A 288358-nucleotide genomic window follows, 5' to 3' on the forward strand; every position below is an offset into this window, starting at 1 on the left:
TTTGGGGTTTACCAATTACTACAGAGAATTTATCTTGAATTATTCCACTGTTGTCAAACCTCTGACTGACATGACTAAGAATGGGGTGGATTTCTCTGTCTGGTCGGAAGAGGCGTTACAGGCTTTTTCCACTATAAAGAAATGTTTTTCTTCTGCTCCCATTTTGGTGCAGCCTGATGTGTCTCAGCCATTTATTGTTGAGGTGGACGCATCAGAAGTGGGAGTTGGTGCAGTTCTGTCGCAGGGTCCTTCTCCTGGCAAATGGCGCCCTTGTGCATTTTTTTGGAAAAAACTCTCTTCTGCCAAGAGAAATTATGATGTTGGCAATAGAAAGTTGCTGGCCATTAAGTTGGCCTTTGAGGAATGGCGTCATTGGTTAGAAGGAGCGATTCATCCCATTACTGTATTTACTATCATGAAAATATGGCCTACTTGGAGTCGGCTAAACGTTTGAACCCAAGGCAGGCAGATGGTCTTTGTTTTTTACCAGATTTTATTTCATTGTCACTTTTTGCCCTGGGGTCAAGAATGTCAAGGCGGAAGCCTTGTCGTGTAGCTTCCCTGGGGGGGGGGGGGGGGGTGATACTGAGGATCCTGGTCCGATTTTGGCTGATGGGGTGGTTGTATCCGTCCCTAAATCCTGAACTGGAGGCGGAGGTGTTAGAAGTTCAGGGAGAGGCACCTGATTCCTGTCCCCCAGGGAAGTTGTTTGTTCCTTCTGAGCTTCGTCACAAGGTATTTAAGGAACATCATATTGTCCTTGCTGGACACCCTGGGAGCAGATCCACTGTTGATCTTATTTCTCTGAGATTCTGGTGGCTGGGTTTACGGAAGAGTGTTGAGGGCTATGTGGCAGCTTGTGAGACCTGTGCACGTGCCAAGGTGACTCATACTCGGCCCACAGGATCTCTTCTTCCTTTTTTCATCCCATCCCATCCCTGGATGCACTTGTCTATGGACTTTATCACCGATTTGCCCAGTTCTTCGGGGATGACGGTGACTTTGGTGGTGGTCGACCACTTCAGTAAGATGGCACACTTTATTCCATTCTCTGGTTTACCCAATGCCAAAACTCTGGCTCGGACATTTGTTGATAACATTGTGAAATTACACAGCATTCCCTCTGATGTGGTGTCTGATAGAGGGACTCAATTTGTTTCCAGATTCTGGAAGGCTTTCTGTACTCTGGATTCGTTTGTCCTTCTCTTCGGCTTTTCACCCTCAGTCGAACGGACAAACTGAACTCACTAACCAGAATCTGGAGACATATTTGAGGTGTTTTGTCGCTGAGAATCAGGAGGAGTGGTCCTCATTTTTGTCATTGGCTGAATTTGCTTTGAATAACCGTCGTCAGGAGTCCACTGATAAGTCACCATTGTTTGGTTTATATGGGTTTCACCTTCAGTTTGGTACGTTCTCTGGGAATAGTTCCTCTGGTATTCCTGATGAGGAGAGATTTGCTTCTTCCTTGTCATCTATCTGGCGGAAAATTCAAATCAATTTAAAAAAGATGGGCGATAGGTATAAATGTATGGCTGACAAGAAACGTGTGTCTGGTCCGGACCTGAATGTGGGTGATTTGGTGTGGTTGTCCACTTAGAACATTAAGTTGAAGTTGCCATCCTGGAAGTTAGGTCCAAGATTTATTGGTCCATACAAGATCTCTGCCATTATTAATCCGGTTTCTTTTCACCTTGAACTTCCGCAGGCTCAGAAGATCCATAATGTCTTCCATAAATTTTTGTTAAAGAGTTATGTGGAACCTGCTGTACCATCTTCCTTGCCACCTCCACCTGTCATGGTTGACGGGAATCTGGAGTTTCAAATTTCCAGAGTTGTTGACTCTCGTGTCCTTCGGGGTTCCCTTCAATACCTCGTTCATTGGAAGTGTTACGGTCCGGAGGAGAGAATGTGGGTCCCGGCGACTGATGTAAATTCCAGTCAGCTTCTGAGGGCTTTTCACAGAGCCCACCCTGATAAAGTTGGTCCCAGGTGCCCAGAGGTCACCCGTAGAAGGGGGGGTTCTGTCACCGCCAGCTCTGGGAGAGATCTTAGAAGTTCAGATAGACGGAAGACTCAGGAGTCGATCTGACAGATCTCTATTGTTTTCATTGTTGCTGACAGGTTTCCACCCCTTCGCAGGTGTTGCTAATTATCAGTCAGGTGGCTCTATATATGTTCCGCCTCTCACTGGTTTCCCTGCGGCTAATAGTTATTCTGAGTGCTCTGCTTGTATGGTGATTCTCCTGTTCCAGTTGCTTCTCAAGCTAAGTCCTTTCCCTTTTCTTGTTGTGTCTGTCCTGACTAGGCCTCAGGGAGACACTGGCTACTTCAGTTTGGAAGGAGCCGGTTGCCTTTTTCCCTGTGTCCTAAGCTTAGGGTTTGGTGCAGTGTTTCAGCAGTCTCAGGTTCCAGTACATGTGCATATCTACCTTTGAGATTTGCACATGTGGTTAGCAGCTTAGGGAGAGAGTCAGGGTTTGCTAGGAAGTGACCTCTTTATTCCCTAGGCTTGGGGCCTAGTCTGTAGTTGTTTTGTTGTTGTTCCCTTTGGTTGTCTTTCCTTCCCCGTACTATCCGTGACATTACTGTTACCTAGAGGTGAAGGTGTTAGAGGCCCAGGAAGAAGCACCGGATTCTTGTCCCTCTGGGAAACTGTTTGTGCCATCGGAAATGCATCACAAGGTGTTTGAGGAACATCACTGTACGGTTCTTACGCAACACCCTGGGAGTAGATCCACTGCCGACCTCATCACTCGTAGATTCTGGTGGCCGGAGTTGCTTAAGTGTGTTGAAGACTATGTGTCATCCTGTAGTACATGTGCACTTGCTAAAGTGACACATACTGCACCTTCCGGATCTCTACTTCCATTGCCCATACCGTCCAGACCATGGACTCACTTATCCATGGATTTTATCACTGATCTACCTAATTCTTCAGGGAAGACAGTGATTCTGGTGGTAGTTGATCGCTTTAGTAAAATGGCACACTTTATATCATTGCCGGGCCTACCTAATGCTAAGACTCTTGCACAAGTGTTTGTTGACAACATTGTGAAACTACAAGACATTCCCTCTGATGTGGTCTCGGATCGTGGGACTCTGTTTCCAAATTCTGGAAGGCGTTCTGTACTAAATTGCGGGTACAACTGTCCTTTTCTTCCGCTTTTCATCCTCAGACAGAATGCACTAATCAGAGTGTGGAGACTTACTTTAGATGTTTTGTCTCTGAGAACCAGGAAGAGTGGGTTAGGGTTAGTAATCGTAGACAGGAGTCCACTGGTAAGTCGCTATTTTTTGGGGCATATGGGTATTACCCGCAGTTTGGCACATTCTCTGGTTCTGATACTTCTGGTATTCCTAAAGGAGGAACGTTTTTCGTCATCATTGTCATCTATTTGGCGGAAAATTCAAAATAACTTGAGGAATATGGGCAACAAGTATAAACATGTGGCTGACAGAAAATGTATGAATCGTCCGGACCTAAGAGTGGGTGATTCTGTGTGGCTGTCTACAAGAAACATTGAGTTGAAGGAACCGTCTTGGAAGTTGGGTCTAAGGTTTATTGGTCCATATAAGATCACTGCCATTATTAATCCTGTAGCCTTTAGTCTTGACGTTCCTCAGGCCCTGAAAATTCATAATGTTTTCCATAAATCTTTGTTGAAGAGATATGTTGAACCTTTGGAATCGTCTTCCTTGCCATCCGCTCCTGTCATGGTGGAAGGTAATTAGAAATTTCAGATCGCCAAGATAATTGACTCTCAAGTTCTTTGTAGATCTCTTCAGTATCTTGTTCACTGGAAGGGTTATGGACCAAAGGAGAGGATGTGGGTACCGGCATCTGACGTGAATACCAGTTGTTTGGTGAAAGCTTTTCACAGGTCTCACCCGGATAAGGTCGGTCCTGGGTGCCCGGAGGTCACCTGTAAAAGGGGGGGTACTGTCACGTTCCCGTGACAGGTGCCAGATCAGTGAGACTGGCAACACGTGGTTTGATCTGACAGGTTCTTTGTGGATCAATTCGTGTCTGTGTTGTTTCTGGTAATCACCACAACCCTTGCTTCAGGTGTTGCTTATGTGGTCATTTTACCTTCCCAATTTATTGTGGCTTCTCCCACCATGCTGTGAGGTTTATAGCTTCAGTCTTGTTGCGGATTGCTGCTGTTCGGATCTTGGCGGAGTTCCTGTGCTTCCATAGCCATTTGAAGTTAAGTGTCTTCTTCCTCTTTTGTTTATTGTGTGGGTTTACTTGTGTAGCTCTTTTCCCTGTCATTTGTGTTTAGGCCTGAGGGAGACTCCTGTTTGTCCTACGGTTTGGAGGAACAGGTTGTCTATTGTCCTGACATTAGTACCAGAGTCCTATAGGATAAGTTAGGACTTTAGGTTCCTGTGTATGAACTCACCTACCTTCGGCGTCAGTTCATACTTGCAGTTAGTCAGGACTTTGATTAGGGTTTACCTAGGAGGTGACCAGCTCATTTCACTACTTTCAAGGCCTTTTCCCCTCAACCATTTCCCTCCTACGTTCGGTGTAAATTTCCCTCCCACACCAAAGAGTGACATGTGTCCCTATAGGTGACAGGGGGTACAATATATATATTATGTAGATTGACGCACAAATGGTCAGTGATATGTGCCCCCTATAGGTGATAGGTTGTGCAGTATATACACTGCTCAAAAAAATAAAGGGAACACAAAAATAACACATCCTAGATCTGAGTTAATTAAATATTCTTCTGAAATACTTTGTTCTTTACATAGTTGAATGTGCTGACAACAAAATCCCACAAAAATTAAAAAATGGAAATCAAATTTTTCAACCCATGGAGGTCTGGATTTGGAGTCACACTCAAAAGTAAAGTGGAAAAACACACTACAGGCTGATCCAACTTTGATGTAATGTCCTTAAAACAAGTCAAAATGAGGCTCAGTAGTGTGTGTGGCCTCCACGTGCCTGTATGACCTCCCTACAACGCCTGTGCATGCTCCTGATGAGGTGGCGGACTGTCTCTTGAGGGATCTCCTCCCAGACCTGGACTAAAGCATCTGCCAACTCCTGGACAGTCTGTGGTGCAACGTGACGTTGGTGGATAGAGCGAGACATGATGTCCCAGATGTGCTCAATTGGATTCAGGTCTGGGGAACGGGCGGGCCAGTCCATAGCATCAATGCCTTCGTCTTGCAGGAACTGCTGACACACTCCAGCCACATGAGGTCTAGCATTGTCTTGCATTAGGAGGAACCCAGGGCCAACCGCACCAGCATATGGTCTCACAAGGGGTCTGAGGATCTCATCTCGGTACCTAATGGCAGTCAGGCTACCTCTGGCGAGCACATGGAGGGCTGTGCGGCCCTCCAAAGAAATGCCACCCCACACCATTACTGACCCAATGCCAAAACGGTCATGCTGGAGGATGTTGCAGGCAGCAGAACATTCTCCACGGCGTCTCCAGACTCTGTCACGTCTGTCACATGTGCTCAGTGTGAACCTGCTTTCATCTGTGAAGAGCACAGGGCGCCAGTGGCGAATTTGCCAATCTTGGTGTTCTCTGGCAAATGCCAAACGTCCTGCACGGTGTTGGGCTGTAAGCACAACCCCCACCTGTGGACGTCGGGCCCTCATATCACCCTCATGGAGTCTGTTTCTGACTGTTTGAGCAGACACATGCACATTTGTGGCCTGCTGGAGGTCATTTTGCAGGGCTCTGGCAGTGCTCCTCCTGTTCCTCCTTGCACAAAGGCGGAGGTAGCGGTCCTGCTGCTGGGTTGTTGCCCTCCTACGGCCTCCTCCACGTCTCCTGATGTACTGGCCTGTCTCCTGGTAGCGCCTCCATGCTCTGGACACTACGCTGACAGACACAGCAAACCTTCTTGTCACAGCTCGGATTGATGTGCCATCCTGGATAAGCTGCACTACCTGAGCCACTTGTGTGGGTTGTAGACTCCGTCTCATGCTACCACTAGAGTGAAAGCACCGCCAGCATTCAAAAGTGACCAAAACATCAGCCAGGAAGCATAGGAACTGAGAAGTGATCTGTGGTCACCACCTGCAGAACCACTCCTTTATTGGGGGTGTCTTGCTAATTGCCTATAATTTCCACCTGTTGTCTATCCCATTTGCACAACAGCATGTGAAATTGATTGTCACTCAGTGTTGCTTCCTAAGTGGACAGTTTGATTTCACAGAAGTGCGATTGACTTGGAGTTACATTGTGTTGTTTAAGTGTTCCCTTTATTTTTTTGAGCAGTGTATAATGTAGATGATGTACATATGGTTAATGATATAAGCCTCCTATGGGTGACAGACGGTGCAGTATATGTAATGTAGATGATGTACATGAGGTCAGTGATATATGCCCCCTATAGGTGACAGGAGGTGCAGTATATATAATGTAGATGATGTACATGAGGTCAGTGATATGTGCCCCCTATAGGTGACAGGAGGTGCAGTATATATAATGTAGATGATGTACATGAGGTCAGTGATATGTGCCCCCTATAGGTGACAGGAGGAGCACTATATATAATGTAGATGATGTACATGAGGTCAGTGATATGTGGCCCCTATAGGTGACAGGAGGTGCAGTGTATATAATGTAGATGATGTACATGAGGTCGGTGATATGTGCCCCTATAGGTGACAGAAGGTGCACTATATATAATGTAGATGATGTACATGAGGTCAGTGATATGTGCCCCCTATAGGTGACAGGAGGTGCAGTATATATAATGTAGATGATGAACATGGGTCAGTGATATGTGCCCCCTATAGGTGACAGGAGGTGCAGTATATATAATGTAGATGATGTACATGAGGTCAGTGATATGTGCCCCCTATAGGTGACAGGAGGTGCAGTATATATAATGTAGATGATGTACATGGGGTCAGTGATATGTGGCCCCTATAGGTGACAGGAGGTGCAGTGTATATAATGTAGATGATGTACATGAGGTCAGTGATATGTGCCCCCTATAGGTGACAGGAGGTGCAGTATATATAATGTAGATGATGTACATGGGGTCAGTGATATGTGGCCCCTATAGGTGACAGGAGGTGCAGTGTATATAATGTAGATGATGTACATGAGGTCAGTGATATGTGGCCCCTATAGGTGACAGGAGGTGCAGTGTATATAATGTAGATGATGTACATGAGGTCGGTGATATGTGCCCCTATAGGTGACAGAAGGTGCACTATATATAATGTAGATGATGTACATGAGGTCAGTGATATATGCCCCCTATAGGTGACAGGAGGTGCAGTATATATAATGTAGATAATGTACATGGGTCAGTGATATGTGCCCCCTATAGGTGACAGGAGGTGCAGTATATATAATGTAGATGATGTACATGAGGTCAGTGATATGTGCCCCCTATAGGTGACAGGAGGTGCAGTATATATAATGTAGATGATGTACATGGGGTCAGTGATATGTGGCCCCTATAGGTGACAGGAGGTGCAGTGTATATAATGTAGATGATGTACATGAGGTCAGTGATATGTGCCCCCTATAGGTGACAGGAGGTGCAGTATATATAATGTAGATGATGTACATGTGGTCGGTGATATGTGCCCCCTATAGGTGACAGGAGGTGCAGTGTATATAATGTAGATGATGTACATGAGGTCAGTGATATGTGCCCCCTATAGGTGACAGGAGGTGCAGTATATATAATGTAGATGATGTACATGAGGTCAGTGATATGTGGCCCCTATAGGTGACAGGAGGTGCAGTGTATATAATGTAGATGATGTACATGAGGTCAGTGATATGTGCCCCCTATAGGTGACAGGAGGTGCAGTATATATAATGTAGATGATGTACATGTGGTCGGTGATATGTGCCCCCTATAGGTGACAGGAGGTGCAGTGTATATAATGTAGATGATGTACATGAGGTCAGTGATATGTGCCCCCTATAGGTGACAGGAGGTGCAGTATATATAATGTAGATGATGTACATGAGGTCAGTGATATGTGCCCCCTATAGGTGACAGGAGGTGCAGTATATATAATGTAGATGATGTACATGAGGTCAGTGATATGCGCCCCCTATAGGTGACAGGAGGTGCAGTATATATAATGTAGATGATGTACATGAGGTCAGTGATATGCGCCCCCTATAGGTGACAGGAGGTGCAGTATATATAATGTAGATGATGTACATGAGGTCAGTGATATGTGCCCCTATAGGTGACAGGAGGAGCAGTATATATAATGTAGATGATGTACATGAGGTCAGTGATATGTGCCCCCTATAGGTGACAGAAGGTGCAGCATATATAATGTAGATGATGTACATGAGGTCAGTGATATGTGCCCCCTATAGGTGACAGGAGGTGCAGTATATATAATGTAGATGATGTACACGTGGTCAGTGATATGTGCCCCTATAGGTGACAGGAGGTGCAGTATATATAATGTAGATGATGTACATGTGTTCGGTGATATGTGCCCCCTATAGGTGACAGGAGGTGCAGTATATATAATGTAGATGATGTACATGAGGTCAGTGATATGCGCCCCCTATAGGTGACAGGAGGTGCAGTATATATAATGTAGATGATGTACATGAGGTCAGTGATATGTGCCCCTATAGGTGACAGGAGGTGCAGTATATATAATGTAGATGATGTACATGAGGTCAGTGATATGTGCCCCCTATAGGTGACAGAAGGTGCACTATATATAATGTAGATGATGTACATGAGGTCAGTGATATGTGCCCCCTATAGGTGACAGGAGGTGCAGTATATATAATGTAGATGATGTACATGAGGTCAGTGATATGTGCCCCCTATAGGTGACAGGAGGTGCAGTATATATAATGTAGATGATGTACATGTGGTCGGTGATATGTGCCCCCTATAGGTGAGAGGAGGTGCAGTATATATAATGTAGATGATGTACATGAGGTCAGTGATATGTGCCCCCTATAGGTGACAGGAGGTGCAGTATATATAATGTAGATGATGTACATGAGGTCAGTGATATGTGCCCCTATAGGTGACAGGAGGTGCAGTATATATAATGTAGATGATGTACACGGGGTCAGTGATATGTGCCCCCTATAGGTGACAGGAGGTGCAGTATATATAATGTAGATGATGTACATGGGGTCAGTGATATGTGCCCCCTATAGGTGACAGGAGGTGCAGTATATATAATGTAGATGATGTACATGAGGTCAGTGATATGTGCCCCCTATAGGTGACAGGAGGTGCAGTATATAATGTAGATGATGTACATGAGGTCAGTGATATGTGCCCCTATAGGTGACAGGAGGTGCAGTATATATAATGTAGATGATGTACATGAGGTCAGTGATATGTGCCCCCTATAGGTGACAGGAGGTGCAGTATATATAATGTAGATGATGTACATGAGGTCAGTGATATGTGCCCCTATAGGTGACAGGAGGTGCAGTATATATAATGTAGATGATGTACATGAGGTCAGTGATATGTGCCCCCTATAGGTGACAGGAGGTGCAGTATATATAATGTAGATGATGTACATGAGGTCAGTGATATGTGCCCCTATAGGTGACAGGAGGTGCAGTTATATAATGTAGATGATGTACATGAGGTCAGTGATATGTGCCCCCTATAGGTGACAGGAGGTGCAGTATATATAATGTAGATGATGTACATGAGGTCGGTGATATGTGCCCCCTATAGGTGACAGGAGGTGCAGTATATATAATGTAGATGATGTACATGAGGTCAGTGATATGTGCCCCCTATAGGTGACAGGAGGTGCAGTATATATAATGTAGATGATGTACATGAGGTCAGTGATATGTGCCCCCTATAGGTGACAGGAGGTGCAGTATATATAATGTAGATGATGTACATGAGGTCAGTGATATGTGCCCCCTATAGGTGACAGGAGGTGCAGTATATATAATGTAGATGATGTACATGAGGTCAGTGATATGTGCCCCTATAGGTGACAGGAGGTGCAGTATATATAATGTAGATGATGTACATGAGGTCAGTGATATGTGCCCCCTATAGGTGACAGGAGGTGCAGTATATATAATGTAGATGATGTACATGAGGTCAGTGATATGTGCCCCCTATAGGTGACAGGAGGTGCAGTATATATAATGTAGATGATGTACATGAGGTCAGTGATATGTGCCCCCTATAGGTGACAGGAGGTGCAGTATATATAATGTAGATGATGTACATGAGGTCAGTGATATGTGCCCCCTATAGGTGACAGGAGGTGCAGTATATATAATGTAGATGATGTACATGAGGTCAGTGATATGTGCCCCCTATAGGTGACAGGAGGTGCAGTATATATAATGTAGATGATGTTGATATGTGCCCCCTATAGGTGACAGGAGGTGCAGTATATATAATGTAGATGATGTACATGAGGTCAGTGATATGTGCCCCCTATAGGTGACAGGAGGTGCAGTATATATAATGTAGATGATGTACATGAGGTCAGTGATATGTGCCCCCTATAGGTGACAGGAGGTGCAGTATATATAATGTAGATGATGTACATGAGGTCAGTGATATGTGCCCCCTATAGGTGACAGGAGGTGCAGTATATATAATGTAGATGATGTACATGAGGTCAGTGATATGTGCCCCCTATAGGTGACAGGAGGTGCAGTATATATAATGTAGATGATGTACATGAGGTCAGTGATATGTGCCCCCTATAGGTGACAGGAGGTGCAGTATATATAATGTAGATGATGTACATGAGGTCAGTGATATGTGCCCCCTATAGGTGACAGGAGGTGCAGTATATATAATGTAGATGATGTACATGAGGTCAGTGATATGTGCCCCCTATAGGTGACAGGAGGTGCAGTATATATAATGTAGATGATGTACATGAGGTCAGTGATATGTGCCCCCTATAGGTGACAGGAGGTGCAGTATATATAATGTAGATGATGTACATGAGGTCAGTGATATGTGCCCCCTATAGGTGACAGGAGGTGCAGTATATATAATGTAGATGATGTACATGAGGTCAGTGATATGTGCCCCCTATAGGTGACAGGAGGTGCAGTATATATAATGTAGATGATGTACATGAGGTCAGTGATATGTGCCCCCTATAGGTGACAGGAGGTGCAGTATATATAATGTAGATGATGTACATGAGGTCAGTGATATGTGCCCCCTATAGGTGACAGGAGGTGCAGTATATATAATGTAGATGATGTACATGAGGTCAGTGATATGTGCCCCCTATAGGTGACAGGAGGTGCAGTATATATAATGTAGATGATGTACATGAGGTCAGTGATATGTGCCCCCTATAGGTGACAGGAGGTGCAGTATATATAATGTAGATGATGTACATGAGGTCAGTGATATGTGCCCCCTATAGGTGACAGGAGGTGCAGTATATATAATGTAGATGATGTACATGAGGTCAGTGATATGTGCCCCCTATAGGTGACAGGAGGTGCAGTATATATAATGTAGATGATGTACATGAGGTCAGTGATATGTGCCCCCTATAGGTGACAGGAGGTGCAGTATATATAATGTAGATGATGTACATGAGGTCAGTGATATGTGCCCCCTATAGGTGACAGGAGGTGCAGTATATATAATGTAGATGATGTACATGAGGTCAGTGATATGTGCCCCCTATAGGTGACAGGAGGTGCAGTATATATAATGTAGATGATGTACATGAGGTCAGTGATATGTGCCCCCTATAGGTGACAGGAGGTGCAGTATATATAATGTAGATGATGTACATGAGGTCAGTGATATGTGCCCCTATAGGTGACAGGAGGTGCAGTATATATAATGTAGATGATGTACATGAGGTCAGTGATATGTGCCCCCTATAGGTGACAGGAGGTGCAGTATATATAATGTAGATGATGTACATGAGGTCAGTGATATGTGCCCCCTATAGGTGACAGGAGGTGCAGTATATATAATGTAGATGATGTACATGAGGTCAGTGATATGTGCCCCCTATAGGTGACAGGAGGTGCAGTATATATAATGTAGATGATGTACATGAGGTCAGTGATATGTGCCCCCTATAGGTGACAGGAGGTGCAGTATATATAATGTAGATGATGTACATGAGGTCAGTGATATGTGCCCCCTATAGGTGACAGGAGGTGCAGTATATATAATGTAGATGATGTACATGAGGTCAGTGATATGTGCCCCCTATAGGTGACAGGAGGTGCAGTATATATAATGTAGATGATGTACATGAGGTCAGTGATATGTGCCCCCTATAGGTGACAGGAGGTGCAGTATATATAATGTAGATGATGTACATGAGGTCAGTGATATGTGCCCCCTATAGGTGACAGGAGGTGCAGTATATATAATGTAGATGATGTACATGAGGTCAGTGATATGTGCCCCCTATAGGTGACAGGAGGTGCAGTATATATAATGTAGATGATGTACATGAGGTCAGTGATATGTGCCCCCTATAGGTGACAGGAGGTGCAGTATATATAATGTAGATGATGTACATGAGGTCAGTGATATGTGCCCCCTATAGGTGACAGGAGGTGCAGTATATAGGTGACAGGAGGTGCAGTATATATAATGTAGATGATGTACATGAGGTCAGTGATATGTGCCCCCTATAGGTGACAGGAGGTGCAGTATATATAATGTAGATGATGTACATGAGGTCAGTGATATGTGCCCCCTATAGGTGACAGGAGGTGCAGTATATATAATGTAGATGATGTACATGAGGTCAGTGATATGTGCCCCCTATAGGTGACAGGAGGTGCAGTATATATAATGTAGATGATGTACATGAGGTCAGTGATATGTGCCCCCTATAGGTGACAGGAGGTGCAGTATATATAATGTAGATGATGTACATGAGGTCAGTGATATGTGCCCCCTATAGGTGACAGGAGGTGCAGTATATATAATGTAGATGATGTACATGAGGTCAGTGATATGTGCCCCCTATAGGTGACAGGAGGTGCAGTATATATAATGTAGATGATGTACATGAGGTCAGTGATATGTGCCCCCTATAGGTGACAGGAGGTGCAGTATATATAATGTAGATGATGTACATGAGGTCAGTGATATGTGCCCCCTATAGGTGACAGGAGGTGCAGTATATATAATGTAGATGATGTACATGAGGTCAGTGATATGTGCCCCCTATAGGTGACAGGAGGTGCAGTATATATAATGTAGATGATGTACATGAGGTCAGTGATATGTGCCCCTATAGGTGACAGGAGGTGCAGTATATATAATGTAGATGATGTACATGAGGTCAGTGATATGTGCCCCCTATAGGTGACAGGAGGTGCAGTATATATAATGTAGATGATGTACATGAGGTCAGTGATATGTGCCCCCTATAGGTGACAGGAGGTGCAGTATATATAATGTAGATGATGTACATGAGGTCAGTGATATGTGCCCCCTATAGGTGACAGGAGGTGCAGTATATATAATGTAGATGATGTACATGAGGTCAGTGATATGTGCCCCCTATAGGTGACAGGAGGTGCAGTATATATAATGTAGATGATGTACATGAGGTCAGTGATATGTGCCCCCTATAGGTGACAGGAGGTGCAGTATATATAATGTAGATGATGTACATGAGGTCAGTGATATGTGCCCCCTATAGGTGACAGGAGGTGCAGTATATATAATGTAGATGATGTACATGAGGTCAGTGATATGTGCCCCCTATAGGTGACAGGAGGTGCAGTATATATAATGTAGATGATGTACATGAGGTCAGTGATATGTGCCCCCTATAGGTGACAGGAGGTGCAGTATATATAATGTAGATGATGTACATGAGGTCAGTGATATGTGCCCCCTATAGGTGACAGGAGGTGCAGTATATATAATGTAGATGATGTACATGAGGTCAGTGATATGTGCCCCCTATAGGTGACAGGAGGTGCAGTATATATAATGTAGATGATGTACATGAGGTCAGTGATATGTGCCCCCTATAGGTGACAGGAGGTGCAGTATATATAATGTAGATGATGTACATGAGGTCAGTGATATGTGCCCCCTATAGGTGACAGGAGGTGCAGTATATATAATGTAGATGATGTACATGAGGTCAGTGATATGTGCCCCCTATAGGTGACAGGAGGTGCAGTATATATAATGTAGATGATGTACATGAGGTCAGTGATATGTGCCCCCTATAGGTGACAGGAGGTGCAGTATATATAATGTAGATGATGTACATGAGGTCAGTGATATGTGCCCCCTATAGGTGACAGGAGGTGCAGTATATATAATGTAGATGATGTACATGAGGTCAGTGATATGTGCCCCCTATAGGTGACAGGAGGTGCAGTATATATAATGTAGATGATGTACATGAGGTCAGTGATATGTGCCCCCTATAGGTGACAGGAGGTGCAGTATATATAATGTAGATGATGTACATGAGGTCAGTGATATGTGCCCCCTATAGGTGACAGGAGGTGCAGTATATATAATGTAGATGATGTACATGAGGTCAGTGATATGTGCCCCCTATAGGTGACAGGAGGTGCAGTATATATAATGTAGATGATGTACATGAGGTCAGTGATATGTGCCCCCTATAGGTGACAGGAGGTGCAGTATATATAATGTAGATGATGTACATGAGGTCAGTGATATGTGCCCCCTATAGGTGACAGGAGGTGCAGTATATATAATGTAGATGATGTACATGAGGTCAGTGATATGTGCCCCCTATAGGTGACAGGAGGTGCAGTATATATAATGTAGATGATGTACATGAGGTCAGTGATATGTGCCCCCTATAGGTGACAGGAGGTGCAGTATATATAATGTAGATGATGTACATGAGGTCAGTGATATGTGCCCCCTATAGGTGACAGGAGGTGCAGTATATATAATGTAGATGATGTACATGAGGTCAGTGATATGTGCCCCCTATAGGTGACAGGAGGTGCAGTATATATAATGTAGATGATGTACATGAGGTCAGTGATATGTGCCCCCTATAGGTGACAGGAGGTGCAGTATATATAATGTAGATGATGTACATGAGGTCAGTGATATGTGCCCCCTATAGGTGACAGGAGGTGCAGTATATATAATGTAGATGATGTACATGAGGTCAGTGATATGTGCCCCCTATAGGTGACAGGAGGTGCAGTATATATAATGTAGATGATGTACATGAGGTCAGTGATATGTGCCCCCTATAGGTGACAGGAGGTGCAGTATATATAATGTAGATGATGTACATGAGGTCAGTGATATGTGCCCCCTATAGGTGACAGGAGGTGCAGTATATATAATGTAGATGATGTACATGAGGTCAGTGATATGTGCCCCCTATAGGTGACAGGAGGTGCAGTATATATAATGTAGATGATGTACATGAGGTCAGTGATATGTGCCCCTATAGGTGACAGGAGGTGCAGTATATATAATGTAGATGATGTACATGAGGTCAGTGATATGTGCCCCCTATAGGTGACAGGAGGTGCAGTATATATAATGTAGATGATGTACATGAGGTCAGTGATATGTGCCCCCTATAGGTGACAGGAGGTGCAGTATATATAATGTAGATGATGTACATGAGGTCAGTGATATGTGCCCCCTATAGGTGACAGGAGGTGCAGTATATATAATGTAGATGATGTACATGAGGTCAGTGATATGTGCCCCCTATAGGTGACAGGAGGTGCAGTATATATAATGTAGATGATGTACATGAGGTCAGTGATATGTGCCCCCTATAGGTGACAGGAGGTGCAGTATATATAATGTAGATGATGTACATGAGGTCAGTGATATGTGCCCCCTATAGGTGACAGGAGGTGCAGTATATATAATGTAGATGATGTACATGAGGTCAGTGATATGTGCCCCCTATAGGTGACAGGAGGTGCAGTATATATAATGTAGATGATGTACATGAGGTCAGTGATATGTGCCCCCTATAGGTGACAGGAGGTGCAGTATATATAATGTAGATGATGTACATGAGGTCAGTGATATGTGCCCCCTATAGGTGACAGGAGGTGCAGTATATATAATGTAGATGATGTACATGAGGTCAGTGATATGTGCCCCCTATAGGTGACAGGAGGTGCAGTATATATAATGTAGATGATGTACATGAGGTCAGTGATATGTGCCCCCTATAGGTGACAGGAGGTGCAGTATATATAATGTAGATGATGTACATGAGGTCAGTGATATGTGCCCCCTATAGGTGACAGGAGGTGCAGTATATATAATGTAGATGATGTACATGAGGTCAGTGATATGTGCCCCCTATAGGTGACAGGAGGTGCAGTATATATAATGTAGATGATGTACATGAGGTCAGTGATATGTGCCCCCTATAGGTGACAGGAGGTGCAGTATATATAATGTAGATGATGTACATGAGGTCAGTGATATGTGCCCCCTATAGGTGACAGGAGGTGCAGTATATATAATGTAGATGATGTACATGAGGTCAGTGATATGTGCCCCCTATAGGTGACAGGAGGTGCAGTATATATAATGTAGATGATGTACATGAGGTCAGTGATATGTGCCCCCTATAGGTGACAGGAGGTGCAGTATATATAATGTAGATGATGTACATGAGGTCAGTGATATGTGCCCCCTATAGGTGACAGGAGGTGCAGTATATATAATGTAGATGATGTACATGAGGTCAGTGATATGTGCCCCCTATAGGTGACAGGAGGTGCAGTATATATAATGTAGATGATGTACATGAGGTCAGTGATATGTGCCCCCTATAGGTGACAGGAGGTGCAGTATATATAATGTAGATGATGTACATGAGGTCAGTGATATGTGCCCCCTATAGGTGACAGGAGGTGCAGTATATATAATGTAGATGATGTACATGAGGTCAGTGATATGTGCCCCCTATAGGTGACAGGAGGTGCAGTATATATAATGTAGATGATGTACATGAGGTCAGTGATATGTGCCCCCTATAGGTGACAGGAGGTGCAGTATATATAATGTAGATGATGTACATGAGGTCAGTGATATGTGCCCCCTATAGGTGACAGGAGGTGCAGTATATATAATGTAGATGATGTACATGAGGTCAGTGATATGTGCCCCCTATAGGTGACAGGAGGTGCAGTATATATAATGTAGATGATGTACATGAGGTCAGTGATATGTGCCCCCTATAGGTGACAGGAGGTGCAGTATATATAATGTAGATGATGTACATGAGGTCAGTGATATGTGCCCCCTATAGGTGACAGGAGGTGCAGTATATATAATGTAGATGATGTACATGAGGTCAGTGATATGTGCCCCCTATAGGTGACAGGAGGTGCAGTATATATAATGTAGATGATGTACATGAGGTCAGTGATATGTGCCCCCTATAGGTGACAGGAGGTGCAGTATATATAATGTAGATGATGTACATGAGGTCAGTGATATGTGCCCCCTATAGGTGACAGGAGGTGCAGTATATATAATGTAGATGATGTACATGAGGTCAGTGATATGTGCCCCCTATAGGTGACAGGAGGTGCAGTATATATAATGTAGATGATGTACATGAGGTCAGTGATATGTGCCCCCTATAGGTGACAGGAGGTGCAGTATATATAATGTAGATGATGTACATGAGGTCAGTGATATGTGCCCCCTATAGGTGACAGGAGGTGCAGTATATATAATGTAGATGATGTACATGAGGTCAGTGATATGTGCCCCCTATAGGTGACAGGAGGTGCAGTATATATAATGTAGATGATGTACATGAGGTCAGTGATATGTGCCCCCTATAGGTGACAGGAGGTGCAGTATATATAATGTAGATGATGTACATGAGGTCAGTGATATGTGCCCCTATAGGTGACAGGAGGTGCAGTATATATAATGTAGATGATGTACATGAGGTCAGTGATATGTGCCCCCTATAGGTGACAGGAGGTGCAGTATATATAATGTAGATGATGTACATGAGGTCAGTGATATGTGCCCCCTATAGGTGACAGGAGGTGCAGTATATATAATGTAGATGATGTACATGAGGTCAGTGATATGTGCCCCTATAGGTGACAGGAGGTGCAGTGTATATAATGTAGATGATGTACATGAGGTCAGTGATATGTGCCCCCTATAGGTGACAGGAGGTGCAGTATATATAATGTAGATGATGTACATGAGGTCAGTGATATGTGCCCCCTATAGGTGACAGGAGGTGCAGTATATATAATGTAGATGATGTACATGAGGTCAGTGATATGTGCCCCCTATAGGTGACAGGAGGTGCAGTATATATAATGTAGATGATGTACATGAGGTCAGTGATATGTGCCCCCTATAGGTGACAGGAGGTGCAGTATATATAATGTAGATGATGTACATGAGGTCAGTGATATGTGCCCCCTATAGGTGACAGGAGGTGCAGTATATATAATGTAGATGATGTACATGAGGTCAGTGATATGTGCCCCCTATAGGTGACAGGAGGTGCAGTATATATAATGTAGATGATGTACATGAGGTCAGTGATATGTGCCCCCTATAGGTGACAGGAGGTGCAGTATATATAATGTAGATGATGTACATGAGGTCAGTGATATGTGCCCCCTATAGGTGACAGGAGGTGCAGTATATATAATGTAGATGATGTACATGAGGTCAGTGATATGTGCCCCCTATAGGTGACAGGAGGTGCAGTATATATAATGTAGATGATGTACATGAGGTCAGTGATATGTGCCCCCTATAGGTGACAGGAGGTGCAGTATATATAATGTAGATGATGTACATGAGGTCAGTGATATGTGCCCCCTATAGGTGACAGGAGGTGCAGTATATATAATGTAGATGATGTACATGAGGTCAGTGATATGTGCCCCCTATAGGTGACAGGAGGTGCAGTATATATAATGTAGATGATGTACATGAGGTCAGTGATATGTGCCCCCTATAGGTGACAGGAGGTGCAGTATATATAATGTAGATGATGTACATGAGGTCAGTGATATGTGCCCCCTATAGGTGACAGGAGGTGCAGTATATATAATGTAGATGATGTACATGAGGTCAGTGATATGTGCCCCCTATAGGTGACAGGAGGTGCAGTATATATAATGTAGATGATGTACATGAGGTCAGTGATATGTGCCCCCTATAGGTGACAGGAGGTGCAGTATATATAATGTAGATGATGTACATGAGGTCAGTGATATGTGCCCCCTATAGGTGACAGGAGGTGCAGTATATATAATGTAGATGATGTACATGAGGTCAGTGATATGTGCCCCCTATAGGTGACAGGAGGTGCAGTATATATAATGTAGATGATGTACATGAGGTCAGTGATATGTGCCCCCTATAGGTGACAGGAGGTGCAGTATATATAATGTAGATGATGTACATGAGGTCAGTGATATGTGCCCCCTATAGGTGACAGGAGGTGCAGTATATATAATGTAGATGATGTACATGAGGTCAGTGATATGTGCCCCCTATAGGTGACAGGAGGTGCAGTATATATAATGTAGATGATGTACATGAGGTCAGTGATATGTGCCCCCTATAGGTGACAGGAGGTGCAGTATATATAATGTAGATGATGTACATGAGGTCAGTGATATGTGCCCCCTATAGGTGACAGGAGGTGCAGTATATATAATGTAGATGATGTACATGAGGTCAGTGATATGTGCCCCCTATAGGTGACAGGAGGTGCAGTATATATAATGTAGATGATGTACATGAGGTCAGTGATATGTGCCCCCTATAGGTGACAGGAGGTGCAGTATATATAATGTAGATGATGTACATGAGGTCAGTGATATGTGCCCCCTATAGGTGACAGGAGGTGCAGTATATATAATGTAGATGATGTACATGAGGTCAGTGATATGTGCCCCCTATAGGTGACAGGAGGTGCAGTATATATAATGTAGATGATGTACATGAGGTCAGTGATATGTGCCCCCTATAGGTGACAGGAGGTGCAGTATATATAATGTAGATGATGTACATGAGGTCAGTGATATGTGCCCCTATAGGTGACAGGAGGTGCAGTATATATAATGTAGATGATGTACATGAGGTCAGTGATATGTGCCCCCTATAGGTGACAGGAGGTGCAGTATATATAATGTAGATGATGTACATGAGGTCAGTGATATGTGCCCCCTATAGGTGACAGGAGGTGCAGTATATATAATGTAGATGATGTACATGAGGTCAGTGATATGTGCCCCCTATAGGTGACAGGAGGTGCAGTATATATAATGTAGATGATGTACATGAGGTCAGTGATATGTGCCCCTATAGGTGACAGGAGGTGCAGTATATATAATGTAGATGATGTACATGAGGTCAGTGATATGTGCCCCCTATAGGTGACAGGAGGTGCAGTATATATAATGTAGATGATGTACATGAGGTCAGTGATATGTGCCCCCTATAGGTGACAGGAGGTGCAGTATATATAATGTAGATGATGTACATGAGGTCAGTGATATGTGCCCCCTATAGGTGACAGGAGGTGCAGTATATATAATGTAGATGATGTACATGAGGTCAGTGATATGTGCCCCCTATAGGTGACAGGAGGTGCAGTATATATAATGTAGATGATGTACATGAGGTCAGTGATATGTGCCCCCTATAGGTGACAGGAGGTGCAGTATATATAATGTAGATGATGTACATGAGGTCAGTGATATGTGCCCCCTATAGGTGACAGGAGGTGCAGTATATATAATGTAGATGATGTACATGAGGTCAGTGATATGTGCCCCCTATAGGTGACAGGAGGTGCAGTATATATAATGTAGATGATGTACATGAGGTCAGTGATATGTGCCCCCTATAGGTGACAGGAGGTGCAGTATATATAATGTAGATGATGTACATGAGGTCAGTGATATGTGCCCCCTATAGGTGACAGGAGGTGCAGTATATATAATGTAGATGATGTACATGAGGTCAGTGATATGTGCCCCCTATAGGTGACAGGAGGTGCAGTATATATAATGTAGATGATGTACATGAGGTCAGTGATATGTGCCCCCTATAGGTGACAGGAGGTGCAGTATATATAATGTAGATGATGTACATGAGGTCAGTGATATGTGCCCCCTATAGGTGACAGGAGGTGCAGTATATATCTCACAGCTCTCGGCTCCTCCCACAATCCTCTGTTCTTTCTGTCAGGGTGAAGGGGGCGGAGCTGCATCTCAAAGCGAAAGTAAGTTATAGGCCACGCCCCCAGTCACATGACCGCCACTCCAGCACTTAGCCCGAGACACCGACCCGGAAGCTGCTCTCTGGTTGTCGTGTAGACAGTCCGGTGAGGTGCGTTATGTGTGCGGTATTAACGTCCTGTGAGTTATGTCCTTGTGGTGTTCTTCATCCTTTTCTGTATATATAATGTATATTCCTATATGTGCTGTATATAGTGTCTGCTGAGCTCCGTACATTGCTGGGTCCTATAGATCAGTCCCTGGAGTCTCATGTATACTGTATATATAATGTATATTCCTATATGTGCTGTATATAGTGTCTGCTGAGCTCCGTACATTGCTGGGTCCTATAGATCAGTCCTGGAGTCTCCTGTATACTGTATATATAATGTATATTCCTATATGTGCTGTATATAGTGTTTGCTGAGCTCCGTACATTGCTGGGTCCTATAGATCAGTCCTGGAGTCTCCTGTATACTGTATATATAATGTATATTCCTATGTGTGCTGTATATATAGTGTCTGCTGAGCTCTGTACATTGCTGGGTCCTATAGATCGGTCCTGGAGTCTCCTGTATACTGTATATATAATGTATATTCCTATATGTGCTGTATATAGTGTCTGCTGAGCGCTCCGTACATTGCTGGGTCCTATAGATCAGTCCTGGAGTCTCCTGTATACTGTATATATAATGTATATTCCTATGTGTGCTGTATATATAGTGTCTGCTGAGCTCTGTACATTGCTGGGTCCTATAGATCGGTCCTGGAGTCTCCTGTATACTGTATATATTATGTATATTCCTATATGTGCTGTATATAGTGTCTGCTGAGCTCCGTACATTGCTGGGTCCTATAGATCGGTCCTGGAGTCTCCTGTATACTGTATATATAATGTATATTCCTATGTGTGCTGTATATAGTGTCTGCTGAGCTCCGTACATTGCTGGGTCCTATAGATCGGTCCTGGAGTCTCCTGTATACTGTATATATAATGTATATTCCTATGTGTGCTGTATATAGTGTCTGCTGAGCTCCGTACATTGCTGGGTCCTATAGATCGGTCCTGGAGTCTCCTGTATACTGTATATATAATGTATATTCCTATGTGTGCTGTATATAGTGTCTGCTGAGCTCCGTACATTGCTGGGTCCTATAGATCAGTCCTGGAGTCTCCTGTATACTGTATATATTATGTATATTCCTATATGTGCTGTATATAGTGTCTGCTGAGCTCCGTACATTGCTGGGTCCTATAGATCAGTCCTGGAGTCTCCTGTATACTGTATATATAATGTATATTCCTATATGTGCTGTATATAGTGTCTGCTGAGCTCCGTACATTGCTGGGTCCTATAGATCAGTCCTGGAGTCTCCTGTATACTGCATATATAATGTATATTCCTATATGTGCTGTATATAGTGTCTGCTGAGCTCCGTACATTGCTGGGTCCTATAGATCAGTCCTGGAGTCTCCTGTATACTGTGTATATAATGTATATTCCTATGTGTGCTGTATATAGTGTCTGCTGAGCTCCGTACATTGCTGGGTCCTATAGATCAGTCCTGGAGTCTCCTGTATACTGTATATATAATGTATATTCCTATATGTGCTGTATATAGTGTCTGCTGAGCTCCGTACATTGCTGGGTCCTATAGATCAGTCCTGGAGTCTCCTGTATACTGTATATATTATGTATATTCCTATATGTGCTGTATATAGTGTCTGCTGAGCTCCGTACATTGCTGGGTTCTATAGATCGGTCCTGGAGTCTCCTGTATACTGTATATATAATGTATATTCCTATATGTGCTGTATATAGTGTCTGCTGAGCTCCGTACATTGCTGGGTCCTATAGATCAGTCCTGGAGTCTCCTGTATACTGCATATATAATGTATATTCCTATATGTGCTGTATATAGTGTCTGCTGAGCTCCGTACATTGCTGGGTCCTATAGATCAGTCCTGGAGTCTCCTGTATACTGTGTATATAATGTATATTCCTATGTGTGCTGTATATAGTGTCTGCTGAGCTCCGTACATTGCTGGGTCCTATAGATCAGTCCTGGAGTCTCCTGTATACTGTATATATAATGTATATTCCTATATGTGCTGTATATAGTGTCTGCTGAGCTCCGTACATTGCTGGGTCCTATAGATCAGTCCTGGAGTCTCCTGTATACTGTATATATAATGTATATTCCTATATGTGCTGTATATAGTGTCTGCTGAGCTCCGTACATTGCTGGGTCCTATAGATCAGTCCTGGAGTCTCCTGTATACTGTATATATAATGTATATTCCTATATGTGCTGTATATAGTGTCTGCTGAGCTCCGTACATTGCTGGGTCCTATAGATCAGTCCTGGAGTCTCCTGTATACTGTATATATAATGTATATTCCTATATGTGCTGTATATAGTGTCTGCTGAGCTCTGTACATTGCTGGGTCCTATAGATCAGTCCTGGAGTCTCCTGTATACTGTATATATAATGTATATTCCTATATGTGCTGTATATAGTGTCTGCTGAGCTCCGTACATTGCTGGGTCCTATAGATCGGTCCTGGAGTCTCCTGTATACTGTATATATAATGTATATTCCTATATGTGCTGTATATAGTGTCTGCTGAGCTCCGTACATTGCTGGGTCCTATAGATCAGTCCTGGAGTCTCCTGTATCCTTTATATATATAATGTATATTCCTATATGTGCTGTATATAGTGTCTGCTGAGCTCCGTACATTGCTGGGTCCTATAGATCAGTCCTGGAGTCTCCTGTATACTGTGTATATAATGTATATTCCTATATGTGCTGTATATAGTGTCTGCTGAGCTCCGTACATTGCTGGGTCCTATAGATCAGTCCTGGAGTCTCTTGTATACTGTATATATAATGTATATTCCTACATGTATCATATATAGTGTCTGCTGAGCTCTGTACATTGCTGGGTCCTAGAGATCAGTCCCTGGAGTCTCCTGTATACTGTATATATAATGTATATTCCTATATGTGCTGTATATAGTGTCTGCTGAGCTCCGTACATTGCTGGGTCCTATAGATCAGTCCTGGAGTCTCATTTATCCTGTATATATAATGTATATTCCTATATGTGCTGTATATAGTGTCTGCTGAGCTCCGTACATTGCTGGGTCCTATAGATCAGTCCTGGAGTCTCCTGTATACTGTATATATAATGTATATTCCTATATGTGCTGTATATAGTGTTTGCTGAGCTCCGTACATTGCTGGGTCCTATAGATCAGTCCTGGAGTCTCCTGTATACTGTATATATAATGTATATTCCTATATGTGCTGTATATAGTGTCTGCTGAGCTCCGTACATTGCTGGGTCCTATAGATCAGTCCTGGAGTCTCCTGTATACTGTGTATATAATGTATATTCCTATAGGTGCTGTATATAGTGTCTGCTGAGCTCTGTACATTGCTGGGTCCTATAGATCAGTCCTGGAGTCTCCTGTGTATATATATAATGTATATTCCTATATGTGCTGTATATAGTGTCTGCTGAGCTCCGTACATTGCTGGGTTCTATAGATCAGTCCTGGAGTCTCATGTATCCTGTATATATAATGTATATTCCTATATGTGCTGTATATAGTGTCTGCTGAGCTCCGTACATTGCTGGGTCCTATAGATCAGTCCTGGAGTCTCCTGTATACTGTATATATAATGTATATTCCTATATGTGCTGTATATAGTGTCTGCTGAGCTCCGTACATTGCTGGGTCCTATAGATCAGTCCTGGAGTCTCCTGTATACTGTATATATAATGTATATTCCTATATGTGCTGTGTATAGTGTCTGCTGAGCGCTCCGTACATTGCTGGGTCCTATAGATCAGTCCTGGAGTCTCATGTATACTGTATATATAATGTATATTCCTATATGTGCTGTATATAGTGTCTGCTGAGCTCCGTACATTGCTGGGTCCTATAGATCAGTCCTGGAGTCTCCTGTATACTGCATATATAATGTATATTCCTATATGTGCTGTATATAGTGTCTGCTGAGCTCCGTACATTGCTGGGTCCTATAGATCAGTCCTGGAGTCTCATGTATACTGTATATATAATGTATATTCCTATATGTGCTGTACATAGTGTCTGAGCGCTCTGTACATTGCTGGGTCCTATAGATCAGTCCTGGAGTCTCCTGTATACTGTATATATTATGTATATTCCTATATGTGCTGTATATAGTGTCTGCTGAGCTCCGTACATTGCTGGGTCCTATAGATCGGTCCTGTAGTCTCATGTATACTGTATATATAATGTATATTCCTATATGTGCTGTATATATAGTGTCTGCTGAGCTCCGTACATTGCTGGGTCCTATAGATCAGTCCTGGAGTTTCATGTATACTGTATATATAATGTATATTCCTATATGTGCTGTATATAGTGTCTGCTGAGCTCCGTACATTGCTGGGTCCTATAGATCAGTCCTGGAGTCTCCTGTATACTGTATATATAATGTATATTCCTATATGTGCTGTATATAGTGTCTGCTGAGCTCTGTACATTGCTGGGTCCTATAGATCAGTCCTGGAGTCTCCTGTATACTGTGTATATATAATGTATATTCCTATATGTGCCGTATATAGTGTCTGCTGAGCGCTCCGTACATTGCTGGGTCCTATAGATCAGTCCTGGAGTCTCCTGTATATATAATGTATATTCCTATATGTGCTGTATATAGTGTCTGCTGAGCTCCGTACATTGCTGGGTCCTATAGATGGTCACTGGTGGGCCTGACGTTTTGGTTACCAGATTTCTGGTTGTCCTCATTTGCTCGCCCTCGTCCTAGCAGAGGTTACAACCTTGTGTGATGTCTTCCGTGTGACCTCAGCAGGAATTACTGCAGCCCTCAATAAGGGTCACCTAGTTATTGCCGCTGTCCTGGGTCATCGTTGGGATGTAACCCTTAGTACAGACTTGTCTTACCCACTAGATATCTTGCCTTCTTGCTGATGCTTTCTGTAGTTGTGAACATTGCTGACTGTTTCTCTTTCTCCTCAGTCTGAGTGTGACCGTTCACGGAGACCTCAATGCCTCTCACAGAGTCGCCCTTCAGCTGCAGCCTGCTTGATGGTCTGTTTTACATGAGTTGTGTTCTCGTCTATCCATCATACTGGTTCATTGACCGTCTGCTGTCCTGCGTGGTGTCCACCAGTGATGAGCGCTCCCATGGATCTGCCCCGAGGATCCTGTGCCTGGTGTTCGGGGCGCTATTCTTCCTGCTTCTCTTCGTGCTCTCTGTACCCCTGTGTGTTTTTGGTCTTCTCCTATGGGCTCCTCTCCATCAGGTCCGCCGTCCGTACAGTTATCAGCGATCTGTGGATTCCCAGGATCCTCCAGACAGAACTATCACTGGTGACTGCTCCTTTATCTTTGTCAGTGCCAACCTGTGTCTTCTGCCGGACGGTTTGGCCCGCTTTAGTAACCTGAGCCACACACAGCGTCGTGTTTCCACCATCTCCAAGCTTCTGTGTGCTTCTCCAATGCTGGAGAATGGTGAGGACTCGCTACCGATCTGCAGTGCTGAGGATGTCCTGCCCATGATGGAGATGTCTCATAAGAAGAGCGCAAGAGAGGACAACCTGTTCGAAGTGTCTGTGGATTTTCCTCAGAATGCTGACTTTATATGTCTACAGGAGGTTTTTGATGGACGAGCCTCTCGGAAACTTCGCCGGTGCCTTGGTGCTTCTTTCCCCTATATCTTGTATGACGTGGGCCCCTCAGGACCTCATAGTTGCAGCTTCAAGTTCTTTAACAGTGGATTATTTCTGGCCAGCCGGCACCCGCTACTTCATGCCAAGTACTATATCTACCCAAATGCACGTGGGGAGGATGCGCTGGCGTCCAAAGGCCTCCTGTGCGTTAAGGTAAAGTGGTGATTATGGAGGATGTTCTCTTGCAGCACACCATGGCACAAGGTGCGGAGACCACACCTGACCACCACCTGCAGGTGCAGAGTGGGTGGCGGGGCTCTCCAGGGGGCGGCGGGGCTCTCCAGGGGGCGGCTTTGGCTCTCCAGGGTAATGGTTGTAGGAGGAGGCGTATGGAGGGTGCTGTGAGCGTCTGATCACTATGTGACTCCACTATGATATCAGCAGACAGTAACACCATGTAGGTAGACACAGAAGAAAGATGGCCGGTCCCTGGACTGTGGCTGCCGTGGCACAAATGGCGGTTTCCATGTTTTTCTCACTCTGGTGTGATTTATGCCTGCAGGTTCGCTTGGGAACCACAGAACAGAAGCAAAGCATTGTGGGATACATAAACTGTACCCACCTCCACGCTCCAGAGAGTAAGTACAGTCTGACTCACCTGCAGGGGGCGACGTGAACAGGGTCCGAGGAGTGGTAGACTCTTGTATAGTGTTTGTGCCCAGATGAGGCCCAGGGATGGTGAGGCCTTCAGTGCTGGGACTCGATCGGATCTCACTTCTTTATCAATGGCATTTGGTTAGAAAGAATGAATGATCTATGGACGCACATGACTCTAGTAAGTGGCTCCTCATGTGTCTCCTCCCCATAGTTTATCATTCATTATTTTTATATGGGTGTCTGATTATTGTCTTTTCCCCTGTGTTTTATATTTGTTTGAGTGGTGTACTCTTCTCTATGTATCTGGGTGGTGTCCTCTCCCCCCGTGTACTCTGTATCTGGGTGGTGTCCTCTCCCCCTGTGTACTCTGTGTATCTGGGTGGTGTCCTCTCCCCCCGTGTACTCTACATGTCTGAGTGGACTCCTCTCCCCCGTGTTCTCTACATGTCTGGGTACGATGGACCATTGTGATCAGACACCTCTATCTCTGTGTGTCTAGGTGATGCCTCCGTACACTGTGATGAGATGTCCCACCATATCCTGTGATCACACATCTCTCTCTTTCTCTTTCTATGGGTAATATCACTAAATCAGACCTGTGTCCTGCATAACGTGTGGCCTTGATATTCTGGGATGAGGACTGACACTGCATGCATATATCTTTTGAAAGGCTTGATTATCTGACGTGTTAATGGATGAGGAGTGATGATGATTATTGAATATGGTGTGGTGAATGAGGTCTGACCACTAGTGTGGTGTGGTGAATGAGGTCTGACCACTGGTGTGGTGTGGTGAATGAGGTCTGACCACTGGTGTGGTGAATGAGGTCTGACCACTGGTGTGGTGTGGTGAATGAGGTCTGACCACTGGTGTGGTGTGGTGAATGAGGTCTGACCACTGGTGTGGTGTGGTGAATGAGGTCTGACCACTGGTGTGGTGTGGTGAATGAGGTCTGACCACTGGTGTGGTGTGGTGTGGTGAATGAGGTCTGACCACTGGTGTGGTGTGGTGTGGTGAATGAGGTCTGACCACTGGTGTGGTGTGGTGTGGTGAATGAGGTCTGACGTGTGGTGTGGTGTGGTGTGGTGAATGAGGTCTGACCACTGGTGTGGTGTGGTGTGGTGAATGAGGTCTGACCACTGGTGTGGTGTGGTGTGGTGTGGTGAATGAGGTCTGACCACTGGTGTGGTGTGGTGTGGTGAATGAGGTCTGACCACTGGTGTGGTGTGGTGAATGAGGTCTGACCACTGGTGTGGTGTGGTGTGGTGAATGAGGTCTGACCACTGGTGTGGTGTGGTGAATGAGGTCTGACCACTGGTGTCTATGTGAGATTTGGTGTTTCGCATGAGAAGTGACAATCATCCGATGTGTGTTTGGTTATGGGGTGACTACCTTTTGGATAGGGTTTGACTAATATGAGGAGTGATGATCATCTGATGTGTTATAGCAGATGAGGAGTAATGATAATGGGATTTGTTGTTACAGATGGGGAGTGGAGGTCAGGTATGGTGTAGCGGATATGAGGAGTGACCGTCATTGGCTAGGGTTTGGCGGATGGGAGGAGTGACCGTCATTGGCTAGGGTTTGGCGGATGGGAGGAGTGACCGTCATTGGCTAGGGTTTGGCGGATGGGAGGAGTGACCGTCATTGGATAGGGTGTGGCGGATGGGAGGAGTGACCGTCATTGGATAGGGTGTGACGGATGGGAGGAGTGACCGTCATTGGATAGGGTGTGGCGGATGGGAGGAGTGACCATCATTGGATAGGGTGTGGCGGATGGGAGGAGTGACCGTCATTGGATAGGGTGTGGCGGATGGGAGGAGTGACCGTCATTGGATAGGGTGTGGCGGATGGGAGGAGTGACCGTCATTGGATAGGGTGTGGCGGATGGGGATATGATTTTGTGGATATGGGAAGTGGTGATCATTCCTTATGGTGATCAGATACGGTATAATAAATGGGAGGAGTAATGGTCATTTATGAGGAATGACAGACGTGATGTGATATGTCAGATATGAAGTGACCATTATGGGATATGGTGTTTATAAATATGAAGAGTAATAGTCCGATATAAGGAATGGTAGATATGGTGGGACGGATGAGGAGTGAGGATCATTTAATATGGTTGACAGACGAGGATTGGTCGGATATGGTGTGACAGAGTGATTAAGTATTGTATGAGGAGCAATGATATGAAGAGATACTGTTTGTTATGGTGAGATGGATTTGAGGAGTGATGATCAATGAATATGGGGAGTGATGATCATTGGACATGGGGAGGGATGATCAATGAATATGGTGAGATGGATATGGGGAGTGATGATCATTGGATATGGGGAGTGACGGTCATATCGGGAAAGTAGCTCAGAGATGTAGGGAGGGGACAGGTTATGGACGGCCTTGTATGTATTTGTTAGTACTTTGAAGTGAATTCGCTGGGCAATGTGGAGCCAGTGAAGGGATTGGCAGAGGGGGAGGCAGAGGAGTAACAGGGTGAGAGGTGGATCAGTCGGGCAGCAGAGTTGAGGATAGATTGGAGGGGTGCGAGAGTGCTAGATGGAAGGACACAGAGGTGGATGTTGCAGTAGTCTAGGCAGGAGATGATGAGGGCATGTAAAACCATTTTTGCAGACTACTGGCTGAGGAAAGCACTGATGCGAAATATATTTTTGAGTTGGAGGCGGCAGGTGGTGGGAAGGGCTTGGATGTGCGGTCAGAAGGAGAGGGCAGAATCCAAGGTCACTCCAAGGCAGCGGACTTGGTTGACCGGGGAGTGTGTGCAGCCATTGATCGTGATGGATAGGTCAGTCGGGGGGATTGAGCAAGATGGGGGAAAGATGATGAATTATGTTTTATCCATGTTAAGTTTTAGAAAGCGAAAGGCGAAGGAGGATATAGAAGATAGACATTGTGGGATTCTGGATAGTAAGGTGGTGATGTCTGGACCAGAGAGGTAGATCTGTGTGTCGTCAGCATAAGAGTGATACTGAAAGCCATGGGACTCTATGAGATGTCCCAGGCCAAAAGTGTAGACAGAGAAGAGCAGGGGTCCTAGGACAGAGCCTTGTGGGACACCAACAGAGAGGGGATGAGACGAGGAGGTGGTGTGAGAGTGGGAGACGCTAAACGTCCGGTCTGTGAGGTATGATGTGATCCAGGAGAGGGTCAGGTCAGTGATGCCAAGAGATGAGTTGTGTGCACGTTTGTAGAGTGACACTCATTAGATATGGTGTGATGGATATGAGGAGTGCTGATCGTTGGAGATGGGGAGTGACCATCACTGTATATGAGGAGTGCTGATCGTTGGAGATGCTGCCGCCGCCCTCTCCTCTGATCAGGTGTTTCTGTCCCTCTGTTCAGGCGATGCCACCATACGCTGTGACCAGATGTCTCTGCTCCTTCAGTGGGTGTCTGACTTCCAGGCTGAGAACACTCAGGACGGGGAACTTGTTGCCTTTGATGTTCTCTGTGGAGATCTGAACTTTGACAACTGCTCGTCAGGTAGGACTCTCCTCTGCCGGTTGCCCGTGTTCCCTTATGTTATTCTGAATCTTCTGTGTAGTGGAACCAGAATTCAGACTGAAGATGATCCTTCTGTTTATTGAAGGAAAGCCAATTGGCAGCTGGCACATCCACGGAGCGGCCGCCAGGTGCTCCATCACTCTGGGAAGAGTCTAGATCCCTACCTTAGGCCTGTCTATTAATGCCCTGCCCAAGGCACAGCGGCGCCCCCTAGCACCCAGGACACTGTCTGTGGCCTTCAATTGAACATTCCTTGCGGCGTATGGTGTAAGATCATTCTCATTATCTTCTCCTGGTCTTTAGCGAAACAAATGTTCTACGATCTTCATCTGTGCCCTACTTCAGACAGAGGAGGTGATGGGTGGAATGTGGCATTTAATACCCCGGATAGCCACAACTCTCTTGTGGTTAGGCCCCTGAAAGGCCGTTCTCCCTGTCCAGACCAGTCCCGCAAAATCTTAGTTTCTGCCCTCTGGATTCCTCCTGTTGATGGGTTTCTTGAGGTACAGTTATATTGACAGAACAAGGACCAGGTTTGAGCTGACGACCGTTTGGGATCCTATTGTTCCGCTTCTCACTAACCCGTCCCAGGTGACAATTGCTTTCTCTCCTGAGTCGCTGAGACTGCTGTCGCTTTCTAGCAAACGGAAATTATAAAATATCTCGGCACAGATCCCTGATACCAGGCCGCCATGTTTAACCCTATAAGGACCAGCGCCGTACATGTACGGCAGGCTGATCAGGCGGGTGCAGGAGCTGCACCTGCTGATCAGCGGCAGGGGTCCGGCATTCACTGATAGCTGGACCCCTGCTGTATGCGCCGGCAACGGTGAAAACACAGATGCCGGCGCATTAACCCTAGCACGGCTGCCGTCAGCGCTGACAGCGGCATGTGCGGGATCCTGCAGGGTGGCCATCGGGTCCCCGCGCTGCTGTGACGGGGACCCGCTGGCAGAGGAGGCAGCCCGATGCCTTCCGTGTGAGATCCAGCCCCTGGATTACACTGGTAATGCACTTCCAGCCAATGCATCTTAATACAGAAGTATTGTAATGCATTGTAAAGCAGATCAGACCCCCAAAAGTTGAAGTCCCAGAGTGGGACAAAAAAATTAAGTGAAAAAAGAAGTTAAAAAAAAAAAATTACGTTTTTTACAATTTAAATTTTATTTTTTTAAGTTTCAAGTAAAAAAAAAAGCATACATAAAAAGAAAAGTAGAAATATTAGGTATCGCCGGGACTGTATCGACCGGCTCTATAAAATTATCACATGACCTAACCCCTCAGGTGAACACCGTAAAAAAAAAAAAAAATATGTAAAACTGTGCTAAATTCTTTTTAATTTTTTTTGGTCTCCTTACATCACTAAAAGTGCAACACCAAGCGATCAAAAAGGCGTATGCCCCCCAAAATGGTATTAAGCTTACCGTCACCTCATCCTGCAAAAATGAGCTCCTACCTAATACAGTCGCCCAAAAAAAAAAAAATAACTATGGCTCTCAGACTATGGAGACACTAAAACATAATTTTGTATTCTTTTTTTTAAATGCTTTTATTCTGTTAAATGTAAAAAACCAACAGAAAAAATGTTGTGGTGTTAAACAGGCAGGAGGTGCTGAAACCCATATGCAGTTGTGCATGTGTATAAAAGGGAGCAGATCCTGCACTTGTAGCCCGTTGCTAATGGAGATTCCCCAGCAAAATGCATACAGTGGAGGATGTTTTCCATCCACAGGCTACATTTAGGTGCACCTGCAAGGCCTGGGCCATATCGGCCAGTCTTGAGTGGGACTCGCAGACTCATCCCTCCTCCCATTGCAAGCATGGCTACCTGCTGGAGGTAACTGGTGAGTTGGCTAAGAGTCAGACCTTACTCCTCTTTGCCCACTGGTCCTGTTAATTGCCCGTACGGCACAGGTAGGTGAGTGTTAGCTCCCGAGCTACTTGAGAAACCTTGGCGCGGTGCTCGGGCTCAGACATGTCCTCCACAGTAGGATATGTTGGCTGATCTCTCAATTTTAACATCAGTATGAGGGTTTAGTACGACCGCAGAGCGCACCTGTCTTTGCAAATGTTATTATATTATTAAATGTAAAAAAATAAATAAAAAAGTAGACCTATTAGGTATCGTCGCGTCCGTAACAACCTGCTCTATTAAAAATATCACATGACCTAACCCCGCAGATGAACACCGTAAAAAAAGCCTTTTTTTTTTTTTTTTTTTTTTTTTTTTGTCGCCTTACATCACAAAAAGTGTAATTCCTAGTAATCAAAAAGTCATATGCACCCTAAAATAGGTACCAATCAAACTGTCATCTCATACTGAAAAAAAATGAGCCCCTACATAAGACAGTCGCACAAAAAAATAAAAAAAAATATGGAGACACTAAAAAAATCATTTTTTTTTTTCAAAAATGCTTTATGTAAAACTGAAACAGCCAAAAAAAGGAGTGATATTTGGTATTGTCACGTCCGTAACAACCTGTCAGATGAACATTGTAAATAACAAAAAAATAAAAATGGTGCCAAAACAGCTATTTTTTTTTTGTTAACTTGCCTCACAAAAAGTGAAATATAGAGCAACCAAAAATCATATGTACCCTAAAATAGTACCAACAAAACTGCCACCTTATCCCGTAGTTTCCAAAATGGGGTCACTTTTTTAAAGTTTCTACTCTACGGGTGCATCAGGGGGCATATGGCGTTCTTTTCCTTCTGCGCCCTGCCGTGTGCCCGTACAGCAGTTTACGACCACATATGCGGTGTTTCTGTAAACTACAGAATCGGGGCAATAAATATTGTTTTGTTTGGCTGTTAACTAGTGTTGAGCGAACTTCTGTTTTAAGTTCGGCGTCTAAAGTTCGGCTTCCGGAGAATCCCGATATGGATTCCGAATTCCGTTGTGGTCCGTGGTAGCGGAATCAATAATCGGCCATTCCGCTACCACGGACCTCAACGGAATTCGGAATCCATATTGGGATTCTCCGGAAGCCGAACTTTAGACGCCGAACTTAAAACAGAACTTCGCTCAACACTACTGTTAACCCTTGCTTTGTTAGCAGAATATTTTTTTATTAAAATAGAAAATCTGACAGAAATGAAATTCTGAAATTTCATCTACATTTTCCTTCTTGTGGAAAGTTTATGAGATCAGTTTTGAATACCTTGAGGGGTGTAGTTTCTAAAATGGGGTCATTTTTGGGTGGTTTCTATTATATAAGCCTCGCAAAGTGACTTCAGACCTGAACTGGTCCTTTAAAAAGTGGGTTTTGGAAATTTTCTTAAAAATTTCAAGATTTGCTTCTAAACTTCTAAGCCTCTAACGTCCCCAAAAAATAAAATGTCATTCCCAAAATGATCCAAACATGAAGTAGACATATGGGGAATGTAAAGTAACAACTATTTTAGGAGGTATCACGTTCTGTTTTAAAAGCAGAGAAATTTTAATTTTGAAAATTGTGAATTTTTCTAAATTTTTGGTAAATTTTATATATATATATATATATATATATATATATATTATATATATTTTTTATAAATAAAAATTTAATATTTTGACTCCATTTTACCAGTGTCATGAAGTACAATATGTGATGAAAAAACTATCTCAGAACGGCCGGGATAAGTCAAAGTGTTTTAAAGTTATCACCACATAAAGTGACACTGGTCAGATTTGCAAAAAATGCCCTGGGCAGGAAGGTGAAATATGGCTGAGTCCTTAAGGGGTTAAAGGAAAATACTGCCTTTTTTTTTTTTTTTTTCATTAATTTGTTTTTCCATTTGTGCCCTGATCGAAACTTTATTTAACGCCTCATCCAAGAGATCCTTGACCGTGACATCCAGAAAATCCACCTTCACGGTGTGTCTCGTACTCGTCTCATTCCGTTTTTCGCTGGTGCCGTCCTATCAAACACTAAACATGAAGCTTCATCAAAAAAATCCACGAAATCCTGACTCGTTTCAGTGGGTGGCGGGATCCCACCGCCGAGACTGCTAGATCCTGGGGTATTGGGGTACAAGCTTCTAACCTTCCTGCCCGTGATTCTCCGTTTGTCCTGACGCCTGCAGATCACGTCCTCCCCCTCTGTCGGCTGCGAGGTGCTCAGCCATGCCCATCCTCCATCATGACTGATACAGAGAAGAGGCACGATACACGGGTGCCTCCCACATGTCGCTGACCCAGAGAGGGCGAGGATGTGATGCCAGTGTCAGGACCATAGCGGAAGCGGAGCGGATCGCCACTGAAATCAGGAGCCGGACAGGACGTTAACCTGGGCATCTCCTGTATATAATTATATATGTACAGCTGGTATAACCTGGGCATCTCCTGTATATAATTATACATGTACAGCTGGTATAACCTGGGCATCTCCTGTATATAATTATATATGTACAGCTGGTATAACCTGGGCATCTCCTGTATATAATTATACATGTACAGCTGGTATAACCTGGGCATCTCCTGTATATAATTATATATGTACAGCTGGTATAACCTGGGCATCTCCTGTATATAATTATATATGTACAGCTGGTATAACCTGGGCATCTCCTGTATAGAATTGTACATGTACAGCTGGTATAACCCGGGCATCTCCTGTATAGAATTATATATGTACAGCTGGTATAACCCGGGCATCTCCTGTATAGAATTGTACATGTACAGCTGGTATAACCTGGGCATCTCCTGTATAGAATTGTACATGTACAGCTGGTATAACCTGGGCATCTCCTGTATAGAATTGTACATGTACAGCTGGTAGAACCTGGGCATCTCCTGTATAGAATTATACATGTACAGCTGGTAGAACCTGGGTATCTCCTGTATAGAATTATACATGTACAGCTGGTATAACCTGGGTATCTCCTGTATAGAATTATACATGTACAGCTGGTATAACCTGGGTATCTCCTGTATAGAATTATACATGTACAGCTGGTATAACCTGGGTATCTCCTGTATATAATTATACATGTACAGCTGGTATAACCTGGGTATCTCCTGTATATAATTATACATGTACAGCTGGTATAACCTGGGTATCTCCTGTATATAATTATACATGTACAGCTGGTATAACCTGGGTATCTCCTGTATATAATTATACATGTACAGCTGCTATAACCTGGGCATCTCCTGTATAGAATTGTACATGTACAGCTGGTATAACCTGGGTATCTCCTGTATATAATTATATATGTACAGCTGGTATAACCTGGGTATCTCCTGTATATAATTATACATGTACAGCTGGTATAACCTGGGCATCTCCTGTATAGAATTGTACTTGTACAGCTGGTATTCAGTTATACACCCTCTTGTGTATATAGTGATATGGACCATGCTGGTATAGCCTGGGCTTCTCCTTTATATGTTTTAGTGCCCTCTGTGCTGCTTTCCGTCTCCCGATTCCTCCTTTCTTCCCTCTTTCAGATGACGGTCTGGAGCAGAAGCACGGCTTATTTTCCATTTATAGAGATCCGTGCAGAGACCGCGCAGGACGAGATCGTCCTGGGACCATAGGTGAGTCCTGAGAAGATGTAGACCTCATGAAGAGCTGTGGGCGCACTGCTGGGTCTTGTGATGGATTCCTCACATACATATGGAGGACACAACTCGCTATGTAGTCCTTCCTGGTGATGTCCCTCTGTTGCACCTCAGGGAAGAGAAATGTGCTTTATCTCTGCTGTGTCACATCTACATTTGTGGGGAACAAGGCGAGATAGCCGCAGCTTCTGGCGGAGGGCTTTATTACTAGGTGGCCGCAGCTTCTGGCGGAGGGCTTTATTACTAGGTGGCTGCAGCTTCTGGCGGGGGGGCTTTATTACTAGGTGGCCGCAGCTTCTGGCGGAGGGCTTTATTACTAGGTGGCCGCAGCTTCTGGCAGAGGGCTTTATTACTAGGTGGCCGCAGCTTCTGGCGGAGGGCTTTATTACTAGGTGGCCGCAGCTTCTGGCGGAGGGCTTTATTACTAGGTGGCCGCAGCTTCTGGCGGGGGGGGGGCTTTATTACTAGGTGGCCGCAGCTTCTGGCAGGGGGGGCTTTATTACTAGGTGGCCGCAGCTTCTGGCAGGGGGGGCTTTATTACTAGGTGGCCGCAGCTTCTGGCGGGGGGGGGGCTTTATTACTAGGTGGCCGCAGCTTCTGGCAGGGGGGGCTTTATTACTAGGTGGCCGCAGCTTCTGGCAGGGGGGCCTTTATTACTAGGTGGCCGCAGCTTCTGGCGGGGGGGGCTTTATTACTAGGTGGCCGCAGCTTGTGGCGGGGGGGGCTTTATTACTAGGTGGCCGCAGCTTCTGGCGGGGGGGCTTTATTACTAGGTGGCCGCAGCTTCTGGCGGAGGGCTTTATTACTAGGTGGCCGCAGCTTCTGGCGGAGGGCTTTATTACTAGGTGGCCGCAGCTTCTGGCGGAGGGCTTTATTACTAGGTGGCCGCAGCTTCTGGCGGAGGGCTTTATTACTAGGTGGCCGCAGCTTCTGGCGGAGGGCTTTATTACTAGGTGGCCGCAGCTTCTGGCGGGGGGGGGCTTTATTACTAGGTGGCCGCAGCTTCTGGCAGGGGGGGCTTTATTACTAGGTGGCCGCAGCTTCTGGCAGGGGGGGCTTTATTACTAGGTGGCCGCAGCTTCTGGCGGGGGGGGGCTTTATTACTAGGTGGCCTGCAGCTTGTGGCGGGGGGGGCTTTATTACTAGGTGGCCGCAGCTTCTGGCGGAGGGCTTTATTACTAGGTGGCCGCAGCTTCTGGCGGAGGGCTTTATTACTAGGTGGCCGCAGCTTCTGGCGGGGGGGCTTTATTACTAGGTGGCCGCAGCTTCTGAAGTCTGTGACTGAGTGGAGGTGTAACACTGGGTAGCTTCTGAGGTGGGGGGAGGCGACACTAGGTGTCTGCATATTGTAGCCACAGCTGGGCCAGTGTAATGGTGGTGCCGGGTCACAGGTGGTGGACAGCAGTATGGCGGGCAGTAGTCTGACTCCTTCACTAGCCGAAAGAAAAGAATCCGTGAAATTGTAAGTAAACCACTGCCAAAAAATACAGGAGGGGGCAGAAGCACCACTCCGAGCACTCTGCCCCTTCAGCTTTCATGGGTTCCGCTCCACTTTTCTAGCATGTGGAGTACGGATCTATAGAAAGTGTGCGGGATCTCTACTCCACACACTCCATATACCAGCAAAGGTTTAATTACCCTTTAAAGGGGTCGTCCGACCATTAGACTTAATTTGAACAAAAAAAATGAAGTACATGACACAGTATGGCTCCCCCTGGTGTTCAGTTACTTACATAGTATGGCTCCCCCTGGTGTTCAGTTACTTACATAGTATGGCTCTACCTGGTGTTCAGTTACTTACATAGTATAGCTCCCCCTGGTGTACAGTTACTTACATAGTATGGCTCCACCTGGTGTTCAGTCACTTACATAGTATGGCTCCATCTGGTGTTCAGTTACTTACATAGTGTGGCTCCACCTGGTGTTCAGTTACTTACATAGTATGGCTCCACCTGGTGTTCAGTTACTTACATAGTATGGCTCCACCTGGTGATCAGTCACTTACATAGTATGGCTCTACCTGGTGATCAGTAACTTACATAGTATGGCTCCACATGGTGGTCAGTTACTTACATTGTATGGCTCCACCTGTTATTCAGTTACTTACATAGTATGGCTCCATCTGGTGTTCAGTTACTTACATAGTGTGGCTCCACCTGGTGTTCAGTTACTTACATAGTATGGCTCCACCTGGTGTTCAGTTACTTACATAGTATGGCTCTACCTGGTGATCAGTCACTTACATAGTATGGCTCTACCTGGTGATCAGTAACTTACATAGTATGGCTCCCCCTGGTGTTCAGTTACTTACATAGTATGGCTCCACCTGGTGTTCAGTTACTTACATAGTATGGCTCCACCTGGTGTTCAGTTACTTACATAGTATGGCTCCACCTGGTGTTCAGTTACTTACATAGTATGGCTCCACCTGGTGTTCAGTTACTTACATAGTATGGCTCCACCTGGTGTTCAGTTACTTACATAGTATGGCTCCCCCTGGTGTTCAGTTACTTACATAGTATGGCTCCACCTGGTGTCCAGTTACTTACATAGTATGGCTACCCCTGGTGTTCAGTTACTTACATAGTATGGCTCCACCTGGTGTTCAGTTACTTACATTGAACACCAGGGGGAGCCATACTAAGTATGGCTCCACCTGGTGTTCAGTTACTTACATAGTATGGCTCCACCTGGTGTTCAGTTACTTACAATGTAAGTAACTGATCACCAGGTGGAGCCATACTATGTAAGTAACTGGACACCAGGGGGAGCCATACTATGTAAGTAACTGGACACCAGGGGGAGCCATACTATGTAAGTAACTGGACACCAGGTGGAGCCATACTGTTACTTACATAGTATGGTTCCACCTGGTGTCCAGTTACTTACATAGTATGGCTCCACTTACTTTGTTTGGACTACAGTCTGGGCTTTCTGGTTCTTTGATCAGTCCGTCCTGGTGTCAGTGTTGGTAGTCGGCAGGGTGTAGCTGTCGGGTGTGCAGAGGTAGCAGCAGGGTTCTGCAGCTCAGGGAGGGCCTCTCTTTTACATAAGACTCCAGGATTTTGAAAAGCCTGTGGTAATTGGGCTCCGGAGCTTCTCATCACCCGTCACAGATGTCTGTCCTCCACTATGTTGTCACTGACCACGTCAGACACGTGGCACGTTCATGGTGTCTCCAGTCCAGCCACGAGTGAGCCTGACAGGAATGTTACCCCAAACTTATTCCTATAGCAGTCATTCACCCCCCCCCCAACTCCCTCAGGTCAGGTCTTTCCAGCTGCTTTCCTTCCTCCATGTCTCTCCTCTTTCTGACCCCCCCCCCCCCCCCCAATACTGCATGTTTCTCCTCTCTGTTCTATCCACCATACCATATGCTCCCCCTCCACTGTCTGACCACCATACTGTATGTTCCTTCTCCACTGTCTGACTACAGTACTGTACCTTCCTCCTCTGCTGTCTGACCACGGTTCTGTCTCCTCCACCATACGATATGTTCCTTCTCCACTGTCTGACTACAGTACTGTACCTTCCTCCTCTGCTGTCTGACCACCATACCATATGCTCCCCCTCCACTGTCTGACCACCATACTGTATGTTCCTCCTCCACTGTCTGACCACCATACCATATGCTCCCCCTCCACTTTCTGACCACCATACTGTATGTTCCTCCTCCACTTTCTGACCACCATACTGTATGTTCCCCCTCCACTTTCTGACCACCATACTGTATGCTCCCCCTCCACTTTCTGACCACCATACTGTATGCTCCCCCTCCACTGTCTGACCACCATACTGTATGCTCCCCCTCCACTGTCTGACCACCATACTGTATGCTCCCCCTCCACTGTCTGACCACCATACTGTATGCTCCCCCTCCACTGTCTGACCACCATACTGTATGTTCCTTCTCCACTGTCTGACTACAGTACTGTACCTTCCTCCTCTGCTGTCTGACCACCATACCATATGCTCCCCTCCACTTTCTGACTACAGTACTGTAACTTCCTACTCCTCTGTCTGACCACCATACGCTCCCCCTCCACTTTCTGACCACCATACTGTATGTTCATTCTCCACTGTCTGACTACAGTACTGTACCTTCCTCCTCTGCTGTCTGACCACCATACCATATGCTCCCCCTCCACTTTCTGACCACCATACTATATGTTCTTCCTCCACTGTCTGACCACCATACTGTATGTTCCTTCTCCACTGTCTGACTACAGTACTGTATCTTCCTCCTCTGCTGTCTGACCACCATACCATATGCTCCCCCTCCACTTTCTGACTACAGTACTGTACTTTCCTCCTCCTCTGTCTGACCACCATACCATATGCTCCCCCTCCACTTTCTGACTACAGTACTGTACCTTCCTCCTCCTCTGTCTGACCACCATACCATATGCTCCCCCTCCACTGTCTGACTACCATACTGTATGTTCCTTCTCCACTGTCTGACTACAGTACTGTACCTTCCTCCTCCTCTGTCTGACCACGGTTCTGTCTCCTCAGGGACCCTACTCAGACAGGAGTTTCTGTACCATGAAGCTGTGAACTCTCCAGCCAGGCTGAAGAGGTGAGTGATGATAATGGAGGGTGCTGGTCCAGGACTCCATCATCCCCTCCTCATGACTGGATTCTCTCGTTGCAGCACCCTCCAGTCAGACAGCGAGCGCCGGCTTTATGTTGCGGCACCATTACCTCAGGATGATGGTGATGGACAATGGACGGGACGACGCATCGATTATATTCTGCATCGGGAGGCGGACACTCTGCTACCGGTTGTGAGTATGTGACCAACAGCTGCCTGATCCATGTGTTGACCCAGTGGGTGAAGAGGAGCATCAGCCCCCATGAATCACCAGGCACCTGCTCGGTGGATAGACCAGCCCATAGACTTCCGCACTTGACCACAAACACATCACATCTACTCAGATGAGTCTCCACGCCAAGCACCCTAGCCAGTAACCACAGCTATAGTGGAGGCTGGATTGTACACCATGATGGAGGCCACGAGGGGAGTGTACCAAAGGGCAGGACCACCGTATCAGCGGGCCGTGCTTCCCTATGTGCAGGAACCCTGGCTAGTTGTGTCTGCTCCTAAATGGAGCTCATAAGAGGAGTTCTCCTGTAAGCCACCTCCCCTCACCCTGGTTCATACATGGGGTTCCCTTTAAGCCACTCCCCTCACCTGTGCTGTTATGTGGGGTTTCCTTTAAGTTCCTTTCTTTGCCTTGGTTCACAAGAGAAGTTGCCCTCTAAGCCCCCTTCCTTGGTTCGTAAGTAGGGTTCCCTTTTATCTGATTCTCCGGTTTTTCTCACACTGATCTTATTTCTAGGTTGTAGAGAAGTTCCAGTTCATCACACGATTGGCCGGCCTGTCGGATCACGTCCCTGTGGCCCTGCACCTGTCCTCCTCGCTCCCAGAGATCACCACCCTGTGACCGGCTCTGGTGGGCACCCCTGGACCCACGTACTTCACTGACTCGGAGGCACAGACCTCACTGATGCCTGTGGTGATCTCTGGATACACGGACCTCACTGAAGCCTGGTGGGGACCTCTGGACGCATAGACCTTGCTGACATCCAGTGGGGGCCTCTGAAGGCACAGACCTCACTGATGCCTGTGGTGATCTCTGGATACATGGACCTCACTGAAGCCTGGTGGGGACCTCCTGGACGCATAGACCTTGCTAACATCCAGTGGGGACCTCTGGAGCCACAGACCTCGCTGACATCCAGTGGGGACCTCTGGAGCCACAGACCTCACTGATGCCTGTGGTGATCTCTGGATACACGGACCTCACTGAAGCCCGGTGGGGACCTCCTGGACGCATAGACCTTGCTAACATCCAGTGGGGACCTCTGGAGCCACAGACCTCACTGATGCCTGTGGTGATCTCTGGATACACAGACCTCACTGAAGCCCGGTGGGGACCTCCTGGACGCATAGACCTTGCTAACATCCAGTGGGGACCTCTGGAGCCACAGACCTCACTGATGCCTGTGGTGATCTCTGGATACACGGACCTCACTGAAGCCCGGTGGGGACCTCCTGGACGCATAGACCTTGCTAACATCCAGTGGGGATCTCTGGATACACAGACCTCAGTGATGCCCCGTGGTGATCTCTGGATACACGGACCTCACTGAAGCCCATTGTGGACCTCTGGAGGCACAGTCCCTGCTAACATCTGGTGGAGACCTCTAGAGGCACAGACTTCACTGACGCCCCGGTGTGGACCTCTGAAGGCACATAACACCTGGTTCTCTGGGTTGGACTCCTGGAACTATGTTGTCAATGAAATATATGTATTTGATATGAGGTTTATTGCTCAGCTTCCTGTTGCAGGGCCATAGGGGCCACAGGGCTGTCAGTGTGATCCTCCTAGCACCATGACACATCCTTGAGGTCTCTGCTCCTGGACCCCCAGTGGAGCCTTTAGTCTATCCTTCTGTCCTGTCCAGTTTCTTCTAAGCAGATACTGGATAATGGCTGGCTTTACATGGCCAGTGTGGAGGAGAGGGAGTCATCCAACTTTCCCGAGGCTCTGAAAAACCTATAAACTGTTACCAGCATCTACAGTCATAGCATCCCTTTGTACTATCCTATCTGTGTCAGTCTACATTGTACTGGTATTCTGTTCATAAACGTGAAGCTGTAGAGACGTGCCACCCCCAGTCCTGTCCTGAGCGGGAAGCTTCATTCCATAAACAAAATTCTTTGTATAATGACGACAAGTTCCGCAATTTTCCTATTCTCACAATTGTCAAGATCTCTGTTTGCTGTCATTCAGTAGACGCCTTCTTTGTTTACTGACCAAACATTTGACTTTTCCCCATATTGGGGTGAAGGGTGGGGAACCTTGTGTGTGATGGACACCTGTAATGAGTGTGTGTGTCTACACCTCCTCATGGGTGGGCCTTCTGTCTTCCTTGGTGTAAGTCACTGTATGAATGTTCTGATGTCATCTTCCCGCTGGTGATGTAAAATGTTAGGACACGCCCCATTTATTCAGAATCACAGACATACACTCTGACGGCAGTCTAAAGTCCTATGTCACAGTGGTCGAGCCTGAGACCCGCCTGGTGTGACTTACCTCTGCTCAGCGGGGTGCAAAGGAGGCAATATGGACAATCACAATACATTGGTAAGTGCCTGATATTAACTGTCTCCATGATAAATGCCTTCCGCTGGAGTCAGACCACCCCTTTAGTGGTAGCAGGGCTTACACCCGCCGTGTACATGTGGATTTTGCTGCATATTTGGAGTGGATTTTTTCTGATGTGTGGAGTAGAGTGGAAAAGCAGGAGGAGGACTATCCATGTGTTTACTCCGGCCGGTCCATTTTTAATACTGCATATGACCATTTCCAGGTGATCAGTGCTTGTTTACACAGGGCAGTGATCAGGCACCCAAACGTTTGCATGAAACTTCCTGATCATTGGCCCCGGCAGCAGAGTCTTTGGAGTAGAGGATTCAGCATCAGCCGGGACGGCCGCCGTGTCCAGCTCGCTGCAGTTCACTTTAGATTTATAGAAATCTGATAACTGTTTTTAAATACTTAATAATCAGATCATTAGAGAACGGACCTTGAGGCCAGAACAGATGGTGAGCTAGAACCGACCTTGAGGCCGGAACAGAAAGTGAGCTAGAACCGACCTTGAGGCCAGAACAGATGGTGAGCTAGAACCGACCTTGAGGCCAGAACAGATGGTGAGCTAGAACCGACCTTGAGGCCAGAACAGATGGTGAGCTAGAACCGACCTTGAGGCCGGAACAGAAAGTGAGCTAGAACCGACCTTGAGGCCAGAACAGATGGTGAGCTAGAACCGACCTTGAGGCCAGAACAGATGGTGAGCTAGAACCGACCTTGAGGCCAGAACAGATGGTGAGCTAGAACCGACCTTGAGGCCAGAACAGATGGTGAGCTAGAACCGACCTTGAGGCCGGAACAGAAAGTGAGCTAGAACCGACCTCGAGGCTTAAATACGTCAGACTAGAACTGATGCCTAAGATGGAATCGACCTTGGAATTTCCTGCTGGCTTTTATAATAATTTTTTTTTATTTTTTTTTATTAATTATCTTTATTAATATATCAAAACCAGTCCTAATAAACATAAGAATTGAATAAACACTCCACATATTCACTATATTTTCCCCTTATGCCTATTCCCCCAAACCAAGCCCCCTCCCCCCCACCCCAAGCCTGTGATGCGTCCCCCAAGAAAAAAAAAAGGGGGCAGAGACAGGAGGGGAGAGGAAAGAGAAAAAAAAAAAAAGGGGAAAAGAAACAGGAACTTCTTAAGAAAGTTTTATAAATTATTACAACCAATCAAATCCTCCAACCGCCCCATATCCTATTCCACTTCTCAACCCCATCTCTCTGCCTGTACAAAATTTGCTCGTAGTTTTTTATCTTGTTAACTAAATTTCTCCATGTATTCAATTCTGGAATGTGCCGAGCAAACCAGGTCCGACTAACCAGAATTCTAGCCAGCAGCAGTGTCCTGCCTAGGAGCATCTTTTGGTGCTTATGCCTGCTTATTGTGGAAAACTCATTAAGCAGGAACACTTGTGGTTCAAAGGGGATTCGTATTTTAAGTTTATAAATAAGGAAGTTGTTAATGCTATTCCAGTATTTTGTAAGTTCTGAGCAGGTCCAGATCATATGGAGGTAGTCCGCACCTGAGGTCTCACATCTAGGGCACTCGGATGAATCTCTTAGCCCACATTTATTTAGCCATGTAGGGGTAACATATAATCTATGACAAATATTAAAATGTACTAAAACATGGTTGAAGTTCTGGGATAGTGATCCTAAATTCGCAAAGATATTCCCCCATCCTTCTAATTGTATATTCGGACAGTCCACCTCCCAGGCTCTTTGTCCTGGTCACTGTGTATCACTAAACCGTGCCTTAACTAATAGTTTATATATATATTTGAAATCTTCATTCTTGAAGGTGTCCTCCCTATCCAGTCATTCAAAAAGGATGAGCTATCTATGTCCAACACCAATTTATCGTCCAGACTAGATAATGCTGAACGCAGCTGAAAATACCTAAACCATGAAAGGTTTTCTACACTATGTGATAACTCTGTGAATGACTTAATCTCTCTATCCTTAATTACTTGTGAAATGTAAAAAATCCTATTCTTTTGCCAAAATGTGTCCGCTACAATACCATCAAACATCCGCAAGTGTACATTGTGCCAAAGAGGCGTGAATGAGCCCTTTATCTTTAACCATGTTCTAGTCGTAGCCCACACTCTCGAAAGTAGTTTTATAGTCTCTCTATAACCCCGCTCTTGGCTCGTTATTAAGGGGATCAAATTAAGTTGGACAAAATTTTCAACTCTGGGTGATATAGTCAACCCCAAATATTGGAAAGTATCAACGATGTCTAACTGAGTCACAAGAGCCTCCTTCTGAGGTAACGGGTCTATAGGCATCAAACTGGTCTTAGACCAGTTTATAAGAAGACCAGACACCTCACCAAATGCCTTAACCATTTGTATAGTTCTAGGGAGAGTTGTTTCCGTGTGGTCTATAAAAAAAAGAACATCGTCCACATATAACGAAATACGGTCTTTCCCCCCTAGTGTTCCAAATCCTTTAACCTGATCATCCTGCCTAATGGCCAGAGCTAGGGGTTCAATGTAGATATCAAATAACAATGGGGACAATGGGCAGCCCTGCCGCGTGCCTCTATTTAAATCAAAATTAGAGGTCAAAATCCCATTAAGGCTCAATTTTGCCGTAGGAAATTTTTACAATAATTTGAGGATATTTATGAATCTTTCCCCAAAGCCCATCCTTATCATCAGAACCCTCCAGAGGAAGCGCCACTCCACCCTGTCAAAGGCCTTAGAGGCATCCAGTGACAGGATGGAGCGAGCGGTCCCCCCAGGGGCCTGTATGTTGGCAAGGAGCCGATGCAGATTGTGATGTGTACCCTTATTTTGAATAAAGCCGTTCTGATCTGGATAGACAATGGAGGAGATAACCCCAGAGAGCCTTGTGGCCAAAATCCTTGCAAGAAGCTTTACATCTGCATTAAGCAGTGAGATCGGTCTATATGATTCCAGATCTGCGGAGTCCTTACCTTTTTTTGGAATTAATGTTATTATGGCTTCCATCATTGAATCTGGCAAATTCCCATCCTTCACCGATTCAGTAAAGACCCCCAACAGTCTAGGGAGAATAAACTCCTTGTATTTACTATAGAATTCGTATGGGAGTCCATCTGAGCCGGGAGTAGAATTGGCCGAAGTTAATTTAAATGCCCCCTCAAGTTCCTGAATCGAAAACTCTACCTCAAGTGCTTTCTTTTGAGCCACAGTAATAGTTGGAAAAACAATACCATCAAGATAAGAATCCATCATTTCATCAGCTTTATAAAGATCTAAAAAATAGTCCACAAAAGCTCTCTCTACAGGTCCCTGTCCACTAACTATCCTACCATTGGCCAGTCGGATATTGTCTATATATTTTTTGGATTCTTGACTCGAGATCACCCTGGATAGAAGTTTGCCAGGTCGCCCTGACTCTGTAAAATATTTTTGCCCTTTAAAAAATAAACTTTGTTGGGCCTTGTCCAGCAAAAAATTTGAGTATGCTTGTGTGGTCTTTTGCATATTTTCCCTATTCTCCTCTGTCTTATTTGTATAGAAGGATTGTGTAGCTAAGGATGCTAATTCCTCTAGGTTTTTCTGTTTTTTCCCATACTCCTTTCTAAGGTTCGCAATGTTACTAACCATCATTCCCCTCATATATGCCTTAAAAGTGTCCCATACCACCTGGATCTTTGCTGAGCCATAGTTGTTATCCCAAAATCGATTAATTTCATCTTGAATTATTTCATGTCTCTATTACCGATAACCAATAAGGGTTTATTCTAAATGGAGGTCTCTGTGTATGTATCTCCTGGGTCAGGCAAAGTTCAAGGAGTAACGGCATATTTCATTCGCTTTGCCAGTCTCACATATTTTCTATTCATCAGAGCAAGGTCTATTCTGGACATAGATTTGCCTGCTTTACTAATGCATGAGAAGGCCCCTGTCCTAGATATCCCCAGACATCCTCAAACCCAGCCTCAAAACAAAACCGTGCCAGGGGGGACCCCTGAACAGGACTATCCCCCCTGGCACTCGTGGAGACCCTATCCAGTACAGGATTGATAACACAATTAAAATCGCCAATAATCAGTGTTGGACACTCTGGCCATTTATCCATGAATGATAGCAAATAATTGAGGACTGAGAAAGAGAATTGGGGTGGGATATAAACAAAGGCCAGGATACATGTCTTCCCCATCAACCTGCAGTATAGGAAGATAAATCTCCCCTGCTGGTCGACGGAGGATGCCTCGCACACGAAATCAATCATTCTGTGTATAAAAACAGTAACCCCCCTGGAGTAGTTGGAGAAAGTAGAATGATACGTGTGCGCAGCCCATCTCCTGCCGACCACCCTGGAGGTCTCCTCAGTAAGATGCGTTTCCAACAAGCATACTATTGCTGGGAGGTGGATCCGTGTCAGATCAAAAACCGCTTGTCTCTTTCTTCTATCCCCGAGACCACGTACGTTCCAGGCAAGAATTCTAATAGACATTATAAGAAGCGGTTAGGTGGGGTAGAAGAAAAAGAGGACGCATCACAGCCCAAACCCCCCCCCCCCCCCCCGTACTGGTAATCCACAACATATTGTAGCAGATCTCTCTCCTATGACCATCCCTCCCCCGCTCCCCCCTACTCGGCACCTCCCCGCTAAGTAACGGAAAAAGGAGTAGTGCGGGTATAACCACCCTCTAGTAATTGTTGTTCCCCGCATATCCTAAAAAAAAAATAAACAGAGACAGTTAGGTAACATATCATTTCGTTCGAGCCAGTCCACGGCTTTATCCGGTGTATCAAAAAATAAGGTTGTGTCCTTAAAAATAATCCGTAGTTTTGCTGGGAACATAAAGGAATATTTGATATCCCTTTCTCTTAGTTTCTTTTTTACCATCATAAACGAACGTCTCTTTTTTCTTGGATGTCTTTTGAAAAATCAGGAAAAAAGGCCAGTCTATTTCCATTATAGACCACCGGTGAGCATTCCCTCGCCCTTCTCAATAACGTATCTCTGTCCTTTGTGGCCAAGAACTTAACAAGAAATGTCCGAGGTTGTCTCCCAGGGATCGGTTTACCTCCTGGGACCCGATGAGCTCTTTCTATCATGAATAGTGAAGAAAACGGATCCCTCCCAAAATTCTCAAGGATTAACATCTGTATAAATTGAGTTGGATTTTTATCTTCTACTCCCTCTGGAACCCCAGGATTCTCACGTGTCTTCGTGATCTATCTTCAAGATCCGCCACCTTTCTCTTCAGAAGATTAAATTCTATCTTCAGTGTGGAAATTTCAGAGTTAGTTTTTTGGGATTCATTCTGTATCAGAGCCATCGAGCTCTCCACATTATTAACTCTGTCTCGAATTTTTGACAAGTCGTCTCTAATCAATCCCACGTCGACTTGGATAGAGCCGAGTTGGATTGTTATGGCCTGTATAAAATCCCCATTCTGTTTAACCGCCAGCAATATTTCTTCTAGCGGAGAGGGGTTGCCACTGGGCATATCTTCTCCCTCTATACCCTCTTCCTCTTGAGAGTGTCCACCGAGACTTTTTGTGGTTCTATTTCTGTCACACCAGAATTATCGGGTTTTTTGGAGCCAATATCCTTTTGTCCACCCCTCGTATTAACCCTTGGAGACCTCAAGAACTGATCTATTTTTGTCGCTTCAAAGGTTTTAGTGCTCGGTTTCTGACCGGCAAGATCTGTCGAGCGCCTACTGGCTTTTGGAGCCTTTTTTTTTTTTTTTCTTTCTCTCCTTTCTCTCTCCCTCTTCTTTTCCTCCTTCCTTCCCCCTTTATATATATTTTTTTTTTTTTTTTTTTTCTTTTTTCTCTCTCCTTTTCCCTTCTTCCTTCCCCCCCCCCCCCCCTGTATTTTGTTCCTTTTTGTATTTATATTATCTTTTATATTTGTATTCATCTCCTTGTTCTCTCTTGACAATAAACCATATAAAAAATAGATTAAGTATGGTCTAGTACATTTTCAATCTTTTCAGTTGATTTTGTTAGTAGTTAGGATAGGAGGAAAAATTACATAAGGGAACCAGAGGGAACATACAGGAACAGTCTCACCAGCTTTTTCCACTCCTTAATCGTCCGAGTGTCCTGGAAGACCCCACCTGGACATCCAACGGAAGACCCCTCGATCCCAGGAATCACTGGAGGAAGGGCAGAGCAGAAGGATATAGAGGGCGCCAGAGAAGGAGAGCACTATCACCGGCAGGGACCGGAGAGTCAGAAAACACCGGCAATCCAAGAAACCAGGATCACAGGCGCAACCGAAGCCAGCTGATTATACTTCAACCCGCCAACCAGGAGGCAATTGGGGCAGAAGCGAACAAGGGGGGAGCAAGGATATGATCCAGAAGTCCTTCCCCAGCGAGGTAAGTCCCAGAGATGAAGTGGACGAGACCGGAGAATCAGGTGAGCCGGGAACAGAAACACCGCTGAATCGCCGCCGCTAAGAAGCAAGTGGAGTCAGGGGCTAGAAGAGCGAAACATTCCCCAGGTCCATTGAAGGAGAGACGGCCATGGAGACGCCAACACCAGCGGCATAGCGGGGCAGCAAGGCGGCCGAGCGGTGGGGAGAGAGGAGAGCGTGACGTACTGCGTCTAAGTCATCACGTCATCCCCCTATCCAGGGCTTTTATAATAAGTTGATAACTTTTCCCGGTTCCCTGAATCACAACGTCATCTCTTCTTTCACATCTTGCATTAACTTCATTCTTCCATGTTTCTCTCACCTTCAAGACTCCAGAAAAGACATTTCAGTAGATCTCAAATGGGATTGGAGCTTAAATTGGACTTTCTGGTTTTCTCCATGTTTTGATACACTAGTGGAACATAAGAGAAGAACATACAAACCCTGGTTATCTTCCTATGTTTGTGATAATGCAGATGCTGGATATTCTCCCGTGGTGGCGGTCATACAGAGCCTGGATATCCTCCTGTCGTGGTGGCGGTCATACAGAGGCTGGATATCCTCTTGTCGTGGTGGTGGTCATACAGAGGCTGGATATCCTATGGTGGTGGTGGTCATACAGAGGCTGGATCTTCTCTGGTGGTGGTGGTGGTCATACAGAGGCTGGATCTTCTCAGATGGTGGTCCCACAGAGGTTGGATATCCTCTTGTGGTCATTACATGCTCTTCCATTTTGGAGCTGTAGTTCAGACAAGGTGGTTGTTGGCTGCTGTATATGGGAAATCTGCCCTATCCAGTCCCTGACATTCTCCATGGGGGAGAGAGCTGGCAGGCAAGGGGAGCTGCTGAAGAGCATGAGCAGTGTGTGGCGGTGTTATCTTGTTGGAACACCATATTTCCAGCAGGGCTAGATCCATGAAGTCCTGGACATACTGAAGGCTAGTCAATGTTCCCTTCACAGATACCAGACAGGAACAGACATGGTAGATAGTGGCACCCCCACACCATTACGTCTGATGCTGGTCCTGACCGTCCACACTATACTTGATGACATTAGGTGCTCCCCATCCTTCTGTGAACTCAGATGCGACCATCATTAGCTCCAAGGCAGAACCTAATTCCGTCACTGAGCACTCTTGTTTGTCATTGATGGCCACATCAGAGTTCACAGGAGGCTGGAGAGCAGCAACTGCCATCATGGGCATCACTTACAACATCTATCTTTGCTTTACTAATACTACTCCACTTGTCTGCTGTTGTCATGTTTCGGTGTGGGAGGGAAACCCACACCAAATGTAGGAGGGAGAGGGGAAAAGGCCTGGAAGCTATGGAAAGGAGCAGGTCACCTCCTAGAGAAACACTAATCCAGGTCATGACTGCCAATATGAACTGACCCCAGAGGTAGGTGAGTTCATACACCGGAACCTAAAGTCCTAATTCACTCTGTAGGACCTGGTACTAATGTCAGGACAAGAGAAAACATGTTCCTCCAAAAGGTAGGCTGAAGAGGAGTCTCCCTCAGGCCTAAACACAAAAGACAAGATAACCCAAACAAAAGGGAAAAGGCACAACTTCAAATGGCAATGGAAGCACAGGAACTCGCCGAGATCCAGACACCAGCAATCCAAAACAAGACTGAAGCTATAAACCGCATCAGATGGTGGGAGAAACCGCAATAAATAGGGAAGGGTAAGTGACCACAAGCAACGCCTGAGGCAAAGGGTGTGGCCATCACCAGAAACGACACAAAATGATCCACAACAAACTTGTTAGATCACACCACGTGTTGCCAAGAAAGTAGAGGACCGTCACTCCCAAGTTGCTGGTGGGCTGAACTTTATCGGCCACTTTTTAAACATCAGTCAGTGACACGTTTCAGCACCTATAGTGCCTTTCTCAAACTTTGAACAAGTGCCAATAACATACAAAGTAACAAACAAGTCTAAATAGCCCGCCAGGTATCACGTGGTTCTGATGTCATGTTTGTCATGGCAACCGTGTATACACCAGAGAGCTCATGGGGCGGGTTATGCAAAGTGAAGATCAGCTGTTGCGAAAAGTAAGCATCTTGGAAATTATTCGCCGTACTTCAATTGCACTGTTAAGACATTTTTTAAAACATGGTGAACAGCAATATACAATTTACAAAAAGCGATTGAGCCCATACTCTCTATTAAGTCCCTTAGGTTCCAGGGTCTGGAGACGGTGAATCCAGTATGCTTCTCTTCTCCAACATTTTAATCCTGTTTCCTTCTCGGCGGGGCAATGGTATTTCCTCATAACGTGTTTCTGTACATGAAAATAGTATGGAATAGGTAGAAGTGTATTACGCTTTCGTATAGTGGGTTTGTGCTTGCTAAAGCGGTCTTTCATGCGCATAGATGTTTCGCCCACATAGGCAAGGCCACAGGGGCACTTGAGGATATAGATAACAAACTTTCTATCGCATGTAAAATGGCCACGTATTGGGATCTGTTCACCTGTATGTGCATGAGACATATATGGACCCTTTATCATGCTGGAACAATGGTGCCAGTCTCACCGATCTCCTGGCACCTCTTAAGGGAACGACCATGACAGCTGTCCATCACTACTTCCCCATCTATTACCACTACTTCATCTATTACTACTGCTGAAGTCATTCACAAGTACTCTTCTATGCATCTGCTACTACTGCTCCATCCACCACCAGTGCTAGATCTAGCCATCTGTTGCTAAAGCTCGGTCCATCTTATTCTACTGAAATACTGTGTGGTGGAGAAATGATGTACCAATTCCCTGCAAGTTGCAGATACCGGTTAACCAGTGCCCTCAGTGGTTCACGTTTCCATTGAGTCCATCGATTGGCAGCATTGATGTGCCAGCTGGCACTGAGGGCGGTGGGTTCATTATTTGCTGGCACACCGTTTGTGGCCTTCATGGTTAAGGGTAGTCTGTTTTTTTCATCTTTTTTTTTTCCAGGACGTCCTCCATGTCAGCACCACATGGAGCATGTCCTTATTGAACTCTAACGGACAGGAAGAACAGAGAGCTTAAAAAGCCTCTCCCTCCATCCATCACCTGCGTTCTTCCTGTCCCTCACAGGTCAGCAGCAACCGAGAAGGTTCCTTGTTGGGGAATGAAGACAGAACCACGAGACAGCCCTGGGGAAGATCGGGGGGGTTCGTCCTCTCTTCTTCCGTTATGTTGGGCTCGGCTAGCACCCCTCATGGTTTGGGGTCCGCTGGCCTTACCGGTACCTCTTTTCAGCCGCCGGGTCTGGTTCAGATGCCATTTTCCCTAATTTGGGTTCTGGGCTCTGTAATATTCTCCTCCTCCTCCTATGTCGGTCAGCGCTCCAGTGATCTGGGTAGCGCTATATTGAAAGTCACGTGGGCGGCCGCCTCCTTCCAGCCATGCCGAGCCGCAGCATCTGACGTCACTTCTGGGCATTACCGCGGCATCAGGACGTCTGCGTCTGACATCACTTCCGCCCTCAGAAGGGTGCAGCCATGTTGTTTTTTCCCACTAGCAAACCGAAAAGCTATAGACCGCAATGCTAGAGTCCCCTGAGGGGTAGACTCGCATTGCTACAACAGGGTTAACTCCAGGTGGATTGAGTTCCCAAAAAGGAGGAGGAACATCAGGGGCGGCAGTAGGAAGGTAGAACTATTTAAGTCTGCTTTGTATCAGACTGTGGTTGTACTTTATCATGGAAGTTCCTGGTTCTGGTTGGCCTGTTCCCGTCCAGAATCTCTTGCTCAGGGGCATGTGAGCGTTTATACCTGTACCAATGTTTGCTGAATGGTGCATATGATTTGTTGCTAACTGCAGTTTTTTTTTCCCTTTTATTTTTTTTTAGAAGGATAAAGAGGCGGTTCATAAGACCCCTTCAGAGCCTAAAAAGAAAGGGAAGAGGTGTGCAACATGTAACAAGAAATTTCCAGACTCCTATACCAAACAGCTTTGCAGTAATTGCATTGATAATGTAATGAGGAAGTAACAGCCATCTTTCTTGTCGGAAATTAAGAAGTTAATTAGAGAATTCCAGTCTTCAGTAGTTAAGATGATTCCTCAGCCTGCCCTCTCTCACGGTCAACAAAAAAGACCAAGAACTGACATGGATTCTGACTCTGATCAGGAAACCTCATATCAACTAAGGTCCAAGGGAGAATTAGAGGAAGATGAGGAGAATGATATCCCCTCCTGCTCTGTGGAAGAAGACAAGATGTTCTTTTTTTCCCTCAGAAGACCTGGACTCCCTTATTTCGGCAGTTTGTCAGACTATAGAGGTAGAGGAGGTCTCACAACCCCACTCAATACAGGATAAAATGTTTGGTGGTCTGAAAGCTAAAAGGAGACGCCTCTTTCCAGTACATGAGAATATAAGGTCGCTCATCATAGAAGAGTGAAGGATGCAGAAAAGACTTCACATCTCCCGAGAATTTAAGTATCGCTTGGCATTTAATCCGTAGGACACTTAGTTATCCAATAACTCTGGATATTCGTGAAATGCCAACGCAACCTTCAGGTTCTCGGATAACCCTTGACAGAATTGACTACGGAGAGCTGGGTCATTCCACTCCGTATCAGTTGCCCACCTCCTAAATTCAGAGCAATAGGACTCTGCAGAACGCTCTCCCTGGCGTAAGCCACGCAACTTAGTCTCGGCCAGGGAGACCCGATCTGGGTCATCGTAGATAAGCCCCAGAGCTCTGAAAAATTAATCTACCGACCGGAGGGATTGTGATCCGGTTGGCAAAGAAAAAGCCCAAGACTGAGCATCCCCTTTCAGTAACAAAATAATAATCCCCACTCTTTGACTCTCGTTCCCAGAAGAGTTAGAACGTAGTCTAAAATATAGTTTGCACGACTCCCTGAACCGAATAAAGTTGTCACTTTCCCTGGAAAACCTATCCGGGAGAGCAGACCACTGAGGAAGGGAGAGTGAATCTACCCGAAACGCGTATGGTGAAACAAGTGATGTACCTGCATTGAAAAGCCTCCGATAATACTGAATGGCCATACAGAAGAAAATCTCTACAGTAAAGTACTAACTATTCTTATCGTCGAAAGCTGCACCGAAGGAAATTGCGGAACAGAGTGGCAACTCCCGCGATCTTTGGAACTCCCGCGAAATTTAAACCAGCTTGCTGTATGGAGCGACTGAATAAGCCGGCAAATATTTAAAGCTCCATTGAAGCAATAGGGAGACAGCAGACGCTAGACGGTAAGCCAAATATCGATTTAAAGTTTTCTTCGATTTCAAAGCTCATATCGACCTTAAAAGGATATGCTATAAGAGACTTTTCACATTATCAGGATTCCTGTGGACACTTTATGAACATATTGCGCTCCCAGTGAATACACCTACAACATTTTCAGTGACATTCAGTTTCCCAAATTGGGATAGAGCGCTAGAAGATAATACCCCCTCTTTCCCAAATAACAGCATATACTTGAAGTTTTTTGGTGTGATATATATTATTGAATTTATCGACACTATTGAGTGGTATCGAATATTCTATCGAATATTTCAACATTGAATTTTCTATCGAATATATTTTTATCGACTATAGTATCGATCATATCTACCACAATATATGTGATTTTAATGTTGTATATTATTGCTACATTGTTCTTATAAATTTTATTACTTGTATTTTATGGGGATTCAATAAATATTTTCTGCACATGTCAATTTGGTTGCCAAGTGTATGAGTGCTCGCTCATTTTCCTATTACTAAAATAATAATCCCCACTCTTTGACTCTCGTTCCCAGAAGAGTTAGGACGTAGTCTAAAATATAGTTTGCACGACTCCCTGAACTGAATAAAGTTGTCACTTTCCCTGGAAAACCTATCCAGGAGAGCGACCTTAGGTTCAGAGCAGGCCTGATTCCCGCTGCTGGAACCCACCGCCTGTGGTCTCTGAAACTGTGAGACGGCCGTGCGGAGGTCAGCCACCTCCAAAGACAGTCCCTGCATACTATCGACTGGTGTAGAAACAGTATCCATCGCTGTACTGGCACAAACAAAATGATGGTTTTTGGGTGGTTGATAATGTCACATGTAATGGGGAGGGGATAGCGCGAGAATACACACAGAAGCAAATCGACCAGAGTCTAGGTCTCAAAGCTAAGGAAGAGGGATGGTGACCTCCTAGGAATAGACCAAGAAGGTGTAAATACTCATACAGCGTAACCTTAGCCCTGGAAGCCCTAGGAGTGGTGGCAGTGAATAAGACTACTGGTTCCATCCCAGATGAAGGAACCAGCATCTCCCTGAGGCCTAGAAAACAACACACACAAGCAAACAACAAAATGCAAAACTGAAAGCACTTATTTTTAAAGAAGAATGGAGGAGCAGGAGATCCAAAGGGACAACACTCCAGCTCAACCAACACCAAGCAGGAAATATCAACCGCATGGTAAGCAGTTTGAGTCAGGACTAAATAGAGCCTCAGTAATGACTACAAGCAGCACCTGACGAGAGGTGTGGTACTTACTAAACAACAACACTGCAAGGTGAGAACAGAGAGAGACTGTCAGATCTTCTCATCTCTGTCATGGGAGTGACGCATCCTCCATGTGGTGCTGTCATGTCGGACTCCTGGAAAACCATTTACCGGTAGGTCTAAATCCTACTTTTCCCTTTCATCCTCCATGACGGCATACCATGAGAGATGACCCGCCTCCAACCAGGTAGGGACAGGAAGTATAAATTAGACCCTCCTCCATCTCTTCCTCAGTGTCTTCCTGTCCCTCCAGGTAGGAGATGGATCATCCTCATGGCACATGCTATGAGCCCGTTTCTGTTTCAGGCAGGCAGAGGCGGTAAGAAGAAAAGGAATACCTTAAGCACATGAGGGAAGCAGACAGCACCCGTGCCCTAGTTTGGTATTGTGGGGCTGTAAAGACTGTCAGGTACCCCTGCTCCTTACCTCCCGCATGGCGTGTCGGGCGGGGAGGTCCATGTGCGACCGGACACTCAGGGAGTCCCTCCGATCTGTCCAACAGCTCCGCTTTGCGATCCGATAGTTTCGGCTCTCGCAAAGAATGCCACCGGAAGTCCTATGCGGTTCACGTGCGTTCCAACGGGAACTTCCGCTCTGTGGAAGGCACGCGGTGGGGGCGGAGCAGCAAATTGGCACGGTGATCATGGCGCAAGTCGCCCACTGATCTGAGGTCTGCAGGTGAGAGTATTTTAAGGGGGGTTTTTGTAGAGAAGGTTGCTGCAACATGTCTGAACAACCTGGCCAGAGGGATGCCTCTCAGGGACCCTCTATTGTAAGTAAGGTCCTGGGGGTTGGGTGAGTGCTGGTTGTATTACCTTGCTAAACCCCAGTATGTGCCTCTCATCTCTCTCTCTCTCTCTCTCTCTCTCTCTCCCCCTCTATGGCTCTCCCTGTATGAATGCAGAGTGATATAGCTCAGAGAAAAGCTAGTCCAAAAACTAAAAAATGTGTTATGTGTTCAGCTAAACTGCCCGACGCTTTTAACAAAAAACTTTTCAAAAAATGTACCTCTAATATGGTGAAGGACTTAGTTCCGTCAATTAGAGAGGAGCTACGAGATGTTCTACGGGAAGAAATGGGCGGTAGTTACTCCTGGGACATCTAGCTCTAAACACAGAGATCCTAAATTGAGCATCTCCGTGCCATCCTCTGACTCAGAGCCTGAGTCGGATTCGGAGGATGAAGAAAGAGGGTATTTCCGGTCCATAAAAACATGATGGAACTAATTAAAAGAGAATGGAAATCCCTAGATAAAAAACTATTTGTCCCAAAAACAATGAAACGTCGCCTCCCATTCTGTAAAGAAGACGAGGCCCTATTAACAACTTGCCCCAAAGTGGATGTATCTTTATCCAAACTAGTGAAAGGGGCTAATGCTCTCCCATTTGAAGATATGGGGACCTTAAGGGATCCCATGGACAAAAAAACTGATCAGGTCCTTAAAAAAATCTGGGAGGCCAGCACAGCACTATTCAAGCCTAATCTGGGAGCCACATCTGTGTCAAGGTCTTTAAAACAGTGGCTGTTACAGTTAGAGATTCTCCTGAAAGAAGGAGCCTCTTATGATACTTTAAAAGACTCCTTTCCCCTACTAGTGAAAGCAGTTGATTTTCTGTCAGACTCCACGGCAGAGTCAGTCAGAATGGCCGCTAAGACCTCGGGCCTAGCAGTTGCAGCTAGGAGAGCTCTCTGGCTAAAATCCTGGTCCGGTGATACCGGTTCAAAAACTAGGCTTTGTAGTTTGCCCTTTCATGGGAACCTACTGTTTGGCCAAGATCTCGAATCCATCTTAGAGAAGGCCGTGGACTCAAAAAAAAAAAAAATCATTTCCCAAAGATACAAATAAAAGGAAGTTTCCCTTTCGTAGAAATAAAAAAGGGAGTTCTTTCCAGGCCAAGAGAACCTATAGGGACACTCCTTGGTCAAAAGGGAAAAATCAAAAAAAGTGGTAACGGAGGGTTCTTATTTACCCCAAGAAATACAGATTCCACTAAACAATAACGCCAGAGAGGTAGGAGGAAGACTGAAGTTATTCTCAAAGGAATGGGAAAATATTACAACAAACCCCTGGGTGTTAAACATCATTTCAAAAGGTTACAATATTACCTTTCGCCTTCCTCCTCCCCCAAATGTATTCAGAATAACCCCCATCCAAAGATCGGCTGTGTTACAGAAAAAATTGGAAGGGGGGATTCGGGATTTGTTTGACCAAAAGGCCATTGTCCCGGTTCCTCTCTCTCAACAGAGGAAAGGTTACCGGGAAAAAAAAGACGGAAAATCGCGACTAATAAAAAATAAAAATTAAACTAATTCATAAAACAAGTCCGGTTCAAAATGGAAACAATAAGGTCCATAATAAACCTGCTAAAAGAAGGAGATTTTTTAGCATCAATCGACCTAAAGGACGCTTATTTCCATATCCCAATTTGCAAGGAATCCCAAAAGTTCCTCCGCATAGCGGTTTTCTTAGGAAAAAAATTATGTAATTTCCAGTTTCAGGTGCTCCCATTTGGTATTACCTCCGCACCAAGGGTATTTACCAAGGTAATGTTGGAGGTAGTGGCCCACTTAAGAAGACTAAATATCCTGATTTTCCCTTACTTAGACGATCTGTTGATCGTAGGCACTTCAGAGATAGATCTCAAAAACAATCTGTTTTGACTTGCCAAACTCTGTACCATACAGGGTGGCTAATAAATTGTGAAAAGTCAAATCCTTGCCCATCCCAGAACCTAACCTTCCTGGGGGTTCGTCTAGATACGATCCACCAAGAGACAGTTCTTACAGACCAGAAGGTAATGGGGATAAGCGAAAAGGTAACAAATTTACAAAATCAACCTGTATGTACGGTCAGAGAAGAAATGAAACTACTGGGCTCTCTGACATCATGCATCCCGGCCGTAAGATGGGCTCAGTTACACACCCGGATCCTGCAACAATGGATTTTAGAGAGTTGGAACAGGAGCACGGAGAGTCTAGAGGAAATAATTCAAATTCCCGGACCAGTGTTTCAGTCCCTACAGTGGTGGAAACAATCAAACCATCTGTTAAAGGGAGTTCCTTGGAACCCCGAACACTTAGTCGTTATCACCACGGACGCAAGTATTTTGGGATGGGGAGCGCATTGTTCTCATCTCTATTCCCAAGGAGAGTGGTCTGGCACTCAAAAATCTCTGTCGTCCAATCAAAAGAACTCATGGCAGTCTGGGAAGCGATAAAGGCGTTTTCCCACCTTGTAAAAAACAAAGACGTTCAGGTAAGAACGGACAATACAACAGTCGTCGCTTACCTGAACCATCAAGGCGGGACAAGAAGCTTAGCATTGAGCAAACTAGCAGAAAAAATATTCTCCTGGGCGGAGACTCATTTGAGATCCCGATCATCAATCCATCTAAAAGGATCACTAAACATAGAAGCAGACTTTTTAAGCAGAACTTCCTTAAAAACAACAGGATGGAGCCTAGAAAGACAAGTCTTTCTCCAAATCACAAAATTGTGGGGAACCCCACAAGTAGATCTCTTTGCTTCAGCCTCGAACACAAAACTAAAAAAGTTTTTTTTCTCTGAATCCGTTCGACTGAAACATAGGGGTAGATGCACTGTCCCAAAAATGGGATTTTCAACTAGCATATGCCTTCCCCCCTTGTCAATTAATTCCCAGGGTCCTAAAAAAGATTCGGTTAGATGGGGCTCACGTGATACTAATAGCCCCCCTATGGCCAAAAAAAACCATGGTTTCCGTTACTGAAAACGCTTTCAGTCCAGAGCCCATGGATCCTTCCTTGGCAACAGGATCTACTATCCCAGGGCCCGATCTACCATCCCCAGATAGAAAGGTTACACCTAACGGCTTGGAACCTGAAAGGATGATTTTGAGGGCTAAGGGCCTATTGGAAGCCATAATTGACACTATGTCAGCCAGCAGAAAAGATGTAACTACTAAAATTTACCGTAAGGTGTGGAATAAATTTTGCTGTTGGTGCATCCAGGAAACAACTTCTTCACAGAAGCTCTCAGTCCAAACAGTTCTAGGTTTCCTGCAGTCCGGCTTTGAAAAAGGCTTACTCGCCCAAACACACTAAGAGTTCATATATCAGCCTTAAGCGCAGTGTTCGGTGAAAAAATTGCAGAACATCCTTGGGTGATCCGGTTTCTAAAAGGAGCAGATAGGTTAAGACCGTTCCTAAGACCTACAGTTTCCCCTTGGGATCTCAATATAGTGCTGTTAGGTTTGACAAACGCCCCGTTTGAACCTCTGTCAGAAACCTTGTTGAGATATTTATTTCTAAAGACTTTATTCCTGGTATCAATCACCTCAGCGCGAAGAGTGAGTGAAATCCAAGCTCTAAAAATAGCGGAACCTTTCTGCACTATATTTCCGGACAGAATTGTATTCAGACTGGACAATTCTTTTCTTCCTAAAGTGGTATCAAACTTCCACAGGCAGGAGGAGATTATTGTCCCATCATTCTGCTCAAACCCAAAAACAGAAGGGGAAAGGAATTTTCACAATTTAGATGTACGTAGGGCTGTGTTACTCTATCTAGAGGTTACAAAGACGTTCAGGAAAACGGACTATCTGTTTGTCCAGTTCAGTGGAGAACACAAAGGGCAAAAAGCCACAAAAAAAAAAAACTAAACTCATTAGGAAATAGGATGTTTCAGAAACTAGGAGAACATCCGAGCACTCTCCATGATCAGTGGTGATGCAGTTAGAGCTCGACTTGTATAGTGAGCGGCTTAGATGAAACCTTACATGGTTCCACTTCATAGAAAAGGAATCAGCCGGTATCAACATGTGCTGTGTGAACAGGGATCTATGTTCTATGTAATTTACATCTGATTAGGTTTTCAGGTTCTGTGAGAGTTTGATTAGACACACATTTGTGGCGTGAATATGAAGTGAACTTAGGTCCTGAAGAAGGATTCGGCAATCTGAAATGCGTGGACCTGACTGGGCTTCCTGTTCTTATGGATTTTATGAAGATTGTCCTGGCTCAGTGTGGAGACTGGTGTCGAGCTAATCGTGGTAATGTTTTTTGAATTATGGAGAAATAACTTTGAAGACAATGCAGTTTCTGCCTCACCCTCCACAGTGTGCGATGTATGCAAGGACAATATTATAGAGGTGCTTGTGAAGGAAACTTCATATATTGAAGGGGTTATCAAGGAATTTACATGGATGGCCTGTCCTCAGGGTAGGTCATCAATATCAGATGGGCCGGGGTCCGACAGCCCGCCGATCAGCTGTTTGAAGAGGCGGTTTCTTTACAGCTCACCAAGCACAGCACCATTCCTTGTATAGTAGTTGTGCTTGGTATTTCAGCGTGGCCCCATTCACTTGAATGTGAGTGATGTACAGTGACGTCTCTGGCCTAGGGATCATTCTAAGCTCTCACGGAGCAGTTGATCCTGAGGATAGGCCATCAATATCACATTCCTGGATAACCCCTTTGAAAGGAAACTTCCCTGTCAGAGCAAGGGGTGGTGCTGACCTTGTGACTGGCTGGTTTTAGCTCTGTTGTTATGTCTGGAAACTTGTTTTTGTCTTGAAAACCTGCTGTGTCATTGCCATTGAGTATCACTGAAGCTCTAATGTAAGTCTATGACAGACGGGAGTGGTAACTTTTTGTAACTGTTTGTGCTGAGTTTCTCCACGCCACCTCTCCCACTAGAAGGTTCTAGTTCAGCCAGAAGCTGTATATGAGGAGAGCAGTCAGAGCCCCTAATGTTCTGCAGTTAGGGAACAGTGCTTGGAGGAGGAGACTCTGACAATCTGCATGAGTGACCAGAAGAAGATGCTGAGATGGGGATGCCCAGCCATAGACCCTGGATCACCAGCCTTTGGCCAGAGTACCAGCCTGCTGAGAGAGAGGGACAGCTAGCTCAGGCCTTTCCTCAGCATCAAACCCTTCTTCTGAAAGGGAGACTGGAGAAGCCACCCCTTTGCCTCATCCTACGGAGGAGACTGGAGAAGCCAGCCCTATGCCTCGTCCTAGGGAGGAGACTGGAGAAGCCAGCCCTATGCCTCGTCCTAGGGAGGAGACTGGAGAAGCCAGCCCTATGCCTCGTCCTAGGGAGGAGACTGGAGAAGCCAGCCCTATGCCTCGTCCTATGGAGGAGACTGGAGAAGCCAGCCCTATGCCTCGTCCTACGGAGGAGACTGGAGAAGCCAGCCCTATGCCTCGTCCTACGGAGGAGACTGGAGAAGCCAGCCCTGTGCCTCGTCCTACGGAGGAGACTGGAGAAGCCAGCCCAGTGCCTCGTCCTACGGAGGAGACTGGAGAAGCCAGCCCTATGCCTCGTCCTACGGAGGATACTGGAGAAGCCAGCCCTATGCCTCGTCCTACGGAGGAGACTGGAGAAGCCAGCCCTATGCCTCGTCCTATGGAGGAGACTGGAGAAGCCAGCCCTATGCCTCGTCCTACTGAGGAGACTGGAGAAGCCAGCCCTATGCCTCGTCCTAGGGAGGAGACTGGAGAAGCCAGCCCTATGCCTCGTCCTAGGGAGGAGACTGGAGAAGCCAGCCCTATGCCTCGTCCTAGGGAGGAGACTGGAGAAGCCAGCCCTATGCCTCGTCCTACGGAGGAGACTGGAGAAGCCAGCCCTATGCATCGTCCTACGGAGGAGACTGGAGAAGCCAGCCCTATGCCTCGTCCTACTGAGGAGACTGGAGAAGCCAGCCCTATGCCTCGTCCTACGGTGGAGACTGGAGAAGCCAGCCCTATGCATCATCCTAGGGAGGAGACTGGAGAAGCCAGCCCTATGCTTCGTCCTACGGAGGAGACTGGAGAAGCCAGCCCTACGCTTCGTCCTAGGGAGGAGACTGGAGAAGCCAGCCCAATACCTCGTCTGTATTGTTTTGTACCTGAATTCCTCCAATAAAGAAGCCCCCTGGTTACTGCAGACCCTGAGTCTTTGCACTTATTTCCCATTGGGGTGCACCACAACTTACCATCCCTTCCGGAGAGTAGCAACACGCGGTGACACTTTGATGGTGTCCGGGGGACTCAGCGTAACGTTGGGGCCACCCCAAACTTGGCCACTGCATGTATAATTTCCAGTTACTGAAGATTGAGTTTTTCCAGAGGCACCTCTGTGTAAATGTCTAACACTGGTTTTCCTGTTAATGTTTGCTGTTTTTATTAAGAAACTTTGGCAAGTTAAAAGCATATTCAAGTTGACACTTTTCAGAAATTAATGGGACAGGAGATTTCTGTATTCTGGGATAGAACGGAGTTCACTCCCTTCAGCTGATTGTAGATGAGGATAATGTTCAAGATATTTTTTGTAGTTTAAAATACAGTCTGAGCCCTGGCAGCAAGTTTCACCATCTACAGTTTCATGCATGTAAATCCAAAAATCAGAGACTTCTTAAAAGGGAGACATTTCTGGAATAACTGATCAAGATAAATGATCTTTGATCCTCAGATGGATCCTTAAGTTATCCAGTTTATAGGAGGTCACAATGTTATTTACTTCATAATAGGAATAAAAAGTTGACTTTTGTCCAGAATGTAAAACCTGTGAGGCGATATGTGCAGGACATCCTGTCACACAGTCGGTGTGATGATCGGGGCAGCCATTGTATACGAGTCGGTCACCCCTAGTAGTGATATGAGGACACGGTCTGCTCAGTGATATGTGCAGGACATCCTGTCACAGTTGGTGTGATGATCGGGGCAGCCATTGTATACGAGTCGGTCACCCCTAGTAGTGATATGAGGACACGGTCTGCTCAGTCATATGTGCAGGACATCCTGTCACCACCTCTTTTTGCAGGGCTGACAACTGCTGGTGTGATGATCGGGGGAGCCATCACATACTGTATGACAGTCGGTCACCCCTAGTAGAGATACGAGGACACTAACAGCTAAGTGATATCTGCAGGACATACTGCTGCCACATGTGTTCCTCTCATGGCAGAGCTGACAACTGCTGGTGTGATGATCGAGAGAGCCATCGTATTTGACAGTCGGTCACCCCTAGTATTGATACGAGGACACAAACAGCTCAGTGATATCTGCAGGACATCCTGCTGCCACATGTGTTCCTCTCATGACAGAGCTGACAACTGCTGGTGTGATGATCGGGGGAGCCATCTCATATGACAGTCGGTCACCCCTAGTAGAGATACGAGGACACTAACAGCTCAGTGATATCTGCAGGACATCCTGCCACCACATGTGTCCTCTCATGGCAGGGCTGACAACTGCTGGTGTGATGATCGGGGGAGCCATCTCATATGACAGTCAGTCACCCCTAGTAGTGATACGAGGACACTAACAGCTCAGTGATATCTGCAGGACATCCTGACACCACATGTGTCCTCTCATGGCAGGGCTGACAACTGCTGGTGTGATGATCGGGGGAGCCATCACATATGACAGTCAGTCACCCCTAGTAGTGATACAAGGACACTAACAGCTCAGTGATATCTGCAGGACATCCTTACACCACATGTGTCCTCTCATGGCAGAGCTGACAACTGCTGGTGTGATGATCGGGGGAGCCATCACATATGACAGTCGGTCACCCCTAGTAGTGATACGAGGACACTAACAGCTCAGTGATATCTGCAGGACATCCTTACACCACATGTGTCCTCTCATGGCAGAGCTGACAACTGCTGGTGTGATGATCGGGGAAGCCATCACATATGACAGTCGGTCACCCCTAGTAGTGATACAAGGACACTGACAGCTCAGTGATATCTGCAGGACATCCTGCCGCCACATGTGTTCCTCTCATGACAGAGCTGACAACTGCTGGTGTGATGATCGGGGGAGCCATCTCATATGACAGTCGGTCACCCCTAGTAGAGATACGAGGACACTAACAGCTAAGTGATATCTGCAGGACATCCTGACACCACATGTGGTCCTCTCATGACAGAGCTGACAACTGCTGGTGTGATGATCGAGAGAGCCATCGTATATGACAGTCGGTCACCCCTAGTATTGATATGAGGACACTAACAGCTCAGTGATATCTGCAGGACATCCTGCTGCCACATGTGTTCCTCTCATGACAGAGCTGACAACTGCTGGTGTGATGATCGGGGGAGCCATCGTATATGACAGTGTCCTCATATCAATACTAGGGGTGACCGACTAACAGCTGATATGTGCAGGACATCCTGCCGCCACACGTGTTCCTCTCATGGCAGGGCTGACAACTGCTGGTGTGATGATCGGGGAAGCCATCTCATATGACAGTCATCACCCCTAGTAGAGATAGGAGGACACTGACAGCTCAGTGATATCTGCAGGACATCCTGCTGCCACATGTGTTCCTCTCATGACAGAGCTGACAACTGCTGGTGTGATGATCGGGGGAGCCATCTCATATGACAGTCATCACCCCTAGTAGAGATAGGAGGACACTGACAGCTCAGTGATATCTGCAGGACATCCTGCTGCCACATGTGTTCCTCTCATGACAGAGCTGGCAACTGCTGGTGTGATGATCGGGGGAGCCATCTCATATGACAGTCGGTCACCCCTAGTAGAGATACGAGGACACTAACAGCTCAGTGATATCTGCAGGACATCCTGCTGCCACATGTGTTCCTCTCATGACAGAGCTGACAACTGCTGGTGTGATGATCGGGGGAGCCATCGTATATGACAGTGTCCTCATATCAATACTAGGGGTGACCGACTAACAGCTGATATGTGCAGGACATCCTGCCGCCACACGTGTTCCTCTCATGGCAGGGCTGACAACTGCTGGTGTGATGATCGGGGAAGCCATCTCATATGACAGTCGGTCACCCCTAGTAGAGATACGAGGACACTAACAGCTCAGTGATATCTGCAGGACATCCTGACACCACATGTGTCCTCTCATGGCAGGGCTGACAACTGCTGGTGTGATGATCGGGGGAGCCATCTCATATGACAGTCAGTCACCCCTAGTAGTGATACGAGGACACTAACAGCTCAGTGATATCTGCAGGACATCCTGACACCACATGTGTCCTCTCATGGCAGGGCTGACAACTGCTGGTGTGATGATCGGGGGAGCCATCACATATGACAGTCAGTCACCCCTAGTAGTGATACAAGGACACTAACAGCTCAGTGATATCTGCAGGACATCCTTACACCACATGTGTCCTCTCATGGCAGAGCTGACAACTGCTGGTGTGATGATCGGGGGAGCCATCACATATGACAGTCGGTCACCCCTAGTAGTGATACGAGGACACTAACAGCTCAGTGATATCTGCAGGACATCCTTACACCACATGTGTCCTCTCATGGCAGAGCTGACAACTGCTGGTGTGATGATCGGGGAAGCCATCACATATGACAGTCGGTCACCCCTAGTAGTGATACAAGGACACTGACAGCTCAGTGATATCTGCAGGACATCCTGCCGCCACATGTGTTCCTCTCATGACAGAGCTGACAACTGCTGGTGTGATGATCGGGGGAGCCATCTCATATGACAGTCGGTCACCCCTAGTAGAGATACGAGGACACTAACAGCTAAGTGATATCTGCAGGACATCCTGACACCACATGTGGTCCTCTCATGACAGAGCTGACAACTGCTGGTGTGATGATCGAGAGAGCCATCGTATATGACAGTCGGTCACCCCTAGTATTGATATGAGGACACTAACAGCTCAGTGATATCTGCAGGACATCCTGCTGCCACATGTGTTCCTCTCATGACAGAGCTGACAACTGCTGGTGTGATGATCGGGGGAGCCATCGTATATGACAGTGTCCTCATATCAATACTAGGGGTGACCGACTAACAGCTGATATGTGCAGGACATCCTGCCGCCACACGTGTTCCTCTCATGGCAGGGCTGACAACTGCTGGTGTGATGATCGGGGAAGCCATCTCATATGACAGTCATCACCCCTAGTAGAGATAGGAGGACACTGACAGCTCAGTGATATCTGCAGGACATCCTGCTGCCACATGTGTTCCTCTCATGACAGAGCTGACAACTGCTGGTGTGATGATCGGGGGAGCCATCTCATATGACAGTCATCACCCCTAGTAGAGATAGGAGGACACTGACAGCTCAGTGATATCTGCAGGACATCCTGCTGCCACATGTGTTCCTCTCATGACAGAGCTGGCAACTGCTGGTGTGATGATCGGGGGAGCCATCTCATATGACAGTCGGTCACCCCTAGTAGAGATACGAGGACACTAACAGCTCAGTGATATCTGCAGGACATCCTGCTGCCACATGTGTTCCTCTCATGACAGAGCTGACAACTGCTGGTGTGATGATCGGGGGAGCCATCGTATATGACAGTGTCCTCATATCAATACTAGGGGTGACCGACTAACAGCTGATATGTGCAGGACATCCTGCCGCCACACGTGTTCCTCTCATGGCAGGGCTGACAACTGCTGGTGTGATGATCGGGGAAGCCATCTCATATGACAGTCGGTCACCCCTAGTAGAGATACGAGGACACTAACAGCTCAGTGATATCTGCAGGACATCCTGACACCACATGTGTCCTCTCATGGCAGGGCTGACAACTGCTGGTGTGATGATCGGGGGAGCCATCGTATATGACAGTGTCCTCATATCAATACTAGGGGTGACCGACTAACAGCTGATATGTGCAGGACATCCTGCCGCCACACGTGTTCCTCTCATGGCAGGGCTGACAACTGCTGGTGTGATGATCGGGGAAGCCATCTCATATGACAGTCATCACCCCTAGTAGAGATAGGAGGACACTGACAGCTCAGTGATATCTGCAGGACATCCTGCTGCCACATGTGTTCCTCTCATGACAGAGCTGACAACTGCTGGTGTGATGATCGGGGGAGCCATCTCATATGACAGTCATCACCCCTAGTAGAGATAGGAGGACACTGACAGCTCAGTGATATCTGCAGGACATCCTGCCGCCACATGTGTTCCTCTCATGACAGAGCTGGCAACTGCTGGTGTGATGATCGGGGGAGCCATCTCATATGACAGTCGGTCACCCCTAGTAGTGATACAAGGACACTGACAGCTCAGTGATATCTGCAGGACATCCTGCCGCCACATGTGTTCCTCTCATGACAGAGCTGGCAACTGCTGGTGTGATGATCGGGGGAGCCATCTCATATGACAGTCGGTCACCCCTAGTAGAGATACGAGGACACTAACAGCTCAGTGATATCTGCAGGACATCCTGCTGCCACATGTGTTCCTCTCATGACAGAGCTGACAACTGCTGGTGTGATGATCGGGGGAGCCATCGTATATGACAGTGTCCTCATATCAATACTAGGGGTGACCGACTAACAGCTGATATGTGCAGGACATCCTGCCGCCACACGTGTTCCTCTCATGGCAGGGCTGACAACTGCTGGTGTGATGATCGGGGAAGCCATCTCATATGACAGTCGGTCACCCCTAGTAGAGATACGAGGACACTAACAGCTCAGTGATATCTGCAGGAAATGCTTCCCGCCACATGTGTTCCTCTCATGACAGGGCTGACAACTGCTGGTGTGATGATCGAGGGAGCCATCGTATATGACAGTGTCCTCATATCAATACTAGGGGTGACCGACTAACAGCTCAGTGATATCTGCAGGACATCCTGCCGCCACATGTGTTCCTCTCATGGCAGGGCTCACATTTTTCAGCAGGATAATCCTCACTTGCACACAACAAGGGTTTCCCAGGAAGGTCTCCTCCAGATTACAACCCTTATTTGGTTGCCAGGTCACCAGATTAATCACCAATCCAGCATCTATGGGACAAGCCGGGTTGTCAGCTTCACCAATATGCTTCCTTCCTCCAACACGACAAGCACAAACTTGCTTGACGAAGTGTGAATGTGAAACCCGGGTCAGGCAATGGAATGACCTTTTCTACTATGTCTGATATGCTGTACACAAGTTTATGTTTGTGAGTATAATAAATGTTTTTATGTAAACCGGAGAAGTCAGTACTTCACTATTAGTGCGACCTCTTGGTTTCCCATAGGCTGTTGGAGGAGGAAAGCCTATTGGTGGAGATCAGTTATCCTCTATGTTTACATCTGCTGCACAAGTTTGTGCTTGTCGTGTTGGAAGAAGGAAGTATATTGGTTGAGACCAAGTGTTTTCTATGTCCACATCTGCTGATGAAAATCCTGTGACATAAAGAAGGTGTCCGGTAATTCCGTAGTAGCGCGGTCCTATCTGAAACATATTATTCTACTGTGTGAATTTGACCCACGTCACTTTATGGGACCTGCAGCATTTTGAGTCCAGGCAACGTATCGGAAGTTTTATATAGTATTTGGGATGTCAGCTTCATCTGTCACGGGGTTCTGAAGGTGCACTCGGTCCCCCATTACCCGCAGACCTGTTGCTTAGCTTTGGGAATGAGGATCTGTGTTTGACCTCATTCCCAGGGCGGCTTTGCTAGCTGGGTGGCTCCCTGCTCCTAAGTCTGCCTTGAGCGCCGAGCTGATCACTCGGTGCTCGACTGGTTGGTCTGTCGGTCATGTGATGCTGGCCACGTCACGTGACCCTCACTCCCCACTATAAATACAGGCAGCCTGCTGGCCACAGGTTGCCTGTTAATTTAGGTTCCACCTGTGATTTGGTCTTTCCTGGCGTACTTACCTCCTGCTGAATTCCTGACGATCCTCTGCTTGCTCCTTGTGTACTTTGCTGCTCTCCTGGTATTCTGACCCCGGCCTCCTCCTGACGATCCTCTGCTGACTCCTTTGGTACTTCACGTCTCTCCTGGTATTTATGACCCCGGCTTCTCCTGACAATTCTCTGCTTGCTCCATTTGTACTTTGTAGCTTTCCTGGTATTGACTCGGTCCGTTCACGTCCTGTTGTTTGTCTGTCTGTCATCCCTGCACTTATTCCAAGTTAGGGATTGCCGTCCAGTTGTCCCCTGTCATTAGGACTCGCGAGGCAAGTAGGCAGGGCCAGGGGTAAGGGTGGAGCGCAGTGGTCACTTCCCTCCCCCTGTGTGTGTGTGTACGCGACCGTTACACATCTACAAGTGTGTAGGATTTACAGGCCAAGCTGTAACATCTGTGGGCAAATGTGCCGCAAGATACCACATGGAACCTGTATGCCTCTGTGTCCAGCTGTATCTCATCTTGAATCCAGGCTGGAGGCTGTATGCTGTTGTGTATCCAGGCTGAAGGCCGTGTCTCATCAGTCATTAAAGCTAGAGGCCTTATCTCATCTTGTGTCCAGGCTGCAGGCCGTATCTCATCTTGTGTCCAGGCTGCAGGCCGTATCTCATCTCATATGAAGGCTGAAGGCCGTATCTCATCTCATATGAAGGCTGAAGGCCGTATCTCATCTCATATGAAGGACGTATCTCATCAGTTATTAAGGCTAACGGAGGTATCTCGTGTCATATACAAGCTAGAGTTGACACAACAGGGTCCTAGAGCCTTCTTTCAGTTGTACAGTTTTTCCCCAATAAACTTCTTCCCTCTAAACTTATGATCATTTACATTTATGATCATTAGTCAAAGTGTCATTCCAACAAATCCTTCTTGGTGCAGATTGTTTTTTTTTTTTTACCAGGGTATATATACAAACTTTTATTTGTATGCTAATATGCAAAATTAATAAACAAGAATTTATATTAAATTATGCATCATGTATGCACCCTGGGGTTGGGGAAAGGTGGAGACGACACTTAATGTATGGACCATGCATGCGCTCTGGTGATGTGGAGAGGACACACTGGAAGCTATGGACTATGTGTGCGCTCTGGTGATGTGGGGAGGACACACTGGAAGCTATGGACTATGTGTGTGCTCTGGTGATGTAGGGAGGACACACTGGAAGCTATGGACTATGTCTGCGCTCTGGTGATGTGGGGAGGACACACTGGAAGCTATGGACTATGTGTGCGCTCTGGTGATGTGGAGAGGACACACTGGAAGCTATGGACTATGTGTGTGCTCTGGTGATGTGGGGAGGACACACTGGAAGCTATGGACTATGTGTGCGCTCTGGTGATGTGTGGAGGACACACTGGAAGCTATGGACTATGTGTGCGCTCTGGTGATGTGGGGAGGACACACTGGAAGCTATGGACTATGTGTGCGCTCTGGTGATGTGGGGAGGACACACTGGAAGCTATGGACTATGTGTGCGCTCTGGTGATGTGGAGAGGACACACTGGAAGCTATGGACTATGTGTGCGCTCTGGTGATGTGGGGAGGACACACTGGAAGCTATGGACTATGTCTGCGCTCTGGTGATGTGGGGAGGACACACTGGAAGCTATGGACTATGTGTGCGCTCTGGTGATGTGGAGAGGACACACTGGAAGCTATGGACTATGTGTGTGCTCTGGTGATGTGGGGAGGACACACTGGAAGCTATGGACTATGTGTGCGCTCTGGTGATGTGTGGAGGACACACTGGAAGCTATGGACTATGTGTGCGCTCTGGTGATGTGGGGAGGACACACTGGAAGCTATGGACTATGTGTGCGCTCTGGTGATGTGGGGAGGACACACTGGAAGCTATGGACTATGTGTGCGCTCTGGTGATGTGGGGAGGACACACTGGAAGCTATGGACTATGTGTGCGCTCTGGTGATGTGGGGAGGACACACTGGAAGCTATGGACTATGTGTGCGCTCTGGTGATGTAGGGAGGACACACTGGAAGCTATGGACTATGTGTGCGCTCTGGTGATGTGGGGAGGACACACTGGAAGCTATGGACTATGTGTGCGCTCTGGTGATGTGGGGAGGACACACTGGAAGCTATGGACTATGTGTGCGCTCTGGTGATGTGGAGAGGACACACTGGAAGCTATGGACTATGTGCGCTCTGGTGATGTGGGGAGGACACACTGGAAGCTATGGACTATGTGTGCGCTCTGGTGATGTGGAGAGGACACACTGGAAGCTATGGACTATGTGCGCGCTCTGGTGATGTGGGGAGGACACACTGGAAGCTATGGACTATGTGTGCTCTGGTGATGTGGAGAGGACACACTGGAAGCTATGGACTATGTGTGCGCTCTGGTGATGTGTGGAGGACACACTGGAAGCTATGGACTATGTGTGCGCTCTGGTGATGTGTGGAGGACACACTGGAAGCTATGGACTATGTGTGCGCTCTGGTGATGTGGAGAGGACACACTGGAAGCTATGGACTATGTGTGCGCTCTGGTGATGTGGGGAGGACACACTGGAAGCTATGGACTATGTGTGCGCTCTGGTGATGTGGAGAGGACACACTGGAAGCTATGGACTATGTGTGCGCTCTGGTGATGTGGGGAGGACACACTGGAAGCTATGGACTATGTGTGCGCTCTGGTGATGTGGGGAGGACACACTGGAAGCTATGGACTATGTGTGCGCTCTGGTGATGTGGAGAGGACACACTGGAAGCTATGGACTATGTGTGCGCTCTGGTGATGTGGGGAGGACACACTGGAAGCTATGGACTATGTGTGCGCTCTGGTGATGTGGAGAGGACACACTGGAAGCTATGGACTATGTGTGCGCTCTGGTGATGTGGAGAGGACACACTGGAAGCTATGGACTATGTGTGCGCTCTGGTGATGTGGGGAGGACACACTGGAAGCTATGGACTATGTGTGCGCTCTGGTGATGTGGAGAGGACACACTGGAAGCTATGGACTATGTGTGCGCTCTGGTGATGTGGGGAGGACACACTGGAAGCTATGGACTATGTGTGCGCTCTGGTGATGTGGAGAGGACACACTGGAAGCTATGGACTATGTGTGCGCTCTGGTGATGTGGGGAGGACACACTGGAAGCTATGGACTATGTGTGCGCTCTGGTGATGTGGGGAGGACACACTGGAAGCTATGGACTATGTGTGCGCTCTGGTGATGTGGAGAGGACACACTGGAAGCTATGGACTATGTGTGCGCTCTGGTGATGTGGAGAGGACACACTGGAAGCTATGGACTATGTGTGCGCTCTGGTGATGTGGAGAGGACACTCTAGAAGCTATGGACTATGTGTGCGCTCTGGTGATGTGGGGAGGACACACTGGAAGCTATGGACTATGTGTGTGCTCTGGTGATGTGGGGAGGACACACTGGAAGCTATGGACTATGTGTGCGCTCTGGTGATGTGGGGAGAACACACTGGAAGCTATGGACTATATGTGCGCTCTGGTGATGTGGGGAGGACACACTGGAAGCTATGGACTATGTGTCTGCTCTGGTGATGTGGAGAGGACACACTGGAAGCTATGGACTATGTGTGTGCTCTGGTGATGTGGAGAGGACACACTGGAAGCTATGGACTATGTGTGCGCTCTGGTGATGTGGGGAGGACAGACTGGAAGCTATGGACTATGTGTGCGCTCTGGTGATGTGGAGAGGACACACTGGAAGCTATGGACTATGTGTGCGCTCTGGTGATGTAGGGAGGACACACTGGAAGCTATGGACTATGTGTGCGCTCTGGTGATGTAGGGAGGACACACTGGAAGCTATGGACTATGTGTGCGCTCTGGTGATGTAGGGAGGACACACTGGAAGCTATGGACTATGTGTGCGCTCTGGTGATGTGGAGAGGACACACTGGAAGCTATGGACTATGTGTGCTCTCTGGTGATGTGGAGAGGACACACTGGAAGCTATGGACTATGTGTGCACTCTGGTGATGTAGGGAGGACACACTGGAAGCTATGGACTATGTGTGCGCTCTGGTGATGTGGGGAGGACACACTGGAAGCTATGGACTATGTGTGCGCTCTGGTGATGTGGAGAGGACACACTGGAAGCTATGGACTATGTGTGCGCTCTGGTGATGTGGGGAGGATACACTGGAAGCTATGGACTATGTGTGCGCTCTGGTGATGTGTGGAGGACACACTGGAAGCTATGGACTATGTGTGCGCTCTGGTGATGTGGGGAGGACACACTGGAAGCTATGGACTATGTGTGTGCTCTCTGGTGATGTGGAGAGGACACACTGGAAGCTATGGACTATGTGTGCGCTCTGGTGATGTGGAGAGGACACACTGGAAGCTATGGACTATGTGTGCGCTCTGGTGATGTGGAGAGGACACACTGGAAGCTATAGACTATGTGTGCGCTCTGGTGATGTGGGGAGGACACACTGGAAGCTATGGACTATGTGTGCGCTCTGGTGATGTGGGGAGGACACACTGGAAGCTATGGACTATGTGTGCGCTCTGGTGATGTGGAGAGGACACACTGGAAGCTATGGACTATGTGTGCGCTCTGGTGATGTGGGGAGGACACACTGGAAGCTATGGACTATGTGTGCGCTCTGGTGATGTGGGGAGGACACACTGGAAGCTATGGACTATGTGTGCGCTCTGGTGATGTAGGGAGGACACACTGGAAGCTATGGACTATGTGTGCGCTCTGGTGATGTAGGGAGGACACACTGGAAGCTATGGACTATGTGTGTGCTCTGGTGATGTGGGGAGGACACACTGGAAGCTATGGACTATGTGTGCGCTCTGGTGATGTGGAGAGGACACACTGGAAGCTATGGACTATGTGCGCTCTGGTGATGTGGAGAGGACACACTGGAAGCTATGGACTATGTGTGCGCTCTGGTGATGTGGAGAGGACACACTGGAAGCTATGGACTATGTGTGCGCTCTGGTGATGTGGAGAGGACACACTGGAAGCTATGGACTATGTGTGCGCTCTGGTGATGTGGAGAGGACACACTGGAAGCTATGGACTATGTGTGCGCTCTGGTGATGTAGGGAGGACACACTGGAAGCTATGGACTATGTGTGTGCTCTGGTGATGTGGGGAGGACACACTGGAAGCTATGGACTATGTGTGCGCTCTGGTGATGTGGAGAGGACACACTGGAAGCTATGGACTATGTGCGCTCTGGTGATGTGGAGAGGACACACTGGAAGCTATGGACTATGTGTGCGCTCTGGTGATGTGGAGAGGACACACTGGAAGCTATGGACTATGTGTGCGCTCTGGTGATGTGGAGAGGACACACTGGAAGCTATGGACTATGTGCGCTCTGGTGATGTGGAGAGGACACACTGGAAGCTATGGACTATGTGTGCGCTCTGGTGATGTGGGGAGGACACACTGGAAGCTATGGACTATGTGTGCGCTCTGGTGATGTGGGGAGGACACACTGGAAGCTATGGACTATGTGTGCGCTCTGGTGATGTGGGGAGGACACACTGGAAGCTATGGACTATGTGTGCGCTCTGGTGATGTGGGGAGAACACACTGGAAGCTATGGACTATGTGTGCGCTCTGGTGATGTGGGGAGGACACACTGGAAGCTATGGACTATGTGTGCGCTCTGGTGATGTGGAGAGGACACACTGGAAGCTATGGACTATGTGTGCGCTCTGGTGATGTGGGGAGGACACACTGGAAGCTATGGACTATGTGTGCGATCTGGTGATGTGGAGAGGACACACTGGAAGCTATGGACTATGTGTGCGCTCTGGTGATGTGGGGAGGACACACTGGAAGCTATGGACTATGTGTGCGCTCTGGTGATGTGGGGAGGACACACTGGAAGCTATGGACTATGTGCGCTCTGGAGATGTGGAGAGGACACACTGGAAGCTATGGACTATGTGTGCGCTCTGGTGATGTGGAGAGGACACACTGGAAGCTATGGACTATGTGTCTGCTCTGGTGATGTGGAGAGGACACACTGGAAGCTATGGACTATGTGTGCGCTCTGGTGATGTGGGGAGGACACACTGGAAGCTATGGACTATGTGTGCGCTCTGGTGATGTGGGGAGGACACACTGGAAGCTATGGACTATGTGTGCGATCTGGTGATGTGGGGAGGACACACTGGAAGCTATGGACTATGTGTGCGCTCTGGTGATGTGGAGAGGACACACTGGAAGCTATGGACTATGTGTGCGCTCTGGTGATGTGGGGAGAACACACTGGAAGCTATGGACTATGTGTGCGCTCTGGTGATGTGGGGAGGACACACTGGAAGCTATGGACTATGTGTGCGCTCTGGTGATGTGGAGAGGACACACTGGAAGCTATGGACTATGTGTGCGATCTGGTGATGTGGGGAGGACACACTGGAAGCTATGGACTATGTGTGCGCTCTGGTGATGTGGAGAGGACACACTGGAAGCTATGGACTATGTGTGCGCTCTGGTGATGTGGAGAGGACACACTGGAAGCTATGGACTATGTGTGCGCTCTGGTGATGTGGAGAGGACACACTGGAAGCTATGGACTATGTGTGCGCTCTGGTGATGTGGGGAGAACACACTGGAAGCTATGGACTATGTGTGCGCTCTGGTGATGTGGGGAGGACACACTGGAAGCTATGGACTATGTGTGCGCTCTGGTGATGTGGAGAGGACACACTGGAAGCTATGGACTATGTGTGCGCTCTGGTGATGTGGGGAGGACACACTGGAAGCTATGGACTATGTGTGCGCTCTGGTGATGTGGGGAGGACACACTGGAAGCTATGGACTATGTGTGCGATCTGGTGATGTGGAGAGGACACACTGGAAGCTATGGACTATGTGTGCGCTCTGGTGATGTGGGGAGGACACACTGGAAGCTATGGACTATGTGTGCGCTCTGGTGATGTGGGGAGGACACACTGGAAGCTATGGACTATGTGCGCTCTGGAGATGTGGAGAGGACACACTGGAAGCTATGGACTATGTGTGCGCTCTGGTGATGTGGAGAGGACACACTGGAAGCTATGGACTATGTGTCTGCTCTGGTGATGTGGAGAGGACACACTGGAAGCTATGGACTATGTGTGCGCTCTGGTGATGTGGGGAGGACACACTGGAAGCTATGGACTATGTGTGCGCTCTGGTGATGTGGAGAGGACACACTGGAAGCTATGGACTATGTGTCTGCTCTGGTGATGTGGAGAGGACACACTGGAAGCTATGGACTATGTGTGCGCTCTGGTGATGTGGAGAGGACACACTGGAAGCTATGGACTATGTGTGCTCTGGTGATGTGGAGAGGACACACTGGAAGCTATGGACTATGTGCGCTCTGGTGATGTGGAGAGGACACACTGGAAGCTATGGACTATGTGTGCGCTCTGGTGATGTGGAGAGGACACACTGGAAGCTATGGACTATGTGTGCGCTCTGGTGATGTGGGGAGGACACACTGGAAGCTATGGACTATGTGTGTGCTCTGGTGATGTGGAGAGGACACACTGGAAGCTATGGACTATGTGTGCGCTCTGGTGATGTGGAGAGGACACACTGGAAGCTATGGACTATGTGTGCGCTCTGGTGATGTGGGGAGGACACACTGGAAGCTATGGACTATGTGTGCGCTCTGGTGATGTGGAGAGGACACACTGGAAGCTATGGACTATGTGTGTGCTCTGGTGATGTGGAGAGGACACACTGGAAGCTATGGACTATGTGTGCGCTCTGGTGATGTGGAGAGGACACACTGGAAGCTATGGACTATGTGTGCGCTCTGGTGATGTGGGGTGGACACACTGGAAGCTATGGACTATGTGTGCGCTCTGGTGATGTGGGGTGGACACACTGGAAGCTATGGACTATGTGTGCGCTCTGGTGATGTGGAGAGGACACACTGGAAGCTATGGACTATAGGGCGCATTTTTAAAGACCGGCGTTTTAGATTGGATCCATCTGGCGGTGGATCCATCGGAGATTTGTACAGGCGCCGGCCGACCTTGGCTGCTCTTTTCTCATTTGTTATAAAACCTCATTGAGCCGACACCTCCTTTTCACAGATCCAGTGCAGGTCAGACATACAGTTCTGTAAGTGGAGGCCACCCTTCATCTTTGCACAACTTCCTGATCCTTTGGTTAGATTTCTATATAAGAAAATAATTAGTTACTCATTAGAATCCGTTGAAAACCATAAAGTCAAAAATAAGTCCTTTTAACATGATTACAAGAGATTTCAGAAGAGAAATATAAATGGGTGGATGGAATCTCCCATTCTAGACGGTCCATAGTAATTTCTAAGACTCGACTACAGTGAGCCCCAGTGACAGAATTATCTGTGAATAAAGAAGTGGAACAGAGATGGATCAAAGAACGGACCTCTTCCTCCCTTATGCAGGAAGTGATAATATCTTCCCGAAATGTCTCCAGACATGGACAGCATCAGCTGAGGTCAGTTCCCAGGAACCCACAGTGATGGATGGAAGAAAGCATTACTACCCAAGAGGGACATCATTGCTCGGCTCATATCTGTATTAACCCCATGGAGGATCCTAAAACATGTCCTGTATATAGACTGGTCATAAATGGAGATCTATGAATAGCACCGGCCCAATATATCTGCTGTAGATGCAGTATATAAACACACAAAGTCCATCACACAGCAGTTACCCATGATGGCGGCGCTCTCAATTGCCTCAGGATGTGAAGAGCTGGACATAATTGAGGGAACCCTAGTTTCTGCACAGGACCAGAAGGTTCATAGAGTTTGAGGTCAGGGCAGACACCGGTTTACTTACTGAATGCTTCCGTCGGCCCATTGTCCTGACCAGGGTTCACCCTGGTGATGAGTTCCACGATGTTCAAGTCCAATCCAGAATTCCTGTTCAGTGATATTCACCAGCTTCTGGAGAACACAATATGGAGGAGACATTGTGAGAGGTCCACATATTCCGCAGCGCTGTACAGTATCTTGCCGGATACAGTGATAGTTGCCATCCAGTACAGTAATATACTATAACCGTCAGAAGAGTTGTTCCCAGAGCGGGAAGGATGGAGGAAAACAGTCCACAGAAGAGGAGCACAGAAGACGTCTAGGAGATAATTACCATGGATGAAGCACAGGGCACTGGATGGAATTAGAGAAAGAAGGTGCTAGAATAGGAAGAAGGATTTGTATGTGATGTTACAATGTGTACCTGACATTACTGGTGTAGGTGATGGGTGTAGGTGACATTACTGGGTGTAGGTGACATTACTGTGTGTACCTGACATTACTGTGTGTAGGTGACATTACTGGGTGTACCTGACATTACTGGTGTAGGTGACAGGTGTAGGTGACATTACTGGGTGTAGGTGACATTACTGGGTGTGCCTGACATTACTGGGTGTAGGTGACATTACTGGGCGTAGGTGACATTACTGTGTATACCTGACATTACTGGGTGTAGGTGACATTACTGTGTATACCTGACATTACTGGGTGTAGGTGACATTACTGTGTGTGCCTGACATTACTGGGCGTAGGTGACATTACTGTGTATACCTGACATTACTGGGCGTACGTGACATTACTGGGTGTAGGTGACATTACTGGGTGTAGGTGACATTACTGTGTGTGCCTGACATTACTGGGCGTACGTGACATTACTGGGTGTAGGTGACATTACTGGGTGTAGGTGACATTACTGTGTGTGCCTGACATTACTGGGCGTAGGTGACATTACTGTGTATACCTGACATTACTGGGCGTACGTGACATTACTGGGTGTAGGTGACATTACTGTGCATACCTGACATTACTGGGTGTAGATGACATTACTGGGCGTAGGTGACATTACTGTGTATACCTGACATTACTGGGTGTAGGTGACATTACTGTGTATACCTGACATTACTGGGTGTAGATGACATTACTGGGCGTAGGTGACATTACTGTGTATACCTGACATTACTGGGCGTACGTGACATTATTGGGTGTAGGTGACATTACTGTGTATACCTGACATTACTGGGTGTAGGTGACATTACTGGGTGTAGGTGACATTACTGTGTATACCTGACATTACTGGGTGTAGGTTAACATTACTGGGTGTAGGTGACATTACTGGGTGTAGGTGACATTACTGGGTGTAGGTGACATTACTGTGTATACCTGACATTACTGGGTGTAGGTGACATTACTGGGTGTAGATGACATTACTGGGTGAACCTGACATTACTGGGTGTAGATGACATTACTGGGTGAACCTGACATTACTGTGTATACCTGACATTACTGGGTGTAGATGACATTATTGGGTGTAGGTGACATTACTGTGCATACCTGACATTACTGGGTGTAGGTGACATTACTGTGTATACCTGACATTACTGGGTGTAGGTGACATTACTGGGTGTAGGTGACATTACTGTGTATACCTGACATTACTGGGTGTAGGTTGACATTACTGGGTGTAGGTGACATTACTGGGTGTAGGTGACATTACTGGGTGTAGGTGACATTACTGTGTATACCTGACATTACTGGGTGTAGGTGACATTACTGGGTGTAGATGACATTACTGGGTGAACCTGACATTACTGGGTGTAGATGACATTACTGGGTGAACCTGACATTACTGTGTATACCTGACATTACTGGGTGTAGGTGACATTACTGTGTATACCTGACATTACTGGGTGTAGGTGACATTACTGGGTGTAGGTGACATTACTGGGTGTAGGTGACATTACTGGGTGTAGATGACATTACTGGGTGTAGGTGACATTACTGGGTGTAGGTGACATTACTGTGTATACCTGACATTACTGGGTGTAGGTGACATTACTGGGTGTAGGTGACATTACTGGGTGTAGGTGACATTACTGTGTATACCTGACATTACTGGGTGTAGGTGACATTACTGGGTGTAGGTGACATTACTGGGTGTAGATGACATTACTGGGTGTAGGTGACATTACTGTGTATACCTGACATTACTGGGTGTAGGTGACATTACTGGGTGTAGATGACATTACTGGGTGTAGGTGACATTACTGGGTGTAGATGACATTACTGGGTGTAGATGACATTACTGGGTGTAGGTGACATTACTGGGTGTAGATGACATTACTGGGTGTAGGTGACATTACTGGGTGTAGGTGACATTACTGTGTATACCTGACATTACTGGGTGTAGATGACATTACTGGGTGTAGGTGACATTACTGTGTATACCTGACATTACTGGGTGTAGGTGACATTACTGGGTGTAGGTGACATTACTGTGTATACCTGACATTACTGGGTGTACCTGACATTACTGGGTGTAGGTGACATTACTGGGTGTAGGTGACATTACTGTGTATACCTGACATTACTGGGTGTAGGTGACATTACTGGGTGTAGGTGACATTACTGGGCGTAGGTGACATTACTGGGTGTACCTGACATTACTGGGTGTAGGTGACATTACTGTGTATACCTGACATTACTGGGTCTAGATGACATTACTGGGTGTAGGTTGACATTACTGGGTATAGGTTGACATTACTGGGTGTAGGTTGACATTACTGGGTGTAGATGACATTACTGGGTGTACCTGACATTACTGGGTGTAGGTGACATTACTGGGTGTAGGTTGACATTACTGGGTGTAGGTTGACATTACTGGGTGTAGATGACATTACTGGGTGTAGGTTGACATTACTGGGTGTAGATGACATTACTGGGTGTAGGTTGACATTACTGGGTGTAGATGACATTACTGGGTGTACCTGACATTACTGGGCATAGGTGACATTACTGTGTATACCTGACATTACTGTGTATACCTGACATTACTGGGTGTAGGTGACATTACTGTGTAAACCTGACATTACTGGGTGTAGGTTGACATTACTGGGTGTAGATTACATTACTGGGTGTGCCTGACATTACTGGGTGTAGGTGACATTACTGGGTGTAGATGACATTACTGGGTGTAGGTGACATTACTGGGTGTAGATGACATTACTGGGTGTACCTGACATTACTGTGTATACCTGACATTACTGGGTGTAGGTGACATTACTGTGTATACGTGACATTACTGGGTGTAGATGACATTACTGGGTGTAGATGACATTACTGGGTGTAGGTGACATTACTGTGTATACCTGACATTACTGGGTGTAGGTGACATTACTGGGTGTAGATGACATTACTGGGTGTAGGTGACATTACTGTGTATACCTGACATTACTGGGTGTAGGTGACATTACTGGGTGTAGGTGACATTACTGGGTGTAGATGACATTACTGGGTGTAGATGACATTACTGGGTGTAGGTGACATTACTGGGTGTAGATGACATTACTGGGTGTAGGTGACATTACTGGGTGTAGGTGACATTACTGTGTATACCTGACATTACTGGGTGTAGATGACATTACTGGGTGTAGGTGACATTACTGTGTATACCAGACATTACTGGGTGTAGGTGACATTACTGGGTGTAGGTGACATTACTGTGTATACCTGACATTACTGGGTGTACCTGACATTACTGGGTGTAGGTGACATTACTGGGTGTAGGTGACATTACTGTGTATACCTGACATTACTGGGTGTAGGTGACATTACTGGGTGTAGGTGACATTACTGGGCGTAGGTGACATTACTGGGTGTACCTGACATTACTGGGTGTAGGTGACATTACTGTGTATACCTGACATTACTGGGTCTAGATGACATTACTGGGTGTAGGTTGACATTACTGGGTATAGGTTGACATTACTGGGTGTAGGTTGACATTACTGGGTGTAGATGACATTACTGGGTGTACCTGACATTACTGGGTGTAGGTGACATTACTGGGTGTAGGTTGACATTACTGGGTGTAGGTTGACATTACTGGGTGTAGATGACATTACTGGGTGTAGGTTGACATTACTGGGTGTAGATGACATTACTGGGTGTAGGTTGACATTACTGGGTGTAGATGACATTACTGGGTGTACCTGACATTACTGGGCATAGGTGACATTACTGTGTATACCTGACATTACTGTGTATACCTGACATTACTGGGTGTAGGTGACATTACTGTGTAAACCTGACATTACTGGGTGTAGGTTGACATTACTGGGTGTAGATTACATTACTGGGTGTGCCTGACATTACTGGGTGTAGGTGACATTACTGGGTGTAGATGACATTACTGGGTGTAGGTGACATTACTGGGTGTAGATGACATTACTGGGTGTACCTGACATTACTGTGTATACCTGACATTACTGGGTGTAGGTGACATTACTGTGTATACGTGACATTACTGGGTGTAGATGACATTACTGGGTGTAGATGACATTACTGGGTGTAGGTGACATTACTGTGTATACCTGACATTACTGGGTGTAGGTGACATTACTGGGTGTAGATGACATTACTGGGTGTAGGTGACATTACTGTGTATACCTGACATTACTGGGTGTAGGTGACATTACTGGGTGTAGGTGACATTACTGGGTGTAGGTGACATTACTGTGTATACCTGACATTACTGGGTGTAGGTGACATTACTGGGTGTAGATGACATTACTGGGTGTAGATGACATTACTGGGTGTAGGTGACATTACTGTGTATACCTGACATTACTTGGTGTAGGTGACATTACTGGGTGTAGGTGACATTACTGGGTGTAGGTGACATTACTGTGTATACCTGACATTACTGGGTGTAGATGACATTACTGGGTGTAGGTGACATTACTGGGTGTAGGTGACATTACTGGGTGTAGATGACATTACTGGGTGTAGGTGACATTACTGGGTGTAGGTGACATTACTGTGTATACCTGACATTACTGGGTGTAGGTGACATTACTGTGTATACCTGACATTACTGTGTATACCTGACATTACTGGGTGTAGGTGACATTACTGTGTATACCTGACATTACTGGGTGTAGATGACATTACTGGGCGTAGGTGACATTACTGTGTATACCTGACATTACTGGGCGTACGTGACATTACTGGGTGTAGGTGACATTACTGTGCATACCTGACATTACTGGGTGTAGGTGACATTACTGTGTATACCTGACATTACTGGGTGTAGGTGACATTACTGGGTGTAGGTGACATTACTGTGTATACCTGACATTACTGGGTGTAGGTTGACATTACTGGGTGTAGGTGACATTACTGGGTGTAGGTGACATTACTGGGTGTAGGTGACATTACTGTGTATACCTGACATTACTGGGTGTAGGTGACATTACTGGGTGTAGATGACATTACTGGGTGAACCTGACATTACTGGGTGTAGATGACATTACTGGGTGAACCTGACATTACTGTGTATACCTGACATTACTGGGTGTAGGTGACATTACTGTGTATACCTGACATTACTGGGTGTAGGTGACATTACTGGGTGTAGGTGACATTACTGTGTATACCTGACATTACTGGGTGTAGGTGACATTACTGGGTGTAGGTGACATTACTGTGTATACCTGACATTACTGGGTGTAGGTGACATTACTGGGTGTAGGTGACATTACTGGGTGTAGATGACATTACTGGGTGTAGGTGACATTACTGTGTATACCTGACATTACTGGGTGTAGGTGACATTACTGGGTGTAGATGACATTACTGGGTGTAGGTGACATTACTGGGTGTAGATGACATTACTGGGTGTAGGTGACATTACTGGGTGTAGGTGACATTACTGTGTATACATGACATTACTGGGTGTAGATGACATTACTGGGTGTAGGTGACATTACTGTGTATACCTGACATTACTGGGTGTAGGTGACATTACTGGGTGTAGGTGACATTACTGTGTATACCTGACATTACTGGGTGTACCTGACATTACTGGGTGTAGATGACATTACTGGGTGTAGGTGACATTACTGTGTATACCTGACATTACTGGGTGTAGGTGACATTACTGGGTGTAGGTGACATTACTGGGTGTAGGTGACATTACTGTGTATACCTGACATTACTGGGTGTAGGTGACATTACTGTGTATACCTGACATTACTGGGTGTAGATGACATTACTGGGTGTAGGTGACATTACTGTGTATACCTGACATTACTGGGTGTAGGTGACATTACTGGGTGTAGGTGACATTACTGGGTGTAGGTGACATTACTGTGTATACCTGACATTACTGGGTGTACCTGACATTACTGGGTGTAGGTGACATTACTGGGTGTAGGTGACATTACTGTGTATACCTGACATTACTGGGTGTAGGTGACATTACTGGGTGTAGGTGACATTACTGGGTGTAGGTGACATTACTGGGCGTAGGTGACATTACTGGGTGTAGGTGACATTACTGGGTGTACCTGACATTACTGGGTGTAGGTGACATTACTGTGTATACCTGACATTACTGGGTCTAGATGACATTACTGGGTGTAGGTTGACATTACTGGGTATAGGTTGACATTACTGGGTGTAGGTTGACATTACTGGGTGTAGATGACATTACTGGGTGTACCTGACATTACTGGGTGTAGGTGACATTACTGGGTGTAGGTGATATTACTGGGTGTAGGTGATATTACTGGGTGTAGGTTAACATTACTGGGTGTAGATGACATTACTGGGTGTAGGTGACATTACTGGGTGTAGATGACATTACTGGGTGTAGGTGACATTACTGGGTGTAGATGACATTACTGTGTATACCTGACATTACTGTGTATACCTGACATTACTGGGTGTAGGTGACATTACTGTGTATACCTGACATTACTGGGTGTAGGTTGACATTACTGGGTGTAGATGACATTACTGGGTGTGCCTGACATTACTGGGTGTAGATGACATTACTGGGTGTAGGTGACATTACTGGGTGTAGATGACATTACTGGGTGTACCTGACATTACTGTGTATACCTGACATTACTGGGTGTAGGTGACATTACTGGGTGTATACGTGACATTACTGGGTGTAGATGACATTACTGGGTGTAGGTGACATTACTGTGTATACCTGACATTACTGGGTGTAGGTGACATTACTGGGTGTAGATGACATTACTGGGTGTAGGTGACATTACTGTGTATACCTGACATTACTGGGTGTAGGTGACATTACTGGGTGTAGATGACATTACTGGGTGTAGATGACATTACTGTGTATACCTGACATTACTGGGTGTAGGTGACATTACTGGGTGTAGGTGACATTACTGGGTGTAGGTGACATTACTGTGTATACCTGACATTACTGGGTGTAGGTGACATTACTGGGTGTAGATGACATTACTGGGTGTAGGTGACATTACTGGGTGTAGATGACATTACTGGGTGTAGATGACATTACTGGGTGTAGGTGACATTACTGGGTGTAGATGACATTACTGGGTGTAGGTGACATTACTGGGTGTAGGTGACATTACTGGGTGTAGGTGACATTACTGTGTATACCTGACATTACTGGGCGTAGGTGACATTACTGGGCGTAGGTGACATTACTGTGTATACCTGACATTACTGGGCGTACGTGACATTACTGGGTGTAGGTGACATTACTGTGCATACCTGACATTACTGGGTGTAGGTGACATTACTGTGTATACCTGACATTACTGGGTGTAGGTGACATTACTGTGTATACCTGACATTACTGGGTGTAGGTGACATTACTGTGTATACCTGACATTACTGGGTGTAGATGACATTACTGGGCGTAGGTGACATTACTGTGTATACCTGACATTACTGGGCGTACGTGACATTACTGGGTGTAGGTGACATTACTGTGCATACCTGACATTACTGGGTGTAGGTGACATTACTGTGTATACCTGACATTACTGGGTGTAGGTGACATTACTGGGTGTAGGTGACATTACTGTGTATACCTGACATTACTGGGTGTAGGTTGACATTACTGGGTGTAGGTGACATTACTGGGTGTAGGTGACATTACTGTGTGTGCCTGACATTACTGGGTGTACCTGACATTACTGGGTGTAGGTGACATTACTGGGTGTAGGTGACATTACTGGGTGTAGATGACATTACTGGGTGAACCTGACATTACTGGGTGTAGATGACATTACTGGGTGAACCTGACATTACTGTGTATACCTGACATTACTGGGTGTAGGTGACATTACTGTGTATACCTGACATTACTGGGTGTAGGTGACATTACTGGGTGTAGGTGACATTACTGGGTGTAGGTGACATTACTGTGTATACCTGACATTACTGGGTGTAGGTGACATTACTGGGTGTAGGTGACATTACTGGGTGTAGATGACATTACTGGGTGTAGGTGACATTACTGTGTATACCTGACATTACTGGGTGTAGGTGACATTACTGGGTGTAGATGACATTACTGGGTGTAGGTGACATTACTGGGTGTAGATGACATTACTGGGTGTAGGTGACATTACTGGGTGTAGGTGACATTACTGTGTATACCTGACATTACTGGGTGTAGATGACATTACTGGGTGTAGGTGACATTACTGTGTATACCTGACATTACTGGGTGTAGGTGACATTACTGGGTGTAGGTGACATTACTGTGTATACCTGACATTACTGGGTGTACCTGACATTACTGGGTGTAGGTGACATTACTGGGTGTAGGTGACATTACTGTGTATACCTGACATTACTGGGTGTAGGTGACATTACTGTGTATACCTGACATTACTGGGCGTAGGTGACATTACTGGGTGTAGGTGACATTACTGGGCGTAGGTGACATTACTGGGTGTAGGTGACATTACTGGGTGTAGGTGACATTACTGGGTGTACCTGACATTACTGGGTGTAGGTGACATTACTGTGTATACCTGACATTACTGGGTCTAGATGACATTACTGGGTGTAGGTTGACATTACTGGGTATAGGTTGACATTACTGGGTGTAGGTTGACATTACTGGGTGTAGATGACATTACTGGGTGTACCTGACATTACTGGGTGTAGGTGACATTACTGGGTGTAGGTGATATTACTGGGTGTAGGTTGACATTACTGGGTGTAGATGACATTACTGGGTGTTGGTTGACATTACTGGGTGTAGATGACATTACTGGGTGTACCTGACATTACTGTGTATACCTGACATTACTGGGTGTAGGTGACATTACTGTGTATACCTGACATTACTGGGTGTAGATGACATTACTGGGTGTAGGTGACATTACTGTGTATACCTGACATTACTGGGTGTAGGTGACATTACTGGGTGTAGGTGACATTACTGTGTATACCTGACATTACTGGGTGTAGGTTGACATTACTGGGTGTGCCTGACATTACTGGGTGTGCCTGACATTACTGGGTGTAGATGACATTACTGGGTGTAGGTGACATTACTGGGTGTAGATGACATTACTGGGTGTACCTGACATTACTGTGTATACCTGACATTACTGGGTGTAGGTGACATTACTGTGTATACCTGACATTACTGGGTGTAGGTGACATTACTGGGTGTAGATGACATTACTGGGTGTAGGTGACATTACTGTGTATACCTGACATTACTGGGTGTAGGTGACATTACTGGGTGTAGATGACATTACTGGGTGTAGATGACATTACTGGGTGTAGATGACATTACTGGGTGTAGGTGACATTACTGTGTATACCTGACATTACTGGGTGTAGGTGACATTACTGGGTGTAGGTGACATTACTGTGTATACCTGACATTACTGGGTGTAGGTGACATTACTGGGTGTAGATGACATTACTGGGTGTAGGTGACATTACTGGGTGTAGGTGACATTACTGGGTGTAGATGACATTACTGGGTGTAGGTGACATTACTGGGTGTAGGTGACATTACTGGGTGTAGGTGACATTACTGTGTATACCTGACATTACTGGGTGTAGGTGACATTACTGGGTGTAGATGACATTACTGGGTGTAGGTGACATTACTGTGTATACCTGACATTACTGGGTGTAGGTGACATTACTGGGTGTAGATGACATTACTGGGTGTAGATGACATTACTGGGTGTAGGTGACATTACTGTGTATACCTGACATTACTGGGTGTAGATGACATTACTGGGTGTAGGTGACATTACTGGGTGTAGGTGACATTACTGTGTATACCTGACATTACTGGGTGTAGGTGACATTACTGGGTGTAGGTGACATTACTGGGCGTAGGTGACATTACTGGGTGTAGGTGACATTACTGTGTATACCTGACATTACTGGGTCTAGATGACATTACTGGGTGTAGGTGACATTACTGTGTATACCTGACATTACTGGGTGTAGGTTGACATTACTGGGTATAGGTTGACATTACTGGGTGTAGGTGACATTACTGGGCGTAGATGACATTACTGGGTGTAGGTTGACATTACTGGGTGTAGATGACATTACTGGGTGTACCTGACATTACTGGGTGTAGGTGACATTACTGGGTGTAGGTGACATTACTGGGTGTAGGTTGACATTACTGGGTGTAGATGACATTACTGGGTGTAGATGACATTACTGGGTGTAGGTTGACATTACTGGGTGTAGGTGACATTACTGGGTGTAGATGACATTACTGGGTGTACCTGACATTACTGTGTATACCTGACATTACTGGGCGTAGGTGACATTATTGGTTGTAGGTGACATTACTGTGTGTGCCTGACATTACTGGGCGTAGGTGACATTACTGGGTGTAGGTGACTTGAATGGGTCCGCATTCCAGGAGATTTGGTGCAGTGTGGAATGGAGGCACAGATCGGAAGCCCACGGAAGCACTTCGGAGTGCTTCCGTGGGTTTTCTGTCCGTGCCTCCGCACCGCAAAAAAGTAGTGCATGCCAATCACTACTCCTACTCCCACCTACGGACACTGTCTCTGCTTCTCCTTATTGCTGGTGATTAGCGATGACCGAATTTCTTAAAAATTTGATTCGGTCAGTTCGCTGAATCTTCCGAAAAGATTCGATCCAAATTTATTCATGGCGAATCGTGTTATAAAATAGCTATTCCCTGGCTGCAGAGAGCCTGTATAGCGGTGTAGAACACTGTGCCTGTATAGGGGTGTAGAACACTGTGCCTGTATAGGGGTGTAGAACACTGTGCCTGTATAGCGGTGTAGAACACTGTGCCTGTATAGCGGTGTAGAACACTGTGCCTGTATAGCGGTGTAGAACACTGTGCCTGTATAGGGGTGTAGAACACTGTGCCTGTATAGCGGTGTAGAACACTGTGCCTGTATAGTGGTGTAGAACACTGTGCCTGTATAGTGATGTAGAGCACTGTGCCTGTATAGTGGTATAGAACACTGTGCCTGTATAGTGGTGTAGAGCACTGTGCCTGTATAGGGGGTGTAGAACACTGTGCCTGTATAGCGGTGTAGAACACTGTGCCTGTATAGCGGTGTAGAACACTGTGCCTGTATAGCGGTGTAGAACACTGTGCCTGTATAGCGGTGTAGAACACTGTGCCTGTACAGCGGTGTAGAACACTGTGCCTGTACAGCGGTGTAGAACACTGTGCCTGTACAGCGGTGTAGAACACTGTGCCTGTACAGCGGTGTAGAGCACTGTGCCTGTATAGCGGTGTAGAGCACTGTGCCTGTATAGCGGTGTAGAACACTGTGCCTGTATAGCGGTGTAGAACACTGTGCCTGTATAGCGGTGTAGAACACTGTGCCTGTATAGCGGTGTAGAACACTGTGCCTGTATAGCGGTGTAGAACACTGTGCCTGTATAGCGGTGTAGAACACTGTGCCTGTATAGCGGTGTAGAACACTGTGCCTGTATAGCGGTGTAGAACACTGTGCCTGTATAGCGGTGTAGAACACTGTGCCTGTATAGCGGTGTAGGACACTGTGCCTGTATAGCGGTGTAGGACACTGTGCCTGTATAGCGGTGTAGGACACTGTGCCTGTATAGCGGTGTAGGACACTGTGCCTGTATAGCGGTGTAGGACACTGTGCCTGTATAGCGGTGTAGGACACTGTGCCTGTATAGCGGTGTAGGACACTGTGCCTGTATAGCTGTAATGACCGGCGTCACGCAAAGGGAGGGAAATGGGAAGGCCCTGTCCAAGGGAGAGGGAAAGGTGGTGACCCCTGACTCACCTTGCGGCTGGCCCCTGACTGCCCTGACGTCCCTAGACGGGTTCCTCACCCGTACGCCGATCACGTGCCTAAACCCTGGCTTTCCCTAAGATGAGCCCTAGATAGTGAACGGGCCGGTGGGATCGCTATTCCGCACCACTGACACTAAGAGGAAAACACCAGGGAGAGGACAGACAATACAGACAAACATATAATCCCAGGTGGGCGACCACAGCAGACCACAAAGGCCCAACAGGGATCAGGAGGGTAACGTTCTGGAACAACAACCAGGGATCACAGCTACACAGCTCCAGTGGGTCAGTATAGAAGTCCAGGCAGGAAGCTCTATATCTGGCAACCAGAGAAGTGGGAGAGGGGAATATAAGGAGGTTGGGAGTGCTGGACAAGGAACAGCTGAGGAGAAGGAGCTACGGATCCCTGATTGAGCCAAAAAGGATTGCAAGGCAAACCCAGAAAGCTACCATAAAGAAACAGCACTATCTTTCTACATAGAGCGCGCAGCCACCCGCTGCGACTTCCTGACCCCGGGTATAACGGAGTCAGACGTGGCTCTTGACACCCTCGTGACAGTACCCCCCTTTCCACGAGGGGCCTCTGGACACTCAGTACTAGGTCTCTCAGGATGAGAGGCATGAAAAGCCCGAACTAACCTGTCGGCGTTTACCTCAGACGCTGGAACCCACATTCTTTCCTCGGGACCGTAACCCCTCCAATGCACCAGATATTGAAGAGAGCGGCGGACCCGACGAGAATCAACAATTTTGGATATTTGAAACTCTAGATTACCATCCACAACAACAGGAGGGGGTGGCAGCGGTGACGGTTCTAGAGGTGGAACATATTTCTTGAGTAACGACTTATGGAAGACGTTATGGATTTTAAAAGTCTGAGGTAGCTCCAGGCGAAAAGCCACGGGGTTAATGATGGCTACTATTTTGTAAGGGCCAATAAACCTAGGACCCAGTTTCCAAGAGGGAACCTTTTAATTTAATATTCCTAGTAGACAACCACACAGTCATTCACTCCTAGGTCCGGACCTGGCGACCGTCTCTTATCAGCCATGCATTTATATTTACCTCCCATATTTTTCAAATTAGCTTGCACCTTCTGCCATACCGATGAAAGAGACGACGAAAACCGTTCCTCTTCGGGAACCCCAGAAGACCCCCCCCCTCTTTGAAAGTACAGAATTGGGGGTGAAAACCATATGCACCAAGAAATGGTGACTTGCCAGTGGATTCCTGACGACGATTATTTATGGCAAACTCAGCTAACGGTAAATATGATGACCACACCTCTTGGTTTTCAGACACAAAACATCTTAGATATGTCTCAAGGTTTTGGTTGGTACGCTCAGTCTGTCCATTCGACTGAGGATGGAAATCTGAGGAAAAGGACAAGTGTACCCCCAAACGGGAACAAAAAGCTTTCCAAAATTTAGAAATAAACTGGGTTCCCCGATCCGAAACAACATCGGAAGGGACCCCGTGAAGCTTCACGATTTCACTGATGAATACCTGAGCAAGAGTCTTAGCATTAGGTAGTGCGGGTAACGCAATGAAGTGTACCATTTTGCTAAACCTGTCCACTACTACCAAAATAACTGTTTTACCCGCAGACAAAGGTAAGTCAGTGATAAAATCCATTGACAGATGTGTCCATGGTCTATTGGGAATGACGAGTGGTAATAGAGACCCTGCAGGACGTGTATGAGAGACTTTCGCGCGTGCACAGGTAGAACAAGAAGACACAAAATCCATTACATCCTGACGCAACCTTGGCCACCAAAAACGACGAGACAATAGCTCCAAGGTTGCTTTACTACCCGGGTGCCCAGCAAGTGCCGAATTATGATGTTCCTTTAATAATTCGAGACGCAGGTTCAACGGTACAAACAATTTCTCTGAGGGGCAAGAGACCGGGGCGTCCCCCTGGGCCTCTAACACCTTTCCCTCTAGAACAGAGTGTACAGCAGAGACAACCACTCCTCTTTGAAGAATGGGCACCGGATCACTCACATTACCCCCTCCAGGGAAACAACGCGATAACGCATCTGCCTTGGTATTTTTTGCCCCAGGACGATAGGTGATGAAAAAGTTAAACCTGGTAAAAAATAGCGACCACCTAGCTTGTCTAGGGGTGAGACGCTTAGCTGATTCGAGGTACAGAAGGTTTTTGTGGTCCGTAATCACAGTGACGGGGTGGATTGCCCCCTCTAAAAAGTGACGCCATTCTTCAAACGCTAGTTTAATAGCTAATAGTTCCCTATTGCCAATATCGTAGTTCTTTTATGCTGCAGATAATTTTTTTAGAAAAGAAAGCACAAGGACGCCATTTGCCAGGAGACGGACCCTGAGACAGCACAGCCCCCACTCCCACCTCTGACGCATCGACTTCAACAATAAAAGGCTGAGAGACATCAGGTTGGATTAGTACAGGTGCTGAGGTAAACCTCTCTTTTAGAGAGGAAAAAGCGACTTTAGCGGCATCAGACCATTTAGAAAAATCAGTCCCCTTCCTAGTCATGTCAGTAAGGGGTTTTACAATGTCACGAGGGTGTCAAGAGCCACGCCTGACTCCGTTATACCCGGGGTCAGGAAGTCGCAGCGGTTGGCTGCGCGCTCTATGTAAGATAGGGCTGTTTCCTTATGGTAGCTTTCTGGGTTTGCTTTGCAAACCCTTTTTGGCTCACTCAGGGATCCGTAGCTCCTTCTCCTCAGCTGTTCCTTGTCCAGCACTCCCAAACTTCCTTATATTCCCCTCTCACACTTCTCTGGTTGCCAGATATAGAGCTTCCTGCCTGGACATCTATTCTGACCCTCTGGAGCTGTGTTGCTGCGTTCTCTGGTAGTTGGTCCAGAACGTTACCCTCCGGATCCCTGTTGGACCTTTGTGGTCTATTGTGGTCGCCCACCTGGGTGTATGTGTTTGTCTGTTTTGTCTGTCCTCTCCCTGGTGTTTCCCTCTTAGTGATAGTGGTGCGGACTAGCTATCTAGGGCTTATTTTAGGGAAAGCCAGAGTTTAGGCACGTGATCGCCGCACGGGTGAGGAACCCGTCTAGGGACGTCAGGGCAGTCAGGTGCCAGCCGCAAGGTGAGTCAGGGGTCACCACCTTTCCCTCTCCCTTGGGCAGGGCTTTCCCTTTATCCTCCCTGTGCGTGACGCCGGTCATTACATACAATCACCGAATAATTTTTAATGAATTTTCTATAGAAATTTGCGAAGCCCAAGAACCGTTGTAGTGCTTTGAGGTTCTCAGGAAGATCCCAATCTAAAATTGCCTGGACCTTCCTAGGATCCATACGGAAACCTGAAGCAGATAATAAATAACCCAGGAATTGTATCTCCTGAACGGCGAAGACACACTTTTCAATTTTCGCATATAATTTATTCGTCCGTAGGACCTGCAGTACCTGTCTGACATGCACCTCATGTGTTCTCAGATCAGACGAATAAATTAAAATATCATCTAGGAATATTACTACAAACCTGCCGATAAGATGACTAAAAATGTCATTAACGAAATGTTGAAAGACGGCAGGAGCATTGGTCAGACCGAAAGGCATAACTAGATTTTCATAATGCCCCTCAGGGGTGTTAAAAGCTGTCTTCCACTCATCCCCTTCCCTGATACGAATCAGATTGTAGGCCCCCCTAACATCAAGTTTGGAGAACCACCTAGCACCCGCAATCTGATTAAACAGGTCAGGAATGAGAGGAAGAGGGTATGGATCTCGGATGGTTATCCGGTTTAATTTGCGAAAATCTAGGCAAGGACGCAGGCCCCCATCTTTCTTTTTAACGAAGAAAAACCCTGCAGCCACGGGTGAAGAAGAGGGTCTGATGTGTCCCTTAGCCAAGCTCTCGGAGATATAATCTTTCATGGCTTGTCTCTCTGGACCCGAAAGATTATATAACCTGGTCTTGGGTAATTTTGCCCCGGGAATCAGGTTAACCGGGCAATCATAAGGACGTTGAGGTGGTAACTTCTGACAACCCTTTTCAGAAAAAACGTCCTCAAAGTCCGAAATAAATGTAGGTAGGGAAGCTATGGAGGCGATTAAGCAATTGCTATTTAAGCAATTCTCTCTGCAATGCTCACTCCACTCCAATATCTCCCTGGCCTGCCAATCCACCACTGGATTGTGCGCTACCAACCAGGGAAGAGCCAGCACTACCGGAGTGGGAAGCCCCTCCAGAACATAACATGAAAGCAACTCGTTATGGTGGTCCCCTACCCGAAGGTGTAAATTATGGACAATGTGAGTGAGGTTTCTCTGAGACAGAGGAGCAGAATCAATAGCGAATATGGGAATAGGTCTCTGTAGCGTACAGAGAGACAAAGCCATAGTGTAGGCAAAATGGGTATCTATCAAATTTACTCCTGCTCCACCCGTCTGGCGATGCACAGGTAAGCCCTTACCTGTGCCGTGAGCCGGTCTGAAATGAAATGCAGTCACCGGGAGCAGGCAGTTCAGAGAACAGCCCGATGAAGGCCCCTGGCGGCTGTTCTCGGAACTGCCTACTCCCAGTGACTGCATTTTATTTCAGACTGACTCCCGGCACAGGTAAGGGCTTACCTGTGCATCGCCGGACGGGTGAGTCTACCTTACTAAAGATGACAGCCTGCATGTGTTCGCTGGCGAATACTGCGAACTGACAATCACTGCTAGTGACATAGTGGTGAGTTGGGGGGCAATACCAGTATCAGATGAAGATGGTGGGTGGCAGCAGGTGTATGGCATCAGGCGGGTGGCAGCATCAGAATAGTAGCTGAAGCACGTAGCCAGAAGAAACAGGTCTCTTTTGAGAAAGTTTAGGTGTGGCACCATGGATGATCTAGTCTGATGCATCAGGCATTGGTGTTTGAAAATCCTGTCTGATCTACACCTGATTCATTTTCACAAAGGTCAGTTTCTCCACATTTTGGGTGGACAGGTGAGTTCCCCTTGGCGTAACTATGGCCCCCACCGCACTAAACACCTGCTCTGATGCCACACTGCCGGCTGGGCAGGAAAGCCTGTCCAGGGAAAACTCGGCCAGTTGTGGCCACAAATTGAGTTTGGCTGCCCAGTACTCCAGGGGATCTTCAATGTGGGTTGGCTGGGTGTATGTTGTGTGTTTTTTTTTTTATATATTGTTATACACTCACCTAAAGAATTATCAGTGCCCCCATACTAATACAGTGTTGGACCCCCTTTTGCCTTCAGAACTGCCTTAATTCTACGTGGCATTGATTCCACAAGGTGCTGATAGCATTCTTTAGAAATGTTGGCCCATATTGATAGGATAGCATCTTGCAGTTGATGGAGATTTGAGGGATGCACATCCAGGGCACGAAGCTCCCGTTCCACCACATCCCAAAGATGCTCTATTGGGTTGAGATCTGGTGACTGTGGGGCCATTTTAGTCCAGTGAACTCATTGTCATGTTCAAGAAACCAATGTGAGATGATTGGAGCTTTGTGACATGGTGCATTATCCTGCTGGAAGTAGCCATCAGAGGATGGACACATGTTCTCATTCTGTTTACCCCAAATTCGGACTCTACCATTTGAATGTCTCAACATAAATCGAGACTCATCAGACCAGGCAACATTTTTCCCGTCTTCAACAGTCCAGTTTTGGTGAGCTCGTGCAAATTGTAGCCTCTTTTTCCTATTTGTAGTGGAGATGAGTGGTACCCGGTGGGGTCTTCTGCTGTTGTAGCCCATCCGCCTCAAGGTTGTGCGTGTTGTGGCTTCACAAATGCTTTGCTGCAGACCTCGGTTGTAACGAGTGGTTATTTCAGTCAACGTTGCTCTTCTATCAGCTGGAATCAGTCGGCCCATTCTCCTCTGACCTCTAGCATCCACAAGGCATTTTCGCCCACAGGACGGCCGCATACTGGATGTTTTTCCCTTTTCACACCATTCTTTGTAAACCCTAGAAATGGTTGTGCGTGAAAATCCCAGTAACTGAGCAGATTGTGAAATATAGGGGTGTGCAGTCTTCCTGTGGACTTACCATCATTTACACACGGTATGTGACCTCAGTCCTGTTCATTTACTTACTTGTTAAAATTCTGCGGTTGTCTTGTGTCTTTTGATTAAACACTTACCAAGTGTTTTCTCTCACAAACTGTTATGTGATCTGCACATGCACTTTATTTACCTGCTTAGACTACTTGAATAGGTATATATATATATATGTGTTTAGGGACCCACATTGAGGGGTTATTTCTCCTCTCTTTTGCTTATATATAAGCTTGCACTTGCACTTTATATTTGACGAGATTATGCATATCTCCATCAATAGTGGGTATCCCTTTAACATATATTTTACATGGCAACTTTGCCTTATTTAGATATATCCCTACCCGGGTCACCTCTGTCTTTTTACCATTTTGTACTCTACCAGCTCTCCCAGGATTGTGCTGCACTTCGTGCATTTGTCTGTCATCTCCATGTATGTTTTTAATTATGTACCCAATAAAACAATATTTTTATAGTTCATCAGCTTTCAGTGCTCTTTTGTAGGTTTTCCATTTAGTTTCTGAGTTAAGCTCTTTTGAGGGGCCTTTACTGCGGCTTTACGCCATTCTCTTTGTGTAATCTACTTCTGTACTAGATTGTGAAATACTCAGACCGGCCCGTCTGGCACCAACAACCATGCCACGCTCAAAATGGCTTAAATCCCCTTTCTTTCCCATTCTGACATTCAGTTTGGAGTTCAGGAGATTGTCTTGACCAGGAGCACCCCCCTAAATGCATCGAAGCAACTGCCATGTGATTGGTTGACTAGAGAATTGCATCAATGAGAAATAGAACAGGTGGCACTAATAATTCTTTAGGTGAGTGTATAGTGTATACTATTACCGCCAATATATACTGTTGCTCAGTGCTATTGTAATATATGCTAATAAATTTCAATTGGTTCAGATATCTTGAGAGTGCCCAGTTAATTTTATTCTATATTTATTACCCCTGGGAGTGGACAGGGTGAGTCCACCCGACTGAGTGCACCTCTTGGGGCTGTAGTTACTTGTTACATTTATTTTTATTTAACTAACAGACACTTACCAGCAGCACGTGCAGACCGAGGAACACCACCATCTGGTGGGGAATAGATGCAATAACTTCTGATACATAGACAATACTTACCAGCAACACATGTCTATTAAAGAACAGCACCATCTGGTGGAGAACAGACGCAATTACATGCGTTACACAGAAAGTATCTGAATCTGAAAGCTGCCATCTAGTGGTCAACAAAGAGACTACATTATTATATATTTTTAACTTTTAACCTAGAGGTTATTTATTTTGAACTTTTGCATGCATTTTTTATAGTGTCAATAAATTACATATATTTAAATTATATCAGTCACCCGTACTCTTTTGCTCTCTGGTGCATGAATGATGTGAATGCCTGACTAGCAATTTACATTACACTAAAACATTATATGCGAGGGCCTGCTGCTGAACTGACCCTCTAAAACGTCCTGAGAGGAGACTGGAGAAGCCAGCCCTATGCCTCGTCTCAGGGAGGAGACTGGAGAAGTCGGCCCTATGCCTCGTCTCAGGGAGGAGACTGAAGAAGCCAGCCCTATGCCTAGTCTCAGGGAGGAGAGTGGAGAAGCCAGCCCTATGCCTCGTCTCAGGGAGGAGACTGGAGAAGCTGGCCCTATGCCTCGTCTCAGGGAGGAGACTGAAGAAGCCAGCCCTATGCCTAGTCTCAGGGAGGAGACTGGAGAAGCTGGCCCTATGCCTCGTCTCAGGGAGGAGACTGGAGAAGTCGGCCCTATGCCTTGTCTCAGGGAGGAGACTGGAGAAGCCAGCCCTATGCCTCATCTCAGGAAGGAGACTGGAGAAGCCAGCCCTATGCCTCGTCTCAGGGAGGAGACTGGAGAAGCCAGCCCTATGCCTCGTCTCAGGGAGGAGACTGGAGAAGCCAGCCCTATGCCTTGTCTCAGGGAGGAGACTGGAGAAGCCAGCCCTATGCCTCATCCTAGGGAGGAGACTGGAGAAGCCAGCCCTATGCCTCGTCTCAGGAAGGAGACTGGAGAAGCCAGCCATATGCCTCGTCTCAGGGAGGAGACTAGAGAAGTCGGCCCTATGCCTTGTCTCAGGGAGGAGACTGGAGAAGCCAGCCCTATGCCTCATCTCAGGGAGGAGACTGGAGAAGCCAGCCCTATGCCTCATCCTGAGAGGAGACTGGAGAAGCCAGCCCTATGACTCGTCTCAGGAAGGAGACTGGTGAAGCCAGCCCTATGCCTCATCTCAGGAAGGAGACTGGTGAAGCCAGCCCTATGCCTCGTCTCAGGGAGGAGACTGGAGAAGCCAGCCCTATGCCTCGTCTCAGGAAGGAGACTGGTGAAGCCAGCCCTATGCCTCACCCTGAGAGGAGACTGGAGAAGCCAGCCCTATGCCTCGTTTCAGGAAGGAGACTGGTGAAGCCAGCCCTATGCCTCACCCTGAGAGGAGACTGGAGAAGCCAGCCCCGTGCCTCATCTCAGGGAGGAGACTGGAGAAGCCAGCCCTATGCCTCGCCTGTATTGTTTTGCCCCTGAATTCCTCTATTGGGGTGCACCATGCCTTATCATCCCTTCCAGAGAGCAGTAACACGTGGTGACACCTCAACGGTGTCCAGGGGACCCATCATAGCATTGGGGCCACCCCGAACCCGGCCACAGCTATAGCACAATAACTGCAGCTCTGGTCTCTGTTACCGCCGACAGCACTAGCACACCTGCCTAAGGAAAAACGGAGTCAAGCTTCCAGGGCTGCTGAGGGGCGATGGAAGAAATCTCATTTTAGGGATCACTTCACCACATACAATCTCTCCTCCAGTGTCGGACTGGGGTACCGAGGGCCCACCAGTAAAATTTATTTTGGGGGCCCACCATATGGATTCATTCAAATATAATAAATATTCTAACACGTTTTTTTTTTTTATATGAACACCGGCTGGTTGATGTGCTGTACATTGAATATATGTATGTAGGGCAGTAGGTCTAAAGTGTTATGTGCCATGTGCAGGGGGTGGGAGAGTAGGGGCCCCACTTTGCTCAGGGGCCCACCAGGGGATTCCCCTGTACCCCTGTGGGCCAGTCCTCCTCCCACGTGCAGCGGGCACCATGGCCGGCAGATCTCTGCTGTTTCAAATAGCAGAGACCTGCCACTAATTACCGTGACCGGCAATAATGCCGATCGCGGTAATTAAAGGCTTTAGATGCCGTGACCAAGTGAGGGCACGGCATCTAAATGCGCAAAAACCCGGAAGCCATGAAGCCCCTGGAGGCAAAGTGGGCATCGGTAGTCGCGCTGAATACTTTCAGCTTCACTGACGAGGCTGAAAGTATTCATGCTGCAATTCTTATTTTGGCCACCAGATGGCAAGCCAGGATAAGAAATGAGCAAAATAGGGTTTCAATGTCAAATGAAAAATCCCTTATAGAACAAAATAAAAAATAAAAAAAACACTATTTATTGGCTCATATAAGACCGTCAAAATGATCACAAAAAAAAGTTTAAAAATATATAAAAAAATCAAAAATATAGAAAAGTTGAAATCACCACCCTTTCCGTATAATTAAAAAATAAATACCTAAATAACAATAAATGTAAACATCATGGGTATCATCGCGACCAAAAACACCCATACTATTAAAAAATAAGAAAAAATTTCCAATACGGCTTATGGCGTAATGGAAAATAGGGTCAAAATGCCCGATTCAACATTTTTTCATCGCTTCTCTTACCCAAAAAAATGTAATAATATGTGATCAAAAAGTTACGCACAATCCAAAATGGTATCAATAAAAACTACTGATTATTCCGCAAAAAATGAGCTCAGTAGACCATAAACAGCTCAGTAGATATAAGTATAAAAAAGTTATGGGGGTCAGAATATGGTGATGTAAAAATATATATTTTTTATCAAAGTTTAAATCTATTTTTACACTATTTAGACATTAGAAAACCTACACATATGGGGTATCTTGTAATCGTACTGACCCAGAGAATGAAGGGCATGGGTCCGTTTTGCCATAAACAAAACGCAGTGGGAACAAAACCTGTAAAACGGTGGAGGAATTGCGTTTTTTTCCAATTCCACCCAATTTGGAATTCTTTTTTTACCGCTTCCCACTACATTTTATGCCATAATTACTGGTGGCATTAGAAAGAACAACCTGTCCCAAAAATATAAGCCCTCATACAGCTACGGACAATAGGGAAGAAAAATAAACCTCTGGAATCCTAAGGGCTAAACAACTTTAACAGTTTTACCTCCCTTCTCCGTCCCCCAGCGACCCCACCCTCTCCTCTCATCTCAGCTGAGGACTTTGCCACATACTTCAAACAAAAGATTGACAACATCTGAGAAAGCTTCAATGTACAGTCCCTACAGACCCTCTACACAACTGCTCAGTCCTCTCCTCCTAAAACCTTCTCCACCATCATAGAAGAGAATCTTTCCACCCTACCCTCCAGATCTCATCTGACCACCTGTGAACTTGACCCGATCCTATCCCAACTCATCCTCAACCTCAACACAGTGTTTATCCCAGCCCTAACCTATCTCTTCAACCTATAAATATACACCGGTGTCTTCCCATCTGGTTTTAAACCATTACATCCATCCTCAAGAACCCTTCCCTTGACCCATCTTCTTTGTCCAGTTATCGCCCCATATCACATCTTCCATATGCCTCAAAGCTACTTAAACAACATGTCCATTCTGAACTGTCCTCTCACCTCTCCTCCTGCTCCCTCTTTAACCGGCTACAAACTGGCTTCCAACCCCAGCACTCAACTGAAACTGCCCTTACCAAAGTCCCCTATGACCTGCTGATGGCCAAAACCAAAAAAACATTACTCTGTCCTCCTTCTCCTTGACCTGTCCTCTGCCTTCTCCATTACTCTGTCCTCCTTCTCCTTGACCTGTCCTCTGCCTTCTCCATTACTCTGTCCTCCTTCTCCTTAACCTGTCCTTTGCCTTCGACACTGTTGACCACTCCCTTCTGTTACAAACTCTCTCATCTCTTGGCATCACGGACCTGGCCCTCTCCTGGATCACATCATACCTCACAGACCAGACATTTAGCGTCTCCCACTCTCTTACCACCTCCTCGTCTCATTCCCTCTCTGTTGGTGTCCCACAAGGCTCTGTCCTAGGACCCCTGCTCTTCTCAATCTACACTTTAAACCTAGGACAGCTCATAGAGTCCCATGGCTTTCAGTATCACTCTTATGCTGACGACACACAAATCTACCTCTCTGGTCCAGACATCACCACCTTACTATCCAGAATCCCACAATGTCTATCTTCTATAACCTCCTCCTTCTTCTTCTCTTGCTTTCTAAAACTTAACATGGATAAAACAGAGTTCATCATCTTTCACCATTTCATTCAACTCCCCCAACAGACCTATCTATCACTATCAATAGCTGCACACTATCCCCGGTCAACCAAGTCTGCTGCCTTGGAGTGACCTTGGATTCTGCTCTGTCCTTCAAGCCCTTCCCACCACCTGCTGCCTCCAACTCAAAAATATCTTTTGCATCTGCCCGTTCCTCAGCCAGGAGTCTGCAAAAATGCTTGTACATGCCCTCATCATCTCCCGCCTAGACTACTGCAACACTCTCCTCTGTGGCCTCCCATCTAGCACTCTCGCACCCCTCCAATCTATCCTCAACTCTGCTGCCCGACTAATCCACCTCTCACCCTATTACTCCTCTGCCTCTCCCCTCTGCCAATCCCTTCACTGGCTCCCCATTGCCCAGCGAATTCACTTCAAAGTACTAACAAATACATACAAGACCGTCCACAACCTGTCCCCTCCCTACATCTCTGAGCTACTTTCCCGATACACCCCCAGACGCACTCTCCGATCCTCACAAGACCTCCTTCTCTTCTCTCCTCTTATCGCCTCTTCCCATAATTGACTCCAGGATTTCTCCCGTGCATCCCCCACACTCTGGAACTCGCTGCCCCACCATATCAGACTCTCACCTACAGTGGAATCCTTCAAAAGAAACCTGAAAACCGACCTCTTCAGACAAGCCTCCAACCAGTGACCCTGCTGCCTCTATACCGCCATGACCCGCTTCACCCGCACCTACTGTGTCCTTCTCCCATACCGTGTAAATTGTAAGCCTCGCGGGCAGGGCCCTCTCTCCTTCTGTAACTCATCTTGTTCATGCTTTTGTCTGTATTATGTATGTGCACCGCTTATCATATGTACAGCACTATGGAAGGAATGTCACTTTAATAATTAATAATAATGTGTAATACAACCCCCAATATCTAATACAACCCCTCTATATCTAATACAACCCCTCTATATCTAATACAACCCCCAATATCCAATACAACCCCAATATCCAATACAACCCCAATTATCTAATACAACCCCCAATATCCAATACAACCCCAATTATCTAATATAACACACACTGACTGATATAAGAGGCACATTGACCGGCCATGTACATGTTTATAGAACCTGACCCCATCCTCTGGAGCCTTAATGTGATGCTGATGATTGAGGTGACCCATCTTATCACATTCACCAGTGTCCACCACGCCACAGATGAAGTGTTATATGGAACCGATCTAAAGCCTCATACTCAGAAATGCCATTCTCTCCTCCATGAACCCTCCCTGGGCCCGGGGACTGACCAGTATGGTTCCCTCCTTCACGGTTGCCAGGCTAGAGTTGCGTTTCTCGCAGTCTTCTTTGCTGTCTCTGTAGTTCTTTCTGTTTTCAGAGAAGAAATAACACTTCTCTGTAACAAGAATCCAGGGATCGGGACACAGAGAAAACAAGTCTGCAAAATAAGGAAATCAGATCTCAGGTTATGGGGCAATGGACAGTGACTTACAGTGCAATGGAAGCTGGTTACTGTAGGTAGAGGCTATGAGGAGGCAGAGGTAGGTTGTCCTGCTATTGTCCTGTCAATGACTTCATACACAGCTCTCAGTTCATGAGAACGTGTGCACCAAAGAATGTCCATGCAACACGGGAACAAAAGTAACTGCTCCCCACCCCATAGACTTCTCGGGCAGGTTTTCTGTTGTGTTTGGGTCAGAACTGTGGCTTCAGAACTTTCATGTTTGGTTTCCCTAGCTATTCACATGTAGACTTGTATTACACAGGATAGCTCAGCTTGGAGACAGGTGAATGGACCCTCCATCAATTGTCCAGGCTCTGAGGGGACAGAGACCTACAATGTGTGACTGGTGTTTAATGGTCCCTCTGGTATATACTGCATTCACAGCAGGTGTAATAGGACCCGTGTTGTCCACAGATCTCCACTTCCGACCCCTCCATCCATACAACATTTTGCACACAACTCAGGATCCTCCAGGGGTTATTACAGGTATGAGAGATGTTCTTCTTGGGTGGTAGTAGCAGTATGCTGTATGTCCTACTGTCAGGCTATGTAGATCATTTATCGATAGCCTGCACCTCAGATATGAGGTCTACTCCGTTTATCAATGTTGTCAGTAACAGCACCTGATATGATTGTGGGCAGAATTTTGTAAGATGAAGCTTTCTGGATATCATGCGTCAGGGGCTTCATCTGGACTGTACCTGATGAGGACGATGGTCCTGATCTACTTCCGTCACTGGTTATATCTGGGAATGAGAAAGTCATCGTCATCAGATTGAAGTCCACTGCTGGAATTTCACTGAAGGGATGCATCCCAGCAACAAATCCTTACTATCACATGTGACATGGAAGCCCATTGTGAGGAGAACAATGAAGAACAGAGGACAGCAGAGAAGAGGGGACAATGGAGAGGAAAGAATTGTGGATCCAAGTAAATAATGTAGTAGTAAAAGACAATGGATCAGAAGAAACAATGAAGACGAGAGAACAATTGAGCAGGAGAATGGAGAATACAGAACAATGGATAAGAGGACAATTGATTCAAGGAAACATCAGAGCGAACAATGAGGTATAATTAGACAATGGTCTACAGAGAACAATGGATCAGTGAAAACAATGGAGATTAGAGAACAACTGAGTAGAAACAGACAATAGAGAAAAGAGCAAAGAGAGGTGGGTGAGAGAGGACAATGGAGAGAAGAAGACAGTGGACCTGAGAAAACAATGAAGAGAACAATTGAGTAGAAAAAGACAATGGAAAATAGAAAACAATGGATTAATAACGAGAACAATTAAGTAGCACAGAAGAATGGAGAAGAGGGAACGATGGAGCTGAGAGAACTATATAGAAATGAATCTGTTCCAGAGGTCTGCAAACTCACAGGAGGTTCTGCTAGTGATGGTGGTGATGAGAAGAATGAGACACAGGATGACCAGGAAGGGGATGGGGAGCAATGAGCAGTGCCGACCTGCAGGGGGCAATAACATAATGTCTTATAAGATAGTCAACAGTAATGGGGCAGAAGAAGCATTGTGGTGAGGAATCCTCTGTGCTGACAGGACACTGTAGACCAGGAGCTGTGTCCCTCCACCTCAGGATGTGCACCATGGAGTCAGGAATGCATGAGAAGAATCCTGGGTATTTGAAGAAGTATTCCTGTCTCATAAATTAATAACCTATAGCTGGTATCTTATGATTGGTGGGGTTCCAGCCGAAAGGACCCCCACAAATCCTTAGAATAAAGGGACATAGCTCTGTGTCCCCTGCACTGTCTTCTCCGGTGCTGCTGTGTAGGCAAAACTTTAAAGGGGACGTAGCACTAAACAAGCACTGCAGCCCCTTTATTCGCCTGATTGGTGGGGTTACACAAATCAAGCCCCCTACGATCATCAAGTGAAGGCATGTCCCTTCAATATACAATCCCTTCATGACATGGAAATAACTCCTTTCATTTATCTTCCTCACCTTCAGTCCACTTCTGAACCTTCTCAAGCCTCTGCCCTTCCCCTGAATCCGGGCTCTGATCACCTCTCACATCAGCTACTGTAACGTCTCATTGTCCTTCACCTGCATCTGCAAGGCCCACGGTGATCACCCCGGTCTGCAGCACCCGTCCGGCCCACACTACAGAATATACCCGTACCTCGAAGTACTCTGTGCTTCCAGTCTGTGTGCTCCTCATCTTGTGTTGACTTCTCCACACATTGACCTGTAAGACAGAAAGCAATGATGAGAGCAAAAATACCAGTGCAGTATTAGTATGGACATCTCTGACTTCCTCTACACACAGACCTCACATCCAGCATGTATTACTGGGGGACACACAGACCTCACATCCAGCATGTATTACTGGAGGACACACAGACCTCACATCCAGCATGTATTACTGGGGGGGGGGGACACAGACCTCACATCCAGCATGTATTACTGGGGGGACACACAGACCTCACATCCAGCATGTATTACTGGGGGGGGGGGACACAGACCTCACATCCAGCATGTATTACTGGGGGACACACAGACCTCACATCCAGCATGTATTACTGGAGGACACACAGACCTCACATCCAGCATGTATTACTGGGGGACACACAGACCTCACATCCAGCATGTATTACTGGGGGACACACAGACCTCACATCCAGCATGTATTACTGAGGAACACACAGACCTCACATCCGGCATGTATTACTGGGGGACACACAGACCTCACATCCGGCATGTATTACTGGAGGACACACAGACCTCACATCCGGCATGTATTACTGGGGGACACACAGACCTCACATCCGGCATGTATTACTGGAGGACACACAGACCTCACATCCAGCATGTATTACTGGAGGACACACAGACCTCACATCCAGCATGTATTACTGGAGGACACACAGACCTCACATCCAGCATGTATTACTGGAGGACACACAGACCTCACATCCAGCATGTATTACTGGAGGACACACAGACCTCACATCCAGCATGTATTACTGGGGGACACACAGACCTCACATCCAGCATGTATTACTGGGGGGGGGGACACAGACCTCACATCCGGCATGTATTACTGGAGGACACACAGACCTCACATCCAGCATGTATTACTGGAGGACACACAGACCTCACATCCAGCATGTATTACTGGAGGACACACAGACCTCACATCCAGCATGTATTACTGGGGGACACACAGACCTCACATCCAGCATGTATTACTGGGGGGGGGGGACACAGACCTCACATCCGGCATGTATTACTGGAGGACACACAGACCTCACATCCAGCATGTATTACTGGAGGACACACAGACCTCACATCCAGCATGTATTACTGGGGGGGGGGGGACACAGACCTCACATCCGGCATGTATTACTGGAGGACACACAGACCTCACATCCAGCATGTATTACTGGGGGACACACAGACCTCACATCCAGCATGTATTACTGGGGGACACACAGACCTCACATCCAGCATGTATTACTGAAGGACACACAGACCTCACATCCGGCATGTATTACTGGGGGACACACAGACCTCACATCCAGCATGTATTACTGGGGGACACACAGACCTCACATCCAGCATGTATTACTGGGGGGGGGGACACAGACCTCACATCCGGCATGTATTACTGGAGAACACACAGACCTCACATCCAGCATGTATTACTGGAGGACACACAGACCTCACATCCAGCATGTATTACTGGAGGACACACAGACCTCACATCCAGCATGTATTACTGGAGGACACACAGACCTCACATCCAGCATGTATTACTGGAGGACACACAGACCTCCCATCCAGCATGTATTACTGGGGGGACACACAGACCTCACATCCAGCATGTATTACTGGGGGACACACAGACCTCACATCCGGCATGTATTACTGGGGGACACACAGACCTCACATCCAGCATGTATTACTGGGGGACACACAGACCACACATCCAGCATGTATTACTGGAGGACACACAGACCTCACATCCGGCATGTATTACTGGGGGGGGACACACAGACCTCACATCCAGCATGTATTACTGAAGGACACACAGACCTCACATCCAGCATGTATTACTGGGGGACACACAGACCTCACATCCAGCATGTATTACTGGGGGGGGACACACAGACCTCACATCCAGCATGTATTACTGAAGGACACACAGACCTCACATCCAGCATGTATTACTGGGGGACACACAGACCTCACATCCAGCATGTATTACTGGGGGACACACAGACCTCACATCCAGCATGTATTACTGGGGGGGGGGGACACAGACCTCACATCCGGCATGTATTACTGGAGAACACACAGACCTCACATCCAGCATGTATTACTGGAGGACACACAGACCTCACATCCAGCATGTATTACTGGAGGACACACAGACCTCACATCCAGCATGTATTACTGGAGGACACACAGACCTCACATCCAGCATGTATTACTGGAGGACACACAGACCTCACATCCAGCATGTATTACTGGGGGGACACACAGACCTCACATCCAGCATGTATTACTGGGGGACACACAGACCTCACATCCGGCATGTATTACTGGGGGACACACAGACCTCACATCCAGCATGTATTACTGGGGGACACACAGACCTCACATCCAGCATGTATTACTGGGGGGGGGGACACAGACCTCACATCCGGCATGTATTACTGGAGAACATACAGACCTCACATCCAGCATGTATTACTGAGGAACACACAGACCTCACATCCAGCATGTATTACTGGAGGACACACAGACCTCACATCCAGCATGTATTACTGGGGGACACACAGACCTCACATCCAGCATGTATTACTGGGGGGGGGGACACAGACCTCACATCCGGCATGTATTACTGGAGGACACACAGACCTCACATCCAGCATGTATTACTGGAGGACACACAGACCTCACATCCAGCATGTATTACTGGGGGGGGGACACAGACCTCACATCCGGCATGAATTACTGGAGGACACACAGACCTCACATCCGGCATGTATTACTGGGGGACACACAGACCTCACATCCAGCATGTATTACTGGAGAACACACAGACCTCACATCCAGCATGTATTACTGGGGGGGGACACACAGACCTCACATCCAGCATGTATTACTGAAGGACACACAGACCTCACATCCGGCATGTATTACTGGGGGACACACAGACCTCACATCCAGCATGTATTACTGGGGGACACACAGACCTCACATCCAGCATGTATTACTGGGGGGGGGGGGACACAGACCTCACATCCGGCATGTATTACTGGAGAACACACAGACCTCACATCCAGCATGTATTACTGGAGGACACACAGACCTCACATCCAGCATGTATTACTGGAGGACACACAGACCTCACATCCAGCATGTATTACTGGGGGGACACACAGACCTCACATCCAGCATGTATTACTGGGGGACACACAGACCTCACATCCGGCATGTATTACTGGGGGACACACAGACCTCACATCCAGCATGTATTACTGGGGGACACACAGACCTCACATCCAGCATGTATTACTGGGGGGGGGGACACAGACCTCACATCCGGCATGTATTACTGGAGAACACACAGACCTCACATCCAGCATGTATTACTGAGGAACACACAGACCTCACATCCAGCATGTATTACTGGAGGACACACAGACCTCACATCCAGCATGTATTACTGGGGGACACACAGACCTCACATCCAGCATGTATTACTGGGGGGGGGGGGGACACAGACCTCACATCCGGCATGTATTACTGGAGGACACACAGACCTCACATCCAGCATGTATTACTGGAGGACACACAGACCTCACATCCAGCATGTATTACTGGGGGGGGGACACAGACCTCACATCCGGCATGTATTACTGGAGGACACACAGACCTCACATCCGGCATGTATTACTGGGGGACACACAGACCTCACATCCAGCATGTATTACTGGAGAACACACAGACCTCACATCCAGCATGTATTACTGGGGGGGGACACACAGACCTCACATCCAGCATGTATTACTGAAGGACACACAGACCTCACATCCGGCATGTATTACTGGGGGACACACAGACCTCACATCCAGCATGTATTACTGGGGGACACACAGACCTCACATCCAGCATGTATTACTGGGGGGGGGGGACACAGACCTCACATCCGGCATGTATTACTGGAGAACACACAGACCTCACATCCAGCATGTATTACTGGGGGACACACAGACCTCACATCCGGCATGTATTACTGGGGGACACACAGACCTCACATCCAGCATGTATTACTGAAGGACACACAGACCTCACATCCGGCATGTATTACTGGAGGACACACAGACCTCACATCCAGCATGTATTACTGGGGGACACACAGACCTCACATCCAGCATGTATTACTGGGGGACACACAGACCTCACATCCAGCATGTATTACTGGAGGACACACAGACCTCACATCCAGCATGTATTACTGGGGGACACACAGACCTCACATCCAGCATGTATTACTGGGGGACACACAGACCTCACATCCAGCATGTATTACTGGAGGACACACAGACCTCACATCCGGCATGTATTACTGGAGGACACACAGACCTTACATCCAGCATGTATTACTGGGGGGACACACAGACCTCACATCCAGCATGTATTACTGGAGGACACACAGACCTCACATCCAGCATGTATTACTGGGGGACACACAGACCTCACATCCAGGATGTATTACTGGGGGACCCACAGACCTCACATCCAGCATGTATTACTGGGGGGGACACAGACCTCACATCCAGCATGTATTACTGGAGGACACACAAACCTCACATCCAGCATGTATTACTGGGGGGGACACAGACCTCACATCCAGCATGTATTACTGGAGGACACACAGACCTCACATCCAGCATGTATTACTGGAGGACACACAGACCTCACATCCGGCATGTATTACTGGAGGACACACAGACCTCACATCCAGCATGTATTACTGGGGGACACACAGACCTCACATCCAGCATGTATTACTGGAGGACACACAGACCTCACATCCAGCATGTATTACTGGGGGACACACAGACCTCACATCTGGCATGTATTACTGGGGGACACACAGACCTCACATCCAGCATGTATTACTGGAGGACACACAGACCTCACATCCGGCATGTATTACTGGAGGACACACAGACCTCACATCCAGCATGTATTACTGGGGGACACACAGACCTCACATCCAGCATGTATTACTGGAGGACACACAGACCTTACATCCAGCATGTATTACTGGAGGACACACAGACCTCACATCCAGCATGTATTACTGGGGGACACACAGACCTCACATCCAGCATGTATTACTGGGGGACACACAGACCTCACATCCAGCATGTATTACTGGAGGACACACAGACCTCACATCCAGCATGTATTACTGGAGGACACACAGACCTCACATCCAGCATGTATTACTGGGGGACACACAGACCTCACATCCAGCATGTATTACTGAAGGACACACAGACCTCACATCCAGCATGTATTACTGAAGGACACACAGACCTCACATCCGGCATGTATTACTGGGGGACACACAGACCTCACATCCGGCATGTATTACTGGGGGACACACAGACCTCACATCCAGCATGTATTACTGGAGGACACACAGACCTCACATCCAGCATGTATTACTGGAGGACACACAGACCTCACATCCGGCATGTATTACTGGGGGACACACAGACCTCACATCCGGCATGTATTACTGGAGGACACACAGACCTCACATCCAGCATGTATTACTGGGGGACACACAGACCTCACATCCAGCATGTATTACTGGAGGACACACAGACCTCACATCCGGCATGTATTACTGGGGGACACACAGACCTCTCATCCAGCATGTATTACTGGAGGACACACAGACCTCACATCCAGCATGTATTACTGGGGGACACACAGACCTCACATCCAGCATGTATTACTGGAGGACACACAGACCTCACATCCAGCATGTATTACTGGGGGACACACAGACCTCACATCCAGCATGTATTACTGGAGGACACACAGACCTCACATCCGGCATGTATTACTGGAGGACACACAGACCTCACATCCGGCATGTATTACTGGAGGACACACAGACCTCACATCCGGCATGTATTACTGGAGGACACACAGACCTCACATCCGGCATGTATTACTGGGGGACACACAGACCTCACATCCAGCATGTATTACTGGGGACACACAGACCTCACATCCAGCATGTATTACTGGAGGACACACAGACCTCACATCCAGCATGTATTACTGGGGGACACACAGACCTCACATCCGGCAAGTATTACTGGAGGACACACAGACCTCACATCCAGCATGTATTACTGGGGGACACACAGACCTCACATCCAGCATGTATTACTGGAGGACACACAGACCTCACATCCAGCATGTATTACTGGAGGACACACAGACCTCACATCCAGCATGTATTACTGGGGGACACACAGACCTCACATCCAGCATGTATTACTGGAGGACACACAGACCTCACATCCAGCATGTATTACTGGAGGACACACAGACCTCACATCCAGCATGTATTACTGGGGGACACACAGACCTCACATCCAGCATGTATTACTGGAGGACACACAGACCTCACATCCAGCATGTATTACTGGAGGACACACAGACCTCACATCCAGCATGTATTACTGAAGGACACACAGACCTCACATCCGGCATGTATTACTGGGGGACACACAGACCTCACATCCAGCATGTATTACTGGGGGACACACAGACCTCACATCCAGCATGTATTACTGGGGGGGGGGGGACACAGACCTCACATCCGGCATGTATTACTGGAGAACACACAGACCTCACATCCAGCATGTATTACTGGGGGGGGGACACACAGACCTCACATCCAGCATGTATTACTGAAGGACACACAGACCTCACATCCGGCATGTATTACTGGAGGACACACAGACCTCACATCCAGCATGTATTACTGGGGGACACACAGACCTCACATCCAGCATGTATTACTGGGGGACACACAGACCTCACATCCAGCATGTATTACTGGAGGACACACAGACCTCACATCCAGCATGTATTACTGGGGGACACACAGACCTCACATCCAGCATGTATTACTGGGGGACACACAGACCTCACATCCAGCATGTATTACTGGAGGACACACAGACCTCACATCCGGCATGTATTACTGGAGGACACACAGACCTTACATCCAGCATGTATTACTGGAGGACACACAGACCTCACATCCAGCATGTATTACTGGGGGACACACAGACCTCACATCCAGCATGTATTACTGGAGGACACACAGACCTTACATCCAGCATGTATTACTGGAGGACACACAGACCTCACATCCAGCATGTATTACTGGGGGACACACAGACCTCACATCCAGCATGTATTACTGGGGGACACACAGACCTCACATCCAGCATGTATTACTGGAGGACACACAGACCTCACATCCAGCATGTATTACTGGAGGACACACAGACCTCACATCCAGCATGTATTACTGGGGGACACACAGACCTCACATCCAGCATGTATTACTGGGGACACACAGACCTCACATCCAGCATGTATTACTGAAGGACACACAGACCTCACATCCGGCATGTATTACTGGGGGACACACAGACCTCACATCCAGCATGTATTACTGGAGGACACACAGACCTCACATCCGGCATGTATTACTGGGGGACACACAGACCTCACATCCGGCATGTATTACTGGGGGACACACAGACCTCACATCCAGCATGTATTACTGGAGGACACACAGACCTCACATCCAGCATGTATTACTGGGGGACACACAGACCTCACATCCAGCATGTATTACTGGAGGACACACAGACCTCACATCCGGCATGTATTACTGGAGGACACACAGACCTCACATCCGGCATGTATTACTGGAGGACACACAGACCTCACATCCGGCATGTATTACTGGGGGACACACAGACCTCACATCCGGCATGTATTACTGGGGGACACACAGACCTCACATCCAGCATGTATTACTGGGGGACACACAGATCTCACATCCAGCATGTATTACTGGAGGACACACAGACCTCACATCCAGCATGTATTACTGGAGGACACACAGACCTCACATCCAGCATGTATTACTGGGGGACACACAGACCTCACATCCAGCATGTATTACTGGTAGACACACAGACCTCACATCCAGCATGTATTACTGGAGGACACACAGACCTCACATCCAGCATGTATTACTGGAGGACACACAGACCTCACATCCAGCATGTATTACTGGAGGACACACAGACCTCACATCCAGCATGTATTACTGGGGGACACACAGACCTCACATCCAGCATGTATTACTGGAGGACACACAGATCTCACATCCGGCATGTATTACTGGAGGACACACATACCTCATATCCAGCATGTATTACTGGGGGACACACAGACCTCACATCCAGCATGTATTACTAGGGGATACACAGACCTCACATCCGGCATGTATTATTGGAGGACACACAGACCTCACATCCGGCATGTATTACTGGAGGACACACAGACCTCACATCCAGCATGTATTACTGGGGGACACACAGACCTCACATCCAGCATGTATTACTGGAGGACACACAGACCTCACATCCGGCATGTATTATTGGAGGACACACAGACCTCACATCCGGCATGTATTACTGGAGGACACACAGACCTCACATCCAGCATGTATTACTAGGGGACACACAGACCTCACATCCAGCATGTATTACTGGAGGACACACAGACCTCACATCCGGCATGTATTACTGGGGGACACAGACCTCACATCCAGCATGTATTACTGGAGGACACACAGACCTCACATCCGGCATGTATTACTGGAGGACACACAGACCTCACATCCGGCATGTATTACTGGGGGGGACACACAGACCTCACATCCTGCATGTATTACTGGAGGACACACAGACCTCACATCCGGCATGTATTATTGGGGGGACACACAGACCTCACATCCGGCATGTATTACTGGGGGGACACACAGACCTCACTTCCTGCATGTATTACTGGAGGACACACAGACCTCACATCCAGCATGTATTACTGGGGGACACACAGACCTCACATCCAGCATGTATTACTGGGGGACACACAGACCTCACATCCAGCATGTATTACTGGAGGACACACAGACCTCACATCCGGCATGTATTACTGGAGGACACACAGACCTCACATCCAGCATGTATTACTGGGGGACACACAGACCTCACATCCAGCATGTATTACTGGAGGACACACAGACCTCACATCCGGCATGTATTACTGGGGGGGGACACAGACCTCACATCCAGCATGTATTACTGGGGGGGACACAGACCTCACATCCGGCATGTATTACTGGGGGGGACACAGACCTCACATCCAGCATGTATTACTGGGGGACACACAGACCTCACATCCAGCATGTATTACTGGGGGACACACAGACCTCACATCCAGCATGTATTACTGGAGGACACACAGACCTCACATCCAGCATGTATTACTGGGGGGGGACACAGACCTCACATCCAGCATGTATTACTGGGGGACACACAGACCTCACATCCGGCATGTATTACTGGAGGACACACAGACCTCACATCCGGCATGTATTACTGGAGGACACACAGACCTCACATCCGGCATGTATTACTGGGGGGGGGACACAGACCTCACATCCAGCATGTATTACTGGGGGACACACAGATCTCACATCCAGCATGTATTACTGGAGGACACACAGACCTCACATCCAGCATGTATTACTGGGGGACACACAGACCTCACATCCAGCATGTATTACTGGAGGACACACAGACCTCACATCCAGCATGTATTACTGGAGGACACACAGACCTCACATCCAGCATGTATTACTGGGGGACACACAGACCTCACATCCAGCATGTATTACTGGAGGACACACAGACCTCACATCCGGCATGTATTACTGGGGGGGGACACAGACCTCACATCCGGCATGTATTACTGGGGGACACACAGACCTCACATCCAGCATGTATTACTGGAGGACACACAGACCTCACATCCGGCATGTATTACTGGAGGACACACAGACCTCACATCCGGCATGTATTACTGGGGGGGGGACACAGACCTCACATCCAGCGTGTATTACTGGAGGACACACAGACCTCACATCCAGCATGTATTACTGAAGGACACACAGACCTCACATCCGGCATGTATTACTGGAGGACACACAGACCTCACATCCGGCATGTATTACTGGAGGACACACAGACCTCACATCCAGCATGTATTACTGGGGGACACACAGACCTCACATCCAGCATGTATTACTGGAGGACACACAGACCTCACATCCTGCATGTATTACTGGAGGACACACAGACCTCACATCCAGCATGTATTACTGGAGGACACACAGACCTCACATCCAGTATGTATTACTGGGGGACACACAGACCTCACATCCAGCATGTATTACTGGAGGACACACAGACCTCACATCCGGCATGTATTACGGGGGGACACACAGACCTCACATCCAGCGTGTATTACTGGGGGACACACAGACCTCACATCCAGCATGTATTACTGGGGGACACACAGACCTCACATCCAGCATGTATTACTGGAGGACACACAGACCTCACATCCAGCATGTATTACTGGAGGACACACAGACCTCACATCCAGCATGTATTACTGGGGGGTGGACACAGACCTCACATCCAGCGTGTATTACTGGAGGACACACAGACCTCACATCCAGCATGTATTACTGGGGGACACACAGACCTCACATCCAGCATGTATTACTGGAGGACACACAGACCTCACATCCAGCATGTATTACTGGAGGACACACAGACCTCACATCCAGCATGTATTACTGGGGGACACACAGACCTCACATCCAGCATGTATTACTGGAGGACACACAGACCTCACATCCAGCATGTATTACTGGGGGACACACAGACCTCACATCCAGCATGTATTACTGGGGGACACACAGACCTCACATCCAGCATGTATTACTGGGGGACACACAGACCTCACATCCAGCATGTATTACTGTGGGACACACAGACCTCACATCCAGCATGTATTACTGGAGGACACACAGACCTCACATCCGGCATGTATTACTGGAGGACACACAGACCTCACATCCAGCATGTATTACTGGAGGACACACAGACCTCACATCCAGCATGTATTACTGGGGGGGGACACAGACCTCACATCCAGCATGTATTACTGGAGGACACACAGACCTCACATCCAGCATGTATTACTGGGGGACACACAGACCTCACATCCAGCATGTATTACTGGAGGACACACAGACCTCACATCCGGCATGTATTACTGGGGGGGGACACAGACCTCACATCCGGCATGTATTACTGGGGGACACACAGACCTCACATCCAGCATGTATTACTGGAGGACACACAGACCTCACATCCGGCATGTATTACTGGAGGACACACAGACCTCACATCCGGCATGTATTACTGGGGGGGGGGACACAGACCTCACATCCAGCGTGTATTACTGGAGGACACACAGACCTCACATCCAGCATGTATTACTGAAGGACACACAGACCTCACATCCGGCATGTATTACTGGAGGACACACAGACCTCACATCCGGCATGTATTACTGGAGGACACACAGACCTCACATCCAGCATGTATTACTGGGGGACACACAGACCTCACATCCAGCATGTATTACTGGAGGACACACAGACCTCACATCCTGCATGTATTACTGGAGGACACACAGACCTCACATCCAGCATGTATTACTGGAGGACACACAGACCTCACATCCAGTATGTATTACTGGGGGACACACAGACCTCACATCCAGCATGTATTACTGGAGGACACACAGACCTCACATCCGGCATGTATTACGGGGGGACACACAGACCTCACATCCAGCGTGTATTACTGGGGGACACACAGACCTCACATCCAGCATGTATTACTGGGGGACACACAGACCTCACATCCAGCATGTATTACTGGAGGACACACAGACCTCACATCCAGCATGTATTACTGGAGGACACACAGACCTCACATCCAGCATGTATTACGGGGGGACACACAGACCTCACATCCAGCGTGTATTACTGGGGGACACACAGACCTCACATCCAGCATGTATTACTGGGGGACACACAGACCTCACATCCAGCATGTATTACTGGGGGACACACAGACCTCACATCCAGCATGTATTACTGGAGGACACACAGACCTCACATCCAGCATGTATTACTGGAGGACACACAGACCTCACATCCAGCATGTATTACTGGAGGACACACAGACCTCACATCCAGCATGTATTACTGGAGGACACACAGACCTCACATACAGCGTGTATTACTGGAGGACACACAGACCTCACATCCGGCATGTATTACTGGGGGGACACACAGACCTGACATCCAGCATGTATTACTGGAGGACACACAGACCTCACATCCAGCATGTATTACTGGGGGGGGGGGACACAGACCTCACATCCAGCATGTATTACTGGGGGGACACACAGACCTCACATCCAGCATGTATTACTGGGGGGACACACAGACCTGACATCCGGCATGTATTACTGGGGGGACACACAGACCTCACATCCAGCGTGTATTACTGGAGGACACACAGACCTCACATCCAGCATGTATTACTGGGGGGACACACAGGCCTCACATCCAGCATGTATTACTGGAGGACACACAGACCTCACATCCAGCATGTATTACTGGGGGGAAGGGACACAGACCTCACATCCAGCATGTATTACTGGGGGGAAGGGACACAGACCTTACATTCGGCATTTATTACTGGAGGACACACAGACCTCTCCTTCACCCTGCTACTATCTCTAATGGGCTAAGACAACGTCATCTTATATTTTTTTGTCCAGGTCCTTTATATTGTGCAATGATAATATTTCTATGTAACTGTTATAAATGTAATTTACTTGGTTCACCAGCAGGTGGCAGAAAACACGGCAGAGCTATAGTAAGATAGCATGGAACTCACCATTCCCTTCTCCCCCCCCACCCCTTTCGGCAGAAGTAGGCCAGTCCTGCTTCCTACTAGAAGGAGGTGGGGCAGTTCTGGTGTGTTCTGGTTGAGACTCCATGTTGGAGCTGCCAGGATTCTAACCTATTCCTTGGCTGAAGATAAGTACGACTAAAAAGTGAAGTGCAGCGTAAAGAAGAAACCAAGTTACCAAGTCAGCTTGTCAGTACAGCAGAGTGAGAGAAGTGTCAGGAATATGGATTATCGTTTAATGGCAGCCATGATTTTCATTTAATTCACCTTGGTCAGTGTACGTGCAAAATAAGTTCTCACACCAGCCATCAGCTGTCAGATAGCAGAGGTAGTGAATTCCACAGGAGGGCCCTGCTTCAAAGCCCCAGCCATATGGCAGGGAACCTCTTGCAGGCCACCTTTGTTTATAATTTCACGCCCCATTCAGACAGCACGGATCCTACAGGAAAACCTCCCTGCAGGGGGTCTAAGCCATTCCCCAGTTCAATCAAATCTAGCAGACAGCATTTAACCGGTGATTTATAAGGAATTATGAATCACCTGGCCATCACAGGCGCAAACTGGATACGTATTTGTATCCCTGTGGCCATAATGAAGATGCCCATGGTCTTAGTTTGGTGGTGGGATGCCAGGGAAGGGAGATATACATATCTCCCAACAGAAACCCAATAACGGTACCATGCTTGGTCTCTACTGGTAGCCAGAACCCAGGCGGATCCGTTGGTCCCAGAACCATCTCCCTGTGACCTTCTGGCCTGGAGCTATGAACCCTAAAGGGTTTTGTGGGTCATTTGCTTCCAGCCCAGCAGAGGGGGGTGGACCCCTCCCAAAGGCCGGGAGTGGAGGGATCGGCTACAGGTTAAAAGGCTTGTGCTAGCAAGCGGGCGTGTCTTTTCTCTGAAGGAAGGTCACATCGTGTAATGTGTTTAGAGGGACCTGCAACCAGCTGACATCACTGCCCTCCATGTGAATACAGCCAAGGACTATTACACCATCCTAACCCAAAGGAACATTCATCTACCCGGTAACTGACTTGTACTCTGTGTAATCCTGTTTGTACCATATTACCTGTATCTGTAACCTCAGACCACTGTATATATTATCTGTGTATATTGAGTTATATCTAGTGTGCCCGTGTCTGTACTACAGGTGTGATCGCATGTGGAGTGTCTGTACTACAGGTGTGATCGCATGTGGAGTGTCTGTACTACAGGTGTGATCACATGTGACGTGTCTGTACTACAGGTGTGATCACATGTGACGTGTCTGTACTACAGGTGTGATCGCATGTGACGTGTCTGTACTACAGGTGTGATCACATGTGAAGTGTCTGTACTACAGGTGTGATCACATGTGACGTGTCTGTACTACAGGTGTGATCACATGTGACGTGTCTGTACTACAGGTGTGATCACATGTGAAGTGTCTGTACTACAGGTGTGATCACATGTGACGTGTCTGTACTACAGGTGTGATCACATGTGACGTGTCTGTACTACAGGTGTGATCACATGTGAAGTGTCTGTACTACAGGTGTGATCGCATGTGACGTGTCTGTACTACAGGTGTGATCGCATGTGACGTGTCTGTACTACAGGTGTGATCACATGTGACGTGTCTGTACTACAGGTGTGATCACATGTGAAGTGTCTGTACTACAGGTGTGATCACATGTGGAGTGTCTGTACTACAGGTGTGATCGCATGTGCCCGTGTCTGTACTACAGGTGAGATCACATGTGGAGTGTCTGTACTACAGGTGTGATCGCATGTGGAGTGTCTGTACTACAGGTGTGATCGCATGTGGAGTGTCTGTACTACAGGTGTGATCGCATGTGACGTGTCTGTACTACAGGTGCGATCGCATGTGACGTGTCTGTACTACAGGTGTGATCGCATGTGGAGTGTCTGTACTACAGGTGTGATCACATGTGACGTGTCTGTACTACAGGTGTGATCGCATGTGGAGTGTCTGTACTACAGGTGTGATCACATGTGACGTGTCTGTACTACAGGTGTGATCGCATGTGACGTGTCTGTACTACAGGTGTGATCACATGTGACGTGTCTGTACTACAGGTGTGATCGCATGTGACGTGTCTGTACTACAGGTGTGATCACATGTGGAGTGTCTGTACTACAGGTGTGATCACATGTGGAGTGTCTGTACTACAGGTGTGATCACATGTGACGTGTCTGTACTACAGGTGTGATCACATGTGACGTGTCTGTACTACAGGTGCGATCGCATGTGACGTGTCTGTACTACAGGTGCGATCGCATGTGACGTGTCTGTACTACAGGTGTGATCACATGTGACGTGTCTGTACTACAAGTGTGATCACATGTGACGTGTCTGTACTACAGGTGTGATCGCATGTGGAGTGTCTGTATTACAGGTGTGATCACATGTGACGTGTCTGTACTACAGGTGTGATCGCATGTGACGTGTCTGTACTACAGGTGTGATCACATGTGGAGTGTCTGTACTACAGGTGTGATCGCATGTGACGTGTCTGTATTACAGGTGTGATCACATGTGACGTGTCTGTACTACAGGTGTGATCACATGTGACGTGTCTGTACTACAGGTGTGATCACATGTGACGTGTCTGTACTACAGGTGTGATTGCATGTTACGTGTCTGTACTACAGGTGTGATCGCATGTGACGTGTCTGTACTACAGGTGTGATCGCATGTGACGTGTCTGTACTACAGGTGTGATCACATGTGACGTGTCTGTACTACAGGTGTGATCACATGTGACGTGTCTGTATTACAGGTGTGATCGCATGTGACGTGTCTGTACTACAGGTGTGATCGCATGTGACGTGTCTGTACTACAGGTGTGATCACATGTGGAGTGTCTGTACTACAGGTGTGATCGCATGTGACGTGTCTGTACTACAGGTGTGATTGCATGTTACGTGTCTGTACTACAGGTGTGATCGCATGTGACGTGTCTGTACTACAGGTGTGATCGCATGTGACGTGTCTGTACTACAGGTGTGATCACATGTGACGTGTCTGTACTACAAGTGTGATCGCATGTGACGTGTCTGTACTACAGGTGTGATCACATGTGGAGTGTCTGTACTACAGGTGTGATCGCATGTGACGTGTCTGTACTACAGGTGTGATCACATGTGACGTGTCTGTACTACAGGTGTGATCACATGTGACGTGTCTGTACTACAGGTGTGATCACATGTGACGTGTCTGTACTACAGGTGTGATCACATGTGACGTGTCTGTACTACAGGTGTGATCGCATGTGACGTGTCTGTACTACAGGTGTGATCACATGTGACGTGTCTGTACTACAGGTGTGATCACATGTGACGTGTCTGTACTACAGGTGTGATCACATGTGACGTGTCTGTACTACAAGTGTGATCACATGTGACGTGTCTGTACTACAGGTGTGATCGCATGTGACGTGTCTGTACTACAGGTGTGATCACATGTGACGTGTCTGTATTACACGTGTGATCACATGTGACGTGTCTGTACTACAGGTGTGATCACATGTGGTGTGTCTGTACTACAGGTGTGATCACATGTGACGTGTCTGTACTACAGGTGTGATCACATGTGACGTGTCTGTACTACAGGTGTGATCACATGTGACGTGTCTGTACTACAGGTGTGATCACATGTGGAGTGTCTGTACTACAGGTGTGATCACATGTGGAGTGTCTGTATTACAGGTGTGATCACATGTGGAGTGTCTGTACTACAGGTGTGATCACATGTGACGTGTCTGTACTACAGGTGTGATCACATGTGGAGTGTCTGTATTACACGTGTGATCACATGTGACGTGTCTGTACTACAGGTGTGTTCACATGTGACGTGTCTGTACTACAGGTGTGATCACATGTGACGTGTCTGTACTACAGGTGTGTTCACATGTGACGTGTCTGTACTACAGGTGTGATCGCATGTGGAGTGTCTGTACTACAGGTGTGATCACATGTGGAGTGTCTGTACTACAGGTGTGATCACATGTGACGTGTCTGTACTACAGGTGTGATCACATGTGGAGTGTCTGTACTACAGGTGTGTTCACATGTGACGTGTCTGTATTACAGGTGTGATTACATGTGACGTGTCTGTACTACAGGTGTGATCACATGTGGAGTGTCTGTACTACAGGTGTGTTCACATGTGACGTGTCTGTACTACAGGTGTGATCGCATGTGACGTGTCTGTACTACAGGTGTGATCACATGTGACGTGTCTGTACTACAGGTGTGATCACATGTGACGTGTCTGTACTACAGGTGTGATCGCATGTGACGTGTCTGTACTACAGGTGTGATCACATGTGACGTGTCTGTACTACAGGTGTGATCACATGTGACGTGTCTGTATTACAGGTGTGATCGCATGTGACGTGTCTGTACTACAGGTGTGATCGCATGTGACGTGTCTGTACTACAGGTGCGATCGCATGTGACGTGTCTGTACTACAGGTGTGATCACATGTGACGTGTCTGTATTACAGGTGTGATCACATGTGACGTGTCTGTACTACAGGTGTGATCACATGTGACGTGTCTGTACTACAGGTGTGTTCACATGTGACGTGTCTGTATTACAGGTGTGATTACATGTGACGTGTCTGTACTACAGGTGTGATCACATGTGACGTGTCTGTACTACAGGTGTGATCACATGTGACGTGTCTGTACTACAGGTGTGATCACATGTGACGTGTCTGTACTACAGGTGTGATCGCATGTGACGTGTCTGTACTACAGGTGTGATCGCATGTGACGTGTCTGTACTACAGGTGTGATCACATGTGACGTGTCTGTACTACAGGTGTGTTCACATGTGACGTGTCTGTACTACAGGTGTGATCACATGTGATGTGTCTGTACTACAGGTGTGATCACATGTGACGTGTCTGTACTACAGGTGTGATCACATGTGACGTGTCTGTACTACAGGTGTGATCACATGTGACGTGTCTGTACTACAGGTGTGATCACATGTGGAGTGTCTGTACTACAGGTGTGATCACATGTGACGTGTCTGTACTACAGGTGTGATCACATGTGACGTGTCTGTACTACAGGTGTGATCACATGTGACGTGTCTGTACTACAGGTGTGATCACATGTGGAGTGTCTGTACTACAGGTGTGATCACATGTGACGTGTCTGTACTACAGGTGTGATCACATGTGACGTGTCTGTACTACAGGTGTGATCACATGTGGAGTGTCTGTACTACAGGTGTGATCACATGTGGAGTGTCTGTACTACAGGTGTGATCACATGTGGAGTGTCTGTATTACAGGTGTGATCACATGTGACGTGTCTGTATTACAGGTGTGATCACATGTGACGTGTCTGTACTACAGGTGTGATCACATGTGACGTGTCTGTACTACAGGTGTGATCGCATGTGACGTGTCTGTATTACAGGTGTGATCACATGTGACGTGTCTGTACTACAGGTGTGATCACATGTGACGTGTCTGTACTACAGGTGTGATCACATGTGACGTGTCTGTATTACAGGTGTGATCACATGTGACGTGTCTGTACTACAGGTGTGATCGCATGTGACGTGTCTGTACTACAGGTGTGTTCACATGTGGAGTGTCTGTACTACAGGTGTGATCGCATGTGACGTGTCTGTATTACAGGTGTGATCACATGTGACGTGTCTGTATTACAGGTGTAAGCGCTCAGTGTGTACACTCTTGTGTCAGGAGGTTTTGTACCTTCTTGGTCTTCTTCACATTTTCGGCCCTTTTTCTTGGTCGTCTCCTTGAGCGCCGCGTACGTGACTGTGATGTCATCGCCTCCTGCAGAATCTGAAAATGAATGGTAAGGCGGTGACGTGATGTCACATGTCATATGTCTGGAGTGTATTCTTGTATTTGAGGTGCTGACACTAGAGGGCGCTCTGCGTGCTCACAGGTAGACACCAGTAGGTAGCCATGGTCACATGACCGTCCACCATCTTTAATGTGACCCTCTGACCAATGAAAAGAAACCTAATCCACAGCGCTGTGTAAAGTGAATGATTAGGGCGAGGGGATCACAGGGTGACCCGCTGGACGGGTGTCATGGCAGGCAGTGTCATGTGACCCGTTCCAACTCGCTATGCCATACCTTCATGGTGTGACTTCTGGGTGGTTTTCTTGCAGACGGTTGCGTAGGTGACGTCGGCGCCCCCGCTCTGCTGAGGGTGAAAAACTGCAGAAAACAAATCACAAGTCAGGAGCAAATCTACATGACTGCAGCACGGGAGCAGCTTCTGCAATAGACATCATCTACTGTCTCTCGTAACCTCTGACCTCACAGAACGCAAAGAACATCTTGTCAAAGAGTCTACAGAACTTCCTGCCATATGCTATAGATACAGCGATTACTTTCCTCATTTAGATTACCTCCAGGGATGCGCCAATCCGGACCGCACAGTTCGGGTTTGTACCGAACATTACAGTGTCCGGGTACCAGTCCCGGGCGCCGTGTTCAGCGGTGATCTGCTGCCAGTGCTTTCCCATTTACCGCTGCAGTCCTGGGCTCTGTCCTTGCAGGTACTGTTTGTTCTGGGATCCCCTCCACAGTTTCCTCTCAGCCATGGCCACAGCCAAGCTTGCTGCTTCTTCCCTGCAGCAATTCCTTAAGTGCCAGCACGCGTCACTTTCTGTGCTTTATGGGTTAGATCATGTGACCTCACTGACCAATCCTAGCCCTCCTGCATGCATATAAGTGGCTCAGCCCCCTTCCCAGATGCCTGAGCGTCAAGGTCCTTGTGTCCTGCTAGGTTGCTGATGCAGCGTACTCAAGTTGTGATTAGAAGTGTTCTGAGTGATGTAGTGCAATAGACACTAACCTGGTACGGCTGACTCTCTGCATAGACAGGTGATGGTAGAAATTGTTCGTGACGCCAGTGCCAAGTAAACGGAGGCACGCCGTTTGCGGATAGCAGAAATAAATGAGGGACCGCGTGATGTTAAACAGAACTCCAACTTTAGTAGGTTTCATAGAGACATTTACGGAATCGCAGTTCCTTAGCATACAGTCGATTTTGCAATACGGTTGATGCAGGCAATACAGCTTGAGCAAGGTGATTACAGAGTGTTAAACACAGGACTTGCAGTACAGGAGCTTGCACTCTATTTCTGTCTGATCCTGGAATATAGCAAATCTTCTCCAAGGCCCAATAACCTAGTTCTGGCTTTATATCCTTGGCTGTAGCTTTATAAAGTACCTCCTCTGTTATTTTGAGTACCTCTTGCTTCTCTGCACTTTGCCTCTGTCTCTCTCTCAGCTTCCTCAGGTTCTAGAAGCTTCTGCACTCCACACTAGACTAGATTACACTGCCTTTCCCTTCCTTGACTGGGCCTTATATAATTTAGGGCTCCCTAGCTCCCTCTAGTGACGAAGAGCTGGAATGACACCCCTAGCAGGCCTGTACATGCAAGTTTCCTAGTAACAGGGAAATACATAGCATTACATTAAATGACATTTTATAAAACTGACATACACCAACTTCCCCATAATTAAGGAGGGACGACAGCAAACCAAGTGACCTTTGGTAGTGACGGGTATTACAGTTCCCGTACACTACATACCCCACTGCTTTAAGCTGAGTACGACCTCGTACTCCATCAGGGCTCGCCCAACTGGAAGCTCTACCTGAAATAGAAAAAGACACATGCAGGCATACATACATGTAATTCATCTGCATTTACATTCAGATCAGGTCCAATTGATAAAGGTGCAGGGTAGTGACAAGGGGCGTCGTTCTCTTCTCTCAGGATAGTGAATGGAACTGGGGCGCTGACCTGGCACAGCGTAACATTATAACCAGGATAGTCCATGACAATGAATAAGTCCATGATAAAACAGTAAAAGAGATAAAACAGTATAAAAACGTAACTACCCAGGAGTTTCCTGTGGGTGTAACACAGGCAAGGGCTCACGTGGAGGAGTCCATTCTTGCGCACAAATGTCCAACAAGGTATTACCGGTAGCAACGGTTTGGGAGGAGACACCACCAGAATAGTCAAAGTCTCCTAAACGGACTGGTGGGCGTCCCCTGGTCATCCGGGTAGACCTTCTCAGTACAGGGGTCTCCTCTTCCCTTAGCAACGAAGTAGAAGAGACAGGAGCAACAGGAGGGTCTCCATCAGCGAGACCTTGGTCAGGAACAACTGGAACAACAGGAACAACTGGAACAACAATATCCACGAGAGGGGGAACTAGATCCGGGGCATCTTGAACCGGCTCCTCTGGAGGTGAAGAGACGGTAGGGGCCGGAGCAGGCACCAGCAAGTTCAGCCACGGTGTCAGAAGCCAATGCATGGGATCAGCGTCATATCTTAGATTACTGACAGCCTGCATAGGATCCTCGGGCTGTATTGCTGGCTCTGACACAGGGAATTCAGATCCAGAACTCTCGGCACTAGGTTCTGGTGTCAGGCAGAGCTTTAACCGGTTTCGGTGTACAATTTGGGATCCCTTGTCTTCCCGGGTGATCTCATAAGTGTGAGTTCCAACATTTGGGATTGCAGTGACAACATAGGGACTTCGTTCCCATTTACTGTCCAGTTTACTGGTACGGCGGTTATTCTTTAACCATACCACGGCCCCTATGGTCAAGGGTTCTGCATGGGCTGCCTGATCATAGTCTCTCTGCTGTCGGTCTCTAGCAAAGTCCATACGTTCCTGAACAATGGCTTTGGCTGCATTCAATCGCCTTTGATGTTCAGCAACCCAGTCGGTGTTAGGTAACGGGTTATTGCAATCAGGCACATGTATGTCCAATGAATGATCAGCAGGCAATGTCCCTTGGCGCCCAAACATCAAGTAAAAATGGGTATATCCAGTGGAACAATGTATGGTATGATTGTATGTGAACATGAGCTGTGGCAACAGATTAGGCCAATCTCCTCTGTTTTCAGGAGGCACGGCCCTCAGCATCTCTATCAAGGTCTGATTCATTTTTTCACATAATCCATTACCTTGAGGATGGTAGGCCGTTGTCCGGATCTTCTTACAGTTGTGTAAGCGGCACAGTTCATGGAACAGATGGGACTCAAAAGCAGGTCCTTGGTCGGTGAGGATCTTTTCTGGACATCCATAGGGCAGGAGGAAGTGCTTCCAGAACATTTCGGCTGTAGTCTTGGCTGTTTGGTCTCTCACAGGCACTGCTACAACAAACTTGGTGAAATGGTCAATAATAGTCATGGCATAAGCATACCCTGAGCGACTAGGCTCCAGTTTTACATGGTCGATGGCGACAAGTTCAAGAGGACGGGTACTTACAATGGGTCTCAGTGGTGCCCTCTGATCATGGTGCTCACTTCGTTTCAAGGCACAGGCTACACACTCTCGACACCACTTCTCCATGTCTTCTCTCATGCCCACCCAGTAAAACCGCTGGCGGATAGTAGCCTCAGTCTTTTGGACCCCAAAGTGACCGGATTGATTGTGGTACATCTCCAACACCATACCTGCATCTCGTCGGGGTATGAGAATCTGGTGCACTCTTTCGTTGGACACTGGGTCTAGGCTTCTCCGTAGCAATAGGCCCTTTTGTAGGAAGAGTTGATGGCGCTGTCTCCACAGTTTGATGAGCTCAGGATCTGCACTCTTACGCCGAATCCTCTCAGGGGCTCTGCCACTAGTAATGAAGTCCAACAGCTCACCCAGCACTCTACTTTCAGACTGTAACCTCACCCACCTTTCTTCTTTAGGTTCAGGCCTACTGGAGGATGAAGGAACTGCAGCTCTGTTATTGGTAGCTCGAGCCTGATCCTGTTGGGCAAATTTGTTATAGAAAGCCGGCATCTCTACATCTTCCCAAGCATCTCGCACATCATCAGGAGCTGTCTCTGTGGGAAGCCTGGATAAAGCATCAGCATTATCATTAGTACGTCCAGCACGATATTTTACAGAGAAATCATAGTTGGCGAGGCGAGAGGCCCATCTCTGCTCCAAGGCCCCTAATTTAGCTGTATTTAAATGTGCTAGAGGATTATTGTCCGTGAATGCAATGAACGGGGTGGCGGCCAGATAATCCTTGAATTTTTCCGTCACCGCCCACACTAATGCCAGGAACTCTAGTTTGAAGGAACTATAATTCTGGTCATTTTTCTCAGCTCCTTTCAGGGAGCGGCTTGCATATGCTATCACTCTCTCTTTTCCCTCTTGGATTTGGGCTAACACAGCTCCCAGGCCTCGCTTGCTAGCATCGGTATACAGATGGAAGGGCTTGCTATAATCTGGATAACCTAACACTGGAGGCTCGGTCAGTTTCTTTTTTAGCAATTGGAACGCTATCTCTCTTTCCTCATTCCACTCAATGGGCACAGGAGTTCTAGGACTCTTTTTGGGTTGCCCCCTCAAGAGCTCCTGGATAGGATCAGCTATTTGAGCAAAATGGGGGATAAAACGTCTATAGTAGCCTGCAAAACCAAGGAAACTCCTCACCTCCTTGACGGTAGTAGGAACCGGCCAATTACGGACAGCCGCTAACTTATCAGGGTCAGGTTGCACGCCCTCTCCACTTACCACATGCCCCAGGTATCTTACTGCAGGTTTGAGCAAGTGACACTTGGATGGCTTTACCTTCAAGCCATATTTGATAAGGATTTCAAATACTTCTGCCAAATGTTTCAGATGGTCTTCATATGTTTTTGAGTACACAATGACATCATCTAGATACAGCAGCACTGTTTCGAAGTTTTTGTGACCCAAACACCGCTCCATTAGTCTCTGGAAAGTTCCTGGGGCATTACATAGCCCGAACGGCATACAATTGAATTCGAACAGGCCCATGGGAGTAGTGAAAGCAGTCTTTTCCCTATCTGCAGGGGCCATGGGTACTTGCCAGTAGCCACTGGTCAAGTCCAACGTGGAGAAATAGGCAGAGGAGCCCAAAGCAGTTAGTGACTCCTCAATTTGGGGCAGTGGGTATGCATCCTTGTGGGTTATTTGATTAATTTTCCTATAATCCACACAAAAACGGATACCACCGTCCTTCTTCTTTACCAGGACCAGGGGTGCCGCCCACGGACTACGGCTGTCCCGGATTACATTAGAGTCTTTCATCTCTTGGATCATTTCCTTTACAGTCTGATATGAAGTAGGCGGTAAAGGTCTGTACCTCTCCTTGATAGGAGGGTGAGAGCCAGTAGGTATGGTGTGTTGTATGGCACTCACCTCTCCATAATCAGTGGCATGCTTACTGAAGGCCTGGTGGTGCTCCTTGACAAGCTGTATAATCCCTTCTTGTTGTTGTTGGGGGGTATTCTCGTCCCCGACATGGAGCTCTTCCCACCAGGGCACCTGTGGCTGGGTCACCGGCGAACATCCGCTGACTGTAGCTGACGGCTTTTCTGTCACTGGAAGACGAATGATGTCTTGGAAGGACACCTGAGAAAGCTGGGCAACACGGCAATGTTTATTAAGCGCCACAGGAGGATCACTCAGGTTAATCAGACGGACAGGTACTTTACCTTGGGAGACGTTCACCAGGCACTTGGCAGCTCTCACATAAGGATAATCCTCCATCTGTATTGGTTCCACCAGGGCTGGATAATCTCGGCCTTGGACTCCCAGGACAGCACGACACCATAAAAGAGTTTGAGAATTAGGAGGCAAAGTCACAGGCTTAATATCACGGATCCTGGCAGTACAAATTTCTCCTTTCCCATTAGCAAACCTCTGCTGGGCACTTAACACAGTAATAGTCTTTTGAATCACCCTCCTGGAAGCAGAGGAAGCAGTGGGCAAAGTCTGATGTAATACGGCAAGTATTTCTGAATAACAATTTCTGAAGACATTGGTGCCTAGAATGACAGGATGTCCTCCTCTGTCGCCGGCTTGTACTACTATCACCCCCTGTTGTGGTAAGGTTACTTCTCCCACCTGCAGGGTGGGTTCCCAGGATCCATGAACCTTTACTGGTTTGCCTTTGCTGGCGATAATCTCCACCCAGGATTCAGGCGGCTGGGTTAACTGGTTGGTGTCCCAGAATCTTTCAAAGGCAGGCAGCTGAATAGTAGTGACTTGAGACCCAGTATCTAATAGGGCTTCAAAGGGGACCCCGTTGATCTCTATACTGATTTTAGGATGGGATCCTACATACCGCGGCATCCAATTTGGATCTTTTGGACCTATTGTTCTACCTCCCGAGGGGTGGTCCTCAGCCTCAGGGGTTGCCCGTTTAACTGCCAGCACGTGGATTTTGTGTGTCCCAGCTTTTTGCAGTATGTACACACGGGCCGCTTACGATCTCTATTACGCCTCCCAGGATCCCTGGGGTGAGTCTCTTGGTAAGGAGGTGGGAACGGCCTAGGAGGTGACAGGAACTCTTCCTCTGACATTATGGGTTTTTCCCATTCCTCTATCTTCCTGCACACTCTCTCTAGGCTTTTGGTGAGGTGATTTACTTGCTCTGTCAGCATGGCGATAGTATCGGTAGCTGAAGCTTGAACAGCTTGACCGGCCTGAGCTTGGTTAGTGATAAGCGGTTTTGGCTTGCAGGCTGGTGACTCAGGTGGGGTGCTTAACTCCGTAGATACTGCTGACCCCAGAATTTTTATAGCCAGTTCTTTAAAGTCTAGAAAGGCACTGTTAGGGTGCTGGGCGGACAGCATCTTTAACTGGGTCCGTATTTGCTCACTAGACACCCCGGTTATAAACTGTTCCCTTAGGGTCTGGTCCCGGTTATCAGCCTCTTTAGGATCTACTTGAATTACAGCCCCTAAAGCCTCCTGAAGTGATAGGGCATAGTCACGGAGGGACTCACCGGACTTCTGTTTCTTGCCAAAGAAGTGCATCTTTATCTCTGAGGCAGTCCTAGTTTCAAAAGTGGCCCTGAGGCGGGTGAAGATCTGTTCTAGAGTACTCCGCTCAGTAGCAGGCCAGGATAATACTTCTCTGCGGGCAGCTCCCTCCAGTTGCGCCAGCAGGATTTCCATTTGCTGGTCGGCATTTATAGGGTACAGCCGGAATAGTGCCAGCAACTTTTCTTTAAAGTCCCTTAGTGTATGGGTCTCTCCCCTGTAGCGGGGGAACCATGGGGCCCCGAAATAGTACAGCATGGTAAAGGGCATCATGCTGGGGGCTGTAGGATGATTAGGAGCCGCAAGCTCTCCCGGGACCGGCTGCTCAGGCACTCCCGGCTCTGACATGGTAGTCTATTGAGAGGTGGCCGCTGGCGACTAAAGGGGCCGGAACACTCCCCTTCCCTCCGGTTACAGGTGCTTACCGGTATCTCCGGGCTTGCGCAGGCCAAGTCTCGCGAGATTCCGGACGTCCTGAGCACCCGATGACGTAGAAGAAGCAGGGCCGCGGCGGTGCGATGATGAAGAGGGGCGGGACTCTCTGTGTCTTTGCAGGGATCCGCCCACGAAGGTCCTCAGCGGCGCGGGAAACTTTACTCCAGGCAGCCGGTGGCCATCTTTAGCAAAACGCTGTCCATTCACTGACAGCAAGCAGGATCGTAAAAAGTCCACAAAACCACACTCCAATGTGACGATTTTCTTCCTCTGTGTAGCGCAACACTGCACAGCGCTTTTTGGAGATTTTTGGTACACTTTGGGTATGATTTCCAGTCCACAAAGTCCACTTGAATAAAACAGGCAATTTGTCACTTTGGTCACAGGGCAACTGTATAAGGCACAAAGTTCACGCTTCTTGCACTAGAAAGCGTGCGTATCCTGTTCGTGACGCCAAAAGAGAGGTGCAGCGTACTCAAGTTGTGATTAGAAGTGTTCTGAGTGATGTAGTGCAATAGACACTAACCTGGTACGGCTGACTCTCTGCATAGGCAGGTGATGGTAGAAATTGTTCGTGACGCCAGTGCCAAGTAAACGGTGGCACGCCGTTTGCGGATAGCAGAAATAAATGAGGGACCGCGTGATGTTAAACAGAACTCCAACTTTAGTAGGTTTCATAGAGACATTTACGGAATCGCAGTTCCTTAGCATACAGTCGATTTTGCAATACGGTTGATGCAGGCAATACAGCTTGAGCAAGGTGATTACAGAGTGTTAAACACAGGACTTGCAGTACAGGAGCTTGCACTCTATTTCTGTCTGATCCTGGAATATAGCAAATCTTCTCCAAGGCCCAATAACCTAGTTCTGGCTTTATATCCTTGGCTGTAGCTTTATAAAGTACCTCCTCTGTTATTTTGAGTACCTCTTGCTTCTCTGCACTTTGCCTCTGTCTCTCTCTCAGCTTCCTCAGGTTCTAGAAGCTTCTGCACTCCACACTAGACTAGATTACACTGCCTTTCCCTTCCTTGACTGGGCCTTATATAAACTAGGGCTCCCTAGCTCCCTCTAGTGACGAAGAGCTGGAATGACACCCCTAGCAGGCCTGTACATGCAAGTTTCACAGTAACAGGGAAATACATAGCATTACATTAAATGACATTTTATAAAACTGACATATACCAACTTCCCCATAATTAAGGAGGGACGACAGCACACCAAGTGACCTTTGGTAGTGACGGGTATTACAGTCCCCGTACACTACATGATATCTCTGCTTGTGTACCCGACCCTTGCTTGTGTTTCTGGACCTGCTACCTGTTTGATCCCTGCCGGCTTGCCTTGACTCTCCTGTTGCAGACCCGGACTGCATGACCTGTACCTGTGCGGCCTGCCCTGCACTATTGCCTGTCTGACTTTGCCTCTGCTTCATCCTTCGGTCCTGCACTGTTGCTTCTGGTTATGACTCGTCCTGCTGACTATGTCTGTACCTCTGATACCTCCTGGTCTGCCTGGACCAGCCGCCCTGTGTTCCAATCCTCCTGAAGATGTAGCGACCTGGTGTTCCCCTCGGGAATGTTTATCCCCACTGTAGTGTCCTGAAACACACTGCTTAATATTGTGATTGTGTTTCATGAAAATGCGCTTGTGCCTGAGTTCCCAAAAAGTTGCACAGGAAGGGGGAGGTTCTAACAAGCCTCCCAGGGCTGACTTCACCCTGCTCTCTGGAGAAAAGAAGAAGGAGAAGGAGGAGAGTGTGATGTCTGAGTTAGTTCCATGTACACGCCCATAGAAGGGAAGGATTACAGAAGATCCAGGCAACCCAGAGAGGGAGTGAGAATATTGGCAAAGGAAGGTAATTGTTGTTTATCAGACTCTAGCCTCCTTTGCATTTGGTGGAGAAATTCTAAGCTACCAGTTGCCACTATAACCAAAGACATAAAGGCCATGTTACGGCACCCTGAGTAGGTAAAGGGGTAAACGCCACCAAAACTGTTCTTTTTCCAGAATATGAAGTCAGCTACCGAACACTCCTAGGCGCCGAACACAAATTATTCCCCCCCCTTCCGCCCAAGTACAAGGCTCTGTATTGAGGGTCAAGCAGAAACTGTTTAATGGGGCTACATCTCAGCCTTTTATGCAGGTCTTCCAGCAAATGTACACAAACCCCCCTCTGCTTGTGATACAATTAAACACAATGGGCTTTGCCTGTGATACAATTAACTAACACAATGGGCCAACTGAATCACTAAGAGGCAGAAAACACACACATTTCCCAAAACACAGAAAACCCCCCAAAACCCCACATATCCCCATAAACTACACATCCCTGGATAGCTCTTATCTGGGCGAACAACCAGCAACTGCTGAACAAACAGACAAATCAGGTTTTATATAGTAATCGAAAGGCAGAGAGGTCTGCCACATGGCTCCCTTCTTGTGGGACACTCCGGCAGACCCAGCTTGACCCTTCTCAGGTTAACTTGGGGATGTTCGGAACTAGGAAGCTGGAGTGATGTCTGTTTGCCGGGACAACCCATCGGCATTGCCGTTCTGCTTACCTGGTCGTAGCTGATGGTGAATTTATAGGGTTGCAGGGCTAAGCTCCACCGCAGCAACCTGCCGTTGTCTTCTGCGACGTGGTTAAGCCAGACCAATGGCTTGTGGTCGGTGACTAATGAAAATTCTTGTCCATAGAGATATGAAGTAAGCTTCTTAAGTGCCCAAACCAGGGCCAAACATTCCTTCTTCACTCCCGTATAACTCACTTCCCTGGGTAGTAACTTTCTGCTGAGATATGCGACAGAGTGCTCTCCTCCATCCTCCCCGACTTGGCTCAGCATAGCCCCCAGTCCAAACATGGAAGCGTCTGTGTGGACCAGGAAACATTTGTTAGGGACTGGGGCAGCCAAGACAGGGGCATTGACAAGGCTTGCTTGAGGGCTTGAAACACGGCTTCACAAGCTGGAGACCACAGGACCTGCCTAGGTAAATTCTTTTTGGTCAGGTCAGTCAAGGGCTTGGCTATCATACTGTAGTCAGGGACAAAGCATCTGTAATATCCTGCCATCCCTAAGAAGGCTAGTACCTGGGTCTTAGTGCGAGGTGTGGGCCAGTTAGCTACCGCCTCTACCTTGGCCGGTTCCTACACCCCACTTTGTGACTCAAATACTGCACTTCAGCCATACCTAAGTGGCACTTATCTGGCTTCAAGGTCAGGCCTGCGGCCCGAATCTTGTCCAGAACTGCCCCTACATGAACCAGTTAGTCTTCCCAAGACTCACTGTAGATCGCAATGTCGTCCAGATATGCACATGCAAAATCCTGGCCTGGAAGCCATCGAGGAGCTTATCGACCATACATTGGAAGTTAGCCGGGGAATTTTCATCCCGAATGGCATGACTCTAAACTGTTACAGGCCAAGCAAGGTAACAAATGCAGACTTGGGGATAGCGTCCTTGGCCAGGGGAATCTGCCAATAGCCTTTTCACAGGTCTATTGTAGTTAGATAACGTCCCCTGGCTATACGATCCAGCAGTTCGTCTACCCTGGGCATCGGGTAGGTGTCAGTGGTAGACTTTTCATTGAGTTGCCTGTAGTCCATGCAAAACCTGGTGGTTCCTAGGGATGAGCGGGAGGTGCCATATTCGATTTTGCGATATTTCGCGAATATTCGAATGAATATTCGTATTATTTTCGTCGAAATCGAATATTCGTAATTATTTTATTTTTCGCGAATAATATGCGATTAAAATAATCGTGCGATTTATTTTTATTTTTTTTCCTGTATAAGGCAACGTTCCTATGGCTAGGCTAATATGTGTATTTTACGAAATTTCGTAATATTGCTCTAACTTCGTCTTTTAGAATATTCGTAATATTGCTCTAACTCCGTCTTTTAGAATATTACGAATATTCTAAAAGACGAAGTTAGAGCAGTATTAAGAAATTTCGTGAAATACGAAGTTAGAGCAATAATATTCCGCTTTGGCATACTGCTCCCCGACAAGCGTCCCCGTCACCATGGGAACGCCTGTGGGTTAGAATATACCATCGGATCTGAGGTTTTACGATCTCAGGGAAAACTCAAATTCGATGGTATTTTCTAACCCACAGGCGTTCCCATGGTGACGGGGACGCTTGTCGGGGTGTTGTATGCTGAAGTAGATTAAATAACGATTTTGTCATGCGCTCGGGCACACGTATTAACTAACCATTAGGATTTTTCTGTTGTAATATTCGTGAACTCGAATATTATATTCGCGTTTACGAATATTACAACAGAAAAATCCTAATGGTTATTAATACGTGATTATTGGAATCATATATTTTCAGATGGGAAAAAAAAAAAAAAAAATGCGAATATTCGATTTCGCAAATATTTGGAACTATATTCTAAATATTCGCGAAATCTCGAAATTGCGGTATTCGAGAAAAAAATTCGAAATTCGAATATTCGCGCTCAACACTAGTGGTTCCATCCTTCTTGGGTACAAGAACTAAAGGAGAGGCCCAGGGGCTGTCAGAGTGCTCATTGACTCCTAATCGAGTCATCTCCTCTATCTCCTTCTGCATTCCTTCCCGGACTGCTTCAGGGATACGGTAGGGTGTCTGTCTGAGGGTGCTTGTCCGGAGGTCTCTACCTTATGTACGGCCAAGGTCGTGTAGCCCCGTTCTTGGGAAAAGGTAGCTTGTTTTTCCCACAGAAGCTGGCTATCCTCTTCTGTTTCTGTGGGGCTTAACCGGTCTCCTAACTTCACTAGGCTAGTGAGGTCCGTCTGGGGGTCCCTTTCTAATAGGTCAGGGAGGGGTAAGCTCTCAGAGTCGTCTGCAGCAGGGGCACATACTGCAGCGATATCTTCCTGCCTTTCCTGATACTCCTTCAGCATGTTCATATGAAAGGATCGCTGGACCCTTTCATCTGCACAGCTGGCAATAACGTAGGTAGTATCACAGAGTTGGGCCGCTACTTTATATGGGCCCTGCCAAGATGCCTGCAGCTTGTCTGTTTTTACAGGTTTGAGCACTAAGACCTTTTGCCCAACCTGGAAAGTGCGCTGTCTGGCACCCCGATCATACCATCTTTTCTGTCTCCCCTGGGCCGCCTGGAGGTTCTTTCTTACTATCAGAGACAGCTGCTCCATGCGGTCTCAGGGTTCCAGCACTTATGGCACTATGGGGGTCCCCTCCTGTTCTGTCTCTCCCTCCTAGTGTCCTCTAATGAGATCTAGGGGCTCACGAACCTTTCTCCCATAGAGCAACTCGAAGGGAGAGAACCCTGTAGATTCATGGGGTACCTCCCTGTACGCAAACAACAGGTGAGGTAGGAATCTCTCCCAGTCTCTGCAGGCGTCAGTACAGATCCTCAGCATTTGCTTGAGGGTCCCATTAAAGCGCTCGCAGAGACCATTAGTCTGGAGGTGGTAAGGTGAACTTAACAGGTTGCACACCTTCCACAACTGCTGGGTGAGAACAGCAGTGAACTGGGTCCCCTGGTCTGATAGGATCTTCTTAGGGAACCCCACTCGGGTGAATATTTTAACCAGGGTATCGGCTACTGTCTCTGCCTCGATGTTGGACATAGCTACTGCCTCTGGGTAACATGTGGCATAGTCCACCACGATAAGAATGTATTTCTTCCCGGATGGACTAGGTCTGGCTAAAGGACCCACAATGTCAAAGGCTATGTAATAGAAGGGCTCCCCAATAGTAGGCATTGACTTGAGTCTCGCCTTAGGGTGGTCCCCCCACTTTCCTACCCAATGACACATGTCACAAGTCCTACAATATTGTCGCACGTCCTTATTGAAACTGGGTGTAGCGGAGTGCTAGTGCGACAGGCTTTCTCCGCCGGTATTCCAAGGGTTACTTCAGGATCAGGTTATTAGCATAAGAAGCACAGCATCAGTAGTAAATAAAACCATCCACGAATATCCCATCACTCTTCCCAATAACTGGACGACACACAGTATCAGGAGCAGGACACTGTTTAATGCCACATACCCTACTTTTATGCCACTCTCCCATGCAAGGGAGACACCTACAGAAAATTATCCATTCTTCAATCACAGACTGGTTACAGCCCACAATATCCCAACCCAAGATCCAATTGGAGAGGCAGAGGTCGATACAGGGGACGTAATAGATATTCAGCCCCCAGGCCCAACTGGAGGAACGAATCCTTTACAGGTGGATACCTGTCTAGATCATGGGGACCCCGAAACAGAGGAGGACCAGGAGACAGGGAGAGGACAAGTCAGGAACAACCAGAACAGGAGGGATATACATCTGGGCCATCTTCTTCCCATACTATACCAACCTTGTTACCTCCCCCCATGACTACAACTGCAGCTTTTTTAGGTCAAACCCAACCGAACACTTACATGCTAAGGGACCGCCAACCCACCCAGCCGCATGTCAACAACAACAAAAAATAGAATGGGTACCTACAGATGACACTTTAATTATAAACTTATCAGGGAAAACTTTGTCTGCTGACGAGTTGTCCATATTAAGAAAGGGACTTACCTATGTACCAACTACGAGATTTAACTGCTTCGACTGGATTAAGGATATACAACTCTTTGCCAGGAAACTACGCTGGCATAAGATCTTCGTATCATCAGACAAACATAGATGTCAGGAGTTAGGTGTGGAAATGGGGGACCTAGAGGGCATTGATACCCTTGTACATCTTCTAGAGGAAGGCGAACGACCTAAGGGTCAGGGCCCTTTCACCACCCTGAGAAATAAAAGCGTCAAGATGCCACCCAAAACATTAAACGATGCAAACATAGACATCTTTTTAAAATCAGTAACACGGGACTTAGAAAAAATTGTTTATACTACCTCTGTAAAAAATTACACTCCGGCAGAGATGACCGCACTACAAAACCTAAGTACAAATAGGGATATCATAATCAAATCATCAGACAAGGGGGGGAATATCGTTGTCCTCTCAGTACAACAGTATAGAGAAATGTGCCTCTCCTTGGTCTTAGATAAAAATAATTATACAATCCTGAGGGGGGATCCAACTGATAGATTCCAGAGAGAACTATCTCAGATATTACAAGATGGCCTGGAAAATAGATGTATTGACCGGAAAGAATTTGAATATCTATTATCTACCACCCCAAAAACAGCAACTTTCTATGGGCTGCCAAAAATACACAAGGGCACTAGTCCCTTAAAAGGACGGCCCATAGTGTCTGGGATTGAGAGTCTTACTCATCATGCTGGTGTGTATATTGATAAAGTTTTACGTCCCTTTGTATCCACACTTCCCTCGTATCTACGAGACACGACTGATTTACTGCAAAGAGTTGAGGGTGTCATCATAGAACCTGATAGTTGGTTTGCTTCTATAGATGTAGAAGCCCTCTATACTTCTATCCCTCACAACAAGGGCTTATCAGCAGTTAAATATTTTTTGGACTCTAGATCTGTGGACTTACACCAACATAATCAATTTACCCTCCAGCTTCTGAATTTTATTTTGACACACAATTATTTTATTTTTGAAGACCGCTTCTACCACCAGCTCAGGGGTACCGCGATGGGTAGCCCGTGTGCATGACGTATGCCAATCTGCTCCTGGGCTGGTGGGAGGACACAGTCGTGTTTTCCGAATCTATGACATCTTGGACCAGATTCATTACACTCTGGTCCAGATTCATAGACAATATCTTTCTTCTATGGTCTGGGACAGCTGGTGAGTTCCAGCAATTTATGGACACACTAAATTCCAATCATATTGGATTATTCTTCATCTCTGAAATACATCGTAATACCATTAATTTTTTGGATGTGTGTCTAGAAAGAGACGAACAGAACTGTATTAAGACGACCCTTTTTAGAAAAAAGACCTCAACTAACAGTCTCTTGCGTTGGGAGAGTTTTCATCCTACCCCCCTTAAAAGGGGTATCCCAAAGGGACAGTTTTTAAGAATTCGTAGAAACTGTTCAGATAACAAAAATTTCACACATGAAGCATCCAAACTTTTTGACCGTTTCAAACAAAGGGGCTACCCAAGTCCTTGTTTATATCAAGCATGGGATTGGGCTAAATCAAGGGACCGTACTGCCCTATTACACCCACAAATCAAGACAATAAATTCTCAAGATCCAATAAGAATTGTTGGTACTTTTGATTCAGAGTCCCAACAGGTTCGAGATATTTTAAACCGGTATTGGTCTCTACTAAAAACAGACCCCGACTTAACACAAGTGTTATCTGAAAACCCGGCTATAACCTATAGACGTGGGCGCAATGTTGGCGACACGTTAGTCCACAGTCACTTTGAGCCCCAAGAAAAGAATACGTGGTTATCCAATAGACAGTTGGGCACATACAAATGTGGCAAATGTAAAGCCTGTACATTTATAGCTCTAGGAAACACCTTTTCCAACAGCACGGGAGATCAGACATTCCATTCCCGTAACATTGCTAATTGTAATACCTCTGGTGTTATATATATGGCTCAATGTGAGTGTGGACTTAAATATATAGGCAAGACCAAAAGGATTTTTAAAAAAACGAATCCTTGAACACATCGGGGATATTCGTAATAAACGGGATAAACCTATCTCTAGACATGTGTGGAGTAGACATGCAGGGTCCGTCAAAACCATACATTTCTTGATGATTGAGGTTGTAAAAATGTCGAAAAGAGGTGGGGATTTGGATAAATTGCTAAAACAAAAAGAATCAAGGTGGATTTTTAGGTTAAATACTGTCACACCAGCTGGTCTAAATGAGTCCATAGACTTTGCGTGCTTCATTTAAGACGTCCGATCTATCTTTTAGGATTATCATATTCCTTATATCATAATTAATATCAATCAGGGGACCAATCTCTTTATAATGGACCCCGAATATACATTTTTGCCAATCACCCTTTAATAACTCAAATTGGTTACAGAAGTATCAAGTCACTAGCTTGATATATTGCAATAGATATTTATTCAAATATCCTGAATTGGCTACTGTTGCGTAATTTCATTCAAATGTGGATGTAAAAAATGTATAGTAGGACATCTATATTAGTGCCTCACAGTCAGCGTCCCTTATGCGTCTGCTCTGCCTCTCCTTAATGGCTCTAACATCTTGTCATCGGCCTGACCCAAGAATCATGTGACCGGCTCGGTAAGATCAATCACATGAAGGGCACAGTGGTCACGTGTGCGCGTCTGACGACAGACGCTATTTGCTTCACCTCCCACAGAGGACTACGTGCCAGCGTCTGACGTCAGACGCACTGTTACCACGTGGGATTCCCATGTGGCCCGACACCCGGAAGTAACAGTTTAAAAGGTAGGAACGCCGGCAATACCTTGCCGCTTATCCACCGGACGCCGGTATACTTGGGTCATCATGATGCTATTACTGCTACCAACATCTTGATCTGTGGACATCACCACCGACCTATCGAACTTTTAATGGGCACGCAAGTAGTACCGATGGAAACTATCTGATACCACTCACTATTGCATATTTATCAGTGATGCTATATCCTCTTGATGTGGATCGGTAGTTGCGATTTGAGCAGTTAATATTGTCATATCATAAATTTCGGATTGATTTGTATCCCATATCTGATATGCCTTACTGGCATAACTTCTGGCTTGGTATAAACATTTAGGCACAGTCCTACTATAATAGACTGAGGGCCGTATACCTAGATATATGTTGTGGTATATCCCAGTCTGGCCATAGCAGGAGACATGTGAATGTTTTTGGGTTTCTTCCAACAGTATTGAGACCTGTTTCGTTCACTTACTCATTTATCATCCTTTGCTAACAGTAACTGACCTGATCACTTTATTAAATTGATTGATCAGTATTTTCTAGTTACTGGCCTATTTTACTATATGTTCCAATATTTCTCTGATTATCTTTAAAGAGAAAAATATAAAATATAAAAAAGAAAATAAATTTATATATGTTTAATAATATTTGTAATTCTTTATGGTGATAGGTACTCCTTGTCAAATATGTCCCCTGACACCAACCAGGCGAAACGCGTAGGGACGCTATTGGACAATTGACTTTTCTAATTCTATTTCTCTGTATATATCACATATGGTAATTGGGTGCTGTCTGTCACCTATCTTGGGTATTCATATACATTTATTATTTTTCTTGTGTAGACTAGCCCAGACGTACCTATAGGGTCCCCCATTATATAGACATCCACCCCGTGGGAGGGCTAACCAGGGACACTAGGAGGCACGTGAGACAGGATCGCCCCTATCGGGGCGGCCATTCCGTAATTAGGCAGGGCTGCTACACTAGGGTCAGAATTAGGGATACTGCCCCTAGCAGGTTTCACTAACATCTACTAACCAGATTGCAAATATCGTGCAAGTTAACATCAATCTGACCCTAGACTATGATTTTTTTTTTCTTATTATTATTTATTACTTAAATATTTGAAGGGTGTATTGACTATTTTATACGTAAGTATTAAAAGTTATATTTTAGAATGATGGTACTACTGTGAATTTTCACACATCCCCTCCCCTCAGCCTGAGAAGTAATTCAATCAACAGTCCAGTTGAGACATACATTGTTGCCATTGTGTTTCTACCGCTCAACCAGACGAATGCTCAGCAGGTCACTGATTACTTTTTGTCTTACAAGTAATGAACCATAGGGAATTAAACATAACATTGCAAATCCAATCAACAGTCCAGTTGAAACATCCATTGTAGCCAAACGCAATCCGCTACACTGGGCCAGAAGAAATTCTGAGTAATCCTATGGGTCGTGCGTCGGGCCCCTAGATGTCCTGCTAGGGGGACATCATGCCCAATTCACAGAATCTCCAGTTGGTATTTCTTAGGTTCTACCAGCTGTCTCTTCTGCGAAGGGGTCTTACTTGTCGTGGATTTCTTGGGGATCCTATATAGCCTATCCCCCACCCACTCATAGAGTTTCCCATCTGCTCCCCTCTCCTGGGTGTCTGCCTAGGCCCTATACTTCTGAAAGGTCAGATCTTCCTGGGTCTCTTTTCCAAATGCCTCTGGGGTATCCCAGCCTAAGGGGGCCTGTTCTAAGGTAATCATCGGGGTAGGTGTCATTACCTGGGACTCTGCAGCAGGTGGGCAGGTTCCAGCAGCACGGGTCTGGGCACGGGAAATCACAGGGTTAGCCTCCATGGGTCGCAGCTGGGAATATGCAGAAACAAGGGAGGCCAAATCATTCCCCAGTAAGACATCAGCCGGTAACTCCTTCATCATGCCCACATTCACGTGTCCCGAACCAACACCCCAATCCAAGTGAACTCGGGCAGTGGGTAACCAGTAGATGGTTTCTCCAGCTACTCTAATGGCTACAGTGTGCCCCGTGTGTTCATTTTCCGGGATCAGATTGCTCTGTAGCAGGGTCAAAGTAGCTCTGGTGTCTTGTAGCCCACTGGCTGTTTTCCCATTGACCAGGACAGTCTGTCTGTGTTGCTGTCGATTATCCCGGGCAGCTGCATGGACAGGGTAAGCCTCATGTAAAGTTAACCAGTGCCCTTCTGCTGTGTTCCCCACTTCGATGCAGTGGGCAGCAGGCATCGGTCCACCAGGGTTCCCTCCTCCCGGCTTCCTCAAGGACCGAGATGGCCGGGAAGGATTCAAAGGGCAGTCTCGTTTCTTATGTCCGACTTGGTCGCAATGAAAACATTTTGGTGGTTGTGGGTTGTTGTACTGAGCCTACCTGGGCTGATTTTGGTAGGTGGTAGGTAGAGGGGGTGCCACAGGTTGGTAATCCAGTCGTGGAGTGGCTTTGATCACAGGGTTATCTGTCTTGCAGGCGTCGGTATATTCGTCCGCCAGGCGAGCGGCTTCAGATAGAGTGAGAGGTCTCCTGTCTCTGATCCACTCTCGAATCAAAGGACTCAGTTTTTCGTAAAAGTGCTCCAGCAGGAATAACTGCATCACCTCTTCCCCGGATACCGCCTGGCATCCATTGACCCAGTAAGATGCCGTGCGATGTAGGCGGCATGCCCACTCTGTGTAAGAGTCCCCACTTTGCTTGGTATTGTCCTGGAATCGCCTCCGGTATGCCTCAGGAGTTACAACGTACCTGGCCAATAGTGCTTACTTTACCAGCCCATAATCCTCGATATCCTCATCAGGAATAGCCCGGAAGGCTTCACTGGCACGGCCGGACAGTTTTCCAGACAAAATTGTGACCCATTCGTCCGTGGGTACTCTGTGTAGGGCACATTGCCGTTCAATATCGGCAAGGTACCCGTCGATTTCTCCGTCAGCTTCCACAAAATTTGGAGACCACAGGAGTGCACTTTTCTTTTTTCGTCTGGAACTGCTGTTACCTCTGCTGCTGCAGCACCTCTTTGCTGAGTCTGGCTCCAGTTAGCCTCCACGGCCACTATGACTCGTGTTATTATCTCCATTGGGGGATTCGGTCCCTAGTGTGCCAATCTTATCTGAACGGCCCGGTCGAAACTCGCCTCTTCGGATGTCCTCTCTGGTTCGACAATTCTTTTGGAACGATCCATCTCTAGAAATTCGGCAATAATATCCTGACTAGCCGGTCGACCCCGGTTCTCCAGCAAATCCTTGAGGGTAGATTTAGTTGCTCATAGTGTGCCTCCATTCGCTTAGGTCGCCTTGTAGCTTTCCTTCTGGGGTGGGAGAACCACCCCACTGCTGCCACCATTTGTTACGGCACCCCGAGTAGGTAAAGGGGTTAACAACGCCAAATATGTTATTTTCCCCGAAAATGAAGTCAGCTACCGAACACTCCTAAGCGCCGAACAGGAATCATATGAATTACCCCCCCAAGTACGAGACGAGGCTCTGTATTGAGGGTCAAGCCGAAACTGTTTAATGGGGCTACATGTCAGCCTTTTATGCAGGTCTTCCAGCAAATGTACACAAACCCCCCCTCTGCCTGTGATACAATTGACAAACACAATGGTCTCTGCCTGTGATACAATTAACAAACACAATGGGCTCTTCCTGTGATACAATTAACAAACACAATGGGTTCTGCCTGTGATACAATTAACAAACACAATGGGCCAACTTAATTACTCACAGGCAGAAAACACACACATTTCCCAAAACACAGAAAACACCCCAAAACCCTGCATATCCCCATAAACTACACATCCCTGGATAGCTCTGATCTGGGCGAACAACCAGCAACCGCTGAACAAACAGACAAATCAGGTTTTATATAGTAATCCAAAGGCAGAGAAGTTTGCCACAGGCCACCTGTCGGGGGATAGTATTCCTAGAGAGGATACAGAAGTATAAGACTATACAGTACAGCAGAGATAGTCCATCCCTCCAGGAGAAACAAGGGAGAAAGATTGATTGCTATAGAGTAAAACTACCCCTTATGCAACTTCTGGGAACTATCTTGAACCATTGTAGAAGCCGCCTTGCTGTAAATGACTTTTGCGCACAATGATGACTAGAGTAGAGCGAACACCTGGATATTCGGGTTCGAGAAGTTCGGCCGAACTTCCCGAAAATGTTCGGGTTCGGGTTCCGAACTCGACCCGAACTTCGCCCCGAACCCGAACCCCATTGAAGTCAATGGGGACCCGAACTTTTCGGCACTAAAAAGGCTGAAAAAAGTAGGTAAATCCCCTGCAAACAAATGTGGATAGGGAAATGAATTTAAATAAAAATAAAATAAATAAAAATTAACCAATATCAATTGGACAGAGGTCCCATAGCAGAGAATCAGGCTTCATGTCACCCACCACTGGAACAGGCCACTGTCAGATATTTAGGCCCCGGCACCCAGACAGAGGAGAGAGGTCCCATTGCAGAGAATCAGGCTTCATGTCACCCACCACTGGAACAGGCCACTGTCAGATATTTAGGCCCCGGCACCCAGACAGAGGAGAGAGGTCCCATAGAAGAGAATCAGGCTTCATGTCAGCAGAGAATCAGTCTTCATGTCATAGCAGAGAATCAGGCTTCATGTCACCCACCACTGGAACAGGCCATTGTCAGATATTTAGGCCCCGGCACCCAGACAGAGGAGAGAGGTCCCATAGCAGAGATTCAGGCTTCATGTCACCCAACACTGGAACAGGCCACTGTCAGATATTTTTAGGCCCCGGCACCCAGACAGAGGAGAGAGGTCCCATAGCAGAGAATCAGGCTTCATGTCAGCAGAGAATCAGTCTTCATGTCATAGCAGAGAATCAGGCTTCATGTCACCCACCACTGGAACAGGTTATTGTCAGATATTTAGGCCCCGGCACCCAGACAGAGGAGAGAGGTCCCATAGCAGAGATTCAGGCTTCATGTCACCCAACACTGGAACAGGCCACTGTCAGATATTTTTAGGCCCCGGCACCCAGACAGAGGAGAGAGGTCCCATAGCAGAGATTCAGGCTTCATGTCACCCAACACTGGAACAGGCCACTGTCAGATATTTTTAGGCCCCGGCACTCAGACAGAGGAGAGAGGCCCCATAGCAGAGAATCAGGCTTCATGTCATAGCAGAGAATCAGGCTTCATGTCACCCACCACTGGAACAGGCCATTGTCAGATATTTTTAGGCCCCGGTACCCAGACAGAGGAGAGAGGTCCCATAGCAGAGAATCAGGCTTCACGTCACCCACCACTGGAATAGGCCACTGTCAGATATTTAGGCCCCGGCACCCAGACAGAGGAGAGAGGTCCCATAGCAGAGAATCAGGCTTCATGTCACCCACCACTGAAACAGGCCACTGTCAGATATTTAGGCCCCGGCACCCAGACAGAGGAGAGAGGTCCCATTGCAGAGAATCAGGCTTCATGTCATAGCAGAGAATCAGGCTTCATGTCACCCACCACTGGAACAGGCCACTGTGAGATATTTAGGCCCCGGCACCCAGACAGAGGAGAGAGGTCCCATAGCAGAGAATCGGGCTTCATGTCATAGCAGAGAATCATGCTTCATGTCACCCAACACTGGAACAGGCCACTGTCAGATATTTAGGCCCCGGCACCCAGACAGAGGAGAATGGTCCCATTGCAGAGAATCAGGCTTCATGTCACCCAACACTGGAACAGGCCACTGTCAGATATTTTTAGGCCCCGGCACCCAGACAGAGGAGAGGTTCATTCAACTTTGGGTTGCCCCGCAATATAATGGTAAAATTAAAAAAAGAGGATTGAATGAGGAAGTGCCCTGGAGTACAATAATATATGGTTAAGGGGAGGTAGTTAATGTCTAATCTGCACAAGGGATGGACAGGTCCTGTGGGATCCATGCCTGGTTCATTTTTATGAACGTCAGCTTGTCCACATTGGCTGTAGACAGGCGGCTGCGTTTGTCTGTAATGACGCCCCCTGCCGTGCTGAATACACGTTCAGACAAAACGCCGGCCGCCGGGCAGGCCAGCACCTCCAAGGCATAAAAGGCTAGCTCTGGCCACGTGGACAATTTGGAGACCCAGAAGTTGAATGGGGCCGAACCATCAGTCAGTACGTGGAGGGGTGTGCACAGGTACTGTTCCACCATGTTAGTGAAATGTTGCCTCCTGCTAACACGTTCCGTATCAGGTGGTGGTGCAGTTAGCTGTGGCATGGTGACAAAACTTTTCCACATCTCTGCCATGCTAACCCTGCCCTCAGAGGAGCTGGGCGTGACACAGCTGCGTTGGCGACCTCTTGCTCCTCCTCTGCCTTCGCCTTTGGCTTCCACTTGTTCCCCTGTGACATTTGGGAATGCTCTCAGTAGCGCGTCTACCAACGTGCGCTTGTACTCGCGCATCTTCCTATCACGCTCCAGTGCAGGAAGTAAGGTGGGCACATTGTCTTTGTACCGGGGATCCAGCAGGGTGGCAACCCAGTGGTCAGCACACGTTAAAATGTGGGCAACTCTGCTGTCGTTGCGCAGGCACTGCAGCATGTAGTCGCTCATGTGTGCCAGGCTGCCCAGAGGTAAGGACAAGCTGTCCTCTGTGGGAGGCGTATCGTCATCGTCCTGTGTTTCCCCCCAGCCACGCACCAGTGATGGGCCCGAGCTGCTTTGGGTGCCACCCCACTGTGAACATGCTTCATCCTCATCCTCCTCCACCTCCTCCTCGTCCTCCAGTAGTGGGCCCTGTCTGGCCACATTTGTACCTGGCCTCTGCTGTTGCAAAAAACCTCCCTCTGAGTCACTTCGAAGAGACTGGCTTGAAAGTGCTAAAAATGACCCCTCTTCCTCCTCCTCCTCCTCCTGGGCCACCTCCTCTTCCATCATCGCCCTAAGTGTTTTCTCAAGGAGACATAGAAGTGGTATTGTAACGCTGATAACGGCGTCAGCGCCACTGGCCATGTTGGTGGAGTACTCGAAACAGCGCAACAGGGCACACAGGTCTCGCATGGAGGCCCAGTCATTGGTGGTGAAGTGGGTCTGATCCGCAGTGCGACTGACCCGTGCGTGCTGCAGCTGAAACTCCACTATGGCCTGCTGCTGCTCGCACAGTCTGTCCAGCATATGCAAGGTGGAGTTCCACCTGGTGGGCACGTCGCATATGAGGCGGTGAGCGGGAAGGCCGTAGTTACGCTGTAGCGCAGACAGGCGAGCAGCGGCAGGATGTGAACGCCGGAAGCGCGAACAGACGGCCCGCACTTTATGCAGAAGCTCTGACATGTCGGGGTAGTTGTGAATGAACTTCTGCACCACCAAATTCAGCACATGCGCCAGGCAAGGGATGTGCGTCAAACCGGCTAGTCCCAGAGCTGCAACGACATTTCGCCCATTATCGCAGACCACCAGGCCGGGCTTGAGGCTCACTGGCAGCAACCACTCGTCGGTCTGTTGTTCTATACCCCGCCACAACTCCTGTGCGGTGTGGGGCCTGTCCCCCAAACATATGAGTTTCAGAATGGCCTGCTGACGTTTACCCCGTGCTGTGCTGAAGTTGGTGGTGAAGGTGTGTGGCTGACTGGATGAGCAGGTGGAAGAAGAGGAGGAGGAAGCCGAGTAGGAGGAGGAGGCAACAGGAGGCAAAGAATGTTGCCCTGCGATCCTTGGCGGCGGAAGGACGTGCGCCAAACAGCTCTTCGCCTGGGGCCCAGCCGCCACTACATTTACCCAGTGTGCAGTTATTGAGATATAGCGTCCCTGGCCGTGCTTACTGGTCCACGTATCTGTGGTTAGGTGGACCTTGCCACAGATGGCGTTGCGGGAGTGCACACTTGATTTTATCGGATACTTGTGCAGCGTACTCAAGTTGTGTGTAATAGTGTTTCTGGGTGTAGTAGTGCAATAGACACTAACCTGAGACGGCTGACTCTCTGCATAGGCAGGTGATGGTAAGAGAATGTTCGTGACGCCAGTGCCAATTAAACGGTGGCACGCCGTTTGCGGATAGCAGGAATAAATGATGAACACCGTGAGGTTAAAGCAGAACTCCAACTTTAGTAGGTTTCATAGAGACAATAATGGAATCGCAGTTCCTTGGCATACAGTCGATTTTGCAATACGGTTGATGCAGGCAATACAGATTTAGCAAGGTGATTACAGAGTGTTAAACACAGGACTTGCAGCACAGGAGCTTGCACTCTATTTCTGTCTGATCCTGGAATATAGCAAATCTTCTCCAAGGCCCATTAACCTAGTTCTGGCTTTATATCCTTGGTTTTAGCTTTCTAGAGTACCTCCTCTGTTCTCTTGAGTACCTCTTGCTTCCTTTGATCTTTGCCTCTGTCTCTCTCAGCTTCTGGAAACTTCTGAGCTGTGGTCTAGACTGACTTTTGCTTCCCTGTCTGGGCCTTATATAAACTAGGGCTCTCTAGCTCCCTCTAGTGACTAGAAGCTGGAATGACACCCCTAGCAGGCCTGTACATGCAAGTTGCACAGTAACAGGGAAATACATGCATTACATTATATGACATTTTATAAAACTGACATATACCAACTTCCCATAATTAGGAGGGACGACAGCACACCAAGTGACACTTTGGTAGTGACGGGTATTACAGTCCCCGTATACTACATACCCCACTGCTTTAAGCTGAGTACGACCTCGTACTCCATCATGGGTCTCCCAACTGGAATCTCTACCTGAAACAGAAAAGACACATGCAGGCATACATATATGTAATTCATCTGCATTTACATTCAGATCAGGTCCAATTGATAAAGGTGCAGGGTAGTGACAAGGGGCGTCGTTCTCTTCTTCTCAGGATAATGAATGGAACGGGGGCGCTGACCTGGCACAGCGTAACATTATAACCAGGATAGTCCATGACAATGAATAAGTCCATAATAAAACAGTAGAAAACGGTAAAACAGTATAAAAGTTCTTGGAGGCTCAAAGAACAAACATGAGTCCGTACCCAGGTTATTTCTTATTAAATCACAGAGGCTCTCATGCGGTGGAGTCCATCTCTGGGCACATTTCCTTTTAAAAGAGCAAAAATCTCAGAGGCTCAGGTTCTTTTGAGTCTGTCTCCGGGCACGGTTCCTTAGTATGAAGTTGCACAATAAAAGGACAGCAAAGACAAGTGCTGTGATACCCCTGATCAACCTGAAAAGGGGGTTAAGGGTAAAAGGTGCAACTAAGGAACAGGCACAACTTGGCGTGGAGTACAAAAGCAGGCAGGAGATCCTGGAAACAAACTTGGCCTTGCTGACTTTAATACTTCAGTGGTCAACACCTACCACTGAGCCGTGGATGAACTGGCAGCCGCAACAAAGGACCAGGAAACGTAGGACTCCTGTCCTGGAAGGGTTAACACCATATTTCTGCGCTGAAATAAATCAAAGGCCTAGCAGGCTGTTTCACAGTGGCATATCATAACCACTTGGCTCCGCTGGCAAGTACGGCCTGTAGTAGTCCTCTACAGGAGGATGGGCCCACATAACTGTATTGGGGGGCAGCTGCAGAGTAAAGGGGCCCCTAATAGGTATTGGCCCCATGGGCCTAGGGGTAAACCCTTGGGTGGACCGTACCGGTCCCGGCATGATGATTGTGGGATGGAATGGCGTGGTTACCGCCGCCTCAAGCGGTCCGGTGGGTTCGGCGCGGCTATTCACAGCAACCGGGGGTCTCCTTTGGGGCACTGACGGAGCGGTGGCAGCAGAAGGTGGTCTACGGGTGGTGACAGGCACCCTTACCTCGTCCTTCTTTGGCGGCGTCTGGATCCTGGCGGTCGCGATCTTGCGCAGCTCCCGCAACTTCTCCTCTAGCCGGACAATCTGCTCACCGATGCTCTCTGTGTCGGAGTCGCTGTCATCTGCTGGCGCCGCCGGCGCAGGTACAGTCACCGATGGCGCGGACTCGGCCTCTGCAGGTTCTGGCGATGCGTCTGGTCTCCGACCCGTCCGGATGTTCTTAAAGGTATTTTGAAGTCCTTTTAAATTTTCCATATCTTGTATGGTCTTCTCCCGACGAGGCAGCTCGGGGGAAGGATAGGGGCTCACCCATTTCTCCAACACGGTTGGCTGCCAGAAGACGTTAGGCCCAATGAAGGAGCTCCGCTCCTGAAAGGCGTGATGGGCCGGCTCTGGAGAGCGTTCAGATTCCCGCTCGCAGCCAGAGTAGTCTTCTCCCTCTTCTGCCTCCCAGTCCTCAGGTTCTCGCTTGGGACGGGTCACAGCAGTCGCATAAGGGCCTCGCAGGCTCTCGGCAGGGGTGTACTCCACTTCCTCTCCCTCACGGAGGCTGTGTTGATAAGAAGGGAGGTAGTCTCTTTTGACAGACCTTCTATTCACATAGAGGTCTCTGCCAGTCAGATAGTCTTGGATGAACCCGTAGCCACGGATTTTGTCGAAGGACACCACCACTCCCTTTCTCCTTTCCAGGCGGGGTTGGGTGTTAGTGTGCTTTTCATGGATTGTTTTAGTCAATTCTTCATAAACGATTTTGGTCTTGGTATTCCGCTTTATAGCGGCCTCCCGGATCTCTGCCATTAGTGAGGACCATTTGAAAGAGGGCTGAAAAAAGTCTCTCCACGAGCCATAGTAGGGCTCTGGTTCTTTCTCCCTTGGGCGGCAGGCGAGTGTCTCCGGTCCCGGAGAGTAGGCCGGTGGAGCCTCCTCTGGCTCTACACCGATGTCAGTCATTTTTGCAATCTCAGGTGCGGACGCTGCAGCAACACTCTGCTCACTTTCCAACATGCTCGATCCTTCTGAGGAGAGCGATAGGGTCGCGTCAATTACAGCAGCCAGCTCCTCCCACTGCACTGGGAGGCCGCCCCCCAGGTATTCCAGTATATGGAAGGCGGTGTCCATGCTGGCAGACATGCAAATGTCCAGATAAGCAGTGGCGCCTGACCTTGAACTCCTTCCCGCTATTTCCTCAGAAAGGCGCCAATTTTTCCCGCCTTTTCGGGATGAAGGTGACGCAGCAGTAAATTCAGCAAGCTCAGCGGCCATCTTTAGCAAGAAACGCTGTCTATTCACTGACAGCAAGCAGGATTGTAAAAAGTCCACAAAACCACACTCCAATGTGGCGATTTTCTTCCTTCTGATAGCGCAACACTGCACAGCGCTTTTTAGAGGTTTTTGGTACACTTTGGGTATGATTTTCAGTCCACAAAGTCCACTTGAATAAAACAGGCAAATTGTCACTTTGGTCACAGGGCAACTGTATAAGGCACAAAGTTCACGCTTCTTGCACTAGAAAGCGTGCGAATCCTGTTCGTGACGCCAAAAGAGAGGTGCAGCGTACTCAAGTTGTGTGTAATAGTGTTTCTGGGTGTAGTAGTGCAATAGACACTAACCTGAGACGGCTGACTCTCTGCATAGGCAGGTGATGGTAAGAGAATGTTCGTGACGCCAGTGCCAATTAAACGGTGGCACGCCGTTTGCGGATAGCAGGAATAAATGATGAACACCGTGAGGTTAAAGCAGAACTCCAACTTTAGTAGGTTTCATAGAGACAATAATGGAATCGCAGTTCCTTGGCATACAGTCGATTTTGCAATACGGTTGATGCAGGCAATACAGATTTAGCAAGGTGATTACAGAGTGTTAAACACAGGACTTGCAGCACAGGAGCTTGCACTCTATTTCTGTCTGATCCTGGAATATAGCAAATCTTCTCCAAGGCCCAATAACCTAGTTCTGGCTTTATATCCTTGGTTTTAGCTTTCTAGAGTACCTCCTCTGTTCTCTTGAGTACCTCTTGCTTCCTTTGATCTTTGCCTCTGTCTCTCTCAGCTTCTGGAAACTTCTGAGCTGTGGTCTAGACTGACTTTTGCTTCCCTGTCTGGGCCTTATATAAACTAGGGCTCCCTAGCTCCCTCTAATGACTAGAAGCTGGAATGACACCCCTAGCAGGCCTGTACATGCAAGTTGCACAGTAACAGGGAAATACATGCATTACATTATATGACATTTTATAAAACTGACATATACCAACTTCCCATAATTAGGAGGGACGACAGCACACCAAGTGACACTTTGGTAGTGACGGGTATTACAGTCCCCGTACACTACACTTGGTTGTGCAGGGAAGGCACGGCTCTCTTGGAGAAGTAGTGGCGGCTGGGAACAACATACTGTGGGACAGCAAGCGACATGAGCTGTTTGAAGCTGTCTGTGTCCACCAGCCTGAATGACAGCATTTCATAGGCCAGTAGTTTAGAAATGCTGGCATTCAGGGCCAGAGATCGAAGGTGGCTAGGTGGGAATTGACGCTCTCTCTCAAATGTTTGTGAGATGGAGAGCTGAACGCTTCTGTGTGACATGGTGGAGATGCTTGGTGATGGAGGTGGTGGTGGTGTTGGTGGTACATCCCATGTTTGCTGGGCGGCAGGTGCCAACGTTCCTCCAGAGGCGGAGGAAGAGGCCGAGGCGGCGGCAGCAGCAGAAGAGGCCGAGGCGGCAGCAGTAGAAGAGGTAGCAGGGGGAGCCTGAGTGACTTCCTTGTTTTTAAGGTGTTTACTCCACTGCAGTTCATGCTTTGCATGCAGGTGCCTGGTCATGCAGGTTGTGCTAAGGTTCAGAACGTTAATGCCTCGCTTCAGGCTCTGATGGCACAGCGTGCAAACCACTCGGGTCTTGTCGTCAGCACATTGTGTGAAGAACTGCCACGCCAGGGAACTCCTTGAAGCTGCCTTTGGTGTGCTTGGTCCCAGGTGACGGTGGCCAGTAGCAGGCGGAGTCTCTTGGCGGCGGGTGCTCTGCTTTTGCCCACTGCTCCCTCTTTTGCTACGCTGTTGGCTCGGTCTCACCACTGCCTCTTCCTCCGAACTCTGAAAGTCAGTGGCACGACCTTCATTCCATCTAGGACCTCATCGTCCCCTGCATCGTCTTCCACCCAGTCTTGATCCCTGACTTCCTGTTCAGTCTGCACACTGCAGAAAGACGCAGCAGTTGGCACCTGTGTTTCGTCATCATCAGAGACGTGCTGAGGTGGTATTCCCATGTCCTCATCAGGAAACATAAGTGGTTGTGCGTCAGTGCAATCTATGTCTTCCACCCCTGGGGAAGGGCTAGGTGGATGCCCTTGGGAAACCCTGCCAGCAGAGTCTTCAAACAGCATAAGAGACTGCTGCATAACTTGAGGCTCAGACAGTTTCCCTGATATGCATGGGGGTGATGTGACAGACTGATGTGCGCTTTCTGCAGAAGACTGGGTGAGAGATAATGTGAACATGCTGGATGCACTGTCGGCCACCCAATTGACTAATGCCTGTACCTGCTCAGGCCTTACCATCCTTAGAACGGCATTGGGCCCCACCAAATATCGCTGTAAATTCTGGCGGCTACTGGAACCTGAGGTAGTTGGTTCACTAGGACGTGTGGCTGTGGCAGAACGGCCACGTCCTCTCCCAGCACCAGAGGGTCCACTAACACCACCACAACCATGTCCGCGTCCGCGTCCCTTACTAGATGTTTTCCTCATTGTGTCACAACCAGACAGCTGAGAAGCTCTGACAGAAGCCTTTCAGAACCTCCTCCTTGAGTTTTCTTTGTTTTGGTTTTCAGTTCCTCATCTCGTTAGTCTCTCTCAGCTGTCATGTAGTTGGACTGATTGCATCCCTTTAAATTCCTCCCCATAATGCATTAGTGTGCGGCTTATACAACTTTCTGGAGTGTGTGTGCATGCTGTTCCTATTTCCCAGTCTTCTACAAGATAAGTGCTGTACATTTATTTGTGATTTTCTGTTTGCTGGATCTCAGGTGACCCTGACTCCCTCCGTGTCTAGTGTAGGGAGCCGGTGGTCGTGTCCCCTCACTATTGTAGGGTGTTTAGGTGTTATATAGTCGAGGTACGAGGATATGCGACCATCCACCTTTGGGGTGTTCGCATAGGCTGAGCAGTCAGGGAGAGTGCCAGGTCTCATGCAGGGGTCTCCCTTTTGTTCCTTAGTTTTGGATCCAGTGAGTCATAGATTCTTTTGCATTGTCTTGTTTCCTGTACACCTTCCGTGACACATTGTTACCGTTCACCACAATAAGAAAAAAATTATTTGGCCCAATGTATTGAATTCAAATTCAGGCCTTTTTTTACAGGCACCTAACACTATCTGGCTATCTATTTAGGTACCGTATTACACTAATACAGGCACAGCAGTAACGACAGATTTAGCTGAATATAAATGTGAGGCCTATTATTTAGGCGCTGGATGACAGGTATACGTTTACGGACAGAATTAGACTTGGAGATGCACGGTAGCGTGTGAAGTTATTGAGGATGACCCTATCGGCACCTTCAATCTAATATACCCTTTTATGGATAGATTTAAACTTGGCCTGATACAGCAGAAACCACTGATTTAGGGAATTGCTATTTTGGCAATTGTATTTCACCCCTCAATAAAATAGCAAGCACAGCCAAGCCCCTAATGTAGGATATAGCAAAAAAAAACAACACACACTATTGATGGTTAAACTTGGTGGCAGCTTGTGCTGGCGCACCACAAGACACAAAATGGCCGCCGATCACCCCAGAAAAAAGTGACAGAAAAACGCTCTGGGCAGCCTAAAAACAGTGAGCAATTGAATAGCAGAGGTTGTATGATACACAGCTGTATATCGATCACTTCAGTAAATAAATCCCTGTCTAATCTCGCCATAACAGCAGCAGCTGCATCCTATCCCTACACTGATCAGAGCAGAGTGACGTGCAGCGCTACGTGACTCCAGCTTAAATAGAGGCTGGGTCACATGGTGCACTGGCCAATCTCAGCCATGCCAATAGTAGGCATGGCTGTGATGGCCTCTTGGGGCAAGTAGTATGACGCTTGTTGATTGGCTTCGGCGCTCTGAATGGTGAAGCAGGAAGACTTCTCCCCGCTCCACCATGCAGCCTGCAGGTACGGATCGTGCTGCCGGCATGTGTGGGCGGAGCCTGAAGCCCGGTAATCTGAATAGGCCCTGCCCACACCGTGCTGCAGAGTGATCTTTGCCTGCAGGGAAGAGAGGACTGTGAGCTTCAGGAATGGGACAAGGTGAGCAGTTACTGTGTTTTTTTTACATTTATTAATACAGAGGACTTTATTACTATGGAGGGGGGCACAGAGGTCTTTATTACTATGGAGGGGGCACAGAGGGCTTTATTACTATGGAGGGGGCACAGAGGACTTTATTACTATTTAGGGGGCACAGAGGGCATTTCTACTATGGAGTGGGCACAGAGGGCATTACTAATGTAAAGGGGGCACAATGGGCATTTCTACTATGGAGGGGGCACAGAGCTAGAGGACATTACTACAATGAATGAGGCACAGTGGGCATTATTACTGTGAAGGGGGCACAATGGGGATTATTACTGTGAACGGGGCACAATGGGGATTATTATTGTGAAGTGGGCACAGAGATGCCATTACAACTGTGAAAGGGGCACAGAGAGGGCATAACTACTGTGAGGGGGCACAATGTGGGCATAACTACTGTGAGGGGGCACAATGTGGGCATAACTACTGTGAGGGGGCACAATGTGGGCATAACTACTGTGAGGGGGCACAATGTGGGCATAACTACTGTGAGGGGCACATATCTGGGCATAACTACTGTGATGGGGCACAATGTGGGCATAACTACTGTGAGGGGGCACACATCTGTACAAAACTACTGTGAAGGTTGTTTTAAAGTAGTGGGGGGGGGGGGGGGGGATGCCAGAAAAAGGACCCACCCCGGGTGCCAAACACCGTAGGCACGCCACTGAAGCAGGGAACTATTCGCTCCCTGCTCCACCATTGAGCCACCAGCGCTCCACAGCAGCAGGATGTCCTCACACATGGTCCTGCTGATCTGTGTAGGAGGAGGAGCGGGGCAGGCTGGGAATCAGCCTCTGCTCCTTCTTACCAGCACCTCCATCTTTTCTCCGTGGGAGGCCCCCACCCCTCTCTTTCATCTATGAAGTACGGACATCACATTTAATTGTTAAACCTAAAATGGAAATAATACAAGATATACTGAACTTTTAGATTAAAGAAACAATAAAAAATTAATACAAAAACATATTTACAATAAAAACGCACACAAAACGCACAAAAAATGGAACAGTGTTTTTTTTAAATTTTTTATAAATAAACAAAATGGTGGGTGGCGAAGATAATATTAATTAGCCTCCTAGACCTATATGTGAAGCAAATGTAATCTCAGAACACTAAATGTTGTCGAGTCACAGGATTAGAAGCGAGAAATCTGCGGAACTCAAGCTTCCACTAACATGTGATAACATTTGCTGGAAGGTAACTACAACCCGACAACCAAAAGAAAGACGTGAATCCAACAAACACGTGGGACGCCAAGATCGGGGAACAGTCTCCTAAAACACTGTGCGCGATACAGGGAAGCAGCTCCAACATCATCTGCCCCCACTATAAACCACTAGCGGTAACGTAGCTACATGGTGGCCCTATCTAACTAACTGGACATGAGTCGGAGATCCATGAAGTCCAGATGATAAACAGAGGAGTGATCAGCTTAAAGGCAATATTCTATTAATTGAGCACATGATGCAATCTAAAAGTATCCCGTGACTTCATTCATGAGGTTATACTGACTGAATACATATCCTACGGCAGGATTCGGAGATGACTTTATATTTATTTCACTGATTATTCACTAACTCCAATGAGAAAACTCTGGGAATACTTTATTATCACTTCTTTATTGTGGATCACAAATATAAAAACTTTGGACTATTTTTTATACATATATTTTTTCTCTTTATATTTTTTCTATATCATTTCTCACATTGTTGGACTATATAACTTGAGATATAATTGATTTTGCGCAACACTTTGGGACATATTTATACTTATTTATTTTTATTATGAATTTTGGATATATGGATTTATAATCAATGATATAACCTGCGATTTTCTATTCCAGCTTCATGAGATTATATATGTAATTAGGGAATTATTGGATTCATTGAACCGTTTTATCCAGTTTTCTATGTAATATATCAATTATGTGAGGTTGTGATGACAACTGTATGATAGGGGTGTGATATGATTCAACATTGGGGATCATTTACTGTTGCTGCAATCTATTTGGTTCCTAGTGAACCATTTGTATCCTATATTTTTTTTGTATTATTTAATTTTATCTATTTTACTATATCATTAAAACATTTGGCATTTATTGCAACTGCAAATGCGGAGAGCGCTTGTTAAACAATACATTACTCACTTATTTATCTCCCAGGTGAGGCGATTTATAACAAAGCACCTTCGCTCCAGTTGTTAATCGGTGAGCCACCATATATACTACTATTATTTTTTCGAGGAGAATTTATTGTTTGTTTTTTTCACTCCCTGTGAAGGGGCACATCTGGGCATAACCACTGTAAAGGGGGCACTGGGCACACATCTTGGCATATCCACCGTAAGAGGGCACATATCTTGGCATATCTACTATGAAGGGGGCACATCTTGGCATATCTACTATGAGGGGGCACATATCTGTTCCTGAGGGACTGAAACACTGGGAAGAAAATTAAAGTAGGCACATAAGGACTGGTTGAGATGTATCCGCTCTGTAGCTGCTCTGTGTACGGTATTTCATCTATAATACATGCAGTTTCATTGCTGTAAGCGCCGTGCAAAATGCCACAAGGGGCCACTGAGACTTTATCGCCCAAGGGCCCACATGAACCTGGAGCCGGCCCTGTGTGGACTGACACTCCAGTCAGATTCTGCATTGGGGATAATCCTGTCAATCCACCTGCTTGACGAATAAAGAAAAGAGGATGTGAGTGTTCCCCTTCTGAGCCCAGATGATATCGGATGGAGAAAAGGGAAACACAGGGGCGCCAAGTGATGATGGAGAAAAGGGAAACACAGGGGCGCCAAGTGATGATGGAGAAAAGGGAAACACAGGGGCGCCAAGTGATGATGGAGAAAAGGGAAACACAGGGGCGCCAAGTGATGATGGAGAAAAGGGAAACACAGGGGCACCAAGTGATGATGGAGAAAAGGGAAACACAGGGGCGCCAAGTGATGATGGAGAAAAGGGAAACACAGGGGCGCCAAGTGATGATGGAGAAAAGGGAAACACAGGGGCGCCAAGTGATGATGGAGAAAAGGGAAACACAGGGGCGCCAAGTGATGATGGAGAAAAGGGAAACACAGGGGCGCCAAGTGATGATGGAGAAAAGGGAAACACAGGGGCGCCAAGTGATGATGGAGAAAAGGGAAACACAGGGGCGCCAAGTGATGATGGAGAAAAGGGAAACACAGGGGCGCCAAGGGAACGGCGTTAGATTATACTAAAACAAGATGATGTGAAAGAATAATCAATAGAGAGATTAGAAACTCTTTACTGTGACGTTAAAATGTTACTAAAAATAACCAGAAAAACACTCTAGAAGTGTTGCATCTAAAAAGTCTTCACCAGGGAGGGATGTATAGGATAAGCATAAAACCCCTATACCTTCTCCTCCCCCCCTAATATAATTACATTATTAAATAAAGAGTCTTCCATTTGGAGCCCTGGTTACCTTCCTTTTGGGACATGAAGGCGATATTCATACCATCTGACAAGCGACCTCGGCGGGGGAGGAGAAGGTATAGGGGTTTTATGCTTATCCTATACATCCCTCCCTGGTGAAGTAAGTCCCCCACTCGATGCAACTTCTAGAGTGTTTTTCTGGTTATTTTTAGTAACATTTTAACGTCACAGAACCACTTTTCACCTGCCTAACTAATCTCATAATTGATGATGAGTTTCTAATCTCTCTATTGATTATTCTTTCACATCATCTTGTTTTATTATAATCTAACACCGTTCACTTGGCGTCCCTGTGTTTCCCTTTTCTCCATCTGATATCATCTTGGTTCAGAAGAGGAACACTCACATCCTCTTTTTTTTATTCATCAAAATACCTGCAGCATACCGTACCTTCATGTACTGATCTTGGCTTGGGTGCGGCCTCGGGATCGGCTCTTGAACTACCTTGTACTTATTTTCCTCATCACAATTTTTCATCCATTGGTAGTCTTCTTGGCGCTTCTTAATCCATCTTCTCTTACCTGCTCCTTTTTTTCCTTTTGCCGAATCCACCTGCTTATCAGAGGTCCAACCTGCTTCTTCGCCTCCAGTACCTGAAGACCTGCCTGGATTTCCGCAGCAGTATACTAGTTTTGCGGATGTCTTCATTAAGAAAGAGGCCGAGACCCTGCTATCGAGGTCTGAATAATAAAGAATCGATACCCTCTACCGCTAACCTCTGAATTCTTTGACAGGATCCGGGGAGCTAGGGTCTTCGCTAAATTAGACCTGCGTGGTGCATACAACCTTATCTGCATTCGAAAGGGTGATGAGTGGAAGACCGCTTTCAACACTCGTGACGGTATTTCGTTATGCCCTTCGGTCTGTGTAATGCTCCCGCGGTATTCCAGGAGTTGGTAAATGACATCTTCCGGGACTGCTTTATGTCTGCATGATAGTGTACCTGGACGATATACTGATCTACTCTCCAGATCTGACCACTCACCGGAAGCATGTACGGTTGGTTTTATAGCTGTTGAGAGAGAATCGACCTTATGCCAAGCTCTAGAAATGAATCTTTGAGAAGTTTTCCTTACCATTTCTCGGATACATCATCTCGGATGCCGGGTTGCAGATGGATCCTAAAATTTTTTTATGCAGTAATGGACTGGCCCTGCCCACAGGGTCTTCGTGCTATACAGCGCTTCCTGGGATTTGATCATTTCTTTCGTCAGTTCATCCCAAATTTTTCATCTCTTACATCTCCGATCTCTGCTCTTACTAAGAAATGGGTGAATGCCAGAGACTGGACTCCTGAGGCTGAAGCTTCTTCGATCTTATAAAAGGAGTTTTTTGCTTCTGCACTTCACGCTTCTGCGTCATCCCGATGTCTCCTGTCAATTCTTTCCTCCATAGGAGCCGGTGCAGTTTTACTACAGAAAGGTTCCAAGGCCAAGATGTTTACATGTGGATTTTCCTCCAAGCTCTTCTCCCCTGCTGAGAGGAATTACTGTATTGCAGATAGCTTCTGGCCATAAAACTTGCCTTGGAGGAGTGGCGTTATCTATTGGAGGCAGTCCAGCATCTAGTGATAATCTTCACTGACCACAAGAACCTTACATATCTTGTCTGGCGCATGTGCTGAACTTGGCGGTGTGGAGGTTCCTCAAGAATTACCCCGATATGTCAGAGCTGCTAGAAAGACAAATCTGTGGCACAGGTGTGGTGGCTGTGTAACATGTAGATTCATCATGTAACACCCCAGAGTGGTGTTACCACTACTGCACCCTGCTACTATCTCCAATGGGCTAATATAATGTCATCTTATATATGGCTTTACAGGTTCTCCACCATGTGCATTCATAATCTAGCTATGTAACTGTTTATTACATATAATGTGCCTGGTTCACCAGCAGGTGGCAGCGAAAATGGTAGACCTATCCTTAGAGAGAATGGAACTTACCATTCCACCCCCCCCCCCACCTTTGCTACCAGAAGGAGGTGGGGCAGTTCTGGTTTGTTCTGGTTGAGACTCCATGTTGGAGCTGCCAGGATTCTAACCTACTTTATGGCTGAAGATAAGTCCGACTACAAGAGTGAAGTGCAGCATAAAGAGGAAACATAGACACCAAGTCAGCTTGTCAGTACAGTAGAGTGAGAGAAGGATATAGCAGAGTTGAGTTTGCCTGCCAGTTTAATGCTAAAACCTGCTGTAACCAAGACAAAGCCTGAAACTGTTTGGATTAATGTTTATTCAAGTAAAGCTGCCGTTGAACTTCATCTCAAGGTCTGGACTCAAGTTATTTCTTCAAATCCCTCAGTTATTCCCCCTATCTATTGCTTCGGAGCCAAAGCCTGGGGTCCAGCCGTATCCAGGTAGGAGCACCGTGACACATAAAGAAACATTTAGGCCGCAACATACCACTCTGCATTTTCTACACCTAAGGCCTCATGCACACGACTGTTGCTTTGGTCCGCATCCGGGCCGCAGTTTTTGCGGCTCGGGTGCGGACCCATTTACTTCAATGGGGCTGCAAAAGATGCAGACAGCACTCTGTGTGCTGTCCGCATCCGTTGCTCCGTTCCGTAGCCCCGCAAAAAAAATATAACATGTCCTATTCTTGTCCGTTTTGCGGACAAGAATAGGCATTTCTACAATGGGCCGTCCGTTCCGTTCCGCAAATTGCGGAAAGCACACGGGTGGCTTCCGTTTTTGGCGGATCCGCGGTTTATGGACCGCAAAAAACAGCACGGTCATGTGCATGAGGCCTAAGACGCATGTTATATAGAAGGCCCTACGGGGAGGCGCCCGTTGCAATTATTACAATGTGGCAGTAATATCTGGTCATGGTGCGGAGGTATTATTCTATTACTATGTGGTGGTAATATCTGGTCATGGTGCGGAGGTATTATTCTATTAGTATGTGGCGGTAATATCTGGGTGTTACAAAACTGTTATTTACCCTGTTAGTCTGAATGGATGAAGCACATGGTGAGAACAATGGATGGCGGCCATTTTAACTCACAGACACTGTTTGGACTTTTCTACACGGTGCCATCTTGCCTGTATTTGGTGCACAGAGACATCATTCAGTAGTTTGAAACTACCAAACAGGGGACACCTTTATTAGTGACTATTTTCTGTATAACTTGTATATTTTCGGTGTAACTGGCATAAAACTGTATCTTCCAGACTACTGAACGGATGTGGGTGAATTTCGGATATGTGGTTCACCCAGATCCCCCGGTTCCGAGGATATACTTGTTATGGGGTTATTGCATGGTTTGGGGTTCCTGTGATATGTTTTATAAAACTGTATTTCTCTGCCTATGATAATTATATTTGCCATTGTATTCAGTAATCTTATCACAGGCAGAGAGGAGGATTGGGAGTGTCTGTGTTTATTGTACGAATTGATTGGTTGTATTTCAAACCCCTGTGGGCAGTACTCTGTTTGTGGATTGTAAATAAAAGAGGCTGTATGCCCCAGGACAGTCCGTCCTAGCTTGACCCTCAAATCGCAGCCTCGCCTCGTTTTGTGGGGGAAAGATTATCCTAGCTGTAAAATAGCTAGTGGGATTGTTCTACATTTACAGGATCCTTCTGGATATCGAGACGAAGCGGCTCCTCTCTCTCTCCCTAAACCGAGATCCAGACTATCCAAGCAGTCCAGCTTCCAGCTAGCCTGGGAGTAACCGTAACATTTGGTGGCAGCGGTGGGATTGTCCTGGATTTCCTAGGAGAGGTACTGAACGGATGGAGAGCGCTTATGAAAAATTGAAACGTGCGACCCTGAAGGATTTACTCGAAAGCAGAGGGGGGAACGCCAGCAACCGTCCGAGAAGGGAACTGATCGCAGAATTAACCGAATTGGATCAGGGCTTCACGATGGCAGAAACCCCGACCACGAGTAGTGACGAAAAGACCAGGATTGTTCGGGAGAGGCTCTCGCTATACGGGCCGAACCCACCTATGGAACTGGTGCAGCAGTTGATGGCAGAAGCGGACGAGGATATATGGAAGGCTCGAGCCCACGAACTCAGCCTAGTGACCGCACGCCGCAATGCCGAAGCACCGCAGGTAATCGATACTGTCGAAAACGCCGGGAGGCCAAAGATACCCTATGCAGCTTTTAGACCCTTCCTAGAGAGCGAGACAGGAATCAATGAATATTTGGCGGACTTCGAAAGGCAATGTGCCCTGCACCAGATTCCCAACAGAGAGTGGCCCACGATATTGTCTGGGAAACTATCCGGGCGAGCCCTGGAAGCATTTCGGACTCTGGGCGCTGAGGAAGTGACACAGTATACGCTGGCCAAAGAGACACTGTTGCGGCGGTACGCTGTAACTCCTGACACGTATCGCCGACAATTTCGTAGCACGAAAAAGAAGCCTAACGATACACATATGGAATGGGCGCACCGAATGCGGAGAGCGGCAAATCACTGGATGAGCGGAAGTAAAGCTGTGACTGGTGAGGAAATTTTACAATTATTTCTCTTAGAACATTTTTATAACGGCATGGAGCAGCAGGGGAAGGAATGTCTGCGAGACAGACGACCTTCTACCTTAGAAGAAGCAGCCAAATTGGCCGATGAACATTACGACTCCCGTCTACACGAACCCACGAACTACCGAACCCCAGCACGGGTCAAACACAAAGATGTTTACCGTACGTCGCCACGTACCGAATTCCGAGCCCCGGTGCCCGCTGGGCCCGTACGGTACTCAGGACCACCGAATAACAACTCTGATCGTCCCAGACCGACCTGCTACCGATGCAAGCAACCAGGGCACCTCATTCCTAGCTGCCCCCTTAATGCACACCAGACCCCCCGGAATTATAATTAACCCTCTGGGTCATCTCGTCCTGCCCGGGCGCTCTGTGTTCACCAAGAGGCCCCTATGGAGGAATATTTGTGACCACTTCACGAAGCAGATCCTGTATATGCTGCTTCGGATAACCGCCAGCACCATCGGCAGAAGGTATGGCTCGAGGGGCAATCTACCGAGGGGTTAAGAGACACGGGGGCTACCATTACACTGGTCCAGAGCCATTTGGTGCCGGAGCACAAGCGATCAGGGCAGACTGTGGCCGTTAGAGTGGCAGGGGGGGGGGATGTGTACAAAATTCTGACCGCTAAAGTACATCTTGATTGGGGAGGTGGGAAAGGGGGCCGTGAACGTGGGCATAATGGATAATTTACCTGCCAAAGTACTACTGGGCAACGATTTGGGCCCCATGACTTCTGCCTATGCACCAGTATACAACAACGAGTCGAACCCAGTGACTACCCGAGCCCAAGCCCGAACAGAGCGAGAACTCTCACCAGTGCGGGAGACACAGGTAAGACCTACCCCGACCTTGACTGACCCGTTAGGTCCCATACCCTGGGACACCCCAGATGCTTTCGAGACAGAGTCTAAGACTGACTCGACATTACAAAAGTACCGGGAACAAGCAGAGACTGGAGGGAGCGGGTCAGATAACGAAACCTTTTTATGGGAAAAGGGAAAGCTATATCGCTTGATGGAGAAAAGGGGGCAGCATAGGCGACAGCTGGTAGTGCCCCACAAATACCGTCGAGAAATACTCAAGATAGGACACGACATTCCCTTGGCAGGCCACCTAGCTGTAACCCGCACACTACACCGCATTACTCACACGTTCTTTTGGCCAGGGGTACACGCTGATGTTAGGACTTATTGTAATACCTGCAATGTGTGTCAACGAGTAGGGAGGAGAGGCGATCACCCTAAAGCTCATCTAGTAAATATGCCCATTGTGGAGGAACCCTTCAGCAGGGTTGCTATTGACCTAGTGGGACCGCTGGCTACCCCTAGTCCCTCCAGTAAGCGCTACATTCTTACCGTAGTGGACTATGCTACCAGGTACCCGGAAGCTGTCGCCCTATCCAACATCGAAGCGGATACGGTAGCGAATGCGCTGGTGCAGGTGTTCTCCCGGGTAGGATTTACGAAAGAAATCCTGTCCGACCGAGGCACCCAATTTACTGCCGAATTGACTCAGCAACTCTGGCAGGTTTGCAAAATTAAGTCCCTCCTGAGCTCTCCATACCACCCCCAGACGAACGGACTTTGTGAGAGGTTCAATGGGACCCTCAAACAAATGCTCAAGACGTTTACTCAGAAAAACCGAGACTGGGAGCGTTTTCTGCCGCACCTCCTATTTGCTTATCGGGAGGTGCCCCAGGAAACGACCGGGTTCTCTCCCTTCGAGTTGCTCTACGGAAGAAAGGTACGGGGACCCCTAAACCTGATCCGGGAGCACTGGGAGGGAGAGATGGAGACTGACGGTGTCCCCATTGTGCCGTACGTGCTGGAACTCAGGGACCGAATGGAGCAATTAGCCAAATCAGTGCAGGCTAACCTCCAATCGGCCCAGAGAAGACAGAAGGTATGGTACGATCGGGGGGCCCGAAAGAGAATCTTTACTATAGGGCAAAAGGTGTTAGTGCTTAAGCCAGTTAAGACAGACAAATTGCAGGCGTCCTGGCAGGGCCCCTACCAGATAGTGGAGAAAAGGGGAGACACCACTTACGTAATAGCTAGCTGCCATGACAGCAATCTTAGAAAGACATTCCATGTGAACATGCTCAAGGAATATCTTGAGCGGCCGGAGAACGTGACGGCCGTATGTTGTCCCCCTCAGGAAGACCCCGACAGTCTACCCATTCCAGATCTGTTAGAAAAGAGTCTCCACGCAGATATAGTAGCTCAGGTCAAGATAGGGGACCGACTTAGCCCCACTGAAAGGGAGCAGCTTAATCAACTCCTGCAGTCCAAAAGCCCCACCTTCTCCCAGAAGCCAGGGTACACTACCTTAACCACCCACCAGGTAGATACCCCGGGACAAGCTCCTTTACGCCAGGCTCCTTACCGAATCCCCAAGGCAGTTAGGACAGGGATGAAGAAGGAGATCGATGAGATGCTCCAACTCAGGGTAATTGAGCCCTCCGATAATCCCTAGGCTTCCCCAGTGGTCCTGGTGCCCAAGAAAGATGGTACAACCCGGTTTTGCGTAGACTATCGGAGGCTCAATGAAAAGACAGTGACGGACGCTTACCCTATGCCCAGGGTAGACGAGCTACTCGATCATATAGCCAGGGGAAATTATCTGACCACCATCGACCTCTGCAAGGGTTACTGGCAGATCCCCCTGGCCCAGGAGGCTGTCCCCAAGTCGGCATTCGTCACCCCGTTCGGCTTATATCATTTTAAGGTAATGCCGTTTGGGATGAAGAATGCCCCAGCTACATTCCAGCGCTTGGTCGATAGGCTCCTGGATGGCTTCCAGAGTTTTGCTTGCGCATACCTGGACGACATAGCGATCCACAGTGAGTCCTGGGAGGACCACTTAGCTCACATAGGAATGGTTCTGGATCAGATCCGGGCTGCTGGCCTGACTCTGAAGCCAGAAAAATGCCACTTTGGGATGGCCGAGGTACAGTACCTGGGTCACCGGGTGGGGTGTGGGAAACAGCGACCAGAGCCGGCCAAGATAGAAGCTGTCGCCAATTGGCCCACCCCCACCACTAAGACTCAGGTCCTAGCATTCCTGAGCACAGCAGGGTACTACAGACGGTTTGTACCAGACTACTGCACACTTGCCAAACCCCTGACTGACCTGACCAAGAAAAACTTACCTCGACAGGTCCTGTGGTCTCCCCACTGTGAAACGGCTTTCCAAGCTCTCAAAAATGCTCTTGTTAACGCTCCTGTCTTGACGGCCCCAGCCCTTAACAAGCGTTTTATCGTCTGTGGCGAAACCAACCTCGCCACTGGGTTTTGGAGAGGACTGGCTGCTGGCCTCTTGCCCCTGGATTATGGGCCATATACTAACTTTTAAACCCCTGAACCTATTCAAGTGAATTTTTGATAGGTTTGTCCCCAAGTTATACTGTTTAAATTGATGTAAGTTATATGTATGGCCAATGTAAACTCACAAAGTTGTAACAATTTATAATAAGTGTAACTTGTCAGCTTGGGAGGAAAATGCTGGGTGTGTTTCTATTGTGCCATTGTCCCATTGTGTGTTTAAATTGTGATGTCTGTCCTGTTGTATCTACATGTGTATTGGCGATCTCCCTTTGTCCTGAGAGATAATTGGATTGCTCCTCAGGTTGTCTCCGGGACAGAGAGGAGGAAACCATGATGCATTGTGGGGATATGTTGTATCTGTCCTATGTCACAGTCTTCATTCTGGTCCTCTGGGGGCGTGAACGATTGGTTGCTGTAGTTACATTGTATGTGTTGTAAATTACTGATTGGTTGTATTTCAAACCCCTGTGGGCAGTACTATGTTTGTGGTTTATGAATAAAAGAGGCTGTACGTGAAGTACAGTCAGACCACTGCTTGACCCTCAACACGGAGCCTTGTCTCGTTATTGGGGGGATCCGCTGTATGCTGTTAGAGACTGATTGCCAGAAGTGTAAGCTGATTCCTGTTCGTCTGCTAGCAGCTATTCGTGAGGTTCCAGTTGGGAGTGCTATTTTGTATCCAGTTCGGGAGTGGGTGTTCTGCAAGTAGCTGGGCCTGTCTCTCAGAAAGGGGCTTATCGCCTAAACGGATTTTAACCCCTTGTCTTCTGAAACGGTCCGTTACATCGTCCATACAGACGCTTCCAGGTTCGGGCTGGGAGCTGTCCTCAGCCAAGTAGGCGAAGACGGAGGGGAGCACCCAGTTGTCTACATCAGCCGTAAGCTCCTGCCACGCGAAGTCAACTATGCAGCGGTAGAAAAAGAGTGTTTGGCTTTGGTGTGGGCACTAAAGAAATTGACTCCCTATTTGTATGGACAAGAGTTCACTCTGGTTTCAGACCATAACCCGTTGGTGTGGCTAAAACGGGTCTCTGGGGATAACGGCAGACTTTTACGTTGGAGTTTATCGTTACAACCCTTCAACTTCACCATTACCTACAGACCTGGGAAACAGAATGGCAACGCCGACGGGTTGTCCAGACAAACAGACCTCAGCCCAGCATAACCAGCGGTCTGGACAGCCTTAGTCTGCCCCGAAAAGGGGTCAGACAGTGTCTGCCAGAGTGTTCCACAAAAAGGGAGCACTGTTACAAAACTGTTATTTACCCTGTTAGTCTGAATGGATGAAGCACATGGTGAGAACAATGGATGGCGGCCATTTTAACTCACAGACACTGTTTGGACTTTTCTACACGGTGCTATCTTGCCGGTATTTGGTGCACAGAGACATCATTCAGTAGTTTGAAACCACCAAACAATGGACACATTTATTAGTGACTATTTTCTGTATAACTTGTATATTTTCGGTGTAACTGGCATAAAACTGTATCTTCCAGACTACTGAACGGATCTGGGTGAATTTTGGATTTGTGGTTCACCCAGATCCCCCGGTTCCGAGGATATACTTGTTATGGGGTTCCTGTGATATGTTTTATAAAACTGTATTTCTCTGCCTCTGATAATTATATTAGCCATTGTATTCAGTAATCTTATCACAGGCAGAGAGGAGGATTTTGTGTGGGAGTGTCTGTGTTTATTGTACGGATTGATTGGTTGTATTTCAAACCCCTGTGGGCAGTACTCTGTTTGTGGATTGTAAATAAAAGAGGCTGTATGCCCCAGGACAGTCCGTCCTAGCTTGACCCTCAAATCGCAGCCTCGCCTCGTTTTGTGGGATTGTTCTACATTTACAGGATCCTTCTGGATATCGAGACGAAGCGGCTCCTCTCTCTCTCCCTAAACAGAGATCCAGACTATCCAAGCGGTCCAGCTTCCAGCTAGCCTGGGAGTAACCGTAACATTGGGCATAGAGCTGAGGTATTATTCTACTACTATGTGGTGGTAATATCTTGTCATAGTGCGGAGGTATTATTCTATTACTATGTGGTGTTGATATCTGGTCAGGTTTGGCGGTATAATTATATAATTATGTGGTTGAAATGTATGGTTATGATATGGAGGTAATAGAAGAAAGCGCTGTGGTGATGGAGGCCAGAAGATGCTCAGCTGCTCCTGGTTATCCTGCAATTTACCTTTCTCTCGTTTGGAAGATTTCACCTTCTTCTTCCCTGGAGGCTTCTTGATATCGACGTATGTGACTTGGACATCTTCATCCTGCAGATTGACTGAAGAGCAGACAGGAGTATCAGCCAGGTTTACTTTAGGACCATGCTTCTCTGTAATGAGTCCTATGGAGCGTCTCCCCTTCAGTATTGTCACCCCACATCCTGGTACCGACCCTCAGAGGTCAGGGGGACAGGTCTTCCTATATTACTTTAAAATGTTAAAAGCTTTTCCGTTCACCAAAAGTCTCTACCACACAAAGCAGACAAAATAGGAGAAGCGAAGAGGAAATGACACAAGAACCTACAAGTCCTCGGCACAGGAACTAGAATGAACAATGCTCCCACCAGGGACCACCAGGAACCTCCACTAGACTCAAACCCAACGAGCCAGCATCCCCGAGGAATCGGTGATAGATCGGGAAGCAGAAGGGTGGAGAGGACCCCACAGAAATGAGTGAATATGGGTGCTTCTGCAAGACTCTTATTACTGCCATTACCCCTCATTACCTGTCATTACTCCCATTACCACTCATTACCTGTCATTACTCACTCATTACCTGTCATTACTCTCATTACCTGTCACTACTCCCATTACTCCCTCATTACCTGTCATTACTCCCATTACCACTCATTACCTGTCACTACTCCCATTACCTGTCATTACTCCCATTACCACTCATTACTTGTAATTACTCCCATTACCACTCATTACCTGCCAATACTCTCATTACCTGTCACTACTCTCATTACCTGTCATTACTCCCATTACTTCCTCATTACCTGTCATTACTCCCATTACCACTCATTACCTGTCACTACTCCCATTACCTGTCATTACTCCCATTACCACTCATTACTTTTCATTACTCCCATTACCTGTTACTACTCCCATTACCTGTCATTACTCCCATTACCACTCATTACTTTTCATTACTCCCATTACCTGTCACTACTCCCATTACCTGTCATTACTCCACTTACCACTCATTACTTTTCATTACTCCCATTACCTGTCACTACTCCCATTACCTGTCATTACTTCCATTAACACTAATTACCTGTCATTACTCCCATTACCATTTATTACCTGTCACTACTCCCATTACCTGTCACTACTCCCATTACCTGTCACTACTCACATTACCTGTAATTACTCACATCACCTGTAATTACTCACATTACCTGTCATTACTCCCATTACCACTCATTACTTGTCATTACTCCCATTACCACTAATTCCCTGACATTACTACTATTACCTCTCATTACCTGTCATTACTCTCATTACCTGTCCTTACTCATTACATGGCATTACCCCTCATTACTTCTATTACCCGTCATTACTCCCAGCTCTGACACCTTAGAACACATGAGCTCATATGTCGGGGAGCCCACCAAAACATGAGCTCTGACACCTGATCCCACACAAGCTTATATGTCCGGGCGCCCACCACATCATGAGCTCTGATACCTGAACACACACAAGCTCATATGTCGAGGAGCCCACCACAACATGAGCTCTGATACCTGAGAACACACAAGCTCATATGTCGGGGAGCCCACCGCAACATGAGCTCTGATAACTGATCACACACAAGCTCATATGTCGGGGAGCCCACCATAACATGAGCTCTGATACCTGATCCCACACAAGCTTATAGGTCCGGGCGCCCACCACATCATGAGCTCTGATACCTGATCACACACGAGCTCATATGTTGGGGAGCCCACCACAACATGAGCTCTGATACCTGAGAACACACAAGCTCATATGTCGGGGAGCCCACCATAACATGAGCTCTGACACCTGATCGTACACAAGCTTATATGTCCGGGCGCCCACCACATCATGAGCTCTGATACCTGGGAACACACAAGCTCATATGTCGGGGAGCCCACCACAACATGAGCTCTGATACCTGAGAACACACGAGCTCATATGTCGGGGAGCCCACCACAACATGAGCTCTGATACCTGAGATCACACAAGCTCATATGTCGGGGAGCCCACCATAACATGAGCTCTGACACCTGATCCCACACAAGCTTATATGTCCGGGTGCCCACCACAACATGAGCTCTGATACCTGAGAACACACAAGCTCATATGTCGGGGCGCCCACCACATGAGCTCTGATACCTGAGAACACACGAGCTCATATGTCGGGGAGCCCACCACAACATGAGCTATGATACCTGAGAACACACAAGCTCATATGTCGGGGAGCCCACCACAACATGAGCTATGATACCTGAGAACACACAAGCTCATATGTCGGGGAGCCCACCATAACATGAGCTCTGACACCTGATCCCACACAAGCTTATATGTCCGGGCGCCCACCACAACATGAGCTCTGATACCTGAGAACACACGAGCTCATATGTCGGGGCGCCCACCACATGAGCTCTGATACCTGATCACACACGAGCTCATATGTCGGGGCGCCCACCACAACATGAGCTATGATACCTGAGAACACACAAGCTCATATGTCGGGGAGCCCACCACAACATGAGCTCTGATACCTGAGAACACACGAGCTCATGTGTCGGGGAGCTCACCACAACATGAGCTATGATACCTGAGAACACACAAGCTCATATGTCGGGGAGCCCACCACAACATGAGCTATGATACCTGATCACACACAAGCTCATATGTCGGGGAGCTCACCACAACATGAGCTATGATACCTGAGAACACACAAGCTCATATGTCGGGGAGCCCACCACAACATGAGCTATGATACCTGATCACACACAAGCTCATATGTCGGGGAGCCCACCACAACATGAGCTCTGATACCTGAGATCACACAAGCTCATATGTCGGGGAGGCCACCACAGCATGAGCTCTGATAAATGAGAACACACGAGCTCATATGTCGGGGAGCCCACCACAACATGAGCTCTGATACCTGAGAACACACGAGCTCATATGTCGGGGAGCCCACCACAACATGAGCTCTGATACCTGATTCCACACAAGCTCATGTGTCGGGGAGCCCACCACAACATGAGCTCTGATACCTGAGAACACACAAGCTCATATGTCGGGGAGCCCACCACAACATGAGCTCTGATACCTGAGATCACACAAGCTTATATGTCGGGGAGCCCACCACAACATGAGCTCTGATACCTGAGAACACACAAGCTCATATGTCGGGGAGCCCACTACAACATAAGCTCTGATACCTGATTCCACACAAGCTCATGTGTCGGGGAGCCCACCACAACATGAGCTCTGATACCTGATTCCACACAAGCTCATGTGTCGGGAAGCCTACCACAACATGAGCTCTGATACCTGATCACACACAAGCTCATATGTCGGGGAGCCCACCACAACATGAGCTCTGATACCTGAGAACACACAAGCTCATATGTTGGGGAGCCCCCCATAACATTGTAGTGTCCCACTAGATAGGCGTGGTTACTACACAAGGGTCAATTGGGTGACGTGTTACTCCTACTCACAAGGGACAGTGATCTTATATTTTATTATGCATTTAATGTATTTTTCAATGTGTTTTTTATATGCAATGTTCCCCTGTGTTATGTGTAAGCAGGCCTATTTGGGTGTAGTTAGGCATCCTAGACGCTAGAGGGAGATAGGGAGTACCTAGTATAAATGTCCAGGCCCAGACAGGGGGGAGGGAGTTCAGAGTCAGGAGTCTGTGAAGACAGAAGTGAGAAGGCTCCAGCCCGAGATATGCTGAGGGCCTCCTCCTGACATGCAGCTTGATAGCCCCGGCTGCTAGCTATGACCAGGAGGCTAGTGAAGAACCCTAGCCTGCCTGAAGTCCAAGAGAGCCTCAGTTAGCTCAGAAGTCACCCCAGTAGAAGGACAGGACCTCCTGGGAGAAACCTGCAGTTACCTTCAAGCCAAGTAAGGATATTTCCAGCCAAGATAAGTAAACTAATAGGCAGAGGAACTATAAAGCAAAGCAAGGATTAATACGGGAGGAAGATATATATTTACCAAGGATTTAAGCCAGCATTTAGGCATCCGGGCCTTGGGATTGAAGCCAGACAGGAGTTCTAAAAGAACAGTGTACACTATTTCTGAGGAAAGGTACAACCTGATTCTGAGTGTGTTGTGGATTTACCCTCTGAGTATCTTGCATGATCAATACCTGCCATCTTGTGAAATAAGCCTGCTTGTGAAGCTTGTGATATAAAGGACTGCATTACTATCTTGATGTACAAAGTTGGACTGTTTAAGTAAAGCAACGTTTGGTTCACTATACCACCTGTGTACCTCACTTATTACTACTATAAATCGGTGTGCCACCGTCACAGGCACTGGCGTCACGAATCCAAAAGGGACCTTGCTTCAGGCACTCAAAATACCTGTAACATCCAGGGCACCTCATCCACCATCAGGCCTGGTCCCTACACACCGAGTGTGCCCCAGAGGAACTGTGTCTACCTCTCCTTCACTGCCGCATGCCTGCCCAGGGTTCTCCAATACAGTGAGCAACCCTCGATTGCCCATAACCGTGACCTCACTATTGCAATACCCTGCAGGTCTGGCGTGCTGCAACATCAGCTCTGACACCTGATTCCACACAAGCTCATGTGTTGGGGTGCCCACCACAACATCAGCTCTGACACCTGATTCCACACAAGCTCATATGTCGGGGAGCCCACCACAACATGAGCTCTGATACCTGAGAACACACGAGCTCATATGTTGGGGAGCCCCCCATAACATCAGCTCTGACACCTGATTCCACACAAGCTCATGTGTCGGGGAGCCCCCCATAACATCAGCTCTGATACCTGATTCCGCACGAGCTCATGTGTTGGGAAGCCCACCACAACATGAGCTCTGATACCTGATCACATACGAGCTCATGTGTCGGGGCACTCACCATAACGTGCACCACCTCACTCTCCATAACCACATCTCCATTGTTTCCACAGGCAGCCTGGTTTACACCGTTGGTAACATCAGTGCCCGGGCCTCACATCTGCATCTACAGGATGCGTCTTGACGTTCGGTGGCTTCCCTCTCAACCTGGGAATAACTTAGCTCTGTGGGGTCTCGGCTTCTCCATCATACTCCTGACCTGCAGGGGGCAGTGTTTCTACTACACACACTTCTACCATGACCCCTCAGCATGGCGGTGTTATACTCCAGGTTACTGCTGACAACTGACACCTGTGAGCAATTTTTCCCAATTATCTCGGTCTAATTACTAGGCAATTCATCAACAAGCACTACCAGCTCCATCAGCGCACAGACCTTAACGATTTCATCGTCCAGGCACGTAGGTGTCACCTCGGGTCACATTTACACCAGTATTATCCCCCATATCCTGCAGCATATCCCTGTTTGAGGCGTCAATACTCAGGTCACCAGAGTTCAGCACCACAAACCTCCCCATCATCATCCACCAGAAAATCCAGGCTCTTCTCAGCATTGCCCCTGCTGCACCTTATCAGTGGCCTCCAAAGAGGTCCCTCCATGATCCATCACTGGTTCTGTACACTGCTCCAGCATACAGTCACCACCAGATATTTTCTCATCCCACATCAAGCTCACAGACTCGACCCGCATCTCCTCAAGCACAACAGTCTCCTGATGGCCACCAGCAACCACATTAGTTTCCCATGAGTCTGGCCCAGGGGGTCAAAAAGTGATACTGCCATCAGTCACAGTGCATAGATCACCTGCATCACTCTTGTCATTATCAGCCCTGACCTCTAGGGGCGCACATGAGCTCATCCTCAGTCAGTATCAGTCCTGACCTCTAGGGGCATACATGAGCTCATCCTCAGTCATTATCAGCACTGACCTCTAGGGGCATACATGAGCTCATCCTCAGTCATTATCAGTCCTGACCTCTAGGGGCACACATGAGCTCATCCTCAGTCATTATCAGTCCAGACCTCTAGGGGCACACATGAGCTCATCCTCTCAGTCATTATCAGTCCTGACCTCTAGGGGCACACATGAGCTCATCCTCAGTCATTATCAGTCCTGTCCTCTAGGGGCACACATGAGCTCATCCTCAGTCATTATCAGTCCTGTCCTCTAGGGGCGCACATGAGCTCATCCTCAGTCATTATCAGTCCTGACCTCTAGGGGCACACATGAGCTCATCCTCAGTCATTATCAGTCCTGACCTCTAGGGGCACACATGAGATCATCCTCAGTCATTATCAGTCCTGACCTCTAGGGGCACACATGAGATCATCCTCAGTCATTATCAGCCCTGACCTCTAGGGGCACACATGAGCTCATTATCAGTCATTATCAGTCCTGACCTCTAGGGGCACACATGAGCTCATCCTCAGTCATTATCAGTCCTGACCTCTAGGGGCACACATGAGCTCATCCTCAGTCATTATCAGTCCAGACCTCTAGGGGCACACATGAGCTCATCCTCAGTCATTATCAGTCCTGACCTCTAGGGGCACACATGAGCTCATCCCCTGAGTCATTATTAGTCCTGACCTCTAGGGGCACACATGAGCTCATCCTCAGTCATTATCAGTCCTGACCTCTAGGGGCACACATGAGCTCATCCTCAGTCAGTATCAGTCCTGACCTCTAGGGGCATACATGAGCTCATCCTCAGTCATTATCAGCACTGATCTCTAGGGTCACACATGAGCTCATCCTCAGTCATTATCAGTCTTGACCTCTAGGGGCACACATGAGCTCATCCTCAGTCATTATCAGCACTGACCTCTAGGGACACACATGAGCTCATCCTCAGTCATTATCAGTCTTGACCTCTAGGGGCACACATGAGCTCATCCTCAGTCATTATCAGTCTTGACCTCTAGGGGCACACATGAGCTCATCCTCAGTCATTATCAGTCCTGACCTCTAGGGGCGCACATGAGCTCATCCTCAATCATTATCAGTCCTGACCTCTAGGGGCACACATGAGCTCATCCTCAGTCATTATCAGTCCTGACCTCTAGGGGCACAAATGAGCTCATCCCCTCAATCATTATCAGTCCTGACCTCTAGGGGCATACATGAGCTCATCCTCAGTCATTATCAGTCCTTACCTCTAGGGGCATACATGAGCTCATCCTCAGTCATTATCAGCCCTAACCTCTAGGGGTGCACGTGAGCTAATCCTCAGTCATTATCAGTCCTGACCTCTAGGGGCACACATGAGCTCATCCTCAGTCATTATCAGTCCTGACCTCTAGGGGCATACATGAGCTCATCCTCAGTCATTATCAGTCCTGACCTCTAGGGGCGCACATGAGCTTATCTTCTCAGTCATTATCAGTCCTGACCTTTAAGGGCGCACACAAGCTCATCCTCAGTCATTATCAGTCCTGACCTCTAGGGGCACAAATGAGCTCATCCCCTCAATCATTATCAGTCCTGACCTCTAGGGGCATACATGAGCTCATCCTCAGTCATTATCAGTCCTTACCTCTAGGGGCATACATGAGCTCATCCTCAGTCATTATCAGCCCTAACCTCTAGGGGCGCACGTGAGCTAATCCTCAGTCATTATCAGTCCTGACCTCTAGGGGCACACATGAGCTCATCCTCAGTCATTATCAGTCCTGACCTCTAGGGGCATACATGAGCTCATCCTCAGTCATTATCAGTCCTGACCTCTAGGGGCGCACATGAGCTTATCTTCTCAGTCATTATCAGTCCTGACCTTTAAGGGCGCACACAAGCTCATCCTCAGTCATTATCAGTCCTGACCTCTAGGGGCGCACATGAGCTAATCCTCAGTCATTATCAGTCCTGACCTCTAGGGGCACACATGAGCTCATCCCCTCAATCATTATCAGTCCTGACCTCTAGGGGCACACATGAGCTTATCCTCAGTCATTATTAGTCCTGACCTCTAGGGGCATACATGAGCTCATCCTCAGTCATTATCAGTCCTTACCTCTAGGGGCACACATGATCTCATCCTCAGTCATTATCAGCCCTAACCTCTAGGGGCGCACATGAGCTCATCCTCAGTCATTATCAGTCCTTACCTCTAGGGGCACACATGAGCTCATCCTCAGTCATTATCAGTCCTGACCTTTAGGGGCGCACATGAGCTTATCCTCTCAGTCATTATCAGTCCTGACCTTTAGGGGCGCACACGAGCTCATCCTCAGTCATTATCAGTCCTGACCTCTAGGGGCACACATGAGCTCATCCTCAGTCATTATCAGTCCTGACCTCTAGGGGCACACATGAGCTCATCCCCTCAATCATTATCAGTCCTGACCTCTAGGGGCACACATGAGCTCATCCTCAGTCATTATCAGTCCTTACCTCTAGGGGCACACATGAGCTCATCCTCAGTCATTATCAGCCCTAACCTCTAGGGGCGCACATGAGCTCATCCTCAGTCATTATCAGTCCTTACCTCTAGGGGCACACATGAGCTCATCCTCAGTCATTATCAGTCCTAACCTCTAGGGGCAAATATGAGCTCATCCTCAGTCATTATCAGCCCTAACCATTAGGGGCACACATGAGCTTATCCTCAGTCATTATCAGTCCTGACCTTTAGGGGCGCACATGAGCTCATCCTCAGTCATTATCAGTCCTGACCTCTAGGGGCATACATGAGCTCATCCTCAGTCATTATCAGTCCTGACCTCTAGGGGCGCACATGAGCTTATCCTCTCAGTCATTATCAGTCCTGACCTTTAGGGGCGCACACAAGCTCATCCTCAGTCATTATCAGTCCTGACCTCTAGGGGCGCACATGAGCTAATCCTCAGTCATTATCAGTCCTGACCTCTAGGGGCACACATGAGCTCATCCCCTCAATCATTATCAGTCCTGACCTCTAGGGGCACACATGAGCTCATCCTCAGTCATTATTAGTCCTGACCTCTAGGGGCATACATGAGCTCATCCTCAGTCATTATCAGTCCTTACCTCTAGGGGCACACATGATCTCATCCTCAGTCATTATCAGCCCTAACCTCTAGGGGCGCACATGAGCTCATCCTCAGTCATTATCAGTCCTTACCTCTAGGGGCACACATGAGCTCATCCTCAGTCATTATCAGTCCTGACCTCTAGGGGCGCACATGAGCTTATCCTCTCAGTCATTATCAGTCCTGACCTTTAGGGGCGCACACGAGCTCATCCTCAGTCATTATCAGTCCTGACCTCTAGGGGCACACATGAGCTAATCCTCAGTCATTATCAGTCCTGACCTCTAGGGGCACACATGAGCTCATCCCCTCAATCATTATCAGTCCTGACCTCTAGGGGCACACATGAGCTCATCCTCAGTCATTATCAGTCCTTACCTCTAGGGGCACACATGAGCTCATCCTCAGTCATTATCAGCCCTAACCTCTAGGGGCGCACATGAGCTCATCCTCAGTCAGTATCAGTCCTGACCTCTAGGGGCATACATGAGCTCATCCTCAGTCATTATCAGCACTGATCTCTAGGGTCACACATGAGCTCATCCTCAGTCATTATCAGTCTTGACCTCTAGGGGCACACATGAGCTCATCCTCAGTCATTATCAGCACTGACCTCTAGGGACACACATGAGCTCATCCTCAGTCATTATCAGTCTTGACCTCTAGGGGCACACATGAGCTCATCCTCAGTCATTATCAGTCTTGACCTCTAGGGGCACACATGAGCTCATCCTCAGTCATTATCAGTCCTGACCTCTAGGGGCGCACATGAGCTCATACTCAATCATTATCAGTCCTGACCTCTAGGGGCACACATGAGCTCATCCTCAGTCATTATCAGTCCTGACCTCTAGGGGCACACATGAGCTCATCCTCAGTCATTATTAGTCCTGACCTCTAGGGGCACAAATGAGCTCATCCCCTCAATCATTATCAGTCCTGACCTCTAGGGGCATACATGAGCTCATCCTCAGTCATTATCAGTCCTTACCTCTAGGGGCATACATGAGCTCATCCTCAGTCATTATCAGCCCTAACCTCTAGGGGCGCACGTGAGCTAATCCTCAGTCATTATCAGTCCTGACCTCTAGGGGCACACATGAGCTCATCCTCAGTCATTATCAGTCCTGACCTCTAGGGGCATACATGAGCTCATCCTCAGTCATTATCAGTCCTGACCTCTAGGGGCACACATGAGCTCATCCTCAGTCATTATCAGTCCTGACCTCTAGGGGCACACATGAGCTTATCTTCTCAGTCATTATCAGTCCTGACCTTTAGGGGCGCACACAAGCTCATCCTCAGTCATTATCAGTCCTGACCTCTAGGGGCGCACATGAGCTAATCCTCAGTCATTATCAGTCCTGACCTCTAGGGGCACACATGAGCTCATCCCCTCAATCATTATCAGTCCTGACCTCTAGGGGCACACATGAGCTTATCCTCATTCATTATTAGTCCTGACCTCTAGGGGCATACATGATCTCATCCTCAGTCATTATCAGCCCTAACCTCTAGGGGCACACATGAGCTCATCCTCAGTCATTATCAGTCCTGACCTCTAGGGGCACACATGAGCTCATCCTCAGTCATTATTAGTCCTGACCTCTAGGGGCACACATGAGCTCATCCTCAGTCATTATCAGTCCTGACCTCTAGGGGCACACATGAGCTCATCCTCAGTCATTATTAGTCCTGACCTCTAGGGGCACACATGAGCTCATCCTCAGTCATTATCAGTCCTTACCTCTAGGGGCACACATGAGCTCATCCTCAGTCATTATCAGTCCTGACCTCTAGGGGCGCACATGAGCTTATCCTCTCAGTCATTATCAGTCCTGACCTTTAGGGGCGCACACGAGCTCATCCTCAGTCATTATCAGTCCTGACCTCTAGGGGCACACATGAGCTCATCCTCAGTCATTATCAGTCCTGACCTCTAGGGGCACACATGAGCTCATCCCCTCAATCATTATCAGTCCTGACCTCTAGGGGCACACATGAGCTCATCCTCAGTCATTATCAGTCCTGACCTCTAGGGGCACACATGAGCTAATCCTCAGTCATTATCAGTCCTGACCTCTAGGGGCATACATGAGCTCATCCTCAGTCATTATCAGTCCTGACCTCTAGGGGCACACATGAGCTCATCTTCTCAGTCATTATCAGTCCTGACCTCTAGGGGCACACATGAGCTCATCCTCAGTCATTATCAGTCCTGACCTCTAGGGGCACACATGAGCTCATCCTCAGTCATTATCAGTCCTGACCTCTAGGGGCACACATGAGCTCATTATCAGTCCTGACCTCTAGGGGCACAAATGAGCTCCTGGAAGGATTGCGCTGCAGGAGAGAAATCTTATTTGTGTGAATAAATGTTCCTTTTATCAGTCTTCAACTAGTGTGAACACAGGCCAACCTCACACTCCGACACTGGTATGGAGACCTGTGGTGTAAAAAAGCGCACTATGGTGTAGCAAATTCCAAGCACTTATCGCACCGTGTGAATAGATTATACTCACAGGATTTCCAGTGGGTAAATGCGTGTAGAAAACTGGATGGTATCTTCAATTGGACTCTGCTGAAAGAAGAGAACTATAGCGTAGTATGTAGTGACACTTAATGCGCCTGCAACAAGATTCTACTCACAGAACTTCACTGGTAAAGTGCATGGAAAAATTCTCTGCGGAGTCTTCACAGACAGCTGGACAAATAGAACAGGCACGAATCAGGACACTTAGGCATGAGAAATCCTAAAAACAATCCGGCAGATGAAACGCTTCTACACCTGGATGGCAATGAACCACAGCTTCCAAGAAGGACTAGCAGGTAGGATGGATACGCACCAAAGGGTCAGATAAAAAGTTATTTAATGAAAGCCAAAAATTACAGCTATAAAACATATATTAAAAAACTCTGTAGTGCCCGACCCGGGTTTCGCCGTGATGCTTCGTCTGGGGCGTTGATGAGTAATTGAATTCCACAGAGTTTAAATTACCAGGAGAACCTCCCCTATACCACGTCATAGACACATCCACAGAAATACAAAGTAAGAACAAATACATACAAGCAGATGAAATATAATAAAATAAAATATAATAAAAGGCTAATTAGCTAATGGCAAATATATTAAAATAAGCAAGCATTAACGTCACACTCTATATTTAACCCTTGAGGCTGAATTGTTCCCAAAAGGAACATCCATTCAACCTCTTTTTTATTTATTAAGGAAATAAAATCCCCTCCACGGGTAGGTGTGTGCACTAATTCCAGACCAAAAAATCGCAGACCTCTAGGGTTTTTATTATGATGGATTTTAAAATGTAACGAGACGCTGTGGGTCTCGAGACCTTTTTTGATATTGCGTATGTGTTCCTGCACCCGAGTCTTTAGACTCCGTGTAGTCCTACCGACATATTGGAGGCCACAAGGGCACTCCAAAAGATAAATTACGCCAACATTATTGCAGGAAAATTGGCCCCTAATTTTCAGGATGGTATCCTTTGTTTTATTACTGGTGATTGTATCCACAAACCTGCCTCGGTCTTTTAGGATACGGTTTTTGCAAGGTAGGCAAAAGCCGCACCATGTGAACCTACCTTTATCTGTGCGAACGCGTTTTTTTACTAGTGGCGAGACTGGCACTGCGGACCAATTTATTGGTGAGATTGTCGGCTCTTTTAAATATTACAGGAGGCCTTTCTGGCAGATCTTTGCTGAGTACAGGATCATTTTGAAGGATATGCCAATTTTTGCGGATCATGTTTTTAATACAACCCATCTTACTATTAAATTGGGTCAAAAATGTGTATCTGAAATCCTTCTTATGTTCTTTACTATTAATAGTGGTCTGTGAAATGGTGCGCTTTTGTTCTATTTCGTCTTTGCAGTGATCTAAAAATTCATTTTCATATCCTTTTTCCAAGAATCTATTTTTGACCAACTGCCCTTGTTCTCTATAGTCTTCTAACTTGCTACAATTTTTAGAAATACGTAAGAATTGGTTTTTGGGAATATTTTTAAGCCATGATGGATGGTGACAGCTGTTGAGTTCTATATACGTATTCACATCAACCGTTTTGAAGAAGGTCTTAGTTCTGAGTCTCCTCTCTTCCACAAATATAACCAAATCAAGGAAATCCACAGAGATCGCACTGATGTGACTAGTGAATTTTAGATTAAAACTGTTAACGTTAATGCCCGCTATGAAGGCATCCAGACCTTCCCTCTCACCTGACCAGATGAGAAGGCAGTCGTCTATATACCTTCGCCACACTAATAACTGACCCCCTCCCAAATCCTTATTGAGGATCTGGTCAATACTCTCCCTTTCCCACATCGTCATAAAAAGATTGGCGAGGCTTGGGGCGAATTTCGCCCCCATCGCCACGCCGGAGTGCTGAAGATAAAAATTGTCTTTGTAGAGAAAATAATTATGAGTGAGGCAGAAATCAACACATTCCAAGATAAAGGTTTTTTGATCCAACCCCATGTCTGGATCAGTGTCCAACGCTTCCTGAACCCCCCTAATACCTAAACCCTGAGGAATACAGGTATAGAGGGAGGAAACATCGACTGTGGCTAACCACAGGGATCCATGGATTTCTCCAATGTCATTGACTAAATCAATGACACTGGTGGGGTTTTTAAGATAGGAGGGAGCCACTGTCACATATTTCTGCAAGAAGAAATCAATGTATTCAGAGACTCTACTGCTAAGGGAATTAATCCCTGACACAATAGGTCTCCCCGGTGGATTGATGGGATCTTTATGCATCTTCGGCAAAAAATATATGACAGGGGTAACAGGACATTTTAAAAAAAGGTAATCATATTCCTTTTTATTCAGCACCTCCTTCTCCAAACCCTTCTTCAGAATAACCTCCAATTGCCCCTTGAAAGCAACAAGTGGATTATTTTTTAAAACTAAATAAGTATCTCTGTCCGAAAGCAGCCTATCCATTTCCATAGTGTATTGCTCAACATCCATTATGACAACTCCTCCCCCCTTATCTGCCGGTTTTATCACTATCCTATCATTTTTCTCCAGTGTTGGCAGAGATGGTTGTGCGTTCAGATAGTACTTTGCTATATTTAATTTTCTGATATATCTATGGATATCGAGAAATAAACTAAACTTGTTTATACCATTGCTAGGTGCGAATTTTAGTCCCTTTTGTAAAATCCAACCCCGGGGGGGAAGAAAAGCAAGGGGAGTCAATAGGAATCTTCAACCTTAGCAGACATCCGTTATCCAAAGAAGAAAAACTGGTTTTACAAAATGGACTAAAATTCGCACCTAGCAATGGTATAAACAAGTTTAGTTTATTTCTCGATATCCATAGATATATCAGAAAATTAAATATAGCAAAGTACTATCTGAACGCACAACCATCTCTGCCGGCCAACACTGTGACCACCACGGGGGTCTTGCATACTGACCTCCGAAATAGATCTAAATTTTGTCCAAAAAACAAAAACAACGAATGTATAGATGCTTTTAAAAGAAGCCTCCTAAATGAACTAGAGAAGATGGATCACAATCCCAAGAAACAGAATCTTTCAAAAGGGGAGAAGGAAGCATTAAAACAGTTGGAGAAAAATGATAGGATAGTGATAAAACCGGCAGATAAGGGGGGAGGAGTTGTCATAATGGATGTTGAGCAATACACTATGGAAATGGATAGGCTGCTTTCGGACAGAGATACTTATTTAGTTTTAAAAAATAATCCACTTGTTGCTTTCAAGGGGCAATTGGAGGTTATTCTGAAGAAGGGTTTGGAGAAGGAGGTGCTGAATAAAAAGGAATATGATTACCTTTTTTTAAAATGTCCTGTTACCCCTGTCATATATTTTTTGCCGAAGATGCATAAAGATCCCATCAATCCACCGGGGAGACCTATTGTGTCAGGGATTAATTCCCTTAGCAGTAGAGTCTCTGAATACATTGATTTCTTCTTGCAGAAATATGTGACAGTGGCTCCCTCCTATCTTAAAAACCCCACCAGTGTCATTGATTTAGTCAATGACATTGGAGAAATCCATGGATCCCTGTGGTTAGCCACAGTCGATGTTTCCTCCCTCTATACCTGTATTCCTCAGGGTTTAGGTATTAGGGGGGTTCAGGAAGCGTTGGACACTGATCCAGACATGGGGTTGGATCAAAAAACCTTTATCTTGGAATGTGTTGATTTCTGCCTCACTCATAATTATTTTCTCTACAAAGACAATTTTTATCTTCAGCACTCCGGCGTGGCGATGGGGGCGAAATTCGCCCCAAGCCTCGCCAATCTTTTTATGACGATGTGGGAAAGGGAGAGTATTGACCAGATCCTCAATAAGGATTTGGGAGGGGGTCAGTTATTAGTGTGGCGAAGGTATATAGACGACTGCCTTCTCATCTGGTCAGGTGAGAGGGAAGGTCTGGATGCCTTCATAGCGGGCATTAACGTTAACAGTTTTAATCTAAAATTCACTAGTCACATCAGTGCGATCTCTGTGGATTTCCTTGATTTGGTTATATTTGTGGAAGAGAGGAGACTCAGAACTAAGACCTTCTTCAAAACGGTTGATGTGAATACGTATATAGAACTCAACAGCTGTCACCATCCATCATGGCTTAAAAATATTCCCAAAAACCAATTCTTACGTATTTCTAAAAATTGTAGCAAGTTAGAAGACTATAGAGAACAAGGGCAGTTGGTCAAAAATAGATTCTTGGAAAAAGGATATGAAAATGAATTTTTAGATCACTGCAAAGACGAAATAGAACAAAAGCGCACCATTTCACAGACCACTATTAATAGTAAAGAACATAAGAAGGATTTCAGATACACATTTTTGACCCAATTTAATAGTAAGATGGGTTGTATTAAAAACATGATCCGCAAAAATTGGCATATCCTTCAAAATGATCCTGTACTCAGCAAAGATCTGCCAGAAAGGCCTCCTGTAATATTTAAAAGAGCCGACAATCTCACCAATAAATTGGTCCGCAGTGCCAGTCTCGCCACTAGTAAAAAACGCGTTCGCACAGATAAAGGTAGGTTCACATGGTGCGGCTTTTGCCTACCTTGCAAAAACCGTATCCTAAAAGACCGAGGCAGGTTTGTGGATACAATCACCAGTAATAAAACAAAGGATACCATCCTGAAAATTAGGGGCCAATTTTCCTGCAATAATGTTGGCGTAATTTATCTTTTGGAGTGCCCTTGTGGCCTCCAATATGTCGGTAGGACTACACGGAGTCTAAAGACTCGGGTGCAGGAACACATACGCAATATCAAAAAAGGTCTCGAGACCCACAGCGTCTCGTTACATTTTAAAATCCATCATAATAAAAACCCTAGAGGTCTGCGATTTTTTGGTCTGGAATTAGTGCACACACCTACCCGTGGAGGGGATTTTATTTCCTTAATAAATAAAAAAGAGGTTGAATGGATGTTCCTTTTGGGAACAATTCAGCCTCAAGGGTTAAATATAGAGTGTGACGTTAATGCTTGCTTATTTTAATATATTTGCCATTAGCTAATTAGCCTTTTATTATATTTTATTTTATTATATTTCATCTGCTTGTATGTATTTGTTCTTACTTTGTATTTCTGTGGATGTGTCTATGACGTGGTATAGGGGAGGTTCTCCTGGTAATTTAAACTCTGTGGAATTCAATTACTCATCAACGCCCCAGACGAAGCATCACGGCGAAACCCGGGTCGGGCACTACAGAGTTTTTTAATATATGTTTTATAGCTGTAATTTTTGGCTTTCATTAAATAACTTTTTATCTGACCCTTTGGTGCGTATCCATCCTACCTGCTAGTCCTTCTTGGAAGCTGTGGTTCATTGCCATCCAGGTGTAGAAGCGTTTCATCTGCCGGATTGTTTTTAGGATTTCTCATGCCTAAGTGTCCTGATTCGTGCCTGTTCTATTTGTCCAGCTGTCTGTGAAGACTCCGCAGAGAATTTTTCCATGCACTTTACCAGTGAAGTTCTGTGAGTAGAATCTTGTTGCAGGCGCATTAAGTGTCACTACATACTACGCTATAGTTCTCTTCTTTCAGCAGAGTCCAATTGAAGATACCATCCAGTTTTCTACACGCATTTACCCACTGGAAATCCTGTGAGTATAATCTATTCACACGGTGCGATAAGTGCTTGGAATTTGCTACACCATAGTGCGCTTTTTTACACCACAGGTCTCCATACCAGTGTCGGAGTGTGAGGTTGGCCTGTGTTCACACTAGTTGAAGACTGATAAAAGGAACATTTATTCACACAAATAAGATTTCTCTCCTGCAGCGCAATCCTTCCATATACTCCTATACAACGGACTTTTCCCACATTGTCTCTGGATTTGCAGCGCTAGAGAGGACGAGTATTTTCTACAGAGACTTCATTTTATTTTATTTTCACAAATGAGCTCCTCCTGTCACACGGGTTGCGATTTGATCGCAGAGTTCCCTCTGGTGACTGACAATTCATGAAAAGCAGTGAATTTCTCTACTGCAGACACTGCTTTTATCGGGTTTTGGGCCCATTTCCTGAGATGGAGGCAGGTTAGACACTGTAAACACAATGGTATTACAGCTTTTACATAACTGTTGTGTCTTTTTCATCAGCCACCCTTTCAATTAGCCGTTATTGTCCATTTGACTTTTTATTGAACCTTCAATAGAAACCAGTATGGTCTCTGCACACTAAGGACTCTTCCAGCAGCTGAGCAGCACTCTGCAGACTGACCTTGGACTCTCAGAACTCTGTCAGCAGCTGAGCAGTACGCTCTGCAGACTGATCTGGGACCCCCCACTCTCAGGACTCTTTTCCAGCAGCAGAGAAGCACGCTCTGCAGACAGATCTGGGACCCCCCACGCTCAGGACTCTTTTCCAGCAGCTGAGCAGCACGCTCTGCAGACTGATCCGGGACCCCCCACGCTCAGGACTCTGTCAGCAGCTCAGCAGCACGCTCTGCAGACTGATCTGGGACCCCCCACGCTCAGGACTCTTTTGAGCAGCAGAGAAGCACGCTCTGCAGACAGATCTGGGACCCCCCACGCTCAGGACTCTTTTGAGCAGCAGAGAAGCACGCTCTGCAGACAGATCTGGGACCCCCCATTCTCAGGACTCTTTTCCAGTAGCTGAGCAGTACGCTCTGCAGACTGATCTGGGACCCCCCACTCTCAGGACTCTTTTCCAGTAGCTGAGCAGCACGCTCTGCAGACTGATCTGGGACCCCCCACTCTCAGGACTCTTTTCCAGCAGCAGAGAAGCACGCTCTGCAGACAGATCTGGGACCCCCCACGCTCAGGACTCTTTTCCAGCAGCTGAGCAGCACGCTCTGCAGACTGATCCGGGACCCCCCACGCTCAGGACTCTGTCAGCAGCTCAGCAGCACGCTCTGCAGACTGATCTGGGACCCCCCACGCTCAGGACTCTTTTGAGCAGCAGAGAAGCACGCTCTGCAGACAGATCTGGGACCCCCCACGCTCAGGACTCTTTTGAGCAGCAGAGAAGCACGCTCTGCAGACAGATCTGGGACCCCCCATTCTCAGGACTCTTTTCCAGTAGCTGAGCAGTACGCTCTGCAGACTGATCTGGGACCCCCCACTCTCAGGCCTCTTTTCCAGTAGCTGAGCAGCACGCTCTGCAGACTGATCTGGGACCCCCCACTCTCAGGACTCTTTTCCAGCAGCAGAGAAGCACGCTCTGCAGACAGATCTGGGACCCCCCACGCTCAGGACTCTTTTCCAGCAGCTGAGCAGCACGCTCTGCAGACTGATCCGGGACCCCCCACGCTCAGGACTCTGTCAGCAGCTCAGCAGCACGCTCTGCAGACTGATCTGGGACCCCCCACGCTCAGGACTCTTTTGAGCAGCAGAGAAGCACGCTCTGCAGACAGATCTGGGACCCCCCATGCTCAGGACTCTTTTGAGCAGCAGAGAAGCACGCTCTGCAGACAGATCTGGGACCCCCCACGCTCAGGACTCTTTTGAGCAGCAGAGAAGCACGCTCTGCAGACAGATCTGGGACCCCCCATTCTCAGGACTCTTTTCCAGTAGCTGAGCAGCACGCTCTGCAGACTGATCTGGGACCCCCCACGCTCAGGACTCTTTTCCAGCAGCAGAACAGCACGCTCTGCAGACTGAGCTAAGGGCTCTTTCACACCTGCGTTCTTGTCTTCCGGCACAGAGTTCCGTCGTCGGGGCTCTATGCCGGAAGAATCCTGATCAGTTTTATCCTAATGCATTCTGAATGGAGTGAAATCCGTTCAGGATGCATCAGGATGTCTTCAGTTCCGGAACGGAACGTTTTTTGGCCGGAGAAAATACCGCAGCATGCTGCGCTTTTTGCTCCGGCCAAAAATCCGGAACACTTGCCGCAAGGCCGGATCCGGAATTAATGCCCATTGAAAGGCATTGATCCGGATCCGGCCTTAAGCTAAACGTCGTTTCGGCGCATTGCCGCATCCGACATTTAGCTTTTTCTGAATGGTTACCATGGCTGCCGGGACGCTAAAGTCCTGGCAGCCATGGTAAAGTGTAGTGGGGAGCGGGGGAGCAGCATACTTACCGTCCGTGCGGCTCCCCGGGCGCTCCAGAGTGACGTCAGGGCGCCCCAAGCTCATGGATCATGTGATCACATGGATCCCGTCAACCATGCGCATGGGGCGCTCTGACGTCATTCTGAAGCGCCCGGGGAGCCGCACGGACTGTAAGTATACCGCTCCCCCGCTCCCCGCTCCTTCTATGGCAACCAGGACTTTAATAGCGTCCTGGGTGCCATAGTAACACTGAACGCATTTGGAAGACGGTTCCGTCTTCAAATGCTTTCAGTACACTTGCGTTTTTCCGGATCCGGCGGGCACCTCCGGCAAGTGGAGTACACGCCGGATCCGGACAACGCAAGTGTGAAAGAGGCCTAAGACTCCCCATGCTCAGAACTATTTGTGCTGTTCCTTTCATATTGAATTTCTGCACTGTATTATTTCTTCTTTCACCTATGTTGTTTAAGTCTATTGTTCTCTGCTGCCATCTGCTGGCCGGAATTTGTATGCTGCACGCCTCGTTCGTTGTCTATAAAGTTTTTTCTCTGGGCGTGGTTTTAGCAGCCTTGGGCCTGGTCACTTCCTGTAGCCTTTTTCAGTGCTGCATCCTTTGTGACTGGAGACACACACCTCGGCTTGTGAAGGCATCAGTTTTTGACCAGCAGTTGCCTCAGGAAAGACATCCACATGACAGCATCTACTCCATTCCTGCATTCCATCACTGTATGTCACTGCTCTGGATCAATAAACCACGTTTGATTGCATCCTCCTGTCTACGTCTGGGTCCATCTAACCTGAGCATCTGCCGGTCCGGTCTGCTCCACTGCTTGGATACGAAGGTAGGACAGTCACAAAGCCATTATCAGTTACACCTTCATTCGCCTTCATGTGGGGACAGAACAGTCAGAAACTGCCTTAAAGCCTTATACCCCAGTCAATATCCGTCTGAATGTCCAATGCCGGCTGCAGGTTCCCTCAGAGCCCAGGGCCACACTCAGGAACCTCCCCTGCAACAGGCCCACTCCCAGCAAATCTGCCCGGCAACAGTGCGTGTCCCATAAGCCTAAGGGGAAGCACGGCGTGTCCGCAGTAGATATACTCTCGCCTGGAAGTCCTCCACTACTCGCCAAGCCACTTTCTACATCCTATATTAACCCTTGCTCGCATGATATAAGAACTGTTCACGCACGCGGGGCCTCCCTCAAACCAAAACCCCGCAATTCACTCAAAACACCTTGGGAAACTCATCGGGTGCCTCATCTGAGCCACACTGCAATTTTCAGCCTCCAATTCAAAAGTTCATTTTCTTAAAGAGACAGCGCACCTTAAATAAAAATGGCCGAAAAGGACCTCGTACAGTTCCCCAGTGATGAAACAAAGCAAATGCAACCTGATACTGATCATTATGAAGAGCTGGAGGTAGAACCCACACTTCCGGCAGACCAAGTCACGCGACCAAGGCGCTCTCTCAAACCAACTATAAAGATCACAGAAAACTATCACACCAGGAAAGATGAGCTATGTGACGACCTGGAAGATCTATGGGAACGAGTTTCCTCCCTCATATCAGGACTTAAGTCCTCCTCAGGCAATGCCACCAGTTTACAAGTTACCGTCGGGCGGCTGAACGCAGCCCATGAAAGATACAAGAGACTGTCCACAAGGTATATAACCTTTCTAAAAAACTCTAATATTGAAGAAGCCCCGTCAGAATTATGCAAGGCAGAATCAATAGACAGACAAAGAGACGCCATGGTGCTGGATGCTAAAGATAAAGTGGAACTCCGCATCTCTCATTTGCAAGAAACCAGATCACACAGATCGCATTCATCCAAACATTCCTCGCGGTCCTACAGATCATCATGCTCTAGAAGCTCCGCCCTGAGCGACAGATTACTAGAGGCCCGCATAAATGCAGAGCAATCCAAAGTGAGGCGTTCCTTCACCGAAAAAGAAGTCCTTGTGAGGGCAGAAGCAGAAGCCAAGAGGGCAGAAGCGGAGGCAGAAGCCAAGAGGGCAGAAGCAGAGGCTCGAATAAAGATCCTTGAATCAGAGAGGGAAGAGGAAATCGCATTAGCAAGAGTAAGACTACTTGAGCAAGCATTGAGCCAAGGCCTTGATTCAGTCTGCTTGCCGCCAGAGGAGATAGACGGTCCAGCTGATCGCACCAGCGACTACATACTGAAACAGTTATCTGCACCACCCCCAGTGTGCAGTACCGTCCAAGCCAACAACACTGAAACCTCCAAGTCAGCTCTACCTGCAGTGCCAGCGATACCCACAGCACCAGAGCAATCCAATAACAGTCGCCCAGACGCACCCTCTCAAGGACAGTTATTACAGCAAGATGGCTACCAGGTGTTTCCTGGCCTACCTCCACAGCTCAAGCAGCAGTCATCAGAATCTACAGAGGCTAGACCACAGCTCAACCCTGCAGCAACATCATTCTACCCGGAAGCATCTCACCCTTTCACGCCACGCAGCCTATACGCCCCAGGGGCATCACAAGTTGTCATGGCAACAAGCAGTGAGAAATCAGATATGTCTGAGTTTGCCAGGTTTATGGTGAGCAGAGAGCTAATTAACACCAGTCTCTCAAAATTTGATGACCGTGCGGAGAGCTACAGAGCCTGGAAGGCAACCCTCAAAGCCGCCATCGCCAACCTCAACCTAATCGCAGAGCAGGAGCTTGACCTCTTGATCAAATGGCTGGGCCCAGGCTCCACAAATCGCATCAAGAGCCTTAGAACTGTCTATGTGGGACAAGCAGATGCAGGTCTCGCTGCAGCCTGGCAGAGACTCGAACGCACCTTTGGCAGTGCAGAAGCAATAGAGAAGGCACTATTCAGGAGACTGCAGAACGTCCCCAAGATCAGTCTCAAGGATGTCCATAAGCTTCAGGATTTAAGTGATTTGCTCATGGAACTGGAGCTCGCCAAAAGAGACCCTCGTCTGTCCGGGCTGTGCTACCTGGATACAGCCCATGGGGTGAACCCAATTGTCGTGAAGTTACCATACAGCCTGCAAGAGAAGTGGGCGGCATCATTCTCAAGGTACAAAAGAGTGCATGACGTCACTTTTCCCCCATTTATTCATTTCTGTAGATTCATCGATGAACAGTCCCAGATGAGGAATGACCCCAGCCTCGACTTCCTGGAGTTCAATACTACAGCTTCAGCGACACCATCATCAAGGTATGAAAGTATTGTGCATAAACACAGAGACTTTAAGAGCAGCGTGAATGTTAGAAAGACTAACCTACCATCATCTGCAGTACCCACTGGTAGACAGTACACTACCTCATCAGGAGACAAGGCCTTCAATCGTGAATGTCCCATTCATAAAAAACCACACTCACTGAACAAATGCAGAGGATTTAGATCCAAAACCATACAGGAGCGCAAGAAAGTCCTCACCGAGCTTGGGGTATGCTTCAGGTGCTGCGCTTCATTGGAGCACATGGCTAAGGACTGTAAATCCATTATCAAGTGTGAGGAGTGTCATAGTGAAAGACATGCCTCAGCTATGCACCCAACTCCACTCACAAGGGATTCACCGGCTGCTGTCACCACCAGTCCTGCTCCGAGTCATGGCGGGGAGCCCCAGAACTAAGCTAACGCAGCCACTGCTGTTTCCTGCTCATGCTTGGACGTATGTGGGGAGGGCCAGAGTGAGAAATGTTGTGCCCGCATATGCCTAATCAAGGTCTACCCGGAGGGGCTACCAGAAAAGGCAGTAAAAATGTATGCCATCATTGACGACCAAAGCAACCGCTCCCTAGTAGGACCTAAATTCTTTGAAGCCTTTGGTATAAAGGGACCGTCAGAACCCTACATCTTAAACACCTGCTCGGGTCGCATAGAGACTAGCGGCAGGAGGGCACTAGGATTCATCGCTTGTTCCGTCAGTGGAAATACGGAAATACCTCTACCGACGCTGATCGAATGTGATCAAATACCCAACCATAGGGATGAAATTCCTACCCCGGAAGCTGCATTTCACCATCCACACCTAAGGCACCTAGCCAACGTTATCCCACCTATGGACAACAACGCCGAGATTCTACTCCTGCTTGGCAGAGACAATCTAAGGGTACACAAGGTGCGTCAACAGTGTAATGGTCCCGACTATGCACCATACGCCCAGAGACTGGACTTGGGATGGGTAGTCATAGGAAATGTATGTTTGGATCAGCCAAAAATCCACTCATTTAAAACGTACGTGCGTGGAGATGGACGCACAACTTGCATTAAGCCTTGCCCTCATCACTATGAGGTGAAAGAGAAGCCTCCAGACCTCATACAACCACCTGACGACATTCCTCCCTACTTTGCTGACAACTTGGGAAGATTAGTCTTTCACACAAGCAAGGACGATGATAAAGTAGCTTTGTCAGTAGAGGACAGAGAATTTATCAAGATAATGGACAATGAGTTCCTTAAAGACGAAACCAATCACTGGGTTTCTCCATTACCCTTCCGAGCTACCAGGGTGAGACTCCCGAACAATAGGGAACAAGCTCTGTCTAGATTTAACTCTCTTCAGCGTACCATGAACAGCAAGCCTGAGATGAGAGAACACATCGTTGCCTTTATCGACAAAATATTTCGCAACAACCATGCAGAACCAGCTCCATCCTTAGGGAAGAACGACGAGTGCTGGTACTTGCCTTCATTTGGAGTGTATCACCCACGGAAACCTAATCAAATTAGGGTTGTTTTCGACTCAAGTGCCAAACATCAAGGTGTATCTCTTAATGATGTCCTTCTCACAGGTCCTAATCTGACGAATAACCTAGTTGGAGTGCTGATGAGGTTCAGAAAAGAGCTCGTTGCCATCACCGCCGACATTGAACAGATGTTCCACTGTTTCGTAGTCAGAGAGGACCACCGGAATTTCCTCAGGTTTCTGTGGTACAAGAATAACGACACCAACGCAGAGATGGCAGAATATCGTATGAGGGTACACGTATTTGGAAACAGCCCTTCACCTGCCGTGGCAACTTACGGCCTTCGGCGCACTGCATTAGAGGGAGAATCCAAGTACGGTAAAGATGCCAGAGACTTTGTAGAAAAGGACTTCTACGTAGACGATGGACTCAAATCACTACCGACTGAAGAAGCGGCTATCGATCTGCTCAAAAGGACTCAAAGTATGTTGTACCAAGCTAAACTTAGACTACACAAAATTGCTTCAAACAGCCTGGCTGTTATGAGGGCCTTCGAATCAGGCGATCATGCACCAGGATTCAAGGGCATTAACTTGGGACTGGACAGTCCACCTGTGCAGAGGAGCTTGGGCCTCAGATGGGATCTCTCGGCTGACTCCTTCGGTTTTCAGATAAGTTGTGCAGACAAGCCATTCACAAAGCGAGGCGTCCTATCAGTGGTAAACAGCCTATTTGATCCGCTGGGATTTGTAGCGCCCATCACCATACAAGGTAAATCTCTACTGAGACAGTTTTCTGAAACAGTCAAGGATTGGGATACCCCACTTCCCTCCGAGAAAGAGCAAAAATGGGAAGCCTGGAAGCGATCCTTGTGTGCCTTGGATGAGATCCACATCCCGAGATGCTATATTAAAACTTCACTTTCCTCTAGCATAAGGAAAGAACTCCACGTGTTCTCGGACGCCTCCACGGAGGCCATCGCAGCGGTTGCCTATCTGAAGGTGACAGAACCCAACAACCAAAATCACGTTGGATTCGTCTTTGGTAAGGCTAAGTTAGCCCCCAAGCCCGATCATACTATTCCCAGACTGGAACTTTGTGGGACTGTGTTGGCAGTGGAGATTGCGGATTTCATACAACAAGAACTGGGTGTCGACATAGCTGAAGTCCAGTATTACACCGACAGTAAGGTCGTTTTAGGTTACATCCACAATCGGACAAAGCGATTTTATGTGTACGTTAGTAACCGCATAGAGAGAATCAGGAGGTCCTCCAAACCTGAACAATGGCACTACGTACCATCCGAACTTAATCCGGCAGATCATGCCACTAGGCCTATGTCTATAGGTTTCTTTACTAACTCTACTTGGCTTACAGGTCCAGAGTTTCTGCTTGGAGAGGCAGACGAATGTGTACAGGAAGTTTTCAGCATCCAGGATCCGGATAATGATCCAGAAATCCGCGCTGAAGTTAGTGCATTAGTCACTGGGACAAAGCAAACAGCCAGCTTCGGTTGTCAGCGCTTTGAGCGTTTCTCCAGCTGGATGAGACTCGTCAGAACTATTGCAAGGTTAGTGCACATTGCAAGATGTTATCATAATACTCACCAAGATAAAGATTGTCATGGTTGGCATGCCTGTCATAAACCCTTCTCTGCTGAGAACATCTCTCATAGTGAGTACCTCATAATACGTCACGTCCAGCAGGAAAATTTCAACATAGAATGGAAGTGCTTGTACAACAAACAGCAGATTCCTTTAAAAAGTCCTCTTGCCAACTTAAATCCAGTTATCGACAGTTTTGGCTTGCTAAGAGTTGGTGGTCGTTTGAATCAAGCCCACCTGGGAATTGCAGAACAAAATCCTCTCATCATTCCCAGCAAGCATCATATCACCGTCTTGCTAATCCGACACTACCACGAAAGGGCCGAACACCAAGGCAGGCAAATTACTGAGGGCAAATTACGGTCTGCTGGCCTTTGGATTATAGGTATGAAAAAACGTGTGGCCCAAGTACTGCATGAATGTGTGCACTGTCGTAAAGCAAGAGGAAAACAACTACACCAACAAATGGCCGACTTGCCTGCGGATAGACTATGCACAGAGCCACCTTTCACCTATGTTGGCCTAGATGTCTTTGGGCCATGGATGGTGTTCGCACACAGGACCCGCGGCGGTCACGCAAACAGTAAGCGTTGGGCTGTACTATTTACTTGCATGAGCGTGCGAGCAGTTCACATAGAGGTGATAGAATCTATGGACACATCCAGCCTTATCAATGCCTTAAGACGGTTCTTCGCAATCAGAGGACCAGTTAAACAATTGAGGTCTGACCAGGGAAGCAACTTCATCGGAGCTTGTAGAGAACTTAACATCGACACCAAGTCCATTCAAGATCAGTTGGCGGAAAAAGGTTGCACCTGGATTTTCAATCCTCCTCATAGTTCCCACATGGGAGGCTCCTGGGAGAGAATGATCGGCATCTCACGCAACATCTTAAATTCTATGCTGATGGATGTAAACTCGTCAAGACTCACACATGAGACTCTAGTCACCCTTCTTGCCGAAGTTTCGGCCATTATCAATTCAAGACCCCTTGTGCCAGTGTCTATGGATCCTGAAACACCAGCCATACTGACTCCGGCTATTCTACTTACCCAAAAAACTGAGAGTACGCTAATACCTAGTGGAGAATTTACTCATGCCAACATCTATCAAAAACACTGGAAACGTGTACAATACCTAGCAGATTACTTCTGGAACAGGTGGCGAAAGGAGTACCTCAGTATTCTTCAAGGAAGAAGAAAATGGCAACACAACAAACCAAACTTGAAGGAAGGAGACCTTGTATTGATGAAAGAGCAACAAACCGAAAGGAATGACTGGCCTATCGGACTAATTTCAAAGGTTTTCCCTAGAAAGGATGGCAAGGTCCGGAAGGTGGAGTTGAAGATCTTCAGGAAAGGCGAGCTTAAAACGTTCTCAAGACCAATCAACGAACTCATTTTAATATTGCCCATCGAGAACGTCCCTGCAGGGTGAACAGGACTGTATCTAGCTTCGCAGATCTTCTCCATTCCAAGTTGGAACACAGGACTAATCTATGTTTGCATTCTAACATGTTTTTCTTTTATAGGTTGTTTATATTTTATGGACATTCGTCATAGTGAAATCCCCAAAGTGAATTTCAGACGGGGAGTGTGCTGTTCCTTTCATATTGAATTTCTGCACTGTATTATTTCTTGTTTTACCTATGTTGTTTAAGTCTATTGTTCTCTGCTGCCATCTGCTGGCCAGAATTTGTATGCTGCACGCCTTCGTTCTTGTTAAATAAAGTTTTTTCTCTGGGCGTGGTTTTAGCAGCCTTGGGCCTGGTCACTTCCTGTAGCCTTTTTCAGTGCTGCATTCTTTGTGACTGGAGACACACACCTCGGCTTGTGAAGGCATCAGTTTTTGACCAGCAGTTGCCTCAGCAGTTGCCTCAGGAAAGACATCCACATCACAGCATCTACTGCATTCCTGTATTGTATCACTGTGTGTCACTGCTCTGGATCAAATAAACCCACGTTTGATTGCATCCTCATGTCTACGTCTGGGTCCATCTAACCTGAGCATCTGCCGGTCCGGTCTGCTCCACTGCTTGGATACGAAGGTAGGCCAGTCACAAAGCCATTATCAGTTACACCTTCAATCGCCTTCATGTGGGGACAGAACACTATTCCAGCAGCTGAGTGTAACGCCCCAGAGTGGCATTATCACCTTTGCACCTTGCTACTGTTTCCTACGGTTAATGAAGTATCATCCTGTGTATTAATTTCCAGGTCTTGCAAGATGTATATTCCTATTTCTTGTTATGTGACTGTGTAAGTGTAATGTACCTGGTTCACCAGCAGATGGCGGCAAGCATGGCAGAGCTACATTTGCAGAGGATGGAACCTTCTTTCCATTCTTTTCCCTCCCTCTAACCTCCGAATCCAGGAGTAAAGTTTCCCTGGATAAAGTGAGAGACAGACCAGACTACAGAAAGTGAACTACAGCATAAAGAAGAAGCTGAGTTTCATAGTCAGCCTGTTAGTACAGCAGAGCCAAAGAGAGCAACAGATGTAGCAGAGCAGAGTTTGTTTGCCTGCCACCGTTAATGCCAAAGCCTGCTGGAAGCCAAGACAAAGTCTGCAAACTGTTTGAGGAAAAGTTTATACAAGTAAAGCTGTTCAACTTCATCACAGGGTCTAGACTTAATTTATTATTTATCCCCAATGACTACTACCTCCTTTTTCTGCAGTTTCGGAGGTAGGAGCACTGTGACAAGTGCAACACCATTAAGGGACAGTTAGGCCACCCACCACCACTCTGGCATTCCTACCCTGGGTACTATTCCAGCAGGTGAGCAGCACGCTCTGCAGACTGATCTGGGACCCCCCCCACGCTCAGGACTCTTTTCCAGTAGCTGAGTAGCACGCTCTGCAGACTGATCTGGGACTCCCCACTCTCAGGACTCTTTTCCAGCAGCTGAGCAGCACGCTCTGCAGACTGATCTGGGACTCTCTCCATGCTCAGGACTCTTTTCCAGCAGCTGAGCAGCACGCTCTGCAGACTGATCTGGGACCCCCCCACGCTCAGGACTCTTTTCCAGTAGCTGAGCAGCACGCTCTGCAGACAGATCTGGGACCCCCCACGCTAAGGACTCTTTTCCAGTAGCTGAGCAGCACGCTCTGCAGACTGATCTGGGACCCCCCACGCTAAGGACTCTTTTTTCCAGTAGCTGAGCAGCACGCTCTGCAGACTGATCTGGGACCCCCCACTCTCAGGACTCTTTTCCAGCAGCTGAGCAGCACGCTCTGCAGACTGATCTGGGACCCCCCACTCTCAGGACTCTTTTCCAGCAGCTGAGTAGCACGCTCTGCAGACTGATCTGGGACCCCCCACTCTCAGGACTCTTTTCCAGCAGCTGAGCAGCACGCTCTGCAGACTGATCTGGGACCCCCCACTCTCAGGACTCTTTTCCAGCAGCTGAGCAGCACGCTCTGCAGACTGATCTGGGACCCCCCACTCTCAGGACTCTTTTCCAGCAGCTGAGTAGCACGCTCTGCAGACTGATCTGGGACCCCCCACTCTCAGGACTCTTTTCCAGCAGCTGAGCAGCACGCTCTGCAGACTGATCTGGGACCCCCCACTCTCAGGACTCTTTTCCAGCAGCTGAGTAGCACGCTCTGCAGACTGATCTGGGACCCCCCACTCTCAGGACTCTTTTCCAGCAGCTGAGCAGCACGCTCTGCAGACTGATCTGGGACCCCCCACTCTCAGGACTCTTTTCCAGCAGCTGAGCAGCACGCTCTGCAGACTGATCTGGGACCCCCCACTCTCAGGACTCTTTTCCAGCAGCTGAGTAGCACGCTCTGCAGACTGATCTGGGACCCCCCACTCTCAGGACTCTTTTCCAGCAGCTGAGCAGCACGCTCTGCAGACTGATCTGGGACCCCCCACTCTCAGGACTCTTTTCCAGCAGCTGAGTAGCACGCTCTGCAGACTGATCTGGGACCCCCCACTCTCAGGACTCTTTTCCAGCAGCTGAGCAGCACGCTCTGCAGACAGATCTGGGACCTTTTCTCTCTCCCACAACGGTCAGAGATATAGGAATCCTCTGCCCAGTCTGAGCTCCACTTTGAGCTCAACACACTTTCAGTTTATGTTGTACAGTTTCATAATCAATTTGGACAGACTGGAGGTCGTTATCTATTAAAACATAACGTTTATTAAATTCTGAGATAACAAAGTACAAACAAAAAATATTGTGCTAGGTGTGAGCCCACCGCCAACCGTGCAACAGACATTACCAACAAAAAGCAGACAATATTACCGTGGGTGCCCAATGTTAACAGCACCAACCACAGGGCAGAATTACAAAGCTTCCCCATCAGGTATAAATTCACACACACTACACGTGCAGAGGGCAGGCCATACACTATCCTCCAGCTAATAGCAGACTGCATCACTGGTGGGAATATTTTAGGGAGCCATATGCCCCAATTAACCCCTCCTGGTCTCTACATACTGTAGGAGAGCGCAAGGGGCCGTCCTTGACGGAAGATATGTGTCACTGGTGAGGTAAGAGCCGGTAATTGTCAGCGGCACCTAGTGCTGACTGACACTATTGGTTATTTAGTGTGGCTGTAAAGCCGATCCGGACCGGCTCTTACTGGGAGCAGCCAAAGTGCAGGGTGGGTGGCTGTTCCCCACGTTCCAGGCCGGGTTTTGGTTTGGGATAAAAACCCAGTCAGCAGTCTCAGCTGTGTGGATTATCCTCCATCTGACAGTGGAGCTTTGTCAGTCTCTGTGTTGGAGCTTGAGCATTTGGGCCGGGACTAAGGCCTGCTATATTGTTTGGGAAAAAGCACGTGGACTTCTGCTTCACCCAAGGACTTATGTGTTGCTGCCTGGTGTGAACAGACACCAGACTCAAGGTGACTGTTTTTCCCTGAAACTGACTTTTTTTTGTCACTTTCCTTATGTGTGAATAAAACACTGCACTGTTTGAGTTGTAGACGTTGTCGTTGCCTCTATACTGCGTCCGCAGCCTGTCTACCAGAGCCAATCCCCACAGTACTCCATTTATAGGTCCATTCATTTTAATATTTCTACATTAGGCACCATCCTTCTTATTTCCCCTTAGTTGTGGTTGGCCTTCTAAGTATACACCAGTTGTAGACAGCCAGCCCTTTCTCAGCCCTCCATTCCCTGATGAGTCCTGGGCTAATAATACTGTAGATGAAACGCCTAGGGATTTATTCTGCTTCTAGGGGTCCTTTACTTACTAGTATCCTTAGGCAGGGACGTCCAGGGCCTCTAATATTTTAGGGAGAGGTTCCGGACGGGGCCGCCCTTGTCGGGGCGATGACTCCGTATTAGGAGGTCATCAGGGACTTCTAGACCTGACGGGGCATTCCAGGGACAGTGATTCTAATTAGGACCCTGTCCGTGATGAAAGATTGACCACTGGGACTTTAAGACGGTATCCAGACTACTCCCATTTACCGGTAAGACCGTTCCTCATATATTGTGGAATTTATGCCTGATGGGGAAGCTTTGTAATTCTGCCCTGTGGTTGGTGCTGTTAACTTTGGGCACCCACGGTAATATTGCCTGCTTTTTGTTGGTAATGTCTGTTGCACGGTTGGCGGTGGTCTGTTGCACAGTTGGCGGTGTCTGTTGCACAGTTGGCGGTGGTCTGTTGCACGGTTGGCGGTGGGCTCACACCTAGCACGATATTTTTTGTTTGTACTTTCTTATCTCAGAATTTAATAAACGTTATGTTTTAATAGATAACGACCTCCAGTCTGTCCAAGTTGAATTAGTTGCGGTAGTTGGGGAGTAATTCTCATCAATTCTCTCCCTTTTGGGCAATGTTTGTTAATTTACAGTTCCATAATCAGTCACAAAAGTAGGAAATACAGTCTTACCAGTCTCTGGACCCGACTTAAGGAACTCCAGTAACTCTGGAAGGACCTGTGACACTCTTTGGTGACAACTTAAGCCACAGGACAATCCGGTGCACACTTTCCCACTTGACGGTGTCTCCAGCAGTGCTCTCTCTATTGCTTGGTGGCCTCATGGTGTAGTGGTTGTGTAATACCCCAGAGTGGTATTACGATTTCTACACCCTGCTACTGTCTCTAATGGTCTAACATTAATGCCATCTGTGTATTTATTTTCAGGTCCTTTACCATTGTGCATTAATATCACTTTTATGGGTAGACGTGAACCAGTCCTGCTTCCTACCAGAAGGGAAGGGTTATAGTTCTAGTTTATTGCAGTTTAGACTCCATATTGGAGTTGAGTAAGAAAGTTATAGGAGCCAGAGGAAAGTGTTCTTTGGCTGGAGCCACAAACTAGGAGTAGCTTGTAGAGCATCCGGACTCCATGGTAATTTTACTGAGTGTCAGGAGTGGGACAACAGCCCAATCCAGGGAAACCAGAACTGACCAAAATTCCAGTAACCAGACCCAAGCAGAGTTTAGCACAGCAGAGAGATAGAGAGCAGAGTTATTAAGCGTGCCTGTCAGCCCAGCAGAGAAAGAGAGAAAACAGAGTTATGAAGTTTGCCTGTCAGTTTATGCCAAATCCTGCTGGAGCCAAGAGAAGCCTGAATATTGTCTGGAATCAAGTTTACCAAGAAAAGCTGCTGTAAAAGTTTATCAAGGTCTGGACTCAAGTTATTCTTCATGCCCTAACTCAACTATTCCCTTTTATTTGCTTCAACGCCTAAGCCGGGGTCCTGCTATAACCAGGTAGGAGCACCGTGACGCATATAGGCCGCACCACACCACTCAGCATTCCTATAGACCTGAGATGTGATAGGGCCCTGGGGGGCGGCACATCGCACATGACCATATTAAACAGATTGTACAATCGTGGCCAAAAGTTTTGAGAATGACACAAATATTAATTTTCACAAAGTTTGCTGCTAAACTGCTTCTAGATCTTTGTTTCAGTTGTTTCTGTGATGTAGTGAAATATAATTACACGCACTTCATACGTTTCAAAGGCTTTTATCGACAATTACATGACATTTATGCAAAGAGTCAGTATTTGCAGTGTTGGCCCTTCTTTTTCAGGACCTCTGCAATCCGACTGGGCATGCTCTCAATCACCTTCTGGGCCAATTCCTGACTGATACAACCCATTCTTTCATCATCACTTCTTGGAGTTTGTCAGAATTAGTGGGTTTTTGTTTGTCCACCCGCCTCTTGAGGATTGACCACAAGTTCTCAATGGGATTAAGATCTGGGGAGTTTCCAGGCCATGGACCCAAAATGTCAACGTTTTGGTCCCCGAGCCACTTAGTTATCACTTTTGCCTTATGGCACGGTGCTCCATCGTGCTGGAAAATGCATTGTTCTTCACCAAACTGTTGTTGGATTGTTGGAAGAAGTTGCTGTTGGAGGGTGTTTTGGTGCCATTCTTTATTCATGGCTGTGTTTTTGGGCAAAATTGTGAGTGAGCCCACTCCCTTGGATGAGAAGCAACCCCACCATGAATGGTCTCAGGATGTTTTACTGTTGGCATGACACAGGACTGATGGTAGCGCTCACCTTTTCTTCTCCGGACAAGCCTTTTTCCAGATGCCCCAAACAATCGGAAAGAGGCTTCATCGGAGAATATGACTTTGCCCCAGTCCTCAGCAGTCCATTCACCATACTTTCTGCAGAAGATCAATCTGTCCCTGATGTTTTTTTTAGAGAGAAGTGGCTTCTTTGCTGCCCTTCTTGACACCAGGCCATCTTCCAAAAGTCTTGGCCTCACTGTGCGTGCAGATGCGCTCACACCTGCCTGCTGCCATTCCTGAGCAAGCTCTGCACTGATGGCACTCCGATCCCGCAGCTGAATCCTCTTTAGGAGACCATCCTGACGCTTGCTGGACTTTCTTGGACGCCCTGAAGCCTTCTTAACAAGAATTGAACCTCTTTCCTTGAAGTTCTTGATGATCCTATAAATTGTTGATTGAGGTGCAATCTTAGTAGCCACAATATCCTTGCCTGTGAAGCCATTTTTATGCAATGCAATGATGGCTGCACGCGTTTCTTTGCAGGTCACCATGGTTAACAATGGAAGAACAATGATTTCAAGCATCACCCTCCTTTTAACATGTCAAGTCTGCCATTTTAACCCAATCAGCCTGACATAATGATCTCCAGCCTTGTGCTCGTCAACATTCTCACCTGAGTTAACAAGACGATTACTGAAATTATCTCAGCAGGTCCTTTAATGACAGCAATGAAATGTAGTGGAAAGGTTTTTTTTTGGGATTAAGTTAATTTTCATGGCAAAGAAGGACTATGCAACTCATCTGATCACTCTTCATAACATTCTGGAGTATATGCAAATTGCTATTATAAAAACTTAAGCAGCAACTTTTTTAATTTCCAATATTTATGTAATTCTCAAAACTTTTGGCCACGACTGTAGTGCCCAGACAGGATGCTCATCTAATCCTGGATGCAGACCACCATAAGTCAGGACATTTTGGGTGCCAATAGACAGAGATTTTTTTTGGGTTGGAATGCGAGACAAAATAGAAAAATGGTGTCGCGAGTGTCCTATCTGTGCCATCAATAGGGATGGCCAGCCCAGACATGAAGCACCACTGCACCCAATAACAGTCAGAGGCCATTTAAGCTTGTTGCCTTGGACCATGTTAAATTAAGACCCAGCCAAGATGGGAATGTGTACGCTCTAACAATCATTGACCATTACAACCAGTATGCTATGGTGATACCAGTAATAGACTTATCAGCACAAACCACGGTGCATGTTTTTGAAAAGAGGCTTATTGAGGTCCTCAGACCACCAGAAAAGATTCTGACCGACCAGGGCTCAGCAGGAGTCACAATTATTCCAAGAATTGTGCACATTATACAATATAAAAAATACGTAGACTGCCTATCACCCACAATGCAATGGTTTATGTGAAAAAAATGAACCAAAACATAATAAAACTAAACTGACTTTGCTATATCCCCATACACCGCACTGTTCAACCAAACAAGAACCCTATACATTAATGGACACCAGAGCTGCGGCCGGCCGACATTCCGCTTAATGTGCCGACTGACCATGATAACAACCCCACAAACTGACTGGGAAAAGAGCAACTGAGGCGCCTCAAACTGATCCAACAAATAACCACTGAAACAACCCAGGAGGCTCCACAGAAACACATGGACGACTATGACGCCAAAGCTGAGAATAAACCACTATGTGTAGGAGGTCACGTAGGGTTACGAAAACAACACAGGTCAAACAAACTGGAAATAAATGGGAATCTGTGCCCTACGAGATCAAAGCCATACCATCTGCTGAAACCTATCAGATAAACAGGGTGATGAGAACCCAAAAACTGTACACCAGAATCTATGGAAGCTGGCAACTGCAGTTACTGAGGTCAATAGAACAGGAGCTCAGATGTTACACCTATGAGTTACAGCCTTCATGTCAGTGATCTCCGCAGCTGCCCAGAGGTGGAGATGCTGGGACTTGTGGTCTTGGTACAGTTTCCCAGAAAACCTCTCCATGGTGGCCTGATCTATTATAGCATGCAATGTTGGTGGCCACCCCCTCTTTCTTTTTCTTTTATTTTGGTAGCTGTGCACTGCCTGTGGACAGCTGAGCCTGCCCTTCCCATAGCAACCACAGGTGCTCTCCATGACCCTGGTCAGGTCCACTCATCCCATATAGAGCAGAGAGCTTTGAGCACCATCTTATCTGTGGTGGGCCTGGTCATAGCTTGGTCTTACACTTGCTCCTTAGCCTCCTCTCACCTGAATTAGTCTTTCCTTGTCCTTTCCCTTTGCCGAAGGTAAGGTTCATCTCAGCGTAGGTGATGTTCTCTGCCATGGTGACCTGTCCTTGTGTAGAGCTTTTGGGAAGTGAGACGATGAGAAGGAAATTTTCTGAGACGCAGTCAAAATGAGATGCAGATGTGAAAGCTGGACAACGACACCAGATCTAAAAATAAAGTACCATCGTAATAGGAGTGACACTTTGTGGTTTGTGAGAGATGAGTAAAGGTGCTCTCCTCACTGGATCCTATTATTTGCCTCTATGCAGTTTGTACTGGGAGTCTACAGCCTAAACCCTACTGGAAAATTTTCTGGGGGTTGATGCCAGGGGGCCATCCAAGTCCTCCTTACTGCCGCTGGCCAAATACATAATGATCTGATGCTCTCAGCATTAATTACACACTGGGAGCATCAGGTATTCATGTACCTGTCTGGTGGCTGCAGATGCCCCCATGAATTCACTTGTATATCTGCCCTCAGGCCAGTGATACAGTTGAATACTGCAGTGGAGTTTGGGAGCTGATGGCTCCATGTCAAAACTAAAGACACTTGGAGGAGAACAGAACGAGCAGCTATTGATGGCCACCACAGAGGGACAACTTCTGGGGCAGTATCTACAGCTGCACTGTGGTATTCACTTCTGATGAGGGGGTATTTTGTGATGAACTATGGTATTTCTGACTCTGCCTACTTGTGTCAGCCCCCTCTCCTTGCCTTGCCCCATTCTCTATCAGTATTGACTCAACTACAACATGAGGACCACTTTTAGATTTATTACCACTTTAAGTTTCCAGTCCACCACTGCGGGAAGCCTTTCTTTTCTATCTGCATCTTTCTCAGGCACAGTGACAGGAGGACACCTACTCTCCCACCTACATCTTGCACAGACACAGTGGCAGGAGGACACTTCCTCTCCCACCTGCATCTTGCACAGGCACAGTGGCAGGAGGACACTTTTTCTCCCACCTACATCTTGCACGGGCATAGAGGCAGGAGGACACTTTCTATCCCACCTGCATCTTGCACAGACACAGTGGCAGGAGGACACTTTCTCTCCCACCTGCATCTTGCACAGACACAGTGGCAGGAGGACACTTTCTCTCCCACCTACATCTTACACAGGCATAGTGGCAGGAGGACACTTTCTCTCTCACCTACATCTTGCACAGACACAGAGGCAGGTGGACATCTACTCTCCCACCTACATCTTGCACAGGCATAGAGGCAGGAGGACACTTTCTCTCCCACCTGCATCTTGCACAGACACAGTGGCAGGAGGACACTTTCTCTTCCACCTACATCTTACACAGGCATAGTGGCAGGAGGACACTTTCTCTCCCACCTACATCTTGCACAGACACAGTGGCAGGAGGACACTTTCTCTTCCACCTACATCTTACACAGGCATAGTGGCAGGAGGACACTTTCTCTCCCACCTACATCTTGCACAGACACAGTGGCAGGAGGACACTTCCTCTCCCACCTGCATCTTGCACAGGCACAGTGGCAGGAGGACACTTTTTCTCCCACCTACATCTTGCACGGGCATAGAGGCAGGAGGACACTTTCTATCCCACCTGCATCTTGCACAGACACAGTGGCAGGAGGACACTTTCTCTCCCACCTGCATCTTGCACAGACACAGTGGCAGGAGGACACTTTCTCTCCCACCTACATCTTACACAGGCATAGTGGCAGGAGGACACTTTCTCTCTCACCTACATCTTGCACAGACACAGAGGCAGGTGGACATCTACTCTCCCACCTACATCTTGCACAGGCATAGAGGCAGGAGGACACTTTCTCTCCCACCTGCATCTTGCACAGACACAGTGGCAGGAGGACACTTTCTCTTCCACCTACATCTTACACAGGCATAGTGGCAGGAGGACACTTTCTCTCCCACCTACATCTTGCACAGACACAGAGGCAGGAGGACATCTACTCTCCCACCTACATCTTGCACAGGCATAGAGGCAGGAGGACATCTACTCTCCCACCTACATCTTGCACAGACACAGAGGCAGGTGGACATCTACTCTCCCACCTACATCTTGCACAGGCATAGAGGCAGGAGGACACTTTCTCTCCCACCTACATCTTGCACAGACACAGTGGCAGGAGAACACTTTCTCTCCCACCTACATCTTGCACCGGCATAGAGGCAGGAGGACACTTTCTCTCCCACCTACATCTTGCACAGACACAGTGGCAGGAGAACACTTTCTCTCCCACCTACATCTTGCACTGACATAGAGGCAGAAGGACACTTTCTCTCCCACCTACATCTTGCACAGGCATAGAGGCAGGAGGACACTTTCTCTCCCACCTACATCTTGCACAGACACAGTGGCAGGAGAACACTTTCTCTCCCACCTACATCTTGCACCGACACAGTGGCAGAAGGACATCTACTCTCCCACCTACATCTTGCACAGACACAGAGGCAGGAGTACATCTACTCTCCCACCTACATCTTGCACAGACACAGTGGCAGGAGAACACTTTCTCTCCCACCTGCATCTTGCACAGACACAGTGGCAAGAGGACACTTTCTCTCCCACCTACATCTTGCACAGACACAGTGGCAAGAGGACACTTTCTCTCCCACCTACATCTTGCACAGACACAGTGGCAGGAGGACACTTCCTCTCCCACCTGCATCTTGCACAGACACAGTGGCAGGAGGACACTTTCTCTCCCACCTACATCTTGCACAGACACAGTGGCAGGAGGACACTTCCTCTCCCACCTGCATCTTGCACAGACACAGTGGCAGGAGGACACTTTCTCTCCCACCTACATCTTGCACTGACATAGAGGCAGAAGGACACTTTCTCTCCCACCTACATCTTGCACCGGCATAGAGGCAGTAGGACACTTTCTCTCCCACCTGCATCTTGCACAGACACAGTGGCAGGAGGACACTTTCTCTCCCACCTACATCTTACATAGGCATATAGGCAGGAGGACACTTTCTCTCTCACCTACATCTTGCACAGGCATAGAGGCAGGAGGACACTTTCTCTCCCACCTACATCTTGCACAGACACAGTGGCAGGAGGACACTTTCTCTCCCACCTACATCTTACATAGGCATAGAGGCAGGAGGACACTTTCTCTCCCACCTACATCTTGCACTGACATAGAGGCAGAAGGACACTTTCTCTCCCACCTACATCTTGCACCGGCATAGAGGCAGTAGGACACTTTCTCTCCCACCTGCATCTTGCACAGACACAGTGGCAGGAGGACACTTTCTCTCCCACCTACATCTTACATAGGCATATAGGCAGGAGGACACTTTCTCTCTCACCTACATCTTGCACAGGCATAGAGGCAGGAGGACACTTTCTCTCCCACCTACATCTTGCACAGACACAGTGGCAGGAGGACACTTTCTCTCCCACCTACATCTTGCACAGACACAGTGGCAGGAGGACACTTTCTCTCCCACCTACATCTTGCACAGACACAGTGGCAGGAGGACACTTTCTCTCCCACCTGCATCTTGCACAGACACAGTGGCAAGAGGACACTTTCTCTCCCACCTGCATCTTGCACAGACACAGTGGCAGGAGGACACTTTCTCTCCCACCTGCATCTTGCACAGACACAGTGGCAGGAGGACACTTTCTCTCCCACCTGCATCTTAAACAGACACAGTGGCAGGAGGACACTTTCTCTCCCACCTGCATCTTGCACCGGCATAGTGGCAGGAGGACACCTTCTCTCCCACCTACATCCTCCCCCTTCCTGACTGCTCTCACTTACCTCCCCCTTCCTGACTGCTCTCACTTACCTCCCCCTTCCTGACTGCTCTCACTTACCTCCCCCTTCCTGACTGCTCTCACTTACCTCCCCCTTCCTCACTGCTCTCACTTACCTCCCCCTTCCTCACTGCTCTCACTTACCTCCCCCTTCCTGACTGTTCTCACTTACCTCCCCCTTCCTGACTGCTCTCACTTACCTCCCCCTTCCTGACTGCTCTCACTTACCTCCCCCTTCCTCACTGCTCTCACTTACCTCCCCCTTCCTGACTGCTGCCACTTACTACCCCCTTCCTGACTGCTCTCGCTTACCTCCCCCTTCCTGACTGCTCTCACTTACCTCCCCCTTCCTCACTGCTCTCACTTACCTCCCCCTTCTTCACTGCTCTCACTTACCTCCCCCTTCCTCACTGCTCTCACTTACTTCCCCCTTCCTGACTGCTCTCACTTACCTCCCCCTTCCTGACTGCTCTCACTTACCTTCCCCTTCCTGACTGCTCTCACTTACTTCCCCTTTCCTGACTGCTCTCACTTACTTCCCCCTTCCTAACTGCTCTCACTTACCTCCCCCTTCCTGACTGCTATCACTTACCTCCCCTTTCCTCACTGCTCTCACTTACCTCCCCTTTCCTCACTGCTCTCACTTACCTCCCCCTTCCTCACTGCTCTCACTTACCTCCCCCTTCTTCACTGCTCTCACTTACCTCCCCCTTCCTCACTGCTCTCACTTATCTCCCCCTTCCTGACTGCTCTCACTTACCTCCCCCTTCCTCACTGCTCTCACTTACCTCCCCCTTCCTGCCTGCTCTCACTTACCTCCCCCTTCCTGCCTGCTCTCACTTACCTCCCCCTTCCTGACTGCTCTCACTTACCTCCATCTTCCTGCCTGCTCTCACTTACCTCTCCCTTCCTGACTGCTCTCACTTACCTCCCTCTTCCTGACTGCTCTCACTTATCTCCCCTTTCCTGACTGCTCTCACTTACCTCCCCCTTCCTGACTGCTCTCACTTACTTCCCCCTTCCTGACTGCTCTCACTTACCTCTCCCTTCCTGACTGCTCTCACTTACCTCCCTCTTCCTGACTGCTCTCACTTATCTCCCCTTTCCTGACTGCTCTCACTTACCTCCATCTTCCTGCCTGCTCTCACTTACCTCTCCCTTCCTGACTGCTCTCACTTACCTCCCCCTTCCTGACTGCTCTCACTTACCTCCCCCTTCCTGACTGCTCTCACTTACCTCCCCCTTCCTGACTGCTCTCACTTACTTCCCCCTTCCTGACTGCTCTCACTTACCTCCCCCTTCCTGACTGCTCTCACTTACCTCCCCCTTCCTGACTGCTATCACTTACCTCCCCCTTCCTGACTGCTCTCACTTACCTCCCCCTTCCTGACTGCTCTCACTTATCTCCCCCTTCCTGACTGCTCTCACTTACCTCCCCCTTCCTGACTGCTGTCCCTTACCTCCCCCTTCCTGACTGCTGTCCCTTACCTCCCCCTTCCTGACTGCTGTCCCTTACCTCCCCCTTCCTGACTGCTCTCACTTACCTCCCCCTTCCTGACTGTTCTCACTTACCTCCCCCTTCCTCACTGCTCTCACTTACCTCCCCCTTCCTGCCTGCTCTCACTTACCTCCCCCTTCCTGCCTGCTCTCACTTACCTCCCCCTTCCTGACTGCTCTCACTTACCTCCATCTTCCTGCCTGCTCTCACTTACCTCTCCCTTCCTGACTGCTCTCACTTACCTCCCTCTTCCTGACTGCTCTCACTTATCTCCCCTTTCCTGACTGCTCTCACTTACCTCCCCCTTCCTGACTGCTCTCACTTACTTCCCCCTTCCTGACTGCTCTCACTTACCTCCCTCTTCCTGACTGCTCTCACTTATCTCCCCTTTCCTGACTGCTCTCACTTACCTCCCCCTTCCTGACTGCTCTCACTTACTTCCCCCTTCCTGACTGCTCTCACTTACCTCCCCCTTCCTGACTGCTCTCACTTACCTCCCCCTTCCTGACTGCTATCACTTACCTCCCCCTTCCTGACTGCTCTCACTTACCTCCCCCTTCCTGACTGCTCTCACTTATCTCCCCCTTCCTGACTGCTCTCACTTACCTCCCCCTTCCTGACTGCTGTCCCTTACCTCCCCCTTCCTGACTGCTGTCCCTTACCTCCCCCTTCCTGACTGCTCTCACTTACCTCCCCCTTCCTGACTGCTGTCACTTACCTCCCCCTTCCTGACTGCTGTCACTTACTTCCCCCTTCCTCACTGCTCTCACTTACCTCCCCCTTCCTGACTGCTCTCACTTACTTCCCCTTTCCTGACTGCTCTCACTTACCTCCCCCTTCCTGACTGCTCTCACTTACCTCCCTCTTCCTGACTGCTCTCACTTATCTCCCCTTTCCTGACTGCTCTCACTTACCTCCCTCTTCCTGACTGCTCTCACTTATCTCCCCTTTCCTGACTGCTCTCACTTACTTCCCCCTTCCTGACTGCTCTCACTTACCTCCCCCTTCCTGACTGCTCTCACTTACCTCCCCCTTCCTGACTGCTATCACTTACCTCCCCCTTCCTGACTGCTCTCACTTACCTCCCCCTTCTTGACTGCTCTCACTTATCTCCCCCTTCCTGACTGCTCTCACTTACCTCCCCCTTCCTGACTGCTCTCACTTACCTCCCCCTTCCTGACTGCTCTCACTTACCTCCCCCTTCCTCAATGCTCTCACTTACCTCCCCCTTCCTCAATGCTCTCACTTACCTCCCCCTTCCTGACTGTTCTCACTTACCTCCCCCTTCCTGACTGCTCTCACTTACCTCCCCCTTCCTGACTGCTCTCACTTATCTCCCCCTTCCTGACTGCTCTCACTTACCTCCCCCTTCCTGACTGCTCTCACTTACCTCCCCCTTCCTGACTGCTGTCACTTACCTCCCCCTTCCTGACTGCTGTCACTTACCTCCCCCTTCCTGACTGCTGTCACTTACCTCCCCCTTCCTGCCTGCTGTCACTTACCTCCCCCTTCCTGACTGCTGTCACTTACCTCCCCCTTCCTGACTGCTCATACTTACCTCCCCCTTCCTGACTGCTATCACTTACCTCCCCCTTCCTGACTGCTGTCACTTACCTCCCCCTTCCTGACTGCTGTCACTTACCTCCCCCTTCCTTCCTGCTCTCACTTACCTCCCCCTTCCTGACTGCTCTCACTTACCTCCCCCTTCCTGACTGCTCTCACTTACCTCCCCCTTCCTGCCTGCTGTCACTTACCTACAGGGTTTATATGAGTAATTCCTCCACCAGACACGTCCTGAGAATGGAGAACTCTGTAAAGATTTCCCAACCCCCACACTTCCCAATGATATGTCTGTTCTTTCCCCATCTATAGGTGTAGTAGAGTAAATGATTGGAGTACTGATACCGACTACTGCTCAGAGCTCTATCTGGGTTTAGGGCAATGTATTAGGGATGACCACCAGTGATGGCCAGTTCGCATTGTTCGCCCGCGAACATATGCGGGCTGCCATCTTTTTTCACAAGTCCGGCGAGGCACAGGTAAGCCCTTACCTGTGCCTGTGCGCGAGCCGGTCTGAAAACAAGGGCGGTCAGCGAGAGCAGGCAGTTCCGAGAACAGCCACCGAGGGCCTTCATCGGGCTGTTCTCTGAACTGCCTGCTCCCAGTGACCGCATTTGTTTTCAGACCGGCTCGCGCACAGTCTCAGGTAAGGGCTTACCTGTGCCTCGCCGGACTTGTGAAAAAAGTAATTCTGCAAAGAAAAGGGGGTCAGTCAGCACCTCCCAATGCGCAGGTGCATGCTGCCATGGCTAAAAACCTAGAGAAAAAAAGACAATGCAGCAGCGCCCTGCAGACCAGATACAGTACAATAATGCCGTGGTCACAAAACACATTACAGAGCTAATGCTGCGCTTATTTATAAAGTGAGACGCTTGGCAAATGCATATTGTACAAAACCATATGAGCCCGTCCGCCGGCAGCCATTATGGCGCATAACAGGCAGTATTTAGTCTTCCAGAGATCGCCTTGACGCATAATGCATGCGAAATACAGGCGTGGGTCACTATAGCTACATTTTTCAAGCTGCTAGAAGTTTCCTGAGACTGGAGACAATGGTCGGGGCGGCAGAACATTACAATAGCTTTATATGCAGATAGAGAGCTCCAATATATTTGCGATTACGAAATCGGCACTAATGATGCGAATATTTTGGCGCAATACGTGCAACTTCCCATTTTAACAGGTCTGACTAGTTATTAGTGATTGGTGCACTAAGTATTGTCGTGAACTTGTGACATCGCAGCACTATGTATGGAGAGCAGAACCTATCAGCTCCACTATATGAGGATATAACCTGCACTGACTATCTGGATTATATATATACTAACTAACTAATGTAATAACACAGGAGAGCAGAGAGCTCAGCAATGTCACTGCTCTCTCAGAACTGCAATAAACTGCAGAAAATGGCTGCTGGGGAGGTTCTTATATAGCAAGGGGGAGGGGTAGCTTTCCTATTGGTTGCTAGGGATGTTGCTAAGCTCAGAAAAAGACATTGCAGCCTTCTCATTGGCCCACAAGCAAGAAGGGAGGTTACTGGTGAAAAAAAAATCTAGAATATTCGAAATTACGAATATATATCACTGTATTCTAAATATTTGCGAATTCTCGAAGTGCCGATATTTGCGATTAATATTCGCTATTCGAATATTCGCGCCCAACACTAGTCTACTCTTCTATTTTTCACAGTCTATGGAGAAGAAGAGACCAGGTGGGCCCTCACTGCCTGGAGCAGGGGCAAGAGTCATACATGAGCTGGACTCTTCTTTCACTTGGCCCTATTGCAGCGGCAGACATGATATCGATAGTCCTCTATGTGTGTATGGATCATATACCTATAGGTGCCTAGTGTGGACAGGAGTTGTGGTGGGAATTCCTGGATGATTATAATCAATGATCGGGCCTCCTCCTTCTCGGATCATAGAAAACCCCAAAGACGCTCCTCCCGATACATAGGTGGACTCGGGGAGAATTGCTTCATTGTGAATGCTCATTTATTAAATTATAATTTCAGGAGAAACAGAGGTGAATATAAGTTACATGTAAAGAGGAGTCATGATGTAGGAGAAGTCTGCCCTTCCACATTCTGGCCTCCATTCTCTTTGGTCGATCTCCAGATTGTTACGTCTGGTTATTCATATCTTGGAGACTTATCGAATGTGTACCCAAATACTAAGGACGTCTGTAGAAGGTCTTTGTTTTGAAGGTAAGGATAAAATGGAACAACGTAGTCCAGAGGTTGCTGCCCCGGGTGGGAGTTTTCTGGAAAGTCTTTAGGACTTCCCTTGTGTTGTATGATCCATGACTCCAGCACACTGCAGAATGGAGAAGAAATGAGTGATCGGAAAGATCTTCAGAAACCAACCACAATCAATGAACATCAGTCCACTCAAGAAGAAAAGTCATCAGCTACATGAGAATTGTGGACTGAAGCAAGGCATAGACCAGTTTTCTGGAGCACACAAATATTACATTTACATAAACATTTTGCCTTTTTCCATCTCTGTTGCCAAGTTTACAAAATTTAACATTTGCTACATGTACACTGTCACGATCCCCCCTCGTTGTAGTTCACGTTATGTGTGGGTGTGGCCTGGCGGCCAATAGAAAAATGACTGATCTATCTAAATTATTAATATTCCCCAGTAATATCTCAACTCTCCCACCACTAAGGTGTGTTTAAAGAGCTAACACTCATACAATAGGTATAATCATGGTGTGATTGGAAAATAGGTATTTGGTAGGATCATGGTCTGTGATTGAAGAGGAGTAGTTGGTAGGATCATGGTCTGTGATTGAAGAGGAGTAGTTGGTAGGATCATGGTCTGTGATTGAAGAGGAGTAGTTGTTAGGCTCATGGTCTGCAATTGTAGAGGAGTGGTTGGTAGGATCATGGTCTGCAATTGAAGAGGAGTGGTTGGTAGGATCATGGTCTGTGATTGAAGAGGAGTAGTTGGTAGGCTCATGGTCTACGATTGTAGAGGAGTGGTTGGTAGGATCATGGTCTGCAATTGCAGAGCAGTGGTTGGTAAAATCATGGTATGTGATTGGAGAGGAGTGGATGGTATGATCGTGGTCTGTGATTGGAGAGAAGTGGTTGATAGGATTATGGTCTGTGATTTGAGAGGAGTAGTTGGTAGGATCATGGTCTGCGATTAAAGAGGAGTGGTTGGTACGATCATGGTCTGCCATTGAAATCAGACTCTGTGCTCCTCCTACACTGTCCAGCAGTACGATGTGTGACCGCATCCTGCCTGCTGGGAGTAGAATGTCTCACCATTGCAATCCACTGTCTCTGTGTTCTAAGGACACAGAGTCACTTGAGAACGGGGCATACTTCAGCCACCAAAATCAGTTACTGTCCTGCTTGATCCAAGATTGGTGGGAGGTATGAGGCCTGGGTCTTTTGGTTTGAACTCTTCCATATTCCAGACATTTTAGTATGAGGCCTAATGAAAACGTATGATTTTCCTAAATGAAAAGTCATAGGTTTGGTACACAGGAAACGTGGAGAGAAATATTCTGCTTGAAAAAGACTCATTGTAGTCGAAACGTTGCACTGTTGGAGAATAAACCCTGAATTTACATTGAAGACATCGAGTGCTGCAGTATTCTGTCCACATTTCCTGACTACCAGGGCCCCGTTGGGCTAGGGCCTGACAGTGCTGGCACCGCCACCCCATGGACTGTCCGACTAGGACCTAACGGTAGTGCTGTTTTTAACTTGGATATTACTGGGTTTGGTACACAGTCACACAAATTATGGAACAGTTATAGCAAAATTGCTTTGAGAATTTTGTGGTATTGGTGCCGGTAAGATTTCTGCCTACTACAGACCGTTCTTTACAGTTAAAACATATGTTGCAAACTTGTTATGCAATTATTCCCCCCACCATCACCAATATAATAATGCAGGAAAAGCAGGAGCATTTCTGTCTACAGTGCAGTTTGCATTTAATTTCATTGCTATGACTAAGGGTGTTATATACATCCGAAACGCGTCACAGGAGGTGTGCTTTTCTGTGCACTATGTGTTTGGCATACCTGGATTTTATGACTATTTCTCAATAAAGGATTCCATTGTTTTATCCGGAGGCTTGAATGAACTTTCTTTTCAAGTTTGCATTTAATTTCACTGGTATAAAAATGGTGTTATTGCTGTAAAATACTTTTGCTTTAATGCAACACATTTAAAAAGCATGTTTGAAAAAAATGTGCAAATGCTCCGCAGCAGAATGCTATTGGGGTGCTGTGCTGTCAATAAGGCTATGTAGAAACTTGAGGTTTTAGGAAAAATCCAACAGCTATCTATCTGGTCAAATGAAAAGAAAAAAATCTTGCAGGTGGCTGATTTTGTAATGCAGAACGGCTAGAATAAGATTCTGGAGAATTATTAAGCACTTTGGCCCAGCCTCTCAGTCCCTCACAAAGCTTTCCCTGATGAAAGTCCCTAGTATTCTACACAATTATTTCTTTCTATTCTTTTCCCTTTACTGTCCCTGTTGCAATAGAAGATGCTTGTGTCTCTGTATACTGTGGCAGACTCTGCATAGACCCAAACACCATCATCAACAGCTCAGACTCCTTGCCTGCTGCCCCACTGATTGGGTCATCCATGCTCTCTGTCAGACTGGGAGCCAATCAGAGCAAGCTCCCCCCCCCCCCACTTCTTCTCTGGGTCATGTGACTATCCTTCTTTTCTTATGTATTTTCCCACCGGCATGTGCAGTAAAATGGTGCTGCCTGTGGTTTTACTGGATTCAGCTGAAGAGAACTTGAAAAGCTTCAGGTTCATTTGTCAGACACATTTTTGTGAATTGATTCCCTCATCCTTAGTCTGAAGACTTATGCAATAGGCACCTCCCCCTAGGGCCCTCTATATAACATGACCCAGGTGTAGGAATGCCGAGTGGTATAGTGTGGCCTAAAATGTCTCTTTTATGTGTGTCACGGTTCTCCTACCTGGATACCAATGGACCCCAGGCTTTGGCTCCGAAGCAATCAATAGGGGGAATAATTGAGGGATAAAAAAATAACCGGACTCCAGACCTTGAGATGACGTTCAATGGCAGCTTTACTTTGCATAAACATTCTCCAAAACGGTTTACAGGCTTTGTCTTGGTTCCAGCAGGCTTTAGCATGAAACTGGCAGGCAAACTCCACTCTGCTATATCTGTTTCTCTCTGACTCTGCTGCACTGACAGGCTGGCTGTATAATTCCGCTTCTTCTGTATGCTGCACTTCACTTTGTAGTCTGACTCTAGGTTTTGCCAGGGAACTTTCCCCTGGCTCCTGAGGCTTTAAGCTTTGGCCTCCATGGCCAGCAGAGCTTAGGGTGCTCTGGCTGAAGTGGGCATGTCCAGCTGAGACGTGCCCCTGCACAGCTTTCCCCTAGCTGGAGGTAATCTAGACTGTCTAGAACTCCTGCCCCACACTTTCTGCAGGAAGTAGGACTCGCCCACCTCTCTCCAGAATGGAATGGAAGGTTCCATTCTAAGTACAGCTCTGCCGTGTTTGATGCCACCTGCTGGTGAACCAGGCACATTACATGAACAGTTACATAACATTAGAAATGCACAGTGTATAGGACCTGAAAATAAATGCATAAGATAACATGAGGTTAGCCCAATAAAGACAGTAGCAAGGTGCAGAAGTGGTAACACCGCTCTGGGGTGTTACACTTATGTCTTGGGGAAAGGGGCTGAAGACTTTTGTCTAGGCCAACTTTTAGTTTTTCCTTTTTAATGAACTTGCAAAAATGTCTAATATTCTGTTTTCCCATTCTCATTATGGGGTGTTGAGTGCAGACTGATGGAGAAAACTTTTTATTGTTTTTGATTTTACCACAAACCATGACATAGCAAAAAGTGAGAAAAGTGAAAGGGTCTGAGGACTTTCTGAAGGCATTGCAGATATAGATATATGAGAGGGAACAAGACAAAAAGAAAGAGATAAAACGAGAAAACAATAGAGAGAGAAAGAAAGAAATTCAAAGAAGTGAGAGAGAAAGACAAAAAGAGATAACGAGGGAAACAGCGAGAGAGCGATATGAAAAGAAAGAAGAGACAGAGAAGGAAATGGAGAACTAGAGACGTGAGAACCAATAGCTGCAGATACTTACAGGTCAACAAAGTTATGGTGCACGATGAACATGGGGTCGTTGGCAGATATGGAGATGTCTCCCATTGTTCCTCCCATGTAGTTGTGGACTCTGTTGTGTATATAGGATCCATACATCTTCCCATCTGATGGGTTCAGGAAGCCTGAAAAGGGAGGACTGATGAAAGGGGTTGTAGTCAGACATCTTGTGTCTCTTATAATCTCATATCTGCTGACTGCAGTGATTCTGTCCAATGCTCTGATCCTGATGGTAGAAGTCACTCGTCTGTCACCTCTTCCCTACTGCTTTGAGTTATAGTGGTCTTCTCTCACACCCTAACACAAATCCCCCCGGTACCCGGTACCCTCTCTCACATTCCTCCAGAGCCCTCATTCACATTCCCCAGGCACCCTCAATTAAATTCTCCCAGTATACTCACAGTCCCCTGGTGCTCTTGACCATATTCCCCCAGATACTCTCAACCAAATTCTCTGTTAACCTCTCTCACATTCCCCCTGTGCTCTCTCTCACATTCCCCCTGTTCTCTCTCTCACATTCCCCCTGTTCTCTCACTCACATTCCCCCTGTACTCTCACTCACATTCCCCCTGTTCTCTCACTCACATTCCCCCTGTACTCTCACTCACATTCCCCCTGTGCTCTCACTCACATTCCCCCTGTGCTCTCACTCACATTCCCCCTGTGCTCTCACTCACATTCCCCCTGTGCTCTCACTTACATTCCCTCTGTGCTCTCACTCACATTCCCCCTGTGCTCTCACTCGTATTCCCTCTGTGCTCTCACTCACATTCCCCCTGTGCTCTCATTCACATTCCCCCTGTACTCTCACTCATTTTCACTCTGTGATCTCACTCACATTCCCCCTGTGCTCTCACTCGTATTCCCTCTGTGCTCTCACTCACATTCCCCCTGTGCTCTCATTCACATTCCCCCTGTACTCTCACTCATTTTCACTCTGTGATCTCACTCACATTCCCCCTGTGCTCTCACTCGTATTCCCTCTGTGCTCTCACTCACATTCCCCCTGTGCTCTCACTCACATTCCCTCTGTGCTCTCACTTACATTCCCTCTGTGCTCTCACTCGTATTCCCCCTGTGCTCTCACTCACATTCCCCCTGTGCTCTCACTCGTATTCCCTCTGTGATCTCACTCACATTCCCCCTGTGCTCTCATTCACATTCCCCCTGTTCTCTCACTCACATTCCCCCTGTACTCTCACTCACATTCCCCCTGTTCTCTCACTCACATTCCCCCTGTACTCTCACTCACATTCCCCCTGTGCTCTCACTCACATTCCCCCTGTGCTCTCACTCACATTCCCCCTGTGCTCTCACTCACATTCCCCCTGTGCTCTCACTTACATTCCCTCTGTGCTCTCACTCACATTCCCCCTGTGCTCTCACTCGTATTCCCTCTGTGCTCTCACTCACATTCCCCCTGTGCTCTCATTCACATTCCCCCTGTACTCTCACTCATTTTCACTCTGTGATCTCACTCACATTCCCCCTGTGCTCTCACTCGTATTCCCTCTGTGCTCTCACTCACATTCCCCCTGTGCTCTCACTCACATTCCCTCTGTGCTCTCACTTACATTCCCTCTGTGCTCTCACTCGTATTCCCCCTGTGCTCTCACTCACATTCCCCCTGTGCTCTCACTCGTATTCCCTCTGTGATCTCACTCACATTCCCCCTGTGCTCTCATTCACATTCCCCCTGTGCTCTCATTCACATTCCCCCTGTGCTCTCACTCACATTCCCCCTGTGCTCTCACTCACATTCCCCCTGTGCTCTCACTCACATTCCCCCTGTGCTCTCACTCACATTCCCCCTGTGCTCTCACTCACATTCCCTCTGTGCTCTCACTTACATTCCCCCTGTGCTCTCATTCACATTCCCCGTGTACTCTCACTCATTTTCCCTCTGTGATCTCACTCACATTCCGAAATAAAATAAATATAGTTTCTGTTAAAAATACTTGTTCTCTCAGGCGCTGCAAATCCAAAAGACGATGTGGGGGAAGTCCACTATATGAATAAATGTGTAAAAGGATTGCGCTGCAGGAGAGAAATCTTTTCTGTAAATGAAAGTTCCCTTTTTTAGTCTTCAAATAATGGGATCACATGCCAACCTCATAATCCAACACTGGTATGGAAACCTGTAATGTGAAGAAAAACGCACTATGGTGTAGCGAGTTCAGGCACCTAACGCCCCATGTGAATAGGGTATACTTACAGGATTCCAGATAAGTAAACGCACGTAGAAAACTAGATGGTATCTCACATTCCCCCTGTGCTCTCTCTCGTATTCCCTCTGTGCTCTCACTGACATTCCCCCTGTGCTCTCACTCACATTCCCTCTGTGCTCTCACTCATTTTCCCTCTGTGCTCTCACTCATTTTCCCTCTGTGCTCTCACTCACATTCCCCCTGTGCTCTCACTCGTATTCCCTCTGTGCTCTCTCTCGTATTCCCTCTGTGCTCTCACTCGTATTCCCCCTATGCTCTCACTCACATTCCCCCTGTGATCTCACTCACATTCCCCCTGTCCTCTCACTCACATTCCCCCTGTTCTCTCACTCGTATTCCCTCTGTGCTCTCTCTCGTATTCCCTCTGTGCTCTCAATCGTATTCCCTCTGTGCTCTCTCTCGTATTCCCTCTGTGCTCTCACTCCTTTTCCCTCTGTGCTCTCACTCACATTCCCCCTGCGCTCTCACTCACATTCCCCCTGCGCTCTCACTCACATTCTCCCTGCGCTCTCACTCACATTCCCCCTGTGCTCTCACTCACATTCCCCCTGCTCTCTCACTCACATTCCCCCTGCACTCTCACTCACATTCCCCTTGTGCTCTCACTCACATTCCCCTGTGCTCTCACTCACATTCCCCCTGTGCTCTCACTCACATTCCCCCTGTGCTCTCACTCACATTCCCCCTGTGCTCTCACTGACATTCCCCCTGTGCTCTCACTCACATTCCCCCTGCTCTCTCACTCACATTCCCCCTGCTCTCTCACTCACATTCCCCGTGCTCTCACTCACATTCCCCCTGTGCTCTCACTCACATTCCCCCTGTGCTCTCACTCACATTCCCCCTGTGCTCTCACTCACATTCCCCCTGTGCTCTCACTCACATTCCCCCTGTGCTCTCACTCACATTCCCCCTGTGCTCTCACTCACATTCCCCCTGCCCTCTCACTCACATTCCCCCTGTGCTCTCACTCACATTCTCCCTGTGCTCTCACTCACATTCTCCCTGTGCTCTCACTCACATTCCCCCTGTGCTCTCACTCACATTCCCCCTGTGCTCTCACTCACATTCCCCCTGTGCTCTCACTCACATTCCCCCTGTGCTCTCACTCACATTCCCCCTGTGCTCTAACTCACATTCCCCCTGCGCTCTCACTCACATTCCCCCTGCGCTCTCACTCACATTCCCCCTGTGCTCTAACTCACATTCCCCCTGTGCTCTCACTCACATTCCCCCTGTGCTCTCACTCGTATTCCCCCTGTGCTCTCACTCGTATTCCCCCTGTGCTCTCACTCGTATTCCCTCTGTGCTCTCACTCACATTCCCCCTGTTCTCTCACTCACATTCCCCCTGTGCTCTCACTCACATTCCCCCTGTTCTCTCACTCACATTCCCCCTGTGCTCTCACTCACATTCCCCCTGTGCTCTCACTCACATTCCCCCTGTGCTCTCACTCACATTCCCCCTGTGCTCTCACTCACATTCCCCCTGTGCTCTCACTCACATTCCCCCTGTTCTCTCACTCACATTCCCCCTGTGCTCTCACTCATATTCCTCGGGTGCCATCACTCACATTCCCCCTGTGCTCTCAATTACATTTCCCTTTACCCTCACTCATTTTCTCCAGGAACTATCACTCACATTCCTCTTTACCATCCTTTCCCACACCCTCTTCCTTTAAAGGGATTGTCCTTTTTTTAAAAAAAACTTTTTTAAATTTCAGTCTGCTGTACATAGCGAAAAGCATACTCAACTGCTCCCCGCCACTCCCTTCACTGGTGTGCTGCTGCAGCCAATGACTGGCCTCAGTGGTGATATATATCCAAGCTGCATGTGACTGGTGTGCTGCTGCAGCCAATGACTGGCCTCAGTGGTGATATGTATCCAAGCTGCATGTGACTGGTGTGCTGCTGCAGCCAATGACTGGCCTCAGTGGTGATATGTATCCAAGCTGCATGTGACTGGTGTGCTGCTGCAGCCAATGACTGGCCTCAGTGGTGATATGTATCCATGCTGCATGTGGCCCAGATGTGACCACCCCTTTAGTTACACTGCTGCAGTAACTGATGTGACCACGTCCATCCTGAAGTTTGCATGAAAGGATCGGTAGACCAGTGAAGGGAACTAAGGAGTGAGGGAGCTGGACTGATGAGGAGCAGGGAGTGAGGAAGTAGACTGGTGATTTCTATTTATTTCTCTTCCTCCCTGATAAAGCGCTGCCATATTCTGCAGTGCTGTGCACTCCCCAAAGGAGCTCACATCTAAGATCCCTATCAGTATGTCTTTGGAGTGAGGGAAGAAATCGGAGGAAACCCACACAAACACGGGGAGAACATACACAATCCCTGAAGATGTTGTCCTTGGTCGTATTCAAACCCAGGACCCAGCGCTGCAAGGCACCAGTGCTAACCACTGAGCCACCACTAACCACTGAGCCACCGCTAACCACTGAGCCACTGCTAACCACTGAGCCACTGCTAATCACTGAGCCACTGCTAACCACTGAGCCACTGCTAACCACTGAGCCACCGCTAACCACTGAGCCACCGCTAACCACTGAGCCACCGCTAACCACTGAGCCACTGCTAACCACTGAGCCACTGCGCTGCCCATGAAGTTTAAAAAGGGGGAAAAACAAAAACTGGACAAACTCTTTAAGGTCCACATGCTCAGACACTTCCACCCATTCTCCTTTTGCGTGGCCATTGTCTATCCCCCCCCCCCCATGGTCCCTGCCTTCTTGTGTAATACTCAGTCTCAATACACTTGATCTGATCTTATTCCTTTCTATGCCTTCCACACCCTCCAGATTCCCCTACACAATGATACACTTCATCTGGTTTTCTTCTGGCTCTACTCACTTTATTTACTCCTCTCTCCCCCGATTTATGGTCACAAAAACGTAAAACTTTCAAACTCACAAATCATTAAAAGACAAAGCAGCGCCATCTACTCCCCAAACCTCCTGACATAGATGGCAGCAAATCGTGGCACGTTCCTTACAAGTTTTGTTTGGGTTGCTCTAGGTATGCAGAACATCAGTGTAGGAAATCATGTCCATTACAGGTTGACCATACAAAAAACCCAACTCTGCCCTTGGCCATCCACACACATCTATGTCACCCGCCTTGATTGGAGTGTATAGGAATGTAGGTGCAGGATCGGAGGTTGGGTGCAGGTGTAACACCCCAGAGTGGTGTTACCTGCTACTGTCTTTATTGGGCTAACAAAACGTCATATTATGTATTTCTGTCCATGTCCTATACACTGTGAATTCCTAATCTGTATGCAACTGTTATGATCATGTAATATGCCTGGTTCACCAGCAGGTGGCAGCAAACACAGCAGAGCTGTATGTAGGTAGAATGGAGCTTTCCATTCCATTCTAACCCGCCTCTGTGGGGAAGTGACCTACTTCCTGCAGCAAGGGTGGGGTCGGGTCCAGTTAGAGTTAGTGTAGTTTACCCCTGCAAGGGGAAGGGTGCGCAGGGGCTCTGCTGGCCAGGGAGGCTAAAGCAGAGAAGCCTCAGGAGCTATGAGATTAGTACCTCGGCTTGCAGCCTTTGTCTTGGATCCAGCAGGCTTTAGCATATAACTGGCAGGCAAACTCAACTCTGCTCTCTTTCTCTTTGACCCTGCTGTACTGACAAGCTTAAATAGTATCTTTGTTTTCTTCTTGATGCTGCACTTTCTCTCTGTAGTCTGACTCTAGGTTATGCCAGGGAACTTTCCTCCTGGCTCCTGAGGCTTCAAGCTTTGGCCTCCATGGCCAGCAGAGCTTAGGGTGCTCTGGCTGGCATGGGCACGTCCAGGCATATTACATGAACATAATAGTTGCATAAAGATTAGAAATGCACATTATGGAGGACCTGGACAAAGATGCGGGCACAGGATGGGAGTGCGGGAGTGCGGGCACAGGATGGGAGTGCAGACACAGGATGGGAGTGCGGACACAGGATGGGAGTGCGGGAGTGCGGACACAGGATGGGAGTGCGGGAGTGCGGACACAGGATGGGAGTGCGGGAGTGCGGGCACAGGATGGGAGTGCGGGAGTGCGGGCACAGGATGGGAGTGCGGACACAGGATGGGAGTGCGGGCACAGGATGGGAGTGCGGACACAGGATGGGAGTGCGGACACAGGACTGGAGTGCAGCCGTAGGATGGGAGTGCGGACACAGGGTGGGAGCGCGGGCACAGGATGGGAGCGCGGGCACAGGATGGGAGCGCGGGCACAGGATAGGAGCGCGGGCACAGGATAGGAGCGCGGGCACAGGATGGGAGTGCGGGCACAGGATGGGAGTGCGGACACAGGACTGGAGTGCAGCCGTAGGATGGGAGTGCGGGCACAGGATGGGAGTGCGGGCACAGGATGGGAGTGCGGACACAGGATGGGAGTGCGGGCACAGGATGGGAGTGCGGGCACAGGATGGGAGTGCGGACACAGGATGGGAGTGCGGACACAGGATGGGAGTGCGGGCACAGGATGGGAGTGCGGACACAGGATGGGAGTGCGGACACAGGATGGGAGTGCAGCCGTAGGATGGGAGTGCGGGCACAGGATGGGAGTGCGGACACAGGATGGGAGTGCGGGCACAGGATGGGAGTGCGGACACAGGACTGGAGTGCAGCCGTAGGATGGGAGTGCGGGCACAGGATGGGAGTGCGGACACAGGACTGGAGTGCAGCCGTAGGATGGGAGTGCGGGCACAGGATGGGAGTGCGGGCACAGGATGGGAGTGCGGACACAGGATGGGAGTGCGGGCACAGGATGGGAGTGCGGGCACAGGATGGGAGTGCGGGCACAGGATGGGAGTGCGGGCACAGGATGGGAGTGCGGACACAGGACTGGAGTGCGGACACAGGACTGGAGTGCAGCCGTAGGATGGGAGTGCGGGCACAGGATGGGAGTGCGGGCACAGGATGGGAGTGCGGACACAGGATGGGAGTGCGGACACAGGATGGGAGTGCGGACACAGGATGGGAGTGCGGACACAGGATGGGAGTGCGGGCACAGGATGGGAGTGCAGCCGTAGGATGAGAGTGCGGGCACAGGATGGGAGTGCAGCCGTAGGATGAGAGTGCGGGCACAGGATGGGAGTGCGGACACAGGATGGGAGTGCGGGCACAGAACGGGAGTGCAGCCGTAGGATGAGAGTGCGGGCACAGGATGGGAGTGCGGACACAGGATGGGAGTGCGGGCACAGGACTGGAGTGCAGCCGTAGGATGAGAGTGCGGGCACAGGATGGAAGTGCGGAAACAGGATGGGAGTGCGGGCACAGGATGGGAGTGCGGACACAGGATGGGAGTGCGGGCACAGGATGGGAGTGCGGGCACAGGATGGGAGTGCGGGCACAGGATGGGAGTGCGGACACAGGATGGGAGTGCGGACACAGGATGGGAGTGCGGACACAGGATGGGAGTGCGGACACAGGATGGGAGTGCGGACACAGGATGGGAGTGCGGGCACAGGATGGGAGTGCAGCCGTAGGATGAGAGTGCGGGCACAGGATGGGAGTGCGGGTACAGGATGGGAGTGCGGACACAGGATGGGAGTGCAGCCGTAGGATGGGAGTGCGGGCACAGGATGGGAGTGCGGACACAGGATGGGAGTGCGGGCACAGAACGGGAGTGCAGCCGTAGGATGAGAGTGCGGACACAGGATGGGAGTGCGGGCACAGGACTGGAGTGCAGCCGTAGGATGAGAGTGCGGGCACAGGATGGAAGTGCGGACACAGGATGGGAGTGCGGGCACAGGATGGGAGTGCGGACACAGGATGGGAGTGCGGGCACAGGATGGGAGTGCGGACACAGGATGGGAGTGCGGGCACAGGATGAGAGTGCGGGCACAGGATGGGAGTGCGGACACAGGATGGGAGTGCGGACACAGGATGGGAGTGCGGGCACAGGATGAGAGTGCGGACACAGGATGGGAGTGCGGACACAGGATGGGAGTGCGGACACAGGATGGGAGTGCGGGCACAGGATGGGAGTGCGGACACAGGATGGGAGTGCGGGCACAGGATGGGAGTGCGGACACAGGATGGGAGTGCAGCCGTAGGATGAGAGTGCGGACACAGGATGGGAGTGCGGGCACAGGACTGGAGTGCAGCCGTAGGATGAGAGTGCGGGCACAGGATGGAAGTGCGGACACAGGATGGGAGTGCGGGCACAGGATGGGAGTGCGGACACAGGATGGGAGTGCGGGCACAGGATGGGAGTGCGGACACAGGATGGGAGTGCGGGCACAGGATGAGAGTGCGGGCACAGGATGGGAGTGCGGACACAGGATGGGAGTGCGGACACAGGATGGGAGTGCGGGCACAGGATGAGAGTGCGGACACAGGATGGGAGTGCGGGCACAGGATGGGAGTGCGGACACAGGATGGGAGTGCGGGCACAGGATGGGAGTGCGGACACAGGATGGGAGTGCGGGCACAGGATGGGAGTGCGGGCACAGGATGAGAGTGCGGACACAGGATGGGAGTGCGGACACAGGATGGGAGTGCGGGCACAGGATGGGAGTGCGGGCACAGGATGGGAGTGCGGGCACAGGATGGGAGTGCGGACACAGGATGGGAGTGCGGGCACAGGATGAGAGTGCGGGCACAGGATGGGAGTGCAGCCGTAGGATGAGAGTGCGGGCACAGGATGGGAGTGCAGCCGTAGGATGAGAGTGCGGGCACAGGATGGGAGTGCAGCCGTAGGATGAGAGTGCGGGCACAGGATGGGAGTGCGGACACAGGATGGGAGTGCGGGCACAGAACGGGAGTGCAGCCGTAGGATGAGAGTGCGGACACAGGATGGGAGTGCGGGCACAGGACTGGAGTGCAGCCGTAGGATGAGAGTGCGTGCACAGGATGGAAGTGCGGACACAGGATGGGAGTGCGGGCACAGGATGGGAGTGCGGGCACAGGATGGGAGTGCGGACACAGGATGGGAGTGCGGGCACAGGATGGGAGTGCGGGCACAGGACTGGAGTGCAGCCGTAGGATGAGAGTGCGTGCACAGGATGGAAGTGCGGACACAGGATGGGAGTGCGGGCACAGGATGGGAGTGCGGGCACAGGATGGGAGTGCGGACACAGGATGGGAGTGCGGGCACAGGATGGGAGTGCGGGCACAGGATGGGAGTGCGGGCACAGGATGAGAGTGCGGGCACAGGATGGGAGTGCGGACACAGGATGGGAGTGCGGACACAGGATGGGAGTGCGGACACAGGATGGGAGTGCGGGCACAGGACTGGAGTGCAGCCGTAGGATGAGAGTGCGGGCACAGGATGGAAGTGCGGACACAGGATGGGAGTGCGGACACAGGATGGGAGTGCGGGCACAGGATGGGAGTGCGGGCACAGGATGGGAGTGCGGACACAGGATGGGAGTGCGGGCACAGGATGAGAGTGCGGGCACAGGATGGGAGTGCGGACACAGGATGGGAGTGCGGACACAGGATGGGAGTGCGGACACAGGACGGGAGTGCGGACACAGGACGGGAGTGCGGACACAGGATGGGAGTGCGGACACAGGATGGGAGTGCGGGCACAGGATGGGAGTGCGGGCACAGGATGGGAGTGCGGGCACAGGATGGGAGTGCGGACACAGGATGGGAGTGCGGGCACAGGATGAGAGTGCGGGCACAGGATGAGAGTGCGGGCACAGGATGGGAGTGCGGACACAGGATGGGAGTGCGGACACAGGATGGGAGTGCGGACACAGGACGGGAGTGCGGACACAGGATGGGAGTGCGGACACAGGATGGGAGTGCGGGCACAGGATGGGAGTGCGGGCACAGGATGGGAGTGCGGGCACAGGATGGGAGTGCGGACACAGGATGGGAGTGCGGACACAGGATGGGAGTGCGGACACAGGATGGGAGTGCGGACACAGGATGGGAGTGCGGACACAGGATGGAAGTGCGGACACAGGATGGGAGTGCGGACACAGGATGGGAGTGCGGGCACAGGATGGGAGTGCGGGCACAGGACGGGAGTGCGGACACAGGACGGGAGTGCGGACACAGGATGGGAGTGCGGACACAGGATGGGAGTGCGGACACAGGATGGGAGTGCGGACACAGGATGGGAGTGCGGACACAGGATGGAAGTGCGGACACAGGATGGGAGTGCGGACACAGGATGGGAGTGCGGGCACAGGATGGGAGTGCGGACACAGGATGGGAGTGCGGGCACAGGACGGGAGTGCGGACACAGGATGGGAGTGCGGGCACAGGACGGGAGTGCGGACACAGGATGGGAGTGCGGGCACAGGACTGGAGTGCAGCCGTAGGATGAGAGTGCGGGCACAGGATGGAAGTGCGGACACAGGATGGGAGTGCGGGCACAGGATGGGAGTGCGGACACAGGATGGGAGTGCGGGCACAGGATGGGAGTGCGGACACAGGATGGGAGTGCGGGCACAGGATGAGAGTGCGGGCACAGGATGGGAGTGCGGACACAGGATGGGAGTGCGGACACAGGATGGGAGTGCGGGCACAGGATGGGAGTGCGGGCACAGGATGGGAGTGCGGACACGGGACGGGAGTGCGGACACAGGACGGGAGTGCGGACACAGGACGGGAGTGCGGGCACAGGATGGGAGCGCGGGCACAGGATGGGAGCGCGGGCACAGGATGGGAGCGCGGACACAGGATGGAAGCGCGGGCACAGGATGGGAGCGCGGGCACAGGATGGGAGTGCGGGCACAGGATGGGAGTGCGGGCACAGGACTGGAGTGCAGCCGTAGGATGAGAGTGCGGACACAGGACTGGAGTGCAGACGTAGGATGAGAGTGCGGGCACAACTTGATTTCCGCACTTCTTCAGAGACCGCCCCTCGCCAGCATGTCTAATGGTCTCTAGATGGATAAAAGCAATGGTGACCTTCTGAATCTGACACTGCTAATGCCAGGCTGATTTATCAGTCCTCCATCTATGTCTCATTCCTGTGCCAGTCACATGCTCACATCTCCACCATGTGCTAGTTACTACACCAATGCCTCCACCCTGTGCCAATCACTACACAATGTCTGTACCCTGTGCCAGTCACTGCACCAATGTCTTTGCCCTGTGCCACTAACTGCACCAATGTCTGTACCCTGTGCCACTAACTGCAGTGATGTCTGTACCCTGTGCCAGTCACTGCACCAATGTCTGTACCCTGTGCCACTAACTGCAGTGATGTCTGTACCCTGTGCAACTAACTGCAGTGATGTCTGTACCCTGTGCCACTAACTGCAGTGATGTCTGTACCCTGTGCCACTAACTGCAGTGATGTCTGTACCCTGTGCCACTAACTGCAGTGATGTCTGTACCCTGTGCCAATCACTGCACCAATGTCTTTGCCCTGTGCCAGTCACTGCACCAATGTCTGTACCCTGTGCCACTAACTGCAGTGATGTCTGTACCCTGTGCCACTAACTGCAGTGATGTCTGTACCCTGTGCCACTAACTGCAGTGATGTCTGTACCCTGTGCCAGTCACTGCACCCGTGCCCGCATCCTGTCCACCACCCTTCCCTTGCACTATGTTCTGCTTCTGATGTAAAGCCGGCTCCGACCCTCTCAGGCTCTGCTCTCCAAGACCTTTCTTGTGCTGCCCCAGTTTTCTGGAATGCACTATTTCGGCAATCAGACTAATATCCAACATCCACAATTTTACGTGCCCCCCAAAAACGCCCCTTTTCAGGCAGTTCAGTCACATTTTTTAATCTGACTCTTCTGCGGCTTCGGGTAGAGTGGCGTCTTGCCCCCTGGCACTCTTGTGTTGGTATTTCATCCATAATCTTCTCCAGTTCTTACCACATGAATCCTTCACTGGACCGCAGCTCGAGCAGAGAACACGGGGTCTCACCGTTCTCTCATACGCCGAACCTAAAGGGGTATTCCGGCTGACAATATTACTGAGCTATTCTGAGGATTGGTCATCAATTTCAGATTGGACTCCAACACCCAGCATCCCCACCGATCAACTGTTACCTGCAGGAGCTGGAGGCGCCTGTCTGGTCAAAGTGCAGTGTCCATTGCAGTTCAGCTGCTACTGAAGTGAACGAGAGCTGAGGTGCAGTAACCCACAATGGCCACTACACTGTGAACGGCGCTGTGCTCTTCCTGCCCCATTCTCAGTGGTAATCTCAGTGCTGGGGCCTGCAGGTAAAAACTGATTGGTGAGGATGCTGGGGGTTGGACTCCCACCGATCTGATATTGATGACATATCCTGAGGATATCTCATCAATGTCGTCAGCCTGGAAACCCCTTTAACCTAAAATGTACTGGAGTAAGATGCGCCTCTTAAAGGGTTATTCCCATTTCCAATATGGCTGCAGCCGGTCATGAGCGAAGTTATGGAAACAGCTGGATGAGCTCTGGTACGCCCACAAAAGTGAAAGGGAGCGATGGAAACAGAGCTTCACAGCGAGACATGCAAGAGCTAAGAAACAGCGCACCCCCCAACCCCCTGCTCGGCTGCATCCATAACTCCAGCCCCCAGACCCGGCATATGAGCGTCATTCAGATCTCAGCCATCTTGGCTGCAGACCATGCTCCCTACCACTAAACCCCTGCTCGGCTGCATCCATAACTCCAGCCCCCAGACCCAGCATATGAGCGTCATTCAGATCTCAGCCATCTTGGCTGCAGACCACGCTCCCTACCACTAAACCCTGCACATTTTCTTACCACTTTTGAAAAGTGACGAAGAAAGCAAAAAACATCTTGAGCACAAATATGAGTTTTGTATGCCAGGAAACTGCCGTACAGCCATTGTCATGTGTCATATGTGTGGAGATCGCCGATTCTGTATGTCCTCTGATCCATACTAAACCTGTGGCTCAAGAATCAGTGGTGGGCCTGGTGGACCTAGGTTTCCTCTTCAGCCACAATGACAGACCATTCAATAAGATTGGCTTCCTGTGGAAGGTGCAGACTGGTGTGCTGGGACTGGAGATGGGATTTAGCCTCTGTGGAGACCTTCTGCTTTATGGTATCAGGCACAGTGCCCAGTAATTGGTGACAGTCAGGACCCAGAGACTGGAAAAACTGCTAATCAGAGCTGAAGCCTGTCGAGGGGAAAACTGCTGAAATATCCTTCATACAGAAGATGACACATAGTCAACTGGTATTACTCCTGACACATGACGGATTGGAGGAGGAGTAACGGGCAAGGTCTGGAATGTGCTCCGCTCTGGGATGGTATGGAGCAGTAATGGCGCAGAGCTTGTATAATATTTTAATTTATCTGCCAGCCATCAGTTTATTCCCACAGGTAAGCTCAGAGGACACCTCATCCTACCTATATGTGAAGGACCCAGAGGTGGGGTCCTCTACTATCTCACTTTTTGTGACATACCCCATACTCTTCTTCACAACACCTCATCCAACCTGGGAATCAAGCTCACCTTCAACAGCATTGCGGAAGCTGTATTGTGCCGTCCTGTCGTATGGGTAGGTGTCATAGTACTTCCATTTCAGAGCATTCTGCACATCTTGGTGTGTTGGCAGGCTGGTGTTCTCCTTCATGCCTGGGCTCCGGTGCAGAATGTCTCTGTAGGCATTGCTGGCAGATGACTGGCAGTAGTTACGTGGGTACTTACTGTTAGCACACATCATCTAAAAAACAAGCGACAAGACCCAACTGAAAATGGTGTAGCCTTCAACATTTTACCCTCATAAAAACGTTACACATGATCCTCTTTTACTGGACCCAACCTCCCCAAAGTAAACTCTAGATACCCTGTAATAGTGTGCCTGACCGTGTGGTTGAAGAAGTGCCTCAGCCAGGGGTGACCCATACTGTAGGTTCTGTATGTACTGTAAGAGATCTTCACCTCCCTCCACTGCTAAATATCTAGTAACTGTCCATCGAGTCTTTCTACTGTCTCCTTCTACTTGTATTGAGAGCTCGAGATGCCAGGTGGTGGTTTTATGGACAATCGTTTTGTAATCTTTCCTCCTTCGCTGATAGTTGGAGCTTCATCTCTCACACAAATGTTCTTACTTGTGTGGTTGCCTCTTGTTTTTGTATACTGATCACACAGAAAACTCTGGGAAAAGTGTCATCATCAGTTTCCCTCCCTTATGAATTACTCAGACCATTATGCATGTGACACTTACCCCCCAGGCGGAAAAGCAGGAATTATTCAGAATATTTCCTTCAAGATCATTTCTTCCCAAAAGCTCATCGGTGCAGACTGAGCAGTTGCCATCCTGACTCCAGTCATAATACGGAAAAGCAAAGTCTTCATCTCCGGTCAAGAGCTGGATCTGTCTCTCCAAAAAGAGGAGCAGCAAACGGTGCCAGGTGGGAAAGGCAGGTCCCTGGTGGGCAAAGTTACGGTCAAACATATCTGTGCAGTTCAGAACAATGGGCTTCATGGAGTAGTGGTGGATCCAGACGTACAAGTCATAAATGGAGGCATCCCGAAACTGAAATGTTTCAGGGTTGTACCTGTCACCGGTCACCAGGATGACAAAGTCTTTGCTGGTGGTAGATTTGGACAGAGTGAGATACCTGAGGAACCTTTCCCTTTCAGGTACATTGAGATTCCGCATCTCTTTCCTAACCAGTATCTTCTTCTGATCACATTTCTCTCCATAATGTCCATATTTGCATTCCCCACAGTTGAAACCCGTATAATTTCCTTTGCATCTACAAAAATACTGATAATAACCTGTAGGCCAATTCATGCGGTCATCGCGGCATTGATAACCCCCATGAGGGATCTCTGAGACTTGGCTGTATATGGAAACGTGTTTAATGGGGCATTCTCCACGTCCAGCATGTTCACCACAGGGGCTTCCATTCCATGGAGGGCAGCATATTCTACATTCTAATGCCCAGTCAGTGGTGCAGGCCCTGGGGAACTGGCCATCCACAGCAAAGAAACTAAGAACCAAGGCTAGCAAGGCAATAAACATGGAAATAACATATCGAATAGATCCAGTGTGGCCATCTGGAAGTAAGGATCCAAGAATGGTGAAAATCTAGACAAGAAGGACAAGAAAATACTGTTATCAATGATATGAATGACCTGATAACCCATAGAAAACAGTAGCATCGACCCCAGGCCAACATGGGCACTACTACAGACCACCGTGGCCATAATGACCATACAGACCATAGTGATTGTGGAGACCATAATGTGAATATAAGTGATAGAAATGGTAGTGAACATAATGACCATACAGACCATAGTGATGATAGACGTTGTGTCCTCACTACACGTTACCTCGTGCTGTGTGTGACATGTAAAGAAATCTATTCTCCATAACGAGACTGCATGTATCGCGTCATAGCATGTGGTGAAAGTAGAAAACAATAGAGCATGAATCATGGATTAACAGATGTAGAAACACAGGTAAACATTTAACACAATGGCTGAAGCCTAAGATACTAACCTGTAGGAGCTAGTCTACTGATTATAACTGGAGGAGGTGCAGCTAATGCTGGAAACGTCTGTATGGTCAGGAGAACGGACCATTATCTGCTGTGGTAGAAGGTGAGTCCACATTCTTACCAGCGATGCTACCACATGGGAAGATGGAAAATGATGTCTTTTCTCACAGTTCAGTCAGTAAAATTAGGCTTCTTCTTCCCAGAATGGCTCTGTCCTACGGTGGGGGGGACACCAGAGGAGCAAAATACTGACAGGTAAGTCAGCCACTAGATGGAGTGTCTATGTTTGCACTCAGAATGAACTATGAAGAACAATGATGCTGGAGGCACTCCTTGCCTGATATCAATGGACTCCGCTAATTCCGTTTTCAGAAGGCAGTAGTAAGATCAGTTCAGAGACTGATCTGAGGAACAACTTGGGTTCACTTCCTCTGATTATCTTCATTTCCACTTTGCGGACATTTCCATAATCACTTAGAAATGTTTTTGTTACTAAGTCAACGGTTCAGTGGTTTCTTTGAGCTTGAGAATCCCTCACAAGAACAAGGTCACCAATTTTGAGATTGGACATACTGGTTTGCCACTGGTTTGAGGCTGCAGTGTGGATAAGTACTGCTTAGGCCACCTATCCAAGAAGGTATTTGCCAGGTTTGCACTTGTCTCCATTGACTTTTTTCACGTCTTTGGTATCAAACTCTCCTGAAGAAGCTAGGAATGTTCCAGTTTTCTTTGTGATAAGAGTGGCACGAGTCAATAGAAGAGAGATTGGGACTGGGGTCAGAGGTCTGGCATTTACTATGGCTACTGTAACACTTGTAGGTAGGGACAGACACGGACAGTGAGCCTTAACCTGAAACCCAGCCCACGTTCCCTACCAACTTGCAGTTCAAGCCCTCGCGAGCAAGACCGCAACTGGTCAATGGTCCCTATGCTACTAAGATGCAGAGACAAAGAGACACCAAGAGACAAAAACAACCTAAAAGGATAGTCGTACAAAAATGGGTCAGAACCAGGTGGAAAGCGCAGTACAAAAACAAGAGACAGAGAGTAGTCAAAAGACAAGCTGAGATCAAATACCAGATGGGATGCACATTACAAATCACATGAGACAAAGAGTGGTCAAATAGCTGAGGTCAAAAGGACAAACAAATCTAGAGAGCACAAACAAGATTATCACCGGGCACTGCTTTATGGCCAGGAAGGGGTTTAAATAGAGGACCAAGTCCCTGGATCAGAACCTGATAGTTCCATGACTCGGCGCTCCATTAGTCAGAAACACTAGCACCCAGTAATAGAGCAGCTGAGCAATCAGCCCACTGCTAGTCTCCTCCAGCACCTGGCCGCTGTGAGGAGGAACAGAGGCTTTCCATCCTGTTGCTAATGACGCTGTTGCGGCACCAGGGGGTATGGCTTGGCAGCGCATCTCTCTTGATGCGGTCACGCCGAAGCTGGAGATCTTACTGCTGGAGTCCAGACGGGTAAGTTTGTGACATTACCCCCCCTTTCAAGAGGGGCCACCGCACCCTTAACATGGGGAGCAGGCTTCTGAGGAAAGGTGAAACTTTCTTATTAAACGAGGAGCATGAACATCCTAAGCCGGCAGCCATGCTCTCTCCTCAGCAACATATTCCTTCCAATGGATACGGTACTGCAGGGAGCCATGAACTCTCTGAGAGTCAAGAATTTTTCCCACCTCATATTCAACCTCGCCTAGAATGACCACTGGATCAGGAGGTTTAGGTGGAGAAATCACAGGAGGAATGCACTTCTTAACCCCTTAGAGACCCGGCTCATTTTCACCTTAAAGGGTTTCTATCACTTCGTATGACATATTTAGCTGTCAGACACTAGCGATCCGCTAGTGTCTGCTCTGCCCAACCATCCTAATATGATAGGTTTTGGGGCAGCCGTTTTGCTAAAATAACAACTTATATCTATATGCTAATGAGCCTCTAGGTGCTATGGGGGCGTCATTAGCACCTAGAGGCTCGGTCTACCTTCATAAACTGTCGCCGCCCAGCGCGTCCCTCCAGCCCGCCCATCTCCTGCTGAATGCGATCCTCTCCGTGCGCGTCTCTGTTCTGCGCATGCGCAATGAATGTCTGACCGCTTCCCTGCTCAGACATCTCCACTGCGCCTGTTCCTCGGAGCACTATGATGTCATCGGCGCAGGCGCAGTGGAGATGTCTGAGCAGGGAAGCGGTCAGACAAGAATTGCGCATGCGCAGAACAGAGACGCGCATGGAGAGGATCGCATTCAGCAGGAGATGGGCGGGCTGGAGGGACGCGCTGGGCGGCGACAGTTTATGAAGGTAGACGGAGCCTCTAGGTGCTAATGACGCCCCCATAGAACCTAGAGGCTCATTAGCATATAGATATAAGTTGTTATTTTAGCAAAACGGCTGCCCCAAAACCTATCATATTAGGATGGTTGGGCAGAGCAGACAGTAGCGGATCGCTAGTGTCTGACACCTAAATATGTCATACGAAGTGATAGAAACCCTTTAAGGACCAGGCAATTTTTTGCAAATCTGACCAGTGTCACTTTATGTGGTGATAACTTTAAAACGCTTTTACTTATCCAGGCAATGATAATTTTTTTTCGTCACATATTGTACTTCATGACACTGGTAAAATGAAGTTAAAAAAAAAAACATTTTTATTTATAAAAAAAATACCAAATTTACCAAAATTTTGGAAAAATTAGCAAATTTCAAAGTTTCAATTTCTTTACTTCTATAATACATAGTAATACCTACAAAAATAGTTATTACTTTACATTCCCCAGATGTCTACTTCCTCTTTGGGTCATTTTGGGAATGCAATTTTAGTTTTTGGGGACGTTACAATCCTTAAAAGTTTTCAAAAACCACATTTTTAGGGACCAGTTGAGGTCTGAAGTAACTTTATGAGGATTACATAATAGAAACTGTCACGAACTATGGATCCGATCGCTCCGGATCCCACAGCTCTGACGTAGTGGTCTGTGACGGAGTCTGCGCACACACAGAAACCTCACGTGACCGGGGTATTACCATCCGGCTAACACCCCCCCACTACACTTTGGTAACTGCCACCACGTGGGTTCCCGGTCCACGAGCCGACTATCCGGGTCATTCACTATCACACAGATCAGTGGATGAACCGGATATCACTTACTGACCAACCGCAGTCAATCACCCCCAGCTACAATTCCTAAATGCAATTTAAATAACTACTTGGTAACGTCTCTTCAAAGGCAAGGTACGTTGTTCAGCAGCTTAGAATATGGAAGACTTGGCCACTTAGATTTTATAATCTTTAATCAGAGGTAAAAAGCAGTGCATACAAGTCTAATGAAAATGACTATAAATCTACAGAATAATAATAACAATATAAATAATCACGACAGTTCAAATGAAAGGGAAAAAAGATGAAAGAATACTTAGTTTCTCTGGAGGGTTTCAGATGGTCGTTCATATGTCCTTTTTGAATCCTTGCAAACCCCATTCAGTATGTATCAGGGGAGACCCTCAAAGTTCTTCTGATCCAGGGATATGCCGTCAATGTCCAATTAAGTGTCTGGTGATGTTCCATGGGTCTCTCTCCTCTGTCCTTGTGCACGGATTTTTATGAACTCTCCCATGGGCAGGAGACTTACTCCTGTCAGCCAATGGCAGCAGAGTGACTGTGAAGCCTAGGGATTGGCCTCCAAGTGTGTTATGACCCCATCAAAGTTCAGTTCCTACAATGAGGATTATACTTAAGCCTGTATCTCCCTGATACATCGGCATATTTTTATACATAGGTCAGCTACAGAATCACATCCTCTGGTCATATTTGATACCCAATTAACCACAATACTCTGTAGAGCCTGGATCTGGTGTCAGAAAGGGCATAAGTTGATTCATAAATGAAATATGAAAGTGGACTGGTTTTATGCCCAGAGCTAATTAAGGGCTATTAGCTCTCCTCAAACCAAACCTGGAAATTAATGACGTCACGCTCCAGCCAGGCTTGACAGCGAGCTGATCTTTATCTTATAGGACAGGATGAGCTGGGCCTGGTATAGCCTTTATGACCTTTTATAGCCGGCCTCACAGAGTAGTGGTAATAAAAGTGTCCATCTATATCATAGGTGACCCAGGCTTCAGGAAGATGAGAGTTCACTGTTCTTTTACATAGGCCAGAAGCATACAAGATGGCTACCCAGAGGAATTATGTATGTATGCCAGCACAGAAACCTCCCCAAAATTACCCCATTCTAGAAACTACACCCCTCAAGGTATTCAAAACTGATTTTACAAACATTGTTAACCCTTTAGGTGTTCCACAAGAGTTAATGGCAAATGGAGATAACATTTTAGAATTTAGATTTTTTGTCAAATTTTCCAATTTAATCAATTTTTTCCCAGTAACAAAGCAAGGGTTAACAGCCAAACAAACTGCTATATTTATTGCCCCTATGCTGTAGTTTGCAGAAACACCCATATGTGGCCGTAAACTACTGTACGGGCACACAGTAGGGCGTAGAGGGAAAGGTGCGCCGTGTGGTTTTTGGAAGGCAGATTTTGCTGGACTGGTTTATTTACACCATGTCCCATTTAAAGCCCCCCTGATGCACCCTTAGAGTAGAAACTCTATAAAATTGACCCCATCTAAGAAACTACACCCCTCAAGGTATCAAAAACTGATTTTACAAACTTTGTTAACCCTTTAGGTGTTGCACAAGAGTTATTAGCAAATGGAGATGAAATTTGAGAATTTTCATTTTTTGACAAATTTTCCATTTAATCAATTTTTTCCAGTAACAAAGCAAGGGTTAACAGCCAAACAAACTGCTAGATTTATTGCCCCGATTCTGTAGTTTGCAGAAACACCCCATATGTGGCCGTAAACTACTGTACGGGCACACAATAGGGCGTAGAGGGAAAGGTGCGCCGTGTGGTTTTTGGAAGGCAGATTTTGCTGGACTGGTTTATACCATGTCCCATTTGAAGCCCCCCTGATGCACCCCTAGAGTAGAAACTCCATAAAAGTGACCTTATTTTGGAAACTACGGGATAAGGTGGCAGTTTTTTATGGACTATTTTTAGGGTACATATGATTTTTGGTTTATCTATATTACATTTTTTTGAGGCAAGGTTACCAAAAATAGAAATTCAGAAATTTCATCTCCATTTGCCATAAACTGTTGAGGAACACCTAAAGGGTTAATAAAGTTTGTAAAATCAGTTTTGATTACCTTGAGGGATGTAGTTTTTTAGATGGGGTCACTTATATGGAGTTTCTACTCTAGGGTTGCATCAGGGGGGCTTCAAATGGGACATGGTGCCAAAAAAAAAAAAAAGCCATCAAAATCTGCCTTCCAGAAACCATACGGCGTTCCTTTCCTTCTACGCCGTGCCGTTTGGTCATACAGCAGTTTATGACCACATATGGGGTATTTCTGTAAACTGCCGAATCAGGGTAATAAATATTAAGTTTTGTTTGGCTGTTAACCCTTGCTTTATTACTGAAAAAAAAGGATAAAAATGGAAAATTTGCCAAGAAATTGCTGTTTTGGCACCGTTTTTATAAAAAAAAATTGACCGTGTTCATCTGAGGGGTTAGGTTATAGGGTATTTTTATAGAGCAGATTCTTACGGACGCGGCAATACATAATATGTCTACTCTTTATTTATTTATTTATGTTTTACACTATATTATCTTTTCATAAACAAAAAAATATCCTTTTAGTATCTCCATAGTCTATGAGTCAGTTTTCCTTTTTCTTTTTACCAATTATCTTAGGTAGGGGCTCATTTTTTGCGGGATGGGAGGACGGTTTTATTGACACAATTTTGGGGGGCATATGACTTTTTGATCGCTTGCTATTACAATTTTTGTGATGTAAGGTGACAAAAAAATACTTTTTTTGCACCGTTTTTATTACTTTTTTTGACCGTGTTCAACTGACGGGTTAGGTCATGGGGTATTTTTATAGATCAGATTCTTATGGACGTGGAGATACCTAATATATCAACTTTTTTTATTTATTTTAGTTTTACTAAATAATATTTTTGAAAAAACATTTTTTTAGTTTTAGTGTCACAAACATTCTGTACTCCATGGAAGTGTGGTACTCCCTGAAGCAACCAATAATGCAGAGGCCTGGATGACCTGGGCACGTGTCACACTGAGACCACATGGTGACAGGGACTATAGAGACCATAGTGATCACAGGGAGCATAGAAACCACAGTGATGACAGGGACTATGGAGACCACAGTGATCACAGGGAGCATAGAAACCACAGTGATGACAGGGACTATAGAGACCATAGTGATCACAGGGAGAATAGAAACCACAGTGATGACAGGGACTATAGAGACCACAGTGATCACAGGGAGCATAGAAACCACAGTGATGACAGGGACTATAGAGACCACAGTGATCACAGGGAGAATAGAAACCACAGTGATGACAGGGACTATAGAGACCACAGTGATCACAGGGAGAATAGAAACCACAGTGATGACAGAGACTATAGAGACCCCAGTGATCACAGGGAGCATAGAAACCACAGTGATGACAGGGACTATAGAGACCATAGTGATCACAGGGAGAATAGAAACCACAGTGATGACAGGGACTATAGAGACCACAGTGATCACAGGGAGCATAGAAACCACAGTGATGACAGGGACTATAGAGACCATAGTGATCACAGGGAGCATAGAAACCACAGTGATGACAGGGACTATAGAGACCATAGTAATGACAGGAACTATAGAGACCACAGGGATCACAGGGAGCATAGAAACCACAGTGATGACAGGGACTATAGAGACCATAGTGATCACAGGGAGCATAGAAACCACAGTGATGACAGGGACTATGGAGACCACAGTGATCACAGGGAGCATAGAAACCACAGTGATGACAGGGACTATAGAGACCACAGTGATCACAGGGAGAATAGAAACCACAGTGATGACAGGGACTATAGAGACCACAGTGATCACAGGGAGCATAGAAACCACAGTGATGACAGGGACTATAGAGACCACTGTGATCACAGGGAGCATAGAAACCACAGTGATGACAGGGACTATAGAGACCATAGTGATCACAGGGAGCATAGAAACCACAGTGATGACAGGGACTATAGAGACCATAGTAATGACAGGAACTATAGAGACCACAGGGATCACAGGGAGCATAGAAACCACAGTGATGACAGGGACTATAGAGGCCATAGTGATCACAGTGAGCATAGAAACCACAGTGATGACAGGGACTATGGAGACCATAGTGATCACAGGGAGCATAGAAACCACAGTGATGACAGGGACTATGGAGACCATAGTGATCACAGGGACTATAGAGACCATAATGATCACAGGGAGTATAGAAACCACAGTGATGACAGGGACTATAGAGACCATAGTGATGACAGGGAACATAGAAACCACAGTGATGACAGGGACTATAGAGACCACAGTGATGACAGGGAGCATAGAAACCACAGTGATGACAGGGACTATAGAGGCCATAGTGATCACAGGGAGCATAGAAACCACAGTGATGACAGGGACTATAGAGACCATAGTGATCACAGGGAGCATAGAAACCACAGTGATGACAGGGACTATGGAGACCATAGTGTTTACAGGGAGCATAGAAACCCCAGTGATGACAGGGACTATAGAGACCATAGTGATCACAGGGACTATAGAGACCATAGTGATGATAGGGACTATAGAGACCATAGTGATCACAGGGAGTATAAAAACCACAGTGATGACAGGGACTATAGAGACCATAGTGATCACAGGGAGCATAGAAACCACAGTGATGACAGGGACTATAGAGACCATAGTGATCACAGGGAGCATAGAAACCACAGTGATGACAGAGACTATAGAGACCATAGTGATCACAGGGAGCATAGAAACCACAGTGATGACAGGGACTATAGAGACCAAGTGATCACAGGGAGCATAGAAACCACAGTGATGACAGGGACTATAGAGACCATAGTGATCACAGGGAACATAGAAACCGCAGTGATGACAGGGACTATAGAGACCACAGTGATGACAGGGACTATAGAGACCACAGTGATCACAGGGAGCATAGAAACCACAGTGATGACAGGGACTATAGAGGCCATAGTGATCACAGGGAGCATAGAAACCACAGTGATGACAGGGACTATAGAGACCATAGTGATCACAGGGAGCATAGAAACCACAGTGATGACAGGGACTATGGAGACCATAGTGTTTACAGGGAGCATAGAAACCCCAGTGATGACAGGGACTATAGAGACCATAGTGATCACAGGGACTATAGAGACCATAGTGATGATAGGGACTATAGAGACCATAGTGATCACAGGGAGTATAAAAACCACAGTGATGACAGGGACTATAGAGACCATAGTGATCACAGGGAGCATAGAAACCACAGTGATGACAGGGACTATAGAGACCATAGTGATCACAGGGAGCATAGAAACCACAGTGATGACAGAGACTATAGAGACCATAGTGATCACAGGGAGCATAGAAACCACAGTGATGACAGGGACTATAGAGACCAAGTGATCACAGGGAGCATAGAAACCACAGTGATGACAGGGACTATAGAGACCATAGTGATCACAGGGAACATAGAAACCGCAGTGATGACAGGGACTATAGAGACCATAGTGATGACAGGGACTATAGAGACCACAGTGATCACAGGGAGCATAGAAACCACAGTGATGACAGGGACTATAGAGGCCATAGTGATCACAGGGAGCATAGAAACCACAGTGATGACAGGGACTATAGAGACCATAGTGATCACAGGGAGCATAGAAACCACAGTGATGACAGGGACTATAGAAACCACAGTGATGACAGGGACTATAGAGACCACAGTGATCACAGGGAGCATAGAAACCACAGTGATGACAGGGACTATAGAGGCCATAGTGATCACAGGGAGCATAGAAACCACAGTGATGACAGGGACTATAGAGACCATAGTGATCACAGGGAGCATAGAAACCACAGTGATGACAGGGACTATAGAAACCACAGTGATGACAGGGACTATGGAGACCATAGTGTTTACAGGGAGCATAGAAACCCCAGTGATGACAGGGACTATAGAGACCATAGTGATCACAGGGACTATAGAGACCATAGTGATGATAGGGACTATAGAGACCATAGTGATCACAGGGAGTATAAAAACCACAGTGATGACAGGGACTATAGAGACCATAGTGATCACAGGGAGCATAGAAACCACAGTGATGACAGGGACTATATCGACCATAGTGATCACAGGGAGCATAGAAACCACAGTGATGACAGAGACTATAGAGACCATAGTGATCACCATAGAAACCACAGTGATGACAGGGACTATAGAGACCAAGTGATCACAGGGAGCATAGAAACCACAGTGATGACAGGGACTATAGAGACCATAGTGATCACAGGGAACATAGAAACCGCAGTGATGACAGGGACTATAGAGACCATAGTGATGACAGGGACTATAGAGAACACAGTGATGACAGGGACTATAGAGACCACAGTGATCACAGGGAGCATAGAAACCACAGTGATGACAGGGACTATAGAGGCCATAGTGATCACAGGGAGCATAGAAACCACAGTGATGACAGGGACTATAGAGACCATAGTGATCACAGGGAGCATAGAAACCACAGTGATGACAGGGACTATAGAGACCATAGTGATCACAGGGAGCATAGAAACCACAGTGATGACAATGACTATAGAGACCATAGTGATCACAGGGAGCATAGAAACCACAGTGATGACAGGGACTATAGAGACCACACTGATCACAGGGAGTATAGAAACCGCAGTGATGACAGGGACTATAGAGACCACAGTGATCACAGGGACTATAGAGACCACAGTGATCACAGGGAGCATAGAAACCACAGTGATGACAGTTACTATAGAGACCATAGTGATCACAGGGAGCATAGAAACCGCAGTGATGACAGGGACTATTGAGACCACAGTGATCACAGGAGCATAGAATCCACAGTGATGACAGGGACTATAGAGACCATAGTGATCACAGGGAACATAGAAACCGCAGTGATGACAGGGACTATAGAGACCATAGTGATCACAGGGAGCATAGAAACCACAGTGATGACAGGGACTATAGAAACCACAGTGATGACAGGGACTATAGAGACCACAGTGATCACAGGGAGCATAGAAACCACAGTGATGACAGGGACTATAGAGACCATAGTGATCACAGGGAGCATAGAAACCACAGTGATGACAAGGACTATAGAGACCATAGTGATCACAGGGAGCATAGAAACCACAGTGATGACAGGGACTATAGAGACCACACTGATCACAGGGAGTATAGAAACCGCAGTGATGACAGGGACTATAGAGACCACAGTGATCACAGGGACTATAGAGACCACAGTGATCACAGGGACTATAGAGACCATAGTGATCACAGGGAGCATAGAAACCACAGTGATGACAGGGACTATAGAAACCACAGTGATGACAGGGACTATAGAGACCACAGTGATCACAGGGAGCATAGAAACCACAGTGATGACAGGGACTATAGAGACCATAGTGATGACAGGGACTATAGAGACCACAGTGATCACAGGAGCATAGAAACCACAGTGATGACAGGGACTATAGAAACCACAGTGATGACAGGGACTATAGAGACCACAGTGATCACAGGAGCATAGAAACCACAGTGATGACAGGGACTATAGAGACCACAGTGATCACAGGAGCATAGAAACCACAGTGATGACTGATGGGGTAAGTAACTCCATTTTGTCTTATGTAGCAACGTGTATTAGGATTGCATCAGGCCAGTGCACTATTCAAAGATTTCCATTCTGCCCTCCCCCTCTGTAGATTTGGAGACCAGTTTAGAAAAAGGCCCATACATACATTTGTTTAAACAGCCTTACTTTACAAGGTTATTCTCATGTTTATACCTGAATGATTAACTGGTGTTACTATGATCCATCTATTTCTGTAAATGCAGAGCTCATGTGTATTCAGGCCATACGATAAGGCAAATGCTAACATATGATTGGATGTAATGGGAGGTCAATCCTCCCCTATATTAAGTGTTTGCAAGCAATGAATAAACAGAATGGATCAGAACAAGACACGTGTTTTAGTCTTCACTCTCATTCATTCTCCCGGTACCGGATAGGACTTAATTCAAGCTGATCACCAAAATCTTGTGTCAGGGACACATTTAGGCAAAGAGTACATTTTGCCTTACAGCTTTGGGGGCTCTGTCTCGGGATCGAGAGGGTCATCCTTAGGGTCTGTTGTAAGAGACATCAATTTTTGTCTTCCTTGGACCTGGGGGCACTGACCAAAATCTCGACCTAAGTAAGTTGAACCATCTATTTGTTGATTTTGGTAGATTGCTGTGTCCGGGACACAGGCAAAGCTCAGGGAGCTAAGTTGAACATAAGAGGCTCAGGGAGTCCATATCATTAGAGATATAAGGTGCACTAAAGGAATCCTGTTCAGGGAACAGAAGGTTACAAGCTTGGATTAACTCTTATGTATATATAGTATAAGTATTTTAGAAGTGATAAGATTATCTGTCTGTGTGAGATGTTGACCGGGTGGTAAGTGTACGGTCACATCCCACTGTGAAATCATTCTGTTTCCATCACTGCCAACATGAAAACTTTATATTGTACGGTTGGCAACAGGGATGAAAATCTGTAAGAATCTGTGAAGTTAGAGCTTACAGACTGTGTACATCAGAACTCCTGTGATGGTGATGGGGGGGGCTCTGGTGAATGAGAAAACAGAGCAGTGTCAGGAAGTTAATTGATGGCAAGGAAAAAAGTGCCCCAGTGTCTGCAATCAGAAAGAGCTTGTGTTAAATGTTCAGAAATGAACTGGTTACGTTTTGTTGCCCTAATGATATGTGTGTGTTTAAGTAGGGACGATCCATAGCCCTAGAATTAGAGATTACAGCAGTAAAAGATGGTCAGTTAATGGATAAGTGTATTGAAGGAAAAGAGAAGTTGGTTGAAGGATAATAATAGGCTGGTGCATACTGAGTTATGGTTTAAAGTGTCCATGGAAGTAACTGAGAGAAATTGAAAGTTGGAGAAATGAGTAGCATTGCTGGTAATTGGTAATGCATCTGCAGACTGTGAAGATACTAATGTATGTTATCTATAGATCTTACAGACAGGGCTTCAGCATTGGATTAGATCCAATGATGTTTGCAAATCCACTAGTTAAGAAAGTGCCCACAGTGATTGTGCTATGATGCCAATAGGAAGTGTCCAATCCTATCAATCTAATGTTGCACCCATTCTAAGTCCTTATTCAGATATGAGTAACAGTTTGAGGAATATTTAAGTAGAACGTTCTGTGATGGATGGATTTACTTCTCCTGCCTTAAACAAAGAAACATTCTTGAGATAAGAGACGCAAGGCAAAGGAAATAGGGGAAGGGGAATTATATAGAGTAAGTGATGATGTGTGCAACACTAAACTAAAAGCACATGGCATATAAGATGATTTGGGTTTCAACAAAATGACTGTATGATTATAACATGTATATTGTCTTCTTATAAGAGTTGATTAATCACAGAGTGAAGACCAGAAGATATTGGAAAAAGCAGCTCAATAGGAACATAGACCATTAGCAATTCTGGGTGTGGTGTGGCTATCTGTTTCCAGGAAAGCTGTGTTTGTCTGTGTTACAAGTTTTGGAATGAAACAAAGAAATTGTGTGAATGGGTGTGGCTTTGAATTGTAAGTGGAGTTGGAAATGTACGAAGACTGAGATGTTTTTAGCAGAGCTGTGTGTGCAATTCAGTTTTTATGTATAAGGTCGAGGTTATGAGCTGTTTGTGAAAATAAGTATATGAAAATATGAATGCGTATGGAGTACGGTATTTGTTTTCATATAATATGCGCATTGAGAATTTATTTTATTTTTCTTGGAAGTTTTTGGTTTCTATTGGTGCCAACAGCATTGATCAAGCTGTACATTTTTTTTTTATTGAAGTCAATGAAAAGTTTTTATGGGCCCTTTGTGTGTTCATGTCTGTATTGTCAGATCTGTTTGTTTCAATGTTTGAAGTTACGTGTTACATGTTAAGTGTTGTGCTTAACATCAGAGCTCTGTTCTCATGGGCAGCTAGGACACTAATGACGGACAGAAGGAGGACCACAGCGTAAAAGGGGTGGACTTAGATGACTCAGAGTGGGAGGAAGGAAGTTTGAGCCTTCTATGTGAATTAATGGGGTTTTGACAAAACCTTTCAAACTGACTCACTACCACTCGAGACCATGGATCGGGAATACATCACATATCATGTATTTAGCATTATACTAGATTGCCCAGTCAGTCTGTTAGGGAGAGATTTGTTCACTAAGCTTGACTTGCAGGTATCAGCAAAGAATCAGGGCATAAGAGTACACTCAGGTCTCATTCCAATCTCTACACCGGGGCCACTGATTCTTGCAAACATACGGGACCACCCAGAACTTAATAACATTAACCCTGCATTATGGTCTTCAAATGAATATGACACAGGATTCATAGATTGCACACTTTACACAGCTACTGTGAAACCAGGTGTCATCTCAGTGTTCCAGAAACAATACCCGTTGTCAAAAGAGAAACTTGATGGACTTAGGCCAATGATAGAAGAATACCTACCAAAAGGAATCCTGGAAGAGGTGATTTCACCCTACAGCACGCCCATGAATCCAGTGACAAAGGCAGATGGTACTACCCGCTTTGTACAGGATTTAAGGGCCATCAACAACATCATTGTGCCTATAGCCCCTGTTGTACCCGGTGTCACTCAATTATTATCTGCCATTCCAGCAGACGCTGTCTGGTTCAGTGTGATAGATCTGAAAAATGCATTATTTTCTATCCCAGTTGATAAGATAACCAGACTACTTTTTGCTTTTTCCTTTGACAGACATCAACTGACCTGGTGCAGAATGCCCCAGGGATATGCTGATTCACCTGTAGTGTACAGCATAGTCCTCCAAGCGATGTTAAAGCCATGGTACACCCCCCCCAAGGTTCTGTGCTGCTGCAATATGTCGATGATAATGTTACTGTGTAGCATGTCAGCGGAGGCCAGCATTCAGGATAGTTTATCACTGTTACGATGATTGTCAGGATGTGGTCACAAAGTGACACTTAATAAGATGCAATGGTGTAAAATGCAGGTTGAATACTTGGGCTTTGTCCTCACAAAAGGTAAAAGGAGAATCAGCGAAGAAAGAGTCCAGTCTATTGCGGGTCTGGTCACCCCGCACACCAAGAAAGAAATGTTATCTTTCCTTGGTATGATAAACTACTGAAGACAATGGATTCCTGATTGCTCCTATTATGACAATGTTTTGAGGCAAGCCACTCTGGACAAAAATCCAGATTTGATTAAATGGTCTTCTGAAATGTACAATGCATTTGATTATCTGAAATGTTCACTCATGTCAAGTCCAGGGCTGGACCTCCCTGACTATAATATGCCCTTCCACATGTTTGCACGCCAAAATTGTAAAACCATGGCGGGTGTACTGACACAAGAAAACGGAGGCAAGTTGCGTCCTTGTGTGTTTTTTCTCAAAGGTAAGTCGGGAAATTCCTCGAGATGGCTGAAATATAGTGCCTTGATAATTGCAGTTTTGTGTCTCCTACTTACTGTCCCACGGCTGTGGAACAGGCAGACACACCTGAAAACAGAATGCAGAGGGGAAGACAATCTGTGAAAGACAAAGGAGAACTTATGGCTGTACCTGGCCAAAACTCTGTACTTAAATGACTTTTGTCTCCGAACCACTTTATCGGCATCTAACATTTTGGAGACATGTCTGGTAGCAGTCCCCACCCCAGTAGATGTATGGATGGAGCTCCTACGTTCCCAATGGAATGACACAGATTTGGAGGATCATGATGTTAAATATGGACATGTAAATCCTTATCATGCTTGTTATGACTGTCCTACATATGAGACTCTACAAAGTAATATGATAAGAATAATTACAGGTCTTGTTACAGCAGCAGGAATATGTTATAACTTCACCTGTGATGAGACACTATTGCCTCCCTGCATACAAGCAAAAATGCAGAATAAGACTAAACCAAATATTTGCGATAGAGATATAGATAGTTGTAAAAAGATAGTATCAGGAAAGAATATGCAATGTAATATTACTAAAACAGTACCATCCCTAGACAAAAATGTACCTCTACCAACAGGATGGGTATTGGCCTGTGGGAATACTAGTTACACATACATACCGGCCAATATTACAGAGGGACCCTGTATAATAGCCAGGCTGACGTTAGCAATGATACCACTATTCCCAGCAATGCAGACACGACACACGAGAGACACTTCCCTACAGTTACCAGAAAATTGTGACTATAATGTGAATCTCCTCTCTAGAGCAGAATACATAAGGTTTAGGGGTATCTATGATAGGGGTACCAGGGTTGGCCATATATAACCACAGGACAATATCAAAACTTGCCTGTTTTATGGTAAAACAGATAAATGTCACTAGTGCAGTTCTGCAAGATATGCTGCTGGATTTACAATCGTATGAAAAGGCTATCTTGCAGAATAGGGCAACTATTGACTATTTATTGCTCCAACATGGTGTAGGATGCTCAGCGTTCCAGGGATGTGTTGTTTCAATTTATCAGATCACTCCCGTGGAATAAAAGATAAAATAGGCCAATTAGAGGAGATGAGAAAACATATAAAACAAGATGTTGACCAAGGATGGTGGGACTGGCTTTTTGGCTGGATACCTGACTTTGGTCAAAAAAGATATGTTTTAGGAGTGGCACTCGCCGTGGTCGCTGCAATAGTGGGTCTCTGCTGTTGTCTGCAGTGTGTGCCCTCCCTTCTGGCCGTATGTAACAATGTGGCCGAAAGAGGGGTACACTCAACATTCCTCTATACACCGGTAGAGGTAGAAGAGGCAAACACAACCTCAACAAAGCCTCAGGATTATACTCCTGAAGGGTATATGGAATGTCTGTATGGATCCCGGAATTATAAAGAGGGATCCACATGGGATTATAATCATCCCATTAGCTTGGGTATAGTTGTGGCGGGAAATTTTCCCGCCTAAAAGTGTGTATAGGTGAGCTAAATATAGTAGTTGCTGAGGGGTTTGGGGCAGAGGTAAATTATTGGGTCATTAAATGACCTATGGGGTAGTGTTGCTGGGCAGGGTAGCCTGGGATGCCCAGCAACAGTTAGTTCATTGGTGGGACAGTTTCAGGGCCCCCCCTTGGTTAGGGCTATATAGTAGCGGTAGCAGGCAGTGTTAGGCTGTCATCTCATCAGCGTCTGGAGGAGGTGCTGCCTGTCTGCGTACCTGGTGATGGAGGATTTCGTTGCTGAGCTGCGGAGGCGTGCGGGAGATGGAGAGACGGCGTCCTGGCTGGAATCCTGCTTAGCTGACTGGTCTTCATCTGCGGCTGTTCCGGCAGTGGTGTGCGATCCTGGCGATGTTCCGGTCCCGGCGGTGTCTGCAGCTGACCTATCTGGAGATCTCCCTGTGGTGCCTGCGCTGCGCTCTTCAAGAAGAGAGAAGAGGCAGCGCACCCGTTTCTCTCCTTCACCCTGTAGGTCTGTTCCGGAGCAGAGGAGATCAGTGAGGAGAAGTGCTGCTGTAGAAGAAACCGGAAGTGGCCGCTTGGGGATGACATCACAGGCTGAGGTCCGTCCTGAATCTGCGTCCCCAGGAAACTTGGAGCAGCGTTTTGGTTCCGCTTCTGCCCTGCAGCATTTTGGTTCCCAGGAAGGTCCTGCTGTGAGAAGATTACCGCTTGAGCCCCCTGGAAATACTTCGCGGCAACATGGACGCAGACGACGCAGAATTGAGCCACAGCCTGTGCAGCACCAGTCTCTGCCGCTCCGCTCCGGCGTTGAGCAGCGGGACGGTGTGTGCTTAGAAAGCGTGACGCAGCAGAGACAAGAGGCATCCGCATCTTCTTCTGGTGTCCGGAGTGCTGCTCCAGCGGGTGGTGAGTTCCCCAGGGAACTGGGCACCGTTATTGCGTCCTTGTCTTCTGTACTTTCTTCTTTACAGGGTTTTGCTCCTCTTCCCCCCCCTGCTCCTGAACCGGCTGGTACGGCAGGCGATTTTTCTGATGCTTGGCGTTTTAGCGGTCGGGGGACGGGAGGGGATTATGATAGTGATGACTCTCTCCCTCTTCCAGCGGTGGCTAAACGTGGAGGAGTGTCAGAGTCATGTTATAAAGAAATGTTGCCATGTGATATTTCACCTTTGGGCTTTCATCTCTCCATGTCGGTCAAAGAGAAGATATGGAGAAATGAATTTGTGGATATTTTGTCGTTGTTACCTGCTTCAAAAGATTTTGTCGCTAAATTAGATAGAAGGGAGGATAAGTCTGAAGAGGATAGGAGACGCCCGATCCCTCGTACCTTTAATAATTGGTTGCAGGCATACTGTATCTTTTGCAGCGTGATGGGTGAGAAATTTCCTGCAAAATGTTCAGGCCTTTTTCAACATTTAGATAATGTTTTGGAGGCGTATAAGAATTTTGGAGGGATAGGTTGGTTTGTGTATGACGAAAATTTCAGACAGAGGCTGTCCGTATATCCTAGCATGCGGTGGGGCACAAAGGATGTTGGGCTGTGGCTTAATTTATTGTTGCCGCAACGTTCATCTTATTCTGCCCCAAAACAGCAGTCAGCCTCTGCAGTACCGCAGTCTCAATTGTTAAAAAAGGGCACCTGCTTTGCTTTCAATGAAGCGCAGTGTAGGTGGCCGGCATCATGTAAATATCGCCATGAATGTGCCTTTTGTGGGGGCAGCCACCCGATGGTTCGCTGTTATAAAAGAGCTAACATGCCTACCATGCCATCCACAAAAGAGTTTATTGCAAAGAGCATGGACGCCAGTAAATCTGGTGACCATGCGTCCTTGGTTAGAACGTTACCCAAATTGCAAGATGGCGGAGCTGCTACTTGACGGTTTTGCTTTGGGTTTTCAGTTGCCATCGTTTTCTGGTGTAGGTTGTGAATGGGTGAATAATTTGTCTTCAGTTGACCAATTTCCTGTGGTTGTGGGGGATAAATTGGCAAAGGAGCTGGAGTTAGGCAGGATCGCTGGTCCTTTTTCCTCTCCGCCTTTTGCCAATTTTCGTCTTTCCCCATTAGGAGTTGTCCCAAAGAAAGAACCCAATGCTTTTCGATTGATTCATCATTTGTCATTTCCTTATGGTGCATCCTTAAATGATGAGATTGATAAAGCATTGTGTTCGGTCAAGTATGCCACATTTGATTCAGCAATAGACCTGATACGTAGTTTTGGTAAAGGTGCTTTGATGGGAAAGGCGGACGTTCAGTCCGCCTTTCGCCTGTTACCTGTACATCCTTCTTGTTTTAACTCACTTGGTTTTCATTTTCAGGGTTTATTTTATTTTGATAAATGTATTCCAATGGGTTGTTCTTTGTCTTGTTTCTATTTTGAAGTTTTTTCCTCGTTTATTGAATGGGTAGTAGCAGTCAGGTGTATGCGGGGTGCGGTGACGCACTATTTGGACGATTTCCTGTTCATTGGTCCAGCGGAGTCTTCAGCATGCTTAGAAAGTTTGGAATCCTTTTTTGCAGTTTGTTCTGAGTTTGGTGTTCCGTTAGCCGAGGATAAGACAGTGTACCCTACTAATTGTTTGGAATATTTGGGGATTGTCATAGATTCTGTGAAAGGCGAATTTTGTCTTCCGTCACAAAAAGTGTCAAAAATCTGTTTGGCATTATCTTCATTGCTTAGTAAGCGTACAGCTAAGGTGAAGGAGATTCAGTCGGTTTTGGGTATGTTAGCTTTTGCCAGTAGGATTATGCCGATGGGCCGGGTGTTTTGTCGGCAATTGTCTGCAAAGATTTCTGGGGTGAGGAACCCGGGTTTTCATGTTAGTTTATCTAGGGAGGTTAAAGAAGATTTTATGATTTGGTTGGAATTCTTTCAGCTATATAATGGCAGGTCGTATTGGCAGGAAGATTTTGTTTTAGCTTCTTCTATGGATTTGTTTACGGATGCTGCTGGTTCTTGCGGTTTTGGTGCATATTGGAACGGACATTGGTGTGCAGCAAAATGGCATCCTGCTTGGATTTTGAATGGGGTGACTAAGAATATTGTTTTGTTAGAGCTGTTTCCTGTTGTGGTTTCGCTAGTTTTATGGGGGAGTTGTTTTTCCAATAAAAGAATTATTTTGCATACTGACAATAAGGGTGTTTTATTTGCAGTTAATTGTTTATCATCAAAATGTCCGTTAGTAGTTAAATTGTTACGTCATCTGGTTCTTCTGTGTTTAAGATTAAATATTTGGTTGAAAGCTCGCCATATCCCTGGAATAGATAATTCAATTGCTGATTCGCTTTCCCGTTTTCAGTTTCAGACATTCCGACAGTTGGCAGGAGGGGCCGATCTGAAAGGGGAATCGTGCCCTGCGTACCTGTGGAATCTGATTTGGTCCTAGGTATGTCTTACTTACAGTCTTCTGTGGCTCCGGCGACCTGGTCGGATTATAGCCGTTCGTGGTTTAGGTGGTGCAGTTTTACAGCTGATAGAGGTTGGTCTTCTCATGGTAGTGGCGAGGTTGCTGCTTTAGCATTTTGTGTGGCATTGTTTAGGCAGGGTCTGGCTTACTCTACCGTTTTAAGGGTTTTGTCAGGTGTTTCCTTTTTTCTTCGGATTTTAGGTTCTCCTTCTTTGTTAGATTATTTCTTGATTAAGCAGATGTTAAAAGGTTACAAACGTGGTAATTGTTCTCCTGACAATAGATGTCCTATTTCTCCCACGCTGTTAGGATCGTTATGTCATGCTACTTCTTTAGTTTGTTTTGATAGTTTTGAGGAGTTGCTATTTTCCACCGCGTTTTGTTGTATGTTTTTTGGTGCTTTTAGAATTAGTGAGTTGTTTCCAAGAAATAGTGAGGCAGGTTTGGGTTTGGCCTTGAAACATGTCCATGTTCATGTTAATTATGTTTTGTTCTTTCTTCCGACGTCAAAGATGGATCAGTCAGGTAAGGGTACATGGATCCGTGTGAACAGAGTTGGGTCTGGTGGTATTTGTCCGGTGAGTATGATTTCTCAGTATTGGCTTCGTAGACCAAGGGGTGGTAATGCTTTCTTTGTGCATGCAAACGCTTCTCCTTTAACGCAATATCAATTTAGGTCCGTGCTAAAAAAATGTTTAAAGGAATTGGGTTTAGATGGTGTCCGGATTACGTCGCATTCTTTCCGGATTGGAGCCGCCACTGCGGCGGCTCGGTCGGGTTTGAGTGCGTCAGTGATTAAACGGATTGGAAGATGGTCGTCTAATTGTTTTAAAATGTATGTTCGTCCTGATATTTCTGTGATCTGATGATCTTTATATTATAGTTTTCGCAGGTCTCACCGTATGGATTGTTGGCCATTCTTTCGTATATTGGGCCCATCGCAGAGCTGAAAAAAGATCGTACGGTGATAACCTGTCTTGGTCCACAGATACGGTTCGAATATACTGGAATGGAGTCAGGGGTCTTCGTTGGGAAGGTTTGATGGATGTACTGTTGGAAATGTGTGATTTATACCCTGATCCTGATGTAATAATTTTTCATGCGGGGGCCAATGATGTGGGCAAATTTGGTACCATTGAGTTGGCCTTTTGTATGAAACGTACTATGGTAAGGGCTAGGCGATTGTTCCCTGATGCCCGTTTAGTTTTTTCGGAGATGATTCCACGTTTACTTTGGTTATCCTGTTCCAATTTTAAATATTTGGATAAGATTAGGATACGTTTGAATAGAATTATGGCTCGTTTTATGCCATTAATCTGGGGGTTTTCTTTTCGACACGTGGACCTTGAAGGTGGTTTGCCCGGCCTTTATTTTTCAGACAAGATTCATTTGTCAGAGATCGGTTTGGACATTTTCAATTTGGACATGCAAGCTATAATTGAGATAGTTATTGGTGGGGTGGGGCCCATGCCGCCTGGTTAGCCGGCATGGTCCGGTGGGTGTAAAGTCGCTCACTGAATTGGTGAGCGGACGAGTTAAGTCTGAAGTTTAGGCCGAGCTTATGGCTGGTCTAATTATTTGTTTATGAAGTTATTGGTTTATATTGATACAGTTGAATTTTGGATTAAGTTAATCTTTAATAAAGCCGGCCGTGGCCTAATTTATTCCACCAAAAATATTTGTGTCCACGTGTTTTATTATTATTTATAAGAGTTGGAGATGTGTAAGTAATATTATGTACATACATATGATTTATAATCCCATGTATGGATCCCGGAATTATGAAGAGGGATCCGCATGGGATTATAATCATCCCATTAGCTTGGGTATAGTTGTGGCGGGAAATTTTCCCGCCTAAAAGTGTGTATAGGTGAGCTAAATATAGTAGTTGCTGAGGGGTTTGGGGCAGAGGTAAATTATTGGGTCATTAAATGACCTATGGGGTAGTGTTGCTGGGCAGGGTAGCCTGGGATGCCCAGCAACAGTTAGTTCATTGGTGGGACAGTTTCAGGGCCCCCCTTGGTTAGGGCTATATAGTAGCGGTAGCAGGCAGTGTTAGGCTGTCATCTCATCAGCGTCTGGAGGAGGTGCTGCCCCCGCCCGCCCTTCCCTGTTGAAGGTTTGTTTTGTTTGTCACGGCTGCTTTATTAGAAGGAGGGTGTAAAGTCGCTCACTGAATTGGTGAGCGGACGAGTTAAGTCTGAAGTTTAGGCCGAGCTTATGGCTGGTCTAATTATTTGTTTATGAAGTTATTGGTTTATATTGATACAGTTGAATTTTGGATTAAGTTAATCTTTAATAAAGCCGGCCGTGGCCTAATTTATTCCACCAAAAATATTTGTGTCCACGTGTTTTATTATTATTTATAAGAGTTGGAGATGTGTAAGTAATATTATGTACATACATATGATTTATAATCCCATAAAGGCTTACAAGCAAATCAAGGAAGAGCAGAGAAAGAACCATATAGTATAAGATATATATATAGGGTTCTAAAGAGGGGATTGAAGGGACATATGTAACTCCATTTTGTCTTATGTAGCAACGTGTATTAGGATTGCATCAGGCCAGTGCACTATTCAAAGATTTCCATTCTGCCCTCCCCCTCTGTAGATTTGGAGACCAGTTTAGAAAAAGGCCCATACATACATTTGTTTAAACAGCCTTACTTTACAAGGTTATTCTCATGTTTATACCTGAATGATTAACTGGTGTTACTATGATCCATCTATTTCTGTAAATGCAGAGCTCATGTGTATTCAGGCCATACGATAAGGCAAATGCTAACATATGATTGGATGTAATGGGAGGTCAATCCTCCCCTATATTAAGTGTTTGCAAGCAATGAATAAACAGAATGGATCAGAACAAGACACGTGTTTTAGTCTTCACTCTCATTCATTCTCCCGGTACCGGATAGGACTTAATTCAAGCTGATCACCAAAATTTTGTGTCAGGGACACATTTAGGCAAAGGTCCATATTGCCTTACAATGACAGGGACTATAGAGACCATAGTGATCACAGGGAGCATAGAAACCACAGTGATGACAGGGACTATAGAGACCACAGTGATCACAGGGAGCATAGAAACCACAGTGATGACAGGGACTATAGAGACCGCAGTGATCACAGGGACTATAGAGACCACAGTGATGACAGGGACTATAGAGACCATAGTGATCACAGGGAGCATAGAAACCACAGTAATGACAGGGACTATAGAGACCACAGTGATCACAGGGACTATAGAGACCACAGTGATGACAGGGACTATAGAGACCATAGTGATCACAGGGACTATAGAGACCACAGTGATGACAGGGACTATAGAGACCACAGTGATGACAGGGAGCATAGAAACCACAGTGATGACAGGGACTATAGAGACCATAGTGATCACAGGGAGCATAGAAACCACAGTGATGACAGGGACTATAGAGACCCCAGTGATCACAGGGACTATAGAGACCACAGTGATCACAGGGACTATAGAGACCACAGTGATGACAGGGACTATAGAAACCACAGTGATGACAGGGACTATAGAGACCATAGTGATCACAGGGACTATAGAGACCCAGTGATGACAGGGACTATAGAGACCACAGTGATGACAGGGAGCATAGAAACCACAGTGATGACAGGGACTATAGAGACCACAGTGATCACAGGGAGCATAGAAACCACAGTGATGACAGGGACTATAGAGACCACAGTGATGACAGGGACTATAGAGACCACAGTGATGACAGGGTCTATAGAAACCACAGTGATGACAGGGACTATAGAGACCATAGTGATCACAGGGAGCATAGAAACCACAGTAATGACAGGGACTATAGAGACCATAGTGATGACAGGGAACATAGAAACCACAGTGATGACAGGGACTATAGAGACCATAGTGATGACAGGGACTTTAGAGGCCATAGTGATGACAGGGACTATAGAGACCATAGTGATGACAGGGAGCATAGAAACCACAGTGATGACAGGGACTATAGAGACCATAGTGATCACAGGGAGCATAGAAACCACAGTGATGACAGGGACTATAGAGACCACAATGATCACAGGGAGCATAGAAACCACAGTGATCACAGGGAGCATAGAAACCACAGTGATGACAGGGACTATAGAGACCACAGTGATGACAGGGACTATAGAGACCACAGTGATGACAGGGACTATAGAGACCATAGTGATGACAGGGACTATAGAGACCATAGTGATCACAGGGAGCATAGAAACCACAGTGATGACAGGGACTATAGAGACCACAGTGATCACAGGGAGCATAGAAACCACAGTGATGACAGGGACTATAGAGACCACAGTGATGACAGGGACTATAGAGACCATAGTGATGACAGGGACTATAGAGACCATAGTGATGACAGGGACTTTAGAGGCCATAGTGATGACAGGGACTATAGAGACCACAGTGATGACAGGAGCATAGAAACCACAGTGATGACAGGGACTATAGAGACCATAGTGATCACAGGGACTATAGAGACCACAGTGATGACAGGGAGCATAGAAACCACAGTGATGACAGGGACTATAGAGACCACAGTGATCACAGGGACTATAGAGACCATAGTGATGACAGGGACTATAGAAACCACAGTAATGACAGGGACTATAGAGAACATAGTCATCACAGGAGCATAGAAACCACAGTGATGACAGGGTCTATAGAGACCATAGTGATCACAGGAGCATAGAAACCACAGTGATGACAGGGACTATAGAGACCATAGTGATCACAGGAGCATAGAAACCACAGTGATGACAGGGACTATAGAGACCATAGTGATCACAGGGAACATAGAAACCACAGTGATGACAGGGACTATAGAGACCACAGTGATCACAGGGAACATAGAAACCACAGTGATCACAGGGACTATAGAGACCATAGTGATCACAGGGACTATAGAGACCCCAGTGATGACAGGGACTATAGAGACCCCAGTGATCACAGGGACTATAGAGACCACAGTGATCACAGGGACTATAGAGACCACAGTGATGACAGGGACTATAGAGACCACAGTGATGACAGGGACTATAGAGACCATAGTGATCACAGGGAGCATAGAAACCACAGTGATGACAGGGACTATAGAGACCATAGTGATCACAGGGAGCATAGAAACCACAGTGATGACAGGGACTATAGAGACCATAGTGATCACCACAGTGATGACAGGGACTATAGAGACCATAGTGATCACAGGGAGCATAGAAACCACAGTGATGACACTGACTATAGAGACCATAGTGATCACAGGGACTATAGAGACCATAGTGATGACAGAGACTATAGAGACCACAGTGATGACAGGGACTATAGAGACCACAGTGATGACAGGGACTATAGAGACCACAGTGATCACAGGGAGCATAGAAACCACAGTGATGACAGGGACTATAGAGACCACAGTGATGACAGGGACTATAGAGACCACAGTGATGACAGGGACTATAGAGACCATAGTGATCACAGGGAGCATAGAAACCACAGTGATGACAGGGACTATAGAGACCATAGTGATGACAGGGAACATAGAAACCACAGTGATGACAGGGACTATAGAGACCATAGTGATGACAGGGACTATAGAGACCATAGTGATGACAGGGACTTTAGAGGCCATAGTGATGACAGGGACTATAGAGACCACAGTGATGACAGGGACTATAGAGACCATAGTGATGACAGGGACTATAGAAACCACAGTAATGACAGGGACTATAGAGAACATAGTCATCACAGGAGCATAGAAACCACAGTGATGACAGGGACTATAGAGACCATAGTGATCACAGGGAGCATAGAAACCACAGTGATGACACTGACTATAGAGACCATAGTGATCACAGGGACTATAGAGACCATAGTGATGACAGAGACTATAGAGACCACAGTGATGACAGGGACTATAGAGACCACAGTGATGACAGGGACTATAGAGACCACAGTGATCACAGGGAGCATAGAAACCACAGTGATGACAGGGACTATAGAGACCACAGTGATGACAGGGACTATAGAGACCACAGTGATGACAGGGACTATAGAGACCATAGTGATCACAGGGAGCATAGAAACCACAGTGATGACAGGGACTATAGAGACCATAGTGATGACAGGGAACATAGAAACCACAGTGATGACAGGGACTATAGAGACCATAGTGATGACAGGGACTTTAGAGGCCATAGTGATGACAGGGACTATAGAGACCACAGTGATGACAGGGACTATAGAGACCACAGTGATGACAGGGACTATAGAGACCACAGTGATGACAGGGACTATAGAGACCATAGTGATGACAGGGACTATAGAAACCACAGTAATGACAGGGACTATAGAGAACATAGTCATCACAGGAGCATAGAAACCACAGTGATGACAGGGACTATAGAGACCATAGTGATCACAGGAGCATAGAAACCACAGTGATGACAGGGACTATAGAGACCATAGTGATCACAGGGAACATAGAAACCACAGTGATGACAGGGACTATAGAGACCACAGTGATCACAGGGAGCATAGAAACCACAGTGATCACAGGGACTATAGAGACCCCAGTGATCACAGGGACTATAGAGACCCCAGTGATCACAGGGACTATAGAGACCACAGTGATCACAGGGACTATAGAGACCACAGTGATCACAGGGACTATAGAGACCACAGTGATGACAGGGACTATAGAGACCACAGTGATGACAGGGACTATAGAGACCATAGTGATCACAGGGAGCATAGAAACCACAGTAATGACAGGGACTATAGAGACCATAGTGATCACAGGGAGCATAGAAACCACAGTGATGACAGGGACTATAGAGACCATAGTGATCACAGGGAGCATAGAAACCACAGTGATGACAGGGACTATAGAGACCCCAGTGATCACAGGGACTATAGAGACCACAGTGATCACAGGGACTATAGAGACCACAGTGATGACAGGGACTATAGAGACCATAGTGATGACAGGGACTATAGAGACCACAGTGATGACAGGGACTATAGAGACCATAGTGATGACAGGGACTATAGAAACCACAGTAATGACAGGGACTATAGAGAACATAGTCATCACAGGAGCATAGAAACCACAGTGATGACAGGGACTATAGAGACCATAGTGATCACAGGAGCATAGAAACCACAGTGATGACAGGGATTATAGAGACCACAGTGATCACAGGGAGCATAGAAACCACAGTGATCACAGGGACTATAGAGACCCCAGTGATCACAGGGACTATAGAGACCCCAGTGATCACAGGGACTATAGAGACCACAGTGATCACAGGGACTATAGAGACCCAGTGATGACAGGGACTATAGAGACCATAGTGATCACAGGGAGCATAGAAACCACAGTAATGACAGGGAGCATAGAAACCACAGTGATGACAGGGACTATAGAGACCACAGTGATGACAGGGACTATAGAGACCACAGTGATCACAGGGAGCATAGAAACCACAGTGATGACAGGGACTATAGAGACCACAGTGATGACAGGGACTATAGAGACCACAGTGATGACAGGGACTATAGAGACCATAGTGATCACAGGGAGCATAGAAACCACAGTGATGACAGGGACTATAGAGACCATAGTGATCACAGGGAGCATAGAAACCACAGTAATGACAGGGACTATAGAGACCATAGTGATGACAGGGAACATAGAAACCACAGTGATGACAGGGACTATAGAGACCATAGTGATGACAGGGACTTTAGAGGCCATAGTGATGACAGGGACTATAGAGACCACAGTGATGACAGGGACTATAGAGACCATAGTGATGACAGGGAGCATAGAAACCACAGTGATGACAGGGACTATAGAGACCATAGTGATCACAGGGAGCATAGAAACCACAGTGATGACAGGGACTATAGAGACCACAGTGATCACAGGGAGCATAGAAACCACAGTGATGACAGGGACTATAGAGACCACAGTGATGACAGGGACTATAGAGACCATAGTGATGACAGGGACTATAGAGACCCCAGTGATGACAGGGACTATAGAGACCCCAGTGATCACAGGGACTATAGAGACCACAGTGATCACAGGGACTATAGAGACCACAGTGATGACAGGGACTATAGAGACCACAGTGATGACAGGGACTATAGAGACCATAGTGATCACAGGGAGCATAGAAACCACAGTGATGACAGGGACTATAGAGACCATAGTGATCACAGGGAGCATAGAAACCACAGTGATGACAGGGACTATAGAGACCATAGTGATCACAGGGAGCATAGAAACCACAGTGATGACAGGGACTATAGAGACCCCAGTGATCACAGGGACTATAGAGACCACAGTGATCACAGGGACTATAGAGACCACAGTGATGACAGGGACTATAGAAACCACAGTGATCACAGGGACTATAGAGACCACAGTGATGACAGAGACTATAGAGACCACAGTGATCACAGGGAGCATAGAAACCACAGTGATGACAGGGACTATAGAGACCACAGTGATCACAGGGAGCATAGAAACCACAGTAATGACAGGGACTATAGAGACCATAGTGATCACAGGGAGCATAGAAACCACAGTGATGACAGGGACTATAGAGACCATAGTGATCACCACAGTGATGACAGGGACTATAGAGACCATAGTGATCACAGGGAGCATAGAAACCACAGTGATGACACTGACTATAGAGACCATAGTGATCACAGGGACTATAGAGACCATAGTGATGACAGAGACTATAGAGACCACAGTGATGACAGGGACTATAGAGACCACAGTGATGACAGGGACTATAGAGACCACAGTGATCACAGGGAGCATAGAAACCACAGTGATGACAGGGACTATAGAGACCACAGTGATGACAGGGACTATAGAGACCACAGTGATGACAGGGACTATAGAGACCATAGTGATCACAGAGAGCATAGAAACCACAGTGATGACAGGGAGCATAGAAACCACAGTGATGACAGGGACTATAGAGACCATAGTGATGACAGGGAACATAGAAACCACAGTGATGACAGGGACTATAGAGACCATAGTGATGACAGGGACTTTAGAGGCCATAGTGATGACAGGGACTATAGAGACCACAGTGATGACGGGGACTATAGAGACCACAGTGATGACAGGGACTATAGAGACCATAGGGATGACAGGGAGCATAGAAACCACAGTGATGACAGGGACTATAGAGACCATAGTGATCACAGGGAGCATAGAAACCACAGTGATGACAGGGACTATAGAGACCACAGTGATGACAGGGACTATAGAGACCATAGTGATGACAGGGACTATAGAGACCATAGTGATCACAGGGAGCATAGAAACCACAGTGATGACAGGGACTATAGAGACCACAGTGATGACAGGGACTATAGAGACCATAGTGATGACAGGGACTATAGAGACCATAGTGATGACAGGGACTATAGAGACCATAGTGATCACAGGGAGCATAGAAACCACAGTGATGACAGGGACTATAGAGACCACAGTGATCACAGGGAGCATAGAAACCACAGTGATGACAGGGACTATAGAGACCACAGTGATGACAGGGACTATAGAGACCATAGTGATGACAGGGACTTTAGAGGCCATAGTGATGACAGGGACTATAGAGACCACAGTGATAACAGGGACTATAGAGACCACAGTGATGACAGGGAGCATAGAAACCACAGTGATGACAGGGACTATAGAGACCATAGTGATCACAGGGAGCATAGAAACCACAGTGATGACAGGGACTATAGAGACCACAGTGATGACAGGGACTATAGAGACCACAGTGATGACAGGGACTATAGAGACCCCAGTGATGACAGGGACTATAGAGACCATAGTGATGACAGGGTCTATAGAGACCACAGTGATGACAGGGACTATAGAGACCACAGTGATGACAGGGAGCATAGAAACCACAGTGATGACAGGGACTATAGAGACCATAGTGATCACAGGGAGCATAGAAACCACAGTGATGACAGGGACTATAGAGACCACAGTGATGACAGGGACTATAGAGACCACAGTGATGACAGGGACTATAGAGACCCCAGTGATGACAGGGACTATAGAGACCATAGTGATGACAGGGTCTATAGAGACCACAGTGATGACAGGGACTATAGAGACCACAGTGATGACAGGGACTATAGAGACCCCAGTGATGACAGGGACTATAGAGACCATAGTGATGACAGGGTCTATAGAGACCACAGTGATGACAGGGAGCATAGAAACCACAGTGATGACAGGGACTATAGAGACCATAGTGATCACAGGGAGCATAGAAACCACAGTGATGACAGGGACTATAGAGACCACAGTGATGACAGGGACTATAGAGACCATAGTGATGACAGGGACTATAGAGACCATAGTGATCACAGGGAGCATAGAAACCACAGTGATGACAGGGACTATAGAGACCACAGTGATGACAGGGACTATAGAGACCATAGTGATGACAGGGACTATAGAGACCATAGTGATGACAGGGACTTTAGAGGCCACAGTGATCACAGGGAGCATAGAAACCACAGTGATGACAGGGACTATAGAGACCACAGTGATGACAGGGACTATAGAGACCATAGTGATGACAGGGACTATAGAGACCATAGTGATCACAGGGAGCATAGAAACCACAGTGATGACAGGGACTATAGAGACCACAGTGATCACAGGGAGCATAGAAACCACAGTGATGACAGGGACTATAGAGACCACAGTGATGACAGGGACTATAGAGACCACAGTGATGACAGGGACTATAGAGACCCCAGTGATGACAGGGACTATAGAGACCATAGTGATGACAGGGTCTATAGAGACCACAGTGATGACAGGGACTATAGAGACCACAGTGATGACAGGGAGCATAGAAACCACAGTGATGACAGGGACTATAGAGACCACAGTGATGACAGGGACTATAGAGACCATAGTGATCACAGGGAGCATAGAAACCACAGTGATGACAGGGACTATAGAGACCACAGTGATGACAGGGACTATAGAGACCACAGTGATGACAGGGACTATAGAGACCCCAGTGATGACAGGGACTATAGAGACCATAGTGATGACAGGGTCTATAGAGACCACAGTGATGACAGGGACTATAGAGACCACAGTGATGACAGGGACTATAGAGACCACAGTGATGACAGGGACTATAGAGACCGCAGTGATGACAGGGACTATAGAGACCATAGTGATCACAGGGAGCATAGAAACCACAGTGATGACAGGGACTATAGAGACCACAGTGATCACAGGGAGCATAGAAACCACAGTGATGACAGGGACTATAGAGACCACAGTGATGACAGGGACTATAGAGACCATAGTGATGACAGGGTCTATAGAGACCACAGTGATGACAGGGACTATAGAGACCACAGTGATGACAGGGACTATAGAGACCATAGTGATGACAGGGACTATAGAGACCACAGTGATGACAGGGACTATAGAGACCACAGTGATGACAGGGACTATAGAGACCACAGTGATGACAGGGACTATAGAGACCGCAGTGATGACAGGGACTATAGAGACCATAGTGATCACAGGGAGCATAGAAACCACAGTGATGACAGGGACTATAGAGACCACAGTGATCACAGGGAGCATAGAAACCACAGTGATGACAGGGACTATAGAGACCACAGTGATGACAGGGACTATAGAGACCATAGTGATGACAGGGTCTATAGAGACCACAGTGATGACAGGGACTATAGAGACCACAGTGATGACAGGGTCTATAGAAACCACAGTGATGACAGGGACTATAGAGACCACAGTGATCACAGGGAGCATAGAAACCACAGTGATGACAGGGACTATAGAGACCACAGTAATGACAGGGACTATAGAGGCCATAGTGATAACAGGGAGAATAGAAACCACAGTGATGACAGGGACTATAGAGACCACAGTGATCAAAGGGAACATAGAAACCACAGAGATGACAGGGACTATAGAGACCATAGTGATCACAGGGAGCATAGAAACCACAGTGATGACAGGGACTATAGAGACCATAGTGATCACAGGAAGCATAGAAACCGCAGTGATGACAGGGACTATAGAGACCATAGTGATGACAGGGACTATAGAGACCACAGTGATGATGGGGACTATAGAGACCACAGTGATGACAGGGACTATAGAGACCACAGTGATCACAGGGAGCATAGAAACCACAGTGATGACAGGGACTATAGAGACCACAGTGATCACAGGGAGCATAGAAACCACAGTGATGACAGGGACTATAGAGACCATAGTGATCACAGGGAGCATAGAGACCACAGTGATGACAGGGACTATAGAGACCACAGTGATCACAGGGAGCATAGAAACCACAGTGATGACAGGGACTATAGAGACCACAGTGATGACGGGGACTATAGAGACCACAGTGATGACAGGGACTATAGAGACCACAGTGATCACAGGGAGCATAGAAACCACAGTGATGACAGGGACTATAGAGACCATAGTGATCACAGGGAGCATGGAAACCACAGTGATGACAGGGACTATAGAAACCACAGTGATGACAGGGACTATAGAGACCACAGTGATGACCGGGACTATAGAGACCATAGTGATGACAGGGACTATAGAGACCATAGTGATCACAGGGAGCATAGAAACCACAGTGATGACAGGGACTATAGAGACCACAGTGATGACGGGGACTATAGAAACCACAGTGATGACAGGGACTATAGAGACCACAGTGATCACAGGGAACATAGAGACCACAGTGATGACAGGGACTATAGAGACCATAGTTGTTACAAAACTGTTATTTACCCTGTTAGTCTGAATGGATGAAGCACATGGTGAGAACAATGGATGGCGGCCATTTTAACTCACAGACACTGTTTGGACTTTTCTACACGGTGCCATCTTGCCTGTATTTGGTGCACAGAGACATCATTCAGTAGTTTGAAACTACCAAACAGGGGACACCTTTATTAGTGACTATTTTCTGTATAACTTGTATATTTTCGGTGTAACTGGCATAAAACTGTATCTTCCAGACTACTGAACGGATGTGGGTGAATTTCGGATATGTGGTTCACCCTGATCCCCCGGTTCCGAGGATATACTTGTTATGGGGTTATTGCATGGTTTGGGGTTCCTGTGATATGTTTTATAAAACTGTATTTCTCTGCCTCTGATAATTATATTCGCCATTGTGTTCAGTAATCTTATCACAGGCAGAGAGGAGGATTGGGAGTGTCTGTGTTTATTGTACGAATTGATTGGTTGTATTTCAAACCCCTGTGGGCAGTACTCTGTTTGTGGATTGTAAATAAAAGAGGCTGTATGCCCCAGGACAGTCAGTCCGAGCTTGACCATCAAATCGCAGCCTCGCCTCGTTTTGTGGGGGAAAGATTATCCTAGCTGTAAAATAGCTAGTGGGATTGTTCTACATTTACAGGATCCTTCTGGATATCGAGACGAAGCGGCTCCTCTCTCTCTCCCTAAACAGAGATCCAGACTATCCAAGCGGTCCAGCTTCCAGCTAGCCTGGGAGTAACCGTAACATTTGGATGGCAGCGGTGGGATTGTCCTGGATTTCCTAGGAGAGGTACTGAACGGATGGAGAGCGCTTACGAAAAATTGAAACGTGCGACCCTTAAGGATTTACTCGAAAGCAGAGGGGGAACGCCAGCAACCGTCCGAGAAGGGAACTGATCGCAGAATTAACCGAATTGGATCAGGGCTTCACGATGGCAGAAACCCCAACCACGAGTAGTGACGAAAAGACCAGGATTGTTCGGGAGAGGCTCTCGCTATACGGGCCGAACCCACCTATGGAACTGGTGCAGCAGTTGATGGCAGAAGCGGACGAGGATATACGGAAGGCTCGAGCCCACAAACTCAGCCTAGTGACCGCACACCGCAATGCCGAAGCACAGCAGGTAATCGTTCCTGTCGAAAACGCCGGGAGGCCAAAGATACCCTATGCGGCTTTTAGACCCTTCCTAGAGAGCGAGACAGGAATCGATGAATATTTGGCGGACTTTGAAATTGAAATTCGGTACTCAGGACCACCGAATAACAACTCTGATCGTCCCAGACCGACCTGCTACCGATGCAAGCAACCAGAGCACCTCATGGCTAGCTGCCCCCTTAATGCACACCAGACCCCCCGGAATTATAATTACCCCTCTGGGTCATCTCGTCCTGCCCGGGCGCTCTGTGTTAACCAAGAGGCCCCTATGGAGGAATATTTGGGACCACTTCACGAAGCAGATCCTGTATATGCTGCTTCGGATAACCGCCAGCACCATCGGCAGAAGGTATAGCTCGAGAGGCAATCTACCGAGGGGTTAAGAGACACGGGGGCTACCATTACACTGGTCCAGAGCCATTTGGTGCCGGAGCACAAGCGATCAGGGCAGACTGTGGCCGTTAGAGTTGCGGGGGGGGGATGTGTACAAAATTCCGACCGCTAAAGTACATCTTGATTGGGGAGCGGGAAAGGGGGCCGTGAACGTGGGCATAATGGATAATTTACCTGCCAAAGTACTACTGGGCAACGATTTGGGCCCCATGACTTCTGCCTATGCTCCAGTATACAACAACGAGGCGAACCCAGTGACTACCCGAGCCCAAGCCCGAACGGAGCGAGAACTCTCACCAGTGCGGGAGACACAGGTAAGACCTACTCCGACCTTGACTGACCGATTAGGACCCATACCCTGGGATACCCCAGATGCTTTCGAGACAGAGTCTAAGACTGACCCGACATTACAAAAGTATCGGGAACGAGCAGAGACTGGAGGGAGCGGGTCAGATAACAAAACCTTTTTATGGGAAAAGGTAAAGCTATATCGCTTGACGGAGAAAAGGGGGCAGCATAGGTGACAGCTGGTAGTGCCCCACAAATACCGTCGAGAAATACTCAAGATAGGACACGACATTCCCTTGGCAGGCCGCCTAGCTGTAACCCGCACACTACACCGCATTACTCACACATCTTTTTGGCCAGGGGTACACGCTGATGTTAGGACTTATTGTAATACCTGCGATTTGTGTCAACGAGTAGGGAGGAGAGGCGATCACCCTAAAGCTCATCTAGTAAATATGCCCATTGTGTTATGTTGTGTTATGTTACTAAGTCCTTGTATAGCGCTCTAGAGGAACTCAATCCGATCGAAGCGCTTGTGGATGGCTATATTTGTGAGCCCCTACATCATCCTACACAAATAGCCAGGTCTTAACCAGCTTCCTAAATTCCAGGTAATCTGATGTTGTTCTGATATGTTCTGGGAGGGAGTTCCAGATCTTGGGGGCTAATACTGAGAAAAAAGAGAGGTTGTGGAGGAACCCTTCAGCAGGGTTGCTATTGACCTAGTGGGACCGCTGGCTACCCCTAGTCCCTCCGGTAAGCGCTACATTCTTACTGTAGTGGACTACGCTACCAGGTACCCGGAAGCTGTCGCCCTATCCAACATCCAAGCGGATACGGTAGCGAATGCGCTGGTGCAGGTGTTCTCCCGGGTAGGGCTTCCGAAAGAAATCCTGTCCGACCGAGGCACCCAATTTACTGCCGAATTGACTGAGCAACTCTGGCAGGTTTGCAAAATTAAGTCCCTCCTGAGCTCTCCATATCACCCCCAGACGAACGGACTTTGTGGGAGGTTCAATGGGACCCTCAAACAAATGCTCAAGACGTTTACTCAGGAATACCGAGACTGGGAGCGTTTTCTGCCGCACCTCCTATTTGCTTATCGGGAGGTGCCCCAGGAAACGACCGGGTTCTCTCCCTTCGAGTTGCTCTATGGAAGAAAGGTACGGGGACCCCTAAACCTGATCCGGGAGCACTGGGAGGGAGAGATGGAGACTGACGGTGTCCCCATTGTGCCGTACGTGCTGGAACTCAGGGACCGAATGGAGCAATTAGCCAAATCAGTGCAGGCTAACCTCCAATCGGCCCAGAGAAGACAGAAGGTATGGTACGATCGGGGGGCCCGAAAGAGAATCTTTACCATAGGGCAAAAGGTGTTAGTGCTTAAGCCAGTTAAGACAGACAAATTGCAGGCGTCCTGGCAGGGCCCCTACCAGATAGTGGAGAAAAGGGGAGACACCACTTACGTAATAGCTAGCTGCCATGACAGCAATCTTAGAAAGACATTCCATGTGAACATGCTCAAGGAATATCTTGAGCGGCCGGAGAACGTGACGGCCGTATGCTGTCCCCCTCAGGAAGACCCCGACAGTCTACCCATTCCAGATCTGTTAGAAAAGAGTCCCCACGCAGATATAGTAGCTCAGGTCAAGATAGGGGACCGACTTAGCCCCACTGAAAGGGAGCAGCTTAATCAACTCCTGCAGTCCAAAAGTCCACCTTCTCCCAGAAGCCAGGGTACACTACCTTAACCACCCACCAGGTAGAAACCCTGGAACAAGCTCCTTTACGCCTGGCTCCTTACCGAATCCCCGAGGCAGTTAGGACAGGGATGAAGAAGGAGATCGATGAGATGCTCCAACTCAGGGTAATTGAGCCCTCCGCTAGTCCCTGGGCTTCCCCAGTGGTCCTGGTGCCCAAGAAAGATGGTACAACCCGGTTTTGCGTACACTATAGGAGGCTCAATGAAAAGACATTGACGGACGCTTACCCTATGCCCAGGGTAGACGAGCTACTCGATCGTATAGCCAGGGGAAATTATCTGACCACCATCGACCTCTGCAAGGGTTACTGGCAGATCCCCCTGGACCAGGAGGCTGTCCCCAAGTCGGCATTCGTCACCCCGTTCGGCTTATATCATTTTAAGGTAATGCTGTTTGGGATGAAGAATGCCCCAGCTACATTCCAGCGCTTGGTCGATAGGCTCCTGGATGGCTTCCAGAGTTTTGCTTGCGCATACCTGGACGACATAGCGATCCACAGTGAGTCCTGGGAGGACCACTTAGCTCACATAGGAATGGTTCTGGATCAGATCCGGGCTGCTGGCCTGACTCTGAAGCCAGAAAAATGCCACTTTGGGATGGCCGAGGTACAGTACCTGGGTCACCGGGTGGGGTGTGGGAAACAGCGACCAGAGCCGGCCAAGATAGAAGCTGTCGCCAATTGGCCCACCCCCACCACTAAGACTCAGGTCCTAGCATTCCTGGGCACAGCAGGGTACTACAGACGGTTTGTAAAACTTACCTTGACAGGTCCTGTGGTCTCCCCACTGTGAAACGGCTTTCCAAGCTCTCAAAAATGCTCTTGTTAATGCTCCTGTCTTGGCGGCCCCAGCCCTTAACAAGCGTTTTATCGTCCATACAGACGCTTCCATGTTCGGGCTGGGAGCTGTCCTCAGCCAAGTAGGCGAAGACGGAGGGGAGCACCCAGTTGCCTACATCAGCCGTAAGCTCCTGCCACGCGAAGTCAGCTATGCAGCGGTAGAAAAAGAGTGTTTGGCTTTGGTGTGGGCACTAAAGAAATTGACTCCCTATTTGTATGGACAAGAGTTCACTCTGGTTACAGACCATAACCCGTTGGTGTGGCTAAACCGGGTCTCTGGGGATAACGGCAGACTTTTACGTTGGAGTTTATCATTACAACCCTTCAACTTCACCATTACCTACAGACCTGGGAAACAGAATGGCAACGCCGACGGGTTGTCTAGACAAACAGACCTCAGCCCAGCATAACCAGCGGTCTGGACAGCCTTAGTCTGCCCCGAAAAGGGGTCAGACAGTGTCTTCCAGAGTGTTCCACAAAAAGGGAGCACTGTTACAAAACTGTTATTTACCCTGTTAGTCTGAATGGATGAAGCACATGGTGAGAACAATGGATGGCGGCCTTTTTAACTCACAGACACTGTTTGGACTTTTCTACACGGTGCCATCTCGTCGGTATTTGGTGCACAGAGACATCATTCAGTAGTTTGAAACTACCAAACAGGGGACACATTTATTAGTGACTATTTTCTGTATAACTTGTATATTTTCGGTGTAACTGGCATAAAACTGTATCTTCCAGACTACTGAACGGATGTGGGTGAATTTCGGATATGTGGTTCACCCTGATCCCCCGGTTCCGAGGATATACTTGTTATGGGGTTATTGCATGGTTTGGGGTTCCTGTGATATGTTTTATAAAACTGTATTTCTCTGCCTTTGATAATTATATTCGCCATTGTATTCAGTAATCTTATCACAGGCCGAGAGGAGGATTTTGTGTGGGAGTGTCTGTGTTTATTATACGGTTGTATTTCAAACCCCTGTGGGCAGTACTATGTTTATGGATTGTGAATAAAAGAGGCTGTATGCCCCAGGACAGTCAGTCCTAGCTTGACCTTCAAATCGCAGCCTCGACTCGTTTTGTGGGAGAAAGATTATCCTAGCTATAAAATAGCTAGTGGGATTGTTCTACATTTACAGGATCCTTCTGGATATCGAGACGAAGCGGCTCCTCTCTCTCTCCCTAAACCGAGATCCAGACTATCCAAGCGGTCCAGCTTCCAGCTAGCCTGGGAGTAACCGTAACAATAGTGATCACAGATAACATAGAAACCATAGTGATGACAGGGACTATAGAGACCACAGTGATCACAGGGAGCATAGAAACCACAGCGATGACAGGGACTATAGAGACCACAGTGATCACAGGGAGCATAGAAACCACAGTGATGACAGGGACTATAGAGACCATAGTGATCACAGGGAGCATAGAAACCACAGCGATGACAGGGACTATAGAGACCATAGTGATCACAGGGAGCATAGAAACCACAGTGATGACAGGGACTATAGAGACCACAGTGATGACAGGGAGCATAGAGACCACAGTGATGACAGGGACTATAGAGACCATAGTGATCACAGGGAGCATAGAAACCACAGTGATGACAGGGACTATAGAGACCACAGTGATCACAGGGAGCATAGAAACCACAGTGATGACAGGGACTATAGAGACCACAGTGATCACAGGGAGCATAGAAACCACAGTAATGACAGGGACTATAGAGGCCACAGTGATCACAGGGAGCATAGTGTAACGGACCGTTTCAGCAGACAAGGGGTTAAAATCCGTTTAGGCGATGTGCCCCTTTCTGAGAGACAGGCACAGCTACTGCAGAACACCAATGTCCCGAACTGGATACAAAATAGCACTCCAAACTGGAACCTCACGAATAGCTGCTAGCAGACGAACAGGAATCTTACACTTCTGGCAATCGGTCCTCTAACAGCATACAGCGGATCCCCCCAATAACGAGACAAGGCTCCGTGTTGAGGGTCAAACAGTGGTCTGCCTGTACTTCACGTACAGCCTCTTTTATTCATAAACCACAAACATAGTACTGCCCACAGGGGTTTGAAATACAACCAATTAGTAATTAACAACACATACAATGTAACTACAGCAACCAATCGTTCACGCCCCCAGAGGACCAGAATGAAGACTGTGACATAGGACAGATACAACATATCCCCACAATGCATCATGGTCTCCTCCTCTCTGCCCTCGAGACACCCGAGGCGTAATCCAATTATCTCTCAAGACAAAGAGAAGTCACCAATACACATGTGCAGACAATAGAACAGACATCACCATTTAAACACACAATGGGACAATGGCACAATAGAAACACACCCAGCATTTTCCTCCCAAGCTGACAAGTTACACTTATTATAAATTGTTACAACTTTGTGAGTTTACATTGGCCATACATATAACTTACATTAATTTAAACAGTATAACTTGGGGACAAACCTATCCAAAATTCACTTGAATCGGTTCAGGGGTTTAAAAGTTAGTATATGGCCCATAATCCAGGGGCAAGAGGCCAGCAGCCAGTCCTCTCCAAAACCCAGTGGCGAGGTTGGTTTTGCCACACATCTCCCCCCCCCCAGGGAAGACTAACCAGATACCTGACCTTCACGCCGGTCGGTACCTGAGTTAGTCTGGCAGCCCACCCACAACCCAATACTGGACCTGTTGAATTTAGTAGCCTGTCTCTGTCCAGTGAGTCCACCAAGGTTATGTTGGAAGCTGGTACTCCCAGTCTCTGTGTTGCTCCCTGGCTTGGAGTAGAGGTTGCTTTGTGGGCAGGGATCAGCGGTACTCTGCCCTGGTGCCAGCGCTACCACTGAAGAAGCCTGGTTGGAGCCTGGTTGTTGGAGGGGGAGACCGACTGTCTCTACCCCCTGTGCTGTAAGTGCAGAGACCACGGTCCCATCTGCACTGTTGTGGGGCTTACTGTCTCCCCCTGGTGCGTTAAGCTGCCGCTGGGGAGAGGGGGTAACAAGCTCCTCTCCCATACATACTTCCAGCCGCTGGGGAGGGCGACCGACCGTCTCCGCTCCCAATACAGTGTCCTGCTGCTGGGGAAAGGAGACTGAGCTCTCTATTCCCTGCTGGACACTCTGCCGCTGGGGGACAGGACCGACTGTCTCTGCCCCCTGTAACTCCGCCTGCCGCTGGGGAATGGAGACTGGGCTCCCAATTCCCAAAAAATCATGCTGCTGCTGGGGGGCAGGAACAACTACCTCTGCCCCCTGTAACTCCGCCTGCCGCTGAGGAGGGAGGACGCTGCTCTCCTCTCCCTGCACTTCACACTGCCGCTGGGGAATGGAGACTGGGCTCCCAATTCCCTGCAATTCACACTGCCGCTTGGGAATGGAGACTGGGTCTGTCACCTTACTGTCCTGCTGAGCCTTCTCACTGGCGTGGAACAGCTGCTGGTAGCCCTGTTCCAGCTCCATCTCCCGGGTCACCAGGTGGACCAGGTCCTGCTCAATCTCATGAGTGTCGTCCCAGTCATACCTGCTCTCCCTCCATTCCAAGAGATCATGGAAACGGGCTTGTGTAGGGCTCCCAAACTCCAGCTCTGAAAAAGTCTCCCATAACAAGCCAGGACCATCAAACTCCTCTCCCTCCGGCTTGTCATGCTCAGCTGTCCTGGGTAGGTACTGTGCCCCATACCACCAGAGCGCCTGGTAGGCATCTTCCAGCCACAGCTCCCGCCATGCCAGGAGTTCCAATTCCTTTACCCATTCCTCCCGGGGCTGCTCTCCCAGGAAGGGCATCCGCAGGGCTACTCGCTTCTGCAACCGCTGGTCTTCCGTGGGGAGTCTCTCGTCCTGCATATACTCCACAATACCCAGTACCTGGTACCACATGCCTTTGCGGACTGCATCTCGGTCATCCATGACACCCTCATCGTACTCCACTGCTGTCTCCATTCTGGTCCTGTCAGGGACGCTGTACTGGGACATGGGTTGTCCTTAAATTGTAGAATCCACAGAAATGGTGTCTCCTGTAGCTGTCCTTCTTGCTGTAGGAACGATCCCGCTGCTGCCACCAATGTAACGGACCGTTTCAGCAGACAAGGGGTTAAAATCCGTTTAGGCGATGTGCCCCTTTCTGAGAGACAGGCACAGCTACTGCAGAACACCAATGTCCCGAACTGGATACAAAGTAGCACTCCAAACTGGAACCTCACGAATAGCTGCTAGCAGACGAACAGGAATCAGCTTACACTTCTGGCAATCGGTCTTCTAACAGCATACAGCGGATCCCCCCAATAACGAGACAAGGCTCCGTGTTGAGGGTCAAGCAGTGGTCTGACTGTACTTCACGTACAGCCTCTTTTATTCATAAACCACAAACATAGTACTGCCCACAGGGGTTTGAAATACAACCAATCTGTAATTAACAACACATACAATGTAACCACAGCAACCAATCGTTCACGCCCCCAGAGGACCAGAATGAAGACTGTGACATAGGACAGATAAACAGCACTTAGGACACACAGACACAACACATCCCCACAACGCATCATGGTTTCCTCCTCTCTGCCCTCGAGACACCCGAGGCGTAATCCAATTATCTCTCAAGACAAAGAGAAGTCACCAATACACATGTGCAGACAATAGAACAGACATCACCATTTAAACACACAATGGGACAATGGCACAATAGAAACACACCCAGCATTTTCCTCCCAAGCTGACAAGTTACACTTATTATAAATTGTTACAACTTTGTGAGTTTACATTGGCCATACATATAACTTACATTAATTTAAACAGTATAACTTGGGGACAAACCTATCCAAAATTCACTTGAATCGGTTCAGGGGTTTAAAAGTTAGTATATGGACCATAATCCAGGGGCAAAAGGCCAGCAGCCAGTCCTCTCCAAAACCCAGTGGCGAGGTTGGTTTTGCCACACATAGAAACCACAGTGATGACAGGGACAATAGAGACCACAGTGATCACAGGAGCATAGAAACCACAGTAAAGACAGGGACTATAGAGACCACAGTGATCACAGGGAGCATAGAAACCACAGTGATGACAGGGACTATAGAGACCACAGTGATGACACTGACTATAGAGACCACAGTGATCACAGGGAACATAGAAACCACAGTGATGACAGGGACTATAGAGACCACAGTGATCACAGGGAGCATAGAAACCACAGTGATGACAGGGACTATAGAGACCATAGTGATCACAGGGAGCATAGAAACCACAGTGATGACAGAGACTATAGAGACCACAGTGATGACAGGGACTATAGAGACCACAGTGATGACACTGACTATAGAGACCACAGTGATCACAGGGAACATAGAAACCACAGTGATGACAGGGACTATAGAGACCACAGTGATCACAGGGAGCATAGAAACCACAGTGATGACAGGGACTATAGAGACCATAGTGATGACAGGGACTATAGAGACCACAGTGATCACAGGGAGCATAGAAACCACATTGATGACAGGGACTATAGAGACCATAGTGATGACAGGGACTATAGAGGCCATAGTGATCACAGGGAGCATAGAAACCGCAGTAATGACAGGGACTATAGAGACCACAATGATCACAGGGAGCATAGAAACCAAAGTGATGACAGGGACTATAGAGGCCATAATGATGACAGGGACTATAGAGACCACAGTGATCACAGGGAGCATAGAAACCGCAGTAATGATAGGGACTATAGATACCACAGTGATCACAGGAGCATAGAAACCACAGTAAAGACAGGGACTATAGAGACCACAGTGATCACAGGGACTATAGAGACCACAGTGATGACAGGGACTATAGAGACCACAGTGATGACAGGAGCATAGAAACCACAGTGATGACAGGGACTATAGAGACCACAGTGATCACAGGGAACATAGAAACCACAGTGATGACAGGGACTATAGAGACCACAGTGATCACAGGGAGCATAGAAACCACAGTGATGACCGGGACTATAGAGACCACAGTGATGACAGGGACTATAGAGACCACAGTGATGACAGGGAGCATAGAAACCACAGTGATGACAGGGACTATAGAGACCACAGTGATCACAGGGAACATAGAAACCACAGTGATGACAGGGACTATAGAGACCACAGTGATCACAGGGAGCATAGAAACCACAGTGATGACCGGGACTATAGAGACCACAGTGATGACAGGGACTATAGAGACCACAGTGATCACAGGGAGCATAGAAACCACAGTGATGACAGGGACTATAGAGACCATAGTGATCACAGGGAGCATAGAAACCGCAGTAATGACAGGGACTATAGAGACCACAATGATCACAGGGAGCATAGAAACCAAAGTGATGACAGGGACTATAGAGACCACAGTGATGACAGGGACTATAGAGACCACAGTGATCACAGGAGCATAGAAACCACAGTGATGACAGGGACTATAGAGACCATAGTGATGACAGGGACTATAGAGACCACAGTGATCACAGGGAGCATAGAAACCGCAGTGATGACAGGGACTATAGAGACCACAGTGATCACAGGAGCATAGAAACCACAGTGATGACAGGGACTATAGAGGCCATAGTGATCACAGGGAGCATAGAAACCACAGTAATGACAGGGACTATAGAGACCATAGTGATCACAGGAGCTTAGAAACCACAGTGATGACAGGGACTATAGAGACCATAGTGATGACAGGGACTATAGAGACCATAGTGATCACAGGGAGCATAGAAACCGCAGTGATAACAGGGACTATAGAGACCACAGTGATGACAGGGACTATAGAGACCACAGTGATCACAGGAGCATAGAAACCACAGTAATGACCGGGACTATAGAGACCACAGTGATCACAGGGAGCATAGAAACCGCAGTAATGACAGGGACTATAGAGACCACAGTGATGACAGGGACTATAGAGACCACAGTGATCACAGGGAGCATAGAAACCACAGTGATGACAGGGACTATAGAGACCACAGTGATCACAGGAGCATAGAAACCACAGTGATGACAGGGACTATAGAGACCACAGTGATCACAGGGACTATAGAGACCACAGTGATGACAGGGAGCATAGAAACCGCAGTGATGACAGGGACTATAGAGACCATAGTGATCACAAGGACTATAGAAACCACAGTAATGACAGGGACTATAGAGACCATAGTGATCACAGGGACTATAGAAACCACAGTAATGACAGGGACTATAGAGACCACAGTGATCACAGGGAGCATAGAAACCACAGTGATGACAGGGACTATAGAGACCATAGTGATGACAGGGACTATAGAGACCACAGTGATCACAGGGACTATAGAGACCATAGTGATGACAGGGACTATAGAGACCACAGTGATGACAGGGACTATAGAGACCACAGTGATGACAGGGACTATAGAGACCACAGTGATGACAGGGACTATAGAGACCACAGTGATGACAGGGAGCATAGAAACCACAGTGATGACAGGGACTATAGAGACCATAGTGATGACAGGGACTATAGAGACCATAGTGATCACAGGGACTATAGAAACCACAGGGATGACAGGGACTATAGAGACCATAGTGATGACAGGGACTATAGAGACCACAGTGATGACAGGGACTATACAGACCACAGTGATCACAGGAAGCATAGAAACCGCAGTAATGATAGGGACTATAGAGACCACAGTGATCACAGGAGCATAGAAACCACAGTAAAGACAGGGACTATAGAGACCACAGTGATCACAGGGACTATAGAGACCACAGTGATGACAGGGACTATAGAGACCACAGTGATGACAGGAGCATAGAAACCACAGTGATGACAGGGACTATAGAGACCACAGTGATCACAGGGAACATAGAAACCACAGTGATGACAGGGACTATAGAGACCACAGTGATCACAGGGAGCATAGAAACCACAGTGATGACCGGGACTATAGAGACCACAGTGATCACAGGGAGCATAGAAACCACAGTGATGACAGGGACTATAGAGGCCATAGTGATGACAGGGACTATAGAGACCACAGTGATCACAGGGAGCATAGAAACCACAGTGATGACAGGGACTATAGAGACCATAGTGATCACAGGAAGCATAGAAACCGCAGTGATGACAGGGACTATATAGACAACAGTGATGACAGGGAGCATAGAAACCACAGTGATGACAAGGACTATAGAGGCTACAGTGATCACAGGGAGCATAGAAACCACAGTGATGACAGGGACTATAGAGACCATAGTGATCACAGGGAGCATAGAAACCACAGTGATGACAGGGACTATAGAGACCATAGTGATCACAGGGAGCATAGAAACCGCAGTGATAACAGGGACTATAGAGACCACAGTGATCACAGGGAGCATAGAAACCACAGTAATGACAGGGACTATAGAGACCATAGTGATCACAGGAGCTTAGAAACCACAGTGATGACAGGGACTATAGAGACCATAGTGATCACAGGGAGCATAGAAACCGCAGTGATAACAGGGACTATAGAGACCACAGTGATGACAGGGACTATAGAGACCACAGTGATCACAGGAGCATAGAAACCACAGTAATGACCGGGACTATAGAGACCACAGTGATCACAGGGAGCATAGAAACCGCAGTAATGACAGGGACTATAGAGACCACAGTGATGACAGGGACTATAGAGACCACAGTGATCACAGGGAGCATAGAAACCACAGTGATGACAGGGACTATAGAGACCACAGTGATGACAGGGACTATAGAGACCACAGTGATCACAGGAGCATAGAAACCACAGTGATGACAGGGACTATAGAGACCACAGTGATCACAGGAGCATAGAAACCACAGTGATGACAGGGACTATAGAGACTACAGTGATCACAGGGACTATAGAGACCACAGTGATGACAGGGACTATAGAGACCATAGTGATCACAGGGACTATAGAAACCACAGTAATGACAGGGACTATAGAGACCACAGTGATCACAGGGAGCATAGAAACCACAGTGATGACAGGGACTATAGAGACCATAGTGATGACAGGGACTATAGAGACCACAGTGATCACAGGGACTATAGAGAGCATAGTGATGACAGGGACTATAGAGACCACAGTGATGACAGGGACTATAGAGACCATAGTGATGACAGGGACTATAGAGACCATAGTGATCACAGGGAGCATAGAAACCACAGTGATGACAGGGACTATAGAGACCATAGTGATCACAGGGACTATAGAAACCACAGTAATGACAGGGACTATAGAGACCACAGTGATCACAGGGAGCATAGAAACCAAAGTGATGACAGGGACTATAGAGGCCATAGTGATGACAGGGACTATAGAGACCACAGTGATCACAGGGAGCATAGAAACCACAGTGATGACAGGGACTATAGAGACCATAGTGATCACAGGAAGCATAGAAACCGCAGTGATGACAGGGACTATAGAGACCACAGTGATGACAGGGAGCATAGAAACCACAGTGATGACCGGGACTATAGAGACCATAGTGATCACAGGGAGCATAGAAACCACAGTAATGACAGGGACTATAGAGACCATAGTGATCACAGGAGCTTAGAAACCACAGTGATGACAGGGACTATAGAGACCATAGTGATCACAGGGAGCATAGAAACCGCAGTGATAACAGGGACTATAGAGACCATAGTGATCACAGGGACTATAGAAACCACAGTGATGACAGGGACTATAGAGACCATAGTGATCACAGGGACTATAGAAACCACAGTAATGACAGGGACTATAGAGACCACAGTGATCACAGGGAGCATAGAAACCAAAGTGATGACAGGGACTATAGAGGCCATAGTGATGACAGGGACTATAGAGACCACAGTGATCACAGGGAGCATAGAAACCACAGTGATGACAGGGACTATAGAGACCATAGTGATCACAGGAAGCATAGAAACCGCAGTGATGACAGGGACTATAGAGACCACAGTGATGACAGGGAGCATAGAAACCACAGTGATGACCGGGACTATAGAGACCATAGTGATCACAGGGAGCATAGAAACCACAGTAATGACAGGGACTATAGAGACCATAGTGATCACAGGGAGCATAGAAACCACAGTGATGACAGGGACTATAGAGACCACAGTGATGACAGGGACTATAGAGACCATAGTGATCACAGGGAGCATAGAAACCACAGTAATGACAGGGACTATAGAGACCATAGTGATCACAGGGAGCATAGAAACCACAGTGATGACAGGGACTATAGAAACCACAGTGATGACAGGGACTATAGAGACCATAGTGATCACAGGAAGCTTAGAAACCACAGTGATGACAGGGACTATAGAGACCATAGTGATCACAGGGAGCATAGAAACCGCAGTGATAACAGGGACTATAGAGACCATAGTGATCACAGGGAGCATAGAAACCACAGTGATGACAGGGACTATAGAGACCATAGTGATCACAGGAGCTTAGAAACCACAGTGATGACAGGGACTATAGAGACCATAGTGATGACAGGGACTATAGAGACCACAGTGATCACAGGGAGCATAGAAACCGCAGTAATGACAGGGACTATAGAGACCACAGTGATGACAGGGACTATAGAGACCATAGTGATCACAGGGACTATAGAAACCACAGTAATGACAGGGACTATAGAGACCACAGTGATCACAGGGAGCATAGAAACCACAGTGATGACAGGGACTATAGAGACCATAGTGATGACAGGGACTATAGAGACCACAGTGATCACAGGGACTATAGAGACCACAGTGATGACAGGGACTATAGAGACCACAGTGATGACAGGGAGCATAGAAACCACAGTGATGACAGGGACTATAGAGACCACAGTGATGACAGGGACTATAGAGACCATAGTGATGACAGGGACTATAGAGACCACAGTGATCACAGGGACTATAGAGACCACAGTGATGACAGGGACTATAGAGACCATAGTGATGACAGGGACTATAGAGACCACAGTGATCACAGGGACTATAGAGACCACAGTGATGACAGGGACTATAGAGACCACAGTGATGACAGGGACTATAGAGACCACAGTGATGACAGGGACTATAGAGACCACAGTGATGACAGGGACTATAGAGACCACAGTGATCACAGGGAGCATAGAAACCACAGTGATCACAGGGACTATAGAGACCACAGTGATGACAGGGACTATAGAGACCACAGTGATGACAGGGACTATAGAGACCACAGTGATGACAGGGACTATAGAGACCACAGTGATCACAGGGAGCATAGAAACCACAGTGATCACAGGGACTATAGAGACCACAGTGATGACAGGGACTATAGAGACCACAGTGATCACAGGAGCATAGAAACCACAGTAATGACCGGGACTATAGAGACCACAGTGATCACAGGGAGCATAGAAACCGCAGTAATGACAGGGACTATAGAGACCACAGTGATGACAGGGACTATAGAGACCACAGTGATCACAGGGAGCATAGAAACCACAGTGATGACAGGGACTATAGAGACCACAGTGATGACAGGGACTATAGAGACCACAGTGATCACAGGAGCATAGAAACCACAGTGATGACAGGGACTATAGAGACCACAGTGATCACAGGGAGCATAGAAACCACAGTGATGACAGGGACTATAGAGACCACAGTGATCACAGGAGCATAGAAACCACAGTGATGACAGGGACTATAGAGACCACAGTGATCACAGGGACTATAGAGACCACAGTGATGACAGGGAGCATAGAAACCGCAGTGATGACAGGGACTATAGAGACCATAGTGATCACAAGGACTATAGAAACCACAGTAATGACAGGGACTATAGAGACCATAGTGATCACAGGGACTATAGAAACCACAGTAATGACAGGGACTATAGAGACCACAGTGATCACAGGGAGCATAGAAACCACAGTGATGACAGGGACTATAGAGACCATAGTGATGACAGGGACTATAGAGACCACAGTGATCACAGGGACTATAGAGACCATAGTGATGACAGGGACTATAGAGACCACAGTGATGACAGGGACTATAGAGACCACAGTGATGACAGGGACTATAGAGACCACAGTGATGACAGGGACTATAGAGACCACAGTGATGACAGGGAGCATAGAAACCACAGTGATGACAGGGACTATAGAGACCATAGTGATGACAGGGACTATAGAGACCATAGTGATCACAGGGACTATAGAAACCACAGGGATGACAGGGACTATAGAGACCATAGTGATGACAGGGACTATAGAGACCACAGTGATGACAGGGACTATACAGACCACAGTGATCACAGGAAGCATAGAAACCGCAGTAATGATAGGGACTATAGAGACCACAGTGATCACAGGAGCATAGAAACCACAGTAAAGACAGGGACTATAGAGACCACAGTGATCACAGGGACTATAGAGACCACAGTGATGACAGGGACTATAGAGACCACAGTGATGACAGGAGCATAGAAACCACAGTGATGACAGGGACTATAGAGACCACAGTGATCACAGGGAACATAGAAACCACAGTGATGACAGGGACTATAGAGACCACAGTGATCACAGGGAGCATAGAAACCACAGTGATGACCGGGACTATAGAGACCACAGTGATCACAGGGAGCATAGAAACCACAGTGATGACAGGGACTATAGAGGCCATAGTGATGACAGGGACTATAGAGACCACAGTGATCACAGGGAGCATAGAAACCACAGTGATGACAGGGACTATAGAGACCATAGTGATCACAGGAAGCATAGAAACCGCAGTGATGACAGGGACTATATAGACAACAGTGATGACAGGGAGCATAGAAACCACAGTGATGACAAGGACTATAGAGGCTACAGTGATCACAGGGAGCATAGAAACCACAGTGATGACAGGGACTATAGAGACCATAGTGATCACAGGGAGCATAGAAACCACAGTGATGACAGGGACTATAGAGACCATAGTGATCACAGGGAGCATAGAAACCGCAGTGATAACAGGGACTATAGAGACCACAGTGATCACAGGGAGCATAGAAACCACAGTAATGACAGGGACTATAGAGACCATAGTGATCACAGGAGCTTAGAAACCACAGTGATGACAGGGACTATAGAGACCATAGTGATCACAGGGAGCATAGAAACCGCAGTGATAACAGGGACTATAGAGACCACAGTGATGACAGGGACTATAGAGACCACAGTGATCACAGGAGCATAGAAACCACAGTAATGACCGGGACTATAGAGACCACAGTGATCACAGGGAGCATAGAAACCGCAGTAATGACAGGGACTATAGAGACCACAGTGATGACAGGGACTATAGAGACCACAGTGATCACAGGGAGCATAGAAACCACAGTGATGACAGGGACTATAGAGACCACAGTGATGACAGGGACTATAGAGACCACAGTGATCACAGGAGCATAGAAACCACAGTGATGACAGGGACTATAGAGACCACAGTGATCACAGGAGCATAGAAACCACAGTGATGACAGGGACTATAGAGACTACAGTGATCACAGGGACTATAGAGACCACAGTGATGACAGGGACTATAGAGACCATAGTGATCACAGGGACTATAGAAACCACAGTAATGACAGGGACTATAGAGACCACAGTGATCACAGGGAGCATAGAAACCACAGTGATGACAGGGACTATAGAGACCATAGTGATGACAGGGACTATAGAGACCACAGTGATCACAGGGACTATAGAGAGCATAGTGATGACAGGGACTATAGAGACCACAGTGATGACAGGGACTATAGAGACCATAGTGATGACAGGGACTATAGAGACCATAGTGATCACAGGGAGCATAGAAACCACAGTGATGACAGGGACTATAGAGACCATAGTGATCACAGGGACTATAGAAACCACAGTAATGACAGGGACTATAGAGACCACAGTGATCACAGGGAGCATAGAAACCAAAGTGATGACAGGGACTATAGAGGCCATAGTGATGACAGGGACTATAGAGACCACAGTGATCACAGGGAGCATAGAAACCACAGTGATGACAGGGACTATAGAGACCATAGTGATCACAGGAAGCATAGAAACCGCAGTGATGACAGGGACTATAGAGACCACAGTGATGACAGGGAGCATAGAAACCACAGTGATGACCGGGACTATAGAGACCATAGTGATCACAGGGAGCATAGAAACCACAGTAATGACAGGGACTATAGAGACCATAGTGATCACAGGAGCTTAGAAACCACAGTGATGACAGGGACTATAGAGACCATAGTGATCACAGGGAGCATAGAAACCGCAGTGATAACAGGGACTATAGAGACCATAGTGATCACAGGGACTATAGAAACCACAGTGATGACAGGGACTATAGAGACCATAGTGATCACAGGGACTATAGAAACCACAGTAATGACAGGGACTATAGAGACCACAGTGATCACAGGGAGCATAGAAACCAAAGTGATGACAGGGACTATAGAGGCCATAGTGATGACAGGGACTATAGAGACCACAGTGATCACAGGGAGCATAGAAACCACAGTGATGACAGGGACTATAGAGACCATAGTGATCACAGGAAGCATAGAAACCGCAGTGATGACAGGGACTATAGAGACCACAGTGATGACAGGGAGCATAGAAACCACAGTGATGACCGGGACTATAGAGACCATAGTGATCACAGGGAGCATAGAAACCACAGTAATGACAGGGACTATAGAGACCATAGTGATCACAGGGAGCATAGAAACCACAGTGATGACAGGGACTATAGAGACCACAGTGATGACAGGGACTATAGAGACCATAGTGATCACAGGGAGCATAGAAACCACAGTAATGACAGGGACTATAGAGACCATAGTGATCACAGGGAGCATAGAAACCACAGTGATGACAGGGACTATAGAAACCACAGTGATGACAGGGACTATAGAGACCATAGTGATCACAGGAAGCTTAGAAACCACAGTGATGACAGGGACTATAGAGACCATAGTGATCACAGGGAGCATAGAAACCGCAGTGATAACAGGGACTATAGAGACCATAGTGATCACAGGGAGCATAGAAACCACAGTGATGACAGGGACTATAGAGACCATAGTGATCACAGGAGCTTAGAAACCACAGTGATGACAGGGACTATAGAGACCATAGTGATGACAGGGACTATAGAGACCACAGTGATCACAGGGAGCATAGAAACCGCAGTAATGACAGGGACTATAGAGACCACAGTGATGACAGGGACTATAGAGACCATAGTGATCACAGGGACTATAGAAACCACAGTAATGACAGGGACTATAGAGACCACAGTGATCACAGGGAGCATAGAAACCACAGTGATGACAGGGACTATAGAGACCATAGTGATGACAGGGACTATAGAGACCACAGTGATCACAGGGACTATAGAGACCACAGTGATGACAGGGACTATAGAGACCACAGTGATGACAGGGAGCATAGAAACCACAGTGATGACAGGGACTATAGAGACCACAGTGATGACAGGGACTATAGAGACCATAGTGATGACAGGGACTATAGAGACCACAGTGATCACAGGGACTATAGAGACCACAGTGATGACAGGGACTATAGAGACCATAGTGATGACAGGGACTATAGAGACCACAGTGATCACAGGGACTATAGAGACCACAGTGATGACAGGGACTATAGAGACCACAGTGATGACAGGGACTATAGAGACCACAGTGATGACAGGGACTATAGAGACCACAGTGATGACAGGGACTATAGAGACCACAGTGATCACAGGGAGCATAGAAACCACAGTGATCACAGGGACTATAGAGACCACAGTGATGACAGGGACTATAGAGACCACAGTGATGACAGGGACTATAGAGACCACAGTGATGACAGGGACTATAGAGACCACAGTGATCACAGGGAGCATAGAAACCACAGTGATCACAGGGACTATAGAGACCACAGTGATGACAGGGACTATAGAGACCACAGTGATCACAGGAGCATAGAAACCACAGTAATGACCGGGACTATAGAGACCACAGTGATCACAGGGAGCATAGAAACCGCAGTAATGACAGGGACTATAGAGACCACAGTGATGACAGGGACTATAGAGACCACAGTGATCACAGGGAGCATAGAAACCACAGTGATGACAGGGACTATAGAGACCACAGTGATGACAGGGACTATAGAGACCACAGTGATCACAGGAGCATAGAAACCACAGTGATGACAGGGACTATAGAGACCACAGTGATCACAGGGAGCATAGAAACCACAGTGATGACAGGGACTATAGAGACCACAGTGATCACAGGAGCATAGAAACCACAGTGATGACAGGGACTATAGAGACTACAGTGATCACAGGGACTATAGAGACCACAGTGATGACAGGGACTATAGAGACCATAGTGATCACAGGGACTATAGAAACCACAGTAATGACAGGGACTATAGAGACCACAGTGATCACAGGGAGCATAGAAACCACAGTGATGACAGGGACTATAGAGACCATAGTGATGACAGGGACTATAGAGACCACAGTGATCACAGGGACTATAGAGAGCATAGTGATGACAGGGACTATAGAGACCACAGTGATGACAGGGACTATAGAGACCATAGTGATCACAGGGAGCATAGAAACCACAGTGATGACAGGGACTATAGAGACCATAGTGATCACAGGGACTATAGAAACCA

General features: G+C 47.4%; 3 protein-coding genes and 1 long non-coding RNA gene across 7 annotated transcripts; 1 reads left to right on the forward strand and 3 right to left on the reverse strand.

The window, feature by feature from the left end:
* Positions 1-21247: 21247 nt before the first annotated feature.
* Positions 21248-42364, forward strand: LOC120991950 (sphingomyelin phosphodiesterase 5-like). 2 transcript variants are annotated; one of them, XM_040420693.1, is made up of 8 exons: positions 21248-21324; positions 26256-27121; positions 27471-27546; positions 30926-31066; positions 36519-36608; positions 41148-41211; positions 41287-41419; positions 41975-42364. In XM_040420693.1, the coding sequence occupies exons 2-8, from the start codon at positions 26285-26287 to the stop codon at positions 42077-42079; spliced, it is 1446 nt and encodes a 481-aa protein (XP_040276627.1). In that variant the 5' UTR covers positions 21248-21324; positions 26256-26284; the 3' UTR covers positions 42080-42364. The 2 variants fall into 2 exon arrangements, with proteins under 2 accessions (XP_040276627.1, XP_040276628.1); XM_040420694.1 differs by having other exon boundaries at positions 21283-21353.
* Positions 42143-43554, reverse strand: LOC120991951. 2 transcript variants are annotated; one of them, XR_005776884.1, is made up of 3 exons: positions 42803-43554; positions 42401-42687; positions 42143-42248 (listed from the first exon to the last, which is right to left on the reverse strand). It is a non-coding gene; the product is annotated as an uncharacterized LOC120991951 (long non-coding RNA). The 2 variants fall into 2 exon arrangements; XR_005776885.1 differs by lacking the exon at positions 42143-42248 and adding an exon at positions 42362-42400 and having other exon boundaries at positions 42438-42687.
* Positions 43555-77647: 34093 nt separating this feature from the next.
* Positions 77648-206174, reverse strand: LOC120991952 (killer cell lectin-like receptor subfamily G member 1). 2 transcript variants are annotated; one of them, XM_040420696.1, is made up of 9 exons: positions 206088-206174; positions 170643-170735; positions 125231-125323; positions 106413-106478; positions 105651-105737; positions 104970-105014; positions 104054-104202; positions 79108-79214; positions 77648-78456 (listed from the first exon to the last, which is right to left on the reverse strand). In XM_040420696.1, exons 1-9 carry the CDS (start codon positions 206161-206163, stop codon positions 78345-78347), a joined length of 828 nt encoding a protein of 275 aa, XP_040276630.1. In that variant the 5' UTR covers positions 206164-206174; the 3' UTR covers positions 77648-78344. The 2 variants fall into 2 exon arrangements, with proteins under 2 accessions (XP_040276630.1, XP_040276631.1); XM_040420697.1 differs by lacking the exon at positions 170643-170735 and having other exon boundaries at positions 206088-206169.
* An 8893-nt stretch (positions 206175-215067) lies between these two features.
* Positions 215068-234208, reverse strand: LOC120992318 (tyrosinase-like). Its single transcript, XM_040421230.1, has 4 exons — positions 233405-234208; positions 232690-232900; positions 219058-219199; positions 215068-215251 (listed from the first exon to the last, which is right to left on the reverse strand). Exons 1-4 carry the CDS (start codon positions 234206-234208, stop codon positions 215068-215070), a joined length of 1341 nt encoding a protein of 446 aa, XP_040277164.1.
* Between the last annotated feature and the right edge of the window lie 54150 nt (positions 234209-288358).

This window comes from Bufo bufo, chromosome 2, assembly GCF_905171765.1.
Source record: "Bufo bufo chromosome 2, aBufBuf1.1, whole genome shotgun sequence".
In the NCBI taxonomy this organism is placed as follows: domain Eukaryota; kingdom Metazoa; phylum Chordata; class Amphibia; order Anura; family Bufonidae; genus Bufo; species Bufo bufo.

Coding starts and splice junctions, on each gene's coding strand:
- LOC120991950 (XM_040420693.1), top strand. CDS start 26,285: ATGCCTCTCACAGAGTCGCCCTTCAGCTGCAGCCTGCTTGATGGTCTG. Junction 36,609..41,147: donor AGATCGTCCTGGGACCATAG/GTGAGTCCTGAG, acceptor CTGTCTCCTCAG/GGACCCTACTCAGACAGGAG. Junction 41,420..41,974: donor CGGACACTCTGCTACCGGTT/GTGAGTATGTGA, acceptor TCTTATTTCTAG/GTTGTAGAGAAGTTCCAGTT.
- LOC120991952 (XM_040420696.1), bottom strand. CDS start 206,163: ATGGCAGAGAACATCACCTACGCTGAGATGAACCTTACCTTCGGCAAA. Junction 104,203..104,969: donor AGGACCATCGTCCTCATCAG/GTACAGTCCAGA, acceptor CTTATTTTGCAG/ACTTGTTTTCTCTGTGTCCC. Junction 78,457..79,107: donor TGGGCCGACGGAAGCATTCA/GTAAGTAAACCG, acceptor TTTCTTATATAG/AAATCTAACCAAAGGATCAG.
- LOC120992318 (XM_040421230.1), bottom strand. CDS start 234,208: ATGTTTATTGCCTTGCTAGCCTTGGTTCTTAGTTTCTTTGCTGTGGAT. Junction 232,901..233,404: donor CCTGCTTTTCCGCCTGGGGG/GTAAGTGTCACA, acceptor CTTGTTTTTTAG/ATGATGTGTGCTAACAGTAA. Junction 215,252..219,057: donor CACCATAACTTTGTTGACCT/GTAAGTATCTGC, acceptor TCCATTCTGCAG/TGTGCTGGAGTCATGGATCA.